At 37.3% G+C, this 271,598-nt stretch overlaps 2 pseudogenes; one reads left to right on the top strand and one right to left on the bottom strand.

Moving 5' to 3' along the window:
* Positions 1 to 83,832: 83,832 nt before the first annotated feature.
* Positions 83,833 to 218,817, bottom strand: LOC115842302 (eukaryotic translation initiation factor 2A-like; annotated as a pseudogene).
* A 1,085-nt stretch (positions 218,818 to 219,902) lies between these two features.
* LOC115842301 (germinal-center associated nuclear protein pseudogene) lies at positions 219,903 to 220,799 on the top strand (annotated as a pseudogene).
* The last annotated feature ends 50,799 nt before the right edge of the window (positions 220,800 to 271,598 follow it).

A 271,598-nucleotide genomic window follows, 5' to 3' on the forward strand; every position in this document is an offset into this window, starting at 1 on the left:
GCTGATTTATTTTGTTATAAAGCAGAAACTAACACACCATTGTAAAGCAATTATACTCCAATAAAGATGTTAAAAAAAAAAAAGGGCGCTGCATAGGAAGCTTACTCTATAGGTGAGTATATAGCTAGACTCTTATTATAAGTAGGGTAATCAGGAAGGGGTGGAGGAGAGGGTGGGAACACTAGAAAGCCCCAGTGTGCTTCATCTTTACCACGTCCTCTAGGTGAGACTGAAAATGCATTCCTCTACCTCAGCTATGCCCCAGGAATTTGTGACACCATGATGTAAGTACCCTTCACGTTTCAGTGTGAATTAAAGGGCTGATTAAAATTTTAACAAAAGGAAGATTCAGTATAAGGACACAGGTTATTGGAGGGAAGGATATCGCTTGTAATAAAGGATCTAAAAATATAACAATAAAGAACATTCAAGAAAAAACACTCAGAATCATTGCATCAGACTCATCTAGCGAGTTTGGACAACAACTCAACAAATATATTAAATGGTGAATGGCGCAATTCTAATGCCTTACTCACAAAGAAGCTGAGATGACCCACATTTATATTCTCATACTGCATTATCAAAGTGATAAAAACATTCTCCTTGTGCTGTCAAAGCATTAGCGCTTAAGTTCAAAATGGGCTAATGCCCACCAGTCCTTTGAAGTATATCAGCCAAATGATGATTACTACCTTAACACAGACGATATACATTTTAGCACACATTATTCAGCTAAAATGATTTTTAATCCTCATGCATTCTGACGATGATCTGATAAAAGTTTAATGGTCCATTAGAGTAGATAGGTCAGATTTATTCCTACACATATCAAAGCAAGCCTTGGTTGAACCAGTCTGTCCTTATCTTTTGAGGACTTTTCAAGTTTTCCATTACTTATGTTATTATTTCTGTGTTTTTGTGGTTATCAGAGAAAAGCAGTTTCTGTTGGAATTTATTATTTGTGTTTGTTGTTGGCTTTAAAAATATTTTACTTATTCACATAAGGTACAGACAGATAAATGTTTGGCTGTTGAACTGTAATTATTCACCAACTCTTCTAATAAAGTTTGACTGCTCATATTAAAATGCCATTTCACTTTACCGTTGTTTAAGTGGCTATAAAACAAACAATGCTTTATACTCAGATATTTTCTTTCATGAATCAGTCCAAAGTTATCTCAATTCCCCCTTGAATGTTCTTACATCCTTCCCTCCCCAAAACAAATATTTTAAAAAGCTTTCTGAAATCTTTATTACAATCATGATCCAAATAACTAAAAATGAAATTATCCCCTAAGCACTGCCTGACATTGAACAAGCCTAATCCACACCAACTATTTCTTTATGACCTGTCCTGTGCTGGACATAGGAATTACAATGATGGTAACATGGCCTGGCACTAGGGGAAACTGCAGCTCATCTGTCAAGTATTTGTTTTGTTGCTGTTGTTGTTGTTTGGGTGATTTCTGTGGGTGCATATGACAACAGCTTTTCAATAATGTGTAGTAGGGACTACGTGAAGGCAACATGCCGAGGGTAGAGATAGGTAGGAGGAACGTGCATTGCATTTCAGACTTTATTCTTCTTCCCTTACACCAGCCGACGTGGCTTAGGGGATATTTTATTTTACCAGGAAAATTAGAAGCAGCTGCAAACTTGCTCATGTTATGCATATCCTCAGCATCAACTTGTCAAATCTGAAAAAACAGTGAGAGACATAATCAAACTGATGTTCATTTCTCATAATTAACCCATCACATTAAAAAAATAGGTAAGACATATTTTTGGCCTGGATTAGCCATGTATCTACTACGGTGTTTTCCATTTCTTTTAGGACTCATAATACTCTTAGTACCTTTATCTCTAAAATACTTGTTGATTTTTGTTTTTTTATTCTGAACATGAAGTGCAGAAGTAACACATGTATTCATCTCTGTACTTCTGCCAAAATTCCATGTCCCTGTTCAATGCTGTTCATTATTTTCTACCTTATCACGATGTTAATTTTACAGGCATATTTTTATCACGTTTCTTGAGAAAAGGTCAATGTTGGATCAGTTGGGACCCTTCTATCACAAAGAGCATAGCATATAGTCAATAAATGCTAAATATATAAATATATATATTAAGAACTTTTTTCTTTAATAAAAACTATGTACTTTACTCTGAATGTGTTAACAAATATAAAATTCAAATAGGAAGCTTAATAATGACATTCTTCAAAGTCTTGCTGTTGAGTCCATAAACAAGGGATTCGTCAGAAGATGTAAATTATGACAGGTCCTGAGATACCAACTCAGAAATCCCCTGGAAATCCAGAGACTGCATTATCCACATGAATTACTTAAAGGCAAAACCCTACTCACTAGAGATGGACTTAATCATCCCTCTGATAATTGTGATGAGTGGTCACTATGCACATCCTGATAATGTTTAAAAAATTAATACAAGTGACCTATAAGTCTTTAAATAGAGAGAATTAAATTTCTAAAGGAAAACCATATAAAACATAAGAGTTTTGAAATAGTTAACAGCATATATTCGCTTCTCTTTAAAAAAATCAAACTCGAAATGAAGATAAGGAACTCCTAAATGTTTTAGTTCAGATATTTTAGGGGAGAAAAATTTCATAAATTAAGTGAAAATTCACATAATATTTTTGATGCCTTTACCTCATAAAAACGTTTGGGAGAACCAAAGTAGCTTAAGCTATTTCTTCTTTTGCTACAGGTACATGAAAGAGCCTTGCATCTGATTTTTATGTAAACCTCTAGAATGTCCTCAAGACACAGTTAGCAATATGCTTTGAAGGAAGAAGCAGTGGTGGTGGTGGTAATGGGGTGGGTGTAGGATTAAGGGAAGTTGGGAAGGAGGAGAGGGTGGGGAGTATTTGATACTTATGAGGGCATATTTTCTGACAGTCATTGTCATAGGTGCCACAGGTGTACTAGCTAATTTAATCCTCCCTACAATCGTGGGGTATAAGTATTTTTATTCTCCTCAATTTACAGATGAGGACACAAGGCTGGGAGGGGTATGACAATTTTATCAGGTCTGATGCCTCGTTCATTACAACTCAGCCTGAGCTCCAGTCTCCTCAAGGCTTTTGATTTCCTTTCTCTCTTTCTCAGCTGGTCGTCATACTGAAAAGATAAGGCAAAATAATTTACATTGAGGTAAAGGACTGTCGGGAATACAGTCTTCCTTGGGGTAACTTTTAACCCCAAGGATTAATTTTTAATGATGCATTTGTGTCAAGGCGTTGGGGAGGTATCCTGTTCAGAGGAACTTTCCAAGAATCCGTAACTTCACTATCCACTAGCAGCTGCCCAATTTTAACTATTCATTGGTTGTCAGGCTTTGTATTGTAGGCAGAAAATACTAAAAAAAAATTAAAATTAAATAATAAGACCAAACCAAGAACAGATTTTCTGGCTTAATTATCATTTCGGATCTCTTAACTGCTCTTACAAACTTTCTCCACATATTTTTCTTCGTAAGTGAGCTCTTTAATATTTGGTGACAGTGATGTCACTGCTAAGTGAAAGATTTATATCGGGTAAATATAAATATATGCATTGCCTTACTTTTATTGCCCAGATCCATAAAATTTCCTTGTGATAAGTCAAAATGTTGAATTTCATTAAATTTAATTTTTAGCCCTCTCCTTCCCCAGTTCCATCATTTTTATTCATATTTTTTACTAAATAAGATAATATTGAAGAGGAAACGAAATTTGTTATTTCTTTTTGTGATAAAGCCATTTAATTCCAGGTGATTAAACAAAATATGAGCTGTTAAAATATTTCATACTTAATGGAACTTGGGGTGGGTATTTACATGTATTTATGATATTTACATAAGGAAATAGAAAAATAAGAGATTGTAATTTAATGGTTACTAGAATTCAACAGTTTTCTTTTATTGGACAAATCTTTTGGTAAAAATATAAATATAAACAAACAAACAAATATATATATATATATATATATATATATATATATAGATGGCCTAGCCTAACTAGAAAGAAAACTCCATGCATTAAGTTTTGGGGAGGGTGTGTTAAATATGAAATATGATTCTACTGATTTCTCCTTCTTTACTTACAGGGGGGAGTGGGTAAGGGGTAAGCTAGAATTCAAAATTATGATCAGCATAAGACCTTCAATCTGCAATTTATCTTTTAGTTCTAAAATATAAGAAAAATTTTAAAAATGAATTATGACTTTCACATAAGAACAATGAGTTCAAGTTAGAGTAGGTAGCTTCTTCAAATAATTCTGGGCTGATTTTACTCTTTTAGAACAATTTTTAGGTGCATTTGTGAAATTCTTTGAAAATCCATTTAAGAATTTTGATGCAAACGTCATAAAAATACATCATTTATTTGTCTTCTCTTTTTTCCTTCATTATAGTATATATATATATATATATATATATATATTTTTTTTTTTTTTTCAGGGAGCTTGCTATAGACTGAATGTTTCTGTGCCTCAAAATTCATCTTGAAGCCCTCATTCCCAATATAATGGTATTTGGAGTTGGGGCTTTTGGGAGGTAATTGGATTTAGATGAAAATGAGGGTAGAGCCCCCATGGTGGGATTGGTGCCCTTTTAAGGAGATGAAGGGACCAGAGATCTCTCTCTCCACCATGTAAAGATACAGGAAGAAGGCATCTCTCTTGCAAACCAGGAAGGGGGCCCTCAATAAGAACTGAATCAGCTGGCACTTTGATCTTGGACTTCACAGCTGTGAAGAAATAAATGTTTGTTGTTTAAGCCACCTACACTATAGTTCTGTTATATGGGCATTCTTTTTTTTGGTGGGGATACTCTTTAATCCAGTAAAGTCCACTTCCTGGCACCCCAAAATTCATGTCCTCCATGTGCAAAATACACTCACTCCATCCCACCCAAAGTCTTAAATCATTCCAGCATTCAGTTCTAAATCCAAAACCTCATCTAAATAGTATCCACTCAAAAAAAGTTCCAAATTTCATTATCTAAACTATCTAAATCAGGTATGGGTGAGATTTGCTATGAGCCATTCTGGGTCAAAACTTCTTTCCATCCACAGAGCTGTGAAACTAGAAAACAAATGATCTGTTTCCAAAATACAATGGTGGGACAGGCATAAGATAGACATTCCTATTTCTTTTTTTTTTTTTGCGGTACGTGGGCCTCTCACTGTTGTGGCCTCTGCTGCGGAGCACAGGCTCCAGATGCGCAGGCTCAGTGGCCATAACTCATGGGCCTAGCTGCTCCGCGGCGTGTGGGATCTTCGCGGACCGGGGCACGTACCCATGTCCCCTGCATCAGCAGGCAGACTCTCAACCACTGCGCCACCAGGGAAGCCCTAGATATTCCTATTTCTAAAGGGATAAAATGGAGTAAATAAAGGGGTTACTGGTTTAGAGCAAGTTCTCAACTCATCAAGACAAGTTCCATTAGGTTATAAGGCTAAGACTAATCCTCTTTGGCTCAATGCTCTGTCCTCTGAGGCCTCCCAGGATAGCAGCTCTGCCTTCTCTGGACTTTGGATCCACAGCTCTGCCTTTGGAGTGGTTCATCCTTCATTTCATCCCATACCTGTTCCTCTCAGTCCAGGCTGGCTGTGTTTCTGCTGGTATAAAGTTCTCAAAAACCTTGTGAGTCTCCTATTGATGTCAAAGGTATCCACACCTATAAACACGAGCATTCTACACTGATTCTCCCTGGATAACCCATCTCTATTCCTGACTTCTGCTGAGAAGGTTGTTTGAATCCATGAGTCACACATCTAGTCTCTTTAACAAATGGTTTTCTAGTCACACCCTTGGCCCTGGTTCCAGAGCACATTATCTGGAAAGAGTGAGAATTTTCCAAATCATCAAATGCTGGTTCCTTTTTGCCTAACAGTTCTCTGCTCAATTGATGTCTTTCTTCTAGCATTTTACTACAAACAGAAAGGAGAAACAAGTTCACATCTTCCAGTCTCACTTGGAAATATCAGCTAAATATCCAAGTTCATTAATTACAAGTTCTACTTTTCACCCATTGGTAGAAAACAATATGGCCAAGTTTTCTGCCACTTTGTAACAAAGTAGCCTTTCTTCCAGGGTCCAATAACATATTCTCTATTTCCATCTGAGACCTCTGTTCCTGTCTGTTGTTTCTATTTCCTCTTCCTTGTGGTGGTTTGTTCCTATGTTGTAATTTTTTAAAGTTCAACTTCAGTTGCTTTTGTTGTTTGATATATCTTGTGTTGTAGAATATACGATTTGATTTTTTTAATTCTTATATCTGTTTAGTGCTTTATTTGATTACATTTTCCATTGTTTGCTGATTGTATACAACAGTACAATTGATGTGTGATCTTTTTAAATTAAATTTTGAGTTTTAGTAGTTGTTTAATAGATTCCCTAGAATACTTTGCATAAACATTCATGTCATTTTCCCCATTTTCCTTCATTCCTTCCTGATGATTTAAATGTCTACTCCTTGTATCATTTTTCTTCAGCCCGAAGAATTTACTTTAGGATTTCTTTCTTAAGTGCAAGTCATTAGTGACACATAGTCCTTGTTTTCTTTTATCTGAGATTGTCTTTATTTCAGCTTCATTTTTTTTTTCAGCTTCATTTTTGATGAATATGTTTGTTGGATGTAGAATTGTGGTTTGACAGTTTTTTTTTTCTTCAGCACTTTGTTATGTTATTCTACTTTCTTCTGACTTCCAAAATTTCTGACCAGAAATCAGAAGATATTTGAATCATTTTTGGCATATAGATATTTTCTCTGGCTTTAAAAAATATTTTAAAAAGCCCAATCAGTGCATACTTATTTCATACACTGCATTTTTCTATTCTTGAATTTCCTTTTGGGACATTTTCATAGTTTCTATTTTTTTTGATGAAACTTCCTATATTTTTATTTATTGAGAGCATATTTTTCTTTATGACATTGAGAATAGTACATATAGTTAAAATAAAATCCTGTCTACTTATTCCCGTATACATTCATTTGGGAATTGGTTTCTACTGATTGTTTTTTCTCTTAAGAATGGGTTAAATTATGGGTATTTTTTCACCTGTTGGGTGAATTTGTATTGTTTCCTGAATATTCTGAAGGTGTAGAGACTCTGAATTCTGTTGTATTCCTAAATAGAGTGCTGATTTTCTAAATTTTAGCAGGCAATTATCTTGGACTCATAAAGATTGTCTCCTTGGTGCAGCTCAAAAGCTGTCCAGTGGTTAAGACTCCGCACTTCCACTGCAGGGGGCGTGGGTTCTATCCCTGGTCGTGGAACTAAGATCCCACATACCTCACAGTGCAGCCAAAAAAAAAAAAAAGTTTCAAAATTTTGTGTTTGCCCTGTATGTGCATGGTTCAAAATCAGCTAGTTAGTTGGCAAATTCAAAATCAGCTAGTAAATTGGCAAATTCTTTACATAGGATTCTAAGCTCTGCCTCTCTGTTGCTCTTCCTTTTGGAATGTATATATATTTTCATGCACAAGTCTTAAACTAATGGATAAAAAGATTACACAAACAACAGTTTTTTCCAGAAAGTTTAATAAATAGAATCTTTTTTTTCTTTTTAACTCTGTACAAAGGACTGGAAAACAGGCTTTCAACAATATATGGTGGCAATGATTAATCCATACTCTGTCCTCTGGTTCTTTAGACCAGAAAAAGTGTGGATTTTCCATCAATGCTTTACTTTGACAGTACTGATTTCAGCCTGTTCTCAGGCTTAAGTCATCAAAAAACAGGAAAATCACCTCATGCCATTCCGTCTTCCAAACAGATTCTCTGCTATAATCTTCCTGCTTTTGTTCACTCTGTGCTAACTCCAGGCAGTTAAAAAAAATTATCCAAGTATTTAACTGTTCTTTTTTCTTTTTTTTGTGGAATAATTGGTCTGGCAGGAGCTTCCCTGGCCACGCCTGAAGTGGAACACATAAAAAGTGATTTCGCATTTTTTTTGGCTGGAGCCACCAATAATTCATCTTCCCTAAATATATTTTCCCTTAATTTATCAACTTGGGATCTCCACTACCCTTTGATAATATTAGTTTGGTCTATATAGCTGTGAAGGTCAAACTAGGATTTAATTTCTTACAAAAAGTATTTTTACTCTGAGTAAATTAGAGTCCCATGCAGATGGCTAGTTCCCTTGTAGTATTTTTGGCCCTGTTTGGGGGAATGTTTCTAGAACTCTTATTATAAATAGTATTCTTTCAAGAGTCACAATATTTCGCAAGTATCCATTTGAAGTTCCCAATCTTGTATAAGATAAGACATTGACTATTCTGTTCTCTCCTCATGTGGGCATTAAAACACCAACCACAATACACTTTTTTTCTTTTCATACCAAGGAAATTATCTTACACCTACTAGATATTCGCAATATTTAAAGACTGAAAGTAATAGAAAACTCTTAAAATAGTTATCAAGGTAACTACCTTACATAAGACACATCTTGATAAGAAGCAGGAAAGGTTGCCCCTGTGTGATGAAACCACTTAGAAAGGGATACAATGACCTATTTTCTGAGAATACCAGAGCAAATAAGTTTCTGGATCCATAGAAAGACAAACCTCAATCACACAGAGTTTATGGATCTTGCAAAAATAATGGGACATGTACAATGTTAGAGTCACTACCCTATGCATGAGTCACTTTCTGAGATAAAGGAAAGGATAAGCCAGGATGCCAACCAAATGTGTTTTCTGACTATTTAGATCATGGGAAAGTAATCATATTATTTGTTACTTATTTTGATTTTGTTTAAAAAGAACTGAAATATAATTTTTATGTAATAATGAAAAACATCAAATGATATAAATTTGTTTGAAAAATCAAAATCCCTACAAGAAAGTATTGTAACATTAAGAAGAAAGTTATTTAAGACAATGACTCATGAGAGAGTGTTAAGTGCCATATGCTTGAATGCTGAGAGCATTCCAAGAAAATTTTAGTGGTTTGGAACATTAGTTTTATTACTGGTTTAGTTTTATTTTTGAAAATGCAAACATGTAATTAAAATGGCTAAAAGAAATACATTAAAAGAATAAGCAGTTTGGGCATTTATTGTGAACAGACTATATTTTGATAAAAATGCCTATCAGTCTATTACTTGCTTACAAACTCTAACACTCATTTGTGGTTCATGTTTTCCTAATAACATTGCATTCTTTTTTTTTTTTTTTTTTGTGGTATGCGGGCCTCTCGCTGTTGTGGCCTCTCCCGTTGCGGAGCACAGGCTCCGGACGCGCAGGCTCAGCGGCCATGGCTCACAGGCCTAGCCACTCGGCAGCATGCGGAATCCTCCCGGACCGAGGCACGAACCCGCATCCCCTGAATCGACAGGCGGACTCTCAACCACTGCGCCACCAGGGAAGCCCATAACATTGCATTCTTTATTGAACTATATTCTGTGGCCTGCAGAGCAATGATTTTGCCCCTGGCTGTTATCTAAAAAAGCAACTAGAAAAATATTATCTATATGCTCTAACTTGGAGAAATCCCTTAAACTATTTTAAATTTCATGGAAGTTCAAATAATCAGAAGATGTATTCATCATTATTTTCAAAACCAAAGCCTTTTTTTTTACCCTCTTCCCTATATCCACAGTTTACAAATTTTAAATACATTATATTTTCCAAAGCAAACCGTGGAATTTTATAATACATTTGATTCCACTTTAAATGGATTTTAAGCACAAGGTTGTATGAACAATGCAGTTTCTTAAGATCGATAAGCATAACAAAAGACAAAATATGAATCTGAAATATCATAGTGAAATGCACTAGCAAGGAATTCCAAGATACAAAGAGAATTCTACTGTGAGAAGTAACAAATGCAAGTCATTTGGTTTAAGTGATATCTGGAAGAAGGAGAGAATAGGCCACTCTTAATTGCCCAGTAAATAATTTATCCTGGGGGATAAATTATACATTTACACTGAAACCAAGAGTAGCTTGCTCTGCCTGTAATCAATAGAGTAATGGAGATGACTGCCAAAAATGTAGCTTTCCCAAGGTTAAGAATGGAGCTTGCTTTAGTATATTTCCAGAATAATGCATGTGCTAACTAGTCAAATTAAGGACTTCACATTTTAAGGCTGTTTCCTCTGATGCTGATGAATTCAAATAAGGAAATTTTTTATCCATTTGAAAAGACACGGCCCACAGGTGGTCAGGAGGAATGCCAGAGTAAGGACTTCTGAAAATCATCTAAGTTCAAGGAGAACATTGGTAAAGATGATCAAAATAGACTTTCTCAGATCTCAGGAAATTAATCAAAGATAACAATCCGGGGAGTGTTTATTCAAGAAAAACTGCTTAATCTTGGGAAGAACAGCAAGTTTGGGGGAGTTTTAACATAACTTTTCCCATCTCTCTTCCTCCCCTCTCAACTCTGTGGTAGCCTTGGAAACAACATGCGTCTCAGGGAAAACCAGCAGCCTGGCAGGCACTGATGGTAGAAGCCCAATTCCCAGAGAACCGTCATTATTTTGTCTACCGTTCCCAGAAGACCCCACTTATCAACCTTGTCTTTCTTTGGCCTGACTCAGAGTCTCTCAGAAAAGCAGCCTTTTTGCAGGGTATTTGCTGAAAACAATCTGTGGCAATATTTTAATAAGCCAATGGCCCCAGGTGGTGAGTATCAGTAGGGAAAACAACAGGCAAACCAAAAAGGTGAAAAGGAAAAGCTGGAGGAAAAGAAAACTTGAGGGAGATTTATAAAGCTCTGACATATTTGGGAGTCCAGAAAGTCACATGCATGCACGGAGCCGTGCTCGTGTTCAGGGCTGTGCTCATGCATAGGGGGAAGACCTAAGTCATAAGCCGTGAGCTCTCACCTCTGGCTGACCTTGAAACTCTGCTCAGTTAAAAGTGAAGGATAGGGCTTCCCTGGTGGCGCAGTGGTTGAGAGTCCGCCTGCCGAGGCAGGGGACGCGGGTTCATGCCCCGGTCCGGTCCGGGAGGATCCCACATGCCATGGAGCGGCTGGGCCCGTGGGCCATGGCCGCTGGACCTGCGCGTCCGGAGCCTGGGCTCTGCAACGGGAGAGGCCACAACAGTAAGAGGCCCGCGTAACGCAAAAAAAAAAAAAAAAAGAAAGAAAAAAAAAGTGAAGGATAAGGCAGAATTTCCAAATGCCTGGCTGAGTCTTGAAGGCACACCTGAACACCATAACAGAATCCAACAGCAAGGACTGGGACACCTTGCTTCCAGGCATTTAAGGAAATTTCTCTTGAACACTATCTGACCACTAAGCTAACCAAGCAGAGTCTTCAGTGCCACACATGACAAAGAAAGACATCTAGTCTCATGGATTGGAAGACTTAATATTGATAACAAGATGCTTTGCTACCCAGATTGTTCTACATATTCAATGCAATCTCTATCAATATTCCTCTTGGCTTTCATTGCAAAAATTGACATGCTGATACTAAAATTCACATGGAAATGTAAGGAACTACAAGAGCCTAAACAATCTTGAAGAGGAGAATAGACTACTTATCCTCAGTTTTGAAACTTTCAAATCTACAGTAATCAAGAGTGTGTGGTACTGGCATAAGAGTAGACATAGAAATTAATGACATAGAATTGAGGGTTTAGAAATAAACCCTGACACATATGCTCAATCAATTTTTCATAAAGGTAAAGGCAAATCAATGGGAAAAGAATAGTCTTTTAAACAAATAGGGATGGCACCAATGGATATTAGCATCAAAAAGAATGAAGTGGGACTCCTACTTCACACCATATACAAAACGAACTCAAAATGTAAATGTTACAATGATAAAACTCTTAGAAAAAAATTAGGTGTACATCATCATGACTTTGATGCAATATATATATATATTTAGATGTAATACCAAAAGCACAAGCAGCAAAAGAAAAATTAGATAAATTGGAATTCATCACAATTAAACGTGTTTGTGCATCAAAGGATACTATCAAGAGAGTGAAAAGACAATCCAGAGAATGTGAGAAAATGTTTGGATGTCATATATCTGATAAGGACTTTTATTCAGGATTCAGGTGGAACTTTCAACTCAACAATAAAAAAACAAATAATAAAAATGGATAAAAGATTTTAATAAGCATTTCTTCATGGAAAACATATAAATGGTCAATAAATACATATAAATATGCTCCAGGTCATTCGTCATTAGGACAATTCTATCAAAATCTCAGTGAGATACCACTGCACACACATTAGGATGGCTATGGTAAAAAGAACTTGCAAAAACTGTTCCCAAGGTGAGGAAATCAGACCTCACGTGCTGTTGACGACAATGTAAAATGTTGCAGCCACTTTGGAAAACAGTCTGGCAGTCGGTCCAATTGTTAATGTCAAGTTACCATTTGATCCAACAGTTCCACTCCTAGACATATACTCAAGAGAAATGAAAACATATGTCCAAAAAAAACTTGTACATGAATGCTCATAGCAACATTTTAAAAGAATAGCTCCAAAGTGGGGGGGAAAAATGTCCATCTAGTAATGAATGGATAAACAAAACATTGTACAACCGTATGCTAGAATATTCTCCAGCCATAAAAATAAATGAAGCTCTGAAATATCTTAAAACATGGCTGCACCTTGCAAAAGTGCTAAGAAAAAGAAACCAGAAACGTTAATATAAAGTGTCCAGAAAAGGAAAATCTGCAGAGAGAGAAACTAGATTAGTGCTTGCCAGGGACTAAGGGGAGGAGGGAAAGGAGAGTTAGTGCTAATGGGGATGGGATTTTTTTTTTTCTTTTTTCTTTTATGGTTTGAAAATATTTGGGAAATACAGAGTGGTGATTGTGACTATACTGAAAACTGCTAGTGAACATTTTATTTTATTTTAATTTTTAAATTAATTAATTAATTTAAAAAAATTTAAATTTTTGGCTGCATTGGGTCTTCGCTGCTGCGCATGGACTTTCTCTAGTTGCAGTGAGTGGGGGCTACTCTTTGTTGCGGTGCGTGGGCTTCTCTTGTTGCAGAGCACGGGCTCTAGGCGTGCGGACTTCAGTAGTTGTGGCACATGGGCTCAGTAGTTGTGGCTCGCAGGCTCTAGAGTGCAGGCTCAGTAGCTGTGATGCATGAGCTTAGGTGCTCTGCGGCATGTGGGATCTTCCTGGCCCAGGGCTCGAACCCATGTCCCCTGCATTGGCAGGCAGATTCTTAACCACTGCGCCACCAGGGAAATCCCTAGTGTACGTTTTAAAAATGTAAATTTCATGGTATGTTTTAATCTCACCTTAAAAAAAAAGTATAAGAAGACATAGCCATGACATGAGAAACAGACTTTATCACTACATAAATATATATTTACAAAGAGTGCTTATGTCTGGAAATGGACATATCTGGACATAGCCTTATTTATTTATTTATTTTTATAGAAACAGTACAAGTACTCATTTCCTATATTTTAAGCAACCTTAATTTTGTAACAAAACCCACAGTGGCATTTATTGTATAATCGTTTGAAAGATACTGATTTAAGTGAAGCCACTGTACCTTTAACAACCATTTATTTATGTATTAGTCATGAAATCTCACCGGAAGACTCTAAGCCTTAATCATAACAGGATGTGACATATTTGGGTAATTCTTTTTTTTTGCGGTACGCGGGCCTCTCACTGCTATGGCCTCTCCCGTTGCGGAGCACAGGCTCCGGACGTGCAGGCTTAGCGGCCATGGCTCACGGGCCCAGCTGCTCCGCGGCACGTGGGATCCCCCCGGACCGGGGCACAGACCCGCGTCCCCTGCATAGGCAGGCGGACTCTCAACCACTGCGCCACCAGGGAAGCCCTGGGCAATTCTTGATATACTTTTCATATCACCTCATTTCAGACTTTTGACAACCTTTTCATTTAGACTCAGGCACTTTTGGTCTCATTTTATGTATGAGGAACTCAAGAGAACAGAGTACTTAAGGGCCGTATTTAAGATATAATAAATCAATGATGGAGTCAGCACCAGTCTCCTTATCCCCATCCTTAAATTATTTCCAAACACATGGAAGTGAGTTCTCTCAACTCACACAAAGAAGAGTGTCCTCTAATTTAAACATTTGGTGAGAAAATTTTTCCTGCGGACTTAAGAAAAACAAGCCACTATGTAGTTTCATTGTCTTGAATGAAATATTCCTGCAGCTTTATTTTTAAAGCCATCCTTCTTTGAATGGTTTGAAGAACCTTCAGTAGTTATCAGTTCTACACGGTGAAACAGAATGTTCATATCATCATGTTACTCTTTAAAAAGACATTTTGACTCTGGAGGGTTCACAGATGGAAATACATTAACTGGCAGGACAGGAATCTGTTTACAGAAAATACCAAGGCAGATGGCGAAGTCATTGTGAATAAAAATAGGTCTATTTCTCACACAGATTCCTTAACAGAGTCATTTAGAAACCAACAAGGAAACTGAAAACATCCGGTGAAACCTGGCCCAGCAAAATGACACCCTGTCCTGCAGTGACAAACAGGATATTGACAGGGAAATCCATTTCATCCTGGAGCTATATCTACAGAGGGCTCACAGCAGTTTCTATTATCGGTCGTTTTTTCTGTGCCACCTAGACTTACTTGGCTGTGTTATTGGAATCTCTGACTGCAGACTGAATGAATGCAGGGTTTGTTTGCTGCGACTGGATCAGCTGACATCATCCAGGGAGCTGAGCTGTGTGAAGGGCCCCAAAACCCACTCCACCCTGGGTCAGAGATGGAGGATCCCTGGAGACCTGTTCTCATGACTCACGCAGCAGCTATCTGCAAACAGCCTCTAGGGGAAATGCCTAGTAAGTGTTTACTTACCATGGTTACTTTGCCCCTGCCACTGGTGAGTTATTTTGATTTGGACTGAAAAAAAATAACAACAACAAAAATGAGAATAAAATGTGACAAAGAATTTGCCCTTTTTCCTGAATATGAGGATCTTTGGAGAGTCACAAACAGCTTCCCTGGGCTGGTCTGAGGATTTTACAGGGAACGTGATAATCCAGGAAACAAAGATAGGAGTCATAGATGTGAAGGAGGAAGAAATAAAAGCCAGGCTAGTTGGGATGGCATGTGGGGAGGGTAATATACTTGTAGTAAAATTGTGTTTATTTGTGCCATTCTTAAGCAGAAGGTGTTACAAATGAAGTCAAATGATTTTATCTAAGCTTTTTTTTTTGAAAAGGACTGCTTCAGGTTAACTTTTTTGTTTTTTAAGATTTTTTTTTACAGCAGTTTTAGGTTCATAGAAAAATTGAGAGGAAGGTACAGAGATTTCCCATAACCACTCTGTAGCCTCCCAAACCTCCCCACTATCAACATCTCCTCTAGCTGGTACATCTGTTACAACTGATGAACCTACACTGACATGTCATCGTTACCCAGAATCCATAGGGCTCACTCTTGGTGTTATACATTCTAAAGGTTTAGACAAATGTATAATGACATATATCCACCATTATAGTGTCATACAGAGTAGTTTCACTGCCCTAAAAATCCTCTGTGCTCCACCTATTCCTCCTTACCCTCCAACCCCTGATCCTTTTACTGTCTCCATAGTTTTGCCTTTTCAGAATGTCACAGAGTTGGAATCACACATATGTAGCCTTTTCAGATTGGCTTCTCAGGTTATCCTTTTGAAGTTTTCAGTTATTAAAACTCTTGTGTGAAAAACTCAGGAAATATTGCTGTGAAAATATGAGACTTTCCATACTTTAGCACTTTATTATTGTTAAACTACATTTTGCCTGGATAACACGTTTTTGAAAGCCATAAGGGTTGTTATAGAAAACTACACACATGAACAACGTGCATCTATTTGAGTGCATCAGTATGTCCACACGTGGATTCACGGAGAGAAATTGAGAATGAGTTAAGGAAGGGGATGGGGTGCGAAATCGCTCCCCAGTAACTCAAATATCAAGACTTTACCTAGACTGGGTCCTGGCACAGCTGTGCTCTCCTCATCAACTCTATTCTCAGAGTAGTACACAGTTCAGTTTGCTTTATGTGCTAGCGTTCAAAGACGCTAAAGCACGTTGGCAAACAAAGTGAACATGAGAGAGAATCTCCACGTCAGCCAGAGACATAAGAGGGATCGAGCTGTTTAGCTGAAAATAGGACCCTTGGCACAAGCAGGGGCTGAACTGGAGGAAAGTGAGCTGGAAACCACATTAAGGGAAGGAACATTTAGCAGGTTGCATTGTTCCCAGTCAGACAGCCACGGGTTCAGGGCTAAGAGAAAACATGGGATGCGTAATCTAGTTGGCCGTTGAAGCAGTAAGCATCCTTCAAGGCTGCCAGGACTGCAGGGGTACAAGCCTGTGGAGGTGGCATGTGGACAGGAGCCCAGGAACCTGCCCCTAGGAGGTAACCTGTTACATGTGCCATGCGATCTCCTGATCTCACACATGGCAGTCCTTCCACGAGGCCAGCCAAAGGCTAATTTTTTTCCTGAGAAATAAGAGAAAAGGAAAAACAAAAAGATTGGAACAAGCCAGTACAGCAACAGCACTGTCTGCCCTTTCCTTCTTCCTTTGCTGGGTCTGCTTATCAACATACTGACCACTGTTCATGTTAAAATTACAATGATTTGTATAATCTCTGCCAGATAGTGTATAAAGTGACTTTCTATACCCACGTCCACCTGGCAAACACCTGCAGTTAATTCATGGAAGAAGAGATAGTGCACAACTGAATTCTTGACCACTTTGCAAAACCCTGTGTTACCTCAAGAGTAATAGCAACAAAATCTGGTTGTTTTTCATCATGGGCAGTTGTTTCATTGCCATATGACTTTTGTACATCGGGTCATGTATTCTTTGCTATTTGACACTGAAACTGCACTCCTTTTTGTGAGGGACTCAAACTCAGCCAAAACTCAGATTGGGACTTGAACCCACGATCCCTGACTAGGAGGGGACTCGAACCCAATGTCTTTTTTTTTTTTTTTAATAAATTTATTTAGTTTTGGTTGCGTTGGGTCCTGGTTGCTGCGAATGGGCTTTCTCTAGTTGTGGTGAGCGGGGGCTACTCTTTGTTGTGGTGCGCGGGCTTTTCATTGCGGTGGCTTCTCTTGTTGTGGAGCACGGGCTCTAGGTATGCAGGCTTCAGTAGTTGTGGCGCTCGGGCTCAGTAGTTGTGGCTTGCAGGCTCTAGAGCGCAGGCTCAGTAGTTGTGGCACACGGGCTTAGTTGCTCTGCGGCATGTGGGATCTTCCCAGACCAGGGCTGGAACCCGTGTCCCCTGCATTGGCAGGTGGATTCTTAGCCACTGCGCCACCGGGGAAGTCCTCTAACCCACTGTCTTTTGATTAAAACCGCTCATCTAGTGTCAGGACTTACTGAAGCTTAGGTTCTTTTGTCTTGTTGCAGATAGAATTCAGAGTGAGGCAAAGTGATATGCAAAGGGTGAATTTATTAGCACAGGACACTTGTGAGTGATACAGGCTGGCAGGCAAGGGTGTGATGCCCGGAAAACAAAGAGGGCTACATTTTTATAACCAAAGAAAAAGTGGGGAGGGGAGAAGACCACTGTCTTCCTCATTCTTGGGCAGGTGTCAAGGTTTACATCATTAGTTCCTCCTTTGGCCCTATATGGTTTAACTGGGACTGTCATGGTGCTATTTAGATCATATGTATATTAACAAAAGGGTGGTGACATATACTAAAATATAGTAATTCACCGCAGGTTTCAGTATAATGTCCCCTTTCACCTATATTTCTGTCTTGGCTACATGCAGAAATGCTACTCTTCAAGGACTATTAACTTTCTGACTCCACGTAACAAGATTCAGACCCCATTGTATCTATTGTCTTGTGTTTTAACTATCAAGGTTTGTGACTTGTGTGTGTCTGGTGCTTCAATGCACCTGGTGCTCCATCAAGGTAGTGTAGATTGTTGCTAGGGTACTGGATTCTTTTCCTGAGTGGTCATGAGCTTACCACAGTCTCCCAAACTCCCGTTAAATTCCCTTTCTCTCCTTAATTCCCTAGTGGGATTTCTAAACTGACTATTTAATTACCCTATTCTACCCTTATCAATACCACAGTTTGGCTCCTAGGCTGGTTTGCAGCAATCACCACTCTTACCCCTTACCAGGTCATACCTGTCTGTTAATAGGTCCGGTTTAGCCACGTGCACCTTAATCCTCAGTGGTCACCCATGATTCAGGGAGACTGGAAGAGGTAGGAGGGAAGGAAGGAAAGATGGGGAGACAGAGAGAAAAGGAAGAGAGGAGGGAAGGGGGAAGAGGAAGAGGAAGCAGAGGAGACGGGTGTGGGGAGAGGGCTATGGAGGATGGGATCGTGGGATCTGCAAGACCTCTATTTATTACTGACTGCTCTAAACAGCTGCAGGAAACCCATCGAGGGTGTGCTCATTTTCTGTTACCTACCCTCTCACACCGCTGGTTCATTCTCCATCCTCTCCCATTTGATTTGTGGTCAGGGAAGCTGGTCTCCACCGACTGTGTTGCCCAGGCTCCCGTGCCTCTTGTTCCTGTTGAGTTGCTTTAGCCATGGAAGCAGGGGTAGGTGATGGGACGGTGGAAAGAGGGAGTTGCCTGGGTATTTACTCCCTCCTGACCTCTGGCACCACGTTCCAGCACTGGCTTTGATCTCCCTAGAGATGCAGTTCCTCTGGCTCCGGAATGTCCTGGGTGGCAGTGGCTTCCCACAGCTGCTGGTCCTTGGTCATGTTGCCACCTGCAGAAGGGGGCACTGGGGCCCCACGCAGAACCCCTTGGCAGCCGGGACACCACGCTCCCCGCTGCTGGGAACTGTGGCCGTGTTGTCTACCATTGCCCGCTTCTGGAGACAATGGTCCACAGCCTACAGGACCCCCGGCCCATGAGGTTCTACCTTCTGCTCCCTCTTGGGGGCAGCTGGTGAGCAACAACTGACAGACAAAGGGTATAAACAGATCCTATTTCCACAAAGTGAGTCCCTCTATGGACTCTCTTCAGTAAAACACTTTGAGAACTCTGTCTACGTCCTGAATTTATCTGTTTTGTTTGTTTGTTTGTTACATGCCTATCTAGAGGACCAAGACTGCCTGACTATATGGTACATAGGTCACAAAAATCAATTATTTTCCAAGTAAAAGTAAATATTCTACTACCTTTGTTCAGAAACAAAGCCCACTTTTTTTGTTTCATAAAATTTATTCTTTTCCATTGACATGATAGAAAAGTTGGCTGACTGTGAGATAATACATTGCAGAAGATGCATCAAATAAGGACATTATCTTCATTTTTTTTGATCAAAATTTACTGTAAAGTCCACTCTATACAGGGGTAGTCAAGTGGAGAATTTGCAAAACTTTCTTAGTTAATATGTACACAATATCAACATTTTCATCAGACAACTGTGCAAAATGTAATTGGCCATGGGAGGAAAAGATGCTGAAACCTACATATCTTTCTTCAATTTAACAGCAGTGAGAAGTTCTTAGCACCTGATATAGGGCTTTAGTCATATCATAATCTTTCACATAATTTATCTCGTTTGATCTTCACATTGTCCCATGAGTAGACAGAGCATCAATCCATGGCAAGTATAACTTACTGATCCATCCTAACGGACACTTAGGGGGCTTCTCACAGTGGCTCCACATACTCTGGGAGGGACAGACAGGTTAAATACCAGGCAAGTATTACATGGAAAAGAAAAATGCTTATGCTTGAAAATGACAAGTTCTCATTTATAAGTATCACAAACCCTAATCCAATATATTTCTGAATCATATAGTATCAATATATGCATGGATTCATTTTTAAAGTGATTATCCCAGGCTTTTAAAGCAGATTTAAGAATATGGTATAAAAAAAGCCTGGACTAACGTTCAATATTTAATGATGAAATCTCATAAAATAATGCAACAACCATTGAAGTATTAATGCTTGATTTCTGCATGCCTCATGGGTCAGAATCTGCCATCAGGAAATATGGTATAAGTTGGTTTGCTTTCAAACTGATTTTTTTTTTCTTGTTTTCTTTTCAATCTATTTGGTTCCCTAACTACCTCTGTTGAGGCGGCTATTTTAATTTGGTTATGGTTAAGGCAAGACTGTGTTTACCACATTGTCCACATTTTTCCTTCAGACCAGCACATGTAACTGAATTCTATGGGCACTGCTGAAAGCATGTCTAAGAAAGGCATTTGGCTTCAATGTCTTTTACTGACTGTAAATAAATTGCTTGTGAGACTGGAGATCTGAAGACTTTATTATATCAAAACTGGCTCTGAGGAAATGCTGAATTTCATAAATAATAACAACAAAAAATCCCCTCAGATGTGTCAACTTCTAAAGCAAATTAGAACTTCGAATAACTTCAAAAGGAAGAAATGCTTTTACCAGCTGTAGAGTTAAAATGCAGATGTTAGTCACACTTTAGGCTCTTCATTAAAATAAAATCCTGACAAATGCAAAATCATTTGTAAAAGTATGTGTGTGTGTGAAAACTGTACATATTCTACATACATACATCATATATAGTATATATACATACTATATACTGTGTACTGTGCATATATAAAACTGCATGTATATAAATACATATACATGCATTTAAAAAGTATAGTACTGTAAAAATACATGTACAAAGCTTATAAAGTATATAAGATATATACAAGCATATTAAAGTACATATATACTATGAAAGTACATGTATATTAATATTATTAAATCATATAATGTGTTAGCATTAATATTAATACTACATACTAAGTATATAGACTATTATATTTTAAAATATATTCTATATTAATATATACTCTTTCAATATACACTATAATATATGCTAATATATTTTTAAAAAACTGGAAGAAACCTAGTTTCTTTCTATGTGTGTTCCTAGGTATGATGTCCATATTTTTCCTGGTCTATCTCATTAGCTGTGATCAGGATATTCCTTAATTCTAAGTGCACGTTTCTCAGTGTAGTCTGAGGGTCCGCAGCCCGGGAATCTCTGAGGAGGGCAGCAGGATTTTGTGATTTCATAAACACCAATCTCCCTGGAGATTCCTACTAGCAGCAGGTGGAGGATCACAGGATACTTACTGAAGGTGGACAGCAGGGGGCAGAGGTGTCCACAGTTCTCTGTTTTGGGCAGCTCTGCTTCCCTGGGGCCGGGAACTCTGATACTAAGAGTTTTCAGGTGAAGATTTCTTGTCTGTTCTCTTTCCAGCCTTGAAACAAATAACTTTTTATCATTGTAAAGGTTATACAAATTCATTGAACAATATTTGGAAAATACGTAAGGTATAACAACAGAAACAAAACCAAAAATGACCCCTGAGATTTCCATCATCAAGGAATAAATATTCTGATAATATTTTGCCTTAGTTGCCTGTATATTTTTGTGTGTATATATATGCATATACACAAAATTATATTATAAAATGTATATAACACATGCAATAATATATGGAATTATATTGTATATATTATGTTTATGGCATATTGTATCTATCATATTCATTCATACACATACAGTTTTCAAAAATGCAGATTGCCTTGAAATACTCAATTATATTCTGTTTCTTTTCTCACTTAAATTATACTTTTTCTGAGTTTGGGTGGTGAACAGGTAAGGTTCATTACAAAATACACCAGGCTTAAGCACTCTACAAAAGGGATTCAATACTGTATTGATGGTGGGCCACATGAAGGAAAAAGAAGGTGTACCTTCCATTTTTTCCAGCACATCTAGGTCACAGAGACCTAGGCACGAGTTCATTACAAACCTGGTTTCTATTATATTTGCTGCAAAGAGCCTTAACCAGCTCGAGAACATCAGAGTCTTAGCATATCCCATTGTCTATAAGCTCTGCCTTAGAAGTTTCTGTCTTGGATATTCTAGCCTTCTGAAGACATGTTTTCTGTAGTATTTCCTTAGAATATTTTTCAACCTTTTTTGTTCTCTATTGGGTAACTTGGAAAGCTCAACTAATAATCTTTCAGACTGCCAAGGACTAACAGTCAGAAATTAGATCAGCTAAGTTTACTCTTTCTCTTAATAAATATTTTGTGAGGTCCTACTATAATCTGATTCGTGGACAAATGTTACACAAGGCAGACTCTGTCAACTTTCTATCCTCTGCCTGAAATGCCACTCTTGGCAACAAAGTGATGTTTTTCTCCGTAACTTTTATGTACACTAAGAAAAACCTTATTTTGAGCATTACTGAGTCAAGCATACAAACCCTAGAGAATTTGCAGGCCTGGAGTGAGGCTGGGAATGCAGTTAGTTCCAGGGTTATAGTTCAAAGTACCTGTCTTGTACTCCTGGGGCCCATTAATGGCTTGTAAGGCCTCCCCATAACCATCGGGCCAATTAATTTAATCAAAATCAACTTAATTCAGTTAACATCAGGTTCTGCCAGAGAATTTGTTAGGTACTCTTGTGGATTAAAAAAGATTAGCTTCTCGACAAGCCTCTTAGATAGGCTCATCCACCGGACGGCAGACAGCAGAATCAAGAACTACAATCCTGCAGCATGTGGAACAAAAACCACATTCACAGAAAGATAGACAAGATGAAAAGGCAGAGGGCTATGTACCAGGTGAAGGAACAAGATAAAACCCCAGAAAAACAACTAAATGAAATGGAGATAAGCAATCTTCCAGAAAAAGAATTCAGAATAATGATAGTGAAGATGATCCAGGACCTCGGAAAAAGAATGGAGGCAAATATTGAGAAAATGCAAGAGATGTTTAACAAAGATCTAGAAGAGTTAAAGAACAAACAGAGATGAACAATACAATAACTGAAATGAAAAATACACTGGAAGGAATCAATAGCAGAATAACTGAGGCAGAAGAATGGATAAGTGACCTGGAAGACAGAATGGTGGAATTCACTGCTGCGGAACAGAATAAAGAAAAAAGAATGAAAAGAAATGAAGACAGCCTAAGAGACGTCTGGGACAACATTAAACGCAAAAATATTTGCATGATAGGGGTCCCAGAAGGAGAAAAGAGAGAGGAAGACCCGAGAAAATATTTGAAGAGATTATAGTCAAAAATTTCCCTAACATGGGAAAGGAAATAGCCACCCAAGTCAAGGAAGTGTGGAGAGTCCCAGGCAGGATAAACCCAAGGAGAAACACGCTGAGACAAATAGTAATCAGATTCACAAAAATTAAAGACAAAGAAAAATTATTGAAAGCCCCAAGGGAAAAATGACAAATAGCATACAAGGGAACTCCCATAAGGTTAACAGCTGATTTCTCAGCAGAAACTCTACAAGCCAGAAGGAAGTGTCATGATATACTTAAAGTGATGAAAGGGAAGAACCTACAACCAAGATTACTCTACCCAGCATGGATCTCATTCAGATGCAATGGAGAAATCAAAAGCTTTACAGACAAGCAAAAGCTAAGAGAATTCAGCACCACCAAACCGCTCTACAACAAATGCTAAAAGAACTTCTCTAAGTGGGAAACACAAGAGAAGAAAAGGACCTACAAAAACAAACCCAAAACAATTTAGAAAATGGTCATAGGGACATACATATCAATAATTACCTTAAACGTGAATGGATTAAATGCTCCAACCAAAAGACACAGCCTTGCTGAATGGATACAAAAACAAGATCCATATATATGCTGTCTACAGGAGACGCACTTCAGACCTAGGGACACATAGAGACTGAAAGTGAGGAGATGTAAAAAGATAATCCATGCAAATGGAAATCAAAAGAAAGCTGGAGTAGCAATACTCATATCAGATAAAATAGACTTTAAAATAAAGAATGTTACAAGAGACAAGGAAGGACACTACACAATGATCAAGGGATCAATCCAAGAAGAAGATATAACAGTTATGAATATATATGCACCCAACATAGGAGCACCTCAGTATATAAGGCAACTGCTAATAGCTCTAAAAGAGGAAATCGACAGTAACACAATAATAGTGGAGGACTTTAACACCTCAATTACACCAATGGAGAGATCATCCAAACAGAAAATTAATAAGGAAACACAAGCTTTAAATGACACAATAGACCAGATAGATTTAATTGATATTTATAGGACATTCCACCCCAAAACAGCAGATTACACTTTCTTTTCAAGTGAGCATGGAACATTCTCCAGGATAGATCACATCTTGGGTCACAAATCAAGCCTCAGTAAATTTAAGAAAAATGAAATCATATCAAGCATCTTTGCTGACCACAACACTATGAGATTAGAAATCAATTACAGGGGAAAAAACATAAAAAACACAAACATATGGAGGCTAAACAATACGTTACTAAATAACCAAGAGATAACTGAAGAAATCAAAGAGGAAATCAAAAAATACCCAGAGAAAAATGACAATGAAAACACGACAATCCAAAACATATGGGATGCAGGAAAAGCAGTTCTAAGAGGGAAGTTTAGAGCTATAAAAGCCTAGGTCAAGAAACAAGAAAAATCTCAAATAAACAATCTAATGCTACACCTAAACGAACTAGAGAAAGAAGAAAAACAAAAGCCAAAGTTAGTAGAGGAAAGAAATCATAACGATTAGAGCAGAAATAAATGAAATAGAAACAAAGAAAACAATAGCAAAGATCAATAAAACTAAAAGCTGGTTCTTTTTTTTTTTTTTTTTTGTGCGGTACACGGGCCTCTCACTGTTGTGGTCTCTCCCGTTGTGGAGCACAGGCTCTGGACGCGCAGGCTCAGTGGCCATGGCTCACAGGCCCAGCTGCTCTGCGGCATGTGAGATCTTCCCGGACCGGGGCACGAACCTGTGTCCCCTGCATCGGTAGGCGGACTCTCAACCACTGTGCCACCAGGGAAGCCCAAAGCTGGTTCTTTGAGAGGATAAACAAAGTTGATAAACCATTAGCCAGACTCATCAAGAAAAAGAGGGTGAGGACTCAAATCAATAAAATTAGAAATGAAAGAGGAGAAGTTACAACAGACACCGCAGAAATTCAAAGCATCCTAAGAGACCACTACAAGAAACTCTATGCCAATAAAATGGACCACCTGGAAGAAATGGACAAACTCTTAGAAAGGTATAACCTTCCAAGACTGAACCAGGAAGAAATAGAAAATATGAACAGAAAATATGAACATTCACAAGTAATGAAATTGAAACTGTGATGAAAAATCTTCCAACAAACAAAAGTTCAGGACCAGATGACTTCACAGGTGTATTCTATCAAACATTTATAGAAGAGCTAACACGCATCCTCTCGAAGTCTTGCAAAAAATTGCAGAGGAAAGAACACTCCCAAACTCATTCTATGAGGCCACCATCACCCTGATACCAAAACCAGACAAAGATACTACAAAAAAGAAAATTACAGAATAATATCACTGACGAATATAGATGCAAAAATCCTCAACAGCATACTAGCAAACAGAATCCAACAACACATTAAAAGGATCATACACCATGATCGAGTGGGATTTATCCCAGAGATGCAAGGATTCTTCAATATACGCAAATCAATCAATGTGATAAACCGTATTAACAAAGTTAAGAATAAAAAGCATATAATTATCTCAACAGATGTAGAAAAAGCTTTTGACAAAATTCAACACCCATTTATGATAAAAACTCTCCAGAAAGTGGGCATAGAGGGAACCTACCTCAAAATAATAAAGGCCATATATGACAAACCCACAGCAAACATCATTCTCAATGGTGAAAAACTGAAAGCATTTCCTCTAAGATCAGGAACAAGACAAGGATGTCCACTCTCACCACTATTATTCTAGATAGTTTTGGAAGTCCTAGCCATGGCAATCAGGGAAGAAAAAGAAATAAAAGGAATACAAATTGGAAAAGAAGAAGTAAAACTGTCACTGTTCGCAGATGACATGATACTATACATACAGAATCCTAAAGTTGCCACCAGAAAACTACTAGAGCTAATCAATGAATTTCGTAAAGTTGCAGGATACAAAATTAATGCACAGAAATCTCTTGCATTCCTATACACGAATGATGAAAAATCTGAAAGAGAAATTAAGGAAACACTCCCATTTACCGTTGCAACAAAAAGAATAAAATACCTAGGAATAAACCTACCTAAGGAGACAAAAGACCTCTATGCAGAAAACGATAAGACAGTGATGAAAGACATTGAAGATGATACCAACAGATGGAGAGATAGACAATGTTCTTGGATTGGAAGAATCAATATTTTGAAAATGACTATACTACCCAAAGCAATCTACAGATTCAATGCAATCCCTATCAAATTACCAATGGCATTTTTTACAGAACTCGAACAAAATATCTTAAAATTTGTATGGAGACACAAAAGACCCCAAATAGCCACAGCCATCTTGAGGGAAAAAAATGGAGCTGGAGGAATCAGACTCCCTGGCTTCAGACTATATTACAAAGCTACAGTAATCAAGAAAATATGGTACTGGCACAAAAACAGAAATATAGATCAATGGAACAGGATAGAAAGCCCAGAGATAAACCCACGCACATATGGACAACTAATGTATGACAAAGGAGGCAAGGATATACAATGGAGAAAATACAGTCTCTTCAATAAGTGGTGCTGGGAAAAGTGGACAGCTATATGTAAAAGAATGAAATTAAAACACTCCCTAACACCATACACAAAAATAAACTCAAAATGGATTAGAGACCTAAATATAAGACCGGGGACTATGAAACTCTTAGAGGAAAACATAGGAAGAACACTGTTTGACATAAATCACAGCAAGATATTTTTTGATCCACCTCCTAGAGAAATGGAAATAAAAACAAAAATAAACAAATGGGACCTAATGGGACCTAAACAAAAATAAACAAATGGGAAACCTAAAAGCTTTTGCACAGCAAAGGAAACCATAAACACGACGAAAAGATAACCCTCAGAATGGGAGAAATATTTGCAAATGAATCATTGGACAAAGGATGAAACTCCAAAATATATAAACAGCTTATGCAGCTGAATATTAAAAAAACAAACAACCCAATCCAAAAATGGGCAGAAGACCTAAATAGACATTTCTCCAAAGAAGACATACAGATGGCCATGAAGCACATGAAAAGCTGCTCAACATCACTAATTATTAGAGAAATGCAAATCAAAGCTACAATGAGGTATCACCTCACACCAATTAGAATGGGCGTCATCAGAAAATCTACAAACAACAAATGCTGGAGAGGGTGTGGAGAAAAGGGAACCGTCTTGCACTTTGGGGGGAATGTAACTTGGTACAGCTACTATGGAGAACGGTATGGAGGTTCCTTAAAGAACTAAGAATAGAATTACCATATGACCCAGCAATCTCACTACTGTGCATATACCCAGGGAAACCATAATTCAAAAGGACACATGCACCCCAATGTTCATTGCAGCACTATTTACAATAGCCAGGTCTTGGAAGCAACCTAAATGACCATCGACAGATGAATGGATAAAGAAGATGTGGTACATATATACAATGGAATATTACTCAGCCATAAAAAGCAACGAAATTTGGTCATTTGTAGAGATGTGGATGCATCTAGAGACTGTCATACAGAGTGAACTAAGTCAGAAAGAGAAAAACAAATATCGTATATTAACGCATATATGTGAACCTAGAAAATGCTACAGATGAACAGGTTTGCAGAGCAGAAATTGAGACACAGAAGTTGAGAAAAAACATATGGACACCAAGGGGGGAAAGTCGTGGGGGGTGTGGGTTGTGGTGTGATGAATTGGGAGATTGGGATTGGCATGTATACGCTGATGTGTATAAAATGGATTAAAAAAAAAGAATTGCTTCTCATTCAATAAATGTTACTGGAAATCAGATATCCATGTGGAAAAGTAAATGGTACTAAAAAAAACTTTTATTTGGAACTACAAGTAAAAAGCAAAATGTTAAAACTGTAGAAGAAAAGTAAAGCTGTCTATCTATGTCCACAAGGGAGAAAAGAATTACTTAAACCAAATATTTAAGGAAAAAAATCATGAATACAATCAATTTATCTATCAATAAACAAAAATTAATATATTAGATATTTGATCAAATGTTCCAAAATAACAAACAAGCCACAGATGGGAAGAATAAATAGATTGACTGTGCAAATAATCTATAAAATATTAGCAATCAAACTATTTAAAGCTCTCCTACATCTCTAAGAAAAAGACCAAAAAATGGAAAAAAAGTTGAAGGATAAGAAGAGCTATTCACAGAAGGTAAATTTTTATCTGTCAATAAAGTGATGCAGAAGGGTTAAAATAGTGAAAAAAATGGAAATCAACTGAATGTCCATTGGCAGAATAGGTGAGTATAGTTTTCGATAATTATAAACTATATTATCCTTAGATTTTTGTATTTCCTGAAATTGTTTATTGAAGTAGTTTTGATCTTGCCAACAATTTAAACAGAGCCACTAAGAGGGTCTGGTGTTATTCATTTAAGTTAAAATGTATGTGCCAATGGAGAGAAGTGGATTTAGTATAATTTTGTTTACATTTTCTCAGAGCAATATATTTTAAGAGCAAAAAAACTGAAATAAAGGAACTAAATTTATACAAAAGAAAATGGCTGTTTGTGCTAAATAGCCTGATGTGCCTGAAATATTAGGTATCTTCAGTTGAGGCAGGAGCGATCTAAATAGAAATAAAGTTGCTTTCTAATTATACATTTGTGTTGGAGTGAAAGCTAATCTCAGAGAAGAGTGGAGAGTTCCTGGAGTATTAAGATCTGAAGAAAGATAATTTCCAGGACAAAAATATGAGCCAGAATGAAGGGGCCAGATGAAATTAATGTCCCAGCTTGGGAGTTAAGCAAGGTGGTCAAATTTAGAGACTATAAGGAAGGTAGTTAGGGAAGAAGGTGCACACTGCTGAGTGCAGAAGAAAAAAAGAAAAAAAAAAAATCCAGTCACCTAAGGATGGCACTGTCTTCCAAAAATACAGATCTGATCTCATTTCCACTTAATAGCTTTTGATATCTCCCAATTGTCTATAGTTTTGGTTTCATACTCCTTCTGGAGCAAATTTGGTAGGATTGAAAAGCTATCACTGTAATTCCAAAGCTTTTGCATAGATCATTCATAAGACTCTGCCCCTTACTTCCTCTTTGAACACTTCTTGTGCTCTTCCAGGCATCCATTGAGTAGAGTGGGCAAAAAGATGATGTTATCAATGGCTCTAAGATTCCATTTAAATTTAAAATAAGTCCTTGCAATTAAAGTGTAGGTAAGTCCTTTAATACCTTAAAATTCATGTAGAAGGTTCAGACACTGGATCCTGGATCCTGTGGCTGCCTCAGTGTTGTGCAGAGCCTAAAACCTCAGGGTGGGGCCTGAGGCATCACACAGTGACGACAGATGGAATTTCCTCATCTTTTAATTATTGGTTGTGAAGCAAATTGGTGGCTAAAAGGAGTCTTGTATGATTTTACAATGCCATTGTGTCTATGAGCTACCATCATAACCACAGAATTTCTAGTGGTGTTAATGAAACACTGTTATTTCTCAGTTATCTAGCTGCAACTTTCTTTCTTGTTTTCTTTATTTACTTTTTATTAATGAAGTACCCTTCACCTTCAATTTTAGGTCCACAGTTTTACATAGTTCCTAAAAGGAAATTAGTAAATAAAAACTGATGAGAGCAATACTTTTATTTCTTCCCGGCAACCTCCACTATATAGGGAGTATTCAGCCTCCTTTGTATCACAAAGACCGAGCTCAGAGCTTCTTATTTTACTGGTATGAGAGACCCTCAGTCTGTGATGCCCCACAGATTATTTTGTTTCCCAATCTGCATCATTATGGAAACAGAAGACTAGACAACAGAAGTTAGGAGGATAGATTCTGGGCATATAAAGTAGTGAAAGCTGGCTGACTATGGAGAACAGTATGGAGGTTCCTTAAAAAGTAAAAATAGAGCTACCACATGATCCAGCAATCCCACTCCTGGACATGTATCAAAACAAAACAAAACAAAACAAAAAAACAAAACCCAAAAACACTAATTTGAAAAGACACATGCACTGCAACATTCATAGCAGCACTATTTATAGCAGCCAAGATATGGAAGCAACATAAGTCCATCAACAGATGAATGGATAAAGAAGATGTGACACATATTTACAATGGAATATTACTCAGCCATCAAAATAGTGAAATAATGCCATTTGCAGCAACATGAATGGACCTAGAGATTATCAGACTAAGTGAAGTAAGTCAGAGAGAGAAAGACAGGTATCATATGATATCACTAATATGTGGAATCTAAAAAAAAAAATGCTACAAATGAGCTTATATACAAAACAGAAATAAACTCACAGACACAGAAAACAAACTTATGGTTACCAAAAGGGAAGAGGGAGGAGGGATAAATTAGGAGTTTGGGACTGACCTTAACATATACACATCACTATATATAAAATAGATAAACAAAAAGGACCTATTGTATAGCACAGGGAAGTATATTCAATATCTTATAACAACATATAATGGGAAAGATCCTATGATACTTTAATGGTAGACAAACCCACAGAATGTACAACACCAAGAGTGAACGTTAAGGTAAACAAGGGACTTTGGGTGATAATGATGTGTCAATGTAGGTTCATCCTCGGTGAAAAGAAACTATTCTGGTGAGTTATATTGATAATGGGGGAAGCTATGTTTACTGGAACACCCCAAAGCACTGCATTACATTCTCAATCTTAAAAGAATGCCAATGTTAACATCACATAAGAAGTTACACTCAGTTTTCCCAGTTACTCTGGATTTCTTTTGAAAGATGTTATTTTTTGAGTTGTTTTAGGTTCACAGAAATAGTAGTTTCACTGCCCTAAAAATCCTCTTTGGATAGGATATTCATCCTTCCTTCCCCCTCAACCCCTGGCAACCACTGATCTTTTCACTGTCTCTGTAGTTTTGCCTTTTCCTGAATGTCACAGAGTTAGAATCATACAGTCTGTAGCCTTTTCAGATTGGCTTCTTTCACTTAGCAATAGGCATTTAAGGTTCCTCCCTGTCTTTCATGGCTTGATAGTTCATTTCTTTTTATCAGTGAATAATATTCCATTGTCTGGATGTGCCACAGTTTATCCATTCACCTACTGAAGGACATCTTGGTTGTTTCCAAGTTTTGGAAATGATGAATAAAGCTGCTATAAACCTTCATGTGCAGGTTTTTGAATTAACATGTTTTCAATCCCTTTGAGTAAATACTGAGGAGCAATCACTCCAGTTTTAATCAAGGAACCACAGAGGTCCTGGGAAATCAGAGGGAAAAAAATGGAAAATAAAATGAAAACATAAGCTGAAATGGAGCTCTTGAATTGTGCAGTATATTCAGAACGTTAGAAAGTAGAAGAGAATGGTGATCCAGAGAGCTTCTCACCCATGAAATGAATATTTTGTGAACAGGTTGATCTTCCTCTATCTATTGAGTCAGAATCGGGGTTAGTCACACACTTCAGGTGACAGACTTGCCAAAACACCCTCTAGATTAGCCAAGGGGTGCATAGCCTTGCAAAGCAAATTCAAATATTAAAACAAACATCTTTCCAGAATGCACTTTCTTTCCACTGATGAACCTTCTGCCTTCTGTTTTCACCTAAAGCATTATGCCTGAGATGGAAATAGACATTGCATGTGCAGCCTTATCATTTTCATGTCAGGGGACTGATTACAGTGATAGAGAGGTCTATAATGTGTCATGCTTCCTAGCATAAAAGCCACATTTCTCCTAAAATCATTTAATATTTCATTCCTAGAATACTCATTGATGTCAACAGTCTGAATCCTTTTTACTTTTTGTGGTATTAATATAAGAAAGAAAAAGAAAACATCAATATCCATAATAATCCCACAGATGTCACTTAAAATCAAGTACCAGATAATAGCGCCTGGCAGCCACCATGAAGCTCAGTATTTTTATGATTCAGACAACATCGCAATCAGGTTAAACAAATAGTATTTTTTATTAAATGTCACTCAATCCTAGGGCTGCTTATTCATTTGTGTTCCGCTCAAATGACTCAAAGATGGTGGTTACACTCAAAAGACAGCTTGAGTAGGAACCTAAGAATTCTATCAGTCAGTCTTACTCTGGAAGTAAAAGAATAAAAAAAAAGGTCCGGGCTGGGGGTGGGAAGAAAATGGTCTGATGAGATAGAAGATAGAAACTGTGTTGTGCATTTAAGTAAAGCAAATACTTTCTAAGGGCTAAAATTATTTGGCAAAGAAATTTATGAGTCCCACATGGTTCTTTCATTTCACAATCCATGCATTTTCTAACTATTATATATAGAATGGATAAACAACAAGGTTCTACAGTAAAGCACAGGGAACTATATTCAATATCTTGTGATAAACCATAATGGAAAGAATATGAAAAAGAATATATATATATGTATGTATAACTGAATCACTTTGCTGTACAGCAGAAATTAACACAACATTGTATTAAATCAACTATACTTCAATAAAACTTACAAAAAAAAGAATGTATGCATTTTCTGCATGAAGAACAATACAGGCAGACCTTTTATTTTGTTTTGCAGATATTGCATTTTTTACAAATTGAAGGTTGGAGGCAACCCTGCATCCAGCAAGTCTATCAGCACCATTTTTTCCAAGAGCATCTGCTCCCTTTGTGGGGCTCTGTGTCACATTTCGGTAATTCCAGCAATATTTCAAAAGTTTTCATTATTATCATGTTTGCTATGATCATCTGTGATCGGTGATCTTTGATGTTTTGTAATTGTTTGGGGGGCCATGAACCACGCTCATAAATGATGGGGAACTTGATGGATTGTTGAAGTGAGTAAAAGTGGCTTAGAATATTTCATAAACTTGGTGCAATATTCTGGACTGCAGTGGTCCTCTGATAGTCCTTGAGTAAGCTGTACCTTTCCAGTCTGGTCGTCAACATTTTAAGTTTAGACATTATGTTCTCTAAAATCTTCCCTGATCCACAAACCATGCCTCCTCTATCAACCACCAGCATATGGTATTATATGTATCAGTATTATAGTATTATCAGTATGCATCAGTATTTCCTACAGGAATATAGTGATCAATTTGTTTGTCTCCATTGCTGGACTGTACACTGCTGATTTGGCATCCAGTGGTGCTCAGTAAATATACCTTGAATGAGTGAATAGGTGTACACAGTAGCACGAAATCAATTGAATTTTGTTGTTGTCTTCAACGCTAAGGATGTAGATAATACAGTTAAAACTACAGATGGCTAACCTGTAAACCATGACTCATATGAACTAGTATTCCACTCCTAAATACCCATTTGTATTCCTGCTGATGTTTCCAAAGTAAATAAAGATCAGGGAAATCCCATTCCTTAAAACAATGGCACAAGAACACACGTGCATTTCCATTTAAAGCAAGAGACTTCCAGAAGTAAAAATAAGTTGTGTATATTCGATTATGAAATCTGGGAAGAAAGTCTGTTGTACCAGGGCCCACACTTTAGTTTGAAACTGTTTAATGAATACGAATATTAATGTCATCATTTTGGAATCACATGTATTTTTTTAACGTTTTCATTTTGTTCCATTTTGACAGTTTCATTGTGTTTGGCAACCCTGGGCAGTTGTATACATTCACTGAAATTTGAATCAAAACTATGGTATGTTACCTAAAACACCTACTAAATTTACCTTCCAGGACGGATAAATCATGATAATTTTTATATTAGGTGCTCAAACCTCCAATAATAATTTCTGATCTACATCCTAATTTCTAGTATTATTTTTATGTTACTTCTACATGTCTTTCTCCAGACATCAAATGTTTCAAAATTATTATTAGCTGTCATAAGCAAAATTGTGGTCATTGTGATAAAATATCCAACTACTTTACATTTTTCATTTAACATAACACAAATTGCTAGCAATATTCAGTGGAAGATATTTTATATATATATTTACATGACTTAAATTGCTGGACGTGTAGTAGGGAAATTTTAAATTAACATAGTTGTGGCATAATTTCCCTGAGTCATAGATACCAATGAAGGGGTACAGAGAAGTGCTCTGTGTTTATAGATCAATGAACAATTATGGGATTTTTCTTCCCAATAAAGATTCAGTTTGTGTCTGTTTTTGTTTTTTTTTTAAAGTTTGGCCAAGCATTCATGGTAGGGATAGGTATCTGTAGTTCTGAATTTCTGTATTTGAAATACATGCAGCACCTCCATCAGATTTGTTGTACGGGATCCAAATTTGGAAAATTCTTTATAAATTTTAAATGATCATTGAGTGGTTCCAGATCTTCCGTGGGCCTGATTTCTGGCTGACTGTCCTTCTTGGGGCTCAGATAGGAGGCAGGATGCCCACTGTCACTCACCCCCACCCAGAACCCCTACCACCATCTGTCCACTCACTGCCTTGCTTTCAGAACAGCTGCCTGGGTCAGTTCTTTTGACTGAGATATATCAGAACTGGAATGTTTGAAAATGGATGGAAAATATTCATCATACCAAGTCTTAAATGGTCATGATTCTACTGCTTAAGAAATTCCAGGAATCAACCTTGGGTGAACCAAAATACCATGAGGTGTCCATGTGATAACATTTAAGTGCGAGATAGTGTTCTCACTTTCAAGCAACTCTTCACCTCTGCTGTGCTGCATTAAAAACATGTCGGCCAACTCTGATCATCTTTCCATCAAGAGATGGAATCTAATTCCTTTCTTCTTGAATATGGTCTTAGGGATGAAAAGAATGAGATTGAGATGATACTGAGTGATTTCTGAAACTAGCTCCTAGAGGACAGTCATCTCTCTCTCTCTCTCTCTCTCTCAGGATTCTTGCTCTTGGAATGTGGCCACCATTCACTGAGGGAGCCTCAACCATGTGGAGTGATCAAGGGTAGCATTAATATTGTCTCTAGTAGTAATTTTAATACAATATGTTTTGTCCTGACAATAAAATATAAGTGGGGCGTGTGTGCTTCCTTTCTGGGTAAAACCATGAAAAACCCATGCTTCTCTCTTCCTATAGCAGACGGGGGTACAGCTGGGGAGATGCTGGATGGTGGTACTTCCACCCGTCTGGGTTCCTGAGAAGTAAGAAGCCAACACACATGCGAGGCCTTGGCTCTTTAATCCTTAATTATGAGACATTTAAAGGAAATGCATGAAAATGTGTAGGAATGTCTGAAAATAAGAAATGCAGAGTCAGAATAAAAAATCTAGAGCTTTTCTTCCTGCTGGTGTCATCTGGTCACACCCTTCTTATTCTCTGAGACAACAACCTTGTATGTTTGCTGGAAAAAATGCTGGCACTGAAAGCCAGCGAGATTGAGTTTTCTTCATAAGCAAATTTTTCTTTTTATATCTTATTTTCATTTTTAAGTCTATACAGAGGATACCTTCCATGTTAGACAGGTTTTCCATCTTTTGGTTCATCTAAGATGAGGATAAAAAAAAAAATTGAAGCATTGGAATGTCTTTCCGTTGCCAGGAATGGAATGCATTAACATTTAAAATTAGCTAATTCTATTGATCGGCCTGCTGGAGGACATTGTTTAAATTGTTTTCCTTCTACCTCTGACATGTGGGCAAGTGGGAAGCAAACCAAACCTGGAGGGGAATGCGACACTCTTTGTGTTTAGGATGGAAGAAAGAGGGGGCAGAGCCAGTGTTGCCTTTTATCTTTTATTCCAATTTCTTCTTTTTCTTTGCTCTTCCCTTTTTGTCTTTGCTAAGAAATGGGTTATTCTAAATTCCTCCTTCCCCCATCTTGCACGTAGCTTATGATCAGCAGCAGAGACAGTTCATTTGCCCTCAACAGCATCCCTGCCAGGAGAATCCAGGCAAGCTTTGAGTTGCTTCTAATATCTACGGACTCACTTTTTAGCTCCAGGAAGACTGATGACAAAAGAACTATTTCTGGTGCCTCTAGGAAAGAAACACACCACAGCCTGTTATTTTCTGTAATCCTGCTGTTTGGAGAGAAAAGCGCTCACAAAGCCATTCTTTATCAAATAGCACTGAATTCTCTTTGCTCTGTGGGCTTGTTCACTAGACTATCCACTTGACTGAGGTGCATCACGTCAAGGTGAACTAGCCCTACTGGTTCTCTCACCCAGCAAAGGGACCCAGGGTGCATTGCTCCTTCTGTCACACCCCAGATTATGCATCCTTAAAATATTAAAAGAAAAATCTTTAAGTGTTGAACAAGGATGTCATTTTAGTATCTCATCATAGGAGGTAATTTGGAAACGTTATCCCTCTATTCTTAATCTCTGTTCCCACAAATATAAAGCATCCTAGCATATTCAAATTAAGGTTTGGCTAATGTCACCAAGTAGAGAAACCCCCCTATGATGCCAGAGTAGTAAGCTTCTCATAATCTCTCCCTGTGTATCCATAATTCAACTGTGTGCACTTAATAGAAGTGGTGAGCACAGCCTATGTCAGCTATTAATGAAGAATATTCAAGAAAGAGAATGCATGGGTATAGTAACCTGGCAAGAAAACATAAACTTGTGAGAACAGAGCGAACTTATATGAAATCTCAAGCACTGTTCTACAGGATGAGTGTGAGAGGCACATGGGGACATAATTAAGATAATTTGGAGAATAATTTATGTCAATGCTGAGAACAGAAATTTTAAGAATCCGTAAGGCTTTAAACTTAGATGACTAATAGAATGTGGTGCCTTCAAATTAAGAAAAAAAAAAGACTAATGGCAAGAGATTTAGAAAGATACAGTATGGGTAAAGAAAATGGCTATGTTATATTAGGAAGAGAAAACTGCTGATAGGGACTAATAAGTGTTCAAAATATTTAATAGTGTAATGGAGAAGAGGGTGAAGGTTAGTGGATATCTTTGTGTGTGTTTCTATAGGAGACTGGTTTAAGAAGAATGATAAAGATTAAAGAGGATGGATCAAAAAGTTTAAGAAACATATCTGTTCTAGCCCAACAATGAATTAGGAAGCCTTGGCAAGTAGTGAGCACTCATGGTGTTCAAGTTCAAAGTTAATAGTCCCTGAAGGTGTGGGGAGAATTCTTGCTTAGGGTGGGAAGCCTGTATCATTCTTTTTTTATTTTTTAACAACTTTATTGGAGTATAGTTGCTTTACAATGGTGTGTTAGTTTCTGCTGTATAACAAAGTGAATCAGCTATATGTATACATATATCACCATATCCCTTCCCTCTTGTGTCTCCCTCCCACCCTCCCTATCCCACCCCTCTAGTTGGTCACAAAGTACCCAGCTGATCTTCTTGGGTTATGCAGCTGCTTCCCACTAGCTATCTATTTTACATTTAGTAGTGCATATATGTCTACGCTACTCTCTCACTTTGTCCCAGCTTACCCTTCCCCCTCCCTGTGTCAAGTCCATTCTCTATGTCTGCATCTTTATTCCTGTCTTGCCCCTAGGTTCTTCAGAACCATTTTTTTTTTTTTAGATTCCATATATATGTGTTAGCATATGGTATTTGTTTTTCTCTTTCTGACTGACTTCACTCTGTATGACAGACTCTAGGTCCATCCACCTCACTACAAATAGCTCAATTTCGTTTTTTTTATGGCTGAGTAATATTCCATTGTATATATGTGCCACATTTTCTTTATTCATTCATCTGTTGATGGACACTTAGGTTGGAAATCTTGTATCATTCTTAATTCCTCCCAGTACATCTTTCCAGTCACTCAACACCCACATCCAATCTATGACTAGGTCCTGTTAATTCTATATATTTGTATATTAAATTAATACTTATTATGTGCTGCATTCAAAGTAAGGTACTTGGATGATATTGGTGAAAAGCACAGAGATGTTTCCCGTTCTTGTGGGACTTATGCCCTAGTGGTCCCTGTTAGATGTTATAGCCCTGTAAGCCTTCATTGTCTTCACCTGGGCAAAATTTTGTTTAGTTGCCCCTCATAAAATTAGTTTTCAGATTGACTTAATAATTATGACAGCTTGTGTACTAATTTGCTTTATCCAACTCTTTGAAAGCAGGATTGTATGTTATTGACTCCTGAACATCCAAGGCTTAACTAGGTTTTCCCATATGGTAGGCTCTCCTTTTTAATTCTGCCAATGTTTACTAAAATTAGAACACATTAATCAATGCTAAAAGTTTAATGTGATGTGTGTGGGTTTATGTGGAGTTCTACTTAAATTTAACTTATTTGTATTAGCTAAATAATTTATCTTGCTTTAATGAGGACTTATCTTGCCAGTTTTGTCAAGGTCCATTGGGGCTCTGTTACTAACTGGGATGCACGTTCTATACCTATAATCTGTTTGTTATCCTAAATAGCACATCCTTAATATTATATAATTACTTTCATTACCCCAACACTGGTCTGGCCAGATTATATCATTCTTCACTTTAGTAGAGTCAAACAGATTACATGTGGTTGGACAAAAAATGGGGTCCCATTTTGAGTATTAGTTTTTCAGAGCATGTGAAGCACCTACTTTTTGTGGCTTGTAAAAAATAATATTGAGCCAAATTTGATCTCAGAAATTTAAATGATACTAACAGCAAAGCACATAAACTTTAGATAAATTTGAGTTTCACTGCATTACCAATTCTACTCTCATAACCATTTCAGCAAAAATTGGTAAAAATGTCTAGAAATAGACTATACAAAAAATGAAAGCAAATTCATTTTTGTCATGTGGTGAACTTATAATCCAAAGTTCCTGTCTATAATTTCCTGTGCTGTTAGTTCATTGATCTCAACAGGATTATTGTCAGTGAAATGATAACAGTGTAAAAAATAGAATTTCCCACCGAGACAAAGATATCTCATTGAATAACTGAAAGGTGGTATCTACCCTGAAGTTTATTGTAAATATACATGCCCGTTGGGTTTTTTTCTCCCTTTCTCTGTAAGCCCTGTTTTACCCGGGTCATATATGTGAAGCCCTGAAGCATTCAGTATTACGAGCACAGGTCCAAGCGCATTAGAAACTCAGAACCTACCATAATGTGTGCACACAACAGAGATTTAATAAATAGGTATACACACATCCCATTCTATATTTATAAAGACACATTGTTTGCCCCTTTTGTGTCCTGGTTGAATGACTTCAATCCTTTATAAACTGGTTTACCCAAGAAGAATCTGTGTTTGCTCTTTAAAATTATTCTGTCCTTAGCATTTATATTTATGTTTATTTAAAAAAGACTTGTTTTTTGTAAAGCAGTTTTAGGTTTACAGTAAAAATTAAGAGGAAGGTGCAGAGATTTCCCACTTACCCCTACCCCCCGCCCAACAGAGCCTCCCCATTACCAACATCCCCTGCCAGATAGTACATTTGTTACAACTGATGAACCTACATGGACACGTCATCATCACCCAAAGTCCATAGTTTACCTGACGGCTCACTCTTGGTGTTGTACAGTCTATGGGTTGGACAAATGTATAATGATATATAGTCACCATTATGGTATCAATATTTTAAAGCGTATTTTCATTGTCCTAAAAATCTTCTGTGCTCTGCGTATTCATCTTTCCCTACTTCAGCCCTTGGCAGCCACCAGTCTTTTTCCTGTCTCCATAGTTTTGCCTTTTCCAGAATGTCATAGAGTTGGAACCATGCAGGATGTAGCCTTTTCAGATTGGCTCCTTTCACTTAACAGTATGTAGTTAGATTTCCTCCATGTCTTTTCATGGCTTGATGGCTCATTTCTTTTTAACACTGAATAATAATCCATTGTCTGGATAGACCACAATTTATTTATCCATTACCTACTGAAGGACATCTTGGTTGCTTCTAACTTCAGGAAATTATGAATAAAATTGCTATAAATATTTGTGTGCAGATTTTTGTGTAGACATAAGTGCTCAAATCCCTTGGGTCAAACAGTTTTAGGGCTGCCCCCTTCCTTTCTGAAGTCAGTTTTGACTTGTTCTCATTTATTTAAGGTACACCAAGTACTTCCAAAGCATTCAATTTTTCCTTGTTAGTCAAGTTTCTTCATGTTTCCTGCCAGCAGAGAACTCTAATACGACAGGCCCTATAGCTGGGCCAGAACCAACCAGCATGATTTACAGAGAGTTCTGTAAAACAACTAATTCCAGTTGTGCAATTCCAAGCTCAGAGCTTTGCTTGGACAACACTGCATCAGCCTGGGAGTGAGAAAAATTCAGTTCTTATCTGCTCTTGTGGTAGCAACTCTGTGCACTGTTTTTGCATCTGGTGCAATTCTCCTGTTGTATGATTGTTCATCAGTGACTTACAACTGGCCTTGGTAACTTGCTCCCTGACACATACCGATACTACATGCCTACGTGAAGAACTAATGGCCTCAGACTTGATATATATTTTACATCATATATGGATTTGAAGGGAGAAAGTTGCTCTTCCTTAAGATGCAATGTGTTATTTGCTTGCTCAGACGTTGTCAGTATGCATAACTGTGTGATTTCGGGTGGTGATTTTGGGGTCTAAAAGCTTGAACCTCTGTTCTAGTAAATACTAATTATTCTACCTGCTGTCCCTGCCGACTCTGCTGACTTCTGTATCCTTTAAATGATAAGCCCTGCTTGTTTTCTCCAAGTGCTTTCCATACCTGAGTTTTAGTCGGTCTGAATCAATTGGTAATGTATCAGTCCTGTGGTTGAGAGTTCATATACTTGATGCTTGTATATTGCTCTAATTCATCTTTTCATCATTTTATATTAATAATATTTCCTACTTTTGAACATAGTAGGTCTGCTTATTGGAAAGAAATAATCCAAATATTTAAATGTGAAAAAGATGCTCTTCCCATGTTTGTTGTCATTGTTGATTTGTTTGTTTATTTTTGTTTTTCAGTAGAGTTGGTTTCCTAGAAGACTGGATTCTAAATATAGCTTTTTCCATGGCCTTGTGACCTTTAATATTCAAGCTCAGATAGTTATTGTTTAAATAGATACCAAAAAAATCAGTTGTGTTAACTTGCTGGGTTGTTGTGGAAATTGAATGATACACAAAAGCAGATTTAGACTAGCATAGTTCAAATCTTTTCATTGTATGGATATAAAATTGCGGCCCAGATAGTGTGATTAAATTACCAGGATTGTGTAACTAATTAAAAGCCTTGTAAAGGATATAACATATTTTCTAAATGTAATGAGCAAAACAAGCAAACAAACAAAAAAACTCCCTAAAAACTGGAATGTGATATAAAAAGGGAGAAAATATTCTTCTCCTTATTTCCAGGAATTGTTTGTTCCCAATATGATATATAGGATGATTGAAGGCTAAAAGTAAGCTATGATTCATTTGAGGTGCCCAAACCGTGAATTTACTCTGACAGAACTATACAAGCTGGAAGAAAACCTTTCAGAGCACTGTTTATATCTGCCATCACTCATTTTTTTCTTCTCTATAAAATAATAGCATCTTTTGAAGTCAAAATAGTGATAAAGGAAAGGGATTTCTGGGTAAACTGGGGAGTTTTTACATTTGTTTTTATCTTCATTTCCTCCTGGGAGGGAAAATATGAAATAGATAAATTGTCTAATGTGTTTGACCTTATTAAGAGGTGTTTTGCATTTATATTGAAGAGTTTGAAGAGAATTAGAGATCGATGCTTAGAAAAGTAAGGACATTTGTTCATATTTTAGTTCTTCCCTTCAGCAGATATTGATCAAGCTTCTGCCCAGGACCCTGTTCTCAATGCTGGAGATGCAGCATTGAAACAAAGGTGGGGGTGAGGGCAAGGATGTGGCTGGTGTTATGAGGAACAGCAAGGAAGCCAGAGGCTGGGAAAGAAGGACCAAAGGGGAAGTGTGTAGGGATGAGGTGGAAAGGAGGTCAGGAGGGTAATAGATGGGCAGGTGGGACTCAGCATTCAGTCATTGAAGGGCTTGGCTTTTACGCTGATGGAGAAAGCAAGCATTTTTCATGGCTTTGAGCAGACTTATATGCCAACAAGATCACACTGGTGCTGTTCTGAGAATGGAATCTAGGGGACAAAGGCACATGCAGTGTGACAGGTAAGGAGGATTATTTGTGAAGTGTAGGCAGGACTGTGTGTGTCTTGGGTACAGGTGGGAGCACGGAGTGTGGTGAGATGAGGCTGGCTCTGGGCACATCCTGATGGCACACCTGGTAGGTCTTGCACTTGGCTTGGATATTGGATAAAGAATGAGTTAAAGGAGAATTCAAGGGTTTTGGCCTGAGCAACAGGAAGGATGAAGTTCCCGTTTATGAATATGGAAAATTTTGTTCAAGGAGGCATTTTGGGCCCTGAGCTGGGGCCATGGATGTGGTATAAAATCAGGAGTTTTGTTTTGGGCATGGTCATGCTAAGTGTTTATTGGACATATGTCCAAGTAGAGATATAGACAGTCCAATATACAGGTTAGGGGTCCAGGAGAGGTGTCCAGGCTAAATGCAACATGGTGTCGTTGGCATGTACATAACACTTAAATCCACACATCCTGTTGCTTTAGGAGGGGGTAAGTGTAGGCAGACGATAGGCCCAGGGACTGAGCTCCACATTGCCCAGATATTTAGCAGGTGGAGAGACAAGAAGTAACCAGTAAAGGAAATGAAAGCAGCAGCCAGTGAGGTCCAGGAAAAATGAGGCTTGTGTGGTGTTTGAAACCAAATGAAGTGGTTTCCATAAGGGCAAGTGACCAACTGCCAAGTGTAGTTGTAAAAGGAAGATAAGAAATGTCTACAGGATTTCATCACCTTGGGGGGAAGGCTCATCTGAGTAGGCTCAAGAGCAAGTGGGAAGACAGTAAGTATATATATATACTCCTCCTTTTGAGGAGATTTTCTGAAGAGAGGAGCAGAGAAGTGGAATGATGGCAGTGAAGTGAGATCAGGAGGGGTTTGTATACTTGTTTATTTATTTTTCACGTGCTTATATACTGATGAGAATGATCTAGTAAGAAGAAAAGGAGGAAAAAGGATGACTTTTTAAAAAAGCTTCTGCTCCTAATGAGTTCCGTAATTAGTTTTCTACAAGTTAATTTTAACTTTAGAGGACTGTGAAGTTTTGACAAAGTTACGTGTCCACAGACAGTGGGGTGACCCTGAGGTAGGTGTCTGCGAACTGCTCCAGCTTGATATTAAAGGTTCATGCAATCATTTCACACCATATCTCAAATCTGGGAATAATTTTTCTGAACAGCAATATTTTGAGGATGATTTAGTGCACGCTTTTAAGAGTTGGCCTTCTAAGAGCACAGAGAGTCCAATGATCAGGAGAAGAAGAACCAACTGGGGTGGACTTGATGCTGGTCTGGGCGAATTTATTAACTTCTCTTGCAAAGGAAGACAGGCCATCAGCAGGGCAGTGGAAGTAGGAAAAATAGTAGTTACTCAACGATGACAAACAAGTATGTAGCACAATATTTGGCTCAGTTGTAAGCAACGCCTATAGTGGTAAAATATAAGCAATGCATGTTGATTTAAAGAAAAATAGATATTTAACAATATCGAAAGAATGACAAAAAGAAGGATGCTAGCAAGTGGGGCTTTGCAGGAGTGAAATTCTAATATTTCATAATAGGAAGTCGAGGCTAATATCTACAATTGATGAGCCAAGTAATAGTAGTATGAAAATATGATTTAGAAATAGGGAAACGCCAGAAAAAACTGAATTGGGATTGGCATGGGGGAGGGGCTGATTTTCATAATGAGGCTTATCATAGGATGTGGATTTTTAAAATTTGACATTAAAATAGGAAAATGGAGGAACAGGGCTGTAGAGAATGATGGATAAAGCTCTACATGTGGGATTTCTTTCATGTAACACTCTTGCCCCATTTTATTAGCCTACAGAGGTATCGTATTAAAAAATTGTCAATATACCCACATTCTCAGTAAAGGATGCTAAGTATTATTCCTTAAATTGCAGATAATTAGTTACATTAAAAATTTATCATTAAACATCTACCAAATTATTTAAATTACGTCAACTATTATTAGAGAGGGCTTTCTGGAATAGAAGGACCAAGTATATTCTGTGTTTTGTTTTTGTTTTATAATCACGTCTGGTGCACTGATGGATTCTGCTTGCTTACATTTTATTTAAGATTCTTTTCCAAAAATATTCATAAGCGAAATCAATGTGAGCTTTTTTCAGTACAATTTTTGTGAACTTTTCAGATCAATGTTTCACCTGATTTATGAAAATGATTTGGGAATTTTCTTTCTTTTTCCATGATCTGGCATAGATCCACATTCGGGAAGCTAAGTACTTCCATAAATACAATGTAACTGTGGTTTTAAGGGGACTGGGACTCAAATCATTGGGCTGATCAATGTCAGCTCCCTTTTCCTTTGTCCTCAGGCTTAAAAGCAAAAGATCCCAAAGCCGCATTGTCCCACTTATAGGATCCCACATGGCTGCAGGTTAGAGATGAGTCTTAGTACTTGAGCAGACTCCCCCTCCCGGGGGGCTGGTGGCCCTCAACTCTCTGTAGATGACAACAGGCAACATGAGGATGTCAAATCCTCTTGTAGGAACTGCCTCCAGTGATGGGATTTGGGATTTGCTCTTTCGGTTGGTGGTCACATTACCAGGCTCTTTACTCATATGAATAATTAACTTTCATGAAATTGCTTCTATTAAAATATAAAAATATTTGCCTCTCCCCCAAACATTAAAATTTAAAACAATTTCTGTTCTTTCCTAAACTTCATTCATCATTTAGGTCAGGGCATGTTTGGGATGGATTGGGAGGTGAAAGGAGGAAGGAAAATAACAGGTTTAACAATAAACCACAACTGCAACATTGGATGAATTATATTATCTGTGGCTACACTTTTATGGGGGTTGACACAATTTTACAAAACACATTCTTTTTTAAAAAAATAATTTATTTATTTTTGGCTGCATTGGGTCTTCGTTGCTGCACGCAGGCTTTCTCTAGTTGCAGCGAGCAAGGGTTACTCTTGTTGTGGTGTTCAGGCTTCTCATTGTGGTGGCTTCTCTTGTTGCGGAGCACGGGCTCTAGGCACGTGAACTTCAGTAGTTGTGGCACGTGGGCTCAGTAGTTGTGGCTCTCGGGCTCTAAAGTGCAGGACTAGTAGTTGTGGCGCAAAGGCTTAGTTGCTCCGCGGCATGTGGGATCTCCCCGGACCAGGGCTCGAACCTGTGTCCCCTGCATTGGCAGGTGGATTCTTAACCACTGTGCCACCAGGGAAGCCCCAAAACACGTTATTAATGTCTAGGTTTATTGGACATTCCCTGATACCTACAGGGTCACTATGGGGCAAGTGAAATCTTAAATTTATTTACTTACAAACAATCGTTTTTCTACATATTTTAAATTGCAGTTTTCTTAACATTAGAAATTTCTTTACTGAGTCTCTATCTGCAGTCACTGGCAAATAAAATGTGTGTGTATGTTTTTAAATAATGAAGATGAAGTGGACTTTCACTTTTCTGCTTATTTACATTTTCACAATGAAGGTTAAACAGTGTAACAAATTATATGCAAACGTTTGCCAGAGACAGTTACCTTAGGTCATTTAGAATTAGGATGCGTTTGAAATCTCCAGAAAACATATTCTCTATGACTTAAGGCTAGTTGTTTTAAACCACAGGCTTAGGAAATTCTAAAGAAGACATGAATAAGAATTTAAAATTTAGCTTATCAGATATGTTAAGAATTTGTTTGTTCATCTAATAGAAACCTTGAATTGTAAGGGTCAATCCTTGTATTGCTTTCCACATGAAATGGTGTTAAAACCACTTGATACCACGGCTTTCAAAACGCCTTAACCAGGCATTTGGCATTAAAGTGGAACTGTCCATAAACTCAAAACTACTGAAGAAAAGGAAACTGTCTACTTCTGTCCACTTGAGTATAAACCTGGCTGAAGTCACAGTATCTGGGAAACACAAATGCAGAGTGAGAAAGGCCACACTTCACATCAGCACCCCGATGGAAGTAAGGGAAGCAGCTCTCACTGGACAGCTGGAGCGCCTGTTGCTAAAGAGAAAACAAAGAAATTATTTTCTAACATTACGGAGGCACATATTTTTTCTTCTTTAAATTTCAACACTTCTTGTGCACCGAAGAGAGAACTAGTTAGTGTGCTACCTGGCTTACGACAGTTAAATGTTGAGAAGATAAGGTTTCTAGACAACTGAGCCTCATGTCTGAGAGAAAGAGTAGATGTGGAAATTATGTGACTGAGCAAAGACGAAAGAAAGGAAAAATACTGTATAATTTAGAGTCTATTAAAGGCTGTTAAATGCCCCGTAACCCATAACTTCTTCATCTTTCCTTACAGTAATGAAACATTTTTAAAAGCTAAGTCTCAGAATAAGAACTCTAATGTCATTTAATATGTATATATATACACATATATATTCAATTCATTAAATATTGTAAGACAGAAAAGATTAGCAAGTTAAAAATTTGCAAAAATTACCCAAAATATTTTTTGGTAATTCTCAGTTGATCAATTAATCGCATTACCCTAACACTGAAGGACTGAGGTGCGGCACTCTGATTCAGACCATCAGCCCAGGTCTCCTCCCTAACCAGACATCAGGGCACGTCACATGATACATGACCGAGGTAGTTTTAGGACCCTTCCCAGAGAGAAGCATCAGTCCCTCCCTGGAAATGCCACAGTAATCTGTCTCTGATTTCCTTATGCCTGAGATTGCGACCTACACATTTTGGTTGTTTTGACTTAAGGCTGTTAAACAGTTATTAGACTCAAACTTATTTGTAAACATCATCTCATTTCTTCTCTGCCATAGCTTCTGTGACAGAGGACTTCTATGCATGTTCTGAGTACCCATTCTGTGTCAGTTGTGCTATTAAGTGTTTTTTTTAAATTGTTTTCTTTGTTTTTAAAGCATTGATTGCCTGCTCTAACCTAAGTCTAAATTACCTTGCGAGACGAAGAAGCTGAAGCTTGGAAGTCGCGTGTGTATAAGGCACACGGTTATTATAGCATCGCATTGAGGACTGGGTGTGTCTTACTTTCAAGCCCAGGTCTGACCATCCACCAGGGCCTCAGTGAGCTCAGCAGACAGAGTAGCTAATACTGTTCCCCATGAGTGACTATGGGCCATCCAGGCACCTTCCTGTCCTCTTTCTCCCCAGAGCTGCCTCCTTTGTTTTAAATAACAGCACCGTGGCATTTCTTTCTCTCCTTACTCATTTTCTCTCCCATCTCTCTTCTCTGCATTTCTTCAGTTTTCCCTAAGGCTGGAAAGATCCAGAGAATAGAAAGAGGATGATTAACTCCGGGCTGCTGTCTCCATGATCAGAGCTGACAAGTCCCATGATTGTTTTGTTGGCAATCGGGCCCCTTTTCTGATGGATATTTCTCTCCACCACTAGACCATAGCTCTCTGAGGTCCATAGCTCTGCTTTGTTCTAATATTTTATCTATTGATCCTTGAAACTCTGCCAAGACCATGGGCTCGCTTATGTAATAAACGAATACACAGATTACCCCCAAATGAAACTTGCATGTAGAGTTGTGCCTATTTTCCAAATCTTTTCTATTTTATTTTTTCTAATTTTTCGAGTTTGCTTTTCCAAAACTATTTTAAATCATGAAGATGATTGCCGGCATCCCTGCCTTGTTTCTCATTTCACTGGAGGTCCTTCCAAAGATATACAATGAAACATAATACTGAATATTAGTTTGACGTACGTTTTAATGAAATATCACTGATTTATTTTTCCTTTCTTAGGAATGGATGGTAAATATTATCAAAGACATTTTGGCAACTCTGAAGTGGCATTACACGTTTTTTCCTCTACATATTAGTATTGCAACTAAATAATATAATTTCAAATATTAAATTAATAATTTATTCCTGGGAGGAACAGTATCTGGGGGGTATATTATTCTTTTAATATACTTCTGAGGTATGTTTTGTTTCAATACTCTCATGTTCAATTTGTCTGTTTTGTCTCTAGGTTTCTTTCATTTTAGGCTGCTTCCCACCGTCAGTTTAGGAACCAGTTAATTTGGTTTCACAAGACAAATTATTTCACGGCATTTCTTTTTCTCTGTGTTATGGATGAGTTTCTAAAAACTAGGGAATTTTCCTTTTCTAAAAAGTTTGAAAAAAGGTGCTCACTAAACTCTCCATGATGGGTACATGAGAAGGACAACTTCTCGATTTCTCTCACCACGATAGACGTCGATTTAGACGTCTCAGTACAATTCTAGCAATCGCCCTTTCCTAGGAGGACCTAGGAAATCAACCACCCCGTAAGAGTTTCAAACGCATTGCACAGATTTGCATGTGCATCTGGGTGTGATACCTTGTAGTTGTTAGTTTGCTCTGGTTCTATGTTTATTTCTTTTGGTCTTGGCTAATTTATAACTGCCACTTCTCAACCTCTTTCATTGGCAGGAAAGTTCCCCTCTCTTCCTTTGCAGGACTGGGCAGGCTCCTGTAAGAGACGATGCAAGACATTGGGCTTCCCTGGTAGCACAGTGGTTAAGAATACGCCTGTCAATGCAGGCGACACGGGTTTGAGCCCTGATCTGAGAGGATCCCATATGCTGCGGAGCAACTAAGCCTGTGCGCCACAACTACTGAGCCTGTGCTCTAGAGCCCACGAGCCACAACTACCGAGCCTGTGTGCCACAACTACTGAAGCCCGTGTGTCTAGAGCCCATGCTCCGTGACAAGAGAAGCCACCGCAATGAGAAGCCCATGCACTGCAATGAAGAGTAGCCCCCACTCGCTGCAACTAGAGAAAGCCTGCGTGCAGCAACAGAGACCCAACACAGCCAAAAATAAATAAAAATAAAGTAAATAAATTTATTTAAAAAAGAGAGAATACAAGACAAAGTTCACACCTACACCCCCTTTGCCCAACACACACTCATGAGCGCACGTGCACGTGCGCACACACACACACGTGAAATCCAAACCCGTCCCATCCAGCCCATTGATATAATTTGAGGAAACACAGGCATGCCTTGGACACATAGCAGTCCCATATTTAGGTTCTTCCAAGCATGGTTCTTTTTTTTTCTTTTTTTTGGATGAAATAGATATTTATTAAACACCCAGGATGTGATAGGGATTTTTAAAAATACTATTATATCAAGTCTTCAAAGTAACCTACCAGATGGACGATTCCCATTTTTAAGTAAGGAAAAAACTGACTTAAAGAGTAGTGAAGAAATGTCACTTGCAAAAGAAATGGTGAAGGTCTTAATTAAACCCAGATTTTCTGATGTCCAATACAGATGTTATCCTATCACATTATACTGTGACCCTCTTATGTGTTGATTTACTTCTTTTTTTCCCTTGTACATGTTCTATTCTTTTTTTTAACATCTTTATTACAGTATAACTGCTTTACAATGGTGTGTTAGTTTCTGCTTTATAACAAAGTGAATCAGTTATACATACACATATGTCCCCATATCTCTTCCCTCTTGCATTTCCCTCCCTCCCATCCTCCCTATCCCACCCCTCTAGGTGGTCACAAAGCACCGAGCTGATCTCCATGTGCTATGAAGCTGCTTCCCACCAGGTATCCATTTTACGTTTGGTAGTGTATATATGTCCATGCCACTCTATCACTTTGTACCAGCTTACCCTTCCCCCTCCCCGTATCCTCAAGTCCATTCTCTAGTAGGTCTGCATCTTTATTCCCGTCTTGCCCCTAGGTTCTTCTGACCACATTTTTTTCTTCTTTTAGATTCCATATATACGTGTTAGCATACGGTATTTGTTTTTCTCTTTCTGACTTACTTCACTCTGTATGACAGTCTCTAGGTCCATCCACCTTACTACAAATAACTCAATTTCGTTCCTTTTTATGACTGAGTAATATTCCATTGTATATATGTGCCACATCTTCTTTATCCATTCATCTGTCAATGGACAGTTAGGTTGCTTCCATGTCCTGGCTATTGTAAATAGAGCTGCAATGAACATTGTGGTACATGACACTTATTGAATTATGGTTTTCTCAGAGTATATGCCCAGTAGTGGGATTGCTGGGTCATATGGTAGTTCTATTTTCAGTTCTTTAAGGAACCTCCCTACTGTTCTCCATAGTGGCTGTATCAATTTACATTCCCACCAACAGTGCAAGAGGCTTCCCTTTTCTCCACACCTTATCCAGCATTTATTGTTTGTAGATTTTTTGATGATGGCCATTCTGACTGGTGTGAGGTGATCCCTCATTGTAGTTTTGATTTGCATTTCTCTAATGATTAATGATGTTGAGCATTCTTTCATGTGTTTGTTGGCAATCTGTATATCTTCTTTGGAGAAATGTCTATTTAGGTCTTCTGCCCATTTTTGGATTGGGTTGTTTGTTTTTTTGATATTGAGCTGCATGAGCTGCTTGTATATTTTGGAGATTAATCCTTTGTCAGTTGCTTCATTTGCAAATATTTTCTCCCATTCTGAGGGCTGTCTTTTGGTCTTGTTTATGGTTTCCTTTGCTGTGCAAAAGCTTTTAAGTTTCATTAGGTCCCATTTGTTTATTTGTGTTTTTATTTCCATTTCTCTAAGAGGTGGGTCAAAAAGGATCTTGCTGTGATGTATGTCATAGAGTGTTCTGCCTATGTTTTCCTCTAAGAGTTTGATGGTGTCTGACCTTACATTTAGGTTTTTAATCCATTTTGAGTTTATTTTTGTGTATGGTGTTAGGGAATGCTCTAATTTCCTTCATTTACATGTAGCTGTCCACTTTTCCCAGAACCACTTATTGAAGAGGCTGTCTTTTCTCCATTGTATATTCTTGCCTCCTTTACCAAAGATAAGGTGACCATATGTGCATGGGTTTATCTCTGGGCTTTCTATCCTGTTCCATTGATCTATATTTCTATTTTTGTGCCAGTACCATACTGTCTTGATTACTGTAGCTTTGTAGTATAGTGTGAAGCCAGGGAGACTGATTCCTCCAGCTCCGTTTTTCTTTCTCAAGATTGCTTTGGCTATTAGGGGCTTTTTGTGTTTCCATACAAATTGTGAAATTTTTTGTTCTAGTTCTGTGAAAAATGCCAGTGGTAGTTTGATAGGGATTGCATTGATTCCGTAGATTGCTTTGGGTAGTACAGTCATTTTCACAATGTTGATTCTTCCAATTCAAGAACATGGTATACCTCTCCATCTGTTTGTATCATCTTTAATTTCTTTCATCAGTGTCTTATAATTTTTTGCATACAGGTCTTTTGTCTCCTTAGGTAGGTTTATTTCTAGATATTTTATTCTTTTTGTTGCAGTGGTAAATGGAAGTGTTTTCTTAATTTCACTTTCAGATCTTTTATTATTAGTGTATAGGAATGCAAGAGATTTCTGTGCATTAATTTTGTATCCTGCTACTTTACCAAATTCATTGATTAGCTCTACTAGTTTTCTGGTAGCATGTTTAGGATTCTCTATGTATAGTATCATATCATCTGCAAACAGTGACAGCTTTACTTCTTCTTTTCCAATTGGGATTCCTTTTATTTCTTTTTTTTCTCTGATTGCTATAGCTAAAACTTCCAAAACTATGTTGACTAATTGTGGTGAGAGTGGGCAACCTTGTCTTGTTCCTGATCTTAGTGGAAATGGTTTCAGTTTTTCACCATTGAGGACAATGTTGGTTGTGGGTTTGTCATATATGGCCTTTATAATGTTGAGGAAAGTTCCCTCTCTGCCTACTTTCTGGAGGGTTTTTTTCATAAATGGGTGTTGAATTTTGTCAAAAGCTTTCTCTGCATCGATTGAGATGAACATATGGTTTTTATCCTTCAATTTGTTAATATGGTGTATCACATTGATTGATTTACGTATATTGAAGAATGCTTGCATTCCTGGGATAAACCCCACTTGATCATAGTGTATGATCTTTTTTTGTGTGTGTGTGTGGTACGCGGGCCTCTCACTGTTGTGGCCTCTCCCATTGCGGAGCACAGGCTCTGGACGCGCAGGCTCAGTGGTCATGGCTCACAGGCCTAGCCGCTCCGTGGCATGTGGGATCTTCCAGGACCGGGACACGAACCCGTGTCCCCTGCATCGGTAGGCGGACTCTCAACCACTGCACCACCAGGGAAGCCCGTGTATGATCCTTTTAATGTGCTGTTGGATTCTGTTTGGCAAGCATGGTTCTTAAACGTTGATCCTGATTTTATTTAGTTGCTACCACATGGTGTGGCAAAGCCAAACTTTACTTTAGATTTTTGTTCCTCTTTTGATTGTGATACTTTTGATTTATTTCTGAGAGGTGTAGGAAGAGAAGTATATGAACATACACTTACTGAATCATCTTTCTCATTTCTCATTATGAAGCCACTGTAAGATTGTCCTCTGACAATGAGAAGCACCCCCAGGCTCAGAGCTGATGATGAGCCCTCCTTGCAGCCCACCCCTCATTTCCAGTAAATGAATCTCCTTAGGAAAACAAATATCCTGAAAGCTTCCTGTTTACTCAGACCTCAAAAATGGGCTGTTAGAAACAATGTGAAGCTTTGGGACAGGTCCCTAATCAGAGTCCAAATGTATGCAGTTGTCTTAGTGCTAAGGATGTCATGCTGCCCAATCTGAAGAATAATTTCATTGATCAGTAAGAATTAAAGCTAAAGTTACAATTACTAAATGCCAGGCTTGATGCTAGGTGCACATTCGTGCATTTATCCATTAGTAATCTCAGGAACTTTATGCTTTACTGAAATTATCTACATTTTACAGATAGGAAAGCTGAGGCTCAGAGAGGTTACAAGCAGAAATATCAGGATCTCAACTAGAAAGTGAAGGAGTTGGCCTTCAGGGTCTTTTCAGTACATCTGCTGGTTTCATCAAAACCGTATAGTACAGGGCTTCCCTGGTGGTTCAGTGGTTGAGAGTCTGCCTGCCGATGCAGGGGACACGGGTTCGTGCCCCGGTCTGGGAAGATCCCACATGCCGCGGAGCTGCTGGGCCTGTGAGCCATGGCCGCTGAGCCTGCGCATCTGGACCCTGTGCTCCGTGATGGGAGAGGCCACAACAGTGAGAGGCCCGCGTACAGCCAAAAAAAAAAAAACAAAAACAAAGAAAATGTATAGTACCAACATGGAAATTTTAAGAATTTGCTCCATTGGATAAGGAATCTAAAAACCTTTAGCAGTCTCTCTTTGCTACCATGTCCCCAACCACACTCAGCATTCAGCTCTGTCCTCTGAGCCAGCCACGTCCTATAAGTGACCTGGAGCCAGCGTTAGTTCTCAAAACCACACACGTTTTCACTATCTCCTTCCATCCATCTTTTTCAAAGGCCTGTGTGGTACTCCTGTTCCATAAATTATCATCATGCAGACCAAAGTCACATTCAGCAGAAGCTCAGCTTTGATTACAGATGTGCTGACTCAATCAAAACTCTCAAACTCAACTGCTTCTCTTTAAAAGAAAGTGTATTACGCTTCAAAGGAAGTGCAATTTCAGCCATCACTTCATCTAGTACGACGTGAAGATGTAGTAATGTCCAGTTGGATAAAGAAAACGGAATATTCTGTTTAATTTTCAAGGCAATGACCTGTGATCCTGCTTTACATTGAAGTTTCTAGGATGTAATTTCTTGTTTATCAGTACTTAAGAGTCACTTTTTATCCCCTGTGGTTACTAAAGCTTTGGGAAATCTTCCACCAAATGCAATTGTTAACATTGTGTGCTAAACAGGAATGGTGAAATAAAAATCAATTATGCAATCTCAGAATGAAAGTTATGCTACTTTTACAAGAGGAAGTTTTTGTAGTAATGTTCCCCCACCAAGTGAGGCGGAAAGAGAGAGAGGAAGAAAGAGAGAAAGAACGAATAAAAACCTATCCTTCACTTTGCCAATTAGAAGGGCACAGTCTCAACTATTTCCAACAGTAAAGCCCATTGCCTAGAAAACTTTACTGTACAAATAAGAGGAGCTAAGAAATTAATTGGCAGGTACCTCTAAACTTATTTAGAGTATTCTATTGTTATTTTTACTACTCTGTTACCACCACCATCCCTGTGACTGGTGTTAAAATAACTGAACAAGACCATTGGACTGAGGTGGATCTAATGCCTCAGTAGGCTACATGACCAACCAAAACTGAAACCAGAGTCAATGCACTCGAATCTGAGAAAGTGAAACCTGAGGACAACTGTTACCGAGTCCACGTTTGTACTGTTCGCCACATGACAGGCCAATAAGTTGAGAGAGGACTTTATTCAGAAAGCCGGCTTACTGAGAAGATGGTGGACTCATGTCCCAAAGAGCCATCTTACCTGAGTTACAGTTTAAGCTTCTTTTATACTAAAAGGGAAGGGGGTGTGGTTGGTAGCTGCAAACTTCTTGGTTCAGGAATCCTTTGTTTTTACAGCTGTCCATATAGGTCAGGTCACAATGTTCCTATAAACCTCCAACAAGACAACTGTTTTTCTCTTTACTTCAACTTTTATGTCTGTATGAATGGATAAGTGTTATACCTTTAAAGGTCAGAGACTTGAGAATGGGCTACCCTGTATATTTCAAGGTATAGGCAGCATTCTTGTTGCAAAAGCAATAGAATACAAAGGTTAAAGTAAAAGAAACAGATCTAATATAGAGTCAGATTTGTTCCTCCCTATTACACAACTAGTCACAAACTCCAGCTAAGGTTTCCAAATAAGGCAACCACTTAGGCTATAATAATTGCTTTGCTTTGCTTTAGTGTCTTCTATATAAAAACCTCCCCCCAGCTCCTTCCTATGGAGAGCTTCTAAACACCTTTGGTTTGGTTTGGTGCTGCCCAATTTGAATTGATGCATGCTCAAACTCTTGAAAAAAAATTTAGTATGCCTCAGTTTACCTCTTAACACTATTAATCGACCACTTTCCAAAACAGTGATTTCACACTTTCTAAATGGCAGCCCACTAAGGAGGAGTGAAAATTTCCACATTGCAAAGTCCACATTCCCCAACTTTTCTTAGAAAAAGACATCAGTGAAACACAAGTAAACATCATGTCCAAAGACATTTTGGAGAGATAACGTTAAAATGGCTTTAATAACGAGATAAGGAGGATGAATAATTTTGCATTACATGTGCATGTTTAAGGAGCGGTTAATGAAAATTGATAAAACACGATGAAAATATGCAAGATGACACCATACATTACGGATTAACCAAGTCACAACAATTAGCTTGAAAATGATGAACGTACATTATTTAAAACAGAAAGAGAGAGAGAGAGAGCGCTGCCATTTCAAACAAACACAACCACAGTGTGATTTGTGTAGATATTATGTAGATGTATCTGTAGGTATTCCTCCATGCTCTTTGACCAAGAAACACTGAATTTTATCCTGATTGGTGAAGTGGCCAGACTTTCCAGTAGACCAGTTCATTGAAATCCTCTCAAATTCCAGAAAAGTGCTAATTTTGGTTCAAGAATAATACATTTTAATAAACTTTAATAATTTGGCAATTAAGTTCCAAATGAATAGCTCTCATCCTATTCATTTAGATTAGGAGTATCATTTAGAAGTATCATGAGTAGAATTAGGTTATTTGCTGACAATCATACAAGAAGGGAGTGTTTGGTGCAGCCGCTTCACCGTATGTTTTATGAAATACCATCCAAGGAAAACAGAAATTGTGTAGAATACCATGAGATGATAATTGCATTTTTGGAGGAGAATGCACAGTCAAGAACCAGATCCATCATATCAAAAAATGAAACTTATGCCTTACATTACCTCCCTACACTGAGCACGTCTAACAAATTATTTTGTGAAGTCACGATCAGGAAATTAGTTTTTAATATAAAAGCTATAGCCATCCGATTGCTTTAAAACTTCAGATTCTTTCTGGGTAGAGGAGGGAAGAGGTTGGCAGGCTTTCCCCTGCTCTTGCAGTAGATGCCAGACCCCTGGTGACTGGGCTATTCTCTTGTCCTAGGTATTGTCTGCTTGTTAAAAAGATCTGGAAAAGTTTGATTTACAGGAAGAGCTGTGTAGCAATCAAAAAAGAAGACAAAACCAGTATTGTGTCAGTTTTAGAGTGAGCCAGTGAAAGACACAGGAAGAGAAGTGTAGGAGATTGAGGGCAAGGGAAGGTGTTCATTCCCAGAACAGTTACAGAATAGTGACTTCCAGGAGCACTGAAAGAAATTCAGACTCATGCCCACCAGGCCCCAGGGGTGTCAGTAGCGTAGTGCCCAAGCAATAGGAGAAGGAAAAGAAAAGGGCACATGCACTGTTAGTTGGAAGTGTCTCAATTATTACAAGTAACACTGTCTTTTGTCTTCTTCTTACCCAACTTTCTGAGAGAATTTGACAATAGATAGTTTTCTTTGGGGAAAAATGATGTGACAGAAGGTGCAAAATTTTCCAGCACAGCTGTGCCCATGAGAAAATCCATCTAAGCAAGAGCAGAAGACAGTTCCCAGACACCAGTGAGATGTGGTGTCACTTGCCAGAGCAGGAGCTGTTTGTGAGTGGTGTGGAGGCAGCTGTGTCGAGAGAGAACAAGAAAACACAAGCATTTTTAAAGCAAAGAAACCAGAAGTTGGGGGGAGAAAATTTTAACAGCAGCTGTTAAATTTCACACTTCAGTTTCAAACGGGGAGAGTGAGAGATGTCTGAAGAATAATTTTGGAAATTTTGGATGTGTGAATGACTATGTCACCCCCTGATTCACCACTTTGGGAAGATCTACAGTAAATTATTTTTCAAGGATGTTGGTTTGAGAATATGATTTCTTTTGAATGTGATGTTGGGCTGAGCTGACCCTGAAGAGATATGACTTTGTCTGAGTTACCCACGTGTTTATTGGGAAAGCGTCCATAAAGAAACATTTCCATGTATGGCAATGACTACAGACATCTAAACTTAAACTCATCACACCCTTGCCCCAGGTCAGCTAACCGTTTTATGTGTCATTATTTTGTTAATGGTGACACTAATTTCTCAGCAATGAACAATATCAATAGCTTCCTTGTATTCCCCTGAGATTACTAGATTATTAGTATTATTATCAGCAGAGAGTTGTTAATCAATCTATTACTGTTTCATAATCTCAGTTATCGGTTCCTGTTGAAACCTATCCCAATATAGAAGTAGAGAAGCTGGAAGTGATACAGAAACTGCAAAGAGGAAATTAACTCAACTTGTGTGCAGATTGGTCACAAACACACTACTCAGACACAAAAACAATATTGGTATTTTCTGTGCAAAACTAAAATATGTACAAAAATGAAAAAAGAAGAAAGGTTAAAATTGGTGGGTAAATAAGTGATAGACGCTTTCCCAAGTGAAGATAAATAAAACTGCTTTTAATTAGAAGAGTTCATGATTGTAATAAAAGTGATGTAAATTTTTATTAAAAAATATAGAAGCAAGAAAATCAGTTTGGTCTTCATATAAATAAGGAGCCAAAGACTTTTTTTTTTTTTTCCATTTAAGAGCCTGGTTAGATTCCTAAAGCATAGTCTACTTCAAACCATATTCTGCTTTTTTTCAACCTGTAAACTCACTTATCCGATGTAGTCATTCTTATAGAAAAATGATGCGAAAATAGTTTTTATAAAAGAACAGGTATGAAATTGTCAGGAATGGCAATTTCTTTTGAGGGATTAATACATTAGTTTCATAATGACATGTTATGGAGAAAGACTTGGAGAGCGAAAGAAACAGAGATATAGATAGATGATGGGTAGGTGATAGATATATAGATATATAGATAGATAGATAAACAAAGAGACTGACAGAGAGATGCATGGGGGGGACTGACAGAGAGAGAGAAAAAGAGAGAGACAGAGACAGTCTTAATGTTTCTCATTAAATCAGAAATCAGAACAAAGGCTGAAAAATTGACAATGCAATGTGGAACTAACATCAGAAGGCAGCTCAGTAATACACACTGGTTGGCTTCTGCTCTGAAATTAGCATAACTGGCAGCTGACATGTCATGTATTTCAAAGTCACTGCAGGCAGGGAGGTTCTTAACTTCAGTAAAGGAAGGCTTTTAGCAAATTTCTTGCACATGATCAATGATTGTTTTAGAATTACAAGCTGAAGATAATCACCCTGTACAATCCATTAGAGTTGGGGTCTTTTTTTCCCTAAATGCTTTTAGAAATAGGAAGGGCATCGTATTAATTCTCCTTGATATTTCATTAGTTTCATGTCACTCGTTTCATTAGTTATATGCTATTTCACATTGGTGTCAATGACACAATGCTAATTTTTTGACACATACTTTTTTATGGTCTTCATGAATTGTGCTCATTATGGAAAATGGGCTGAATTTTTTATTGGTTTATCCTGAATGAATGATTATAGCGAAATAATTCACTTTGCAATTGTTGCCAAGAAGATACTTTTGCAAAAGCGTGTATATTTCTAAAGACATCGTTTGTTGGGGATAAAAATTCACAGTATTTGATAGACAATAAATACAAATGACATAGTCATTGAAACTCACCCTCACCCGACTACTGTCCCAGAAAATAAAGATAATTTTTACAATCTAATCTAATTCAAGAAAATCCTTACCTTTAAAAATTGCTGATATCAGTGACATTCTAAAAGATGGAAGAAAGGTTTTGAAGAATTTAATATGATAATTTTGCTTATCAAATATATGGACAAAATTTGGCATTGATATTTAGAAGGATATAAAATTGCTACAGTGCATTAAAATCCTGGAATAGTAACTGTACTGGAAAATATTTTGTCTATCTAACAAAATAGTAAACAGAGTTGTCATATGACTTAACCCACAGAATTGAAACCATAAGTCCACACAAAAATGTGTACAAACACGGCCATTGCAGCATTATTCATAATCACCAAAGAGTAAAAACAACACTAGCATTCATCAGTGGCTGAATGGAAAATCAGAAGGTGGTGTGTCAATATGATGGAATATTAAGCAACCATAAAAAGGAACAAAGTACTCATACAAGCTACAACATGGATGAGCCTTGAAAATGTTACGCTAAGTGAAAAAAGCTGGACAATAGTTATACGTTGTTTGATCCCATGTTTATGATCCAGAGTAGGCAAATCTATGAAGATAGAAAATATATTATGGATTGCCTGGTACTGGGAAGGAAGGTGAACAGGCCTTGACTAACTGTCAGTGGGCTTGTTGTTTCTTTTTTCAGGTGAAGAAAATGATCTGGAATTTGACAGTGGTGGTGATTGCACAACTTGGTGAATATATTAAAATCCACTGAATCATATGCTTAAAAGGGTGAATTTTACAGTATATGAATTTGGCCTCAAAAAGGAATGAATAAGTAAAAATAACTGAAAATTGATTAATATAAGATAACCAGTGTTAGGATTCCACTAATATCTTGGTCTTGCATGTTTTCCATTAGATCATGTTAAAACAAAACTGAGACTGGGATAGGAGGAGGATTTTTTCAGGTCCTCACTTGTGTCTGCCTCAGTGCTTCTGGGTTTGAGCCTGGTAGACACAGAACTTGCAGAAACAGAGAGAAGTAAAAATGAAGCAGAAGTAGATATTTGGCAAAATGAAATAAGAGATTTTGTCTTTTAATGTTTGAAAAACACCCTGCATCCTATTTCTATTTTCCTTTTCTAGACTTCATATCTTTCTGAAAATTAATTAAAAAGGATGCATATGACACGTTCTCCATTTGAAAGAAAATACCCGAGTATCCTAATGTAGAGTCATTTCTATATGAAGGGTAAATAAATATCTTTTCAAAAAATAATTTATCATAATATTTTTTGAGTCTTTCCAACTGAACTTGAAAGATATTGGGGTTCGAATTTTGTTTATCCTTGGCAAAAGCCAACTTCCTTCTTCAAAGAAAAACATTATAAGGGGCTTATGAGGTTTTCTGAACATCAAATATCTCTCCTAAAAATACATTTGGATGATTTAATTGTAAGCAAATAAAAAATGAGATTTTAGTTTTCTTCTGATCACCCATGAATTTAAAAATTCAAAAGCTGGGTTGTGGGGGGGGGTGGATAAAGTGGAAAACTACTACATGAAGATTTATTTAGAATCTTTTGCAAACCTATGATGGGATAATGAAGAAAGACAATTTTCTTTCAAATATTTTTCTTTAAAAGATAAACATTGTGATGATCAATATGGTTACCATTTCTTTAAAAGATAAGGACCAATGGAAAGATATTTTACAATATGAAAGCAGAATAAGTTTCAACTCATTGAATAGCTTGTTTGAATAATAGCTTTGATTTCAAACAGACATAATTAAACATGTATCCATGCAGTGGTCAAAGTTTTCATGCATGAGATAAAGATACGATACATCATTTTCTTTGTCCTAAATTTTCCTAATAATTTAGGTAGGAAAACATGACTTTTTCCTGAACACACTTGGAAAGCTCTAGATGGAATTAGAATTTCATAAACAATACAGTGAGCTTTACTTTATAATATTAGGCTACACCAAAAGAACACACCTGTTAGATAAACCATATGTTTGATTCAATTATAACCTACTGAATTTGACTTTTTTATTAAGTGTGAAAGAAGAAGGAAAAAATATATTAGTCCACTTAATGAAATGGCACATTATCCGGATTCTGGGTGTTAGCCTCAGACCACCTTCTGCTTCCAAACCACAGTATATCTGGCCCAGTCTGCGTCTGTTGAATAAATCAAATAACCGATACATAACCTAGGCATAAAAAGAGTGTTTGCATCAGATTGTAACTGTACTTGTTTTGAGTCAAATATGTTAAGTAAAAAAATGTTACGTGGAACATTACAGAAAAAGGCAAGGGTTGCATACAGCAAGAATCTGAGTCGCTTGCCATTTGGATAATTCATGGATGCAAGCAGGATCCCAGTGCCTATGAGAGTTCAAAACGAATAGCAATGAAATATATCTTCGTTGAATACTGGTAAAAGCAAAGAAAGATTAGGTGCAAAATCACTAAAGTGAACTCTCTGTAATCTGAAGTTCTGTGATTAGCCTTGTATATCTGCTCAGGGATCTGCAGGACAATTAATGCACACAATGCGTTCTCACCTCAACCAGTGACCAATCAGAGAGCATATGTGTCAGATTTTGCTCTTCCCCAATATTCCCAAATTACTCCCTGCAATGAATCAATGAGGGCAACAGAATTATACATGCAAAGGAATGCACGTGTCCAGGCTGTTTCTGTTGACTTAATAAGATAGTATAATACTTCCTTCGAATTATTTTTGCTTGATTTTTTCATTCCCAGCAAATTCATAGGGAAAGAACATACAGTTGATTAGAATATGCTCCTTAACAGATATACGCTACTATATATAAAATAGATAACCAACAAGGACCTACTGTATAGCACAGGAAGCTATAATCAATATCTTGTAATAACCTATCATAGAAAGGAATCTTAAAAAGAATCTATCTATCTATCTATCTATCTATCTATCTATCTATCTATCTATCTATCTATATCTGGATCACTTTGCTGTACACTTGAAACTAACACAACCTTGTAAATCAACTAAACAAATAAAAATTTTTTTAAAAAGAATATGTCCTTTGCCTCTACCTCCTTCAGAATCTTTGTCAAGATTCTGGGGATCTAGAATAGGAAACTAACTGCAATTTCTATGAACAAATAAAATGTCTTTTGATACGACATGGAATTATAGTTTTATGAGGAAAGGGAATGTTGTGACTTTTAAATTCTATTGTCATAATGACTGTATAAGTACATTATTAACTTAGTGGACATAAACCTCAAATTATGAGTTCTCAAGAAAAGAAAAAAATATGTATATGTGTGTGTGTTTAATTTCCTTAATAATAAATGAAACAGGTAAAAAGAATTTTAAGTCAGATGGAAATAAAGGGTGATTTGGCAACTGGGCAGCCTATGACCTTAATATGTCACTGTTAATTAACCAAAAAAAGTCTTATTTGTTTTAGTTAAGTGGTTTGTGCTTATTCTTTTCAAATTTTATCATGGTGCTAACAGCGTCATTAATCATGTAATTTTAAGTGAGCACAAATTCAGCACCTTTGAGAATGAAAAATGAAGAGAATATACCCCCAAATTCAATGGCAACAATGATTTCTACAGAAAAATTCACTAGAAAGGAAGCCTTTACACATGCATATTGAAATTCACAATATGAGGCAATTTAGGGAGCTAAATTAAATCAACTTCATCAGCCTGTGAGAGTGAACGAGCCATCTTCTTTGACAAATCCAGCTATTATTAAACCAGGCACTGGACACAGCCAGTTGCCAGCTCAGCTCTCAGAATGCTGGTGACATGAAAGATGGCAGGAAAATGTATTCTGTGAGCATCAGGAATTCAAATTTAAATCCTTAGATATAATCAGATAGCAACTCAAATATTCCAGTTACTTGATTATCAGAGGTTAAGGCAATTCAACTGCCTTTTGGCATATTTTATCTTTTACTTTGTTTTGTTTCATTTTCTTCTTGTCCTGTACTTTCGTCATATTACATAAATCCGGTACTTGCTTCCATCAGTTAAAAAAAGGTGAAATCTCAAACCTAAATTATTGTTTTATCCTTGCTGCTACTGTCACTAAAGACATCAATTCAATAATGGGGAAAAACAGTAGGTTTGGACTTTTTGTTAAATGTAGAATTTGGGGGTTATTTGATTTATTCACTGTATTTGTTTCTTTCAAGGGGGAAAGATTTGAATTTGCTAAATCTCAATTTCATGAGTTCATGCCAAATTACATCATCCTAACAATGGTAATTGAGGTAACCGATTACAAAGATGTCTTTTTGGTTGTGATTAAAAGGAACATTTCAATTCTAATTGTAGACAAATTAAATACACCAGGGATTTGGTACCTGACATTTCAGCCTGAAGAAGAAACAAAATATGTATAATTTTCTCTTGATGACTAATTCTGAAGAGGGGTGTGTGTGTGTGTGTGTGTGTGTGTGTGTTAAACAGGAGGTAAAAGTTCTTAGAGCATACGAGATAAACATAACACAGCACCTTCCTCCAGAAAAAATACAAGCTGCAAAGGAAACCCACGTATGTAATTTTAAATTTTATATTAGCCACATGAAAGAAAGCGAAAAAGACAAATGGGTGAAATGAGTTTTAATGATAAAGTTTATTTAACCCAGTATATCCAAAATAGAGCATTTCAACAAACGGCCGAAAAACCTTCTGAGATATCTTACTTTCTAATATTTGCACTAAATCTTCAAAATCCAATGTGTATTTTATACTTATGATCACATTCAGTTTGGACCGGCCATGTTTCTAGAGCTCACCAGGTAGTGGCTGCCTTATTAGACAGCACATGTACACAGGTGAGCAACTCCAGGTTTACCTGTGACTTTGACACCCTCTGATCCTACACAGACCCCTTGACAAATTACCCAAACAGTGCACCTTTGTTACTCCATCTGTCAAAAGTGGGATTATATTTCCAACTATATAAAATGGATTATGACTTAGAGCAGTAGTAACAATAAATCTCTGCGAGGTTTCCAGACCTGCCCTATGATTACAATAGTTCTCACAAGACCTGATGACCATTACTTGTCACTAGGTGTCTTTAATATTGTGATTAAAGTTTGTTTTTTTAAGACAGTGGGGTTTCACTTTGTCAGGGATAAAGGCAATTAGTTTTTAGAAAAATGTCAGACATTTGTTGTTTACCCCCAGCTCATTTCCCCATCGTTCTTTGCTGACACAGTGCCTCTTAAGAATCTACCTGTCATGGGAAGTGACCTTATCACCTTCTTGGGGGTAAATCCTGTGTGAGGTTGGTGTCCCCAACGAACAGGCTGTGAAGCAAAGCCCTGTCTCTGTAGGATTTCTTGGGAAGGTCTCTCTTGGTGAACCCCCCGCAGAGGCTGATAAAGCAGGTGTGAGCCTCACAGTTGCAATTTGCTGAAACAGAGAGAGAGAGAGAGAGAGAGAGACAGGCAGACAGACACACACAGAGAGGGCAGAAGGTAAACTTATTAGGGTACAAAGTATTGATAGCATATTCTGAAACCCTTAAAATATCTAATTACTATCTGTTTTAAAAACTGCTGGGTCTACCGGGACTTAAAAATGATAACAGTCAAGGTGTTGGTACAGCAGTGATTTTTATCTTAATTTCTTTTGTTTTCATTAAAGTTGAGCCATATACCTGTAAGGTTGAGGAGGACTTTAATCCCTTTTTAAAACTAGAAGAATGAATTAGAGGGGAATATCTAGATCCTTTCTGCAGATTAGGAGAGTAGATTAGAGAACAGGTAAATGAAATGGCCAGAACTATCTTGTATGTTGGCAACAGAGCTTGAACTATGGAGCTCGGGCCGGTTTTTTTATCGCTTGGATAACAACCTCTGGGCTCCAAGCATCTACATTAATTGACAGCAACTCTACCGCAGAGGATCAGACCAGGCCTTGAGGAGGAAACATGTCATATTTGTTTCCCAGGCTATGTGGTTGCTTTCTTCATGTTAAATTTTGTCTCAGGAAGGGATAAAATGGAGAAATAAGGTAAAATGCTGAAAACCTTCATTTTTGTTTGTTTTGTCTTGTTTTAAGGTAAACGTATGCTCTGTTTTGTTGCAATGATGCAGGCCTTGTGTTTAACTCCTACTAGGTTCAGTAAAGATGGATTCTCCTCCCAGGGTTCATTACTTTAATAGTTATTCACTTGAGTAACTGTGTTTCTGAAGCAATTTTGATCACGTCACTGGACACTTTTAAAGTCAGACAGGCTGACTGGGGTTTTTCTGTGTTCCTTAGTATGGGTAATTGCTATTTCTACAAATGTCAAAAAGTGCCATGTTTTTACAGAGCTGTGAACAATGTTGTCAATTCAAAGGCAGCAAAATGTGCCAACTATTTCAATGCTTTATGGGTATTGATTTAGGAATAAACAGCAGGAATCCATAGTTCATACTCAGTACTCTCTTTTATAAATCTAGTGGTTATAAGCTGTAGATATCCATGAATCCGAAAGATCTAGAAAATGGCTAGGATAGCATCTTGACACTTCTTCCAGAAAATACTCATGATTTTCTTTAATTGTTCATTATCAGACCTGCCAAATCATATGCAGCCACGAGAATATCCTAAATTGAAGCCATATTTCTAGTTGGCTTCTGTGTTAAAATTTTTTGTTTAGAATGTGTCAATGTAATAAAGAAGGTTTTGAGTGGCAGTTATGTCCACAAGAAAATTATAATACAGGCCAGAAACTGAGAACCAGTGGCTCTTGGTGGAGACATGAAATGGCCCTTGTGTATTTCTTTTTGTGGCTTAATGCTCCAAATATCCACTATTCAACCAGCAAAGATTTAACACCTATGCTGAGAAAAGAACTGCCATGTGCTCACAAGGGATGAGATTTAATTTCCCTCCTCTGTTCAGGGAGAGATAAAAAACAAGTCCTTCTGGTCTAGAAGGGGAGGTGACCATTTCTGCACACAGGCGTGGAAGGAGCTCCCTTTGAAGTTTTCCCTCCTGGAAGGCAAGGTGCCTGTCAGGCTCCATCATGGGCTACGCTGGTCCCATGGATCCCACTCACTCCTGTTCCTCCGTGGCAGGCACTGTGGCCTCTGCAGTCTCCGTGGTCCACTGCTGACACACAAGGCAGGTGAGGATGGTGCCCAGGTCAGGGCCAAGCCTGCTGAAGGCTTCATACCACAGGGAGGAACACATCGTGACTCTAAAAAAAACACTCTTAATCACAGTAAACAGACTTTTTGGTTTGGACGTGGCCTCTGCACGGACCTAATTGTTTAAAGGGCAGCAAGACCAAGATTTCACACTCCCTGAGCCTGAGAGTTCCTCCCATGAGGGTCATAATTTGGGGTGTGCATCCCTGAGGAGGTTGAAAAGCCCTGGAGAGCTGAATCCATTTACCTCTGACTGCTTTTGACTGGTGTGTGTGCTTTGTGCCTCTATTGGTTTTTTGATAACTGAAGTGCAAACAAGATGATGCAGAACCTGCATCATCATTTGCACCGATATTAAAACCTACACCAGATTCCGTAGCCTGGTCTGCTTCAGATGGTAGACCGCTTTGCAGTAAAAATGAGGAAGTAGGAGGAAGTGAACTCTGCAAGGAGAATCCACAAACCCCACTGTGTGTCTGGCTGTGGCAGAGAATGGTAAAAAAAGTAGACAAAAGTTTATACTTCTTCTGTAGCTTGAAAATCTTCACTGTCCTACCCTATTGTTTTAAGCATAATGAACAGTGGAAATTTCATGATTTTCTGCAAAATCCAATCATATAGATATTTTTGTGACATTTTGATAATGTCCATGGCCCATTTTTCTACTGTTTTAATTAGCTCTTTGCCTAAAAATTATATTACATTTTTTTTGCAATTTGTGTTTCTCTTATGACTTTATGATATTTTAAGGTTAAACTGTTTGTGTAATTTAAGTAATATATTTTGTCTATGGCATGTGTATTTATGTCCAGCTGAGAAAGCACTTCTCCACTCCATGTTTATAGGTAAATGGTTCCACATTTTCTTCTAAAACTTTTGTGGGTTTATTTTTAAAAGTTTACTATTTGAGGACTTCCCTAGTGGTGCAGTGGTTAAGAATCCTCCTGCCAATGCAGGGGACACGGGCTCGAGCCCAGCAAGATCCCTCATGCTGTGGAGCAACTAAGCCCGTGTGCCACAACTACTGAGCCTGTGTGCCACAGCTACTGAATCCCGTGTGCCTAGAACCTGTGCTCCGCAACAAGAGAAGCCACCACAATAAGAAGCCCATGCACCGCAACAAAGGCCCAACGCAGCCAAAAATAAATAAATAAATTTACTAAAAACAAATAAAAATAGAAGTTTACTGTTTGGTTCTCCTGGAATTTATTTTCATATTAGAAATCCAATTATATGTTTTTTTAAAGAATAGGATAGACTTTTTCAATCACATTTATTGAATAGAGGATTCAATATAGGATAAATATACACCTAAATAAATCCAATACATTCACTAAGCAAAAAACGAAAACAAACAAACATAATGCAAAATATAGCCATGGGGTGGGGAAGGAGGAAAAATGTTATAAATTATGGGATTTTAAGTTTTGCACTCAGAGTGTATTATCATTATTATTATATATTATTAATTATTATCATAAAGTTAATTTTAAGTGGAGAGCTGATAAATGGGGAGAGGATGAAGAGGTCAATAAAAGGAAGTGAGAACTCAGCCTTAAACCTCTAACAATAATTTGGGATTAAAACCTGTATTTAAAAAAAACATTAAATCTATTAGAGTAAAAATACAGAGGATCCTGATAGCTTTGTGGTAGAAAAGGGTGAAAAGAATTTATTTTAAAAAAATGAAAATATAAAATTCAAATAGTTTTTTAAAGTTGAAGCAACAGATAGGAAGTTATATTTGGTATTTCTGTATTAGAGGAAAGTTTATTACCCAGTGGAAATATGCTGAGTTTTTAGTTTGATGCCTGACTTGGGTAGGCAGGCAAAAGGTAGTTGACATGTCATGGTTGTTGTTGTTACTGTTCAAACTGCATACTTTTTAGCTTCATTTTTTTAAAAGCTTCACATTTGTTTTATTTATTCATCACTTGATAGATACTTGAGTTGTTTGTATTATTTTGCTATAATGAATAATGCTGTTTTGAATATTCATGCACAATTTTTTGTGTAGACATGTGTTTTCAGTTCTGTTGGATATGTACTCAGGGGTGGAATTGCTGGGTCATATGGTGCCTCTGTGTTTAACTTTTTGAAGAACTGGAAAGCTGTTTTCTGAAATGGCAGGACCATTTTACATCCCCACCAGCAAGGTATGACGTTTCAATTTAACATACCTGCTAACATTTGTTACTGTCTTTTTTACTTATTATCTAGTGAATGTGAAGTAGTAGCTCATTGTGGTTTTGATTTGCATTTCCCCAACAAATAATGATACTAAGTATTTTTTTCAGATGTTTATTGGTCATTTGTATATTTACTTTGAAAAGTGTATTTTCAAATCTTCTGTCCATTGAAAAAAATTGGGTTATTTCTCTTTTTACTGTTAAGTTGTAAGAATTGTATATTCTGGGATTTATTCATATTTTGTCCCATTCTGTGAGTTGCCTTTTCACTTTTTTGATAGTGTTTTTTGATGCACAAGAATTGTTAATTATTGTGAAATCGAATCCATTTTTCTTTTGTTGCTTGTGCTGTTGGTGTCCTATCTAAGAAACCCTTGACTAATCCAAAGTCACAAAAATTTACCTCTATGTTTTTTCTTAAGAGTTTTATACTTCAGCTCTTACATTTAGGTCTTTGATTCATGTTGTGTCAATTTTTTAGTATGGTATGAGGCAAGGGTCCAACTTCATTATTTTACACGTGGATATCCATTTGTTCCAGCACCGTTTGTGGAAAAGACTCTTGTTTTCCTTTTGAATTGTCTTGGCTCCCTTGTCGAAATTAACCATAAATGTAGAGATTTATTCGTGGACCCTTGAATCTATTCCATTCGTGTATATGGATATTCTTAGGTCAGAACCATACCTTCTTAATTGTTATAGTTCATTTGAAATCAGAAAATGAGTCCTTCAACTTAGTTCCCTTTTCCAGTATGTTTTGGTTATTTTGGGCTCCTTGTATTTTTTTTTACTTCATCTTAACTAAACATTTTATTTGGATTATTGTAATTTACCTCCAAAGAAATACATGTTCTCTAGCTGGAGGGATGTATGTAGGTGTCCCAGATTGTCTGAGATAATCTGCACTGATGGTTAGTATCTTAGTATAATTATTAAGTGTCTTCCTTTTTAACCCCGAAGAGTCTTATTTTGAAAGGCAAAATATTTGGTCATCCTCATTTTAGATCACGTAGGAGTTGCAAAGCTCTTTCAATATCCAAGTAGGGAACTGAGTCCATTAGAGTAGACACAATTCATAATCCATTCCAATTCCATGGAGCATTTGAAATTATCTTTCACTTCAACTTTTTGAGATAAGCTTATCAATCATTTTTAATGTCATGTTATCTCTCATAGGATATCCTCTGAGTTAAAGAAAAAATCAATCCCATTCACAGACTTTCTCCTTTAGGACAAAGCATAGGGAAAATATGCTAATTATTTAATTTCTAATTTTTATCTCCCCAATATAATTACATTTGGAAATGCTTTAGAATATTATTCATTATTTAAATATTTTCTTACTATTGTCATAAGAATTTACAAAAAATATTTACACTTAACAAACTATTACAAATCATACCCAACAATAAATCTCTCAATAAAATTTTAGCATTGCATTCATCAAATATGATACAGCAACATCGACAATAAAGATAAATTTGGCAAAGAATTTAACATATAATCAATCATTTAAAGTGAGTAAAGGATGAAAAACACCCAAGGCAGAGTATAAGAGTAGCAGTTTAAACGCTCTAGAGCAAATAACATGGGGAATTTATATCTAGAGGGATTTGTATCTGTGTTGTTTGATTTTACTTTTAACTTCTAAAATTAAATAGGCCTGGAAAAAATATATGAATACATAGTCTTTTAATCCAATAACTGTTTGAAAAATGTTCATGAAATAGAAATCAAGAAAGAAATATTTGAAATTTCTATTAAATATTTTAATTGTTGGTGGGTTTTGGTTTCCTATCTGTCTCTGGATATCGACTTAGAAAGAGCAAAGCTCTTCAAAATAAAAAATAATAGCTAGGGCTTCCCTGGTGGCACAGTGGTTAAGAATCCACCTGCCAATGCAGGGGACACGGGTTTGAGCTCTGGTCTGGGAAGATCCCACATGCCGTGGAGAAACTAAGCCCGTGCGCCACAACTACTGAGCCCACGTGTCACAACTACTGAGGCCCACATGCCTAGAGCCTGTGCTCTGCAAGAGGAGCCACCACAATGAGAAGCCCACGCACCGCAACAAAGAGTAACCTGCACTCTCCACAACTAGAGAAAGCCCGCGTGCAGCAGTGAAGACCCAATGCAGGCAAAAAAAGAAAGAATAGTTAAATAAGAAGACATTAAACAGCAACTTACTAGGAGCACTGAAGTGTCCTGTGATATGAAGAAATAAAATTAGGTTAAATAATGTTGAACCTGTTTCACAGTGTGTGTAGGGAGAGAATTCATGTGACAAAAAACCACCAATGGTGACTCCACCTGATGCACATTCAGTAAGATTTTGGATCATTATATTAAGACTCCAAAACTTATTTGTTTATTGCAAAAGTCTTGCTTTGCTTAAGGTGACAAGTGTTTTTATATGAAAGAAAAATAAGAAAAGCAGAAGAGAGGACAAGGATGTACTGCTATTCTATGCCTTCTCTTTTCTGTATCAAACCTGTAGGGAATATTTTGGTTCTGTATTTCAGACAATTCGCCAATGAATTTTCAACAAGGTCATGAATGAAAGGAAAGTAGGTGCCCAGTGTTCGAGAAACCCGGAAGGAACCTCCAGATCAAGTCATGAACTGTAGTAAACTCTTAAATTTGCTTTTGAAGACTGTGTTAGTGCAATGTGAATTGAGTATGTATTAAGTTCCACAGTTTTTTAAGTTAAAGGTCACTTCTAAAGTGAATGATTTCTCCCCCATTCTCCCTCTCTAACACACACACACACACACACACACACACACACACACACACGCATGCACACTCTTCCTCCTATAAGGTGACACATGTAGAGAGACAAAAGATTTAGTTCCTAGAATTTATATCATGTGCTGACTGTCTTAAAGAAATGGAATGTGGGCCGTCTAATTTCACATCAGTGATGATATTAGGAAGAAATCACAAAGACTGATAAGGATCAAAGGATGCTATGCTAATAACCTGACCTGAACTACCAAGGAGATTTTATGAGGTCATTTTTACAGTAGAATAAAAACTAGTGCACTGGGTTGGATATAGTGTCTTTTTCAGAAAGAATTAAACTTCATTACTCTACATGTTTTGAGAAGTATGGCAGTCCTCTCGTCTAAAATCTACTTCACCCAAAAACATATCATTAACAAATTGTTATTACTATATAGCTGTATATTTAGAATAAGTGCTTCTTGGTCAAAATAGAAACAACTCAAAACAGAAATCTTCTATTCAAGCAACCAAATTAGCATTTATCATATGTAAGCCAGTGCATTAAGACAGACAGTAAAGGTGTAGCCCTTACTGACCTGCAATTAGCTTTGTGGCAATATTACACTCCTCTCAGTTATTTGCTCATGATGCAGAGAAATTTGGGAACTAGTAATAGCTATTTCTTTTTCTTATGGCACTTGATTCTGGTATTTAATTGTGAGATATAATACCATTCACTGCCACTGGAAACAACGGCAACTTTCTTTTCCGCATTTGCAATTGCCTCATGAATCAAAGAGCACTGGTAGGCTGCAAAAGTCATAATAATAAAAATGCACCATAAACTTCTCTAAGAAATTATCGTATTTCATGCCTTGTTATTAAATGGAAATTTGAATTTTTCTACTTAGGTAGAATGATAATTTTATGTTGGATAAAAGGTCTCTCATTCAAATGTATTGCAATATGATGTACGGGGTGTGGACATGATGTACAGGGTACCATAAGGGGACTTGCCTCATTTGTGATAATGAAGACTGAAACTCAGGTGTGTATGCTGGTCCATCAGCCTCCTCTTTTTCCCCACCTCCTGCATCCTACTGTGGATGGTCAAGCAGTATTATCCCAAATAAGGCAAGTCCCTTGCTTCCCCATCAGCTCGTCTGAGCTATTGTCTTGGAGAAATGGATTCAGGATTGTTTCAGTGCTTTATATCAAGACTGCAAACAATACGAAAGGATACTGCTGATTTCCTTTTTAGCAAAATGTAGGTGATGCTTAAGGATCACTACTTGTAGAGAAAAAAATTACCCGTTCATGAAGCAAAATAAAAATTTTTGACAGTTAGTTTTGAAACATATTTTTCTTATGGAAAATTATAGTGGGACCATTGTGAGATACAGTAGACAGCGCTCTTCACATCCTGTACCAGTTGCTACATCAGGCGTCTAAAGTAGTGGATTGGTTCTTGTATTTTGAATAAATTCCCCTCATAAATATAATGCTTGCCGAAGTTTGAAAACTGCTGCAACAGATGTTTAATAAATGTTTCCTGGTTTATTGAATTTTAAAAACTTTTACATGATTATTTATACATGACAAAATCAGAAACTATATGTGGTAAAACCATATAAATGGTCTCTTTTCTCTTAGGCATTCAAATTTAAGACCAAAATCTGAAAACAAAATGATCAATTTATGTGATATTTCAATCTATGTTAGATACATTCAAAGAATTCCAGACGAAGATTTATGCCAATAAAGATTCATACTGTATGAATCACGGTATATGCCAATACGCTACTTCATGCTGATAACAAAAGTACTCACAAAGACTTTATAATATCTTAAGGATGTTGTGGATATTACTGCCCACTGTACGTGTGTGTGTGTTTGTGTGTGTGTGTGAGAGAGAGACAGACAGAAGAGAGAAAGAGGTGTGGGGGGGGAGATCTCCACCCTTAATAACCATATGGAGTCCTCCTTCCTTAGCTTATGGAAATCCATTCTTCTACCAGGATGGTAGAATTGAGACTCAAGTTTTCATGAGGATAATGCTCATTATATTTAATGGGAAATTTTAAAGATTGGAAAATATAATTTAATGTTATAAAATTCCAATTAAATGACTTCAAAAGAGTTGTTATTCTTGTAAAATTGGTTGAAAGATATTGTGCTATAACAGCTTTACATGAATGTAATTGTATTTAATTCTTACCACTGCTCTACAAGCACAATTATCCTTACACAAGGAAATTAAGAGGTGATGAGTTCTAACACCTATTACTTGCCAAAAAAGCACTGTCTGATTTTTGTGACGGTACACAATTTTCTTAAAAATATCAACATTTTTAGAATAAGCAACATACATATTATAACTGTATATATGATATATAAATATATACGAAGTATTCAAATCATCCATAAGCACATGTTTGTTATTATTGGTTTCTCCTTCTATGTTACTAGAGATATTCCGTGAAATTCAGTGAACACACCAGGAACACAGTTCTTTATCTTTATCAGATACTCAATGCCAGGACATTAATTTCGGGGACACTGAAAGTTTTAGTAGAACTAGACTGAACTGTTGCCTCATGAAACTAATGCATATCCAGTTTGCAACAGAAGGCCATTTGTGCAAATGCTATGTTTCCCTCTGCCTCTGATTTTCTGCCTCTCCGTAGAAACTGTTGGTCTAATTAATGATTTGGCCAGCTAGTAAGCACTCCCTCAGGCTAGCAAAGCACCTTCCATTTTCATATAGTGCTCTACACTATAGGGAAACTGCTTACTCTCCCCAGTTAGATGTAAGCTAGAGATATTGGTCTTCTTAACCATCTTCCCTAATAAGGATTTAATGCAAGATGAATGCTATAGAAATTTCAAATATTTAAATAATTGTTATGCTTGAGACAGAATTCCCAAGCCTGCAAAATTCTTACTATAGTAACCCATTTCTCGAAATAAATGTGCATGTATGTGCTCCTCAATTATTAAAATAATGTGTGTTTATTATAAAATGCTGAATGTATGAGGAAGAGGAAAGCAACCTGTAATTTCACCATCCAGAGACAGCATTAATAGAATGAACACCTATGTACAGACCTTAAAACTAGGATCATACACTCCACTCTATTATTATTCCTTGAATACTTGTCCTTGCTAAAACATATTATATAGTCTTTTGAATTCTCACTTTTCTGACTTTATCATTATTTATATGACTAGTTTCATACTCTTAGACATTTAGGTTATTGTTTATTTTCCACTCATATTATAAAATGTGATAAAATTCTTTCAATGTAAATCATTATACGTATTTCTTATCATTGCTTTAAGATGTATTCCTAATGGTATTTCTGGGTCCAAAGATTTAAATACTTATTGCTTCAATCTATATTGACAACTGCCACCCATAAAGTTTGCAATAATTTGCAGCTTTGTCATCAGTATAAAGATCCTATTCTCCAGCTTCCTTCCTAACATGGAATATTTTGCCCTTCTAAATCACATTGGTTTGCAAGTAAAAATCATGTTATACTGCTGTTTTAATTAGCATATTTTATTATTAAAACAATACAATATTTTTATGTGTTTGCTTGTTGTTTGCTTTTTCTTATATGTATTTTCTATTCATACTTTGCCCACTTTTCTATTGTAGTGTTGACATTTTTCTCATTGACATATAGGAGTTAAATAAAGGAAGAATACAGATACGTCGTATTGTGTGCATTTTAGACTTTGTATTCACCATCACACACATTCTGAGCATTCATTCTGGGACAAGTTACATAAACTAAGGATCAGAAAATAGATAATTGGTAGAGTCCATGCACAAGTAACTGAGATAGAAATCTAAAGATTCTTTTATTTGGAAAAAATCCCTGTCCTTGAAATACACTTGAAAAATGAATGTGCAACCTGTTTTTAACCATCTTGTCCAGGATATTTTAAAGGACAAAATCACTTCATAATAAAAGTGATAATGTTAATAACAATTAACATTTACTCTGAGTGTATATGTGAGGTACTGTACCAAGAACTTTGCCTCCTGAAAACGATCCAAGAAGCCGGCAGTCTTTCTATTCAAATTTTATAGACAAAGAAGCTTACCCTTATAAGGTAACATGATTTTTATGCTTCTTATGCTGTTTTATACTCATGCTTTTTTTGCTAGTTTTATAAGATATCATGATTTTCATGTTACTCTAAGTCGGATTTTTAAAAATTCCCTTTATATCTGCATTTATTTTTCCATGTTTTTGCTACTATAGTAAGAAATACAATTGCTTTTGTTTCTTGACCAGACACCATACTATTTTTATTTATTAGTTCTGATAGTTGTTTTGTAGGTTTCTAAGGATTGTATATATAAAGGATAATGATCACTGAGAATAAACACAGTTTTACCTCTTCATTTCTGTTCTATGTCTGGACCCTGTTTCTCTCACGTGGTCTGTGGACGAGCTCTGAAGTACTGATCAGGTCTGCATACTGACTCATTTAATCTGACCAAGAAGAAAAGGGTTTTGCCCAGTTCTTTACTTAGGACAAAAGGCAGAGTTAGCCCTTCACTCCAACATGACACTTCATTATATACTGCAGGCTTTCATGGGAGATTTAGACCCTCTGGGGACATGCCTGAAGCACTCAGGTGACAGACAGTTGTGATGAGGTTGAGGTGTTTGGGGTGATAGCCAATCCAAGTAAGTCTTTCCTGCTTTCAGATTTTGTGTCTGGGCAACTCCATCAAACACACAAGGGTAACACACAGTTAAACATCCAAGTTTTCCATAAAGGAGCCGTTAATTAAAAATTACAAAAATAAAAGAACTCAGAGTGTCTCATTTCTGTTTTTTTTTTTTTTTCTTGTTTCTTTTTCTGTTTTGGAAACTGTCCTCCAAAGCACACTCAGCAGTTGAGTTAAACACGGGCAGATTTTCACTAGAGGTGAAACTGGCCTAAATCGTCCTTTTGGAAGCCTCCCAAGAACAGAGTCAAGAACACTTGGCATTTCAGGTCCATTAAGGGGTGAAATGTGATGAACTCCAAATGTTTTCTGCTTTTCCAACACCAGGCCACTCTATGAAGTGGCAGTTGACTATAAAATAGGCTTTTAGTCTGAAATGGAATCTCACTATTTCTCCACCTCCTTTCATGCAAATATTGTTTTAAAAACACCATCGGTGGATGAATATGTCTTCAACTATTTTACCTTTACTAGTATACACTTTAATGTAAAATTATAAGTTATGCAGCACAATTCATACTCTGTCATATAGGATTTTTTCCCTATGATTTGAAAGCAGAATAGTAACTTTGAGACTTATGAAAAGATAGAAATACATTATCCCTGTTTTCTCCATGTTGTATAATGAATCACTTTTAAATTTATTGCATTTCTTTCCAATTTGGATAAGTATTATTTTTCATTCTGTGTGTCTATGTGTGTATATACATGTAGGTACTTATATTTACGTTACATCTAAGCATAAATATTTATATGCTTAGGTTTTACATATTTTATTTTTTGTTACATATTTTAGATTTTGATATTTACATGTATATCTGAGCATAAATATTTATACGCTTACATTTATGTTACATCTAAGCATAAATATATTTTTTTTTCATAAATTTATTTATTTATTTATTTTTGGCTGTGTTGGGTCTTCGTTGCTGTGCGTGGGCTTTCTCTACTTGCAGCCAGCGGGGGCTACTCTTCATTGCAGTGTGTGGGCTTCTTATTGCAGTGGCTTCTCTTGTTGCAGAGCACAGTCTCTAGGCGCACAGGCTTCAGTAGTTGTGGCACGTGGGCTCAGTAGATGTGGCTCGCGGGCTCAGTAGTTGTGGCTCGTGGGCTTAGTTGCTCCACGGCACGTGGGATCTTCCCGGACCAGGGCTTGAACCCGTGTCCCCTGCATTGGCAGGCGGATTCTTAACCACTGCACCACCAGGGAAGTCCCTAAGCATAAATGTTTATATGCATATATCTATGAATATCTGGATTAAAAAATAAGAATCACTTATTGTGTTTAGGTTTGCTCATCTAGGGATTTTATGCATCTCAGTTATAACAAATGTTTATCGAGCCTGTACTGTGTCAATCAGTCTTCTAGATTTTGGGGATATTTCAGTAAAATTTAGACCAAAATTCTGCCCTCATGAATTTTATATTCTGTCAGTTGCAGCTTTCTTGACTTATTGTTACTATATGGGGTAAAGCGAGTACATCTGTGGTTTTATACAGTATCAAAAATATTATTGAATGGGAAGAATTAATAATTGAGACTATTCTTTTCTGAGCTCTTGATTCATTTGTATCAATTATGAAGTGTAAGGTATGTTTATCTTTTCAGTTCCATTTTGATCAATTCCAATGGATCAATTCCATTTTGTTACATTGTATAAGTGCAGTCTTTATTAAGAAGCACCCTATGGTATTTTTGTATTCATATTTTAGATTTTAAAAAATGTTACCCAGCATAAAAACTGACAACGTAAAATTCAAATAAATATATAAGTATTTATCTTCTACATTAATTTATTGACATATAAGGTAGCATAGAGATTTTTGTGTTCTGTATTCTGAGCTCAAGACCCAAAGCCAAGTTTCTTCTTGAGCTTAATCTTCTCTGTTCAAATCAATCATACAGTATTGTTTATTTGATTCTGAAAATTATGTAAGGCAGCTTGTAAGAATGTATAAACTACAGCAAGATAACATGTTAAAATTGATGATGAAACAAAAGTGGAGATACATAACAGGCATAAGTATGTGACTAAGATGCATTCCTGTTAATGGGTTATACTCAGTGTCAGCATTTCTCAACCACAGTTGCAGATTAGAATCATTTAGGCAGCTTAAAAAGACAGATTCCCAGACCCCTTCATCCTTAAAGTCTGATTTGCTTGGTCCTATGAGGTGTGGACCTCATACTGGAATGTGAGATTTTTGAGAATTTCACAAGTGGTTTGAATCTGTAGCCAAGGCAGGAGAAGAACTGCATTAGTTGGAACCAGATTTGTCTTTCAGCTTCTGGACAGATCAGACCACTTATTTAATAGTGTCTATAAGGTTAAACGCAAGCCAGTTGTTCAGGAGAAGTATGGTGCTTTGTGGTCCTAGAACTACATAGATTTTTCCTGGGAGATGCTCACAGGTGGATGTACTGTGACATAATGAACTTCATTCTTAGTAACATTTCTGTGAAAGATATAAAGATGAGATGCATCCGACTCTTATAACAACTCTTTGTTTTAAAAGATAGATCAAGGTAAATAATTTTAATAAACTTAAGAAAAATATCTATTGAAGGGTATTAGTGAGATCTTCACTTTATATTATGGATTAGTTGATATTGGACTTTTAAAACTTGATGCTTTTTTCATTTTTAATGACTTTTATTGTTTTCTTTCTAATTTTACAAGCAATATATGTTCATTGTAGATAGGTAGGAATACATAAAAGCACAAAGTAAAAATTAACAATCACCCATCATCCTCACCCCACCCACAGAGAAAACCATCATTAGCATTTTGCATGCATTTCCTCCCAGTGTCTACATTCCTTTAATTGAAATAGTTGATTTACAATGTTGTGTTAGTTTCTGTAACAGCAAAGTGACTCAGTTTTATATATATATATATATATATTTCCATTATGGTTTATTACAGCTTATTGAACATAGCTCCCTGTGCTATACAGTAGGACATTGTTGTTTATCCATTCTTTATATAATAGTTTGCATCTGCCAATCCCAAACTCCCAGTCCGTCCCTTCACCACCCCCCTTCTTCATATATATTTTTTTAAGTTGAGATATAATAGAGCTACATCACTATGTTAGTTCCAGGTGCACAACATAGTAAACTTATAACAATTATGATAGGTTATGCCATATTTGTGTCATTGCTATTAAATTTCTTCAACTTTGTGTGTATATTTTGTATATACTTTGTATATACTCTGTATAAAATAGAAACAAAAGAAAACTTAGAAAAAGTCCAAGTCTGTAGAGATGTATTGCACTAGAATTTACAGCAATATTACTTCTAGTTTATTTCTAGTAGACATTGATTAGATAGAGACTAATTCTTACTGCATTGACTCAGCTGTATTAAACAAAAGGACTCCCTTCATTAAATTAACAAGGGAAGCAACCTATAAAAGTAATTAGGGAGGAAAGAATGGTAAAATTAATCCCAATAAATGGTAAGAGAAGGGTTTATTTTAGTAATACTTGGACATTTTGCAATAGCGAGGGTAATGTTTTATAAGTATCATTAATCCTGGTAAAGGGCTGATACCAGTGGAAATTGAAAACGGTGAAGCACCAAACCCTGATCTATGTTTTAGCTGTAGTCTTACAATTAGGGTTTATGAATTTAAACAGCAACTTTGTACTTTTTCCTGTATCTTTTGGTATGGCAGCAAAAGGATTCCCATCAAAACTGATTAAAAAGCTGGCATTATTTGGAAGTATGAAATGCTTAATGTTAAAATCACACACACACACACACACACACACACAAAACAGATTGTAAAAGTTTAATATTGTGACCTTCAAAAGAGCATATTATACAAAACAGAAATCAACACCCTTCCTCAATGATGACCGGGGATCAATTATCAGCGACATTATGCCTGAAGGCAGGTCATTGATCATTTCTATTGCCACGGCTATGATTGCTGTTGCTGCAGTTATTGAACACTATTGAACCTGCTACCCAACCCTAATCATGAGCATCAGCTACCCCCTTGTGCCCAGTTTCCAATATTTCAGGAGAATAGGGGTTAGAAACCCAGGTTTGAAAGGTCATGAAACCCTAAAGGATTTTTTTTTTTTGATGCAATGTTTCCTGTAAAGGACACAGGGAAATAGTTCAATAAATATCTTCATATTTATCAAAGTAATGATAGCTCATATTCTAGGCTAAACATTATTTTTATTTCACGTGCAGCAAAAGTCTGCAGTAAGAGCCTATTGGTCCACCCTAAAAGTTTTGGAGAACGAGGGCTGGCCACTGAATGTTCACTTACTTGGTGTCTTTAGTCTCTTGAGAGAAATGGTGAGTTGAACTCTTGGTACTGCTAATAAGGACCCCAAATATCAGGACTGAAATTTTCAGGAGGAAGAAACAAGTCTGCTCTATTCTCCAAGGAGAAAGTCTAAGTTGTGAGGGACAATTCCTTGATATTGAAAAGTAAAAGAAAGACAAACCCCAAACAAAACAACTTTCTTTTGGGTTACCTTTTTTACTTTACTTTTATTTTAAGTAATATAGAATGGTTTTATGTGTGACAGTGTCTAGGGACACTTGAATAAACTTGAACCCAGTTCTGCATGAGGGGTTCAGAAGAATTGAAAGATCCAGACTATTTACTGGCAACCTGGTAAGGAAATATATCAGGTTGCCAGTAAATAGTAAACTATTTGTTTGTTTATTTATTTATAAAACAAAACCCAGTGTAGGGCAATGAGCACAGACAGCATCAGCAAACATACAAGCAATGAGTAAAGACAGATACCTAAGGCAAGAGTGGCAGAAGTGATGGCAAAAAATCCAACCAATTTAAGACATTAACGTACTAACAAAAACGAAGCCCTGGGGAAAACAGCATGAAAATTTTAAAAATCACTAAAAATGATGTGTTCTTTTCTTTTCTCTGGAAAAATAAGGGGGCCATGAGGTACTTGATGCTCCAGTGTGTTGATGTATAGGTCTCAGAATTCAAGACACCTTTTCGGTTACCACTCATCATGGTCCTGGTCCTCCCTCAGTGTGGACTCTGGCCCATCTGATGGAGAGCCTCATAGGACTACAGTCAAGGCATCACCTGGAGCTGTGGTCTCATCTGAGGCTGGATTGGGGGAGGGTCTGCTTCTAAACTCGGTGGTTGTTGTCACATTCAGATCAATGAACGTGTCACAGTGAGGGCTTTCCTCACACTTGCATCTCCGCCATGATCAGGGGAACATGTCCAAAGTAGCCTGATAGAGGGTGAAGGACATGGGGCACAGACACTCCTCCAGTCCTATCTCAGAGCCCGCCAACTGCCCGACATGTAGTGAGCCCCTCTAAGAAAACACGTCCCCTGAGGCCAGTCTAAACCACAAATCCACAAAGCCATAGCTAAATAAAAGCTTATTTGTTGAGGTGGTGTTTAAATGCAACACATTTTGTAGTAGATAACTGCTGCACTTTAGAATATCTCAACGTCTCACCTTGAAGGAAATCTCATTTATGTTAAGAAGTTATTAGTGCTATTGAGGGGTGTGTGTATGTGTGTGATTAGTTGGTTGCAAACCTTAGTAATTCACATTATGGGTTTTAATTTTTTTCCTTTGGTAGCTCAGCAGTCAATTTCTCTGGTAAAGAAGCCAATGTTGCTTCAAGATCTCAGATGTCAGATATGACTTGCAGAGGATATTATATATAAATGGTTGGATCCCAGTAAAATGTCCTAGATGTTAGTACGATTTGTTTTTCCCACCAAATTCCAGATTTTTTTTTCTTTTTTTTTTTGCGGTACGCGGGCCTCTCACTGTTGTGGCCTCTCACGTTATGGTGCACAGGCTCCGGACGCGCAGGCTCAGTGTCCATGGCTCACGGGCCCAGCCGCTCCGTGGCATGTGGGATCTTCCCGGACCGGGGCACAAACCCATGTCCCCTGCATCGGCAGGCGGACTCTCAACCACTGCGCCACCAGGGAAGCCCCAAATTCCAGATTTTTAAAATTAAGTTGCCTCTAATTTGTGCAATGAAATGTTATTTACCCTACAGAAGAGTTTTAATAATATGGCACTTCACACACGCATTTATCACCGTCAAGACATTTGCTTTGAAATGTGGAATCTATCCACCTGTTGCCTCTCAAGTTTTTGAAAAAAAAAAGACTCTAAGAATTAATTTCCACTTTTTATGTTCAATTCATATCCAACAAATGTTATCATATTCCTAAATATAATCTTTCTTTCATTTTAATATCAGTGGACTCAGCTAGTATCTTCCAGGTGTAAATCATCTTCAGCCCTTAGACAAGGCTCTTAATGCACAAGTTAAGAACAATGTCAAATATTAAATGGCAATCAATTAACTTCTAGTTAGATTTCTGCTTTTAGCATCTACTCTCTCTGAAATTTTTTAACTGAAAATGTGCCTATTTTTGTATTTTTCCTTTAGCATTTATTTTTAAAGCCTGCTAGTGACATTCCAAATGATATTTTTCTAACCAGATATTTTTATTATAGAAAGTGTGATACGAATTTTGAGACAACACGTGCCCTCTCTGAGCAGCCATTGACCATGCTAGAATCCTGAATGGTATTACATGATGGGGAAGAATTCCAAAAGTAACCCCAAGGAATGTATGACACTCATGAATAATCTTATTCTTGAGCTAATTTCATGATCTGAGCTTTGCTCAAAAATTGAAAATAAAGCTGCAGAATAAAACTATAATTTGCTTCAGTGGATTAAAATGTATGTCAATTTAAATTTTATTTTTTCTACTATATAGAGATATAATTCACTTGCAGTAAACTACACATACTTAAATTGTACAATTTGAAGAACTTTGACCCAGGTATGCATTGTGAAACTGTAGTCATAATCAAGGTACCAAACATTTTCATCTCAAAAGTTTTTTTCATGCCCCTGCCCCATCCTTCCCCCACCCCCCACCCTTGTCCCAGCAGCCGATGATCTGTTCTCTGTCAGGATGGATTAGTTGCATTTCCTAGAATCTCATACAAATGGAATTGTAGAGCAGCTATGAGATTTTGCCTTTCTTCCGCTCAGAATAATTATTCTGAGATCCATCCAAGTTGCATGTATTAGGAGGTTGTTGCTTTTTATTGCTAAGTAGTTTTCAATGGAATAAGTATACTGTATTTTGTTTACCTATAATCTTATTTGGGATGTCTCCAGTGTTTGGCTATTACAGATAAAGCTGCTATGAACACTCAGGTGTAAGTCTTTTATGGACATATATTTCTTTCTCTCTTGGGTAAATACTTAGTAGTAGAAGGGCTGCTTCTTATGGTAAGTGTGCATTTAAAGTGTTTAAAAACATGTCAAACTGTTTCCAAAGCAGTTTTATCATTCTCACTCACAGTGTATGAGACACCCAGGGATTCTATATCCTCCTGTGAATCTTTTCAGCCACTCTATAGAACGTGTGCAGTAGTATCTGTTTTGTGTGTTTTTATCTTTTTTTGGAGAGGAGTGATATTTGTATATCTTATAGTGTGAAGGACCCATGTAATCTTTTACCCAGTTTATCGGGTCATCTTTTTCCTATTAATGAGTTATAAGAATTTTTTATGTAATCTGAAGACTAGTCCTGTGTCTGATATATGTATTGCAAATATTTTCTCTCAGTTTGTGCATTCCCCTTTGATTTTCTTGTGTGATTTTCATAATTCTTTGGAAGAAAAATAGTTTTAGTTTTAATGAAGTCCCAAGTTATCAGTCGTTTTTCTTTTAAGATTCGTGTGTGTGTGTGTGTGTGTGTGTGTGTGTGTGCGCTTACAAGATCATAAGGTATTTAAATAAATTTGTTTTTACCTTTTGTACTAGATATTATAGTTTTAGGTTTTATATTATCACCTATGATCCATTTCAAGTGTTTTAGTGTATGGCATGAGTGAAGGGTCTATGTCTAATTTTCTGTTATCATTTGTTGAGATGACTTTGCACTTCTCATTGAATTATCTGGTATCTTTGTCATTTACCATGAATGTGTAGGTCAACCAGTAGTTCTAAACCAGTAGTTCTGAACTGGTGGGTGATTTTGCCTCTCAGGGAATATTTGACAATGTCTGGACATTTTAAGCTGCCACAACTCAGGGGTGCTCCCAGCATCTAGTGCATGGAGGCCAGGGGCGTGGCTGAACATTCTACAATGCACACAACAGCCCTCACAACAAACAGTTATCTGTTCCCAAATATGAATAGAGCCAAAGTCGACAAACTATTGTCTCAGCTTTCTCTTCAGTTCCTTAGATCTACTTTGTCACCAGTATCGTGCAGTCTTGTTGACTTGGGGTTTAGAATAAATCCTGAAATCGGCTGGGGTAAATCCTCTGACTTTGTTCTGTTTTTAAAAAATCACTTTGGTTCTTCTAGCTTCTTTGTATTTCCATATAAATTTTAGTTACAACTTGTCAATTATTACAAAATTCATGCTGAATTTTATTTAATTGCACAGAATGTGTAGATATGTTCTAGAGGGAATGAACATCTAGAATATTGAGGTTTCACATCCAGGAACATGATATACTTTTGGCTCTCTTTAATTTCCCTCTGCAACTTTTTAAAAAATTAATTAATTAATTAATTAATTTTCCTATAGTTTTCAGTGTAGAGTTCTTGGACATTACTTGTTAGATTTATTTTTAAGTATTTTAGGTTTCTTGCTCTATTTTTTAAAAAAAATCTTGAATGAATTGTTAAAGTTATAGATGAACATTAAGGATGGGCACATAGGTATTCCATAGATGTCAGTGTGTTTAACAGAAGAAATGTTTGCACTGGTTTCTGGTAACTTGCTTGCTTTCTGTGTATCTTAAATTCCCAATTCCACGTCTTTGGCTTGTGGAGAAAGGCTCTCTCTTGCTGCATTTTCTCCCGTTGATGTTTTTCTAGCTGTTTTCCAGGTACTGTTTGTTCTTTCAGCTGTTCAATTGCCTACATCTTCTTCTGTAGGTTTTGGGTCTGTTTGTCTGTCTCAGGGTCTCTGGAAGGTGACTGAGAGGCTGTCTTTCATGGTGGCTTTGCTAGGTGGGAGTGGAGTCAAATCTGGACTCTTGTCCCCTCTTGCTTTCTGCTGTCTCAGTCTCATGCATCCTTTAATTATTAATGGCTGTTTTTGTTGGTGACTTTTCTTTTCCAGGTGGTGGTTTCTTATTCTGGGATGGCTCTTCCTGATGCAGCTCAGAATCGGTGACTGGTTCATTTCTTAAAACTTATAAGCTGTCGCAAGTTTATATTCTTCACTGGGACTTCACTTAGAACTGCTTGGTAAATTATTGTCTTTCCTGTAAATATTCCATCCAAAAATGGTTGCCAGGAAACCTGTCATATTTCTGCATTTGAAGGTATATCCTAATTGTGCAAGATACAGCTGGGTTAATGCCAAATCTCGTACCCAGTGTTAACACATTATCCAAGAGGACAGGTGATCGTTAAAATGTGCTCACCACCTGGGCACTAAGGAAAATATTTAGAATATTTAGAGGAGACGGGTTTAGAAATGAGTTTGTAGTTTGCAATATCGTACACTTCCTTCATCTCCTCAGATTGTCAAGTTCAGATGCTACTAACATGTGTCCACAAGGACTGTCGCAGTCTGCCTTAGGACAACCAGTCCCAACTTAAATGCAGAATCACATTTGGCAGGCGTGACACGGTAAATAGTACAAATTCCAAACTGCATCATAAATGGAGCCGTTTTTGGGTAATTGCACTACATCAATTTCTCTACTTGCTGCAATGTAATGAAAATTTTTTCCCACAATAGGATGTTCTTGTCTTGTCAACATCTGTACCAGCTGTTACAACACAGCAGTGGTTTTCTATTCCTTAGCATTGTAATCTTATCAGCCTTAAGGAAACTTTTGTTGACTAAAGCTGCATTAGGTGCACACAAGTTGAGGTACTGATCTAATCTACAAAATGAAAATATGCCCTTACTCCCCAGGACATGGACAGCCACCTTGTATAGTTAAGGTCCATGTGATAACACAAAATAATTGTTTGCAAATTTAATTTATTTGCAATCACATTAAAATCGTGTTGTCAAAGAAGGGAACTTCATTGTTAACATTTCTGGCGCAAACAGTTTCATCTTCTGACCAGGATGGATGCCAATTTTGCATTGTTTTTCTGAATGAAGACTTCAAACATGCTCTGGTCTTTACATGACAAAGTTGGAGCTCAGGTATCCCAGCTGTGCTCTAAGCTGGTTTTAAAATACAGAGAAAGTGTGTAGCATTGTGTTAGGATCAAAGAAAATAACAAGAATAGAGAAGAATCTTTATTGTATGTTTTTCTGTCTTTTGGATGGCTCCTGACTCATGAGACGGTTTGAGAGACAAATTTATTTTTATGTATTTTTTAATTAAATTTAAAAATTATTTTCATTTCGAAGTGACTGGAGACTCACATTCAGTTGTAAGAAATAATATGAAGAGAACCCGGGTATCTTTTACCCAGCTTTCTACAATGTAAATCTACCTGTAAATCTTTCTACAATGTAATCTACCTGTATTATCTACAGTGATAATCTACCTGTAAGCTATAGCAAAGTATCACCGTCAGGATGTTTACACTGATACAGTCAAGATACAGACCATCCCCATCACATGACTTCCTGCCTTCCTACAGCCCTCTGTTCTCTGCTTCTATAATTTAGTCATTTCAAGAATGTTGTGTAAGTAGAATCATATAGAATATAACTTAGGGGGATTGCCTTTTTTTTTTTCATTCAGCATAATTCAGATAAGGATTCATCCAAGTTGTATCAATAGCTTCGTTTTTCATTGACTATACTCTATGGTATGGATGTGTCACAATTTAACCATTCATCCATTGAAAGACATTTGGCCTGCTTCCAATTTTTGGCTATTAAGCATAAAGTGTCTATAAATATTTGTGTGGATGATATTGTGTGAACATAAGTTTTCATTTCTTTGCCATCAGTGTCTAGGAGTACAATTACAAGTTTGTATGGTAGCCACATACTTAGTTTTTTAAGAAACTACCAAACTGTTTCCAGAGAGGTTGTACCATTTTACTTGTTATTTATCATGTTGCTGTAGGAATAGGAGAGGAGAAGGTTTCTGACAACTTAATGTCTAATGGGTTCCTTCAGGAAGTTGGGAGACCCAAAAGGAGACACGGGTTTGATGAGATTAAAATCACGGTTTTAGAAACAGACTTACAGACATAGAAAACAGACTTGTGGTTGCCAAGGGGGTGGGGGTGGGGAGGGATGGAGTGGGAGTTTGGGATGAGCAGATGCAAACTATTATATATAGGATGGATAAACAACAAGGTCCTACTGTATAGCACAGGGAACTATAGTCAATATCCTGTGATAAACCATCATGGAAAAGAATATGAAAAAGAATATATATATATATATATATATATATCTCCAAGACACCCTTCTGTACAGAAGAAACTAATGCAACATTTTAAATCAACTATGCTTCAGTAAAATAGATTTAAAATTTTTTTTCAAAATAAATTTAAAAAATGACAGTTTTGTTTTGAACGTGATGAGTTTGAGATGTCTGTGATGGAAACCCTAGTGGAGCTGGCCTGCCAGCATTTGGACGAACACCCACTGCTCAGCAGTGAGACTGGCAGAAGATGCAGATTGGAGATGTGTGGCCTGGAAGCCAGGAGAGGACACCAGAGTTGAGTGATAAGAATAGAAGGATGTAGAAGAACCCTGAAAATTAGAAGTTCCAGGGGAGTAAGAAACTAAGAAAGAGTCCCTGATGTGAATTTCAGACAAACTGAGGAAATACAGCAGGTGCCCATGTCCAGGAAGCCAAAATAGACCCTGGTTTTAGGACACGCTATAGGTGGACCCCTTCGGTGTTTTCAGTTTCGATGGACTGGTGATGACAGAAGCCATGTTTAAAACTGAACGTGGCCAAGACAGTGTTGACTGGTCTTTGACCCAAGTGGAAATCCATTCTGGGGGGGCAAAAATGCCTGCTTCCAATGGAGCAGACTTCCTCCCTAAATGTCACATTGTCCTTGGTCAGAATGACTGGAGAGACAAGCTTAAGGGTTTTCCCCAGAGTAGGAGGGAATCAACAAAATCTCGTTGCTTGTAGATGAAGTCCTTATCTCTTAATCTTCATGATTTGATTCTTTAAAATTTTGTCAAAGCCATCACAGTGACTTAAAACGAGGGTAAATTTTCTTTCAAGGGGAATGTTAGGTTTAGCTATGTTGATGGAAATAATCAATAAACAATCTATAATAGGAATAGAAAAGAGTTTTATTCTTGCCAAACTGAGGACGTTAGCCCAGGAGACACAGATCCAAGAAGCACTTGAATCGTGTTCTCCAGACTACAAAATAGGCGAGGCTTATAAAGGCAAAAAACACAGAGTTACGTAAGTTGCTTGTCAAGAATTATAACTGGAGCCCGCAAGCAGTAAGGGTGCTTGTTAAGCAAGGATTGGTTGGGGTCTGAAATGGTTGCATAGTTACAAGGGGAGATCTTGAGACCATACGGTTGCAGCTGGCAGCTATTCACAGATACTGTTTTGAGAACGGCTGGTGGTGTCCTTCAGTCTGACACGGGTCAGAAAACTCATGTTCACAGGGATGCAGGAACGTGTCTGAAATTATGGCCACCCAGCTCCATTTTGAATGGCTGAACCACAGTTACTCCATTTTGATTTTAAAATGCATTCTTTTCCCTAATGGTTAAAGCAGATGTACGATGCACGTTTGACAGGCTGTAAGAGTCTGTTCTGGTTAGCGTAAAATTCAAGTCAAATCGTGTGTAAGCCAGAATGACTTTCCCATACCTCAGTATGTGAAAAATTCTCCCATCAGGCATTAATAATGTTGAATGATCACATTAAATAATAAAGAAATGATAATTTAATGGTCAAAATCTAAGGAACTTATACCGGGCAACTGTTGAAATACATCAGTTAAAATTGCTCATAGATCACTTTATCAGGAATCTCTAAAAGCTGTAATAACAACATACATCAGCTCTTAATGTTTCAATAATTTTTAGATACTCCTTTTATTTACATAGACTTTTGTTTCTTTACTAAAATTATCTGTGAAATATTCAATAAAATAATGTTTATGATCAATATAATGGTATCCCCTTAATTCTGAAAGGATTCTATGGGTTTTTTATAGAATGTCTTATAAAATAAATGACAAGATAATTGTTTGATTAGCCCATGGATGGTAATGACAGGGAAAATGAGGTTGACATTAAAAAATACCATTAAAATATATTTGGCAGTAGGATCTAGAAAACAAATGAGTTAGAACAGCAAAAGAATAGTATCTAATTAACCCTAAAAACAAGAGGAAGACTGATGTTTTTCCCTAGACTATAAACTAAAAAAGCCACTTGCTTTTAAACCCGTCAGGAAGCACCTCCCTCCCCTACTTGACTGATAATAAGCCACAGTCTATCCCAAATTTTGGTACTTAAAGGCTTTTATAGCAAATGAGAGAATAGTAAAGCTAATGCCCCTTAACAGGAATTTCATTTGCACCAGTTTCATTCTGAGTATGACAAATCCATTCAATACACCCGATCTTTACACAAAAATGATTTAAAATGGATGATTACATGGGTATAGTAATTGAACTTTCCCCCTTGGCTATGAGAAAATCATGTCTTTAGCATTAAGGACTCCTTAAAACAACTGAATTTCAATACGAAGAATGACCTCAGAGGTTGGAGGTTAATTTCTCACTTAATTTCTCCACTTTGTACTGCTCCTACCTGTCATTTGGAGTCTCTGTAATCCAGTTTCTTTCGTTTCTTCCCCTGATGTCTCTAACTGTATCACTTTCCCACTGGAAGATGGGCTTGTCCTTTCTGCCTTAAAGGACACGTTATTCCACTTCTAAGTAGGTTAACTTTGCCACATAAATTTTTTCAGTTAGCGTGTGCCATATGCACTTGATGCTAAAATATGTACTGGGGAGTTTGTCTTTACTTTTAAAAGTGTGGGGTTTCTGGCTTCACTCTTTGATCTTTATAAAGCCATATGGTTTTTCTGACCTTGGATAATGTAAAAGATATTTGGAAGTTGAGGATGTGCAAAGGCTGTTGAAAATCCATAGAGAAGTAACAGAACACTCTAACAGAGGACGTAACATCACCTTCACCACCTAAAGCATTTATATCTTTATTCTTTTGGATGTATCAGACAGGAGACTTGAATTGTTATCAACAAAATTGAATATCAAATTCATTGCTTATGAGACTAAAATATTTTTCCCACTGTTAGAATTTTCCCCTGGCAGATTATCCATGTGTATGTCAAATGTACAACCAAACCAGTACAATTTAGTGAGTCCAGCATCCTAAAATCTCCTTCCCTGACTAGGCAAATAGGATTCAGTTCAGTATGTTGAAATTTCTCTGTTTAATTAAAATGTTAGGGTACTTGATTTCAAGGAGGTTAAGAAACCCAATCCAAACTTTTATGAGTTTTTAGCTAATTTTAAATTCTATTTTACTTTAGTCATAGCTTCTGTCATGTTTAGTATAGGTAACTGCAAAATAAAATTTTAACATTGTGAGAAAGTAAGTAGCTTTACTCAAATGTCAAGTATGAAAAAAATCAGCTTGTGTAACTGTATAACTTGTCTATGTAATTTGACTGAAGGTGATGGAGGGCATCCAACTTAGAGTATTTTATGTTTTATTTTTTCTATTCTCTGGCCGGATAACAATTCTATCTTTTCTATCCAGTGAAATGAGATATTTACGTGACAAATTTTAGTATATTCCATGCATTTTATTCTATCCATGTTTATGCCCAATACCACCCCAACAGCGAGGCAGTTTGAAAATGAGCCATAATATATTCTTCTGAGTAAATTTACACAAATGTTATATGAATTTGAGAGTCATTTCACTAGTAGGAATATAAGAAGCTTCTTAATTTCCAAGACACACAATAAGCTTGTTAGATAGAGAAAGAAGTTATTACAAATGTGCTTTTCTCTTCATTTAAAATTGATTCTCAAAGCTGCAAAGGCAGGTAGAAGAGCCAAATCCCCATATTAGTGTATTCATTGAGGGACATTTTTTTCAGAGCACAATAAAATATTTTAAGAATGTGATTCCATGAATTACAGGTCTCAGGTCAAAAATAGATGCCATGCACTTTTACATAAGCTTGTTATGTAATCATTCATCAATAATGTATCCTTAATATTTCCTCTATGCCTTTATGACTTTTCAGAACGAATACACAGTTGACATGAATTTTAAGGCTCACATGAGTATCATGAATGCCTGGCAGTGTTACAACACCACAAATTGTGTTATTTCCATCACACAATAACCAACATTTTTCATACTTTTGTAAATAAGGGAGCCAATGGGTTGCAGGCATTTTGTCATTAGAAGATAGCTATGATAGCTCTAAGAAATTGTTTTTAATATTATTGTGACATATTAGTTCTAAATAATTTAGAAGCAATTTGGATTTTAAGCATGTGGTCTAGGAGGGCTCAAAGGACAGTGCCCTTTAAAGAACTCAGTATAGTTAACTAACATCAGTAACCAAGAATTTTAGGAATACCTGCTCTAAGGTTCTGCATGTAGTTTTAAAGGAAACACCCATGAGAACATGCACATTGACACGGCTTTAAATCCACGGCCTCCAACTTTGGTTAGAATGAAAAATACTCTACTGTCATGTCCTTGGTTCTCAGTTGCAGAGGGGCTACTGGCCCATTTTAGCAGAGAATGGCTCAGCAGTAAACAACTGTCCATGGGCTAACGCACCTGTGAAAGCTGTTTCAGAAAGTGACAGCAGGAAGCTAAGTGGAAAGAACCAGAAACTCCAGAAATAATCAGGTCAGGTAGGCACAACAATTCCTGTTCCAGCTGTGCCCGCCCACAAGCTGGGAGGCTTATATATCCTGCAAGAGAGGCAGTCAAGAAGATGATAGAATATTCCATCACTGTGGAATCTGCTGGAAATTCAATCTGACTTTTATAATTTCTAAGTCTTATCTCGAAATCAAATTTTAAACTTGCCAACCCAACCACCAGAATCCTCTTATTGAAAAAAAAGTCTTATTATGTATACCCTCAACCAACTGATTTATGATTCTGCCAATTCAGCAACAGAAATGTGTTCAGTTTTATCAGACTGCAAGATTCTTTGAAGCCCTGATTTCTGCATACTTTCTACGTCTCTAATTTCTTTATACTCAAAAGAATGTCCTTATCAATGGATTAAGTTAGGAGGTTACATCTTAATATTCCAGCTGCTCTGTACAATAAGGTTAATATATGACGTTCTTCACTTTTTTCTTTCCCCACTGGAAAAATAATGACTAACAATTTGCCTTGAACTTCAAATCTGTTTTTTTGGTCATATGAGGCTATTTCTGGAACTTCTTTTGTTGTAAAAAATGAGAAAGTCCAGGGTGGAAGTTACAAATTTCTAGTAAGTCACTGGTTCCAACAGATGAGTTAGTTCTTCTCACAATTAATCCTCCAAACCAATATGACACAGTTGTTCATAGTCTGTGTTAGGTATGGTATGGAAAAAAAATGCTTTTAATCACCAGCCATAGATTCTGCTCTTCCAGTAACAGAATTGACAAGTAATTTTTATAAACACTTACTTAGGAAAATCTCTTTCTTGTATCACATATATAAAATATAAGATCTCACTATAATATACTAATATTCTAAGAAGTTGTTATGAAGACTAGCCAATACATTTTGTTGTCATTGAAATGACAGCAAAACAAACTTGGCACTCAGCATGTTAAAATGTCACTTTTTAAAAAATTCAATATCAGAATTAATTGGTGTTGAGCCTTGTCGGTTGCTCTTGAGTAAATTATTCCAAGATCTATGTACCTCTTTCCCACAGGCTTTCTATAAAAAGAAAGAAAGAAATGTAAAATATGTAGCATCTCTTTGTTAAGGGGTTGTATAAGCTTCTGTTCTATGTTTCCATTAGAGAACAGTGAAAAATACAATCTCTTAGTGCCTCATTAAGTTAAGAGAGTTTTAGGTGGATGTCGTCTTTGCACTTTCCTCAGATTAACTGAGAGGGTTGTGAATGAAGAATTGTAAATAATCGGTGTGATTAGTAGGCTCTGCTGGCCCTTCGCCAGCACCCACCTCTCAAGAGCGGTCGTCTGGTCTTCTCTGAACTGTGGGTTGTGGATAATTCCCTGTGACCACCTGCCTGATTGATGGGCAGGCCAGTTTTGTGGTGGGGGCAGGGGACTCTCTCCCGAGCTGGGGAGTCCCTAAAACTAAAAGTCCCTAAAACTGCTTTGTAAAGGCACCATTTATCAAGTCATTGAAGTGAGTCTCCATCTCTTGGTGCCCTGAAATGTCTGTCTCATAGAAACTCTCAGTCCATTGGTGAGGAAGATTCCTCATTTTGCCAAATCCTAAAAGAGTGGACCTATAAATTCATTTCAAGTTTTGTACTATTATTAGTTATGGCTTAAGTGATTTAACATTATTATAAAGAACGACTGATTGGCTAAGTAGATAGAGAATATTCTAAGGGCGATGTAGAGAGCATCTCCCAGGTAGCTCCACCCGACACACAAATATAGCTTTTATCATCATCTCCTCTCCTAAATTTTTTTGCTTTTATCACCTTAAGTAGCATTTACTCACTCTATAGATAACCAAACACCAAACATCATTATCATCTTTGAGCCTTAGATATTAAAAAGGCAAAAATATGGATACTGGGGATATTTAAAGAAGTATGGTTTGTTCAGAGAAAATTATTTGAAATATAAATTTCCTTCTAAAATCTATATTTATAAACATTTGTAATCATATTTTTAGCTAATTTCATCCAGGCGCAACTGTACTCACTCATTATTACCATTTGGCACTCTGAGAGTTGGTGGATTTATTGTATTTCTATCAATAATTACTATTCACGTGTGTATTCATTGTGAAATTCATTCTAATGGGATTCACTAGTTTATATAGGATGCTCTCAACTCTTCAGGCAAGAACTTAGCAGTCATTTCATCTCCTACTTTTAAAAATGAAATTCATATGCAGTTAATAATGCGTTTAGTACAGTATCTGAAAGAGATGAGAAATTTTGCGGTGCTTCGAAAAATAGGAAGTCACTTTTAAAGAATGGGTTAATGCGTGGTCAGAAATAAAATACTTATCCAGCTTTAAATTCTATTCAAAACCCACAAAGCCTGGAGCTTCAACATGAAATAATGGTTTTATTACTTTGCTTAAATTATTTTTCCCTTTTCTCCAATATATTTTTTTTTAATTCACTGATTTATAGAAAACAACTCCAGATCTGTAAGCCTGAGGAGGTAATTTTAGAATGAGCTGAAGAGAAAATTTGAATTACTCATTTTCTTTTTCACTTGTTTTCATTCTTTGGGAAACAAACGCAGTGCAGGGACATTCGGGATCATCTAGTCCTATTTGCTGTAGAGGTGAGAAAACCTGTGCCCAGAGAGACAAAGCCAATCACTCAAAATACACCAGATACTTAGCAAAGTCGAGTGGATAATCAGGTCTTCGAGTCTAGTGGACGGAGGGCCTGCATCCCAGCCAGGGGCCCCATCTTTTCCCAGATGTAATATAACTTATTCTTATGCTTCTTTAATTTGAAAACAAACAACCCTGCTGGGCTTTTCTCTCTATGTAAATGCAAATTTAAAAAGACACATTTCTCTGTTAATAAAAGACCTTCATTTGTCTTTAAAATCTCTGAGTTAGAAAATTTAACAAATAGGCAGAACTTGTGTTTGGCATGCTTGTGGCTCCCTGGCTGGGTTGTTGATCCCTTCCCAGTGATGCTTATTCTCACACTCTCTGCAATCTAAAGACAATCGCTCAGAAGCACGACATAAGGTGTATCCCTCTCAAGGGCATGTGGGATTCTGAAGATGCAGTCTCTTGAAGGAATGCCTTATAGTGATGGAATGTCAGATAGTCATGTGTATAATTTTAGATGAAGAATCCGCCTGTAGCTTTTTCCATCAGGCCACATCTATTTACGCATGTGTTTATTTATATCCCATCTTACTTCCAAAGGGATGTGTGCCCATACAACACCCCACAGGAGGCCAGGTTTCTGCCCAAGTTTAGGCAAGCATTCTGCAATATTTAGAGACTCTAAGTGCATCATTAATTCTGAGACATCTAGATATTTTTAGTCATTAAGTACTACCAAGAGCTGCAGGACAGTCCCTAAGGTATAAATACAGAGAAAAAGATGAATAAATTACGAAAATCACAAGCAAAAAAAAAATAGAGTTTAAAAAAAACTACAAAGAAAACAAGAAAAGTGGCTAAGTATCCAAATAACCATATTTTTTAAAAAATGAAAAGTTTCGCTTATACTGAAATCAATTCAAAGCCATGTCTTCGAAGTCTAATAAGCTCCTTTATACTAATAAGTATCAACATTTTGTCTCTCTTAGCAAAATGTTAATGCAATGCAAATGGTATTTCTCAATCTTAAATAAATGTACTCCACTTGACTATAAATTAATAGAAATAGATCCAATTATAAGACTTTAAAATATTCCCTTTTTAAAAAAACAACTGCTAAATTATATAAATATTAAAATCTAGAAAGAAAACAGAATACATTATTGGGTCAATAACTTGCCATAAACATCTCAAATTAATTATTAACTTCCTACAATCAACTAATTTATTTTGATCTACTAAAACATAAAGGATTCCACGTAATTTATTGTTAATTACATCAATTTCATCTGTAATGCTGTATATTTTCCATTGAGTTTTCATTAGAGCTATTTATATGTGTACTGTTATAAACATAGTATGTATTAGGTTTCTCCTAGAACTGCAGTCATCGAGGAGAAAAGAGTAATCAGAAGTGAAGTAGAGTCATCGAGGAGAAAAGAGTAATCAGAAGTGAAGTAGAGTAAGAATGGTGTCATTCAACAGAGTGCTAGAAATGGCAATCGGAAATAGTTGTTTGGAAATTAGTTCACCTTCCCTCTGGCCAGTGTTTTCTCACACAGAGTCATGGGCCCTAGTGTTCTCACGAATTGCCTGCAACAGGGCATCTCAAACTTTAATATGCGTAGCAAATGCCCTGAGTATCTTGCTAGAATGAAGTTTCTGAATCTATAGGCCTGGGATGGGACTCTTGAGTCTGGATTTTTAACACTATCTCAGATGATGCCAACCACTGATTTGCAATCACAACTTGTATAGCAGTGCTGCAGGGTGATAGGTCTCAAATGTGGTCCCCTGTCCACCTGCTACAGATTCATTAGATGGCTTATTTTGTTTTTTAAATGCAGAATTCTAGAGATGACCCCAGATCCAGTGACTCTAAGTTCCAAGTGTAGGGCAGAGTTTTCAGCAAGCCCTCCACATGGCAGTCTCTGCCCAGCAAAGTTTGAGGAATGCCGCTCTGTGGGAAATTCGCAGGTGTGTGCGTCTAACCCTAAATGTATGACATGAGAGTCAAGGGCAACTTTCTGCAAAGTAATTAGATGAGTACAAGGCTACTAAAAAGAGAACTGGTGCAAACAATTACTGCCCAGAAAAAGTGATTCCAGATCATTAATTTTCTGGGATATCTGTCATCTTGTCTCTGTGTGATACTCTTACTCCTAGACCAGGAGCCCTCAGACTTCAGCATCCATCAGAAACACCTGGGGGTCTCAGTAAAACCCACCCATTGATTACGTAGGTCTGGGTTGGGGTTCCAAAAATTTGTGTTTCTAAGTTCCCAACTGATGCTGATGCTGTTGGTCTGGGGACATACTTTGTCCTGCATGACAGCATGATCTTGACAGTTCACAAAACCTAGGATGTCCATGTCCTGTTGGATTTATTTACTCAATCCAAGTATCACTTGAAGACGAGTACACTTATTCAACACAAACTGCCCACAAGTTGAGACAGTCCATGGGGCTAAAGAAAGAATCATAAAATAGAATCTCTGCGTTCTGGGATTCTGCTGTCCAAGGAGACAGGTCAAACTAACGTATGACACCATTCTATGATACTTCAAGGAAGCACACAGCAAAGTGTTAAAAATGAATGACCTATACCCACTCTAGGAGTTCCGAAAATTCAGTGTGGCCTGAATTAGCTTGAATTGTTTTAATTAACAATATGGTACTGAAGTGTTCCTGTTTGCAGTGATAGCAAATTGAAAGAACATTAGTTCAATCTTTGCTGACTTTTTGTCCCTTTCTACGGAGGCAATTATATCTCTTACAAATAATGATTGCTTTGTTCCTTTCTTTCCAATTCTTGCAATTTTAATTCATTTTATTTTATTTTCTATTTCCAATGTAATTAAAAAAAATGATGTAACATATCACATGGATCTAAAACAGGCCTGCTGTAGTGCATGACCTGAGTGTGCCCTTTCATATCCCATTCACAGGAGGTTTTAGGGAATGCTTCCCCCTAGGATCTCATGCACTTAGAATCTGATATGAAGGGCATTGAAATTATGCAATGCACAGCATTTAAAAAGTATATATATAGATTTACATCTATCATGTCTTTTATGTTTATGTTTAAAGATGCACTGGGAAAAGTCTTATGGCCACTTTGTCCCCAAGCCATCTGGTTCTCACTTTCAACCCCACAAGACTAACCCCTGCCTTTTGCATCTTTCTGGAATTTTTATATGTCTATTAAAGCAGATATGAATATATAATGTTATTTTAGACCTTTTTAATAAAATGTTTTCATAAACTACACATTTCCTGTACCTTGATTTTTTTTGTTCACCTAAAACATATATATATATATATCTACATATATATATTTTAGAGATTTTTCATATAATACTCAGCTATTTAATTCTTTCAAAATTTCTACTCTATAGATTCACCACTGCACAGATCATCATAATTTATATCAAATGTTAATAGTTATTATTATTGTCATTAGTGATTAGATTTCTTTACCTATCTGGATACCCTCTATTGCATATTTCAATATGACCCTAATGCTAATCTAACCTTCAAATAAACAAAACAGGTATATGAAGCTGTCTAGAAACAATCCTTAAAATTGGCATTCACGAATTGCTAACTAGCTGAGTTTTGATTTAGTATAATGTCTTAATTTTTCTGCACCAAAAAATAAATTCTTCAATCTAAAAAAATAAATAACTAAATAAGTGCATTTCCATGTTACTCATAGTAATATGTCCTTATTCACTATTGATAATGGTTGTTTGTCCATCTCTTTTTCTTGATCAATTTCACCAAGAATTTACCAGTTTTAGTAGTATCTAAAAGGAACCAAACTTTGGCATTGGTGATCGTCTCTGGGGTCTGTTTATTTTCTATTTTATTAATTACTTCTTTCGCTTTTTCTTTTTTTCCCATTGTTCCACCTTTCAAGTTTTGTTTGCTGTCATTTTTCTAATTTCTTAAAGTGAGTGTTTAGCTCATTGATTTTATACATTCCTTTTTTCCTGATGTATCTAAATATCTATATAATATTTCTAACATACTCTAATATCTCTTTATACTCTCTCTATATTATTCACAATTAAAAAAACCCCAAAATCCATACTCCTGTCTTTAGCCATATCCATAACCAAGTTTTGAACTAATCAGATTATTTTAAGATTATATTCTATCAAAATGTTTTCCAAATTTAATTTTGATTTCTTCTTGGAACCATGGATTATTTAGAAATATATGATGTATGTTCCAAAGGTTTGGGAATTGTTTGGTTTTCTGATTTCTAGCTTAACTCATCTATCTTCAAGAAGCATATTTTGTATTATTTTAATCCTTAGAAATAATTTGAAACTCGGTTTACAGAGAATACAGTCTATTTCTGTAAGAGTTTTGTGCATATTGGAAATAACATGTGTTTTGCAGACATTGGAGACAATATTCTAGATACATCTGTTGGGTCTGCTTTGCCAATATCTTTTATGTCTTTATGGCTCATCTTTGTCATCTGCTTGTTTTATCAGTTACTCTGAAAGGTGTGCTATCATCTACTGTGATGCGAATTTTTCTCCATACTTTAGTTCTTTATTTTGCATGTATATTTTGAAGCAATACTGTTTGATGAATTCAAATTAGTAACTATTACATCTTCCTGGTGAATTGAACTTTTATCATTTTGAAATACCCCTCTTTAGTGCTGTGTCCTGCCTTAAAGTCTGCTTGGCCTGATATTAATCTAACTACAAGGCCTTTTGGTTATAGTGTTTCCGTGATAGGTCTTTTCCCATCACTTTACCTTAACCTTTGTATAATCTTATATAACCTTCATGTAATCTTTAGGTGAATCTCTTGTAAACAGCATAGAATTGGTGTGTGTGCGTGTGCATGCACGAGCTTTAATTCAGCCTGACAATTTTTGGTCTTTTAATTGGAGTCCTTTTATACTTAATAACTAATGTATTTGTGTTTAGATTTGCCATCTTGTTATTCACTTATTTCTAAGTTCTCTTTTTCTCTGAGATTAAGTTTTTTAGATTGTTCTGTTACTCTCTCCCCCATTAGCTTTTTAATTGTACTATCTATTTTTTATTATTTTAATGATTGTCAGAGACACTGTAATATGCATTCTTGACTTATTAATACCTAATATAAATTGGCACTTTTACCTCAGTCAAGATACTCACAAAGACTTTACAACTCTTACTCAATTTAACCTTCACCCAAACTATGTTTTTGCTGTTTGTTTTGATTCTAAATTCATTTTTCATTCCAGAAGTTTTAAAAAAATTTTATATAGTTAATCCTTATTTCATTTACCCAAATCTTTACCTTTTTCTCTTCACTCTTCCTGCATCTCTAAACCAACATTTTGGAAATCTTTCCTTCTGCCAGAAGGACACTTTTTTTGTATTTCCTTTAGTGAAAATTTAAGGACGATGAACTGGATTAGGTTTGTTTGTATAAAAATAACTATTATTTCACCTTCATCTTTAAAGGATTTCTTTGTGGGATATATAATTCTGGATCTGGAGTTACTTTCTTTCAGAACTTCAAACATGTTGTTTTCTTGACTCTATTGTTTTCTCCTGGAAGCCAGGTATTTATTTTATCATTGTTCACTTGAAAATAATCTGGATTTTTTCCCCCTCTGGTTGCTTTTACGGTTTCTCATCTCACTGGTTTCAGCTGTGTTACCATGATGTTATAAAGCACTATCTAAAAATTACATATTTATCATGCTGTTGCTCATATACAACAACAGCATGATTTCTTTTATTGGCAGCTTGATTTGTCATTTTCAGAAAATTATTAGAAAGAAGAAAAAATTATTTCTTCAGATATTGCTTCTGTCCCATTCTTTTCTCTCCTGTGTTTTATTCTGGACATTTTCTTCAAGGGTATCTCACAATTTTTTTAATCCTCACACTTTTTATACATGTAACAGTTCATGTGGATTTCAAGGGCATTGTGCTGAGTGAAAAATGTCAATCTCAAAAGGTCATATATCACGTTTCCATTTATGTAACATTCTCAAAATGGCAAAATTATATAGATGGAGAGCAAATTAGTGTTTGCTAGGGGTTGAGGAAGGTGGAGATGGGTGGGAGGGTATGACTATAAAAGCACAGCACAAGGAGATATTTGCGGTGATGGCACAGTCTGTATTTTGATTGCAGTGGTGGTTATACAAACTACACTTGTTATAAAATGACATAGAACTACACATAGACATTGTACCCAGTCAACCTCCTGGTTTTGCTATTACACTATAATTATGTGAGATGTAACCATGGAGGGAAACTGGGCGATGCTACAGGGACCTCTCTGTACCATCTCTGTGACTTCCTGTGAATCTATAATTATTTAACAATGAAAAGTTTGTTAATTAAATCAAAAGCCAAGATAATTTTTACTGCTAATGACTGCACCACAACCCAAATCTGGTATTATATAATTAACATACTGAATAAACAGCTTTTATTTATGCAAACACCAAATAATAATGGGAAAATATTCCTTTCAGAATAACATCAGAAAGATAAACTATGTAAGATCAGCATAACAAAAATGACAATATCTGTATGAAGAAAACTTTTAAAGGATGGAAAAATTATGAACATGTCCATCAACAAGATCCAATATCACAGAGATGTTTTGTCTTCTTTCAATATGTACATATAAGATTATTCCCCCAAAATTACAACAGAGTTTTGGCAGGGATTAGTTAACGTTTTCCTAAAGTTCATGGAGAATAAATAGAAATACAAAAAACTGGAATAATGAAGACTAATAAAAAATCATAGGACAATGAAGAGGGTTCGTTCTAACAGTTATTAGAACATATTACAAAGCCTCAATAAGTAAAGCAGTTGGTTACTGAAAAAAAATATAGAAAGAAAGGAAAATTATATATAGAAAAAAAAATTATAGAACAGAAAGGAAAATCTAAAAATTGGGTTAAACTTATACAACATTGTATATTTTTTAAAAAAGTCATCTCAAATCAGTAGAGAAGGGAGTTCTGCATATGGGGATGGTGGGTTCGGATATTCAATTCTTCTAATGAAGAGGACAATAAAAACTGGGGAAAAATCTTAAAAGTCAGACAGAAGTTATCAAAGATCTAACAACACAATGAAATATTACGATGCCAAGATATGAGATAACAAGGAAACACTGGAGGTGAGCTGGGATATGGAGTGATTTTACAGCTAGAAGCATCTTCAGGTAAGCAGACTATGTGTCCAAGAGGCTGAGAAGCAGAATGGCAGACACCGTAGGGCTGGGAGGATGGGGTTCATGGGAAAAGCACGATCAAAGACGTGGACATGGTTGTCATCGTAAGGGAGGTAGTTTTCTTCGGCGACTTTGTTCACCGTTCTTTCCTAATCCACCAAACCAAGCCCCTTCCAGTGACCCCCACCACTGACATCACCTGATAGGTGCCAGCACCCTTACACACTCCATTCCTACACATGAATTATTGGTGCTCCTCATTTCGGTCATCGTTATACTTTGGAAGCAGACGCAAATGCTGAATGCTGATAATTTCAAGGCTAATAATAAAATTCCCAAGACCTGGCACTTGAGCATTAGATAAAAATTGAATGATAGTAAGAAGTTTTAGAGTCCGGTCACATACTCCATCTGTCTGACTGCAACCACAATTAAATACTGAAAATTCCAACACTGAAAGAGGAAAATGAAGAAAAAAGGAATGAAATGAGGGAGGGAGGAAGAGAGGGAAAGAGCAGAAATCAGAAATAGAGAGGAAGGTTGTTGAATGATGCCTCTCCAGGACAGCAGAGTTCAGGCCACACATACCCTCTCCCTCCCCCCCTCCCCCCCTCCCCCCCTCCCCACCGCGAATAACAGAGTATAATCTGCAAAAATGCTGAGTCACCATGCTGGACACCTGAAACTAATATAATATTATAAATCAACTATATGTCAATAAAAATGAAATAAAATCCATTAAACTAGAAAAAAGTGTGCTCCTTTTTATAGCTCAATAGTATTCCATGGAATAAATGGGCCAGTATTTTTTGTTAACCATTCAGCTATTGAAGGGCATTTTAGTTGTTTCCAGTTTTTGGTTATTTCAAAGGGAGCTGCTGTGAAGATCCACGTACAGGTTTCTGTGTGAACAAAGGTGTTCATTTCTCTGGGATCAATGCCCAGGGGTGTGATGGGTGGGTCGTATGCTAAATATACGTTTAATTTGGGAAAAGATTCCAAAACTGTTTTCCAGCATGGTTGGATCAGTTAGAGGGTAAGGGTAGAAAACATCCCTTTACCCTCCCCGGTTTATAATATAATTGTCTGCAATATTTCCTCTATGTCGTACAGTGAGAGGCACATCAGACCATCATAATTTTCACTTCACCTGTCAAATATGACTTTGAAAACACAACAGGAGAAGGAAAGACTATTGTATTTAACGATGTTTTTACTTACTGAGTGCTTCCTTTCTTCCTCATGTTCCAAGGTCCCTTCTTTCATCATTTCTTTTCTATTGAGAGAACTTCCTTTGAGTGTAGGTATGACACATTCTCTTAGTTTTCTTCATTCAGGAAAAGATGTTTTTCTTTGTCTTAGTTTTCATAAGTTTAAATATGATGTATCCTGTTTGGGTTGATTGGTCTTTGGCCAAATTTGGGAAATTTCCAGCCATTATTTCTTTGAGTATTTTTTCAGTACACCTTCTTCCTCTTCTGTTGTCCAGTGAGGCAAATGTTAAAACTTTTGTCAGAATTCTGCATGTCCCAGAGTCTCAGCTCATTTTGTCCTTCAGCCTATTTTCTCTCTGTTGTTCAGAGAGGCTCATTTCTGTTGTTCTATCTTCAAGTTTACTGACTCTCTTTCCTCTGTTCTCGCCAATCTGTTGCTGAGTCCACCCATTGAATCTTTTCTTTGTTACTGTATTTCTCAGGTCTAAAATCTGTTTCTTCTGGTTCAACGTTAGGATGGTATATTTTTTCATTTTGTTTCAAGCGTGCTTCATTGCAGTAATTTTCTGTTGGCCGTTCTTTTTCAGATAATTCTACCATCTGTGTCCTTTTGTTCACATGGAGATTTTCCTGGTTCTTGATGTGACTGATTTTGGGATTGAATTTTGGGACACTCTGGGTGTAGTGTTATGAGGCTATGGAGCTTACTTAAATATTCTGTTAGCAGCAATCCCACACCACAGGGAGAAGGGTGGGTCTGGCTTGTTACTTCTAAGGTGAAGGCGGAGTCTCAGTTCCTGGCTTGGCCAGGGTGAAGGGGTACTTGTTACTGCTGGAGGTGGGGGGGCAGTCAGGCTGACAAGCAGACGTGCCCTATTACTGTCCCAAGTGTGGCTTCAAGGATATCATGGGAGGGGGAGCCTGTGTACACTGGGAAGTGGTAGGACTCCTGACTCCCTGGGTTGGGGTCAGGGGGCACAGGGAAAGACAAATAATTCTGTTTGCCCTTGTGATGGTTTGTTTCATATGTCAACCTGACTGGGCTCCAGGATGCCCAGGTACCTGGAGAAACATGATTTCTGAGGGTGTCTGTGATGGTGTTTCTCGAAGAGATTAGCATTTGAATTGGTGGGTTGAAGAAATCAGATCTGCTTCCCAATGTGAGTGGGCCTCATCCAAACCGTTGAGGCAGGAATAAGACAAAAGGGTAGTAGAAGGTTAAATTAGTTCTCTCTGTTTGAGCTAAGACATCCATCTATTCCTACCCTGGACATCAGAGCTCCTGGTTCTCAGGGCTTTGGACCTACACCATCAGTTTCCTAGGTGGCAGGTAGTGGGATGTCTCTGCCTCCATAATTGAGTGAGTGAATTCCTCATAATACATCTGCTTCTATATATATCTCTGTATATTGCCTATTGGTTCTGCTTCTCTGGAGAACTTGGCCACTACATCCCTCTTCTTTCATTTCCTGTCACTCATTGGTTGCAGATGATACCACTGCATGGCACTTCCTTGTGTGTCCTGGTGGCCTCACCTGTCTCTTGAGCACGTGGGTGCTAGAGCATCAGCTGACTCCCGTTGCGGCTGGCGCATGGACCAGGTGCAGAAGCCCAAGCATCCCTGAAGGTTGAGGTACCAGGAGGTATTGAGAGGTTAAGTGATGCCATAGTGCAGGCGTCCAGGGCAAGGCTGGAGGCAGGTGGGCACATAAACTGGACCTGTTGTGACCCCAGATGTAGATGGCCTGGAATTCCAAATTAGAGAATGTGCTTCCTAATATATTTGCAAATGAACAGTCTCAGAAATATTCTAAGCATGAGAGGAACATGATTTTCAAGACCAATTCTAGAGAAATATCTAATAATTGTGAGACAGATATTTAAAGAATAAAATGTTGGAAGAAAAACATTCTTTTCAGATGAATTAGAGGAAACTACAACAGTTGGGATATGAAGTGATTAGGTCTAAACTACAATGCTGAATCCATTCTTTTTTTTTTATTTCAGGGTTTCATTCTTAAGTTGTTTTCAGTATTTAAGCAATTGTGTTTGTTTCAGTACAAGTATCTATGTACCTATAAGATGCTTACTGTCTTTTACTAATTACAAGCACCTGAGGTTCATCTGAATTCTATTAGCATTTTAAAGTATTTCTTTTATTTTTACATAAGCCCCAATGTTTATTAAACTCTACAGCTCCTGGCTAATACAGTTAGAAAATGAGATGTATGTAATTAAGTTGATTTTTACATCGCTGCCAAATCTAGGAACAAGCACTCGGAACACAAGAGGGAAAGAATCTGTACAATAATTTAAAGGCACCATAAATGCTGCACTCAGCTTATCCAAGTGTGCAGCTTTTGTCCTGCCCTTGGTTCATTGATAAAAATTTGGGGAACGATATTCATAATCTCACTGGAAACTGCTTTGTTTGTTGTAGCTCCAAGAGTGACCCATTCATATATTTTACATCCCAGGACTTGAGTTGGACAAATCAAATAGAACTAAAAATAATTTGGTAAGAGAGAGCTGCGACTATTTAAAAGCATGGCTATTTAAACCCTTTCCATTCTTTCATTCCAGATGAACGTAATCATGCTTTATTTATGTGGCAGAATTGATTAGCGGTCTGTTAAATGTACATTTACAGTATTCCTTTAATTCCGAAAATAATCACCATTTCTTCACGCCAGATAAATCTAATTTTCCGCCAATTTTCTCAACTTATAAATGACAATAAAATTATCCATTTTTTTCCAAAAAATAAAATTGATTATAAGACATGTAAATGTTTATCTCAAAGTAACATTTTTTTCATAGCCTCCACAATATTTCCACTTTCGATCAATAGGAACGCCATACCATCCACTCCTAGCCTTGCTTACCTTATGTTATGGAAATTATCATTATTATCATGATAGTTATTATTATTTTGCGTATTCAACTTCTCCACCAGTGTTGTTTTTGGACCCAGGGAGAAATATGTTCTTTCAGCACTTAAATTCCTACATTCAAATGAATATCCACTAGACTTCAGCAAAGATTTTCATCAAATGAACATTTGTTCCATCCAGGTTTCCAAGTGAATTTAACATTTTAATACTACTTCGAATTTATTTTTAATCACTTCTTTCATTTTATAATACTATTTAAAAATGATAGTTCATATCATTTTTGAAACTACCCAAACTCTGCACCCATTGGCTGCCACAATCGCTGCTAAAGAAGGACCTTGAAGTAATTTTTGTTTGTTTTTATCTAAACAACAGGGGACAAGGGTGACATCAACTAGGAGTAAAAGCATCCTCTTCACTCTTCACACCTCCTCTTTCCCAGGGACATGGCATCGTGTCAGGAATAGGCTTCCATATTTTTTCTAAGACTCTCGCTCCAGAACAAAAATTTTCTCTGACACTCTATTTGCTGCAAGGATAAATTCAGATTTCTTACTCTGACGTTCAAGAGCCTGGCAAGCCCAATCACGCAGAATTCCACTTTGCCCCAAAGTGAATTTCCTGATCCAGCCCCCGTGATCTAGTCATGACAGACTGGACAACTTGGCATATACTGATCCCCCTGCCTGAGATTCTTTTCCCTAAATATGTCAGTCCTACTCACCTGTCTTATTCCATTCTGGCTGCTATTACAGAATACCACAGCTTGGAAGTGTCTAAACAACAGAGATTGATTTCTCCCAGGTCTGGAGCCTGGAAGTCCAAGGTCAAGGCAGAGGCAGCTTCAGCATCTGGTTAGAACTGGTTTCCTGGTTCATAGACGACATCTTCTCACTGTGGCCTCACCTGGAGGAAGGGGTGAGGGAGCTCCTGTGGTCTCTTTTATAAGGACACTGATCCCATCGTGGCAGGTCCACTCTCATGACCTCATTACCTCCCAAAGGCCCCACCTCCTGACACTATCACCTTGGGGGACAGGGTTTCAACATGAACTGGGGGGACACAGACACTCAGCCCATAGCACCCTCTCTTGAGCCTTGTCTGTGGGGTGGCGGACACACTTTTCACAGGAGAAGGGTTTGCTCTGGGACAACATGTGGACATCTGACTCCCTTGACTTGATTAGAGTTTGGAAAGTTATTCAGAGCAGTAGAGGACATTATCCTTTTAGGAAGACATTTGAGTTTGCAGTAGTTTTTTAGCCATCTGGCCCCAAACCCTTCCAGTCCACTCTCAGTGGTGTCTGTGGGAGATGCTCCCGGTGCATCCTTAGGCCTCTGCTCCCGTGTCTTCCCAAAGCAGCTGCGGCTCCAACCTGGCTCCCCGGGGAGGCATTGGGGTGTTAGAGCCACTGGGGATAGCCTCAAATGCTGGGAAATGGTAGGTGGGGTCTGGAGCACAAGCATCCCAGTATCGTTGCCCGAGGTGGGTGGTCCAGAGGTGTGTTCCTCAGTGTCTCCCAGAGACACCCCAGAACTGAGCGTGGTCGTCCACAGAAGTGGTCCACTCCACAAGGACCCCTGCTCCGTGTCCTCCCTTCCTTGTCTCTATTCCCTGCTCCCTTGATGGCGCTTGCTTTTGCTCCCCCCCGTATAAACTATTGGCCCTCAAGTCCTCGTATGAGTCTGCCTCTTGTGAAACCCAACCTAAAATAGTCTCGAAGGTATTAGAACCTCACCTTTACAAAGAGATACACTTGTAGACACCTACACGTCCTGTGTTCCCTAATTACTGTGAACCGTCAATTCTGTGTGCTAATGATCCGTGTGTCTCTGTCTGATGGAAAGAGGAAGAACAGGAAACAGGTTGCCCGAAGACCTGGGTGCTAATGCCTGCTAACCCCATTCATCAGCCTCATGATATCAATGAGTCAAATGCTCTCTCTGGACTGTGGCTTCCACATCTATAAACGTGAGAATGACTGCTGTGATTCCTTTCCAGAGCTGCTGGAAAGTAATAATGAAATTGAGGTCACTCTCAAAATAGACAATGTGACTATTACCAGCAACCTGCAGGAAACAGCAAGCCTGGGGCAAGCCAAGGACTCTCCAAAGCCTTACTTCTTACCATGACACTGGACACCCATTTCCTCAGTAGGAAGGATGTTTTATGAAATATTTGCTTTGGGCTTCTTTGATTTTTATCTTCAGTGATAATGCCCATTTTCATATACACCTTGCTGAACAAAACTATATGGAAATTCAGTATTTGGGGTGAATTTCCCTTTTACATAGCCAAACCTGACATCTCTGAAATATTAATCTGTTATCTGAAGTCACCTCAACTAACATCTAACAGATGTAAATTTGGTAAAACGAACTTGTCTATCCCAAATATCACACATTTCACATAGTCCTCTCTCTGAAGCTGCATTTCCCAGAAGATTCAGGAGACACTAAAGAACATTCAGATACACACTACTGTATATAAAATAGACAAACAACAAGGACATACTGTATAGCACAGGGAACTAGAGTCAATATCTTGTAATAACCTATAATGGAAAAGAATCTGAAAAACTATATATATATATATATATATATATATATATATATCTGCATCACTGCTGTACACCTGAAACTAACACAACTTTGTAAATCAACTATTCTTGAATAAACAAAGAAAAGAAAAGAGAAAAAGAAGAACATTCAGAAACGAAAGGCCACTGTCAGATGCAGATACGAAATGAATGTTCCCATGAGCTCACATCCCTCCAATGATCTTCAGCATCTTCATTTCCTTTATTAGCTCTAGTTCCAGCATGGAGGGGAAAGTGAGGCCTGGCAGAATAAGTAATAAATCACACAGTAATTTATTTTATTGGATATCATCATTCATGGTTAATATAGTTCATACTTGACTTTTCATGTTTTATTTTATTTTTAAATAAAGGAGCCCAGGATTCCCTTTCCAGTAGCATCCACGGAATGTGTTGTGTGCTGTCTCGCTCCTGTTCTGTGTTGGTCAAGGCTACACTTGAATTATTGGGCTGATCACCAGCTGCAGTGGTTGGTGACTCCACTCTTGGCCGAACCCCTAGAACAAAGAGGGTCTCCCTCAGACACTGCTTTCAACTCCTCCCAGGGGGCAAAACCAGTGATAAGATTTCTACCAAAATATCTACTAAAGCCATAATATATTACCCATTGGACACTTTCTCCTTCTTTTTGGAGGAGAAACACTCTCCAGTTGAAGAATGGTTTTGGATAACTATTGGCCAGAAAGGAGTCAGAGGAGTTCATATCGGATCTTCATAGCTTTCCCCTAATACCTGATTATGATCTGTTAGTTTTCTGTTCTTTCCTTCCTTTTGCCTTTTTTAAATTGAATAAAAGTGTTCACATATTTCAAGAATTCATAGTTTTTATTACTTCAAAGTTCAAGCCAGCCTGTGTGATATGACAGATAACATGTTTACATCTGGCAATGGAGATGTCTGGTTACATAACAGCAATTTGACTAAGAAATATCCATTCTGATATATGATATTGTAACATGGAAGTTGGTTATCAGCCTACTGCTATGATTTTTTTTTAGCTTTTAATTATGTACTACAAAACCTCTATGACTAGGATACAGTTAGCAAGAATCAATGTCAGAAAACTAATGGTATCTCTTGTGTACAAATATAACACGGTTCTGATTCATAATTCAAAGAACTGACAGAATTTAAAAGATTAACATTTAAATTAAATGCCAATCCACTGATGTCTCATAGCTATTTGATATCATACTGTCAATAACCTTCACTGGTGCCTATTAATCCCAGTTTTATGGGATTGCTGTGGACAATAAATAAGATAAATTATATGAAACATTTAGTACAAAATCTGCCATCCTGTAAGTCCTCAAATCCTTGCTGGGTTCACTTTTAAGGCTATCAATGCAGTGTTAAGTTTGTTCTTTTCATTCAAATTTGTATTTATTTATTATTTATGTTTTAAGCTTTATTGAAGTGTAATCAATAGTCCATTAACTGCACATATTTTAAGTGTGAAATCATTGTCACAGTCAAGATAATGCACATATCTTGCTCCCCCAAGATTTCTTTGTGCACATTTGTAATGCATCCTACACATCTTTCCTTGCACCCCCTGCTCACCCATCTTCAGACAACGACTAATCCGATTTCTGCCACTTTAGATTAGCTTGCGTTTTCTATGTGTACAGAAACAGAGTTATATATCATCTACTCTATTTTTTCGTTTCACTTCTTTCACTCAGTATAATTATCTTGAAATTCATCTATTTTGTTGCATGTATCAATGATTCATTTCTTTTCCTTTCTGAGTAGGATTCCTTTTTATGGATATGCAATTTACCTATGTATTAATCTACTCATGGACATTTGGGTTGTTTACAATTTGGCTATCACAAATAAAGCTGCTATGAACAAGCCTAGATCTAAATGTGAGAGCGAAAAAAATAAAAATTCTAAGAGAAAACATGTTTTCTTTGGTTTGGCAAATATTTCATAATTATGAAATAAAAAGAAAGCACTATAGAAGAAAACGAATCATTGAAGTATACTTACCAAAATTAAAACCTCTTCAGATGACATTGTTAAGAAAATGCAAAGGTAAGCTACACACTGGAAGAAAATATGTGTGAAATATATGTCCAAGAAAAAATTTGTTTCTAAAATATATAAAGAACTCTTGCAACTCAATAACCACAGGATAACATAATTTGAAAAAAAAAGGAAAGATTTGAACAGACCCTTTGCCAAAGATGATATATGGATGACTAATTAACACATGAAAAAATGTTCAATGTATTTCTCCATTATGGAAATACAAAAAAAAAAAAAAGCCAAAAAAACCCACCTCTACATGCCCACTTGAATGGCTAAGGTCAAAGAGTGACCACACCACCTGTGCATGAAGACGTGAGCAATCAGATCTCCCCTCTGCTACCGGTGGGCATGTAAAAGGGTGCATCTGCCTTGGAAAACAGTTGGCCGTTTCTTAGAAGTTAAACATAAATCTACCATATGACCAAGCCATTCCATTCCTAGGCATTTACCCAAGAGAAATGAAAGCATATGTCTACAGGAAGACTCCTAGCTTTAAGTTTAAAGAAAACAAAGCAAACTTGATGTATAGAAACCACTATCTGAAAGAGTGATTAAAGCTTTGTAACATCGACCAGTCCCTCAAAGGTCATTTAAAATTCTGTAAGGAGAGAACAACACCAGCTCCTCTTCATTATCATCGCTTATTTCCTAAAATGTGGTAGAAATCAAGGGCATTAGAAATTAGTGTGTAAAGGGAAGAAGTGACACAGAAACACAGAGGGAAAAAAAACAAACTTCTTAAAGACAGTCTTAAATACATAAATGCTTTATCAAGTAGTCCTGCATAATTTTCAAAGATAAACAGTCTCTAATGTGGTGTATGCTTTAAGACTTTGCATAAGGTGTGTTAATTCAAGTTAACAATGGATATTATATAAAATGTACAAATGTAGCAAATCCCTTCACTTACTTTCAGTCATTCACGTACTATATTAAGCTGTATAATTCACATCCCAATTGACAGCTACAAAATAAATCCTTCCAGAAATATGAAAGCTTTGTCTAATAATTCTCCCCATATGTTTCTGGCAAATAAATAATTGAGGCTTAAGAGAAATGCTATCTCTGCTCTTGTTTCAAAAGAACAAAGGCCTAGCATCTTTTCTAGTTTTAAAAAAATTCTTTGCATCATAGATCAAGTCACATATTTGAAGGAAGCCAATATGAATATTTCCTTTTCATCTTCGTGTGCTTAAAAAGTAGTTCAAACGATTTCCACACATCTGCAACTTAGATGGAGATATATCACATCCCCAAAAGATGTAATTCTAACACTCTCATGCTTTAAAGATTCTCCAAAGGACTGTCAACCAACTGTTTGGCCTAAATCATCTGGCTAATCAGCTGGTGACATCAGCTTGAGTCAAGGGAAAGAGAAATAAAAAATGAGACTTTGCTGTTTAGTAACAAGTAGAGTAGAAATGACACCCCCATTATGTTCCCAGTCATTTCTTTAAAAAGCTCACTTAAGCAATCAGAGACATAGACAAAAAAATCTTAAGCGTAGTTTCTCTTCATTAACAACAAAAAAATGTCCGGACATATGACATGAAATCTCAGGTAAACAGAGGTAAAAGTAGTAAGGCAGGTAAATCTTCTCTTTTTGCCATACATTTTTTTACCCTTTGCAAGCACAACCTGTTTGCATCAAGCCACACAATTTTATATTAAACTGTCCTCCCGAGTGAAAAACAATAAAACAAAACAAAACTCAAACACGCATTTGTCTGACTGTTAGTTCTCCTGTTATAAAAAAGAAAAATAAGTGTGCATTAAACACACATAGGCATATTAAGAAGAATTTTTTTCACCTACAAAGAATATGTGCTTGAATCACATGGGCAAGCCCAACAAGCATTATAAGCACTTGTTCTATTTCTTTACAAGAGGGACAAACCTCTGTTTTCTCTCCAGATACTTCCCTGAGCACTATTTGTCAGCATTCAGTAGTTCTTGTTTGGCAGTAATAATCTTTCTAAGTTTGACAGATTTATGTAATTTCAAATTGTTTTCAAGGCTCACTTTCAATTCATGTTTTAAATTGCAGTATATGAGGCATGTAAAACACTTGTTTCAATGAGAACATGATGCTTGCACTTAGTATTTACACAATATGAAATAAATCATGTCAGAATTAATAAGGTCTAATTCTATTAATGTCAGAAAAGATTAACGTAAGTTCTCTCTTCTAAGCAGACTTACTCGATACTCTTTGAATTATCCTTGACAGTGTTAAAATTAGACTAAGCCTACAAATAAAATAAGCCAGCAAATAAATTGAAGTAATAAATTAAGACATTGTGTAAACAAAGGTATCTGTGCTAGAAGAAGCCGATTTGATTGAAAACCCTTAGTAGATTTGTCATCAGCAACACACTTTATTTGTATCTCTCCTGATGGTTCTAGTTTCCTCTGAATTGAGTTTGTCTATATTGTGTTTGTTGTGAAATGTGAGTTTCTTACCAGGGATGTAAAAATGTTAATTATAATTAAGAGAGGCCATATCAAAGCAAGAGAGCATTATTTTATGATGTGACAAAAGATGTTTTGCTTGTCAGTTCGATTAGCTTGATCAGTCAGAGGTAGCTAAAATTTGTATCTAAACCTCATGAGTTCATACAGTTAGAGAAAATGTGAATGAGTGGTTTAATCTGATTATCTCTTTTATTTCTACATTTGTTTCCATTTGTTCCCTTGTGCAAGTTAATACTCATGAGGATGTGTTTTTCCAAGAAGTGGGAAAAATGTCTTTAATTTAACCTTTCACTGAAATTCTATCCAACCACGAAAAGGCATTGCTTTCATTAAAAAATGTTTTTATTTTAAAATAAGGTTAGCATTCCAACTGGCAGTAAATGATATTATTCCTGTATTTTATTAAGAGAAATATAGATCAGATTAGGGAGGCTGGAAAAGAAAGAGAAGAAGAGGTAAAATGTACCTGAAATAATGAAGAAAAATGTAGGAACAATATACATCTCCATGTTCTTAATGGGTACCAAGGGTATTAAAGGTATGTACATATTGCTTGCGATATGTTTATATTACTAAGGATACATACTATTTAAAATTTAGTGTATATGATGTTTATTTAAGTTCTCTAAGGTATTTTGTGTAAAATTCATTATAATCCAAAGAACAGAACTTAGTCAACTCAAGAAAATTTTGCCCTGATGATGAAACAGAAATAAGTCATGTTTTTATTTTCTCCTAAAGAACATGGTTTGGAGACCAACGGTTAATATTTACAAGGCTTCAAACATTCAATTGAAATGAATAAAATGGGAAATATGTAGATTATCATTACAAGGTGCACCCACTGGGAGAGGCAAACTGGAGATTCTGTGCAGGGGATTTCCTGGACCCTGCCGCACACCCCTCTAGCTTGGCTGGTCCTCATGTCTCTTTGTAATAAACCATAACTGTGGGTACTACAGCTTTCAGTGTGAGTTCTGTGAGTTCTAGCAAATTACCAAATCTGACAGTGGTCTTGGGGATCCAGAACTCGCAACTGGTGTCAGAAGTGAGGATGGTCTTGGAGACCCCCTAACTCTGCAGAAATACACCAATCACATATGGAGTATTCTTGCCCAAAATACATTAAACTTGAACCTATTCATGAGAATCAACTAGACAAATCCAGAACGTGGAATGGTTAAAAAAAAAACAACATGAACTCTTAAGTATGTCAATAATCTGAAATCAGATAAAACAAAAAAGTGGAAAGAACGCTTCCAGTATAAAGCATTATAACATTCAGAGGAAGAGAGAAAATGTTTCTCCTTACCATGGAATAAAAGTCTTTTAGTTTGGACATTTTAGGCCAAAGTAAGTTTTGTGCCCAACACTGAACCACTAAGATGTAACAAGGGTTTGCTGTGTTTTGCCTGGTATAAGCCTGGGATTGGGAACCAGGCGTGGCAGAGCTGATGAGCTTGCTCTGGTCTGCTAAGCCTATTCAGACACTACCCCTCAAACTGAGGATGGAGTGGTATTTCCTTATCACGTATGTCATATGGGGGAGAAAAGTAAGTAACAACAGTGTCCAATACACACACATAACTTGTCCAGATTTGGGGTTCAAACTACCCAAACAATAAAGGTCCACCTTCTTCTGGGACTCATGTTGGATTACAAGCATGGAGACCTGTACAAGATTTGGATTCCAACCACAGAGACCTAATTTTTAAAACATATTTTTGTTTTTAATTAAAAATAAATTTTATTTTATATTGGAGTATAGTTGATTTACAATGCTGTGTTAGTTTTAGGTGTACAGTTAAGTGATTCAGTTATACATATACATATATCTATTCATTTTCAGATTCTTTTCACATATAGGTTATTAACAGAGTTTTGAGTAGAGTTCCCTGTGTTACACAGTAGGCCCTTTGTTGATTATCTATTTTTATATATAGTTAGTGTGTATATGTTAATCACAAACTTGTAATTTTCCCTCACCCCTACCTTTTTCCTTTAGCAACCATAAGTTTGTTTTCTAAGTCTGTGAGTCTGTTTCTGTTTTGTAAATAAGTTCATTTCTATCTTTTGGTTAGATTCCACCTATAAGTGATATCATATGATATTTGTCTTTCTCTGACTTAATTTCACTTAGTATGATAATCTCTAGGTCCATCCATGTTGCTGCAAATGGCATTATTTCATTCTTTTTTATGGTTGAGTAATAATATTCCATTGTATATATGTACCACATCTTCTTTATCCTTTCCTCTGTTTTAGGTTGCTTCCATGTCTTGGCTATTGCAACATAAACCAAATACCCTTGAGAGAAGAATGACAAATAGTAGCTATTTGAAAACCACTAATTAGCACAGCTTGGAATATCACTTTCTTTTCTTTTTTTTTCTTAGCATCCTTTTTGGAGTATAATTGCTTTACAATGGTGTGTTAGTTTCTGCCTTATAACAAAATGAAACAGCTATACATATACATATATCCCCATATCTCTTCCCTCTTGTGTCTCCCTCCCTCCCACCCTCCCTATCCCACCCCTCTAGGTGGTCACAAACCACCGAGCTGATATCCTTTTGCTATGCAGCTGCTTCCCACTAGCTATCTATTTTACATTTGGTAGTGTATATATGTCCATGCCACTCTCTCACTTTGTCCCAGCTTCTCCTTCCCCCTCCCTATGTCCTCAAGTCCATTCTCTAGTAGGTCTGCATCTTTATTCCCATCCTGCCCCTAGGTTCTTCATAACCATTTTTTTTTTTTTAGATTCCATATATATGTGTTAGCATACGGTATTTGTTTTTCTCTTTCTGACTTACTTCACTCTGTATGACAGACTCTAGGTCCATCCACCTCACTACAAATAACTCAATTTTGTTTCTTTGTATGGCTGAGTAATATTCCATTGTATACATGTGGAATATCACTTTCTTATATTCTACAAGTACTCTTATCTAAGACACCATTAATATTGATGAAAAATATCTGTAGCTACCAATACCATACCTCATCATGAAGGATGCACCCCCATCCAACTGTATTTTTTTCCCCTAACATGGCTAGGTGAGAGCAAGATTCAGATGGCCCTGGAATTTAAAATCCTATGATTCTAAAAACAATAGAGGAAAATATAAGTGATTCAAGAGAGTAGAACTTTAAAAAAAATGAGTACAAGTTAATAAATTAGATGTCTCTAATAAGTTACATTGGACCTAGAAATTAAAAGCACATTTGAAATAAAAATAACATTAAAAACAAAAGTAAAATTGGGAAATAAAGAAATGTTCAATTAAAAAAAACCCAGGAATGTCTCAATGTAAATGAGCCAACTACATGATGAAACAACAACCATAGAAGAATCTGCAGATGATTAGCAAATGAATATCAAGTTTTAAATTACATGGAATCTAGGACTATAGCTAGGAATGTTGTGGTTGCCACATAGGGTGAGATGCTGAAATCAGAAATGATGGATTTGTTGCCAGCACAAACAAATCCAATAGCTTTAAAAAATCTATGATATTCACTTAATAACATAAAATTAAAATAAAATGGCCATTATTTAGAAACATTTTGTAAGAAAAGAAATCCTAATCAGTCATAGCAGTTTGGGTGATTATGTCTCTGGTTAGTCTAGAAGAAAATACACATATGAAACTGGCTTTATTTTTAATTATAGAAAATAGGCTTATTTTTCTTCGTCATGATAAAGAAAAAACTTTCAATGATCAGCCTTAAAATAGTGCCTGAAATTCAAATATGAGGACTAAGCACACAGACTAAAATCATAAAAGTGACTCATTTTCTTTTATTGGGGGATTATACATCTCTATAAATCCTCAAAATACAAGTAAATACCAATTTGAAATAGTTCATAGCTACAAAATGGAAAACTGGTTATAAAAGAGGATGAAGCAGATACATGGCATTTCCATGGGAACACTTGGGGAATCTGATGAATAATGTGAGCAAAATCCATTCTGGAAAAGGTTTCCTAACCTGATTATCTCTGTAAACATAAAACATTGACTTCTGCATCTGACAAACCCTCGTATCAATGGATTAACTGCATAAAGGACTGTCAAACATTTCCCTGCTAACATGACACAAGATACAAAATATGAAAGATGTTTCGATCATTATGGGAAAGGATCAATTTTACTTTTAACCTGCTCAATCCTCTCACTCAAGTTCAATAACAATTTACCCTTTAAATGCTACTTAATTTAGCCTTAATTTATTTTCTGGCAAATGACTCTAGGCAAAATTGAATTCAGTAAGGACCCATTTTCCCTTCTTAACCTTCATCCTTTCAAAGATCTATAGCACAAATCACTGTAGCGTTTTCAACTTTATTTTTAATGTAATTTATCTAAAGAGGACTACTAGAAAATTAAACAAAAAAATAGTATCGTCTGTTCAAACCACATCAGGCATCTGCTTAAGAGAGAAGAGTGAAGTGATCATGTGAACAATCACTAAATGAATCAATTAAAATTATATTTGAAGATGTTGGGAAGCATCCAAAAGCAAAGAGAAACAGGGAGAGTTGAAACTCGGAAAATGAAATTGGAAGAACTATAAGTTGTGACTTATCAGGTCCACGGCTCAATCAATCTCCAAAGCTAAGACAGATAAAACTGCAAAACCCCGAAAAAGGTAGGAAACACCACAGCCTCACTAGTTAAAGGTGCCAGGCTGGAAAGGTGCCAGCATTCAGGACTGGAAATGAAGTTGGAAAATGTAAGGGAAAATCCAGGGCAGGCTGAGAACCAAGGGAGTCAAACAATCTACGATTAATACGCCTGGAAGATTGAGAGGAAAGGTTGCCTCCACCAAATAAAAAACAGGAAAGTAAAAGTAAGGGGAAATCATGACACATGAAAGACGCCATGGTAGTTTAGAATAAGGGAATAAATTTGATACTCTGAATTGAGGGTGGGATGGTAAAAGCAGGAAAATTTCTCTGAATTAGTATAAAAATAAAGAGAAGAAAAATGGCTTTAAAATATTTGTATATAATAAAATGAGTATCAAGCAGTTATGTTCAAAACCCTACTTATATCTGTGTGTGTGTTTGTGTGTGTGTGTGTGTGTGTATGTGTGTGTAAAATCATGGAGACAAATATATTAAGAAAATGGTACAAGAAAAATTGTTAGAATGGAAGAACTCAAAATCGCCATAATGAAACTGCCCTGTACCCCACAAAATGAATGCAATGATCTAAATAAAGCCATGTTTTGTGAAATCTGAAAATACTAGGGATGAAGAAAAAACTATAATAGCTTACAGAAATAAAAAGCAAGTTTCCTACGGAGACACAGAAATCAAAACAAATTTATATTGATATTTCTCCACCTCAACATACATTGAAAGAGAAATTAAAATTGATTCCTCTCAGGCCTCCCAAACACTGGAAGCCAGGAGTAAAATAGAACGTGCCCTTCCAGCTCTGAAAGAAAATAATTTTCCTCCTAGAAGTTATGCTCATCAGATCTATCCAGTGAGGAGAGAATAGACATCTCCAGAAAGGCAGTGACTGGAACTGCTCACCCCCTAGGGGGCCCTTCCGTCAAAGTTGTTTAGGTCTTCACTCTTGGACATTCTTACTCAGTTCTCCATATTAATCTCCACAATATATTTCTTCTCAGCAAGTCTCTGTCTCCCCTCCCCCCACCCCATCCCACGGTGCCTTCCTCTCTGTGGATGCCCCAGCAAAGTCCTCCTTTTCCCCACAGAATACCCTCAAATTTATCCCTCACATAGCACCTCACTTCTTTCTGAAATATATTCATTTCACTAGATGACCTCAAAGCTTTCAGCAGCTTCCCATGGCACTTAGGATACAGTTACATTATGTTAGCATAGCCATAAAGTGCTGGTCCTGTAGCTGGAATCTTTAGAAGGGGAACCGATTTCTCTAAAACCACTCGAATCAGTTATGCCATAGTTCCAACATGATGGCCTGTTATTATTTTCTGGATCACATGAAGCCCTCTCTTTTTGCAGGATCTTATCCCATGTTCTTCACTCTGTTTGATTGATTCTTCTCCCAACTCTCATCCTGTCTAATTCTTACTCATTCAAACTTTCTATCTCCCACTGTACTGGACTTTTGACTAATGAAGGTGCCATGTTCATTTTTGACACCAACATACAGTGTCAAAATACAGATAAAATTCACCATCATAATAGCTAATGAGAGATTTAGGTTAAATTGACCAAGTATATGGTCATTCTAATGTTATAGAGTCTGTAATAAAAGTATTATATTCCAACTCCCAATGCAGTGCAGATTAATAATGACAGTACTCTTTTTTTTTTCATTTTTAGGAATAGTTTCTTCCAGGGAGAGAGTGACAATGGTAGCATGGCACAGAGGAAACAGAAATAATCCACAAGATCTTACTGTGCATAGTAGTATGAATATAAACTTTCAATTTTCATTATAATGATGAAAATATTTTTACACTCTTTATTGAAGAAATTTCAAACCTACAGACTAATTGCAAAAGTTGTTCAATGAACACCCATGTATCCTTTGTTTAGATTCACCCATTAATTCCTCTCTCTCTCCGAAGGTACGTGTATATAGTTGTCATCCTTCCCCTCCTCCTCCTGCCCCTTCATGACATCATTCTCATTATTATTACGGTCCGCTCATAAAGAGTAAGTTGCAGACATCCCAATCCTTCAGCCCTAAAGACTTTCTCATCTATATCCTAAGAACAAAGACGTCACCTTACACATCTACTATACGATTATCAAATTCAGAAAATGTACCATGATACAACACCGGTATGCGTTATAGACTATATTCATAGTTCACTAATTGTTCTGTTAAAGTTCTTTTTCAGCATTTGTTTTTCAAGTCAACACACAATCTGGTGTCCATCGTTTCACTTAGCTACCGTGTCTTCTTCTGGAACAACTCGTCAGTCTTTGTAATTTATGACATTTAGGTTTTTGAGGAATGTTTTCAAACTGTCCCTTCATTTGCAGATTTCTAACAGCTTCCTTATGTGAGACTCAGGGGTCTGTGTCGTTGGTTTGTTGGCAGAGATGCTCCCTGAGCTGTGCAACACCCTCAGCTCACCACACTGGGAGACACGTATCTGTCCCACTAGTGGATATGAAATGTAGTCACGGGGCTACGGTGGCATCTGTCAGCTTTCTCTGTTGCAAAGTTACGTTTTCCAATCGTCATGAATAAGCTACCTTTGGGGACATACCTTGAGGCTGTTCAAATATCTTGATCCCAGCAAACTTTTACGAAATGGTTTTAGCATTCATTGATGGCTCCTGCCTGGATCAATTATTACTGCCGCAGTTGCAAACTGGTGATTTTAGTACCTCCATCATTCTGTCTGCATTTATTAGTTGGGATTGCAACATAAATAAGGCTTTCCCTCTCCTACCTCCACTTTTTAAAGCTAATTTAATCATGTTCACTGAAATTAGCTTTATAAATATTGAGCTATGGCTACAATAGCACAGTAGATATATGTCTGGTGTCTAGTGTATCATGTGGACCCCTGGATGGAAAACTCAACCTGAATTTAGTCCTGATTTTATTGATAACATGCAGGGCTATTAGGAAAATCATTTCACATCTCTAAGTTTTAGTATTTGTATCTGTCCAGTGAGGGTTTTGACTACTTAATATGAATGTTTTCTTTCAGTTTTGATAGTTTATAACTCTTAAAATATTTCATTCACTGTCTGTGTGGCCCTAAAATTTTTTAAGACAAGAAGTTCCCCCTTCTCAGTCTTAATGACAGCTGGCTTGATTAATTGCAATTGGCCAAAAACTGGCAAAGAATTCCTAACTCCATTAACTTATTTTGGTTCTCATTAAACTTTTAAATTCACTTACTTTCCCTTGACCTTGTCTATTTCAAACTTATTCTCATCAGTAGTTTTTCTTTGGCAACCATATTTGGAAAACGCACAGACTGAACACCAGTGTGGGAGGAATTATACAGCTAAAATACATTCCATGAAATGATCACGGGTATTTCAGTTTGCTTCAGGATTAATTATAGTCCTGCAGTTCCCACACCAAGGCAGTCTGTGGGTTAGAAGGCTGGACTAAGAGAGCTGTCATCCCAATAATGACATTCAAGGGGAGTGATTTACTAAAACAAAATCTGTACCAATTTCAACCTACACTTCGGAAAAGCCATATAAGCATTTTTAAAAAATGGTTATAGATGTGTTCCTAGCAAAATCTGCCCTATAAATTCTAAAACTATGAGAAAATCTGATGGTTGACAAAATGTATAACTCCATGAAACACTTAGAAATGATAATTTTAACATCATTACTAATACTTAACAAGAATCTAGAGTGCAGAATGAAAAATCATCCTGGGCATGATACAAAGAATGTAAAGTAGCTAAGCATATATTAAAGGTTTAAAATTTCCATTCCATAAACATTAATATATTTGCTTGCTCCTCTTGACATTGTTCAGAGAATAAATTACATATATAGAAAACAATTTGTTACTTTCATGCCTGTCATTTTTAAACTGTAAATTTTAAATTGAAAAGTATTAAGGAAGGTTTAGAATTCCACTGTGATTTTTTTAGAAACAAAATATTCGAAAAAATACATGATAAATCGTCACTCTACTTATATCTATCATCTATGTTTGATATGTATATGCATATCTGTGCATAAATATATCTCTATAAATATATGAGCATAATAGATCATTTTTACTGAGCACTTCTTTGGAAAGAGGTGCTAATCACTTCACATGAATTATGACTTTATATAAATTGTGTCATTTAGATTTCTTGATAACCCTATGAGATAACTACTACCACTGTCCCATTTTGCAGTCATAGAAATCAAGTTAAAAGCAATTAAGTCAATTGCTTATAGCCAGACTATTAATAAATGGTAGAACTCATTAGGGAAACAGACAGGTAAGTACTAAGTCTTTTATTCTTAAAATTTATTTAAACAAATAATTTATATATGAATGCATTTCTCTCTTTTTCTTTCAAATCGTGCTTATAATATATTATAATATAAATCCTATAATGTCTCTAATATAATATATACCTATATTATATATGTAATTTGCATCTGCTTTAATATTTACATATATATGAGTATGTATTTTATGCTAACGAAAAGCGCTGTGAACAAATACATTTCCCATCTGTTTTTCTTTTTCTTTTTCTTTTTTTTTTCTGTACGTGGTCCTCTCGCTGTTGTGGCCTCTCCCATTGTGCAGCACAGGCTCCGGACGCGCAGGCTCAGCGGCCATGACTTACGGGCCCAGCCGCTCCACCGCATGTGGGATCTTCCCGGACCAGGGCACGAACCCGTGTCCTCTGCATCGGCAGTCGGACTCTCAACCACTGCGCCATGAGGGAAGCCCTGTTTTTCTTTTTTTTTTTTAACATCTTTATTGGAGTATAATTGCTTTACAGTGTTGTGTTAGTTTCTGCTTTATAACAAAGTGAATCAGCTATATGTATACATATATACCCATATCCCCTCCCTCGTAGGCCTCCCTCCCACCCTCCCCATCCCACCCCTCTAGATGGTCACAAAGCACTGAGCTGATCTTCCTGTGCTATGCAGCTGCTTCCAACTAGCTATCTATTTTACATTTGGTAGTGTATATATGTCAATGCTACTCTCTCACTTCGTCCCAGCTTACCCTTCCCCCTCCCCATGTCCTCAAGTCCATTCTCTATGTCTGTGTCTTTATTCCTGTTCTGCCCCTAGGTTCTTCAGAACCGTTTTTTTTTTTTCCACATATATGTTTTAGCATATGGTATTATTTTTCTCTTTCTGACTTATTCACCCTGTATGACAGATTCTAGGTCCATCCACCTCACTACAAATAACTCAATTTCATTTCTTTTTATGCCTGAGTAACATTCCATTGTATATATGTGCTACATCTTCTTTATCCATTCATCTGTTGATGGACATTTAAATTGGTTCCATGTCCTGGCTATTGTAAATAGAGCTGCAATGAACATTGTGGTCCATGTCTCTTTTTGAATTAGGGTTTGTTCAGGGTATATGCCCAGTAGTGGGATTGCTGGGTCATACGGTAGTTCTATTTTTAGTTTTTTAAGGAACCTCCATACTGTTCTCCATAGTGGCTGTATCAATTTACATTCCCACCAACACTGCAAGAGGGTTCCCTTTTCTCCACACCCTCTTCAGCAATTATTGTTTGTAGATTTTTTGATGATGACCATTCTGACTGGTGTGAGGGGATACCTCATTGTAGTTTTGATTTGCATTTCTCTAATGATTAGTGATGTTGAGCATTCTTTCATGTGTTTGTTGGCAATCTGTATATCTTCTTTGGAGAAATGTCTATTTAGGTCTTCTGCCCATTTGGGGATTGAGTTGTTTATTTTTTTGATATTGAGCTGCATGAGCTGCTTGCATATTTTGGAGGTTAATCTTTTGTCAGTTGCTTTGTTTGCAAATATTTTCTCCCATTCTGAGGGTTGTCTTTTTGTCTTGTTTACAGTTTCCTTTGCTGTGCAAAAGCTTTGAAGTTTCATTAGGTCCCATTTGTTTATTTTTGTTTTTATTTCCATTTCTGTAGGAGGTGGGACAAAAAGGATCTTGCTGTGATTTATGTCATAGAGTGTTCTGCCTATGTTTTCCTCTAAGAGTTTGATGGTGTCTAGCCTTACATTTAGGTCTTTAATCCATTTTGAGTTCATTTTTGTGTATGGTGTTAGGGAGTGTTCTAATTTCCTTCTTTTACATGTGGCTGTCCAGTATTCCCAGCATCACTTGTTGAAAAGGCTGTTTTTTCTCCATTGTATATTCTTGCATCCTTTATCAAAAATAAGGTGACCATATATGTGTGGGTTTATCTTTGGGCTTTCTATGCTGTTCCATTGATCTATATTTCTGTTTTTGTGCCAGTACCATACTGTCTTGATTACTGTAGCTTTGCAGTATAGTCTGAAGTCTGGGAGCCTGATTCCTCCAGCTCTGTTTTTCTTTCTCAAGATTGCTTTGGCTCTGTGGGGTCTTTTGTGTTTCCATACAAATTGTGAAATTGTTTGTTCTAGTTCTGTGAAAAATGCCAGTGGTAGTTTGATAGGGATTGCATTGAATCTGTAGGTAGCTTTGGATAGTATAGTCATTTTCACAAGATTGATTCTTCCAATCCAAGAACATGGTATATCTCTCTATCTGTTTGTATCATCTTTAATTTCTTTCATCAGTGTCTTATAGTTTTCTGCATACAGGTCTTTTGTCTCCTTAGGTAAGTTTATTCCTAGGTATTCTGTTCTTTTTATTACAATCATAATTGGAAGTGTTTCCTTAATTTGTCTTTCAGATTTTTCATCATTAGTGTATAGGAATGCAAGAGATTTCTGTGCATTGATTTTGTGTCCTGCTACTCTACCAATTTCATTGTTTAGCTCTAGTAGTCTTCTGGTAGCATCTTTAGGATTCTCTATGTATAGTATTGTGTCATCTGCAAACAGTGACAGTTTTAATTTTTCTTTTCCGATTGGGATTCCTTTTATTTCTTTTTCTTCTCTTCTCTAATTGCTGTGGCTAAAACTTCCAAAACTATGTTGAATAATAGTGGTGATATTGGGCAACCTTGTCTTATTCCTGATCTTAGAGGAAGTGTTTTCAGTTTTTCACCATTGAGAACGATGTTGCCTGTGGGTTTGTCATATATGGCCTTTATTATGTTGAGGTAGGTTGCCTCTATGCCTACTTTCTGGAGAGTTTTTATCATAAAAGGGTGTTGAGTTTTATTGAAAGTTTTTTCTGCATCTATTGAGATGATCATATGGTTTTTCTCCTTCAATTTGTTAATATGGTTTATCACACAGATTGACTTGCGTACATTGAAGAATGCTTGCATTCCTGTGATAAACCCCACTTGAACATGGTGTATGATCCTTTTAATGTACTGTTGGATTCCGTTTGCTAGTATTTTGTTGAGGAATTTTGCATCTATGTTCATCAGAGATATTCGTCTGTAGTTTTCTTTTTTTGTGACATCTTTGTCTGCTTTTGGTATGAGGGTGATGGTGGCCTCGTGGAATGAGTTTTGGAGTGTTCCTCCCTCTGCTATATTTTGGAAGAGTTTGAGAAGGGTAGATGTTAGCTCTTCTCTAAATGTTTGATCGAATTCGCCTGTGAAGCCATTTGGTCCTGGGCTTTCGTTTGTTGGAAGATTTTTAATCACAGTTTCAATTTCAGTGCTTGAGATCGGTCTGTTTATATACTCTATTTCTTCCTGGTTCAGTCTTGGAAGGTTGTGCTTTTCTAAGAATTTGTTCATTTGTTCCAGGTTGTCCATTTTATTAGCATATAGTTGCTTGTAGTAATCTCTCATAATCCTTTGTATTTCTGCCAGGTCAGTGGTTACTTCTCCTTTTTCATTTCTAATTCTCTTGATTTGATTCTTCTCCCTTTTTTCCTTTATGAGTCTGACAAATGGTTTATCAATTTTGTTTATCTTCTCAAAGAACCAGCTTTTAGTTTCATTGACTTTTGCTATTGTTTCTTTCATTTTTTTTCATTTATTTCTGATCTGATTTTATGATTTCTTTCCTTCAGATAAATTTGGTGTTTTTTTGTTCTTCTTTCTTTAGTTGCTTTAGGTGTAAGGTTAGGTTGTTTATTTGAGATGTTTCTTGTTTCTTGAGGTGGGACTGTATTGCTATAAACTTCCTTCTTAGGGTTTCCCTGGTGGCGCAGTGGTTGAGAGTCTGCCTGCCAATGCAGGGGACACAGGTTTGTGCCCCAGTCTGGGAAGATCCCACATGCTGTGGAGCAGCTGGGCCTGTGATCCATGGCCGTTGAGCCTGCACGTCCGGAGTCTGTGCTCCACAACGGGAGAGGCCACAACAGTGAGAGGCCCACGTACCACAAAAAAAAAAAAAAGAAAAAATCTTCCTTCTTAGAACTGCTTTTGCTGCATCCCGTAGGTTTTGAGTCATCGTATTTTCATTTTGATTTGTTTCTAGGTACTTTTCTGATTTCCTCTTTGATTTCTTCAGTGATCTCTTGGTTATTTAGTAGTGCATTGTTTAGCCTCCGTGTTTGTTCCTTTTACAGATTTTTTCCTGTAATTGATATCTAGTCTTATAGTGTTGTGGTCAGAAAAGATACTTGATATAATTTCAATTTTATTAACTTTACCAAGGCTTGATTTGTGACCCAAGATATGATCTATTCTGGACAATGTTCCAGGAGCATTTGAGAAGAAATTGTATTCTGTTGTTTTTGGATGGAATGTCCTATAAATATCAATTAAGTCCACCTTGTTTAATGTGTCATTTAAAGCTTGTGTTTCCTTATTTATTTTCCTTTTGGATGATCTGTCCATTGGTGAAAGTGGGGTGTTAAAAGTTCTCTACTATGATTGTGTTCCTGTTGATTTCCCCTTTTATGGCTGTTAGTATTTGCCTTATGTACTGAGGTGCTCCTATGTTGGGTGCATAAATACTTACAATTGTTATATCTTCTTCTTAGATTGATCCCTTGATCATTATGTAGTGTCCTTCTTTGTCTCTTGTAAGTCTTTATTTTAATGCCTATTTTGTCTGATATGAGAATTGCTACTCTAGCTTTCTTTTGATTTCCATTTGCGTGGAATATCTTTTTTCCATCCCCTCACTTTCAGTCTGTATGTGTCCCTAGGTCTGAAGTGGGTCTCTTGTAGACAGCACATATACAGGTCTTGTTTTTGTAGCCGTTCATCCAGTCTATCTCTTTTGGTTGGAACAGTTAATCCATTTACATTTAAGGTAATTATCGATATGTATGTTCCTATTACCATTGCTTAATTGTTTTGGGTTTATTATTGTAGGACTTTTCCTCCTCTTGTGTTTCCTGCCTAGAGAAGTTCCTTTAGCATTTGCTGTAACATGGTTTGTTGGTGCTGAATTCTCTTAGATTTGCTTGTCTGTAAAAGTTTTAGTTTCTCTGTTGAATCTGAATGAGATTCTTGCTGGCTAGAGTAATCTTGGCTGTAGGTTTTTCCCTTTCATCACTTTGAATATGTCCTGCCACTCCCTTCTGGCTTGCAGAGTTTCTTCTGAAAGATCAGCTGTTAACCTTATGGGAATTCCCTTTTATGTTTTGTTGCTTTTCCCTTGCAGCTTTTTTTTTTTTTTTTTGGTACACAGGTCTCTCACTGTTGTGGCCTCTCCCGTTGCTGTGCACAGGCTCTGAACGCGCAGGCTCAGTGGCCATGGCTTACGTGCCCAGCCACTCCGCAGCATGTGGGATCCTCCCAGACTGGGGCACGAACCTGTGTCCCCTGCATCGGCAGGCGGACCCTCAACCACTGCACCACCAGGGAAGCCCCTCCCTTGCTGCTTTTAATATATTTTCTTTGTATTTAATTTTTGATAGTTTGATTAATATGTGTCTTGGCATGTTTCTCCTTGGATTTATCGTCTATGGAACTCTCTGTGTTTCCTGGACTTGATTAACTCTTTCCTTTCCCATATTATGGAAGTTTTCAACTATAATCTCTTCAAATATTTTCTCAGTTCTTTCTTTTTCTCTTCTTCTTCTGGGACCCCTATAATTCAAATGTTGGTGTGTTTAATGTTGTCTCAGAGGTCTCTAAGACTGTCCTCAATTCTTTTCATTCTTTTTCTTTATTCTGCTCTGCAGTAGTTATTTCCACTATTTTATCTTCTAGGTCACTTATCCGTTCTCCTGCCTTGGTTATTCTGCTATTGATTCCTTCTAGAGAATTTTTAATTTCATTTATTGTGTTGTTGATCATTGTTTGTTTGCTCTTTAGTTCTTCTAGGTCCTTGTTAAACGTTTCTTATATTTTCTCCATTCTATTTCCAAGATTTTGGATCATCTTTACTATCATTATTCTGAATTATTTTTCAGGCAGACTGCCTATTTCCTCTTCATTTGTTTGGTCTGGTGGGTGTTTACCTTGCTCCTTTATCTGCTGTGTGTTTCTCTGTTTTGTCATTTTGCTTAACTTACTGTGTTTGGGGTCTCCTTTTAGCAGGCTGCAGGTTCATAGTTCCCGTTTTTTTCTGTGTCTTCCCCCAGTGGCTAAGGTTGGTTCAGTGTATTGTGTAGGCTTTCTGGTGATGGGACAAATGCCTGTGTTCCGGTGGATGAGGCTGGATCTTGTCTTTCTGGTGGGCAGGACTGCATCTGGTCATGTGTTTTGGGGTGCCTGTGACCTTATTATGATTTTAGGCAGCCTCTCTGGTAATGGGTGAGGTTGTGTTCCTGTCTTGCTAGCTTTTTGACATGGAGCATCCAGCACTGGAGCTTGCTGGCCGTTGGGTGGAGCTGGGTCTTAGCTTTTTTTTTTAAACATCTTTATTGAAGTATAATTACTTTATAATGCTGTGTTAGTTTCTGCTTTCTAACAAAGTGAATCAGCTATACATATAGATATATCCCCATATCTCCTCCTTCTTGCCTCTCCCTCCCACCTTACTTATCCCACCCCTTTAGGTGGTCACAAAGCACTGAGCTAGTCTCCCTGTGGGTCTTAGCTTTGAGACAGAGATCTCTGGGAGAGCTCACACCAACTGATATTATTTGGGGCCAGGAGGTCTCTGGTGGTCCGATGTCCTAAACTCAGTTCTCCCACCTCAGAGGCTCAGGCCTGACACCAGGCTGGAGTGCCAAGACCCTCTCAGCCACAAGGCTCAGAAGAAAAGGGAGGAAAAAAATATTAAAATAAAAAAAAATAAAAATCCTCATAATAATAAAAAAAAGAGGAGAGCAACCAAACCAATAAACAATTCACCAATGATAAGAAGCACTAAAAGCTATACTAAGATAAACATAAAATCAGAAACAAGTCAGTCACAGACAGCAAACCCCAAGACTACTGTTGCTCCCAAAGTCCACCGCCTCAATTTTGGGAAGATTTCTTGTCTATTCAGGTACTCCACAGATTCAGGGTACATCAGGGTGATTGTGGGGATTTAATCTGCTACTCCTGAGGCTGCATGGAGAAATTTCCCTTTCTCTTCTTTGTTCACACAGCTCCTGGGGTTCAGCTTTGGTTTTGGTCCCACCTCTGCGTGTAGGTCACCCTCAGGCCTCTGTTCCGCCCAGGCAGGATGGGGTTAAAGCAGCAGCTGATTAGGGGGCTCTGGCTCATTCAGACCAGGGGGAGGGAGGGGTACTGTAGTTATAATTGGAATGTGGGGTGAGCCTGCGGCGGCAGAGGCCGGCATGACATTGCAGCAGCCTGAGGCGCACCATGTGTTGTCCCGAGGAATTTGTCCCTGAATCACGGGACCCTGACGGTGGTCGGCTGCACAGGCTCCTGGGGCGGGGGGCAGCATGTGGATAGTGACCTGTGCTTGCACACAGGATTCTTAGTGGCTGCAGGAGCAGCGTTAGAGTTTCACGCCTGTCTCTGGTGTCCGAGCTGATAGCCATGGCTCGCGCCCATCTGTGGAGCTCATTTAGGCTGTGCTCTGCTTCTGTGGGCAGACGGGGAAGGATTCCCCTCTCCTCGCGCACCCCGAAACAATGGTCTCTTGCCTCTTTGGCAGGTCCAGACTTTTTTCTGGACCCCCTCCCGGCTAGCTGTGGTGCACTAGCCCCCTTCAGGCTGCGTTCACGCAGCCAGCCCCAGTCCTCTCCCTGGGATCTGACCTCCGAAGCTGAGCCTCAGCTCCCAGCCCCTGCCCGCCCCAGCGGGTGAGAAGACAAGCCTCTCGGGCTGGTGAGTGCTGGTTGACACTGGTCCTCTGCTTTGGGAAGCTAGTGTTCAGCAGGTGTTCTGTAGGAACTGTTCCACATGTAGATGTAATTTTGATGTATTTGTGGAGAGGAAGGTGATCTCCACGTCTTACTCTTCCACCATCTTGAAGGTTCCCCCTCATCTGTTTTCCAACAGTACCAGGAGCCCTAGACTTCCCTGGTGGTGCAGTGGTTAAGAATCTGCCTGCCAAAGCAGTGGACATGGGTTCGAGCCCTGGTCTGGGAAGATCCCACATGCTGCAGAGGAAATAAACCCATGTGCCACAACTACTGAGCCCATTCTCCACAACAAGAGAAGCCACCTCAATGAGAAGTCTGTGCACCACAGCAAAGAGTAGTCCCTGCTCTCTGCAACTAGAGAAAAGCCGAAGTGCAGCAACGAAGACCCAACACAGCCATAAATAAATAAATCTTTAAAAAAAAAACGCAACAAAAAAACAGTACCAGGAGTCCTGATTGGCTATGTGGGCTGTCCTGGTTACAATTTGATAGGACTGTATATGTGTTCTCTGGTGAAGTATTGTTCTCTTGGCTAATGTTAAACAACCTTTAAACCTTGTTAAGACCCAAGATTGTAGGAATGGAAAGCAAAACACTTACTAGTGGTCTATTACAGTAACAGTGAGGGGGCTGCTCTCACCTCTTTCTCACTGTTCCCTATGGCGTCCACAACACAATACACTGACTGTGGATTTGAGAGTCAAACAGAATATTTTAGGGCCACAACCCCAACTCAAAGGGTGTTGTCCCTTGGCCAAGCCTTCAGCAGTTCGGTCTACCATTCTGTTACCTGTTTTAGGATAAGAGGCAGCTGGCAATGCTAGTCAATGTCTTGGATGTGAGCCCCTGTCTCCTTTCTTTGCTATAAAATGAGGTGTTTATTGTTAGTGATTAACAAGTCTTTCTGAAAGTCCACAAATGGTGATTCTGGCAGAAGTGTTGCAGCAAGTGAAGGAAAATTCATATGAATATTATAAAATAAAGAGTTTCCCTCTACATTATCAACAGTCTAATGTAATCAGCCTGCCATTGGATAAAGGGCTAGTCCTTCCTGGGATGGTGCAGTCCAAGGATGCTTGGAATTGGTCTCTCCTTTAGAACTGGGCTCTCAGCAGGAGCAATAGCCTGTCAACCTTGGTGAATAGAACTGAACACATTTATGACCAATAATTATTTTAGAAATGTGTAGGAGTGAATTGCTTCTCTGTTTTGTACACTTGCCCCCATTTCCCCACTCCCACCACCTCTCTCTCTCGTTCAGTTGTTGAGGCACATCTCTGGAACCTGTCTAACCTTGTCTTGGCTGAATTAAAGGGCCAGGAACGTTTCCATAGCAAGCTAGGAGTTAGTAGAAAAATCAGAGCTCCTGGATTCTCGATCTGGTGATGGTAGCACCAGCTTTTCCTTAGTCCAGCATCCCCCCCAGGAGTTAGGAACTGCTTCAAGGTTAAGGGGTAAAAATTTGGGAAGGAAGAGTTGAGGACAACCAAGGTGGATGACCTCCTCCTCCTTATTTTAGAGCTTTTGTTCACTGGAGGCCTTATTTTTTTGTTTGTTTGTTTGTTTTGGGGTTTTTTTTTTTGCGGTACGCGGGCCTCTCACGGTTGTGGCCTCTCCCGTTGTGGAGCACAGGCTCCGGACGCGCAGGCTCAGCGGCCATGGCTCACGGGCGCATCTGCTCCGCGGCATGTGGGATCTTCCTGGACCGGGGCACAAACCCGCGTCCCCTGCATCGGCAGGCGGACTCTCAACCACTGCGCCACCAAGGAAGCCCTGGAGGCCTTATTTTATATTGCAATTTAAGACACTTGAAAAGCACCTCATCAAACAAGCATGCAAAGATGAAAGCAGTGTGGAGCCAATTGGGGGCAGTTAATTTTTAATTGTACTCTCTCTCTGCTCTGACTTTATTTATTGCCAAGTAGCTAGAAGGCTAGAACCCACCAGAGGGGAAATCACCAGTGCTGTGTGGATGGGAATGTCGTTACAGTACATGGTTCAAAAATAGACTACAAGTGAGACTGACGTTTTTCAGGATAGCTTGTTTTTTCCTCCTTAAATGTCATCGTAACACAGCCCTGTCTCAACAAAGCCAAGGTGCACAGAAATGTACAAAAGCCACAGCTCTCACAGTCCCCTGGCTCCTACTGAAGGGAAAGTTCTGTTCCAATTACAAGAAAAACATAAAGGCCCGAATTAAGAAGGAAACATCAGTTATAAAAACAATCTACTGATCTCTTTAGAGTCAACTGAATGACCAATCTTTATCATTTGGAGACTTAAAAAATAAAAGGAAAATTGGAGCTGTTATGAAAGATTACATTGGTTTTAAATCATCCACGTACTCAAAGTTTCATTGCTCTTCACCGAAACACGGTAATGTGGCTCTGGAACTGCACCAGTCTGTGATGGCTGATGAAATCCACCAGGCTGGCTGCACTGCTTCTGAAATGATGCCTTGTGAGGTGAGTAAAGCCCAGAGTTTGTCAAAGATGCTATCATACAATTGGAGTGCCAATGTCAAGATGTGGAGTGAGAATTGGGACATACTATTATGGATTGCATAACTTCTTTAACTTTTTTCAGAACTACTGATCACAGATAAAATTACACACAAAAATAAAATCAAGAGAACGATAGCTATTGTCACTCTAAATCCTGTGAAAATACAGATTTTTAAGGTAAATCTTTTGGGAATACATGCATTCTCAATTACTAATGAAAACGACTACAGTCAGCTCCCAATAACAGAGATAAATCAGAGTGTGAACTTCTTGGGAGATGTGCTGATGAGTTGATAAGTGTTGATGTTTAAATACAACAGTGTTATAAGTTCTTATTGTGTTTGTACCGTGGTATACCCTACTTATCAAGTGTAGATCAATTTAGTATCTCTAAGACAAACATCAAATCCTGATAACCATTTATTTCTAATATACAAAATATCTCATTCTATCTCACCTTGCAGATAAACCTAAATGGAAGTGCCTATATGAAAAGTAGGATTTTTTTGATATTTTCGAGTTGTTTTGTTTTTCCCATTTTGCAGTGGTTTTGCTGCTTCGAAGAACTGCCACAAGGGAATGTTTTATCTTAACTTGTACTGACTTGGTTTTACAAAAATCAGTAACATGAGCATTAAGTATTCTAATTGGTGAACACAAGTAACATATACTCCATAAGGGTGTTAAGTTAGTTTTTAGCCCATTTTATATGTACTCAAATCCCCAGATTGGTGCATTTATCATGATAGCCTTTGAGTGTTTCCTTTGTAACCCTTAGATCCAGGGACAATATAGTACATGTGTTTCTAATTGACTTGCACTTAGCTCATGGAAGTGTGGTTTTGTGCAGGCAATGTGATGTCCAAGAAACTGTTGGGAGGTACTTTTCTTGGAAAAAGGAAGTAATGTTCTTTTATTTTATAGTTCACCAGCTGACTTCTAAAGATTGGAATTTATTTCTAATGTACGAAATCACAAAGTTCAAGTATGTTCTAAATTTGGCATGGCATCCTTCCATTTCTGATTAGAATGATGTCATGGTATAAAGCTAAAAGCAAAGAAACAACACCTCAGGACCAAGGAAGCGGATATTGCATTTGTAGGATTTCTTTCTCTTGAAATTCCCTTTGTTGAAGCCAAAATGCTTGTGTACAGACATGGTCAATCCGTGATGTCATATTTCCCAGTAATTCTAGAACAGTTATAGCTCCTTGAGCAAATTTGTTTAATATCTTTAAAATTCGCTTTAATGGTGTCTAAAGATTTTGTTGCTCTGTAGAATCCTTCCGACCTGCAACAAATAGTATGTTTAAATTTTGATAGTTTCATTTTAGAAAGTAAACCATGCATTTCTTTCAGCATTATTGGAGAAAGCAAACAGTGTGGAGTAAACTTCAAGCTTTCAGAGCCTTGGATCTTTCTGCTTTCTTGGCTATGTGATCCCGTACAAAATATTCTGTGCATCAACTTCTTCACGTATAAAATGGATAGTAATGCTCACCTGCAATTATGGCAAAAAGAAGCAAGTGGTATCATGCCTGAAAAACAAGTAATTGTGGTTGACATTACTAGCCACTCAACAAATGCCAATTTCCTTCCTTCTCACTGCCTCAAACAGGAAACCTCTCTACCATTATTGACAACTAATCCATATAATGAGTTTTGCTAGATAACAAAAAACTGCTTTTAATCACATTTCAGGGAGTGAAATTCCTATGGCAACCGAGATTTATTATCTTCTTGGAGACTTCAAAGAGTTCAATGGATAGTGAAACTACATTTTGAACTCGAATTTAAACATATTTAATTAAAATTTTCATCATTCCTGGTAGACTTTTTGACCTCCCTACAAAGAAGAGAAAGATTGGAGAGCTTCTGGCCACACTCCTCTTTCTCTCACCCTCAGCCTTTCTTTTATCACTGCTCTGTCTTCCTGAGCATCTCATCAGCTCTGACAACATCTATCAGGTCTGTGAGCTGATCCACCAGAGCACTGTTGGGAACAAATGCCATTATGAGGATGTTTAGTCCATCACAAAGCTTTTATTTATTTATTTTTTTTGGAAACAAAGTGAGATTAAAAATATATGCGTGTGTGCCCATAAGTTAAAATAATTGTTAAAATCCTTCTCTAATGTTTGCATTTTGAAAATACTCATGGTTTACTATTTCACCAAAGAATGTCCATAGTCTATGTGATACTTTGTTATTCCAAAATATAGGATGGGGCAGGTACACGTAATCTACAAACCCCATGTAACCCATCCTGTATACAAGTTGTTATATCTGTTCCCTCACCTGCTCTCTGATGGAGACCTTGGTGGTGCCCACCACCATGAACATAAACTTTTACAAATTATTTCAGGTTGTTTTTCACTTAAGTGTCTCTGCTCTCCTCTTGGTTCTTGTACACCCATCATCTCCAAATTCATGAGAAACATTGATTAAAAATATTTTTTGTCTGTAGCTAATAACACTCAGCTTTACAAATGAGTGTGAAAAAACTAGCCAAGAGAGTTGTCTGTACACACAACCTGGAACAGACGTTGCAAATGTAACATTCTTTAGAGAGTGCTTTTTCTAGCATGTTTCGAATCATGTTGGTTGGCAAAACCATCATGTGGTACCCACATGGCTGAGAATTATCTCTAACAGTACTGATATGAGTTTGTTGACAGAGCAGAAAAATGGAGAATTACTGAACACTCAGTGAGGAAATTTACAATCTAGGATAAAGTAATTATATAAATAATAATATACAGAAAGTTTCTGGAATTAATGTCTACTTTTTCTTTATTATGGCATTGATCATGGTGCTTGCTATGGACTGAATGTAGTGCCCCCCCCCCACTTCATGTGTTGAAACCTAATCCTTAGTGTGAAGGTGTTAGGAGGTGGGGCCTCCAGGAGGTGACGAGGTCATGAGGATGGAGCCCCCATGATGGAAATAGTGCCCTTACAAGAGGCATGAGAGACATGAGCTCCCTCCACCATGTGATGACACAAGAGGTATCCTTCTGCAGTATAAGTGTGGGTCCTCACCAGACCCTGGATCTGCGGGTACTTTGATCTCGAACTTCCAGCCTCCAGAAGAGTGAGAAATCAATGTCTGTTGTTTAACCACCCAGTCTGTGGTATTTTGTTATAGTAGTCAGAACAGACTAAGTCAGTACATGCAGGCAGTAGTATTTAAAAAATAATCACCTTTGTGTTCCAATTTGGATTTCCATATGCATAATTTCTAGGTTACATTTCTGTGCATTCTGTATTCCCATAGGCCTTCAGGGCCAATGTTGGGTTACCGTGTTTGTGAATCCTGGTTAGATTTCTGAATTTTTGCTTTCTAAATGTTTACATTCACTTTTAGTCCATTATGTCACAATGGTAATTTGGAGGAAGAAGCATTAATTAATTTTCTTGGCAAATCAACTCATTTGTTCATTTGCTTCTCCCCTCTTCTCTTAAAGTAGTTCCTCTTTTATTACATCCTCTGACTCAGCTTTCCTGTAGCATTGATGAGGGGAAGGGAGAAAAACCGAAATGGTATTCTCAAGTTTTCATTATGACTTTTCCCAGTTGCCACAGCAGCTACGGAAAGAGAAGAAATCCCATGCATGATTTAGAGCAGGGTTTCTCAGTCTTGGCACGATTGACACTTTGGGCTGGGTCACTCGTCATTGCCGGGCTGCCCTGGGCACTGCAGGATGTTTGGCAGGCTCCCTGGCCTCCACCCATTAGATTCTTGTGACAACCTCCTCCCCCAACAAGAAAATCAAAACTGTCTCCAGACATTGTCAAATATCATCTTTACAGAGACAAAAATCATCCTCAGTCGAGGACCACTGGTTTAGAGCCAGTACCTTTTAATAAAGAAATTACATTCAGAAGGATATTTCATATGTAGTTACTTGAATAGCTTGGCATTAAATGGTATGCAAAGTAATTTATTAATAGTAACTACAATACAATAATACCTTTCTTATCCTGAGCACCCAGTACGCACAAAACACTGTGTTAAATTCTGCACGTGCATAGTCCAATTTTACCCTTAACACGGAATGTCTTCTCGAGGTATATATAGACCTGGGCAGGATGTACAAACAAACTGAGAACTTCAACTTCTAATGCCTTAAAGGCTGTAGAAGGTATCCATTAGCATAGCTTAATACATCTTCCTCAAGTTATTCAGCATCAGTTGATCTGTTTTATTTTAAAAAATATTTTCAGCCATTGATTTCTATTAGAACGAGGAGTCATTAAAAGGTACTTACCTCAAATTCCTCCTTTGAAATAAATCCTGTCATTCTATTTTATTTTTCTGTGTTCTCATCAGTGTCGGACAATACATTTAATTGATTTTCCTTTCTGTCTTCTACAGCAATCACATCAAATTGTGTATTTAAATGCATTCTTGCCATTTATACTGTCACTTTGGGGAGTAAACTGGCAGTGGTGTCTGCCTTTGGCCTATGGGAATTATTAGTAGAATGATATTACTTTGCTACACAGGTTTTCTTCTCCACTGATGAAAATTGATTTTTAGTATGCAGTGCAAGATTTTTCAACAGAGAGAAATGCACAGTGAATACAGCTCCTATGCTATGTCATATAACTAATTTTACACACACGATTTTCACATAGTACAGAAGAGAGATTTTTATGTTCATTAAAACAATCACATTCATCTATGATAATTTCTCCAGCATATGGTCCTATTATCAGAAAATCTGTGGGCAGCTTGTCCAGCTGAGGGAGTGGAAATTCATAACTCACTGTCAAGTTACTGATGCACTGGTAGAGGCTGAAATTAAAACTGTGTCTCAAGACAGATTGACATTCAAGGCTAAGGTTCTTCCATCTCCTACAATTGATGATAGAATTTCACCGGATGGGCTCGTCTGGGCAACTTGAAAAATTATTTCATATCCTGAATTCCAATGATTAATACGTATTTTATTCCTCTCATAAATCACAGACTTATGGAAGATAAATGAACATTTTCTATGTCCAGAGTGCATCAATAAAGAATTTTGTATGTTAAAGAAAAAGTGACTCCCAAGTTATAAATGTTAAACTTGCTACTGAATTCCAAAAGAAAAGTACTAGAACGATCTGCCCTATTGAAGCTGCTGGGCTTCCTTGTGTTGTAATCATTGAGCACAATCAGGACCTATTTCCAACGTGCTCCATTTCTCCTGCTCCCCCGTCCCTGTCTAGAAAGAAAGAAAACTTTTGAAGAAACAACAAAAATTGTCAGACGTGAGTTTCATGGATCATTTCAATCTACATGTGGCAGCCAGGAGGGCGCCTGGCAGTTTGGGTCTTCACATGATCCAAGAGAGAAGAAAGGGTGCTATGGACATAGTTCAGCTTTGAATTTGACAAACATCAGATAGTGTTGCATCATTTAATAGCAGATGAAGTAACAGCAAATACAGGGTTGGAGAATATGACAAGCAATATTAAACAAGAAAGTTGTTCATCAGAAGAACAGAACTTCATGAGCAACTACAGGGAAGTTTCTAAAAATCCCTGGTTGTACTTCTGAACAAATACAATTTGAAGTGATTGCTGGTCATGAATTCTATATTAAATTGAAAAAATAATGTTTAGACTTGTTTCCAAGGGGGAGAGGGGGTTGGGGAGAGATGGATGGGGAGTTTGGGATTAGCAGATGCAAACTATTATATATAGAATGGATAAACAACAAGGTCCTACTATATAGCACAGGGAACTATATTCAATATCCTGTGATAAACCATAATGGAAAAGAATAGGAAAAAGGATATATATATGTATATATATGTATGTATAACTGAGTCACTGTGCTGTACAGCAGAAATTAACACAACATTGTAAATCAACTATACTTCAATAAAATAAAAAAAGAATGTTTAATAATTTATAATTTATCTCATATTTATTCACATGATATTTTGATCGCCTCCTATTCCAGATATCATGGGAAGCACTTAGGGATAAACTACTACATAAGACAGTCACAGTATTTCATTTCTTACCAGCTCTTCACTACTTAGTGTAATAGATACCCCAAATATTGGATATTTTTGCTGTCCCAGAAAATAAGATAGATAATATGAAGAATAAATCCTGGTCATCATTAAATATATTGAAAAGATAGTGAAAAGCTGCTTTCACAGAAGTTCTAAGTAATTAAGTATCACCTATTCATTCAACAAAAAATATTTTAATAAGACTTTGAGACTATCTATGTGGTATTTCCTGTGGCTGGCCCCGGTTTTAGAATGATAAAGACCCATTCTTCTCTGCTCTTATGGATTATCTATTCTAGATTGTAAAAAACAGCTCAAGCACATAAACAAGCAAGTGAGCAGGGTCACCGCCATGTAACCTGGATGTAGCGCAAGGAAGGGGCTGGCTGGACTGTGATATTATCACAGAGCGTCCTCATGGAAAAGCCAGATATAGTATAGTTTCCAGAGTAGTCTCTTGGAAAAGTTAGCAATTGATCAGATACTAAGTCTGGCTTCTATTATAAGAAGCCAGACACGTGAATATCTGGGGGAGAACATTCCAGAGAGAAGTTCAGTTTCAGAGAAAGTGCAAAGGCCTCCAAAGCAGAACGTTGCTAAGAGTTTTGAGAAACTGATAGTATGTCTAGATTGTACTCAACCAGGGGGTGTAGATTCAAGACATTCAAGTCCTTGAAGATTGTATTCTCAATGCACTTGAGACCACAGAACAATACAAAGGAAGGAAGTGGAATGATCACAATTTTCTTTTAGAAAAGTTACACTGTCTGTGGTGTCAAAAGTGAATTGTAAGGAGTCAGAGCCTGAACAGGTGCATCATTGGGCAGCTATTTGATGTTGCACAGGTAAGAAATGATCATGGCTACATCTAGCCGGCGTGGAGATTCACAGAGAAGTGAATTTATTTGGAATTATTACTGATAGGAGTTACTGAGGCAACTTAATAGTTAAGGAGTCTATTTTAATGTTTTAAAATATTTCTTTTATTAAAATGAGTTACCTTCAGGCATCCAGTATTTGCCTAGTTTTGGTCTTTGGCTATTAATTTTAAAGAACATGCTGATACACTGATCAGGTTTCAAGCAAAAGTTATAAATATTTATAAGATTAGAGACTAGTGCTTATGAATTAAGGAGCTGAATCTACCTGGTGCTTATGCATTAACAGAAGTAAACTTACAGCTTAGTTTAACAATCGTTCAGGTTTAACAATATCTAAAAACTAAGCAAGAAAGTTATGCTGGTGTTCTTTCCATGTTCTCACCACGTCAAGAAAGTAAAACATAATTCTATTACTCTAAGAGGCGATATTTCACAGAATGAACAATTTGACTTTAATCTTAAAAACTGAGTATAATTTTGCCAAATAAAAAGAGAGACAGAGAATGGAATATTGTAAATTACAGATAGCACTTGAAAAGGCGTGAGGATGTGACAGACTGTGGCCTATCAGGGAATGCCAGAAAATGTGGGTGACCAGATCACACAGTAAATGGCAGAGAACAGCAGATTGTAAAGCTCAAAATTGGCTGAGTCGAGCTTATAAAAATCCTGCCCAGGAGTTTGGATTCATTGGGAAAGGACCATATTTGGATGTTTTCAAACAGAAGAATAAAACAATGGAATCTGTATTTCAAGGAGATAAAACCAGGACAAAATGGTGAATTAGCACAGGCTGCTAGACTAGTTCTCTCCCCAAATCAACCTTGAGGAAGCTACAAAATTTGGAGGAAAACATGATCTGAGCAGCATGCACGCGTGTGTGCATGCACACACACACACACACACACACACACACACACTCACACACAGTGAAATACCCAGGGAGACAGCAAGGCCTGAGGTAAGCTGTTGTGTGTATGGGTTGCAGGGAACAGGGTGTGACATTTGTTGTCTGGAAACAGCAGTGGAAAAAGACAAATTGCAGGAGAAAAAAAAATCTGCTCTTGCTTGTCCCCAGTTCTACGTCAGGATGATTATTTGATTATTGCTGTCCAATTATTACATAAACTGGAAAGAAGTCATCTTAGGGTAAGCTGCTGATGAGAACAGGTTGACCAGCTGCCTTTGGGAGTTCACTGCTGAAGAACACCCCATTCAAAAGAAAAAAAGCTGGAGGAACACAAACTAAAGAAATTTGCCTGTCGATTCTGCACCCCCTGAAAAGTTTAAAAATGAAACAGTGGCTGGACGGGTCCACCATAATGGAGGTATGTTATCAGCAGTGATTCTGCACATCCTACTTTGGCCCTTCCTCTCCATTCTACTTAATCTCACCTGGAGGGTCATAGACAACCACCTGCCTTTGGTCTCTCCCTGACACACCTTACACGCGTCTCGCATGGTGGTGAGATCCCCAGAGAGAACAAGCTCAAATGCCAACGACTAAAATCCTGAGGATTGCAACTATGACCAAAGTGACAACGGATGAACCAACATAGACCATAGGAGCCTGAATGTTTGTAAAAGACAAGGAGTTTATGATAAAAAATTCTCAAGAAGATGAAGGTTATTTTTCATCTGAAATAGAAATAAGAATTTACAAAATATTGGACAGAAGTATTAGGTAGGAGTTGAAATAAAGGAAGCAAGCACTGGGGGGAGAAGTAAGATGGGTAAAACTGCAGAATGATTGGGGTGAAAGATGCAGGTGAGGAAGCCTAGCAAAAATAGCGGAAATGGATAAACATTCACAAGTGGAAACATTGATGTCTGAATCATAGGAGTCCTGTTAGAAAAGAAAAACTAAAGGAGAAGAGGAACTTTTAAGATCCACTTTCTTAGCAAATTTCTGGTATACAATAGAGTATTGTTAACTATAGTCACCGAGGTGCACATTTGATCCCCAGAACTTACTCATTTTATAACTGGAAGTTTGTGCCCTTTGACCAACATCTCTATTGGTAATAATTGTGTTTTCCAAATAAAAATTAAAATTTAACTATCTTGGGCTATTTTTGATATTTAATATTATTTATTAATAATAAATTATTAAATTTATTAGTTAATAATAATTAAATTATTTAAATAATAATAATTTATTATTATTATTAAATAAATTATTAAAATATATAAAACTTCTAACAAATTATCTTTTATTATTTATTCTGATATTAATGAAGAGAGAATCTATGAAAAGTAGAACTCTATTTTATTTAAGGTTATCTAATGCTTTTAAGCATAATGCTAAATGCTTAATGTAGTTTAGAAAATTTTGAATTATCCATGCAGTTATTTTTTAAGAGGTTTGGGAGAATTGATGCCAAATAAGAGGCTTTTTGAGCAGTAATAGTGACATGTCTGTTTACTCATTGAAATGTGTCTCTCAGTCAAGACTAAGTTCCTTGAGAACAGAAATTTGAATGCAGCAGCCTGTTCATCTTTGCTTACTTATGCTTGAACCTAGTAGGTGTTCAAGAAAACTTTGCTGAAACAAGATGACATCTTATCATTGGCCACTGCTCCATTTCTGGAGAACTTGACATGGGGAAACATACAGCAGTTGATGTGAATCAGGATGCTCTGAAAATCTGCTGATTCACCTCTGCCAAGTAAGAACTATTCTGTAATGTAAAATCATCAGTTGCATACCTACTGTGTACTTAACATCATTAAATTTCACATCTACTCAATAATCATGAACAGATGGAATCAGCTAATATAAAAGAGCATGTTTTTCCGTCTCCACCCACAAACACAAAGTAGAAAAATAGAATTCTCCATCATTTATTTTTTTCTAACAAGGACATCTTCGGATGTATTAGTCAAACTTGGAGTCACTCCAACACTAACACTTATGTCTAAATTTAGAACTAATGAACTGTCTGCATGGACCAAACTAGAAAGCCCACATTCTCTCCATTAGCATCAAGGGTCTTTTAGTCAACATACATCTATTGCCAAAGAGAATATTAATGTTTCTTTAGTGTTACTGGCTCACAAACCAAGACTTCCTTAAAGTGCTTGGGAAAAGCACAAACATCTTCACCAGGAAAAACGAAAAGTTTGTAGAGAAAGCTGACTTCAGAGAATCATAGATCTCTCCATCTAAATGGGTCTTTAAGGGTCCTTCAGCCCAATACTGCTTGTCTGCTCATTTCCTTTTAAAATGACTTTCCTGGCTGATTATCCAACCCTCTAAATACCTTCCCTGACCAGACCCTCCCATCCACATTTTGCTAGCTCTGATTGGCAGCCCCCATCACAAAACCAAAATCCTTTCGCTATTGTCCTCCCCAAGCACTTCAGATTTGCTCCTTTGGACCCACAGGTTGATAACTCGTTCAGAGGACCCTTTTTTAATGCTTGATGACAACCACCACGTCTCCTCCCTCTCCATCATCCTATGCCCCTGCATCCCAGCCCACTCTCCTCCAGGCTAAAACGCCAGCTCACGTGCCCTTCCTGTGTTATCCTGGCCACAATTTTGTTATGCTCCAAATAACGCAACTTTCCTCACAAGGGCATTGTGACTTTTAAAAGAAGTAAAATGTGCAAGAGACATGAAGAACTGATTGCTAGGGGGTGTAATCAGACCCCCTAACTAATGGTTATGGCTGAAATGAGTGATCATTAAAATAGTACAGTTGACATGGAGAGAAGAGAGTAAATCCTTGACTATTTACAGAATCAAAGGAAGTAATGATCGCTTTATGGAATGACACCACGGCGATGAAAAACTCAAGGACACCTTCAAGATCTACTTTGAAAGGTTAGTAGATGGTACCATTAATTTTATTTAAAAAAAATTTTTTTTTTTTGGCTCCGCCATGCATCGTGCTGGATCTCAGTTCCCCAACCAGGGATTGAACCCGCACCCCCTGCAGCGGAAGTGCGGAGTCCTAAACTGCCAGGGAAGTCCTGATACCTTAATTTTAAATCAGAACATAAAGGGTAGAGTAAATTTACTTATAGAAGGACATTCATAGTACATTGAATATGTTTTCTTAGAGATGTTTATTAGAATTGCTAGAGAGAGAAGTTTTTCCTAGTAATTAAAATATCTCTATGCTGGTTATACGTTAAAGCATCTCATAGCTGAGTCCTCTTTCCCAAGCCTAGACCATCATATGTAGTGCTTAAAAAATTTAAGATGTTGAAAATAAAACCGACCACCCTTCTTTCCTAAATTTTTGCCCCGTTTTCACAATCACAGTCACCACCATCCAGTCAATCTTTCACATTAAAAACATATACTGTAGTATTGCCCTGTGCTTTGTCTTTTTTCTTTATTCTAATATGCAATCAATTACCAAACTTTATCTATTAGTTTTAGCAAACTTTATCAAACTCAAAAGTGTTTATCAACTCTAGATGTTTTTCCCCCATTCTAATGCCATTCCATTAGCTTTGTCACTTACCACTAGTCCTCAATATCTTGTGTTATTTCATAGCTTCTTACCTGTCCTCCTGGCTAGGAGCTTTGTCCAGTGGAGTCCTGGCGACAGCTTGGGCTGTCGTGGAGGAGCCCAATGCTGAATGTTCATGAATTTTGTGAGCTGGGTGTCAAATAATTGCTAGCTTGAAATTAACTATAGTGGGATAATTTACATATGGAAATCCACAAACACTACAAATTGAGGCTTGGTCTTTTGTTTCTGATTTTTGTTCTTTGCTTTATCAGAATACTAGCACTCTTGCATTTCCAGTCTATCTACCACACTGGTATCAGAATCCTCTTCCTCCAAAAGCAAAGATAGTACTGCCACAACCCAATAAAATGGGAAAAAATGATTTCTATAAATGCAAGAATCTGCCTGAAATACTGGTGAATACAGAAATCTGAGTCCGAGGTATTTATAAGTCAGAGCATTAAAGATTCTTATACAGAAAAGCACACTCACACATAGGTTTCTCTGTAGATAGTTAAAAATGGTGGCCACTCTTGTCCTGATGAAGAAACAGGTGGCAGATTCATCCTCAAGCAGGCTGGAAGGTCTTCTGCCAGACCCATTCAATGGCTCTTTTACACTCGACCAGGCATCTTGGTTAAATGTTTCCATGTGTCCTGTGTTCTATTAGTCAATCGATGTACCCAGAGATGAAGGTGATTCCTGAGTTCTTTCATCTTTGTCTTCTCCAAAACCACTTTATTCTTCTCAAGTAAATGTCCTTGTTATATTCAGGATCTCTGACGTGGGGAAGGAGAAAGTATCTCTGACAAATTGATTTTCTCAAATATTACCAGAAAGTAATGTTGATTATTTTCAAACCTGCAAAGGTGATTCTCCTGTTTCTGAGATGAACACATGAGGTCAGCTCATATTCTGTGCCTTCGCCCAGTTTCCTTCAGGTGACCACATATCATAGAAAAGACCACATATCTCTAGAACTTTTCTGTGTACAAGACAGTTTCTATTTGAACTCTCTGCTGGTTTTAACTATTGGCCCATTGTTCTTTTTACTTATAAAAGTATCATTTCTTAACAATTGATATTATAATTTGATCTGGTCAGCTCAAAATGTCTTTCTATTATTCTCTCTCAGGTCATAGAACTTATTTTTGTTTATGTTCTGCTCGAGGTAAATCTTTGGTCTTTCTCTTACAGCTTATCATTATATTAGCACTATTACATTTTGGCTTATAGCATTTTACATATTTCACTGCTTTAAAACTGGCTTAAAAACTGCCGGTACTGGCTTTCTCCTGCCCAAAGGAATATTTGCTTCAAAATCTTCTTAAAACAAAATGTATGAGAAGCTCTGGGGTGAACACAAGGTCCCCCACATTATTTTACACCCTAGAGCCTGAAAACCATGGTCCTATAGATCAGGACAATAGCCAAACTCTCTCGTATGAGACACAATTCTCTTTCATTATCCAACTCTTATCATCTTAACTACCTTCAAAATCTCATTTCCAGCCATATTCACCCTACAGTTTTTGAAACATCGAGCTTCTCAATTTATTCACTGCTCTCTAATCTCTGGGCATATGAGGTGTTTTAACATTTTCATAAATTCTCATTCTGCATGAGAGGCTTTTCTCTGTATTACTGCAAAGTGTGGTTCGCAAATATCATCTCAGAAAATAATAACAGCTAACACTTATCGAGTGCTTTCAGCATGTTGCCAAGTCCTTCCTTGGATCATCTCATTCAATCATTCTGCATTTCAAAGAGGAGGCTGTAAGAGAACGAATATGTAGCCTTGACCCATCAAGTCATCTGTGTACGTTTATACAAATACAAATCCAGTCCTGGGGACCCAAGTGGTGGATATACTGCCTCTATCGCTCTCCATTGCTTTCTGCTGATTTAGTTTAGTTATGGCAATCATCAAATTCTAAAATGATCTTTTTCATGTATTTATTTAGGTATTTATGTTCTATTTTTCCCTATCAGAAGCTACGGTTCACTATGATATGCACTTTGATGCCTGGACCCAGAACAGTCCCTTGTACATGGAAGATGCTCAATAAATATTTCTTGGATGAATGGATGAATGAGTGGATGGAAGAAAGGATGGATTGGTGGATGGGTGGTAAATGGAAATATGGATGGATGAATGGGTGAATAAATGGGTGGATAGGAGGATGAATGGGTAGGTAGCTGGATAAAAGGATGAATGGATAGATGGGTGGATGGTGGACAGATTGATGATACTCTTATCTGGGTCTTTACTTTTAGTGGGTGAGGGGAAACAAATGTCTGAACAGGTACATAAGCTTTCTCCTATTTTCTCTCCAGAGGGTAACCAGTTTGAGGTAATATTATACTTCTTAATGTGTGGTCTGCAGAACAATAGCATCAGAATAATCTGGGGGCTTATTAGAAATCCAGAACCCTAGGCTTCACCCCAGGCCCACCAAATCAGAATCTTCATTTTCACAAAATTCCCAGTTACTCCCATGTACACTAAAATTTGAGCATTTTTTTGGCCATCATTTTTTTTAAATGAGAGGTAAACAGGAAAGAGCTCAGACTTACAATAAGCTTGTTATACACCTGAGAACACTTTTGAATTAAGAAGCTAAAATTCTTTTGGTTTCAATTTAGAAAAGGGATTAATATTTTCCCTATGTTCAGAATGTAAAAATAACATAACATTAAATACCATGTAATGTGGAAAAAATTCTAAGAAAGTCATACAATACTAAGCTAAATTAAATCCTTTTTAATGCTCTACAAAGATGATTTCAAAAAAAGGATACAATTCATTGACATTTCTAACAAAGTATTATTTAAAAATTAAAATCATTTTTACAAATCTCCTTAAATACTAAAAATGTGATTTACTAAACATAATTTTCAAATCCAATAGAAAAATATGAAAAGAAATGGGACTGCATTATTTCATGCAATTTCTGCATTTATTATCCATATATTTGTTCATATTATGTGTGTAAAGGATAACAAATGTAAGAATTAAAAGCGAATCATTCAGGGAAGGTTCTGGGAAGATGGCAGAGTAGGAAGCGTCGGGAATCTATTTCCCCATCCAGATAATAATTGCTCTGGCAGAATCTGTCTGATGTAACTATTTGGAACTCTGGACTCTATTGAAGGCTTGCAACTTCCAGGGGAAGAACTGGATGGCGAATTGCAGTCACTTGTGGTCAATTTCAGCTCTTAGCACAGTAGCAGCTACCCGTCCTCCACCCTCAGCTCCTTAGTAGACACCTGTCCAGGTGTTCCAGGAGAAATTGCACTCAGCAAGCAGGAGCCAGGATGGACAAAAAAGGACCCTGTACTCTAAATATCAGGGATCTTGCTGGGATTGCTGCTTCTGATCACAGAGGTACAAAGAGGCAGTGCCATTGTTGCTGCTGCCCCCCCCAGACCAGCTGACCTGACTTCCAGCGGATTTAAAGCACCAGCATCCTGTTTTTCCATCCTTCATTTTTCTCTTTTGCCCCTTTTGGAGGCAGACGTTAAAGACTAGGACATTTAAAAGAACTCAGGATGTACTCCTAACTAGAGGCCCATCCTAACTATCTTGTTATCAGTTGCTTATCCTTGTGTCTTTACTTGGCCATTGTTTATGGAGAATAGGGTCATAAAATGCCATTTCTCTAATGTATGGTTATTTTATTCATGGTAATGAAATATTAATACAAACATTAAGCACACGTTTATTGAGTAATTACTTTATAGGCTTATTTTATTTAATCCTGACCATAGCTAGAGAGATGGATTATGTGGTCCAATTATTTGTATGGATGAGGTTCCTGATGCTTAAAAGAGTATGCAGTTTACCCAAGGTCACATTTAATTAAGACCAGAGTTAGATCGGACCCAGTCTGGCTGGCTCCAAAGTTCTTGGTCATAAACTCTGAAATCCGGTTAAGGAGAAGGAAGGGCCTTCGAAGAACAGCTTTTCACCAAAAGGACCATTTTAATGCTGAGAAATCTGAAGTTTTGGCAAGCCAATGAATGCAAGTATGTGGTCACTTATTCTATTTCTGTGAACTAAACACCTAAGGTATTTTCAAGAAAGGAAGGGCAGTAGTGGAATGGGTTTGAATTGGGTCGGGGGGGGGAAGTTTATCATTTTTGAGCAGTAAAAATAATTATAATCTTCAGGAGTAGATTTCATGAAAAAATGCTCCTCTCATTACAAGTCCATTGTGAGTTAGCATACATGCCTAGAATGATGTTTGTTAATAAGAAATAGGTTATTTAAGATAGGCTTTGATTATAATCACACTCTTGGTAATGTTCTCTGATTTATAAAAATTTTCAAAGTAATAATTTCTTTTATTCTTTCCTTGAATTTTTAGAAATCACTGCTTTACTGTTTTATAATTAATGAAAAATGTCATAAAATTATGCATAACTCAATACTTTAAAAATCATTGTTCACCTAGACTTTGAAATGTTATTCAGTACTGTCATTTAAAAAATGGCTTTATGTTTAAATATGAAAATTTGCAAGCAATTAGTTCTTTTAGTGGACTAATTGCTGTTGCTATTTAAAACTAAAATTAGACAGTACAGCTATATCGGTATGAAGAGACAGTCTTCTGCTCTAACATAAACAAATTCATAGAAAGTTTCCTAGGGCATTTCTAGCTGTTTTTCTCTAGGTACATATTACTTTGGTCAGCTTCTATTCAGGGATATTGGGCTAATGATTAATAATCTGAAAATTTTCTAATACAGCTTCAATGCCATTGATGCAGAAGACACAGTGCTGTCGATTGGGTCATTGATTTTTAAACTTCACATTCCCTTTGTGTACCAAGTTATTAATCAGTCCTAATGGCTCCACTGGAGATGTGCTGATTAATAAACCCTTCTGATTAACTCCCTGATTTATCCTTGACCCAATTATCATTACTGCAAAATTGTTAAAGTCTTTCATCTTATCGTACAAGTAATCTATAAGGAGTTCAATAGCCACCAAGACATACGCAACACCATTATTTTTCAGACATAAGGGGAATGACCTCCATTTGCATAATATTCGACTCCATCTTGGAGGTTAGTAAAATGAACAAGGGAAAGTCACTTCTGGTTGTGTGTTTGCAGAGATACAGAAGCATCACAGGAGTCAGGGGGCCGAGAGTGGTCTGGCTTGGACACTGGGAGACGTGGCTTCTTTTACTAAGAAGACCAGGCGCACTCATGAAAATGCCAGCAAACTATACTTCCAGGAGACTCATCCCTTAATGTGCAAAATAAGGGCGGTAGAAAATAAGATTTCTAAAATACCAGTAACATCAGACCAATCTTGGGACAGCTCTTATTCCTGCATCCCCTGGGAACTTTCCTAGCAAAGGACTGGATCATCGTTACCATTGCTCAATGTTTGAATTCTTTGTGACAAGCAGCAGACACCAGCTCTGATGGCCTAGGCTTGTAAAGGAATTTGTTGTACAAATATTGTATAGTCCATAGAATTTCAAGAGGTGCTCAGAGCCATGCTTAGAATCTTCAGAGCCAGGAACACAGAGAAACATGCCATGTTTCTTTAAAACAATGATTTTTAAAGTATTGAGTTATGCATAATTTTGTGATGTTTTTCATTAATTATGAAACAGTAAAACAGTGGTTTCTAAAAATTCAAACATGCCATAAGGACACTGCCGCCAGACTTGTTGCCATCAGGTGCTACAGCTCTTAACCCTGCCAGCCCAGGACAGGGCATCGAAAGTCTCTGCTGGCACCACTTCCTCTATCACACTCAGAAATCACAGCTTCTCCACTGCAGGATGTCAGCTAGGCTTCAGGACTCTAGAGGTCTACACTGCGATGCTCTAACTGAGGCTGAGCAGAGGTCTACACAGCATGCGTATGGACCACAGGTCCCTCCCAACAATGGGATCTGCTGTTTCATTGGCTCAAGCTGGTGTGTGGGGGGGGTTTCTTTAACTGCATGTTGAACATGCTTCAATGTTAACTCTTATTCTAGGCCCTTATCAAAAAGGCATCCTTCCCAGGCACCTGATAATGGGTTGGCATAGTATTTCCAGGTTCAGATTATACTGGCTCCAAACCCAAAGGGCTCTACAAAAGCAGTGTGCTTCATTCCTTGTGATAAGAGGTGCAAGGTGTAAACTTGTTCTTTACCTTCAAGAGGATGTCACTGCCCATTCCCACGCACAGGTCCCTACACTCTTGACTAACACCTGGGACTCCTTACTTCATTCTGTGGGACAGCAGAATGCACCCTCCCAGAATATGCCACTGTGGCAGAGGGATTATTCTGAGCTGAAGGCAAGTGAGAAGAAACAGATACAAGAAAAGCTGTCCTCCCCCATTTGCCTAAAAACAGGACATAAATGTATAAAGGTGTCCCCCTCCCGGCTCTACCAGGAAGGACAGAAGTTAACCACCAGGGACAACTCTAGACCCTGATCAGCCCAGAGTCGGCACTAGAGGAATCCACACAGCAAACCTTATTAACTAGCCCTTATCTCCCATTAACTCCCCCATATATTTACCTTCCCATCATTTGCTACCCTAGAAACTCAAAGCCCTTTTCTTTTGTTTTGTCACTTCTCTAAAAATGTATTATTCCTTTGTTAAGATGCTATATAAGCCCAAGTTCTAACCACCCTTTTGAGTTACTCATTGCTGAATTCTCCTGTGGATATGAGCTCTGCATATGTTAATAAATATCTTTGTTTTTCTCTTGTTAATCTGTCTTTTGTCAGTCTCATCTATAGACTCCCCAGACAGAGAACCAAGGAGGGTAGGGGAAACAAGATTTTCTTCCTTCCTTCCGTCATGATTTTTCTTTGAGGTAACTAACATAAGTCTTTGGCTCACCCACTCTTGACCTGTTTTTTTCTGTTGGCCAAGCAGTTCCCTAATTGGCTGCCTATCTATTTCACACCTATGGAAACCCTGTCCCTCAGCCCTGGCCACAGATCCACTAGTTGCCATTCTATTGCCAGGGCTACCACCTGGCCTCTGTCATTTCAGAATCCTGCCACTCCCATGGATGCTGGGGGGTCTCTGGTCCACAGTATCCCACTCCACTGCCATGCTGACCACATGGCAGTGATGGTGAACTGGTCATCAAACAAATAGCCTCTGGGTTCCTTTACTGCTTGTGGGGCTGGAACGCTCTCTGGGTCCTCCCAGGACACAGTCAGCTGGTGCGTCCTCTGGCTCTGTGTAGCAGATCTGTTCTAACACATCTAGCTCCCAGAGCTGTCCTCTCCCTGCTTTTACTCTATCAAGGCATTGCTAGCATCTCCACAACAATACTATATAATGGAGGTTTAATTGACAAAAATTCTGTATATTCAAAGTGTACAATGTTATGTTTTAACATATATATATTGTGAAATGATTATATAATCAAGCTATAATATAATATTATATTATATTATATATTCATCACCACCCAATTAGCATTTTCTTTCTGTGTGAGAACCCTTAAGGTCTACCCTCTTAGCAAATTTCAAGAACAGAAAACAGTATTGTTAAATATAGTCACCATGCTGAACGTTAGATTCCCAGAGCTTATTCATCTTATAACTGAAACTTTGTACCCTTTGACCAGCATCTTCCATTTCCCCACCCCCAGCAACCACCATTCTATGTGGTATGTGTATATATACATATATATACACACTCAGGACAGAATATTAATCAGCCTTAAAAAGGAAGGAAATCCTGCCATTTGGATGACATGGATGAACCTGGAGGACCTTAAGCTGAGGGAATCAAGACAGACACAGAAAGACAAGCATGGCATGATCTCATTTATATGTGGAATCTAAAGAATTCAAACTCATGGAAGTCACTGTTTCTTCAAGGAGACCGACAGTGGCATATTAGCTGTTTATCCCCACAGTGCACACTGTTGAGATTAAACCTCCCTTGCAAAGCTGAGCTGAGGCTTAGGAGAGACACTATATTTAATAATATATTGGTTGTCACTATCATCATTATTTTAATGCTTTAGTGTCCTTTTAACTTTCCCATTTTTTTCCCTTTAAACTCTGTGTTCCAACGGGCGAGTCATATAATTCTCGATTGCACCTATTTTCAAGTGAGTAACACACACACATACACACACACCAAAATGTGTTTGCTTAGAATTTCCGTCTGAGTTGACATAATGCGTTGAGAATTGATTCCATGTATATAGTCACCGCACTGTACATTACGTCCTAGAACTGATTCCTTCCTACAAGAAAGCAGCCAAGTGACCTCGATTGTAACCTGATCAACAGAGGCAGAAGACAATCTGGTTTTCTTCGCTCTCTAGGATGCGAGCCTCCCTTACAGTCCAGGTTCTGTGCTTTTAGAGAGGACTCCTTCACTCCTGCACACGTGGAGCTGTAGTTCCTGGGCTCTATTTAGGTCCCGAGAGCTATTATTACAAAAGTGAATACAGAAGAAGGAATATACATGATTGTTGAAATGTCATTGAGGGAGTAAAAACTAATCTGAAAATGGCACTTGGGTGAGAAAATGGAGACAGAAGGATGGCAGGCTCTTTAGAAATGAAGGACAATTAGTCAAGAGTGAACTGTTACGATAAAAGCGACTCCATTTGGCCAACAGAAAGATCTTTTATCCAAAAGATGGTCTTTTTCCTTCCACAAAGTGCTTTCCTATCATCCAGGCAGAACCTGTGAGTGCTGTGCATCCATTACGCAGGTCTTGCTTTTATCCCCTCTGCAATCTCCTTTGTCTGAATCGGTGGCCAGGTGGTCAGCTACCTGAAGTAAGTGGTGCTGAGGCCATTAGACTCAGACTCAAAGCCTGGGCCTCCACTGTTCCATTGTGGGAGCTTTCTTTCACTCACATGACCTTGGGCACCCAATTTACAGGACAACACGTGATTTATCTACACCTGACAAAGAGAACACAGTGGACAACAGCTCTGAGAGTGTTCTGCATGTGCTTTCAGGTAATCCTGCTGCTCCGTGGGTTTCCAATTCTTATCCTCATCCTTTCAAAAATCTAAGAAGCTGAGGATCCTTGGAAAAACAAAACGGAATTCACAAGGCAAATACAAAGATAAACTCAGAGAGCATTCATTGACCTTGTTTTCTGGAATATTAGAAACATCTAAAATTTATTATCTCTTTGCAGCTCTGCGATACACTGTTTCTCTGGATGTCTGCTACACAGGAAGCAGAAATGAGTTGTCTGCAAACATAGATAATTCATATCACATTTACTGCAGGCGTGTGGTACTATATGACCTTGCTGTAGAAGGACATGACCCCTGGCATGGGCAGCCCCAGCTCAGCCACCAGAGAGAAGTCTTTCTTCAAGTACATAGTACCCTTACCCAGTGCTTTTAGACATGCTGGCCCCCAGCCTTTGTCACAGCAAGTCCCCTCTTTGAATGCAGAAACTTTACGTTAATAACCACATGGGGCTGGATACACAGCCTTACACTTGTGGGTATGGCTTTTCTACTTTATGACCATTTTGTAAGAGTCACACTTTATTTTGCAAATGTTTATTAAATCAATCTCAACATGCCACAAGCAAATCCCATGCCTCTTGTGAAGGTAGAACCTGAGACACCAAGTAGTTTTTCTGACTCACATGAGGAAATGCCCTTGTACAGGGAATTTGTCCTGATAATAATTTATAGAACCTGTAATTCATTGCCTTTTCTTCTTCCCACCAAAGGACTCTGGCAAAGTTAATATTAAAACACACACGTGCACACACGCACACACACACACACACACACACAAATTTGTAAGACAGAAAAGATTATTCATTATTAATAAAACCTGAAAACCAACAGTCCACGTGTTAACATTTTTGTAAACAGCAACTGTTTCAATGCACACATTTATGCACAGTAAGTGCTTTGATTTTTGGCAAAAAATATAGAAGAGATGGGAACATAAAAGAATCAGGATAACAGGAATATAGAGACTTTTGGAGAAAAAGTGTGGTGTTTTAGTGTGCCATCCTCTTTTGCAGTAAATGTTGATGGTTGCTTAGCTGATAGTTATATTTGACTGAAACATTACCCTAAACAACTTACTTGTGTCAAGAATATTTTATAGAGGAGACTTCAAGAAGGCAGAGAGTAAGACATGGAGATCACCTTCCTCCCCACAGATACAGCAGAAGTACATATACATGTGGAACAACTCCTACAGAACACCTACTGAAAGTTGGCAGAAGACCTTAGACCTCCCAAAAGGCAAAGAAACTCCCCACGTACCTGGGTAGGGGAAAAGAAAAAAGAATAAACAGAGACAAAAGAATAGGGATGGGACATGCTCCTCTGGGAGGGAGCTGTGAAGGAGGAAAGGTTTCCACATACTAGGAAGCCCCTTCGTGGGTGGAGACTGCTGGTGGCAGAGGGGGGAAGCTTCGGGGCCGTGGAGGAGACCACAGTCACAGGGGTGCGGAGGGCAAAGCGGAGAGATTCTCGCACAGAGGATCGGTGCCGACCAGCACTCACCAGCCTGAGAGGCTTGTCTGTTCACCCACTGGGGCAGGCGGTGGGTGAACAAATGCTAAAGGAACTTCTCCAGGCAGGAAACACAAGAGAAGGAAAAGACCTACAATAACAAACCCCCAAAATTAAGAAAATGGTAATAGCAACATACGTATTGATAATTACCTGAAATGTAAATAGATTAAATGCTCCAACCAAAAGACATAGACTGGCTGAATGGATACAAAAACAAGGCCCGTATATATGCTGTCAGACCTAGGGACACATACAGACTGAAAGTGAGGGGATGGAAAAAGATATTCCATGCCAATGGAAATCAGAAGCAAGCTGGAGTAGCAGTTCTCATATCAGACAAAATAGACTTAAATAAAGACTACTACAAGAGACAAAGAAGGACACTACATAATGATCACGGGATCAATCCAAGAAAAGATATAACAATTGTAAATATTTATACACCTAACATAGGAGCACTTCAATACATAAGGCAAATGCTAACAGCCATAAAAGGGGAAATTGACGATAACACAGTCATAGTAGGGGACTTTAACACCCCACTTTCACCAATGGACAGAACATCCAAAAGGAAAATAAATAAGGAAACACAAGCATTAAATGATACATTAAACAAAATGGACTTAATTGATATTTATAGGACGTTCCATCCAAAAACAACAGAATACATTTTCTTCTCAAGTGCTCATGGAACATTCTCCAGGATAGATCATATCTTGGGTCACAAATCAAGCCTTGGTAAATTTAAGAAAATGGAAATTGTATTAAGTATCTTTTTCGAACACAATGCTTTGTGACTAGATATCAATTACAGGAAAAAATCTGTAAAAGGAACAAATATGGAGGCTAAACAATGCACTACTAAATAACCAAGAGATCACTGAAGAAATCAAAGAGGAAATCAGAAAAGTACCTAGAAACAAATGACAGTGAAAACATGACGACCCAAAACCTACAGGATGCAGCAAAAGCAGTTCTAAGAAGGAAGTTTATAGCAATACAATCCTACCTGAAGAAACAAGAAAACATCTCAAATAAACAACCTAACCTTACAACTAAAGCAATTAGGGAAAGAAGAACCAAAACCCCCAAAGTTAGCAGAAGGAAAGAAATCATAAAGATCAGATCAGAAATAAATGAAAAAGGAATGAAGGAAACAATAGCAAAGATCAATAAAACTAAAAGCTGGTTCTTTGAGAAGATAAACAAAATTGATAAACCGTTAGCCAGACTCATCAAGAAAAAAAGGGAGAAGACTCAAATCAAAAAAATTAGAAATGAAAAAGGAGAAGTAACAACTGACACTGCAAAAATACAAAGGATCATGAGAGATTACTGCAAGCAACTATATGCCAATAAAATGGACAACCTGGAAGAAATGGACACATTCTTAGAAAAACGCAACCTTCTGAGACTGAACCAGGAAGAAGTAGGAAGTATAAACAGACCAATCACAAGCACTGAAATTGAAAGTGTGATTAAAAATCTTCCAACAAACAAAAGCCCAGGACCAGATGGCTTCACAGGCGAATTCTATCAAACATTTAGAGAAGAGCTAACAACTATCCTTCTCATACTCTTCCAAAATCTAGCAGAGGGAGGAACACTCCAAAACTCATTCCACGAGGCCACCATCACCGTGATACCAAAACCAGACAAAGATGTCACAAAGAAAGAAAACTACAGGCCAATATCACTGATGAACATAGATGCAAAAATCCTCAACAAAATACTAGCAAACAGAATCCAACAGCACATTAAAAGGATCATACACCATGATCAAGTGGGGTTTATCCCAGGAATGCAAGCATTCTTCAATATATGCAAATCAATCAATGTGATACACCATATTAACAAAGTGAAGGAGAAAAACCATATGAGCATCTCAATAGATGCAGAGAAAGCTTTTGACAAAATTCAACACCCATTTGTGATTAAAAACCCTCCAGAAAGTAGGCATAGAAGGAACTTTCCTCAACATAATAAGGCCATATATGACAAACCCACAGCCAACCTTGTCCTCAGTGGTGAAAAACTGAAACCGTTTCCACTAGGATCAGGAACAAGACAAGGTTGCCCACCCTCACCATTATAATTCAACATAGTTTTGGAAGTTTTAGAACAGCAATCAGAGAGGGAAAAGAAATAAAAGGACTCCAAGTTGGAAAAGAAGTAAAGCTGTCACTGTTTACAGATGACATGATACTATACAGAGAGGATCCTAAAGATGGTACCAGAAAACTACTAGAGGTAATCAACAAATTTGGTTAAGTAGCAGTATACAAAATTAATGCACAGAAATCTCTTGCATTCCTATACACTAATGATGAAATATCTGAAAGAGAAATTAAGGAAACACTCCCATTTACCACTGCAACAAAAAGAATAAAATACCTAGGAATAAACCTACCTAAAGGAGACAAAAGACCTGTATGCAGAAAACCATAAGACACTGATGAAGGAAATTAAAAATGATATAAACAAATGGAGAGATATACCATGCTTTTGGATTGGAAGAATCAACATTGTGAAAATGACTATACTACCCAAAACTATCTACAGATTCAATGCAATCCCTATCAAACTACCACTGGCATTTTTCACAGCACTAGAACAAATAATTTCACAGTTTGTATGGAAACACAAAAGACCCCGAATAGCCAAAGCAATCTTGAGAAAGAAAAACGGAACTGGAGGAATCAGGCTCCCAGACTTCAGACTATACTACAAAGCTACAGTAATCAAGACAGTATGGTACTGGCACAAAAACAAAAATATAGATCATTGGAACAGGATTGAAAGCCCAGAGATAAACCCACGCTTATATGGTCACCTTAGTTTTGATAAAGGATGCAAGAATATACAATGGAGGGCTTCCCTGGTGGCGCAGTGGTTGAGAATCTGCCTGCCAATGCAGGGTACACGGGTTTGAGCCCTGGTCTGGGAAGATCCCACATGCCGCGGAGCAACTAGGCCTGTGAGCCACAATTACTGAGCCTGTGTGTCTGGAGCGTGTGCTCCACAACGAGAGGCTGCAATAGTGAGAGGCCCGTGCACCGTGATGAAGAGTGGCCCCACTTGCCGCAACTAGAGAAAGCCCTCACAGAGAAACGAAGACCCAACACAGAAACGAAGACCCAACAGCCAAAAGTAAATTAATTAATTAATTAATTAAAAAAAAAAAGAATATACAATGGAGAAAGCCTCTTCCATAAGTGATACTGGGAAAACTGGACAGCTACATGTAAAAGAAGGAAATTAGAACACTCCCTAACACCATACACAAAAATAAACTCAAAATGGATTAAAGACCTAAATATAAGGCCAGACACTATAAAACTCTTAGCATAAAACATAGGCAGAACACTCTATGACATACATCACAGCAAGATCCTTTTTGACCCACCTCCTAGAGAAATGGAAATAAAAACACAAATAAACAAATGGGACCTAATGAAACTTAAAAGCTTTTGCACAGCAAAGGACACCATAAACAAGGTGAAAAGACAACCCTTAGAATGGGAGAAAATATTTGCAAACGAAGCAACTGACAAAAGGTTAACCTCCAAAATATACCAAAATATACAAGCAGCTCATGCAGCTCAATATCAAAAACACAAACAACCCAATCCCAAAATGGGCAGAAGACCTAAATAGACATTTCTCCAAAGAAGATATACAGATTGCCAACAAACACATGAAAGAGTGTTCAACATCACTAATCATTAGAGAAATGCAAAACAAAACTACAATGAGGTATCACCTCACACCAGTCAGAATGGCCATCATCAAAAAATCAACAAACAATAAATGCTGGAGGTGTGGTGAAAAGGGAACTCTCTTGCACTGTTGGTGGGAATGTAAATTGATACAGCCACTATAGAGAACAGCATGGAGGTTCCTTAAAAAACTAAAAACAGAACTACCATATGACCCAGTAATCCCACTATTGGGCTCATACCCTGAGAAAACCATAATTCAAAAAGAGTCATGTACCACAATGTTCATTGCAGCTCTATTTACAATAGTCAGGACATGGAAGCAACCTAAGTGTCCATTGACAGATGAATGGATGAAGAAGATGTGGCACACATGTACAATGGAATATTACTTAGCCATAAAAAGAAACAAAATTATTCGTAGTGAGGTGGATGGACCTAGAGTCTGTCATACGGAGTGAAGTAAGTCAGAAAGGGCAAAACAAATACCGTATGCTAACACATATATATGGAATCTAAAAAAAAGAAAAAAGAAAAAAAAAGGTTCTGAAGAATCTAAAGGCAAGACAGGAATAAAGATGCAGATGTAGAGAATGGACTTGAGGACACGGGGAGGGGGAAGGGTAAGCTGGGATGAAACGAGAGAGTGGCATGGACTTATAAATACTACCAAATGTAAAATAGATAGCTAGTGGGAAGCAGCTGCATAGCACAGGGAGATCAGCTTGGTCCTTTGTGACCACCTAGAGGGGTTGGATAGGGAGGGTGGGAGGGAGACACAAGAGGGAGGAGTTATGGGGATATATGTATATGTATAGCTGATTCACTTTGTTATAAAGCAGAAACTAACACACCACTGTAAAGCAATTATACTCCAATAAAGATGTTTAAAAAATTAATTAATTAAAAATAAAGAATATACAATTTAAAAAAATCTTCAGTTAAAAAAAAGAATATTTTATAATCTGACGTAGCAAACTGGCTGATTATCCATCTACTTAAGGACATTAAATAGAGCTCAACAATATTAGAACTGGACTTTTCAAGGCATTAAGAAATCAATTCTTCATTTTCATTTGTATAGAAGCAAGTCTCTTTTCATTCACAAACTTAGATATGTAGACACTCAGAGAATCACACCAGAGACTTAAATATAGCCAGACATTGAATTAAAGTTCAAGAGCCCTGAGCAAGATTTCAAATCCCTGGAAACTATATGGTTAAATGTAAGTGGATTTCATTCATTTAATTAGATAGTCATGCGAAATTAAAGGAGAGTTTCTGCATAAGCACGTATACTGTCCCAAGAGTTCACATGAAAGTAGGATTCTTCTGGCTTGCAAGGGAAAGTTTTCCTGACCTAAAAGTTCAAAATGAATGTCATATGGGCTTTAGAGCAACTGGTAACTAAATAGCTTTAGATCATCACTGAGGATAAATGATGGGTAGATGGAAAAATGGCTAAATAGTTTTGTATTTTTACTTCATGTTGTACATGTTAGAATCTGTTTCCTTTAAATTTCGTAAATGCTTTTCCCCGGGGTTAATTCCATAAGAGCGATTCCCCACGTTTTCCTGTTTCACAACAAATTCTAAAATGCCTTTTTTTCTTAGAAAACCATATGTATTTCACTCATAATGTCTTCTTCTAGCTTATTTAGAAACACTCTTAAAACCGTGAAAGTTACCTTTTAAAGGAAAAATGTTGACCACTATGCATTCAACTATCCCACCCACAGGACAAAATAATAGAAACATAATATTAAGAATAAAAATGGTAAATATAAAAAATGCAAAATCCAATAACTCTGGGCAACATACAGCTGATGATTATCTCACCGACGAGGGAATCTCCCATTTTAATCTTGGCTCGTATAAGCCATCTGAGAAATGATACCTTTTAGTTATTTACTTGCTCAAAGTTTCCTGCTAGGGTCACAGCTGATAGCAAAATGTGACAAAGAATTATGACCTGTCTGGATTCTACAAAATTTTCTGGCTCAAAACATTTAACTACAAATTGATTGATGTAGAGGCTGCTTTCGTCTTTCCTCATAAGCTACAAACATTTAAACAGACATTAGTACAACTTCTTTTTAAATCATCACGCTTTCATTTTAAGAGTGAATCCAAAGCTACATTTTAATGATTATACTTTGCCCTTTTTTGGCTGTGGTATGGACTCGGGCTGAGATTCTCAGTTGAAGTCTCAATAGAAGCAAACAGGGTAATTCTATGATCACTTAAAAATGAGTGCAGTAATTCTTAGCTGATTACTTCCTACAAGCGTAACTAATCTAACGTTTCGCTTCCCACGCGATGGTGGTTACGATGCTAATTGTTAAGGCCTTAATGAAACTTCATTATTTGTCTCCGCTGAAGTCAGAAATTATCGGCCACATCGCTCCCCACTTTATTTAAGGAGGCTGAGGAGACTCTGACTCCAATGCTCTGCCCCCTCCCCTAGCTTCTCTCTATTTCTTACAGAGACTCAGACCTCAGAGTGGGAGGACAGGCGAGAGAGGATACGAGTGAAAAAAAGAAAGGAACCTTATGTCAGTTCATTAATACTACGCCTCACGCCCTTGGGTCAGAGGAGTGAGCGTTGCAAAAACAAGTAACCTTATACAAGGCTGCTTGCTTAGCAGAGCTGTTCTCTGTGCTTCTTTAAGGGAGTCCAGAGAGAAGTGCAGGTACACGAGGCAGAATCAAGACCCAGAAGTTCTCAGTCCCTGCTTGTTTTCCCGCAGGAGAGAGAAGAAAACGTGGATCCAGCGTGACTGCATCGTGAGCACGATCGCCCGGCTCCTCTCTCTCCCGGCAGAGACATCAACCGCCTTCCCACTCACTTGCACACGTTGTTACAATATATTTCCGCAGCCTTTACTGTGTCTAGTCTGAGAGCTTCTAATCGCGGTATCGAGCTTCTTCATTGATGGACAATTTTCAGGAGAAGAAAATGACTACAATTTCTTTTTGTGGAAACTCTCCCCATTCCATCTCATTATTCCTTATCACATTCCTCTGCATCCTCATCTATCTCCCTTTTCAGGGTTTACACCCAGCAGATTTTTGCAGACATTTATTCTGTCTTTCCCCAGTCGTCATTGAGGACATTTATTCATATTGCAGTCACTTAACGTGTCTTCATAAATCAATGCAAACAGCCCCTTCATCATTTTCATTGCTTTTCCCTAAACTGCTGTCAGGTTTTTCCATGTCTTGCACACACAATTAGGAATCCAAAGGCCAAATAAATACTCTAATAGACGGGCAGGCTGGCTTCTTTGGGAAGCTGCTTCCATTCTTCCTAGCTCAAATTGATGGTCTTATGGTTGCAGTTTTAAATTTCATGAACTCCCTAAAAAGAATCTACCATCTTGCCACATGGGAGACTTCTAATTCCCACAATCACATGGTTGGTTAGACAGGCAAGAGTTCTTATTCGCAGTGTAGAGACAGAGGTCTCAAGTATCAGCCGACACTTGTGTATTATGGCAGATGCATCTGTTGGAGACAATTTCTATGAAACTTGAGTTCATTTCGATTTATTAAAATGTATACATTAGTGCTTTTGTGGTCAATTGGATCATTTGAAGATATCTAGGTAAATTTAACAGAACCAAAATATTATGAAAATGACAAGTTTTTATATTACTTTCTTGGAGCCTGTAATATTTATTTATCACAGCTTTCTCACCGTTTCTTGACGTGTGCTATTCCTTTTGTTCTGAAGCACATTTTAACCCTTAAAGGTCTTGTCCCCACCTGCTGTAGAATGTTTCTGTCTCTCAAAATTCATGTGTTAAAACCTAACCCCCAAGGTGATGGTACTAGGAGGTGAGGTCTTTGAGGGGTGAGGGCCTTCACCAGAACCCAAGAATGCGGGTGCCCTGATCTAGGACTCCCAGCCTCCAGAACTGTAAGAAATAAATGTCTGCTGTTGATAAGACACCCAGTCTATGGTACTTTGCCTGAGCTGACTAAGATGCAACCCCACACCGTTCCCATCCCCAGGCTCGCGCGCGCGCGCACACACACACACACACACACACACACACACACACACACACAGCCTGAAATATATCACACCCCAGTTCAGGATGCATTTGGCAGCACTGGAGAGACTGACCCCTCACTAAGTGGGCGAAGACTTGGGTTTGAGTCTCAGCTTTGCCACCCACCCCACCGTGCCAACACTCATTCTTAAACATGAGAGTCAGACTGAGGCATTATCGTCCAAGGATCTTGATTCCATTCTAAAATCTGAACTATGGAGAGAGCCCACTAGCACAGAACCAGAAATGACAAGCAAGTTGGGGACCCAGTGAAACTTCCCCCAGCTGATATGAACAATATGACATTATTATTGATCAGGCCCAAACATCCTTACTTTTCTTACTTGGAAAATGCTCTTCAACTGAATGTGTATGTATCCAGAGAGCATTTATCTTTCCCTTAACTCTAAGGTTGAGCTGCCCTCAGGTAAGGATATTGACCTGTTCCTGGACATTCTGATGGCCCTTCAGGCTCAGGCTGGACAGGTCCTGGATGGTCAAAAGAGGCAGTCCAAAAAAAAAGCCCTGTGTTTATTTACCTTGAATAATACCAATGGCTATCGATCTTCTAAACAATGACAAAAATACCTGTCTCAGAGAGAAAAATTATTTTCTACATATTTGTGATGCAGAAAAAGCCAACCTATTTGACATTTCCATTCAAAAGTATCATAAGCATATTTTAATTCCTCTAGGATGAAACATTTTCAAACTAATATATAAATGCTAAATTTATCTACTGAAATTTTAGCTCAATATAGTTACTCTATACAAATAACTCTACTTCTTCAAAATGGGGACCTAAAACTCCCTCTAGTGAAATGTTAGTTGTTCTGAAATGTCTCAAATTTAAAATTTTTAATCCACAGTTTCAGATGTGATGAAAATTCCACATTGATATTTTGGCAAATTCATTTATGTTAAGTTAGAATTCAATTTTATTTTCTCTTTAAGAAAATACAAACAATAACTTAAAACCCCTTTTATTTAAAAGTTGTGTGTGTGTTTGTGTGTGTGTGCTTATGTAGGAAGGAAGGTCATAGAAGGAATTTAAAAATATGTAATATTTACACTACAAGTTTAGGGTGTTTAAAAGTTATTAAAACATCAACTTAGGCAAGGACATATTAGCTAAAATAAAATAAAATAAATAAAATACTAGTAGCTAATTCCTATTAAGCTCCAGGTATGGTTCTAAGTTTGTGATAGGGTAGCCACTAGCCATGTTTGGCTACAGAGGAGTTGAAATGTGTCTAGTTCACACTGAAATGTGTTGTAAAATACACACTGGATTTGGAAAACATTGTATGAAAAACACAGAATGTAAAATATAGCAATAATTTTAATTTTCATTATGTGTTGAATGGTAGCATATATTGAGTTAAGCAAAGCAAACGTTAAAATTAATTTCACCTGGATGTCTTTTTCTCTGCTCTTAAAAAGGTTCCTACAAAGTTTAAATTTCGTATGTGGCTGTCATTTCTATCGTCAGTGCTGTCTGCTGCCGTGTTTTCCTCATTGTCTCAGACCTGATGACGATCTCATGAGGGAGGTGCCATCATTGCCTCATTTTACAGATGGTCAAGCTGTGGACACGGGGAGTGAGGGACCCGGCTAAGGTCACCCCTGTCCTGAGGACTGGCATCCAGTCATCTATTGGTTTCCAACACTAAAAGTTCGGAAAGAAATGCAAATGTGCTATAATCAACACTCATTCCTTTAATCATATAATTATTTATAGCAGCGTATTACTGATCTTAGAATAATTGCAGTGTGTTTGCTGAACTCTGATCAGACAAAATGGACTTAGTCATGCTTTGCATTAAATATTGGTGTGTTTTATATCCTAAATCCAATGGCAACACTTTACACTGGCGATACCGTTACAAATTTAATTCCATCCACCCAACTGAATCCTTAAAAGCAGCTCCCACTCTCCCCCAGATTAACCCACCAACGTCTAACCAGTAAGCTTACTTGGGCTGCATCTCACCTCAACTGAAGGCTAATGGGGCTTTCAAATGCTCCCTCCTTTCCCCTAATCAAAATCAGAGATTAACTTTCCAAATATCTACTAATGAGGAAAATCGGCAGCTTGGTTTCTACTTGTGTTTTGACACATGCCTGCAAAGATGCACATGCCGATCCCACTAAATCCACAGCTTTCAGGGTCCTGAATTTTTTTTCTTTTTAGTTTCACTTCATCTCCTAGGAATTTGGTCCTCTGAGGAATGTTTAAAGTGGTTCTCGACAGGGAAAGAAGATAGAAAACTGGAACATTTAGGGCAGCACAGACGGGGAGATTCCCATAAAACCCATTCATTCCAGCAAGTTCCTCTGATCCTGGCCTGATGGGCTTTAGTGTTGCGACTTATGCAATTGCTTTCAGTGTGTTCCAAAGGTTTTTAGACACATCTGCATACACTAACCATCTTCTCTGACCATTAAGCCATCAAAGGTCCACAAGATCCTAGAGTCTGGTTGGTCAAGGCCCGGCCATCAGCTAAGGGCAATCCCTACATCAGCAGCTCCACCCTTCATCCTGGTCCATAGGCTAGAAATCTGGAAGCATCCTAGACCTGAAATCATCCTTTCCCTTGCACACCACATGTACAAAACCTCTCTGGATTTACTTCTCCTACGCATTTCTCAAATCTGTCAACTTTTCTCCATTCCCTCCACTGCTCCCTGAGTTTGAACTATTAATATCTCCACCTTAGGTTATAGGTTTCACCCTCTTAATTCATTACCTTCTCCAAAATATTCATCACTCTTCAATCAGAGCATCTATCCAAAAGGCAAGTTTGAGACACTCCAGTCCACCACTAACAGACTTTGATGGCCAGTCATTACTTTTAGAGAAAAATAAAGCAAAATTCCCAACTCTGGCCCCTGTTTGCCCTTTAGCTCCATCTGGTATCTCTGCCCCCTCACCCCTGCACTACAGCAGTGCTGAGCCTCTTAGGGTTTAGAGCACACCAGGCTCGCTTCTGCCATGAGGCCATCGTCTCTCTGCAGTTGCCATCCTAAAACTCTTAGCTATTTATTACCCTTTTTTCCATGAGACTTTAAGGCAGATCTATATCCAGGGAAGCTTTTCCTGTCTTGTGAAGTTTTCTTCATTACTGTACAATTTCATATAACAATTGTTCTTTCCCTTCCAAGCATTATGCACCCTTGACAGAAACTATATGATTAATGTCAATCTTCTCTATTAGAATGTATTCTTCATAAGAGCAGGTAACAAGTCTGCCCTTGTAAAATAAGTGTAACTGTTGCATTTCTTTCTTCTCCAAAATTCTATGTTTCTACCTTAACCAAATGTTTAAACACCCATGATGTCTACAGTATACCTCCCTAAAGACAAAATAAAGAAGAATAATTATTGGTCATGAGTGGTACCAGTAGACGGATTTCTCTTACACTCATGGAACTTGAGTGTAGCGGAAATTGAAAGCATGAATACTTGCACAATGTTTCTTAGATGTCATTTAAAATTCAGTTGTCTGATCTAGCTTCCTAATCAAATTTTTATTTTTGAAAATTAAATTTTGTTGTTGTTCTGGTTTCCATAGCTTTCTAATGGGGTTCTCAGTAGACTGCATACAATATAAATGTGGTTACAATAACTCGTACAATTTACGTTACATGCATTTGGTCCTCTGCCTTCGCCTCAAGACACCCAATTGGCAAATCCCACACCTTTTCAAGGCTTTGCTCAAATCTCACCTTCTCAATAAGACCATTCTCTTCAACATCATAACTACCATAGAAATACTAATCTCCCTATCATGCTTTACTAGTTTTTCTTTAACTTATAATATAGTACATAATTTACTCATTTTCATATTTATTATTTATCATCTGTCTCCCTCAGCTATATCTTTGTATTTTGTTTAACGATAAATCCAGACACTGAAACAGTGCCTTGTGCGTAACTGGTGCTTAATAAATATGTATTAAGTGAATGATGACTCCTTTTCAAAGATGTCTACAATTAATATCTAAAATAAAACTATTTTTTTAAACATGCATTCTCCCCTCCTAATTTATTCCAAACATTCCCTGAAACTCATCCAACTTTTGTTATTTAAATCAAGCCACATTAATGGATCAATTTTTTTAAATGTTAACCATGTATCTATAAAGCAGGCACCAGCTCTCATAGGCTGCTTTCCTTAATCAGTAGCTTCTCTTTCATTAGGATTGAAACTTCGAGCCCACCCTGAAGGATGCTTCTCTTTTATATGCTTGTGTAGAAAGTCGCATACACTTGCTTGGCTAACATTTAGTGGCACACTTGTTGACTAAAGGAACAAGAGCAACCACAAAAAAAAGCTTCCCAAACAAACCGTGATGGTCTTTGCATGTCTCATTAGAGACTATCTAACCCAGCCTATATTAGCAGCTGGGGCTACTATCACACACCACAGACTGGATGGCTTAAAGCAACAGAAATTTATTTCTTACAGTTCTGGAAGCTGATGTCCAAGATAAGGTGTGGGCACTAATCCTACCCTGAGGGCCCCACACTCATTAATCTCATCTAACTCCTCCTAAAGTCCCTACCTTAAAATACCATCACATTGAGGGTTAGGTCTTCAACATATGAATTTTGGGAGGATACATTCAGTCCATAATACAGTCGAATGTTGTTCTTAGCATCTGCTTTTCTGATAGCTTTGCTAACTTGTTCTAAGTTTTCTGTATTCCTTTATAAATAACTAAACAATATATACTACTGGTGAAGAAGTTGAGATGTAGTCAGAGAGTCAGAAAAACTGAGATGAAGTCTGAAACCTGCACCCGAAATTGCCAATTTTGCAGTTTTGCTTTTGAGTAGAAAAACTGAACGTGAATCTTGGGTCACCAAGGTGTTGACTCAGTCATGTAGCTTGTACTCCTGCTTTGTACTTAAAGCCACACATCTAATCCTACAGTTAACATTCTCAACTTCCTCCCAGACACTAATGCAGGGTCATGAGTAATTCATTTTCCCACGTTGGCCTCTATGGGATCTCCATGTGTAAGCCCTCAGTGTCACTACTTTGAACCAAAGAAAGCAAGGTCCTCACAGACCCCTAAGCTGAGAAAGCTTCCAAGGGTCATCTAGGTAAGGCTACAGACAGCCTTGTGGCTGGCACGTGGTAGATCCTAAACACATATTTGAATGAATAAAATAATTATTTTCACCATGCCTGTGCAAACTGTTTCTAAACGTTTCAGTTACCAGGTGGCTGAGAGACTTGATGCTGGTCCTAAAAAGGAATAGAAATTTACTGGAAAAAGCATTGCTTCTCTTGCTTTGCCCATATAATGTGGAGACGAGGCTGGCAAAGTTCTCCACCTCTTCCTGCTTTGAACACAGAGGTGATGCCTGAAGGTGTCACAGCTCTGATGGGACCAGGAAGTAGTGACATCCAGAGAGCTGAGGGTGTCACCAAGACGTGGGATTTCACATCGTTGAGCTGCTGGGTCAGTGGTGACCATCACATCCTCTCAGCTTCTTGTGAGCTGCTCTTAGGAAGGAATTCACTCATAGTGATAGTTTTTTATTCAGATCTAAAACCGTATAAGGAAAAAGCTGGTATAATTTAAAACCTTCTTAGTAACCTTGTTTACAAACAATATTACAAGAAATGTATAAAAAAATCAATTGATACTCTGAAGTGACTGCTGGAGGAAAAAATAGATAATCAAATACAAAGGGACAGTATGGAAATTTTAATAGACACAGTAGCAATCTATTTTTAATGACTCTGTCACATCTAAAGTGATTTATCATTTGTTGGCAAAGCAAGGCTGAGGTTTATCACAAAGTTAATGCATGTGTGAATCATTAATTATTAGCAGTGATTAATTCTCTATAAAAACTTTTCCTGCTTGCCTAAATGAGTATGTCCATCCTGATCCTTACGCAGCCCTTGCTTTTTTTGACCTGATATTTAAAGAAATAGTTAACCTTAAAGTCATGTGACAGCCCTGTGCTATGTTCTGAATTATGGCCAAAGGGGCATGGCCACAAATTGTTAGAATGGCTGTGATTCATTTGAAGTCGTTTTATTGGAGAAATTATAGGTAGAAATCTCTGTAATGGAATAGTTCAGGCTCCCATCAAAGCAACTTTCTAAAACTAGGTTTGAAAACTAGAATCAAGGTCAGAGTGACAAGATGACCTTGCACTTTATAGCACAAACTCCAAATAGGAGCCAAGCCATTAAAAACGTGAGTGATGAGAGTGGCTGCATTCTTTTTGGCCCGTGGGCAAATACAAGTTTCAAAATGCCTGTACTGTAGATTTCCTACGTTCTAGCTTCCCCAATACTGTTGCTTGGGTCTACATAAAGATACATAAATACAAATAAGTGAAATATAGATTTTTAATGTTAGCCCGGACCATCTTGATTGTGGAATATCTTGATTGCTAAGTTGGAAATGGAAGAAAAAATTTCTGCTCCTTTGAGAACCATTTTCCTTTGACAATAATTCAAGCCAGCATCTTCTAAATGACTTACAAGGATATACATGGTAGGAAGGCCACCCTGAGGAGGTAAAATAAATACTGGCCTTGCAGGATCTGGGAGTAAACTGCTACCATTGCTATTGGCTGTTTGGTGTTTGACATCCCTGAACCTATTTGCTATTCCAGGAGGTAGCGAAACTCAGTGGAGTAGAATTTAAGCTTTAGATCAGACATCCCTGCTTCCCTGCTGAGGAGCTCTGTGTCAGTGGCAATTTCACTTAATGTGCTAATCTTCCAGCTCATCTGTGAAATGGGGATATTGACACTTGTCAGAGTGTTGATGTGATGGGTGAACCGGACGTTGCACAGAGAGCACGTACCATGGTGAGTAAGAAAGGGCCCACGAGAGTGATTGAAATGAAAGTGAATACAATTATACTGTGTGAGTATAGAATTATACTATTATAATTATGGCAACTTATATATTATAGTATATTTATATACAGTTGATCCTCAAACAACTTGAGTGTTGGGGCACTGATTCTCCACACAATCGGATACCCGCATATACTCTCCACATCCCTGGCTCCTCTGCATCCCTGGTTCTGCATCTGCAGATTCAACCAACCGCGGATCGCATAGCACTGCAAGATTTACTATGGAAACAAGTCCCCGTGTGAGCAGACCGGAGCAGTTCACACTGTACTGCAGTGTAACTACAATATTAGAATACAGTACGTTACTGTCCAACTGAAATTTGAGGTCTCTAGTTCTTAGTCCTACATTTATTTTTCCTGGGGGCACTAAGTCACTATCACATGCCCTGAGAGGAACTTCATAAACACCTTGAGACCTGGTCACTGTCCTCAAGATGCCTAATTGTCATGTCAGCAGCGAGAACAAAGAGCTGTGGATAAATAATTTGGACCCTTTCTGAAGGAGAAGATGAGAGAGGCTGGTGGTCAGGTGAGATGTGTGGGTGGCATTTCCATTGCCCAGCAGCTCGGGAGATGAGGCGGAAGTGAGGCTCAGAGGTCTGTGGGGGGAGACGTGGTGCAGGAGGCTGAGCAGGTAAACTGTGACCAGCACAGGTGCAAAACTGGAAAGTGTAGGCTGGAGTAAGAGGCCCATGAGTCTTGCCATTGAAAATTCTATTCTGTGAGGCTTTCTTGCCTCAGTCATAAAAGAACTGAAGAGCAAATGTCACTATAGTCCCAGCACGTAATAGAAAGAAAGCAATCTGGTGGTAAGTGGCTGCTGGCATTTGTTTAGCTGCTTAATGATGCAGTCAAGGATCCAGACTCTTTATATCTTCTTCACTACCATCCTCTGCATATCGGCTTTTCATTCTCATGCTTATTGTATGGTCACATGAAGGCTGCCACAAATCCAAGCATTATATGTGCACTCAAGGAAAGAATAAAAGGGAAAGTTTCGATTTAAAAAAAGAGAGAGAGAGAGAAAGAAAGAAAGCAGACTCCTGGATTAGGCAGATTTGGTTGAAAACCTAGTACTACTTCCTATTGGCTGTGTTTTGATAGACCAATAATTTGGACTCTCCAGTCTGCAGTTTCCTCATCTGCAAAAAGAGGAGTACCCTAGAATTATAATGATAATTAAATGAATTAGTAGATGTAAAGAATTGAGCAGAATGCAGTAATGTGTAACACAAGTTCACTAAACATTAGTTTCAGTTTAGTCCATGTATCAGGATTATACCTCATTCAATTGCAATGCAAATCTAATATCTGGAATGGGATATAAACCACGGCTCTGCAAACAATGAATTAAGGAACTTTTGTTCAGGTTCAATATAGCACATGTCTATCAGTATGAATTCTAGGAAAGGTCTAATGAGATGACTATATGTTAAAAGTATCCTTTACTCTATTTCCGCCTGATTGGATTAATTAGTATCTGAGCACTGGTGCTCAAAGTAAATTGAAATACCTTAAAAGTAACCACTTAATCACTCAACTTTGCTTTTGTTATTGGTTGGGGGAAGGGGGGATACTGGGAATGCAAAGCCACTGACTATTAAGTGACCTCACTGAAATATCACCAACACAATATCTTCTGAAGTGAAAGAAAATTATTACGTGTTTCTGAAGAGGTTTCTATGAAAGGAGTTATCCTTATGTTTAGCAGTTTTATAGCAAAACTCCTTTGTATTAATTTTTGCCAGGCAAATGATTATGTTCAACCCTTTAAGAAAATTAAATGGTAGAAGAAAATCAGCCTATCTATACAAAATTCTTATTAATTTCTCTAGTCAGGTGAAAGTTTATTAGTAATTTTTTAAAATGAGGAATCTTTTTTTTAATGTAACCATCCATGTATGTCTTCTCAAATTACCTGAAAAATGTAAAATAGCAAAAAAAAAATACAATGATCCGTGCTTTTTAAAAATTTAATGTATGAAATTTAAGTGGTAAATAGAGACTCCTGAACTAATGAGTAGGACCGTATATACTTGGAACTCTGGAGAAGGAGTTTGGGAAGAAAACATGCCTGTGATGCCAATTAGGTTTTTGAAAAATGAAAGCAATTTCAAAAAGAGCAACTTGGTATCATATGTGTTGGCTGTAGTTAGCATCCATCAGAAATAAAATAAAAATAAAGACAGCAAATTATCACCTGCATGGGCAAAGGTCAGCACAGCCACATGAAACACAGTTTACCGGCAGCTCAAGCTAGACATTTTGATGTGCCTCCAGAACCTGACTAGCTCATGGGTACAGAGCAAGATACATTTAAGTCATTACTTTTGAAGCAACGGGTGGAGTGGAGCCAAAACGACCCTTGGTAAGTAATACAATAAATTTGTGTTACTTCAGAAAATCTTTGAAGGGAGAGTTTTAAAAATTATTATTAAAATGTTACTTAAATGCTTAGGCTAAAAGTTATCATCTTTACTTGAATTTGTCAACTTAGCAGAAAAATAAAATGTCATTTTATCGAGAGAGAGAGAGACAGAGATAGAGAGACACGGACAGAAAGACAAAGAGAGAAAAAGAAGAAGAACAAGAAAGAGAAGGGGGGGAGGGGGAAGGGGAACGGGAGGGGGAAGAGGGAACAGCAGGGAGAGAATGACAGGCTGAGGAGAAACAGTCAAGCTTGTTCTCTTGCATTTCTGCCACTGCCCTGCACTCTCATGAGACTAGCTTACTGACTCCAGAAGAAAAATGAGAGACACCTGGAAGGGAGCTAGAACACCGCAGTCCAGCCCAACCTTGACCAGTCCATCCGCAGCTAAGTACCAGATGCGTGATAGAGCCCAGTCAAGACCAGCAGCTCCACCTGGCCAAGCCTGGCGTGTCTTCTGAGCCTTGGCTATAACCATGCATGACTGCTGTAAGCAGTTAAATTTAGGGATGGTGTCTTAAATGACATTTTATGGCAATAGCTAACTGACACATAGGCAAAAATCCATGCGATTAATTAATATTTTGGATGCATCTGTAAGTTGCATAAGATAAATGCATAAATAAAATGCATTTATTTAATTTGAAAATTGAGATGAATATATAATAACATTTGAGAAGTAAACAGTATATATAATATATATTTAAACATCTGGTATAACATATAAAAGTTATAAAGTATTTCAAAATAACAAGGTAATTTTATTTTGATGTTCTAAAATACATATATATCGTATATATATAAGAAGATATATATACATATATAAAAAATGTGAAATTATCAAATGTGTTCAATACCAATAAAAATCATTAAAATAGAGCTCCTTGATCAGTATCACATCATCACTTTCTTAAAAAATGGTGTATTGCCTACAAAAAAAAGCACAAAAATTAAAAATTTTTAATTTGTCTTAAACACTTTTATTTCCTATGAGGATACCAACATGGTATCCTTGAATATAATTTATTAAAAATTCCATTCCTGGAGCTATTCAATAATTTATATAGATGCATGATGGAATGTTACATTTGATGATATATTGAATAATTTCTTTCTTGCTTAATTATTAAAATCTGCATTGTGGTTTATAAGCTTACTAGGTAAAATATATCATAATCAATGATCCAGCTAGATTAGCTGATATACCTTCTAGTTCTAACACTCTAAAATTTATTCAGCGATTTCAAATACTTTTTTTTTTAGATTGACCATGAGAAATGACCTCCGTTCTTCCATGGAGAAGGCATTCATCCACCTCATGCTAGAAGTAAGAGGGCTGGAGAGGAAGGAATTTCGAGACACTGAGTTGACTCTTACAAAATGTACATCTTTATATTCCCCTGCACTATCAATTTGGATTATCTTACGATAAAGCATATAATAGACGTGCCATCCATTTTCAAACAGTGGCCCAGGGAGTTCTTATTTTAAGACAAAATTGTCATCTATACAAACTCGTATAAAAGACCCAAAAGAAACGTTATTAAATAAATTATTCAAGCAGGTATTATAGAAATAATTACTGACATCTGCATTTTTAAGATCTTCAATTCTTTATTAAAATGAAAAGTTCTCTTAACCTAGAAGTGATATTTTTGCAAACATATCAATAAATAACATTATTATTCATTAATTCCCTCTTGGAATCTAAATGCTGGTCTCACAGCACCTTTGGAGAGTTCTAGGAAACTGTTCAAACTTTTCAGATTACAAGATTCCTTAAAAGTCATGATGTGATCACCTAGGAACTGATGTGTACAAATGAAAGTGCCTGGGGGTATATATGGAAAAATTGAGAAAAAAAATCATAGCAACTGAGGACTTCTACTTCCAGCCAAGATGGAGTAACAGGGACTAGATTGACCCTCCCTCTTGAAGCAATTTTAAAAATAGGCAAAACATGAGAAGCAACAGTTTTTAAGAACAGGGCAGGAGGCATCACGGTAGAGCTATCCTAAAGAGAAAGGAAGAAGATGAGGTAAGCTCCGGGATTGCTGTCCTTTATTGCTTAGAGACAGTTTCCAGACTGAAACTCGAGATGGGAAGGCAGAGGGATGCGACCTACTGCCCGAGTTAAGGAAACAAAACCTGGAGAGGCCAAGGCAGCTCAGGTACACAGGACTGAGCACCAGAGGACAGGTGGACAGAGAGACAGCTCTGGTGCTTTGCAGAGGGTCCATCCTGAACTTCCGCTGAGTATTGATCATCAGTGCAAGTGGTGAGGAAAGGACTCATGGCTGGGGAAAGAACCACCTGTGAGGTCTAGAAAAAGCAATCTCTGAAAACACACAGAGTCAGAAATATTTCCTATTCACCAAAACCAAAGTAGAAAATCTTATTATTCACAAGGCTTTGGGTAGAATAATCATCAGGGTTTTCCCTCAAGGAGTGGGAGAAAATTAGACCTAGAAAAACAATGCTACACTGGTCCTACCTAACAAGGATCAAAAGTGAGATTCCAAAAGATTGAACTATGACCAAGTAATGAAACTGCATCTTGGGACACAGCTCAAAAATATTTACAGGGATACAAAAATTATTCATGACCAAGGCACTACTGAGTCAAAGACAGCTGAAATGGCTATAATTTCAAGCAACATATATTTCAGAGCAAAGAATAGTCTCAGGGATAAAGAAAGTCATTTAACAATAAAGAATGGTTCAGTGCATCATCATTCTGGCTTCATCTGCTAATCAATAAGGGTTAAATAAATATTAAATAAGTATAATGAAGATCAAAGTTTTCTTTACCATTCTGGGCACTCTCTAAAGAGCAGCAGTGGGTATGCATTTGTGTTCTTGCAAGCCCACCATATATCCTTCTTTCAGTTTCACTTTGGGAAATGTCCTTTCCTCCATTCTGTGCAGTCTTGTAGACTGTGACTCAACATGTATACTAAACGACAATCCGATTGTTTTCCAAGGAATTAGAATCCTATGAAGGGACAGGAAGGGGGATACATACAGACCGATACATATCAATGCCCCAGGAAGACTGCCCATTAGTTCTGGCTGACCTGGTTCTGATTCTTACAGGTTATTCAGGTTTGTCTCCAGTTTGATGAGCTACATAAGCTGACATCTGTCTATCTCTCAAAACTTAATTATAATGTTTTCTCAGTTTCTCATTAAACTCCAGTCATCCCAGCCTCCTCTCTCTTCATTAAATGTTCCAAGTTCTTTCCCTCCGAGGCCTTTACCATGTCACTCCTTCTGGTGAGCAATTCCTGCAGTCCTACCTATAACTGGTTCCTTCTCATCTTTTGTAAAGTAGCTCAAATATTACTTCTTCAGAGAGGTCTCTTTTTATACTATCTAGAGCCACCATCACTCTGTTATTCTCTATGACATAGGGTCAGCACATTATGGCCCTCAGGCTAAATTGCACTCACTGCCTGTTTTCGTAAACAAAATTTTATTGGAATGCAGCCACACTAATTTTTTAATATTGCCTACGGCTGCTTTCACCCTGCAATGACCAAGTGGAATAGCAGACACAGTGAGAATATGTCTTGCAATGCCTAGAATCTTTGCTACCTGGCCCTTTAAAGAAAAAGTTTGCTGACCCTGCTTCATAATATGATTGTTTATTTCCTTATACATCTTATCACCATCTGCAATTATCTTGATCATATTTTAGTTGATTCATATCTGCCTCTACTCAACACTGTAGGAGTGAGGAAAGTAGGTGGCTTGCCTGCTTTTAATCCAATGCCTGCTGAGAGCAGAACTCAACAAATATTTGTGGAATAGATGAGTGAATAAAATGGGTATATCTCATCAAGTACTCAACAAGTACTAGCCACGCCACCTCTAGTATTCAATATACATGACAGTGAAGCGTTCTTCTCACATTCTTCTCTAAGGCCAACCTTCTAAGGCCATCTACTTTAAATGTATGCCATGAGAATTAAATTCAGCACCTGTTCTTGTTTTCCAGCCATAGTTTATGCATCAGGAATGAACTCACCCTCGGTTCAGTGGATCGCACTAGGAGTGGGCATCCAACAAGCAGACCAGCCGGAACGCTATGACCATGGGTAGAAAGATGAACTGGACCACACGATTCATTAGCTATGTTTTTCAAGACTGAAATTGGAAATGTAGCTCAGGAGTTGGATTTGTCTCTGTTGAGAGATGCCTGAATGAGACTGAATTTCTCGGTCTTCAGGCATTCTTACATTAAACCCACTTTGTACTTGGGTTAGTGTGAGTTATATCTGTTACGTGCATCCAAAGCAAAAAATATAACATCTAAGTTAGAACAAGCAAAAATTACATAAATAAATAAACATACAATAACTCTCTCACAGAAGAACAGAATATGTGCTTTAAGATTTAACTAAAGCATCCCTCGAAGACACGTGGGGCAAGTGTGGGCAACCCCGGGCAACAGTAAAACTACTGTCCAGTTCAACATGCCCTTATGAAGAACAGACTGTCTTTCTGAAGTGATTGGTACTAATCAATTTCTTAAAGGTACAATGCCTTGTCACTGATGTGACTCATGACAGGAAAATCTCCTGGGCATGCTTAGAGTAGTGTTTTTGTTTCATCACACAGAAATAAAATTACCTGACCATCTTATCTCTTTTCAGGAAAGAAGTAAAAAGAAGTGTGGTTTTGTTACTTTATTTTTCTGGGAGTTGCCTTTACTACTGTTAATGTCAAAGATTAAATGAGTATGACCATAAAATAAAATTCACTCAATAAAAATATATTAATTAAGCACTCAATTTATGTCCCATTTTCTTCTTGTCTCCAGAGATTTATCAGTTAATAACACTTTGAAAAATATATGTGATCATGGGTGTTAAATGGGGTCATATACAATTCATATATGGGAACATTAAGAGACACTTAGATATTCTGGAAAGATATAAATTACAAAACACCTAAAGTTAACAATAAATTGCCATTTATCCCTGACCATGAATGCTAGATATCCTGGAAAACAATTAAGAGAAGAAATTTGTCACATCTTATTCAAACTAAAAATAAGCCAAAACGAAATTCTGTTCTATTTCCCACTCTCTATTACTAAGAAAATATCTTCTAAATATTTTATATATTATCCTGTGAGAGAACAGAATTTTGTCACTGTTACATTAACAATGTTTTCCATTTTCTAAGTTTTCTCATTGCATACAGTTTGCTTTTATTTCAGATTTTTTCTTCATATCAAATATATGGCTCTGTGTTTTTTCCTAGTTATTTTAGATTTTTCCCTATTTCTTGCATAACCCTGCTGATTATTTCACCAACTTTCTTTGTTTTCTTTTGTTTATGTACTCTTGGACATCTATTGCTTTGATCGCCTTCTTTTTCATCTTTTGTCCCAAATTAATCCAAACAACTAATTTATTTATTTTAGATTGTTTAAACACACTCCTCACTGATGTGCAGTCAAATTAATGAGAAGGAAAGAAAAAGAAGACAAAAAATTCAATTTAGACTTGTTATACTGAAACAAATGCTCATCTAGATTTCGTTCAGATATAGTCCTTCAAAGAAAAATAATTTCTTTCTTGGTACTATATTACAATCATGTATAACAGTGAAAACATCACAACAAAGTATTTCTAAATCTGTAACATAATTGTGAGGTGAAACCTGAGGCTTAAAAAATAGACCATGAATCAACTTTGAACACAGTCATCATAAAACCACAAAACTCCATCTTCTTGTCTGCATCTGAACCCACCTGATTCTAACACCGTGATTTGTCAGTTGTAGACTGTAATGCTGATATGGATAAACTTGCATATACACGCACATAAGCCCATTAAAAGAGGTGTTCAAACGAACAGACAGCACAAACCCCCTTTTTGAATGTGTGACTCATGAACTGAGTCTTAACCTTGGAGTTACCTGGAAAAAGAAGGAGAGTAAACATTAAGTGGGAGGAGATAGGGATGTGAAATGAAGATAGACTCAGTGAGAAGTAATTAGTTCAGTAAGGCTGGAGAATGTGGTCTCCACCTAGAGTGGCAGGAATTCCAGGAATCAGATGATGAAAATCCTCATGAGCCACCCAGAGGGGATGGGTTCCATCCTGGAGGAAGGGGGTCTGTTTAAGTGTTTTAAATAGTGATGAGTCATTTTTTAAAAAGTAATGGGAAAAAAAGACATTCATTGTCTAGTTAGAAGGTTGACGAAATGGTGCGATTAGAGGCAAAGAGGAAGAGTGATGTTCTGAACTAAGCAGCAGAGGAAAGGGGTGTGCAGGCTCCTTGCAGGGCTTGCAAGTATTTGGCTGTGGAGGATGAGAGACAACTCCAGGCACCTACCTTTCTGCCTGCTCATGCACTCTTTCTTTTGACATTTGTTTTAATATTCTGAAAGTGTTTATTTCATCCAGTATATTTACTTTATCTGTTTAATTAATTATTATGACAAGGACTGCTATGGACCTTTTGTCAGTCTTCTACTTGCCCATGGAGGAAACATTTGCTAATGAGAATCTATTGCTTTTTTTTTTTTTTCACTTTATTTTATAACAATGATACTCTCTATGCATCCTCATTGCCAAACCTGAATGTACTGGCCATCTACTTTATTTTATTTTATTTTTATTTTTATTTTTTTGCGGTACGCGGGCCTCTCACTGTTGTGGCCTCTCCTGTTGCGGAGCACAGGCTCCGGACACGTCGGCTCAGTGGCCATGGCTCATGGGCTCAGCCGCTCCGCGGCATGTGGGATCTTCCCGGACCGGGGCACGAACCCGTGTCCCCTGCATCGGTAGGCGTACTCCCAACCACTGCACCACCAGGGAAGCCCTGGCCATCTACTTTAAATGTATGCCATGAGAATTAAATTCAGAGAAATAAAAGAAGAACAGTAGGAGCAAATACAATGAAGACTAAATCACATTTAAACATCTGTCTAGAATTCATTTAAACATATTCAGGGTGTTCTCCACCCCTCAACGCATGAGGTTGAATTTAACCTTATATATGACAGGAAGGAGAGGCCTGACTAGCATCACACAACAGGTGAGGGTAACAGCTGAGGGATCCAGGTATCAGTTTTCCTACTTCTAAATAGTGAAGAGTGTGAATTGGGAAACCGAGAGGAAAATAAATGCTTGAATGTCCTTGGATGTGTATCTATGAGGTGGTTGCCAAGGGTTTGTTTTTTCTGTATGCAAGTCTTGATAGATAGGTGATAGATAGATAGATAGATAGCTAGAGAGAGAGAGAGATGATAGATGATAGATAGATGATAGATGATAGATAGATGATAGGTAGATGATAGATAGATAGATGGAAGATAAATATAGAAAATATATTTTTCCATAAAAATATCGCTACTTTTATCACTAAATTATTTTTAGAAACTAGATTGTCAATAAGTTCCTCAATTTGTCTCATATGTCCATCTCATTTTCTCATTTTCTACATTGCCTTGAAAAACTTTTTCTCTGTATCCATAACCAACTGCATCTAAATGATTTCCTACACTCATCATATTAAAAAAAGTATATTAAACATACATGAATATATTTATAATATATTTATATCTCATTAATTGATCTTCATCTAATTTAATTAATGTTAGGAAGAGCATGAATGGTTCCCCATTATCCCTTTTACATTTATTAAATTTCCCTTAGGAAAAAAGTAACAGTAAGGTTAATATGAATTTATTATTTTTCATTACATTGCACATTTCCAATGCCTTAAATGAGAATCTAGATGTTCTTTAAAATACACAGAATGTGAAATATTTTTCAAACATAAATTTCCTCTTGACATGCTATGTAATGAACAGAATTATTTCCTATTACAATAGTGAAAAAATCTTTATTGTAGGTCCTGAAATAAGAAACATATTTCATGGTTCTACTGTCTAAAAAAGATCACAGTTGGCTGACTGTATAGCATCTCGATTATTAGTTCTTGGCAAATTTCTCTCGAGGGTACTATTCTGAGGTTGTAAATGTCTACATCTTGAGTACTGTGGCATTGAACAGAGATTTTACATGAAGTTTCTCTGAATCAATAAAACATCAATGCTTAAAACTGACTTAGAGAACCACAAGCTTTTACTGATGTTATTAGCAGTCAAAGCATTTAATGATGACCTATGTATAAGACTTCGTGTTAGGTAATATATACAATTATTAAAGCTGGTGACCTTTATTCTCAACCATATTCATTCCATGAGTCCAGACCCAAATACTCAACTCTCTCCTATCTCCATGTTTCTCTTGCCTATATGACAAAGCTCAAAATTCCCAATTCTGAACTCATTAATATTCCCCTTAAAACTTATGCTGTGGCATCAAGTTTCCAAGTGATCATTCCCAATCAGGACATTTATCTTCCTTTGATCATTTATTTGGGGGAACCAGCATATACACACATCAAAAGCTACTAAGCATAAAATGTGAATTGCAGTACAAGGAAACAACAGTAAACTGTTTCTAAAGGGGTGGTGTGCATATCACCAATGGTCTGTGAAAGATGTTAGGTGAAACATAGTCTGATATTTCATTTTATTTCAGGTGCTATGCTCTCATTCTGAGTGTACACTATCTCTAGGAAGGACTGTTGAGAAATATCAAAACTAGAAATATTTTTACATTTGTGACTCCCTCGATCTCTGTTCCAGCCAAGAAAACACGAGTAACAAACCGCTGTGGGTTTCAAACCCATTCTAATCGAAACCTTCTTCTTATCAGTTCCAGGGCCCTCACATAGGCATCATTTTAACCTCACTGAGTTCCATAGCCTTGGCCCCCAACTCAGGTACTCTGATCGCCTTTCCTACTGCATTTAAGTGCTTAAATATTTCAGGACTTTTCATGCCTCAAAAACAGTCAATGGATCCCCACTGCACACACGATACTGGTGTTTGTGTCATTCTACAATTTGGAAACAGCCTTTCATTTCTGCATTGTCTTCTGCCATAACCTCGCACATCCTATATCCTGCCACACTGGACTCCACTCTTCTTCCTGAATATTCCTGACATTTGGTACCACTTTGCTTTTGCTCCCTCATCCTCGAAGTGCCATCTTCTCTCTGTGTCTATTGAGATCTGACTTAACCAACACACCTGGTTTAGGTCTCATCTTCCATGAGTGTTCTCAAAGTCTCTCCTGTGGCATTCTCCAGCACTGTACTCATCACTTTATGAGAGTGTTTTTCTCTTTGCATTATATTTGCTGATAATACCTTCTCAACTAAGTTGTAATTTTAGGCAAGGACCCTGGATTATTGTCATTTGTATTTCCCATAGTTCGTACTGAATACTGGATGAATATATGAATGAATGAATGAAAGATTGCATTGTTATTGAGTATAGTGGAGGGCACACAAGCAATTGAGAAAACCCTGAGCCAATTTATACTTTTGGAAATTGTGTGATGTAGCATTTGGGAAATAAACAGTCAAATTACAGGTTAAATTGATAAATTCTAGACTACATTGATAATAGTAAAATTGTGGTCAGAAACAGAGTTATGAAATACTCTGAAATATCCTAACTCTCTTAAATATGGAAACTTCTAATTTCTACAGTGAGGAAGAGGTTGCATTCTGGAATTAATGGAGATGGATAGACACAATTCCAGAATATTTCTCTAACAGTTTCCTGCAGAACCTGACAGGCATCACAGTGGATTTGCTCACTAGGACTGGGGCTTCCTCCTGTCAAGGCTCCAATGTCACTGAAGTGCATGGGAGAATATTATAGTATGTATATAATATATTATCAGTGTGTAAATATTATATAACAATAGTATATAAATTATATAAATGTTATTATTATATTGACATGTACACACTGCTATATTTAAAATAGAGAACCAACAAGGACGTACTGTATAGCTCAGGGAACTCTGCTCAATACTCTGTAATAACCTAAATGGGAAAAGAATTTGAAAAAGAATAGATACGTGTATATGTATAACTGAATTACTTTGCTGTACACCTGAAACTAATAAATAAATAAATAAATAATAAGAATCTGAAAGAATACTGATCCAGATGTGAATTTGAAGGTAGGTTTGTCCTTCATATAAACCATGATTTCACCTTAATCCATGTGAGACGATGACAAAGCTAATGTGTGTGTGTGTGTGTGTATTTCCAGAAAGATGAAGTTACTAGGGTCCCTTTTAATTTATGCATATAGGTATGGATCCAGAGACAGACTGTGGAGGGAAAATGCCACTCTGTCCGTTTCCAGAATGAAAGTAGAGGCTTCGATGACCAACTTTGACCTAGATAAGGAATTACAACCAGGATTTTCCTTGCATTTTACTTCTATGAAAACACTGTGGGGATAAGCTATTTTTGGCTCTCATTTGCAAATAAAATATTATGTTCTAACACTGCCAAAAATGAATCTTTCTGAAAGCTATAGCATAATCTTAAGGAGCATCAACAACCAGTTTTCTTGTCAAATACAGTGAAATTAAGCTGAAAAAAGAGATCATTACTTCAAAGGAAAGTAATGGAGAAATGCAGCAGGCTAATAGTGTCACTGCCCCGAGCTCTACTGTCAAGGGGACGTCATTCATTGACCTCCTCCTACGAGATATGGAACATCCCTCCCCTGCTATCCTGGGCCGCCTCACTAGTGAGAGAAGGGAATCTCACTGAATATTTCATGGCAATCTGACTTTCCTTTAGGGCTTGAGCCTATTTTTCTTCTGGCTTATTTACAGCTTGTGCTGGTGCTAAAATATGTTATGGTTGGACATGTAATAGGTAGTCCGTCCCCTCTCCTGGCAGTTTGATAAAATGAGTTCAATTTTCTTACTGGTTCCTCTCTAGAGACGGGCAGAATAATTGGTACCCAAAGACTAGTTCAGTCATGCTAATGCTTAAAAAATGAGAATAAATAGTGATAGATACATATTTACTGTGTAGATATAAAATGTTAGAACACATCATCATCTCATTTAATGAAAATTTGGAAATTTAAAATACTTTTCCATTGTTAGATAATGAAAAAAAACAAAGAAAAAATTCTACTCACACAACTAACAGTAAGATATATTAAAGATTTGTATGGATTTTTCCTAATATGGCAGAGTTTCAAGGCAAAGAAATAAAAAAGACCCATATGGTGCTGAAGATGGAAGGTCGAATTCCTAAGTTATCATTTAAAAGATAAGCTATGTGAGGCCCATGGGAGCTTTATCCCCTTTAACCACATATATGTGAGTGGTTATTATAGTGTGGTTTTGTCAAGGGAACTTAGCAACGAGATAAAATAACAGCTGTATATTTTGTCGAGAAGTTTGCTTAGGAAGGCAGTTGCCATGGGAACGCCTGGCAATAGAGATTTGATTTTGTGTTGTATGAAAGTGATGAGTTTACTTTGTCTAGATTATTTTCCTTGCACTGGCAACTTCTGGAGGAAAAAAAGAAACTAAACAGTCTTTTCCAGACATTTGCATATTAAAAAACAATCCACTTCATTTTTGAATAGACGTGAAGAAGACATTATTGAGAAACTTCTTCACCAAATGAATCACGTACTTATACCAACAAATACGTATTGTGTCCATTTACTGTATTTCAAAAGAGCTCAGACTGCCTCAGTTTTGCACTGCAGCTCTGCTTCACTCAAACGACTCACATTCAATTATGTCTTCAGAAATGTGCCTAAAATAGTTGCAGCTGGGAGATATATAAAAAAAAATCTTATGAATGAGCAAAAACGAAGTGAATTATACTCCACGGGGAAGTCTCTCAATGAAAAATCTGGTAAACAGGCTCTTGGAAAAAAAAAAAAGGGAAACAGATGCTGACTGATAAGAATTTGCTTATTTTAACAGGGAGACACCAGCCTGTATGTACTGGAGCTCCAATGAGGATTTGGTGAGATGTTTTCTCTCTGCAGGTGGCAGGGCTTCAGTGAACTGAAATACCTGGATCAAAAGATGAAATGCACTTCACCTCTGAGACTTGCAACATGCATTTCAAATGGAGGAATTCAAGATGGTCCAGAGCTGTGGGCACCTACAGAGTATGAATTTACTGCATGGCCCTGGGAAGTCTATCTTCCAAAGCCAAGTTCGCATATCACCAAGGAGGGAACAAAAGGCAAGTTTACACACCCTCCCTAACCCTCCTTTCCCCCTCAGCTTCCACATCAGGCCTTACAGAGAAAACCTATTTATTTTGCATATGACCTGACAAAGCTGGAGCAGATCTGACATATCTAGGGATTATCTATCGGGTCCTTCGTTGAGGAAAAGATCATCTCCCAACAAAGACTCCAAATCTTTTCTTTTCAGGTAGGCTCAGAAAGGCTGTGGAAAGACAAAAGAAGGAGCAGATACTTTTTTTAAGTCAAGTCACTACAAGGACTAAGAAACTTTCGACATCTGACCTTTATTATTTTAGCACAATCTACCTTCTGGGATATGACTGTTTTCAAAAGCAGTAGGGCCTTACTCTTGTCATCTGAGCTTGGTTTTTTTTTCTGAGATTGGAAGAATGACCCACACATTTATCCCTTGACCTTTCTTTACTGTTGACTAAGTCGACAATCTGGGGGAAGAATACAGGGAACTCCCTGAATTCATCTGGTGGAAGCTGAGTCCTGATGTTTTTCAGGGCTGCTTTGACAATGTAAGGTCATTTTATAGGAAAGTGCATCCTATTTTGACCCGGGGTGTTAGCCTGATGGTGTATTGCTTCTGGCCTATCTCTGAGGAGCTCTGAGCCAGCCAGCCGAGGAGATGAGAATGGGACTTTCAAAATAATTACAACAGTGAACATTTATTTCACATGCATTACGTGTCTAACACTGTGATTTCCAAGCATTACTTCATTATAACTTCGAAATGACACTGGGTGGTCAGTACAATTACTGTTTCCACATTAGAGGCAGGGAGGCCGTACAACCTGCCCAAGTTCTCCAAGTGGATTCATTTAGAACTGAGGCCGGGTCAGGCTGGCTCACTCTAAAAGTGGAGTCCTGAGACCGTTACTACACTGCAAGGTGCCCTCACCTCCCATGGCTGGGAAGTCACCGAGCCTCGTCCACCTCCTTCTGCTTCAGAAGACGGAAGCTGCGGTGGACAGCCAGAGACTTCTGGAGCTTATCATAGCTCACTGTCCAATCCACATTTTCTCATACACGTCTTATTTAATTTTACTGTTGATCTGGAACCTACTCAGCTGTCTGAAAATGTCTTGAAAGTCCTAATGCATTCATGATGCTGACTTAATTTGACCGTCGACAACCTCGTTTTAAAATTGTTCCCATTTGAGGTCCTTAATATATATTTGAAATAAAATTAGGGGCATATAAAAATGGAATATAGGGCCTACAATAATATAATCATAGAAATTAAAGTTTAACCAGAGTCCCCTTAGTTTCAGAAAGTTTGTCTATGGATATGGGCATGGTAACAAGCTATTATCTTCACTTTGGACTTGAAAAGATACATTTATCCTGGAGTAGAAATCACACAAGCTACACACGGAAGTGATGCTCTGCTGATGCTTGGGAAGCCCAGAGTTTTGCCAGGAATTCAGTAATAGAAAGGTCTTCCATGAAGAATCTTCCAAAAACAGCTCTTGCTTTGAATACACAGCTCAAATGCAAGGCTAAAAGTAAAAGGATCTGGATGGATGACTCTGTGATTTTATGAATTGGGGGATCTGCAAATCTATTTCAACATCTCAAGGTACTATATTATGACACTTTTTTTGCATTTCCTCTTAATTAATAGGTTTTTAGTCAAACCTGAAAATCGTTTGACACTTCCAGAAATCCAATATTGCTTCTTAATACTGTATTAAAGTTTAAAAATTCTAACTTAAATTCTACTGTACTGAAATATTTGCTCCAATTTGAAATAAAAAATATATAAATGAGAATACATGTAGAGTACTGATTTTAGCAAAAATAAGTAGCATTATTTTAAAGAGAGGTTCTTTTTTCTCATTTATTTTATCTTGTTATCACCTTACTTCCCCACTTCACTGAGTATAAAAAAAAAAAGGAAATTGGCAGCAGATTTAGTAGGATTTCAAAGCCCGTGAGGAGAGAGGAAACAGGTGCTGATTTTGGAAGTTGTATCCATTCGTGATGGCAAGCACGCCCAGTAAAGGCATGTAACTTTTCTGTGTAGAAACAGCACCGACAGAAACATCACAGAAGTATTAGTACCAGTGTTACACCTGCTTAGGTGCTATTGCATGAGACCCATTCTGCTCTGAATCTGCTTTCTAATACAGTGGAGAAGAGTTGTCCCCATAAACACTCTAAATGTATTTTCCTGTTGAAAGCGTGGTATGTACTTCAAAATCCTCACTCACAATTGAGGTCATCCTTGTACAAGGGTCTTTTTAGAAATCATGCCAGGCTTACTTCATGAGGGGGTAGCTGAACTCTGGAATGAATTACAAAGACTGTTAGGAAGGTACATGCTGTAATTTTAGGAAACTCAGATCTCTAGCTCTGCTTGTCAAATCCAGACCAGTTCTGACATTTATTATATTCCAAGCCTCTATACATATATATATATATATATAAAACTATATATAAATATATATATATACACACAAAAATTCAATCCAGATGTTGCTCTCTGTTAGGATGGAGAGGAATGGAAAGACAAAATTGACTGTGCTTTGTGGTATGAATTTCCGGGTCATCAAATCCAACATTTGGTCTCTTGCAGATTTTTGAGGTGGTACCATATATATACTCAAATAAGCATTGAAATTAACTTTGACTTTGAAGAAATGTGGAATTGGAGATGTTCTGTCCTGATAGGAATCTACTTTTAATACAAATAGAGCTTTGGGTATGCTATTAAATTGGTGTTTTAGTTAATCAGATGTGTTTCCATAATTATTAATGTTGTTTTCCATCATAATTATAACAAGCAATTGCTGGATTACTTGCCCACTCCTCTCCCCCAATCCTTTTACTGAGAACTGACCCTTCTGAAAACTCACATGGTCACATGGGTGACTCCCAGCATGTGTAATGGTCTTGCATTTTGGCTGCAATGAACTGACTTAGACTAGGCTAATCACAGCTCATTCCCAAGGACTTTAGAACTGGGCTAAGAGACCGATGCAATTTCTTTCTCAAGGTTGTATCCTTACCATGCTGGAAGCTTTTGACAGCCTTAAGTGATACAGGCAAAGCCAGCTGCAGAGAGAAGTGTGAAGCAGACATATAGAGGTTGTCTTTGCTAAGACCCTTCATTCCAGATGGGTCTCTGAATCACTCAAAGCATCTGCTCTTCGGGTTTGCTTTTTTCTTCTCCAAGTGTTTCATTCTGAAAATAAATAAACATTTTTTTTTAAAAAACTTGTAAGTAAAATACAAAAGGGTTCTGTGCACAAAGAATTATCGTGGAATCATGAGTGCAAATGACCATGAGAATAATCAATAAGTAATCCCACGTTTTAAATTATCCTCAAAAAACTCACATCCGTCACAATGAACAGCACAGAAACAAATGTTCAGGAAAGCAAATTTATAAGCGACTAAAACATCTGAATAGCTTCAAAGTAATTCAAAACGTGACGTAAATACACCAACACGGGAGAAACTGGAAAAGGCTCAAGGGATTTATTCTCTCAAAGCACTAATAGCTTTAGAAAATTGAGTAACACATTTCTGATGGGCTAAGCAATGTCTTCATCAAATAATTTTTGCTGTCTAATAGTGACTGTGAATTAGTATTTGGTGGTAGGTAAGAATGAAAGCGTGCATTTGTCATGAAAGGTTTTATCATGCTCACCCCAAGCTATGGAAAATTGCTAATTTACTATAATCTGAATCACCTATTTTAAGCACCACACTTTTTTTCCTATTATCTACGACAGACTATAGCATTCCTCTGATGCTCACAACACTTCTAAATGTATTTATATATATATATATATATATATATATATTTTGGCGGTACGTGGGCCTCTCACTGTTGTGGCCTCTCCCATTGCGGAGCACAGGCTTCGGACGCGCAGGCTCAGCGGCCATGGCTCACGGGCCCAGCCGCTCCGCGGCATGTGGGATCTTCCCAGACCAGGGCACGAACCCGTGTCCCCTGCATCGGCAGGCGGACTCTCAACCACTGCGCCACCAGGGAAGCCCAATATTCTTTTTGGTATCTCTCTTCCAAGGTTCATTTGAACTTTGTGTGATAAAGCTTTAATACAAGATGTTCTCAAGGAACAAGAATTACACAGATATTATATCAAGATTTCTGTTAAGTAACTTCTAACAGAATAGTCAACCTTTTTATCATCTTTCAACATGGAATAAATACCTAATAAATGTCTTTCCTTTATCAGACAATTCTGACCTAGACATCTGCAGACTTTATAAAATACAAAGTCAAAATAAAGGTATGTAATAATACTACTTCAGGTTAGTTGCCTTGGAATGAAATAAATCACCTTCCCTTTTTTAATTAAAAGTTTTGATAAACAAAAGTTTCCACTGTTTTTGCAAATTGTTCTTTTGTTTGTCTAATAAAATAACTTTAGTTTATCTTTTTTTGTCTAATTTGTGGCTTGGAAATAATTTTAAATGTAAAGTTATTTGCAAGGCTAGAGCAAAGAATCTCTTTTTATTTTCCCCTGAATCATTTGGAAATAAATTGCCAACATAATGCCCCATCCCGCTTAAACACTTTAGTGGGTATTTCTTACAAACAAAGACATTCTCCTACATAACCAAAATACATCAAAATCAGGAAATTAACATTACACATTATCACCGTCTAATCTAGAGACCCATCCAAGTTTTGACAACTGTTCCAATATCCCCTGGGAAAGTAGAAGATCCAATTCAGATGACATGCTGCATTAAATTGCTCTATCTCTTTAGTCTCTTTCTGTGTGAAATATTTCTCAGACTTTCTTTGTCTTTCATGACCTTGAAACTTTTTAAGATTACAGTTGTTTTCACAAATCTTGAATTACAAGGCTCTACTGGAATTGTGAAAGAAAGTTACCTTCTCCCTTACTGCTTTCCTTCTTTCCTCTTCCTGCTTCCAAAATGAAAAAATATATACAGTAATTTTAGATTAAAATATTTAAATGTTACCTCAATTTTCTACCAAATAGGAAGAAAACTCACACATGGACATATAATAGAAATATGCATTTGTAAAATGGCAATCTGGAATTGAAAATTCTCAAGGAAATCATGTCAGCCCTAAAATCCTCCAGGACAGGAGTGCACACTGGATTTCCCTATGACCAGAGAACCTCAGACCTTGGCATCCCCTCATTTTCGAAACTGACATGAAACCGAAAACAATGAGACATGATCTGTTTCAATTATCACCAAACATTCCTATTCTCATCCTCTTCAAAATTGTCATGAGACTCAGAACTGCTTAAACTGCCATGGGAAGAAAAATTTGTTCATAATTTCATTGGTTCCAGCTTCTATACTCAGCAAAATGTATTGTGTGTACCATTTTTAAAAGACATAGATATTTATTAAAAATATTATAGCTATTACAAATGTTTCCACATCCAATTGGGTAGTTTTACAAAGTATTAATGGTATGGATGAATTATATTTTGAATACCTGGAAATAACATGGGATTTCTGCATGTTGAAAAGAGAAAAATCTCTTTAGAAGACAAGGATGGCTATGAAAGATCTGATGTTTGGGATTTGCTTTAAATTACTGAGTAACTTGGGCTTCCCTGGTGGCGCAGTGGTTGAGAGTCTGCCTGCCGATGCAGGGGACATGGGTTCGTGCCCCCGTCCGGGAAGATCCCACATGCCGCGGAGCGGCTGGGCCCGTGAGCCATGGTCTCTGAGCCTGCGCGTCCGGAGACTGTAAAAAACAAAACAGAAAACAAGTGTTAGTGAGAATGTGGAGAAATTGGAACCCTTGTATTATTGGCAGGAATGTAAATATGGTGCAACCATTATGGAAAACAATAGGGTAGTTTTCAGAAATTATAAATAGAATTACTATATGATCCAGCCACCCCACCAGTCTTGAGAGTAGCCGCACAATATTGCATTCCCACCGGCAGTGAATTTGAGTTCTTTTTGCTCCACATCTTTGCCAGCATTTGCTGTTTGTCAGTATTTTGGATTTTGGCCATTCTAATAGTTATGTAGTGTTATCTCTTTGTTGTTTTAATTTTCAGCTCCTTGATGATATATGATGTGGAGCATCTTTTCAAGTGCTTATCTGCCATCTGTATATCTTCCTTGTTGAGGTGACTACTCAGGTCTTTTGCCCACTTTTAATCCTTTTTTTTTTCTTACTGTTGAGTTTTAAGAGTTCTTTTTATATTTTGGGTAACAGTACTTTTTCAGATGTGTCTTTTGCAAATATTTTCTCCCAGTTTGTGGCTTGTCTTCTTACTAGTTTTTTTTAAATAAACAAATTTAACATATTATGCTAACTTAATACTAAAAAAGGGCCATAAGCACTAAAATTAAATCCATCTTATGGTACTGCTGATATTTTGTAAGTATGTGCTTTTGCTTCTTCTGTTAACATGAGTTAAAAATTAAAGTGTGTTTCTGAATTTTTTTTATTCTACATTTGTGGAATTAGACTAAACTTGTAAACAATGATCACAGGTGGTTTATTAACAGACAATTGTTGATGAGCACTCACTTGTCCCAGTTCTCTGGAATCTGCCATTGGGTCCCCCTTCCCTGGCTTACCTTCTATTCAACTGAAAGACACGGAACAGAATAGGTATCTCATTGCCTTTATTTAATTTAATTATTTATTATTTATTTATTTATTTTTTTGCGGTACGTGGGCCTCTGACTGTTGTGGCCTCTCCCATTGCGGAGCGCAGGCTCCAGACGCGCAGGCTCAGCGGCCATGGCTCACGGGCCCAGCCGCTCTGCGGCATGTGGGATCTTCCCGGACTGGGGCACGAACCTGTGTCCCTTGCATCGGCAGGTGGACTCTCAACCACTGTGCCACCAGGGAAGCCCTCATTGCCTTTATTTTTAATTGAGAGACCAGATCTGCAAAGAGGTCATTTCATTTGAATCATGTAGTGTAAAGGATGTGGATTAAAGAGAATTTTCAGTTTAATATTTTACTTGGCTTTCAACGCACTAACCACAGGAAAGGGAAGAAACATTATTCAGTCTCTTCAGTCTAAATGGAATGTTAGGAATTCCTAACTATTCCTATGGGTCTGTCTAAATACAACAGTAATAATTAGTCATCTAACCAGTCAATTCAGTTAGACAACTTGCTTAACTTTTTTTTCTTCTGATAGGATGGGATAATTGCCTGTATTACTTCCATCCATTGTAGTAGCATTACCATGACCTTCCCTGAAGAAGTTAATAAACCTGCATTTGCAATTATTTTCTTTTTTGTTTGTTTTGTTTTGCTTTGGGAGTTATGGATATTTACGTATTTTGTATTTCACCAATGAGCCAAACGGTGAGTTGCACTGTTTCCATTTTCTAACCCATGAGTTTAGCCAGTCCATGTAATGCAGTATTTCATTGTATAAAAGAGCAATTTTGATCATTTTATGGTAGGTTTATGGTGGTAGAATTAGTAAATGGCATTATGGGAAAGCAAAATGCTACTTAGAGAAACCTCTCTGTCCGGGGGTGGGGGATGGGACGGGTGTCTAGAATTTTGTGGAGGGAACTAGATGGACAGGAGCAGCCAGCTGATATCTATTTAAGTTTTAGGCTTCTCGTTCATTGTTTGAAAATGTTATGCTTACACTGATAAGAAAATAATTAAGATAAGGCTTCCTGAAATAGAGATATTTTCAAATTCTCCTCCAGACTTGTGATATAACTCCTAAAACCTCTGTTGTACTTCAGGTTAATTTAGATTTGTGATGTCCAGGGAAGAGTTCAGTAGTCCCCTGTAAAGCATCAGTTTAAAGGGAAGGACTTGACAGGAGACATACAATTAACTGGGAGTCCAATTCTCCAGTCTCCACAGTTATGAAAAGGAAGAGGTGCTCCCCTTTCATCACTGATTTGTTGGTAAGGACTGATTATTACTTTGTATTTTAACTTAACGGTTTTGCAAGAAATTCTCTTTCCTATTTCTTTATTTTATAGCACCGTGAATATATAATAAGCAAAGAAAATTATGATATAAAATTTATTGCTGAATTTATTTAAGTTTTTTTTTTATGTGGACCATTTTTTAAAGTCTTTATTGAATTTGGTACAATATTGCTTCTGTTTTATGTTTCGGGTTTTTGGCCCTGAGGCATGTGGAATTTTAGCTCCCCAACCAGGGATTGAACCCGCACCCTCTGCATTGTAAGGTGAGGTCTTAACCACTGGACCACCAGAGAAGTCCCCATTGCTGAATTTAAGTCATCACACAGGAAAGAAAGTTTTGATCTTTTGCTCAGTAAGAGGGAATTTGTAGAACTGAGAATCTGAGAGATACTGAGAAGCAGATTTAATAGACACAACACGTTTTGAGAGAAATAGAATGAGAAAAAAATACCCTGAGGCTACCAATGCCTATTAAGAAGTGGATCAAAGGAAATAAATGATTATATCCTTAAAAGTAAATTTCTACCTGCATAATGAAAATAGTGAATATCATACTTCACAGGAGAAACTGAATAAAAAAAGATGAGTATTGAATAGTAATTTACCTCATCATAACTAGGATCTTAATAGCTGAAAATTAGTATTATATATAGAAAAAGTGATCATAATCTAACAAATTTGGTATTTGGCCAAGGAGAAAGGAAATTATAAAGAATAATTGTAGCTGAAACTTTTATCTTCAACAATAAGCAGAAATGTTGCATAAGGAGTTGTACACAATCAAAAAGATATGAATAATTTTTCATTTAAAAAGGGGAAAAATGTATTAGTCTCAATGTTTTATCCATAAATAGCATTCTCTCAAAATAAATTGTGTTCTGTTCACTAATGGAGAGGACAAAGAAATACATGCAAATATAAAATTTGAAAAACAAAAGAGTTTAAGTATTGGAAAATAAAATGAAACAAATCAGGCAAAGTAAATTATTTTGAATTGAGAAGTACTATTCTACTAAAATACATTGAGCTATAATCCAAGGCAGAATATCTTGAGACACTCCCTCATTTTTACAGTGATCAGCTAGGAGCAGATAATAATGGATTTGAAGACCATCATACTCACAGGGATAGAGCTTTATTGACTACATGTATTCCAGAGGTACTGTGCTAGGGAATGTGGACATAGATAAAACTTGGAACCTTCAAGATCTTTAGGCAGCAGGTGCCAGTCTCCCCAGTCCATTCTCAAGGAGACTGAGATCATGGATATTAAATAACTTGTCTAAATTCACACAGCCAGTAAATATGTCAAAATGAACACTAAATAGAAATTGAATTATGATCTGCCAAACCTTAGGAATTGACTGAAATGACCCCGAAGCCATTAGCAAGAACTATTTTGCGTATATGCACAGACAACATCCATTTACAATCAGTAATAGCACGTTATTAATTTTCCTAAAAAGTCTGCTTACCTTAAAAGTTCTGTGATTAATTTCAAACAAATTTTCCAGTCCAGGTATGGCTACATGGCCTTTTATCCTACCTGCCGTAATATGATCAATCTCCAAACTATTGCTCTGGAGTCTAAAAATTGTAGCACTAATATGCATATTGCCAACAGAAAGTACAGAAACAGAGATCTAGGAATCAGAACAGACTAGGGAAGTCAGTTTTCCATCCCTCCAAGCGGATGTTTACTTCTCTTCACTGAAGCTCTTATAGTCACTGTTTAAACTCCCCCCATAGCAAGAAATACACCTCCATCAGTGCATGAAGTATTCCTTCCATTTCCTAAGAGATATATTTTTAAAAAACAAAAACCAAAACCCCAAAATACCAATTTGAAGAGATACATGCACCCCAATGTTCACAGCAACATTATTCACATTAGCCAAGATATGGAAGCAACCTAAGTGTCTATCAACAGGTGAATGGGTAAAGAAGCTACACACACACACACACACACACACACACACAGAATGGAATATTACTCAGCCATAAAAAAGAATGAAATTTTGCGATTTGCAACAACATGGATGGACTTGGAGGGCATTATGCTAAGTGAAATATGTCAGACAGAGAAAGACAAATACTGTATGATATCACTTATATGTGAAATCTAAAAAAATACAACAAACAAGTGAATATAACAAAAAAGAAGCAGACTCATAGACTCATAGATATAAAGAACAAACTAGTGGTTACCAGTGGGGAGCGGGGAAGGGCAATATAGGGGTGGAGGAATTAAGAGGTACAAACTATTAGATATAAAATAAGCTACAAGGATATATAGTATAACATGGGGAATATAGCCAATATTTTATAATAACTATAAATGTAGTATAACATTTAAAAATTGTGAATCACTATATTGTGTACCAGCAACTTATATAATATTACTGTACATCAACTATACTTCAATTAAAAAACAATGCTACAAAACAGATCTACTGTATAACAGGGGACCATTGTAGATAACACTGTATAGTAAAATTAAAATTTGCTGATAGTAGAACTTAAATGTTCTCAACAAAATAAGGGATAAATATATGAAGTGATGGATGTGTTAATTAACCGGATGGTGGGAATCCCTTCATGTATACATATATCAAATCACTATGATGTACACTATAAATATATTACAATTTTGTCACTTCTACCCCAGTAAAGCTGAAAAACTAAAAATGCAAACAAACAGCTAAAAAAACCAAACCCACACACAGTGGTTGTAACCATGTGCTTGGTGACCACAAGAGGTCGTCACACAGGTGGCAGCAGCAACACCACATGGGGGGCAGCATGGCAGTCCTTCTGGCCTGTGGCTCTGTCTCTAAGGACTTACAGCCCGGAGGGCCGGGGCACAATTCATCCTGATGTTCACAGTGCACCCAGACTCAGTATAGGGACGCATCTACCATTAAACAGACACACACACACACACACACACACACACACACACACACACACACACACACACACCCTCAAGTAAGCAAATAACTTCTTATTGCTTGCTCTACAGAGAAGTGAAATAATTTAGCAAAGCGATTGAACAGATTATTAAAGACGGGGCTCAAAATAACCCGTCTTTGAGTCAAAGGCAGACTTTTTCAGCTTGATTGCGCAGAGAATCACCCCATGTCTGTGCTCTGCTTTGTTAGCAGAGATAGTTCCTGAAATTGATGTGCTTTTTGTTCATACACCAAAGAAGTAAAGGTCGCCCTGGCAAACACCTACTGCTTCTCCTGGAGTAAACCCTGTGCGCTGCCACTGCCTCAGGAGCGCCAGGACTGAACTGTCTACACCATCTGGAACCAATGGGCTCGCTTCCAGCTGAGTTCACGCAGCTCTTCATCTCATCTAAGTGGAGAAGCTGAGTGTCTCAGCGAGTGCTGCTTTGGACGGAGCAATAGGCGGTGTAATCTGTCCTTTGTGTATACACGAAATACTTTGGCCAAAGGCATTTCCCCTGTGCCCAGTGTAATCATTTCTCATTTTTTCCCAGCGGGGTTGCTTGAATTTTCAGGCTGTCCCTGGCCATCCCTCTCCTAGGAGATTACATTGCTATGGGGCTTCAGAATTTCTGAAATGCTTTGATCTTTCAGAATCCACGGCATGATACTAACTGGAAAGCAATGTTGCCTGGATTAGTACAAAAGGAACCACAACGGAATGGTGAACTGTCGAGAAGGAAACACTGATTCTGATTCTCATGATTTTCCTCAACATTTTGAAACAGTGATACTTTCCTTATCTTGGACGTCCAGTCAGTATCGAGATGAGGAGGTGCTGCATCCATGGCCCTGCCTCCAGGTCCCTTGGTTCGAATCCAGTTCTGTGGCTTCGGGCCCGTCTTTTCTCTTTGTCCCTCGTTTGTCTCTTCTGTAAAATGGGACAGTGTTAATATCTATCTCATAGGGAGGCTCTGAAGACTAAAAAGGCATTTAAGGTAAACCATTCTGAACAATGACTGGTTAAAATAATACGCACTCTACTGATGTTCATTAATATTAGGGAAGCTCATTTTTTCTTGTTTTTTCATATGATGCTATTCTAGAAAGACTTCATCTGCACTGATTTCCAATATACATCCTTCAACTAAAAAAGTAAGGGAGTGAGAAATCGAATTCTTTTTTAAACAGTCAGCTGTTTTATCTTTTTAAAATTTGTCTCTCTACATCCAGTGACATAGGTGTTTTTAGTCCCATTTCTACATAAAGCAACTAAAGAATATGCAACTCATGAGAGATACTGTTTGCTGTATAAGGTTAAACAGTATAAAAACACTATATAAAGGGAGCCATACTTCTGCAATTCCAGAGGAAAAAACTCAGAAGTTGTAATGTGTGTTGGTCAAAATTAAATTAAAAGAATATTACTGATCATCCATTTTACTACCAGAAACACATTACATTTGCCCATTTTTAATAAAAAAATGAAATAAATACAAATTTAAAAATTAAACTATTCAAAATAATTGACTTTAGAATCTTGTGACTTTCACCAGTGAAAATTTGGAGATTTTTTAAAAACACAGGTGTTTCCCATTTTAAAAAGGTAAAATTTAAGATCAGCACATAAGGCAAAAATAGTTCAGAGTCAAAAGTACTTTTTGCAAAGCCATTAAGTGACCCCTAAAACATAGGCAGAATATCTCATTTTAGGGCATTCCATTCTGTGAAGTACTCTTTTGGGATGCTGAAGTTTGAGCTGGTGAGAGGGATAAAGAGAAATTCTACACGTGGATAATTGGCCATTCAAACCATTGTGCCTTTAGGATAGCATTGAGATTTTGAGTCATGATTATAAGTGGTTGTGAAATCTAAGATGTTTCTTCCTGCCATGAGGATAAAACTTATAATATCGTCTGAATAATTCATACAAGGTAACAGATTTGCTTGTTTTTTAGAAAGCATTAACAGAGATGCTAATACTACTTTGGAATTAAGGGCATTATATTCTACATTCTGGGCATATATTAAATGCTCATAAGATAGATTCATTTTTTTTCCTCACATCTCATGCGTGTTTGCATTTATTCATCCATTTAATGTAAGCTTAACGTTTCCAAAGAATTTTTGTTTTAAAATTGTTATTTGAGTTTCAATCTGCTAATTTTACTTTGTTAATGCTTGATATTTATTTAACAATAGTAAATGTTTCCTTTTAAATTGTGTGTCTACTTGACAGGCAATGGACTGTATTTAGATTTCAGAGCTAATATTGCATTGTTATTACTGTTTCATGATTCTACGCTATGCTTTGATGAGACCCACATGATTTGGGTCTAGGGACATGCCTCCTGCTTGTTGTGGCTCTTCAGGAAATTTCATGTTTTATTTGCCAGCATCCATTTGTGCTGGCTCAGCTTCTGGGGGGACAGGTGGCTGATTGAAGTGGCAATTAGCTGATGGCAGCGCTGGTGGAGGTTGTGCACGACTATTTTATGGCCACATCTGAATGCAGACACCAAGCGTGTGCCAAACAAAGTCTGACTGAAGACTTCATGAAGATCTAGAAATGAGTTTTTCAAAACTCTGATGCTTACAAATAAATGGAATTCACACATCGTGCACACATTTTTACAGCATGCTTTACCAAAAAATGTGATCTTTAAAAGATTTTTGGAATATTTTATCATGCTTTTAGAAAAAAAAACATTTTAGTGTATTTAAAATGCATTTTATTCCTGGAATCACCAAGTATTGAGTACCTACTGGCTACCAGATCCTGTATTAGCAGCTAAGGAGCCACAGGTTAACTGGGGATGGTTTCTTCCTCCAAATCTGTCTCAATTTAGTGGAAGTGTATTAGGAAAATCTAAAAACTAAAAATCAAATTATTTCAAGAGAGCAAACATAAATAAAAGCTATGCGGCCAGTCAAATCAGAGACGTTATCCATGAGTGCAAATGTCTGCAGTGTTCTGAGCTCTGTGGTTGCCCTCATTCCCTAGCATCTGTATCGCGCTTAACACCACATCCTTCTGAGGCAGCACACTTATTTTATATAAGATCAAAAAATGCTTTGTTTTCAACAACTAATCCTAGGTAAACAGTTTTGCCCATGATGTAAGGAATGTACTCTAATTGTGCTTCTTTTGTAAAACAGCATCTGGGAATTTCCTGCCATATGTAAACTGATGACTATTACGAACACTAGAGTTTTTACTGGCGTATTCCTGAGCTGGAGTAAAGGTGGAGTAAAGTTCAAGAACCAATCTATATGGATTTTGACTCTAATATGTACAGTGAGTTGTGTGAGACCACCACAACTTTCTCCAGTACCTTCTAGTTCTAGTCCCATAGACAAAACTAAGAGGGGCTATGAGGCTTGCATTTGATTCCCAAGTTCTTGAGGTAATACAATGCGAAATAGTTCTTCAGTGTGTGGTTGGAGGCATTTATTCAAAGGGAGGATATTTGGGGAAGACTCTTAGGTTTTGGACAATGCTAGAAATATAGAGAAACTTCGAGTGGACGCCAGAGGGGAAAAGCCTGGCAGAAAAGAAAGGAGGGGAACAAAAAGATGCTTCAATATGGAGAGGCTGGTAAATTTTACTATTGAAAATAATTGTTCAGATGAAACAGATTTTTTATTTCCTTTTGTTTATTGAGAACTAAACTGAGCAACATGCTCAATTTTCAAGAAAGTATTACATTGGTTGGTGTAAAAATCTTTCAAAACTATGTTAACTATTAGTTCAAAACACTAACAAATGTTTCTCTTTTTTCACAAAAAGCATAAAGAACATAACCATCTTTGCGGTAATTTGGCTCCGCCCTTGTTTGGAAGCAGATAGTTAAATATGCTATTTTTAATAGTACTTCCTGTCACATGACTCTTGCCTGAAGTTGGACTGGAGATTGACAATATTGACCATCAACTACTCTGATGCTCTGATAAGAAAAATACTAATTGTGATTCATGATTCCAACAGAGTTTCTAAAAAGAAGCCCATTTAGGGCTTCCCTGGTGGTGCAGTGGTTGAGGGTCCGCCTGCCGATGCAGGGGACCTGGGTTCGTGCCCCGGTCCGGGGGGATCCCACATGCCGCGGAGCAGCTGGGCCCGTGAGCCATGGCCGCTGAGCCTGCGCGTCCGGAGCCTGTGCTCCACAACGAGAGAGGCCACAACAGTGAGCGGCCCGCGTACCGAAAAAAAACAAAAGGAAGCCCATTTAAATACAAGCGTTATCAATTCATAACAAACAGGATGAGGCATGGAATTGGAGATGATATATATTAAATTATGTATTAGACATTATGTCCAAATTTCACATGATTTTATGTGCTGTGGCATTTAATCGGCTATGGAAAGCCTGCCAGTGTGTTGATTTTCTCAATGAATCAACTACAAAATGAACAGTTAAATTGTTTCATTACTTTCTTGTCAAAACATGATAGTGGCTTTCTCCACACAGTACAGATTTTTAAAACTCATACTTGGTTCATTATAAAGATAGTTTAAAATAGGATGACTACAGAAATTTACATTTAAAAAATATGGTGTATGACTTGAATATTGAGTCACAAGTCAAGAAAAGGTCAGGACAATTAAAGATGGAATTTGCCACTGGAAACAGGAGCAAATGTTGGACTTTTCCTCCAATCTCACAATTCAGTGACTGAATTTTAATTAGAGTTTCAAGATTTCATCCATGGCCAGAACCAGCAGGCTATTCCAGGGAAGCCAGAGAATAGTATTTCCTTACAGTAAAAGAGAAATTTAAAATGAAAATTGATTTCTAATGAAAAAAATATTAAATTATGTATTAGCCATTATGTCCAAATTTCACATGATTTTATGTGCTGTGGCATTTTTAACTCACACAGAGAAAATTAAGAACTTGGTAAGACTTGTGTCAGTTTTACTTGAAAAACAAGGCACACTTTGATTTCAATGTCTGTTTTCTAGGCATAATAACACAAGAGACATTTAAATTGTTTTTAAGTATTGATATGTAAATAGATGAAGTAGGAACATAGATATGCTTTGCCCAGATTACTAAGGTTGTAATTGTATTAGAAGCTCACGATAAAAACTCTTAAAGAATAAAAAAATGGAAATCTAAAAAATGCCATAGTTGAAATACCTAGATCTAGTATGGTGAATCTTTATTTTTGTGTAAAGTTCCCAGCTATCAAATAATCCTCTATGATAATCTTATTAACAAATGTGAAGTTCATACTTTCTACATTTTTCCTATAAATGTGGAATAAAAAGGTGTTCTTGCCTTAAAAGAATGTATAAACTAATAGAAAAAAATCAAGATTAAAAGTTTTTAAAATTATATGTTCTTAGTGAGTTTACTAATGTCAATGTGTACTATTCTCAACATCTCTTCTTATGGAATATTTTCCTGGCTGCAGTCCATGAAAAATTATTGCTCAATTGAAATTAAACATGATTAACCATGTAATTTATTTGTTTATTCCATTTGCTTATGTATTTGAAAAATATATATTGAGCACTGAAAATGTGTCTTGCATTTGTTCTAGATTCTCTCATTGACTCCAAATGTCTTAATTGGGCTTCTACTATAAAAATGGTAAGACTATTTTTTACTATCTGTATCATTAACATATAAAAATTTTTAAACCTAATTAGTATATCAGTTTTGTTGTAATGTGAATATACATGTTTTATGTGCCCATCCATATTATGAAGGAGTTCAACATACCTTAAATAGCAATATTCAAATTGCAAATTCTAATATGGGATTACATGCGATTGCGGAATTAACATAAAGCCCAAAAGATAAACGCTTTTTAACTACAGTTCATTCTGAAAATATAGTATTGAAATATCTTGATCAACCAGAGTAAAGATAAGGAAAACAAGATGTCTAAACACCAACAGAGCAAATTCAGTGGGAGCTGTTTTAGATTCAGTTTGAAACCTGTGACTTCAATGAAGCAGAAACATTTGTCCTGAGAAACAGGAAGATGAATGGAATAATTGGATTGAAACATACTTTTTTTTTCATTCTCTCTAATATGTTCTCTCATTACAACTGAAATAAAATATGAAAATAAATTTCTCATGCAATATACAATAGAAGAGTATGTGTCTGTGACTGATACGTGAAAGAATGAAATTTCTACATAAATGTGAAATAAAACCTAGAAGAAAAAAGCAGTAGCTATCATATTTACATGTAAGGAATGCTTTCCCAGTTCTTTACATAAAGTATCTTATCCAACAAGAAAAACCTATGTGACGTGTTTACATTCATGCACTGAGCAAAACTCAGTACCATTTCTTTGGTGTTCCTGCCAAAAGCCTATACGTAAATTGAATCTAACCACGAGAAAACATCAGATAAACCCAAATTGAGGGGCGTGTTACAAATAAGTGCCTAATATCCTTGTAAAACATCAGTATATTGAAATATATAAAGACTTGGCAACTTTTCCAAATTAAGTGGTGCATGAGACGTGACAACTGAATGAAACCAATCATCTTGGATTTTATTTGTTTATAAAGGAATTTACAGGGACAATTAGCCAAAGCTGGACTAGTCTGTGTATTAGTAGTATTACTGTATCAATGCTAATTTCCTGAATTTGATGACTATACTGTGGTTTTGAGAAAGAATCTCTTGTGTTCAGGTGATATATAGTGAATTATTTAGGGAAGAAGGATCATCATATATGCCACTTCCTCTTAGACAGTTCAGAAAAATAATATGCACACATATGTGTAGAGAGAGAAGGGGAAATGGATGAAATAATTGTAGTAATATGTTAACATTTGGAGACTTGGAGTGAAAGGTGTTTGGAAATTCTTTGTACTATTCTTTTTTTGTTTGTTTGTTTGTTTGTAATTCTTTGTACTCTTCTTAAAATGTTTCTATAAGTCTGAAATTAAATGTATATATTATAGTATTTAAGGTGTCATTGAATATAAATAACTAAAAATCATGACTGTCTGCAATGTGGTGAGAAATCATTGTTCTTAAAATTCATGCTGGTCAAGTTCAAGTGGAACAACTGACAGAAAAACTCAGTGTTATAAACCTAGTATGCCAATTGCATTATAATCACTACTGATACACATGTCTTAAGACCTTGCTAATCACTTCTACAAGGTTCATCCTTTCTTTCCTGAAATCTCAAGGGTGGGGGAACATATTAAAAGAAATACTCCTGATAATATATTACTACTAATAATAACACATTTTACTGACTATGTACTAAAATAAGAGATGTGTCAAATGTTTTATATGTCATTTAATCTTCAAATGTCTCTAAGAGCAACTACTACGACTATCCCCCTTGTATGGATAAGAAACTGAGTCTCAGAGATTTTGAACAATTTTCAAATCTACTTCGTAAACTGTGGTATGAGAAAGGAATCCAGCACTTCTGTTCCCAAACTCGCACTCACTGCTCCTGTAACTACTTCCAGTGAGAAGTTCATCCTGGTTCTTTCTCACTTGAGATATACTTCTATTTTCTGAATGTTTAACTGCTTCTTCTGATATAGTTACTGCTTAAATTAGTAGTATTAATTATTCCTTACATTTCCACACTGAGATTTTATTTCAAAATCTGACAAATCCTTTAGAGTCCTGTGAAGCGTATAGTTTTTTTCTCTTTATTTAACTGCAGCTAATTTTTACTTAAAATTTTTGTACGGCTCCTATCCATCTTTGTTCTAGTTTCTTTTAAACTCTATATATCAACCTTTCCATATTCCTGTCCCCCGCCCACCCCCCTCACCAAAAAGCCTGTGATTATTAAGAAATAGTGTAAAAATGTTACTGAGAGAAGAGCTATACAGAATTGGTCAAAGTTTATTCAGTCATTATTCATTTTTTTTCAAGTGTTTACATCACCTTTTTTTTGTAGTAAAATTTTAAAAGCATAAAATGCACCCATTTAAGGGTAGAGTTCAATGAGTATTTTAAAAAGACTATTTTCTAGAACAGTTTTAGCAGAAAAACTGTACAGAAAACAAAATGAGTTCCCATATAATCTCCCCCATCCCTGACAAAGTGTCTCTGATTATTACATCTTGTATGAGTGCAGTGCCTTTGCTAAAACTGAGGAAGTAATACTGATACTTTTTCATTGACCAAAGTCCATAAATAGTTAAGGTTCACTTTTTGTGTCGTAGAGTTGTAGGAGTTTTGACAAATGCCATATATCTTCCTTTATAGCATCATACAGGATAGATTTACTCCCCTAAAGCTGCCTCTGTTTAGCCTACTCATCCCTTCTTCCCCCAGCCCCTGACAACCCCTAATCTTCATGGTTACGCCTTTTCAGATTGTCATATAGTTGGAATCCTACCACATATGGATCTTCATACTGTATTCTTAGACTAGCAATGTGGATTTAAGGTTTTTCTGTGTCTTCTCATGCCTTGATAGCTCATTTATTTTATTACTGAATAATATTCCATTGTATAGATGTACCACATTCTGTTTATCCAACTACCCATTCACGAACATCTTATTTGCTTCCAATTTTTTAATTATAAAGCTGTTATAAATGAATAAAGCTGTTTTCAGTTCCATTTATTTCTGCTGTAATTTTTCTTCATTTTTCTTCTGCTTGTGTTGTATTTAGTTTGCTCTTCTATTTCTAGTTTCCTAAGGTAGAAGCTTAGATTATTGAATTTTAGATCTTCTTTTCTAATGTATGCACACAATGCCATAAATTTCCTTCTAAGTTCTGCTTTTTTGCTGTATCCCATATATTTTCATAAGCTGTATTTTCAATTACGTTTAATTCAGAACATTACAAATTTCTCTTGGGATTTCTTCTTTGACCCATGTGTTATTTACAAATGTGTTTTTTAATCTCCAAATGTTTTGGTATTCTCTAGCTATCTTTTTGTCACTGTTTTCTAGTTTAATTCCACATTGGTCTGAGAACATTCTTTGTATAATTAATACTCTTCTAATTTGTTAAGGCCTGTTTTATAGTCTAGTATCTGGTCTATTTTGGTACATGTTCCATGTGAGTTTTGGAAGAATATGTCATCTGCTATTGCTGGATGAAGTATTCTAACAATGTTGATTAGAACCAGTTGATTCATGGTGGTGTTGAGTTCAGCTATGTCCTCACTGATATGCTGGCTGCCGGAGTTGCCGATTACTGACAGAGGGGTATCGAGGTCTCCACTTAGGAGAGTGGATTCCTGTATTTCTTCTTGCAGTTCAATCAGTTTTTGCCTCACGTATTTTGACGTCTCTCAAATGCACATACACGTTAATGATGGTTATGTCTTCTTAGAGAACTGACTCCTTGATCATTACGTAATTCCCATCTTTATCCCTGATAATTTTCCTTGCTCTGAAATCTGCTTTTCCTGGACATCAATTCATTTTTCCATTCATTCACTCATTGATTCATTTGCCTATTTATTTAAATAGTTCTGTCCTGGGCACAGAGCCCATGGCCAGGCCTCCTTCACTGGACTTTTGATTGGCTAGGCCGGGCAGCAGGGACTGAAACAAAGAGGAGCTGGATTTGAAATAGCTGAAAGTGACGTGTAAGTAGATTGGTAATGACAGAAATTATAATCACATATCCTCAATTGCATAATTTAAGTGGAAAACTTTTACGGTGACACTATAAACACTCATGTCCTCTCCCTGCCTCATGCCTTCAAAGGAATAAAAGAAGCTCAGAGCAGACCAGCCTCCAAACTGTGGGCATACTCTGTAAGGAACAAGGGAAATATGAGAAAAATGCTGAATTTACCAGCATGTAAACTCCACATCTACTTTATATTTCAATCAGAAAAAAACAAAGTAAAAATAATGTTCTTCTGGTTGTTTTGGTCATTGATAGTATGTATATATTAAATACACACAAAAAAACTTTTCGAAGGAGATTTGGAGCCACTTTAGAACCAAGAAAATGACTAGGGAACCAATGTCAGAATTGGTTTTATTTTTTAATTGAAATAATTACATTTGTCATTAATGCATTATTTATAAGAATTTGGAGACATCTGAATAATTGCTAATGAGTAAGCACTTAATTAGGTAAAATACTTTATATAAGTAAAATATCTAAACGGTGGTGTGAGTGGTTCCCTTCTAAAGAAAATGCTAATCATCCTCAGTTTATGAATGTTAAGGGTTAATATCTGAAATTGAAGGGAAGCATTGACAGATTATTAAAAATTTAAATAAATGAGCTTTAAAAGAATAATTTTTCTTGTAGTTTACATTTAATGATTCAAATCAACTAATGGAAACTCAATTGAAGTATTCATAAGGTAATGTACTTAATGAGAAAAATAAATCATATTCTTTGATCATACTGATGTCGTCATGAAAAAATAGGCCACTTTTGCTCTAAGACCTTTAACATGTCCTTGAATGATACTGAGAATGTGTCTCTGCTCACCTCTCTACAGGAAGCCACCTGGTGACAAGGTCACTGTGCCAGAGATGAAAGTACGGAGAATGGAATTCCCTGATGTTAATATAATATAAGTGACCCTGAAAGTTACCTAGTAGCCAAAAGCTTTGTACAAATTTGAAATAAGGGTTCATTATATACTTGTTTGCAAGGAGGAACCACCAGCTTTATCTTTGCAAATTTGACTCTAAATTACGAAGAGTTTAACCTGATGAAAGTAAGGCTCAGAAACACCTGGAATTTAAGAAGACAAGATTCTACGCATTGTCATCTGCAGAATAATTATTTGTATTACCAATGAATTTGCACACTTTAATTTTATGAAAGGATCTAATTATTTTCAGCTGTAGAAAAACTTTTAAGAAGCTTTTTATTAAAAAAAGATGAATACACGAACTGAAATGTTCACTCTAAAAATTCAAAGCACAAAACTTTTAAATTCATGTAATAATGCTGACATCCAAAGAAAAATGTAACATTATACATATTAAAAGTATAATAAAAATTGCATGATGAGATGAATCTATTCATAAAATTATAGTGCTCACTTACAATGCCCTCTTTAGGGAGTAAATTTATGTCACAGTATAAACCCCTCAGTTCTGAACCATTGCCCTGAAAATCTACCAGCATAAATACATATTTTGGCTTTGGTAGGTTTCCTTGAAATTCTTCTGTTATGAAAATGTTCTCAATGACACAAAGATGTAAAGGATAGCACACAGCTTAAAAGTGACACTTCAATAATAGTTTGTATAACATTTGTCCCACTTTTTGGAACTTCTTCTAAGGAAAGGCTTTAAACTGAGAGGGGACAAAACTATATGCATGACTATGTTTTTCAAAACCAGCTATATAAAAGAGTGAACTTCTATAAACAACCAAAATAAATAATAGTAGAAGAAAATTAGAAAAAATATAGTACATCCTCTGGAAGAAAAATGTTATGTTCTCATTCAAAATGATGGTTATGAAGAAATGTAGCATTGTGCAAATGTTTACACTATACCAATGATAGTTTTTAAAGAATTACAGTTACATTTTGCCTTCAATTACAATTATGTAAAACTTAAATTCATAGGAGAAAGGCTGGAATGAAATATACAAAATTATTAACCCAATTTTTGGTAGAATAGTAGAATTTTGATAATTTTAAACTTTTATTTTAACTAAAATATACATATATAATATTATATGAACATTATTTCACATATATGCATATACACTATATTATATTACACATATATTTTATTCCATAGTCTAAATGATGCTATAATTCAGAGCTTGGTAGACACAGAATCCCCTTTCTCTCAATCACACACAACATTTTCCTTTTGTGCCCCAGTCTCCATGCCATTATTCAATCTTGTGTATGTTTTTATGTATCTGCTGATTTTCACAATGAATCTTTAATCTCTCTTGAGGGTAAGGTTTAGGTTTTACTCATTTTCTAGGGCACACTTCTGCAGGGCTTTGCACAAGATGAGTACTCAATAAATACTTGTTAAACAAATAAACTGTGTCAAAACCATACATTAATATAAAATATTTTGATCAAAAAACTACAATCCTCTTAGTGAACACCCAGCATGTACTACATTTAAATTATCATCAAGTTTCAATCTCAGGCCAGTTTGTTTAGAAATGAAAATAATTAAATCAATAAATTGGAAAATGTGACCAATCCATGGTAACATAATATAAATCATGGTTATTTGCCCTATGCAGAACTAGTGATTACATTTTTTAACAGAGCTGTAAGGAATTTTTTAATTTAAAAACCATGAGAAAAAATTTTCACCTAGAGAGTATGGAGGAAGAAAAATGATAAATATTTGTGTTTTCATGCTGAACTACAAATCCATCTTGAGTGCATGTTAGAAAATGTGTTCCTTACACATGACTTAAATTACATGAGTCGCACAGTATTCTGACAACGCAACCCTGAGACATTTTAAAGCAATATAGTCACAAGATGAAAACAAATATGCGTAGCTGCCTATGTAAGAAAGATGTTTCACAGACTATTGCAATGATTAGACATTAAATGGATATCTAAAATATGTACCAGTCTACATAAATGGAAACAGTTCTACAAGAACAGATATATTTATGTCTTCATAAATGTTCATATAGCCTTTGCCTTCCCCTCCCTCAGGACACACAATGTGAATTACACAAGTAGCATAAGAGCCCAATAAGCAAAGCCAACATTCTTCAGATCTGAGTGTCATTAATCATGAGTGATCTCGGGTCGGTGAATATCTGGCTCCCACAATATGGGGATAATACGTTTCACCACCAGACAATGGAGTTTCTAAAGAAAAATAACCTCTCTGAAGAATACACAGACTACAAGAACACATAATGGAGCAGATGATAAGCAAACTGGCAAAAAATTCTAGATGACAAGATTTGTTAACATACAATATGAAAACATATATGTGTGTGTATGTGTGTGTATATATATATATATTTTAATAACAGAGAATCATAAAAAATTTTGATAAGTTTGGCAAAGAGAAGATACTTAACTGGTATTTTCCCTTGGTAGATCTCCCTGGGACTCAATACATATTTTAACAGGTAATGCTCTAGGAACCATGCTGAGCAAATACCTCTTAAGATTAATATTTTAATTTGTATTACAATTGAAACTTTAATTTTATGGGATGGAGTGTTATTGGGCTAAGACACGTTTACCAAATTCTACACTACATTATATAATGTTACATTCAGTTAAGAGGATTTTAGTTGATACCATTGACGGAGGTTAAGGCTCAATTAGCGACAACTCAGTAGGCACATTTAACCCCACGGTGCAGTGGAATCGCTGCTTTGGAATCAAAGCCTTAAGGCTGAATTGTGGTCATGTGACTCATTATATATCATCTTGGCCTTTTTGTTTTACTTTTAGTGACACGATTTTTCTTATGTTTAAAATAATGCAGCAGAATTGATAAGGTTCAAAAGTACACAGCCTGCTATACGTTAAATCATATTTTATAATAAAAAATGTGGCTAATATTGTGAGTTTTACATAAAAATAGGTCTCCTGATAACAAAAACTTTAATTTAAGAAATTAAAAGTACATATAAAACAACTAAAGGAGCAAACAACACATACGAAGTGCTAATATGATAATTAGGCTCTTGAGGACTGCAAAGGTCAAGAACACACTAGCTACAGCAGATCTGTGTGTTGGGAGGAGTTAGTATAAGGATGTAAAGATTTATAAAGAAACATAAGAAGACACTTTCATGGTCTGGACCTGGGGCATCGTCTGTCCACACACAGAGTAAAAGGGCAGCTGTAATGAAGCAGCTTACACAGGCTGCTCCTAGGGGTCAGTCTTTCCCTGTCTCTCCCTGTCCCTGACTGGTCTGCCCCACTGTGGAATGGCCAGCTCCTTCCTTTTTTGGTGCTCAGTCCTGAAGGTGGGTTAGTTACAGGCAGGGCTACAGTCCAAACACTCACTGCCTCCTGCTTCTCCACCATGGTTTCTGACCCCACTCTATCCCAAGGCAATTCCACTACGGGGTCCTCATCTGTGTGTTTCATGTGGACTCTCCTATGGAGAGCAGACCTGCTGGGGTTGATTGGTTTCAGCAGCTCTCTCCACTGTTGGACTGTGATCTCATAGCAGATCCACTGCGGACTGCTGGCCAGAGAGCCACAGTTGGCTTCAGTCTGGGTCCCTAGTCTAAAAACACAGGGCAGAGATCCTCAAGCTTGGTCAATCCACACATTGCCTTGGTGTCTCTGTCTGCATTACCCTATTCCAAAATAAACACAGCTCCGTTTACTAAGTAGCTGAGTCCAAAAAACTTATTAAGTGTTTATGTCTTAACAACTTAGTGGCCATTAGAAAAAATAATACACGTAAGTTGAAAGATAAATAATAGTTTTATTTTATAGTTAAATAACTACCATTACTCAGTACTAGAAAATGTACACCTGTTGGGCATTGCACAATTTCTTAATCCTCATTTCTCGATCTGCATTGATTTTCACTGCACATGCTTTTTTCACAGCAAGCACCCAAACCTCTGCTTTGCAAAGATGTGACATTACTGAAAGTAATATAGTGTGATCTCATGTTGAAACCACTAATTATTGAAGCTAGTATCTTAGCAGTGTTTGACAGATGTCAAGTATCTCTGTGTTTCCTTCAAAAGTTTAAAATATATTGCGGTGCCCCCACGAGTTGGCTTGCTCCCCGGCGGCACCTTGATGCAGTTTCTGAACCGTGTTAACGAGAAGGATGGTAGGTTGCCTGACACAGAAGAACTTAAGGATGACTAAAGAAACATGGTGTGTTTTTTCTCAGAAGGGATTAGTGGGCACAGCAGAAATGCAGTGCATTAGGGATAGTTCACTCTAGTTGATTATGAAGTACGGGTAACAGTTACAATAAGAGTCGTGAGAAAAATTCATCATTTAGGAAGAGTCTTTGGAAGGGCTCAGTGTGAAGGATGGATAAAAATTACGCTGAGATGAGGAAAGTAGAGACGTAAAGAGTCAAGGGAGCCAGTTAGTGCCATGACAGAGGAGTCACCACTGAATGTGGCTTTGGATGAGGCCGCTCTGTCAGAGATGTACATATGGGCTAATGCTGGGGAGATGCTAGTGGGATCCCCTCCTGTAATCTACGTCCAAGGGGATGAGGACTCTCTGCCTTGTTTCCTGGGAACTTGCTCCATCATCATTCCCTTCCCTTCCTCTTCTGTAATTCTAACATTGCCCTCTCTAATCTCTTCCTTTCCTTCAGCATAGCCACGAACCCACTGAAACCTGACTTCTTCCTTATTACTCCTATAATTATGTCCACTCTTGTTCAGTATCCTCCATATGGCAAGCCCAAATTCTCAAGTGAGACCAAATTCATTTGTCTCACTTCACCAATTCTCCACTTCCTATTCCTTCCCTTCTCTCTGGACACACTTCCTTTATCTCCTCTGCAGATGTCTCTACCTCTGTTATCTCTTTACACGGAAATTCTCTCTGGAGCTTAGTGCAGCCCTCTTCTCACTCCGTAAGTGTGGCCTGCCCTCACCTTAGGTTCTCCTCTTATTCACCAAACTTTTGCCCAGTCAGGCCCCCCCCACACCTCCCTGCAGTCACACTGAACCCACTGCCATGCCTCAGCTTACCATGCTCTTTGATGCCTCTGTGCCTTTCCATGTGTATTCCCTCGTTCCTGAACTAGACACATAATCTGTAGAGCCGAATGCAAAATGAAAATGTGGGGCCTCTTGGCCAAAAATGACTAAGAATTTCAAGATGATGACATCAGAGCATTAAGCCAAGCAGGGGTCCTTTCTAAGTCGGGCCCTGAGTGCATACGCAGGTCCCTCTCCTTGCAGCTGGCTCTGCCTCATCCTTTACTGACCCTTTAACGCTCATCTCAGCTGCCTCTCCTCCAGGAAACCTGCCTGACCACACGTTCCCACCATCTGTGTAACGCTCCACTCCTATGTACACCTTGACCCCGTTCTTCTTCTCTGTAGGTGCTGCTTTCCTTGCCTACCTTCCTGACTGAACTGTGATACTATGAATAGCAGGGATTGGGTATCTTTGTATCTCCAGCACTTTGGACCATGCTTGGTAAAATTTAGTCCCCAGTGAATGTAAGTAATGCAGTGGAGGCAAAGAGTAGGAAGAAGAATGTACATAGGACCAAGATTTGGACAATGAGAAAGAGAAAAAACAAATCCAAAGATATGATTCTCTGTGAACTGGATGACCGTTCAAGGAGGCAGAATGGAGAGGAAAATCACAAGTTGAGGGGAGTTGATATTGCAATCTAGAACTGGTTGAAAAATCCAACAAATCTGACCTCTATGTAAATGAACATTTTTGAAGTTGTTTCGAAGTTTACATACAAAATCCCAAATGAGGAACAGGAACATAAGCTTACATCTAGGTTAATCCTACCAAAAACCAAACTAAGGCCAGCTTTTCAGATGGGTCCTGTTAAGTACCTGCTGTTTGCCCTGTCTATGGAAGGGATGCTGTGTGCTAGGAGGAGGCTGTAATGTTGGAGAAAGATTCGTGAAGTCTTCTTCTACCATAGATTCCCACCAATTGCCCATCTCCTGCCATAGTGACCTTTCCAGATAAGACATCTTGTGGGGGAAGAGTGATAACTGGCATGCCAAGCCACATGGTGCCTCCACAGACCATTGCATATATTTACGTGCACGGGGTGGTACTGTCAAGCCAACAGAATGGCACAACCAGAGCCAGGATAATCTACACCACGCTCAGAGCATCATAGTGATTTTTTTATTATTTGGTCTTAATGTAATTCCATAAAATACATGTCTCATAAAAACCTGTGTTTAAAAATATCTTGCTTTCGATCTTCTGGCTATGAGAGTGGCTGCAAGCGAGCTCTACATTTTTTAATAAAGGAGCATCCTGCTGGCCGTGGTACCACAGCAAGAGTCCAGAACACTATGCCAGCATCATCAGATTTCTCGGAGGTATAGTTTTACGGGAAAAATTTGTCTTTAGAAACTGCGGGGGGAAACAACCACAGGCAAATGAAAGATTAAATATTTTTAATGTGAGAACAGTTAAAAATTGTGTGCATTATTTGATGCTCTACGTAGGATTGTTAGTAGACTTAATTGTAGAAAATAGTCAAAGATCAAAATAAAGGAAGGAAAAGGAAGTATGTAACTATTGAAGGAGCACATTGGCTTTCTCTGGTTGGTCCTGAGATGGTGGCAAAAACATGATGGATGGCAGCCGTCATCCCTGTCTGGGAGTCCTGGAGTGATTTCTGCAGAGGTTGTGGGTCAGACTTCTGTTGTCATGTGTGGTCTGGCCATTGTTCATTTGCATATTCAGTCTCTCAATAATAATTGACTGTCAAGAAGATCTCATAAGCGGTTGTAGTTAAAATTGAGGTATCAGGATTTACAATATAATAAATAGGAGAAAAAATGAAAAGCCTACTACCTTTTTTTTTTTTTTTTGCGGCACGTGAACCTCTCACTGTTGTGGCCTCTCCCGTTGCGGAGCACAGGCTCTGGACGCGCAGGCTCAGTGGCCATGGCTCACGGGCCCAGCCGCTCCGCGGCATGTGGGATCTTCCCGGACCGGGGCATGAACCTGCGTCCCCTGCATCGGCAGGCGGACTCTGAACAACTGCGCCACCAGGGGAGCCCCCTACTATCATTTTTGAGTGCTACTGTGTTACAAGAACTTCCTATGGCACTTATTTTTATATATTTGAAACTGAAAACAAGAAATTTATGTTATTGATCCCATATTGAGGTGGAGAAACAGACCCACAAGACTTGAACTTGTCCAAGAACAGGAGTAAGGTTTTTCAATGTATTGGTTTCTCTTGTGGAAGAGGGCTTAAAATTACTTCTAATGCTACATCTGTGTATCATACGATTATATTATGAGAATATCGGCATGAATGTATGAGGTTGCTTTAATTATGAGTAACACATCAATAAGATGCTATCCACTAATCTACAGACCTTATTTGAATTTGTCAGTTATCAAACTGTTGCTCTTTTTTTGTTGTTACTCCAGGAGATGATCCCAGACCCCTGTTCCTATTAGTTGTTTGGGTCTTTAATCTCCTCCAGTCGGGGAAAGCTGATCAGCTTTCATTTGTGTTTCAGGACTTGGACACTTTGAAGTGTACCGGCCAGTTATATTCTAGAATGCCCCTCTGGTTAGGTTTGTCTGATGTTTCATTCTGATTAAATTCAGGTTAGGCATGTTTTTGCCAGAATATCACAGACTGTGTACCCTTCTCAGTGCCTCACATCACGAGGTATGGGCATTGATATCTCTCATTTCTTATAATGTTCACTATGGTAACTTGGATAAAATACGACTTTAATTTCTCCCTTTGTTATTAAAATGTATCTTGTGTAGTGACATTTTTAGAGCATGGAAATACTCTGTATCTCTTCAGACTTTTGCCCACTAATTTTAGCAACTATGATCATCTTTGCTTGAAACAAATTTGATTGTGTGGTGTTTGTAAATGGTGATTTTCCATTTTCACATTCCTTCTCTATTTATATGTTGGAATTATACTGTAAGGCAAAGTTTTCCCTTCTCTCCTGTTTATTAATTTATGTGATTATTTATATCAGGAGAGACTCATGGATAGTTGTTTAATTTTATTAGTTATAATTCATCACTATCATTAATTATTTTGTAGCTTAAATTGTCCTATATTATCCTTGCATTTATAAATATTTTGCTCTACATTTTTTATTACATGCTCTTTAGCACAACAATTTATGATTTTCTCAGATTTTTCCAATTTTATTGACCCAATAAAGTTTGCTAGTAACAATTAAATAGATTTCTGTATGCATTTATGTGATACAGTTTAACAAAACCCATTGTTCTGTACCTGTGAAGGGGTGTAGTGAATGACTAACATGTACATAGTTCCTTTAGTTCAATGGTCTTACTCACTACCACCTCCTTCTGCACCTGTAAAAAATAATATTACCCATTCCTCCAAAAAAGGGGGCATTAAAGCACCAGAATATTCCACATAAAACTCATTTTAGCTGAATATTACACATAAAACGTATTCAGGTCAGCATTTATTCTAATTAATCAGAATTATAAAATCGGCAATATAGGAAAGATAAAATCTAGTTATACCAAAAAAACCCTACATTTCATGTGCATTGTAACATTTATCAAGAGAAAATAGTCCTCATTATTCCTTTCAAGTTTATTGCCTTGAACACTACTATGTCTGGCAATAATATTATGAGCCCTGCTTTGTTTCTATTTTCATTTGCTTATGTTAGGGAACTTCATTTTTCTATGCTGATGCAATTTCCCCCATCACTGTTATATTCCTCTGGTCATTTTAATAACAGGAAATATACACATCCACACTTGTGTCACCATCTGACTAAGAGCCCTTTATGTTTGTTTCTGACAAATTATTATCAGTTAATTTATATACAATTTATGGTGGTGATGAGAACGAACCTGGGAAGGATACGGTTTGAGGTTTATAAACTAAACTCGGCTAACGCTGGTCCTGACTAATAAATCAACATCTAATGCTCTGCTATCATGTACTAATTAATTCTTCCTTTCCTCCCTCATATTAATTTAGTGTCATTCCAAGTCTTTTGGGGAGAGTGCTTGCAGCTTTCATCAGGAACACTCTTATGCCTTGCCAGAGATTTTTTATTAATTGCAGTAAATGCAGTGATTTTGAACAACCAAATTTAGAAAAGAAAGATGAGTTTGGAAGATGGTTCTCCCCTTTGGCAAGTCTGATATTTCAGGATCTCAATAAATCTTTTTGAACCTAATTGAACTGGAAGCAATTTTTTCACATCTTTTTTAATACTCAGATAGTCTGGTAATCCAATTACAAGGACTCTTATATTCCAACATTCATATTAACATGAACTTCAAAATACAAAATAAAATAAATGTAACAAATTAGTTCAGTACTCCTAGTCATAATAAGCTATTTCACTCTGATGACAAAGACTACGTTTGCATGTAATTTATATTCACACATGGCCAAAAATATTCAAGTAAGCATTTAAAACTCTGGTAGCCAGTTGAATCTCCTGTGTACAATTACAAGTATTTTTTTTTGGATATTTTAATTTTTTTCTGAGTTTAATGATTTGAAAACCACATGATAGAGTCTTTTTTAACAATATGGTCTAGTGAGGAATTAAATAGAAAGTCAAGACACCGTATACCTTGAATGGCTGATAACTATTATGTGAACTTAAATACCTCAGCCATTCATCATACTTTGCTATGTGTAAAATGTGAAAACAGATACTCTCCTCCAACTTTCTTCCATGTACATTATAGAAGAACAGAAAAACTAAATGTTATAAGGGAGGGAAGACCCAGCGAGTGGTAACTTCTGCCTCAGAGGCCTGTGTGGGTCTGCAGTAATGGAGTCTCTCTGAGTCCATGACCAAAGCCGTATATAACTCAAGTTGTATATAACTCAAGACTAGGAGCTGGAGAGGGTGGGAGCAAGGCAAAGAAAAATTACTCCCATGACGAGGCATAGATTTCCCAATAACTGGAGTCAGAATCAGGACAGCCCTGGAATGTTCTGTCTTTCCAAACTAATGCTAGCTTTTGTGCGTATAGATTTTTCATTCTTTATTGAGCCTTTTCAAACAGTTCAACATTTTAGGAATGCACAAAAGTTTTTGGACATCATGGCATGCTTGGAAAGAACCCCTTACTTTAGTCTCTGTCAAGAACTGGAGTGAATGCAGGAGTTCCCAGGCCCTGCTGTTGCAGTGAGGAATGAATCAGAGGTCCTGCAGTCAGCGGTGACCTTGGGCCCAGGTGCTTTGGTGTGCGATTTGCAACCTGCCTAAGGTTGGCTCAGCTATGCAGCTCAAACTCAGGATGGTAAACTAGGATGGGAAAAAGGACTTGAAATAATGCGATGTAAACTATGTGATGAAAATAATATAGTTGTTTGGGGAAACTCTATTATTTTAACACCACGAAGGCAAAATGTGTTAAAAACATGGACAAGGGAAAAACACACCTACTCAGCAAATTGGGTTCAATGTGTGTAAGGTTCAAAGAAAGATAAACAGTTGTAAAATCTGTTGGTCAAGGGTTACCATGCCTTTTAAATGACAAACTGCCAAAGGTTACTATAGGCATAAGCTTTGCTAGAAACTGTTCTTTTAAAAACTAGATGCTCAAATAAATCAATTCTGTTAGGGACATTGAGAAAGGTGGGGGAAGAACATAAAGCACAGATCAATCTTTCCTTTAGGTTTTATTTAGACTGCTGGACATGAAAATATGTGAAACTGTTTCACCTTTTAGCTTCTACTTTATTAGCAAAACAGAACTTAAGAGTTCCCTTGATGTTATACAGGATTATATAAATTGGGTCCGTGTCATTATCTCTAAACCTATAGAATTTTGTACCTACTCAGCAACATTTTTATGTTCCTCTGAAATTCCTACAACTAAATAATTATATATCAAAACAATTCTCCTTGTAAGGGAATTCTCTTCATATCTAAATTTATTAGGAAGGTGTTAATATTTCTAGCACGTAGGTTATATTAAAAACAGAGACTACCAGGGGAAATTTTAGCTCAGAAGGTCTCATTCTTGTGTCTTTAAACTGCATTTAAGAAGGGACATGGGAGATACATTGTTAAAATTTCTAGCACATTTAAAAAATCTTTTTATAGCACTTAGCACTAAATGTGATAGAGATATTTGTATTCCTGCTCTATCTTCTACAAGGGAGTAAGGGGCTTACACTTAGTTTCCTTGGTTTGTTATTTTTCTATCCCCCTACAGCAGCATTTCACAAAATATGTTCCTTGATGCTGACAGGTTTTAAGAATAATGAAAAGAATCTCTATCATTTAAGCAAAGGAAACCTGGGTTAAGAACATTTAAACAAATTTTTAAATTTAATATCCTATAACTCGTCAACAGTTGAGTAAGTTCTGATGCTAACCCTACATATTTTCGACTGCCTGTTAAAATATTTTGCTATTGCCACAATTAAGACACAACACTGGGCTTCTCTGGTGGCGCAGTGGTTGAGAGTCCACCTGCCGATGCAGGGAACACGGGTTTGTGCCCCGGTCTGGGCAGATCCCACATGCCGCGGAGCGGCTAGGTCCGTGAGCCTGTGCTCCGCAACGGAAGAGGCCACAACAGTGAGAGGCCCACGTACCGCAAAAAAAAAAAAAAAAAAAAAAAGACACAACACTGCTTCATCCCACAAAGACCCTTTGTGCTTCACAACATTATTAGCTCCTCCATCCCAAACCCACGTAGACATTGCTTTGCAGTCTGTAAGTACAAAACAGTTTAGCCAGTTTCAGAATGTGATACTAAAGGAATTATAACGTATCTTCTTTTGTATCTGTCTTCCTTCAGTCATTAAAGTGTTTTTGATATACATGTTATTTTTTTTGATATACATGTTACTAATAAAAGTAAGACATTCACTTTTTTTTTTTAGCCGCTCCGCGGCATATGAGATCCTCCCAGACCAGGGCACGAACCCGTGTCCCCTGCATCGGCAGGCGGACTCTCAACCACTGAGCCACCAGGGAAGCCCAACACTTGCTTTTGTTGCTGCGTACTATTATAATTGTGAGGAGACCAAGTTTGTGGATCTGTTCCGTCAGTGGGCATTGGAGTTGGCTTTAGTTTAGGCTGTTAAGTATAAAGCTGCTCTGTACCAGTCTTTGTTGACATAGTTTAATTTCTTTTTGGTAAATACCGAGGAATAGAATTATTGAGTCACTTGTTAAATATACGTTTAACTTTTGAGAAACTTCCAGAACATTTTTCATCCCCACCAGTGATGTATGAGATTTCCTGATCCACATCCTCCTCAGCACTAGTGTTAACTGCTTTTTAATTTTAGCAATTTTATTGTGTGTGAATATTTTATTCCATAAATTCTATTTTTCTTTGCAGAATTGACATTTGAAATGAAAATAAAACTTCGTTATTTTTACTTCTTTCTTAATACTTATTCTTTCTCATTCGTTGAAAATATGTTTTATTTATTAAAAATACATATAACTGCTGCTTTAAAATTTTTGTCTATTAGTTGAAACATCTGGGTCATCTCAGGATCAGACTCCATTGATTTTCTTCTGAGAATGTGTTCTATTTTCCTGATTCTTCATATGTCTATTAATCTTGGATTATACCTTAGGTATTATGAATATTAACTTAAGGAGATTCTGAATCCTGTAAGATTTCTCCGATGAATATTGTTTCATATGTTTTAGCAAATAATTTTCTTCACTGAGTTTGAGCTGTAAACTGTATTCCTTAGGATGCAGCTGGGTCTTAGCCCAGATCATTTGTCTTTAGCCGAGATGTTTTCAGTCCATCCTATACATGTGGTTTCAGGGGTCAGTCGGAGATGTGGGTAGAAATATTTGGGGGATTCTTCCCCTCTCTTTAGCTTTCAGTGTTTCCCAACCCCACTTTCCAGGTATCTCTGGCCAGAAAGACGGTACATGCCATAGAGACTGAACTTGGCCCAAGGCTACAAGCAAAAGAACCTTGATAGCTCCCAGGCTCTAATCCTCTCAAAGTGTGCATTCCTCACCAGAGTCTTTCTGTTGCTGTTCACTCTTCAGGTAGTTGCTTTTCCTATTATGTCCAAGATTTTCTGTTGCATTTTGCAGAGGGTTATCTGGTAGAGACTTAGTTTGTCACGTTTAGAAGCAAAATCCATCCATGTTGTAGCTTATATTTTCATGCTCCTGGCATGATTTAATAAAAAGAATTTCTTAGTTTGAATGGAGACCAATGCATCTTTTTCTTTAAACTTTATGATTATTGCTTAATGTGTTACATTTACCTCACCCAGGCAATGGAGATTTCCTCCTATATTTTCCCAGGAAGAGTCAGTGTTTTAACTTTCTCATTCAGAACTACAATTAGCCAAATAGTATTTTACAAAGCTAAGCTTTTTCTAGAAATATTAATAAATATGAAGTTTAAATTTTACTTGGGAGATCATGTTTTTGTTTATTCTTTGTAACATATCTATTATATGTTATTATCTAACATATCTATTATTACTCTTTTTAGAAACAAAAATAAAAATATCAGTTGTCACCAATTAATCAGTCTATGAGTGAAAGTACCACATTGGTCTGTGGAAATTACATCAACAAAAATATTTTATCAAACTAACTTTTCTCAGGTAACTAAATTAAGTTCCTCAAGTCAAGCATGTAATTAGAATTCTATTTCAATGCTTGAAATAATTTCTATTTTATGAATTAAAAGAGTAATCTTTAATCCTTTCCTTTTATGAATGAAGCTCTAACCATACAAAATTTAGCAACCAAACTAGAATCTTTCACTGACTATATCTTAAATAAAAGATTAAGTCCACAATCCTAAGATATATTTTTGCAATACTCTATAGTTTGTATTAACCCTTTAATTATATTGTAAACAGAAAAAAATGGAGAAGCGTGAAAATAAATAGCTGAAAATAAACAGCTGAGACATAGAACTAATAACCAAAAAGTTAGAGAGTAATAATAGATATATTACAAAGATTAAACAAAAACATGATTTCCCAAGTAAAATTTAAAGTTCATACTTATTAATATTTCTATAAAAAGCTTAGCTTTGTAAAATATTATTTTCCATAGCACTTAACATGTGTATGATATGCATAGGTGGTATCCTTAGCATTACCTGTATTCGATTTTAAGCTTTCTTAAAAGTAGGTCTCCTGTCCTACTCATCTCGCTATCCCCAACTGTAATATTTTCAAAATGGTGTAAATTGTATTGTAAAAAGAATCTCACAGGTGGTCAAGATTAAAAACGTTATATAAAGACCCCTAGATATATAGAGTACTTTGATAAAATAAACCAGGTAGTTTACACATGTCCATTATGTCTGTTGAACTTCATCTTGACAATTAATTTTGATTAATATAAAAATTTCAAATTAGAGCATATTTCAGTACTGAAACCACAATTTCAACAGTTGTCGATACCTGCACATTGTCATTGCTCATTGAATAGCATGACAAGTGGGATTAAGAAAATAAACCCAGTAAAATGTGGCTAAATATAATTGAATAAGCAAGAAATGAATAAGAAGCCATCGTCTAGAAACCTATTGGATATTGGACTGCATATGCATTTCCTCCTCTTCTCTTTCATTTGTATTTCTTTTTCCAATTTAATTTTTTTAAAAAGATGATGTAATGGTTAATTTGTCATGTCAATTTGACTGGGTCACGAGGTGCCCAGACACTTGGTCAAATATAATTCTGGGTTTGTCTGTGAAGGTGATTGTGGATGAGATTAACATTTGAATCAGCAGACTGAACAAAGCAGAGGGTGCTCCCCAATGTGGGTGGGCCTCCTCAAATCAGTTGAAGGCCTGAATAGAACAAAAAAAGCAGACCCTTCCCTGGGTAAGATAGAATTCTATTGGCAGTCTTGAAACTGGGACACTGCCTTTTGCACCTACTTGGGACTCCAAGTGAAACAAGCCTTTTCTTGGGTCTGGAGCTTGAGGGCCTTCCTACTTGGAGCCACACCATCTGCTCTCCCAGATCTCCAGCTTGTTGACCATCCTGCGGATTGTGGACCTCATCAGTCTCCATAATCACGTGAACCAATTCCATACAGTAAATCTCATCTATATTACCAGCGATAACGAGAGACACTGCAGGCCAAGCCTGCCTGGCTGGGGAGCAGAACCTGAGCGCAGAGACCCAGCACGCAGGGCCCCAGTACGCAGGGCGGACCGGAAGTCGGGGATCGGAAGTCAGTCCGCTGCCTTTCCTGCCCTGGGTTTTGTGAGGGGCTCGCCGTGTGGCAGCCGTGCAGCCTGCGCCTCCGGCTGGGCCGTTGCCCCAGGGCAGCGGGCGGCGTGCCGGCCACGAAGGTGAAGGGAGCTCCCGGGTTGAGCAGGCTGCTTCGGGAAGAGGACTGATTTGTGCTCCCCGGATTTATAACCCTCAGTCATCGGGTCAGAAGCCGAAGCCCGATAGTCCTCTCAGACCGCCGGCCGCCTGGCGTTTCTCAACATCTTCCTGTGGTTCCTTAGAACAGTTCAGGCCACGCGGCCACTTCAATTTGGTCAGATTTCATTTTGGGAAGAAACAGTGCAGCGTGTGGTAAAAGCTCAGGGTTTCCGCGGTGTCCGGCGCTCCAGCATCTCTTCTGCAGGATGTCGTTCTTCTCAGCGCAAACACGAGGTTCTGCGCCCAGCCCGGTGCGGTCGCAGGGGAGAAGAGAAGGAGGAGAAGATGCTCTGATGATGCAGAAGTTGGTTTCAGGTAAGCTGGTTTCCAGTTATGCCGGTTTTGAGATCTCTGATGCCACGAATGGTTTCCAATGCCCGACTGAGGTTTCACAGGCCGAGCGACGCCTGGTCTCCCGTTGCCCCGGGGCCCCTTTGCAGCCAGACTTTCATTCGAGGAAAATGGGCTTAGCCAGGAGTTTAGTGGCAGGTTTTTCGTGACGGAAGAAAGGCTGCTGGCGGGGTTCGTCCCAGGAGCCCAACACCGTTAATGAACTGTTGAACAGTGGGCTGGCCTGACCTCCGAGCAGCTTGCGACCTGTCTTGGCCCATCACTGAGTTTGCCGGGTTGGGACTGGTGGGTGGGCAGGTGGCTGCTTCTTCACCTTCACCAGCACTCCCCAGAGCACCCGGCCTGGCCGGGGCGGGCTGTAGTTGGCTTCTATGGATGGCCCTGCCGCCCTGCGGCTTCCTGGGCCCCCCTGCGCTCCTTGGTCGTCCAGTCCATTGTGCCTCCAGAGCCTCAGCTCTCGCCAGATGCAGCCCATCCTCCAGTCACAGGTCAGAACCCGCTTTGCAGAGTGTAAGTCTGGAAAAAAATGCACTGCCCTTCCCCCAAACCCCTCCCTGCCAGGCCTCCCTCTTGCCTCAGGCAGGGTCCTCGGTTGCCAGATCCCACAGGAGGAGGTCATTGCCTTGTGCATCAACCACAGGCTGGGGCACTGGACGGCCCTCTGGCTTTTTGTTGTATCGGAGGCACTGAGTGAAGATGGTCAGATATGTGTATATTCTGTTAAAAAATCGCTTGAAAGACTATGATGTTCCTTTGTCCTGGGTACCAGCCAGACACAGAAGGCGCAACAGCTAAGTCAGGGGAGTTTGGGGATAAAGTCTTGTCATCCTTCTGCAAACAGTTTTCAGGGAAGATGAGTGTGGAGCCTGGCCAAGAGGGGAGGCTTCCCAGTGCTGAAAATGTGGTGTGTGGAGCCTCTGGCCAGGAGCTCCCGCCCAGCGTCTGTCCAGAATCTGCTGTTGGAGAAAGAGGTTTGAAGATCAACTTCAGCAGTGGTTGTCTGAAAACTCAGGAGCATTTACAGATTCAACTTCCCTTCCCCTTGACCTTCCTCAGATTCTGGCCATCTCTGCCTTAGACTATTGGAGCTGGGATGAAAACATTTGCAACTACTAGCCCTCAGGATGAAAGGACAGGAGCCACTGCAGCTGTCAGAGGCAACAGGCACATCTGTGAAGCACTTGGAAAGGCTGATCCCAAGTTCAGGGGAAGTGGAAGTTGCCTCTGAGCTCCACGTCTCTGCACTGCTAGACATGGTAGACATTTGAGCTGCCTGACCTGAAAGAGGGAGGGTCTCTCCAGAAGGTTTTGTTTTTATTAAAAATAATGTTATTCTCAGATACTTGATGCACTGTTGGAAAATGCTTTTTATATCATGTAAATAAACCATTTGGATGTCAAAAGAAAAGGGACATTATATAACAATAAAGGGGTCAGTTCTTCAAGAAGACATAACAATCCATAATGTGTATGCATTTACCAACAGAATATCAAAATAAATGAAAAAAAAGGTGATAAAACTATAAGGAAACATAGATAAATTTACTTTTATAGCAGGGGATTTCAAGACACCTTGGTCAGTATGGACAGATAAATCAGGCACAAAATCAGTAAGGATATAGTTTAACAGCACCATCAATCTGCTGGATTTCAAGAACATCAGATTACCCATTTTTTTTCAAGCTCACATGGAACAGTCACAAAGATAGACCGTATTTTGTGGCATAAAACATACCTTAACAAATATAAAAGAATAGACATAATATAAAGTAGACTCTTATAGTGAGATTAAACTGGAAATTAATATCAGACAGATGACTGGAAAACGTAGGATACTGGCGATCAAACAATACACTTCTAAAACACATGGGTCAAAGAAGAAGTCTCAAGAGAAATTAAAAATATTTTAAACCAAATAAATAAAAATTAAACTTTTTCAAAGTCAAATTGAAATTTGAATTTAAAAATAAAACATCAAAATTTGTGAGATGCAGCAAAAGCAATATTTACAAGAAAACTCATAGCATTGAATTCACGTATCAGAAAGAAGGTAGAGCTAAAATCCATAACGTAATCTTCCTTTATGAAACAAGAGAAAGAAGAGGAATACAAATTTAAAAAGCATAGAAGTAAAGAATTAAAATTAGAGCAGAAATGAATGAAATTGAAAACAGGAAAACATAGAAAAATCAATGACATCAAAACCTGATTATTTGAAAAGATAATAAAACGGTAATCCACTAGCCAGGCTAAACAAGAAGAAAAAGTTACTAATATTGGAAATGAAATTAGGGCCATCCCTAATGATCCTATGGACATTAAGGATAATAAAAGAATATTATAAACAACTCTATGACCTAAAGTTAGATAACTTAAATGAAATGTATTAATTCCTTGAAAGACACAATGTAATAAACTTCCCATGAAGAGATGAAGATAATCTGAATAGGGCCATATCTGTTAAAGAAATTGAATTAATAATAACCTTCCAAAATGAAAGCAGCAGATCTAGATGGTTTCACTGGTGACTTCCACCAAATATTTAAAGAAAAAAATACCATTTCTCAACAATCTCTTTCAGAAAATAGAAGCAGAATTAATAATTCCTACTCATTCTATGAGGCCAGCATTACCCTAACACCAAACAGAAGAACACATTCTTTTGTGTGTACCATAAACCTAGGGCAAGAATACATTTCTTTGGGAGATGTTTTGTTTTCCACATAGATGGTGTAAATTCAGAACTTAGTTTCATATGTTGGTTGGCTTGTCTTATGAATTCTAAGAGGTTATTTTATTTTTCCTCTAACCTGGGCCAAGGCCTTTTCCTGTTTTAATCTGTGGGTCAGGTTTGTCTCCAGAGCACCATTATACTGAGATGTAGATTTTAGGGTATTCTCAGACTCTGTCCCTTGGTCATGCCCCTTCTTTGTCTTCAGCTTTTAAATCAAAACTCATTTCACCAGGTTTTATCAGATATCTAAGAGTGAAATGCAGATTCAATGTTTTGCTTTCTCTTGGATTCACATTTTTACATTTGTTTTCATTTTTCAGAATGCCTCACTTTCTTGACAACTGAGTAATGCAATGTGTGTGTGTGTGTGTGTGTGTGTGTGTGTGTGAGTGTGCATGTTTAAATTTTCTTCCAGCATTTTTAGTTGTTTTAAGTGGAATTATTTTGTTCAGGGTATTTGAAAGGTGTCCTTTCTCCTCTACTTTTTGTCACCTTGTCTCTTTTCCTGAGCTTCCCATTCAAACTGGCCTGTCTTTCTTGGCATGGATCAGTGCTTTGCATTATTTGCTTTTTCCCTCCATCAAAATGAACCTTCCTAGCTTTTCCAGATAAGACACATTAATATATACAATGAAATATGAGTAAAGATATCATTGTCATCATAAAAGAGAGAGCAGCCTAGATTAAAATCCTTGGGTTCAGTCATGTGCTTTTCAGGGCCCATTCATCTCCACGGAACTCTCTTCCACCCTTGTCTTTATAAAACTAAGGTATGAGGATCATAAGAGAGAATAGGTATGAAACTGCTTCATTATATGCAATTCACCCTACAAATATAAGCTATTATATTTTTTAAACTAAAGATCTCATAGGCCCTAAAATGATATGAGCCAAAGCTGTAAGTAATAGGGGCAATTTTAAGGAGTTATGTGAATTTGTGAGAAAACATTGGTTTTTCAAGGTCTTTTAGTCCCTCTCATAGGCAGTCTGTGGAATCTAAATGCCTTATTCTGCTTACTTATGTGTGTGTAGAGAACATGTTTTACACCATCAACGCACCTGTCCTCCTGGGTATTCGTAAATGGCAGCAATGGAAATCTCCTTTATAATGTGTCTTCTTCATCATCAGGACTGAAACGGAATCATAAACTATAGTTAATTTCATTCTCATAATTTTTATGTAAGCAGGACAGCTGCTCAGCATGATTTTTCCTGTTGCTTTTCAATTTATGGTACATATGATAAAACAAATTTGGAAGTAGAGGCCAAGAGGCTAGTGGATGAACTTTATGAAATTTAATTTAACTGTGTCAGGGGATAATATTTCATTGGAACATTTTAAGTCTCAAAGACATCCCCTTCAAGCCAGGTATGAGTTTCCCAACCTGGTTTATGATCAATATTTAAAATAAACTGTAAAAAAAAATTATTTGGAAAGCTTGTGTGTAGATCCTCTTTATGTTCTTATAGGTAACATGTGTTTGGGAAGAGGATGGATTCTGTTTTTATAAACCCATTACTTAGGTTGCCCATTTTGATACTGAAGTTTAATTTTTCAAAGAAAATATTCTACTGTTAAGAAATAGAATATTCAAATGTACCAACATTAATATTTTGCAGAAAAACTAATCTCTTTTACTACTAGGTTGCATGTTAAAATATAGGAAAGTCTACAACCCAGAATATTGAAGCTAAAGAAACAAAGTCATTTGTTCAGGTGTACAAATGAAATTTCATCTAACAATGGAATTCATTATATTTTGGCTTGACAAATTATAAATACGTGACTTCCATTTCTTGTATCTGTAAATAGTGAATGAAAATGGGAAGGATGTAGTGGTTAGAGATCAGATTAGACCACTAATGCTTTTCCTTGAAGCATTTTCAGAAAACAGAGTTTACATCATTCATAGTGTTTAAAATGCCAAGGAACAGCCAAACTTCGATGTCAGCTGGCCTCTTAACACCTGTTTTTAACCACATCTCTTTTTTGTTTTTCTGGTAGAATAATAAGCATTTTGAAATTCAGAAAGCTTCATTCCATGAATTTTAGCTGTGGGTAGATCTCAGAATACTGATGATAAAGTGTGCTGAGAAATTACATTAACTTCAGGGTTCTGTGACTTATCTTCCTTTCCAAAAGAATTGCATCTTTAATTACTATTTGTTCAGAACACTTTAAACATTTTAGTAGTAGAGCAAGAAGGCCAATTGATAGGGAAAATATCTCAATCTATGTCCCATTTCCAGGAGACATAAGATCATCATTCAGATTTAAAGTGAGAAAACATTCTTTAACCAGGAGCCAACAGCAACATCTGTGCACAGCTAATCCTGAACCTGCACCAGCTCTTTTCCATATTTTAGAGTGTGCACATTTCCTCTCATCTTGTTTTTCATTTCATAGTCTCCTGCAGCCAAGCACAGTCAGAAGGACTACTTTGTAATCATTCTGATTTATCTGTAAGCAGGATGTTTGGAAAATCCCTTAAGAACTCATCCTCATAGATTTGTAGCTCAATTAAGCGGATTCAATTAGTCTAGATAGACTGGCTGAAGAGCATATAAGCTCAAATCCCAAAAGATACTAGGATCTCATGCAGTTTATTATTTTAAAATGGCTCATTTCCTTACACTGATACATTTTCTTCAAAACATTTGCAAAGGAAACGACATATGTAAGGAATGCTATAGCTACAGTTGAATTTTGAAGCCTCCAATTTTCTCTACATACTGTCTTTCAGGACCATGGGTGTAGTTTAATACACATTTAATATCATCATTATTTGATGCCTAAAAGACAAACATTTAAAACTCATTCTAGTCATATGACAAAGAGAGAAACTCAGGTGTCTGGACCCACTTTGGTTACCACCACCCCAAAGATTTCCAGGGTACATAAAAATAATGGGAAGTAATGAGTCCTTGAGAGCATGTCTGGTTCCAGACACAGTGGTGATTTTTATATGCTTTACTGAATATAATTCTCAACACTACCCTATGAGGAAGGTCCCAAAAGAAAAAATGGCTGAGATATATTTTTAAAAAATGAAAGTGGGAGAGAGAGAGAAGGCAAAGAGGAGTGGACAGCTATTATGTAGCATATCAAACAAGTCATCCAAGGTCACATGGCTAGTAGAATAGCCAGATATGTGGTTTGTCTGACAGCAAAACCTATACACGCTCTTACTATATCCTAGGGCCTGTGAAAGAGACTGATGAGATTACCTTTTGGAAACACAGCAAGAACTATTTCCCCACCGCCCTCGAAGTCAGAGATGGTCATCCACCTGAGCTCTGGCCTAGGGAATGTTAGCATTTCATGGTCAGGCCACCAAACCTTTCTCACGGAGTCGTCACCCTCTCTTTCCCTATCTGAAGGCTGAAGGAAGGACTCAGGGGTCACAGGAGAGAGCAGCAGCACACAGTAGAGGGGTCTGGGTCTCTGGAACATCACAAGGGAGGCTGTCCTGGAGACACTGCCTGAAGAGCCACATGAGCAAGAAGGAAATGTGTATTGGGCGAAGCTTCCGGGAGCGTCTGTTAGAGCAGTTGGCTCGTGTGGCCCTTGCAGACCCACATAGGTGGAGCAGCTTTGTACCTCCCCACCTCCTCTGGCCGTATTGCCACCCCAACAGACCCTACCAGTGTGTGAGCCTTTCTCACAGAACAGTGCTTCCATCCCTGAAGACTGAATCCTGAAAATGTCATACCGGGAGGCATGTCAAGGAAAGGCTATAGGGCTTTAGCCTTCAGCAAATCCTGCTGCCTACAGATGGGTCGATCCTGTGTGCATTCCATTACAATTTCTGTCACTGTTTTAAAAGACAAATACTAAGAAAAATAAGGTGACCAGTCTATTTTATCCTAAAAAGTGTATTATGCGTGGACGCAAGCAGGATGTACCATGATTTATTATTAAATGTAAGGCTGTGAGAGAGAATAAACTCTTTCCCCACCTTCCCAAATGCAGAAAAACATTTCTAATCTCTGTGAAAAAGCTAGCGAAACAGACGTCTCCAAAAAGAGTGCCAATGAAAACTTCACCTCCTCGTAGATTTCTGTAATTGCAGACCTCCAGTTGAGTTCCCAGGCCAATAAATTATAATACCCACAGCATAATAACGTCTCCTTGCTGCTGTCATGGTTATTAATACAGTTACTATTGAGAATTCTATTAGCTGCGTGCTTGACTAAAGATGTGAGTTTATCTTCACAACATCCCTGGAAGGCAGACAGGTGATGACTTTTATTAACACCATTTTAGTGATGGAGGAACCAGAAAAGAGAAATGCAAAGGCATTTCCCAGCATAATACAACAAATCTAAAGCAGATTGAAGTTTGGAACTCAAAGTATTTCGATTGTTAGTATATACTTAAGCAATGATTCACACTCATTGTACAACAGGGACTGAATCCCTGTTGTGGAGAAAGATTTTCTCCAAGGTCAAAAGAGAAAGATCTTAATGGCCTTGGTGGTAGACTTTAAAGACTTTATGACTTATTTATGATTTATTTATGTGTATAGGCATGTCCTAATAGGGCTGTTACTGTGATTGAGAAGAAGGATCAGCTTGACACAGATTTCCTACAAAGGACATTTCAATATTGATCTATTAAGGATAGATAGAAATAGAAATGTTCCCCGATCTTCACAGCATATCTTTGTGAGTTTATTTCTCTTTATTTGTGCACTGGAAAGACTTAGCATAGTAAGTTGGAATTGTTCAAGGCAAGGAAGCACTGCCAGAGGTACACTTAACACTCACTGTCCCCTGACCCTGTGCTGTTTCAGAAGCTTGCTGTGCATATCATGTAAAAGTCATCCTCTTTAGTTAGCAATTCCTTCCCTGTCTTTTCTGATGCGTGCTCCTGCCATGTACAAATGTTCTAAACTCTAAGTGGATCACCCTATGTCTTAACCCACAAGCTCCTTGAAACTACTCTCGTCTTCACACATTTAATTATGTTTATTCCATCCACTTGGAAAAACTTTGCCTTCCTGTTAACCTGTATGTCAGAGTCCCTTTTCATCCTTAAAATGCTTGCTTTGAAATACTTCAGCTTCTCTTGAATCCCAAAATTACCTTTGTGGAGGTCATTCGCTTCCTCTCTTGCTTCTCGTGGATTTATCAATGGCTTGTGAAGCCTTGGAACATAAAACCTGTCATGTTCAGTGTTTTGTTTGTTCATTTTTATTGTCCATAAGAAATAGCATTGTGTTTTTTATGTAGCAAATGTTCAATAAGCACTTCTCTTGTTCAGCCAGTTTTTAATGTAGCTTCTTCAAATGATTCTTACAGAGAAGAGGTAGAATTAGATTTGGAATGAGACATGAATTCTTTATAAGACACACGAGAGTAACAGGGTCTAGAAAAAACAGCATCTATTTGGTGGCACTAGTCCCTTTGGACTAAGGAGTTTTGTTTGTTTGACTATTAATGCTTATTTATTTTATTTGATCCTCCTTCCATTATATGCATGTTAGAATTTCAAGTTTTCCAAACAAGTTGTTAACAAATCTGATGTTATTTTCTCTAGGTCTTTATGCTGTGTTCTCTAGCTGACTATTTAAAATTACATCCACTTACCAATAATGCCTGGGATTTTCCTGAAGAGACCCTTTTAGAAAGGTTGGAAGATACATTCTTGCTCCTAGAGGTATAGTTACACTAAAAAATAGAGCAAAAATTTAAAAAAAATGATTACTAAGCTGAGCTCTCCTAGGGAAAAAATGTAAGTCATTAGGATTGGAAGAAAACGGTCATTATAAGTTCCTGGGGTTAGAAGAACTATCACTCCAAAAAGCATTTTGTAAAAGTGGAGGTGATTTCAGGAGTTTTTCCAGTTTATTATATATTCAGCATACCACTGCAGTGGATTATTGCCAAACCTTTACACTCTCAGGACATTCTGGCCTTTGAAATTTACATAAAAGTACTCAAATCTCCATCCCATATTTGATGGAAAATTCAATTACCTCTCATATTTCCAAGAATTCTTTGGAAAGTTGGGGTGGGATGGGATAAGGCTCTAATGAAGACCACGGTATATCATGCATACTTATAATTTCCTTTATTCAGTATATTTACAGCTATTAGAAGTTCAGTGTAATCCATCCATATTCAAAGTTACAAAAATTTATCAGAGAATGAAGAGATCGCAGAAACAAAGTTTGCTATTGTTGTGTTGCATTCAAAAGACTCTACCGTAGTTAATATAATCAAAAAAAATTAGTATAGGGAAAGGGTTTTTGATGAGATTTGGGAAATTTAAAAAGCCAATCCTTAAGTGTAGGGGCACCAGCCTACCTTATAAGTCTTCACTTCAGGGTTTTGTCATTGCCATGGTAGTGCGGCCAAGAAATCTGTACCTATTGTTTTTCAGTGTAAATTCCAAATTCCTGGGAGGAACATAGATGGCCCAAATTAGAACAAGGGTCCTATTACTAGAAAGCCTATTTCTGTTTTCTGAGTAGGAACAGAAGGGGCTACTCAAATTCTACTTTTATACAGTTAGAGTCTTTCTTGGAGAAAGTGAACTGCTGGGTCTTGAGAGCCACCAAAGGAGGTGTCGAATATAAAGATGATTAAGTTTACTTCTTCATTTGTCAGATGAGAACCTTGGCTCTCCTGGGGATGAGTGGTGTATGCAAGGCCACAAGCTGGAGGCCGAGATTTAAGTGGAAGAGATGTCTCCTAATTCCCATTCCTTTACTGAGTCTATCCCACCTGGAGATGAATTAGACTACTTCTATTACAAAATTAGAAGACTGAATAAAATATTAAATCATCAGGATTTTCAGGGGAAAGAGTTCTATTTCTTGAGCTTAAAATCTGAAAAGGTTGTTCAAGTCTATATAATACAAAGGAAGTCCTTCTGTTTCCTTGTCATATTTCTTGTCCTATACCACCACTGTGCATTAGAAGCCGTAGGGGTAAAAACTGTTAGAGGAATAAAAAGCATGACACAGCATAATTTTCTCAGCTGCCTAGACTTTAAACTATACCATTATACAGAGTTTAAGATCTTTTCCACTTATGTATTTAATCCGTTTCCCGGCCCTGATCCAACATGCACTCAAGTTTGAGACCCAGGGTCCCAGCCCACTTGCTCATAAAGTTGGGCCTCTAGACAAGCAGCATCAGCATCAGTGGAGAATTCATTAGAAATGCCATTTTTCAAGCGCATCCTGAGATCCACTGAGTCAGAAACCCTGGGGTGAGACCCAGTCACCTCTCTCTCACAAGCCTCCCTGCTTCCAGCCTTAGATACTGACTTCTTAAAAAACACCTCTGATAATTACTTCTTTATAGCCCCAGCTTTATTTTTATTTGAGAAAACTAACAGAGTACATTCTGTATGCCCAGCACTGTTCTCAGTATTTTAGAAATATTAATCGTTTATTCCTCGTGACAGCCCTATAACATAAAAGTGACATTGCCTCAATTTTCCAGGGGAAGCTACCAAGGCCCAGAGAAGCAAGGTCACTGCTGCTATGAGTGGCAGCCCTGGCTCCACGGCAGGCAGGCAGCTGGCTCTCCAGCCCACGCTGTGGAGGGGACGCTGCCTAGAAGCACTCTGGGCATCTTTACTCTAAGCTCTCCTTCTTCTCAACTCACTCAGCTCTTAGACTGAACACATTTTGTTATTCTTGCCACTCACCATCCATTCCCACTTCTTGGAGCAGGAATCTCCCAGTTGTTCCTTGGGAATACTTCCTCACTCTTTTGCTCTAGGACCGAGGGTGGCCACCAGCCAGCAGTATCACATCATCCGCACCTGTTAGAAATGCAGAATCTCAGGCCCTGCCTTCGATCTGCTGAATCTGGATCCACATTTTAATAAGCTCCTCAAGTGAATACAAAGCACATGAGAGTCCTTGAAACACCAGCCTACCATATTCTCACTAACATTCACAGGTGGTGTGGAGTCCGGTGGCAGGATCCAGAAATGAGCACAAGTCTGAAGGAAACCAGTCAGCAGTGGTCCAGCCCCCGAGCTAGAGTGGTTGGTTCAGGATAAGAACATATGCAAGGCAAGGCCATAGGGCAGGTGAAACCTGAGACCTGTAGTTTTATGTGTGTTTTTTGAGTAGAGAAGTTCTCTGTTCCTCTGGACTAGCTGTCATAGAGATAGGAGACTAATGATACCAAAATCTGCCATATGGAGCCAGGAAAGGAGGCAAACTGGTGAAGTGGGTCAGAGACATGAACGGGTGCTAAACCCGGGTATGCCTGCAGTGGCTCTTCTCCCTAAACTTCTCATTTTGTGAGCCAAGGGCTGTCCTGTTCTCGCCGGACACAGTAAGTTCCTTGAGAGGGTAAGAGCTACCTTCCAACATTTTTGTAACTGCTAGGTACCTTGTATGGTACAGGATAATGAATACACAATCTGTGCTGATTAGGGAAGAATGGGTGTGAGAGCATTGATAGACAATGTTCTTAAGATGGTCAGAGGAGGGAGAGTATTTGTTCAACTAATAGTCAATGAAAACTATCTTGTGCCATAGATGAGGGTACATTGGTGGAGAACAGTCAGCCAAGATATATTTGCTGACATCGAAGACACAGTCTCATGGGGAAAATGGTAGTAATTTTAATTTTCAATACATGTAGGCTAATCCTTGTCTCAGTGCATTCGGGCAGCTGTAACAGAATGGACTAAGACACATTGATAAAAGACTTGCCCTGGGAACTGGGGTTGCTAATGGTCACACACTGGTGTCATTCATAACCAAGAGAGGGCAGATGGTGATGGCAAAGGGTATCATCCTCAGATAGGAGAGCCTTTGGAGGAGGACAGGGAGACCCCCATCTGCCAAGTGTCGTGTCTGTAGTGAATCTAAGTCATGTCACGGTCTGACCCATGTCACACCTGAACAGAATGTGTGACTACAGACTGCAGGGTTCGAAGCTGTAACCTGAGATTAGAAAAATACAATAGAACATGCAGGTCTAATAGAGTATATTATCAAACTACAAATGTATTTTCTCCATTAAAATATAATCCTGGAATAAGTCACTGGATGAGTTTAACAACAGATTGGACATGACAGAAGAAAAATCAATACACTTAGTTATGGATCAATTTGTATTGCTCAACTGAGGAAAAATGAGAAAAATTAAATATATATAGTATGTAATTGCAAAATTACATGAGAAATAGGCAATTCATAGTCAGATAAAAGCTTTAACAGAAAAATCAAATAAAAATTTAACAACGTGAGCAATAAATTCAGCTTTGTGAGTATTTATAAAATTGCACACCCAGTTTCTGCAGTTAAGTTAAAGGGTTAGATGGGAAAAGATTGGAGTAGTTAGGTGTATACCCATGCTAACTAACACCAGGCTCCTGACTTCTAGGAAAGAGAACTCTTTACCAGCCTGCTAGCTGGGCAGGCTGTATTCTAACAAGATTGGCTTGAGTTGTGCGTTTACTTCTTTATGGTCATTAAGCAGCCCAAGTCTTAGTCCCCATTGATACTGGAAATGTGTTGCCCGAAACTGCTTCATGTGACGTGGGTAGGAAAGCCCGTTGAATGAAATGACCATGGACATCCAGAGTCCGGCACCATGACGTTGCCTTACCTTGACACAGGGACAAGCAGGTGTGAACTTGGCATCATTACTTCTCCATCCTGTTGGTCTGTCCTTGATGACAAATTCACATCTAAAGAGTGTTTTCATGATTCTTCTCTCAGTAATCTCTGCCAAATTAACCCAAAGGGAGCTAGTTCTAGGACATACTGAAGACAAGCGGTTCTGAGACACATTCTCATGTGAATTAATAGCAAAAACTAAAGAAGGGAAGGAAAAAAAGAAACTTTCCTGGAGTCTTGCCTTCATTTATATCTTCGCATATTTTTCCTGAGGACTTCAATATACTAGTGTTAGAAATACAAACAAAGATTGATGAATTCCGTGGGATGAATACTGGAAGTAATAGCATTTGCCACTGTGAAGTGGTATCAGATTTCTTCCCCACAGGAGCTCTGCAAGAGAGAACACTGGTGCCCTGGCAGCAAGTCAGTTCATTGTGCGGCTCTGCTAGCACGACCCTAATGAGAGCCCAGACTCCAGTTTTGGTTTAGGATTCACTGACAGTTTGAGTGTGGGCTCAGTCTCTCTGCTACTACTGGAATGTGAGTTGCATGCTGAATTAATTAGCAAAAAAGAGGTTTGAGCCTATTTTGGCTATTTCTAGTTCTCTCCATTCATTTTATTTTCATTGGCGTATTTTATTTTCATATCTTCATCCAAAGCTCATTTGCATATGATTTATTTGCATACTGAGATCATTTTGAGGAATAAAAGACTTGTAAAACACTAGGAATTGGTTACTCCAAGTAATTCTTGATTAAGGTGTGTCCTTTAGAATCGGACAGAATTCCCGCATTTTAATTTTTAAATCCCACCTGGCTAGCTTTCCCTTGCTTACAGCTCATCTTTTGCCTCTCTGCAAACATGAAGAACACTTTCTATTTCTTGCTGTAAATTAGTGCTATTTATATTTTAGAAATTCCACATCCCTTCACAAGTCACTTGAGACCCAGTCGCGAGAATGAATTACCCTCAGCTGTCTGTCTCTCTCCTGACAGGTTGGCCTGGAAAGCAGCTCGCCTGGAGCAGAATTCATTGTTATTTCACTATCTGAGAGGTAGCAAAAGACAGTTTTACAAATTTCTAAAATAAGGCATGAAAGGAAATTCAACAGAAACTGATTTTTCCCTTTTTTAAAAATCCTTGACTTTGACCATATTAGTAGGGATTGACATATTTGAACTGCTTAGTGTCCATACCGTTGTATTCCCTTGAAATGGAATCTTATAATCATTGCTCTAGGGAGAAATATATTAAGGGTTATTGGCAAACACGTTTCCCCTGATTTCTTTTTATCCTAAAATAAAAAGATGAATTAAGACATAGCACATATATTAGCATCAAGTATTTGGTATAGCTCTCACCTTGCAAGCTCAAGTAGTGATTGGTACCCCATAGTGACCAATTACAATACTTGGGCTGAAATTGTACAATTTTAAATTAGTAGGATGACTAAACTGAGGATTTAAAACAACAAAAAAATGTTTAATTTCTAGACTAATGAAATAACAGGAAGATATCTGAAGTGAATATTAGTATATGTTCTCTGTAGTAAATGTTACCAATTAATATGGAAATCCATGTTCTTCTATTCATCCTAGAAATAAATCTGCTATGTTCTGATTATCTCTATAATAATTATGCAACTCAATACAGTGTTAATCCAAGAAATCGAAACAGCATCTCTTCACGATTTCCTTGTTCCTTGAGTAAGCCAAAGGCAAACAAGTGAACAGTTGAGATCCTCAGAGTTGCCCAAGTGCCCTGGGGAATGTCAGAGATAAACAGATTTCCCTACCATTAGCCCTCAAAATCCTCCATTTACATTGCATGTTCATGTTTAAGGAGAGGGAATTTCCAACCCCGGTAATAACATTTGAATCAATAGAAACTGCAATCTTGCCTCTATTTGTATTTTTAAAATTAACTTTTATCACAGTGCTTTCCCCAGTTAATAATGGTAGTAATGGAATAATTTCAATAATAACGAATATTTATCTAGCTCATTGGGATGTGCCAAATGTCTATGAAGCACTTTTTTTCATTACTTAATTCTCACAACAACCACTTGAGGTTGGCAGCTCCACTGTACAGGCAAAAAGAGATATGGAGGTTTGAGAGAGTAAATGGTGAATCTGGGATCCAAATGAAGACATCCTTAACCCGGTGCCTGAAGTCTTAGACACCTAATGCTTTCATTAATCATCAGTTTCATAGTAACAGATAGTAATATAATTAAAAGATTTTTGTTTAAGTTCTCCTTTTAAGTGATTAATGTAACAAGTTTCTTAGTAATCACTTGTAGCCTAGAACTTGGATCTCATCCTAGAGCCAAATTTACCTTCTACTAAAACAAATTCTGTTGATTTCATTGTATAGTTTTTCTCTAATACATTCTTTTCTCTCACTCTCCATCCTTACAGCACAGGTCAACCTACAAAAATTTCTTACTGTATTACTAAAAAAAGTCTTCTAAGTGATATACAGGGCCACTGGGCAGCACACTTCACAATCTATTCTCTATTCCATAGTCAGAGGCAGCTTTTTAGAACACAAGTTTGATGTTAAATACCCAATCAGAACAGTCCATTGATATCCCATGGATCTTAGGATGACACCACAACACTTAAAATGGCTTTAGGGTTTTGTGTGGTCAGCCCACTGAGGAACAAGCAGCCTTCTTCACACCTCACCCCCGAAGGTCCAGCCCCGCTGCCCTTCTTCTCATCCCCTGGTGCCCACACTGCTTTGACTGACCTCAAGTGTGTGTATATGCTCTTCCTCCTACCTAAATTGCTTCTCCTCTTCCACCGCTAACCCCTATTCAGTCCCAGATATCAGCTAAATTGTAATTTTCCCCACAAAGCTTTCCCTGACCTCCCTGAATACTTCAAACTCCCCATGATAATCTGGTATAATCCCATGTCTCTCTTATTAGCATTTTTCTCAGATATGTAAAATCTGCCCCTGCACTGTGTGCCCCATGAGGGCATGTACACAATACACACAACAGAGAAAATATTAGCATCAAGAATATGTAAATACTTCAAACTAATACAAAAAGCACAAAAATATAATAGAAAAGTGGGCCAAAGATATGTAGTGACATTTCACAAAAAATAAAACCCAGATAGGCAATAAAAATATAAAGAGTTTTCAATATCAGTGGTGGTTAGGAACATAAAACCAACACCACAATGAGATCTCATTCATTTGGCATCTAATTTAATCTGAAAATAACAGGAGAGTATGGATATACAGGATATTTTATATATTGCTATCGGGGGTAAATTTGTACATACAGTATGGAACAAAATGTGCCATTTCTATTTAAGTACAATATTTGTATTCCATACGAAACAGCAATTCCACTCCTGGTAATATTTTTAATAAAAACCACCTCACATGTTAAGAGAAGAAATTTGCAAGACTATTCACAGGTGCAAGTAGCAAAATTTGTGAAAATCCTTTGATAGGATAGTGTATTAAAAGGTGATTTTTTTTAAAACAGGGAACAGTTAGTAAAACAATTTTGATCAATCCATACTGTAGAATATTATGTAACCATTAAAAAATGGTTATGCCTAGATTTATGCATATGATAGATACACATGTATGTCTACATATATAGATGTAGGTGTAGACATAAACATAGGTGTAGATTTTTCTATTATGAATATTGATTAGATGTAAGAAAGGAGGTCAGATTAAAATATATATATATGTAGATATATTATTATGTACATGGTATATATATGAATATATGTAAGGCTATAGAACATAATATAATAGTTCTTTCTATTTTAACAAAACCTAATCTTCTTTAAAGTAATTAATGCCTAGTAATAAATGAATTCAGATTCATTTTAGTGTGTCTGAATTTCCTAACTCTATTACATCTCATTTGCCTGAAACATCTTTTAAATCAATTTGATCTCTCCAGAATTTAGCTAACCCAGAAATTTGTTAAATCTATACTTGCTTCCTTATATGCTTCATTTCTTTTAAAATTAGGGCATTAGTTTTTGCTTGATATTAAATAATTATATCCTCCAGCTTATAAAATATTAAATTATGGCTATATTTAAATTAAAAATGACTAAGCAAACATTTTTGGATATCTGAGTTTTAGTCCTAGATGTAGCTCCATAAATCTGGATATGAGACATTTCAAGCAAGACCACTGCTTAAGAATTATCTCAGATTTACTGATAATACATTTACATGTTAAAATCTCATTTTTTGTACATATAATTTCTACTGCTTTTTCCCGGGTCCCTTTCTACCTTTCAACTATAATTTTGGTTAGACATTATTTCCATATTATGTTCTCCAGGAACTTAAAAATGTATATTCTTACATACAGTGAATAAACCAGGAAGATCATCTACAGAAACAAGAAAAATGAATGTGTATATTTTCTTAATACAGACTATAATTTAGAAATATAATATTAGGGGAAAATTTTCCAAGAATAATTCACTATTTAAACTTTGGTTTAAATATTCCAAACCAATATCTTGAACCATTTTTTCTCACTAGTTTCTTCAGAGTAAAACCTATCCCGAAATTTTTGGGTTGGGAACTTATTATAAGACCTCAAAAAGTTTTGGGCAATAAATATTATTTACAAAGCAAGTGTTTTGATGAGTTAAACGTTTCTGAGTCAGAAACACATGGACTGACTTTCCCTACAATTCAAAAGAATATAAAATTCAAGGAAGAATGATCTGCTAAAACTTCTTTTGTTTTGCCAAATTCACACTGTTTGAAAATCACTTAAAATATTTATTGGACCCAGTTGAGCACTACTTAGGTATTCTTTATATATAGATGTCTATATATCTATATCTGTGTCTATATTTATATCTAAACATGTAAGGATGACTAAGAAGAATGTTGTCAGTTCTCAGATATATTGTTGCTATCATGGGTCCATTCTTTCCTATTTGTTTCAATGCTTTGATTTCCCCTTATTGATTCAATGCAAATCATTTGATGACCCAATATTGCATGCTTAAATTAATTTAAAAGGATTAAATAATGGACTGCAACTTACAGTATTTTTATGCTTATTTATTATTTTCTTAAATAACCAAGGTAGTCATCAATCAAAAATGATAGAAAATTCTTGAATTCCACATCTCTTTGAAGTCTTTATCAGTATTTTTTGATTTTGAGAAGTTTGCCCTTTGACATATCTAATAATTGACATATTATAATCAAATTACACAATATATAGCTATATATTATATAATTCAGTTTTATCATGGAGATTGAAAATCACTTAAAAGACAGTGTCATTTTTAGAAGACTTGTTATGATAATCCTGACCACTGGTATGAAAAAAAAAGTGCTATCCTATCATGACATAATAAGTTGTTTGCTTATTCTCCTTTGTTAAAAAAATTAAACTGTCTACAGAAAAGTAAGCAAGATAACATAAATTTAAAGTATCTGAGATAGAAGGAATTTTAAAATTGAGGGAGAAGTATAAACTAAGATACAGTATCAAACAGCATTCCCTAGTTTGCTAAATATGTTCCATGAGGCAGTACCCATGCAGGTGCATCGCGCGCGCGTGTGCGCGCGCGCACACACACACACACACACACACACACACACACGCGGACACTTTCTGAGACAAGGAAGCCTGGAAAATACTGCAAACTCTACTTTTCAGCCTTTTAAAGTCTCTGAAAACTCCGGAAGTAAAAATAAAAAGCCAGAAGACCCAGACTTGATATTCAACTCCATTTCATCCACAGTTTCCCAAACTTGGAACACATCAGAGAATCTTTTCTTGACCAATACCTAAAGTTATACCCCAGAATTAGATTTTTGTCAACCTGCTGTGGTAAATAGAGCCAGAGAATGCTATGGATATTAATTAATTGACCCTGTACTTTGTAGCAGCTAGCATAAAAAGGAGATCTGATTGATTAAATATTTTCTGGTGTCAGTATGTAAAAAGGGAACTATAGGAAAGTAAGGTTTTATAAAATAGGAGCTATGTCACTGTGGTGTCATGCCATAGCTCCTAAAAGAGGCTGGGGCCTGTTGAAACATTGCCCCTCTGAATATTTAGACTTGAATGAGTACTATAAGGTATAAACATAGAGTTAGGTTATTGCAGTCAGTTATTTTACCAATAACATAGTCAATTTAACTTACAGAATATTTTTCTTGTTTCTTTGCCTTAGTGAGCAAGCAGTACATGCTCATTCATAATGTGCAAAAATGCATAAAACTACAAGAAATAGAGTGAAACTATCTTAAATTTTATCACATAGATGGATATGTGAATGCATCATTGAAGGTGGTCTGTATGCATGTAAATATATTATGTCATTGACCAATGCTTTGCATTCAAATGCTTCCAGACATTTCTCTGTGCACATTTACATAGAAAGATATATAGATATTATCCATCTAGGCAGTATGATATTTATGTATATAATCATGTGTGTATCTATGCATGTGTGTATACAAACACACACGCATTGATATATATACATAAAAATATGCACAACATTATATTACACAATGGATTTGTAATATACTCTTTTTTAAATTCAACTGAAACCATGACACTGCCACGTATTCATATTCTATTTCCCTAAGCAAATTACTCTCCCAAACTCCAAAATTACTTGTTAATACCTTCTACACATTTTTTCAACTATCTCCCAACAAAAACAAACTCAACAGATGATCTCATCCTCAATTTCACAGAAAAGAAAACATAAATGCATCTGCCAGTAAACCTCACTGCTTTCTTTGAAGTCTACAAAATGCTTGCATTGGTGTCCACGCTTCCCTCTTTCTTTTTTGTATGAAAGAGGTAGGTGAGCACTTTGATGTCTAAATCAGAGCCCTGTCCCTGAATCTCACTTTCCCCCACTCTTTTTGCACTATCCTCTGTCTCCTGAACTTTGCAGTTATACTATTAAAAAGCAAACTCAAGAAGCAGTACTACCTTTAAAAAAGTTGAATTCCCCTTAACCCATAGCATCTCCAGATAGCATTCTTTGTCTTCTCTCATCTCCAAAGTCAAATTCCTTGAAAGTTTTATCTATTCTGTTTCCACTTCCTCCCTTTCCAGTCTCCTTGAACCTACCCAAGTCAGGCCTATTGAGAATTTTTTTGAAAAGGGTGGAGGGAGGTGAGGTGCTTTTTTAACCAGCCCTTTCAGCACTATTCAGAAGAGTCTCTTGTTTTATAGTTTCTTTTAAACAGTTCCCGTGCTCAGCATCTGTAATTTCACACTCTCCTGACGGCATCCTACTGCAGGGTCCTATTTATATCCCTTCCTGGCTCCTCACCATCCTCCTGACTCAGAATGAAGAAGTCTTTAAGACCATCCAAGCCCTCCTCTTCTGTCTCCCTGCATGCTCCCCCCAAACAAACAGTTCTTTCTAGTCTCTGGTTTCAATTACCCCCAGCATGCCAGCACTCCCTGCCCTGACTTCTCTTCTGGGGGCCATCTCACAGATCACAATGCTCACTTGACGTCTCCACTCGGATGTCTCAGAGGCTCCTCAAAAGCAACACGATCAAAATAGAATTTATGAAAATCCCCACTAAACTGCTTGTCTCCCGTTGTTCCTCATATTTACTGAAATGTCCCCATCTCCCCCAGGCCTCTCCTTTGCCTTCAGCACTCATGTCCACTCAACCAGTAAGGTCTGTTGACTCTTCCCCTTAAATAATTACAGGTTTGTTTTAAAAAAAAAAGAAACAAATAAAATCTCTCTTTTTCTTAGCACATAAGGTTGGAAGGCAAATCAAAAAATAGGTGTAAGTCTGTAGAGAAATGTTATCAATTGTCCACTTGTCTGGCTTGCCAAGGAAAAGTATTTCAAGTTTCTTTTTTAAATTTCTTAATGGGTCTCTCAAAACTAAGGGAAAATATATGATGTCTGTGAAATATATTAATTATCAGATGTTTCAGCTCTCAGCAGATTCCTTTTCTATTTACTCCCTTCACCATTCTATGAAGCAGCCATTGTGAGTGGAAGGTACAATACACTCTTATGTACTGAGTGTATTGGCACAGTACAGCTCTTACACCATGAGGCTGTCATGCTAAGGAATGATAACTTTCCATCACGGTAGCCATTTCTCTCAAAAAATTCCAATTATGTTATGGCGAATGTAAATCTTGCCTAAGTAGATGAAAAATAGTTCTGTAGAAATCATTCTTTTAAAATGTTCTTGTTGATAATATCATGTTTTATAATTGTCTTCATTTGAAGTTTTTTGAGTGATATAATTATGGACAGTATTTCATAACCAGTCATGTGCCATGACAGCAACTGTGTCATATTGAAATGAGTTTAAACGAAATTAATAGGAATATGATTACATGAAATTTGAAAACTATTCCTATCTACCATAATACACTCATTTTCAAGTAATAATAGTTGTCTCAAAATTGTGTATTTTCACACAGAATCCATCTTAGTTTCCAAAACACTTTTGAGAACTCAGTAAAAATACTTGCAGTAAATTATAGCCCAGCTAAATCTGTCAAAGCATTCATAAAAGGTCACAACTCTTCATATCAAGCGGCACAGACTTGATGAGGGCAGAGGTTGCATCTATCTTCTTTATGACTGTATTGGATGCCTAGAACAGTGCTTTGACCATAGTAGTCCACAATAAATACTTGCTAAATGACTATATACATATGAAAAAGTATGATGTCCACATGTCTGTATGGACTAAACATTAAAGCTCTAATGGCATATTTCACTTTCCTCTGCAGATATCACACATCTTTAATTCTAGAAATAATCTGCTAGGAGAGTAGCCTCACCTAAATAATAAGCTTATTTGATGATTTCTTTTTAGAAATAAAATATTACTAAATTTGAAAATTAGGTTTGAATAATGTCTATGGTAGTGGTTCTTAAACTTTAGCATCATCAGAATCAACTAGAGATACTGTTAAAACATTGGGTGGTGGACCATGCATCACACAATTTCTGATTCTGGGATGGAATTGAGAATTTGAATTTCTAACAAATGTCCAGGTGATACTGATGCTGCTGATCCAGGAAGCACACCTTGACAGCCACTGATCCAGGGCATTTTCATTTACATAGGATTCAGTATCGTATTTAATATATGAAGAAGGATATGAGAAGGAGCAGCAGCAACAAAATAAACTCATTTCCATTTCTTTTGCATTTTATGTGCATTACACCCAGCACTCAAATAAGTGAAAAATAAGTTGTGTAAAATAGAAGAAAAAACACTTCAAAAGTCAAGGTTTTTGGATTTTGAAAAGGAGCATCATGGTTTCTTTACTGTATATGTTAAGTACTGAGACCACACTTTTTTATTAGCATTTTGTGGTAGCGCATGAAATAACATCAATAGATATTGGATTTTTCTCAGTATATATAAACTATCAATTATCTTTCAAAAACTAACAGCTAGGACTTTCAGTCTGAACAGGATGACATAGACTTGTTTCACCTTGCTTCTTCACACTAAGTACAACTATAATTCCTGGAAATTATGCAAAAGACAACTGAAAGGGAACTCTGAAAGGTGGTAAGAGGAAGTTGAACTAATGTGGAACCCCAGGGCTGAAGGAACAACATGGTAGCATCAGATTAACCAATTCTACCAAAATGACACACCAAAAGCTCTGAAAATTAAACTGTCATTGGAACCACAACACACAAAAGTAGGTCAGTACCAGTGTAATAAATCTAAATAGGGTAATCACCTGCTAAAATAAAAGATTTAAATAGGACATGGAATCTCCTAACATAAGACAATGTCCAGAGTACAATGAAAAATAACCCATCATGCCAAGAACCCAAGAACCAAGAAAACCACAATTTGAATGAGAAAGACAAGCAACAGATTCCAGCATCAAGATACATCAGATGTTGGTATTACCTGACAATGATTTTAAAGCAGTCATCATAAAATGCTTAGATAATCAATTACTAATTTTCTTGAAACCAGAAGTTACAATAACAGCAAAAAAACCAAAACAAACAACAAAAAAGAAAACCTTGCTAGATAGGCTTGATAGTAGAGTGCAGATGACAGAGGGTAGGAGTGAAGAACTTGAGCAATGATCAAGAGAATTCACCCAAGTTGAACAACAAAAGAAATAGACTGAAAAAAAAAGGAACAGAGACTCAGAGACCTACAGGACACTAGCAAAAGATCCAATGATTGTATTATTACAGAAAGAGAGTAGGACTGAAAGATTATTCAATGAAATAATGGCTGAAATGTATGTAAAACTATAAAACTTTTAGAACAAATAGATAGTAAAAAATTTTCAGGATTGAGGAAGGTTAGAATTCTTACAATTGACACCAAAAGCATGATCCTCAAAGGAAGAATTAATAAATTGGACTTAAAAATTAAAAACTATTCCTCCATGAAAGCCCATGTGAAGAGTATCAAAAGACAAGATACAGCCTGGGAGAAAGTGTTTGCAAGCCACATCTGAAAAAAGACTGGTAACTAGAGTATATAAAGAACTCTCAAAATTCAACAGTAAAGAGAGAATCCAGGGCTTCCCTGGTGGCGCAGGGGTTGAGAGTCCGTCTGCTGGTGCAGGGCACACGGGTTCGTGCCCCGGTCCGGGGGGATCCCACGTGCTGTGGAGCGGCTGGGCCCGTGAGCCGTGGCCACTGGGCCTGCACGTCCGGAGCCTGTGCTCCGCAATGGGAGAGGCCACAGCAGTGAGAGGCCCACGTACTGTGAAACAAAACAAAACAAAACAAAAACAAAAACAATAAAAAAAGAAAGAATCCAGTTCAAAAAACGGGCAAAAGGCACAAAGAGACATTTCACTGATAAAGGTATATAGATGGCAAATAAACACATGAAAATATTTTTGATGTCACTATCCATTAGGAATATGCCAATTAAGACCACCATGAGAGGTCACTCACTATACACCTATGGGAACAGCTAAAACAAACAAAAATAGTGACAATACCAAAGGTTGGTGAGGAAGTATGGAAATTGGATCACTTCCACATTGCTGGTGGCAATGTGAAATGCCACAACCACTCTGAAATAATTTGGCAATTTCGTATAAGCCTAAACATGCAATTAACATAAAACCCAGTGAACACACTCAGGCATTTATCCCAGAGAAATGAAAACTTATTTTCATAGGTAAAACAGTATACAAAAGTGAAGAGCAATTTTCTTTGTAACAGCCAAGTAACTGGAAATGACTCAGATGTATTTAATCAAGTGGATGGTTAAATAGTCTACAACTGGGGCCCCCAACCCCTGGGGCTTCAGACCCCTAGCGGTCAGAGGCCTGTTAGGAGCCAGGCCGCACAGCAGGAGGTAAGCGGAGGGAGTGAAGCTTCATCTGCTGCTCCCCCATTGCTCCCCATTGCTCGCATTACCGCCTGAAACATCCCCCGACCACTCCGTCCATGGAAAAATTGTCTTCCACAAAACCAGTCCCTGGTGCCAAAAAGGTTGGAGACTGCTGGTCTACAACACACATTCCATGGAGTATTTACTCAGCACTACAAAGTAATGAGCTATTGATATATGGAACAACTTGATGACTCCCCAGGAAGTTATGATGAGTTAGTGGAGAAAGTCAATCCCACAATGTTACATACACATTATTCCATTTACGTAACAGTTTTGAAATAACAGAATTTGGGAAATGAACATATTAGTGGTTGCCAAGGTTTAAGGATGGGGAGTGGGTGGGTATAGTTACCAAAGGGCAATATGATGGATCCTTGTGTTCAGTTCTTGACTGTGGTGGAGGACACACAAAGCTGTACATGGGATAAAATTGTCACACACACACAAGTACAGATAAAATGTGGATAATCTGAATAAGATGGACGGGTTGTATTAATGTCAAGATCCTGGCTATAATATTGTACTGTAGTTTTACAAAATGTTAACAATGAGGAAAGTATTTCTTACAACTGCATGTGAATCTACACTCATCTCAGTAAAACATCTCAATTTAAAAATACAAGTAACATAACAGGTGAGGCAACACTTTTTCAAGAGACGTATCTGGATAAAAGTCCATTGTTCTGAACCCAAGGAGTCCACAGTGGGTGGAAACAGATGTGTGCTCAACATCAGCCCATAGACACAAAACTTATCCTGAAGTCTTGGAACTTGGTTCAAGAGCTATTCAATCACCCTTCCCACCTCCCTCGGCTTGCTTCACACATTGTTCTAATTAGAGAGCCATTTCCTCTGCACAGCTGTTCTCAATTTGAACAAACCACAGTGACGTTCAGAGAGACAACACGGCCCTTCTCATCTTCAGTAAAGACCTCTCCCCGAAGCCATATGAGTTAAATCTTTGGGGCAGTTTTTATGAATGCATTGAAAAAGACAAAAGGCCTCCAGGAAACAGATAACATGTTGTTCTAGAAAAAAGAAAAAATCTATTCTGTAAACTAAATAGTAAGCCACTCTTTATACATGTTCCTTCCCATAAATTAAAACTTAGGAATGACAAGTACAAAATGAGCAAAAACATGCTGACCTGGACTTTGAACAGGATGAATCAATTTTATAAAATATACAAAATGCAAGTTTTATTCTTGCCTTAATTTCTCTCATTATGGCAACTTCTCTGTTATAAAAAATGTTTATGGGTTGGTTCTGATGATAAAAGTAGGATAGTATGTGTTCATTTTAAAAGTTGAGAGAAGAAAAAGAGTATAGGGAAGGAAACCAGCCCTAGTCACAATCCTACCACACGAAATTAACCTTGATTATTGTTTTGTTTTAATTCCTTCAGGCATTTACTCCTGTGTTTGTGTATTTAACTGAGTTACAACTACATGCAGATCTTAAGGTCCCTCCCAATGCACTTTTACAGGCATGTACATCCTGGATCCATAACCCTGATCCTGATCCAGGACACTCCTCGGCTTCCAACCGGCTTCCTACCCTACTTCCCAACAATAACTCCCACCTCAAGGTAACCTCTATTCCGATCTCTAGACAAAAGAATGATTTTGCCTGTTTTGGAATTTCATAGAAATGGAACGTGTGCTTTTGTGTCTGACTATAATGTCTCAACATGATGTTAGTCAGGCTTGCCCTGTTGCAAGCCACAGTGGTTTGTGGGGTGTTCTCCTGTGTTAATATTCAAAGGTTCATATATCCCTCTCCTGAGATGAGTATGGAGGTTGATCTCACTGTGGGGCTTTTGTGAGCAGGGCTGCTTTTGGCAGACAAAAGGTATCCCATCTATTGCATATGTATCTGGGAGTAAAATGAATGAACCAGAAAGGGATATTTGTTCAGTTTTAGTTGATATTGCTAATTTTTGAGAGTTCCAGTGCTTCCCATTCTTGTTGACATTGTGTGTCCTTTTAATTTTAGTCAGCGGTGATAACATAATTGTAAACCAAAATAAGAACATAGTTAATCTAGAATTTTGTATCTTGTGCATGACGTCATGATCATTCACACAGATTTGTTTCGTATCCTCATGAAATGCTTAGTTTTGACTTTTGGTTATTATAATCTCTGATAGCTTGATTAGCTATCAGAACAAAAGCAAGAACATCTAATAGAAAGGGCTCACAAAAATGTCTAAAGTAATCACATGTTATGGGATTTTAAAGTTACTTTCAATATCACAGACAGTATGTTTGAGGGGGGGTAGGGTGTGCATCTTCGTGTATTTAAAATAACCGCTGTATTCTGTAAGGAAGTACATTTTATCAAAACAATTACCATGATTTGGTGGGCCTAAACTTATAAAACAGTTTTCAAACCAATGATATTTTAAAGGTATTTTGAATTAGAATATGATTCATATGATATGATATATAAGGTATGTTAGATATAACACAAACTTGGTGTAGAACACATTTTAAATCATTTTTAATTGGTTTTTGTTTTGTTTTTTCTCTAGTTTTATGTAAACATCTATGATTGAGAATAGAATTAGTATTCTACCATGAAATTAATAAAAATAATTTTAAAAATCTTCATGTAAAACCTGCCAGAAACTAAAATTTAATTACCAATATGCTATATTAAGAACCCTATTTATACCATTTTAATTATGTATGCAACACTGTATTGTTATTGTTTTATTTCTCTTCTTCTTCCTGCCTTTATTTTTTTCTAGCTTAGAGATTTCTCCTTTTTTTCCTTTTTGTGGTTTTGTTTTTGTACACATAGCACATTTTCTCTGCTGCTAAATAGTTCTTATATATTAAAGAGAATACAAAGGGAGCTTTACAAAGATTGTTTCTAATCTACAAGGATATGCTTCTTCAAATCTTCCTCTTGGGGAAAGGTATAGATATAAACACACATTTTTATTAACTTGCAAATTTCAAAACTCTGATTCAATTATGTACTCTAAGCAGGGGAGTAACCCTGAGCAATAAATACTGAAGTTTACTAATTCATGCTAGATTTCTACTTGTAACGAAGGGTTAGGTGATTACCTTTAAAGCCTTCGATGGTCTGGGACCTATTTGGAATGTGTATTTCATTTCATACCTTCTCTGTAGTTATGACTGAGTGAATTGGATCTCGGGTTCTGTTGCTGACACTGGGCATTGCAGAATTTGTCACAGTCGCTTGCTTTCCTTTTGATATTCACTTGATTTAGAGATGAGGCCAAATCTACATTTTTACTTGTCTGGGGATATTGCAAAAAGCACCACTGTATTTTATTCCAGAAGAGTCTTGTTAATAACCTCTTACGGCTGGTAAAATTGCTCATCATCTATGTGCCTTATGAAATACTTCTGAATTATGTCAACCCATCACTTCTTCTTCACTTCTCTTTTGGATGCCCCCCTCCCTGCCCCGCCTCTCATCATTCCCTCCCCAGTAAAGACAGACTGCAGTAGAAAAAGAAAACAAACTGTAGCTTTTAAAGGTGAAAATGCAGTCAATCATTTTGCATCCTGGAGATTTTGTAAATGATTTTTTTAGGAATTCAATTGTTTGGTACCTCTAAGATCAATCAAATAGAATATTTTAGTCTGAATGAAAAGAAACGTTTCAGTCAGTCATCCCGATATTTTGTCTACACGATACCCAAAATAAAACTTCAAATAATGTCTTAAGGTGCAGAAAACATATTTTATGTGTTCTCACGTATACAACTCCCAAGGAAACTGAGACAAGAAAAATAAGCAGAATTAGGTCAGTTTCTCTCAGGCACATGGTGCTATAGTGTAACAAGCTTTGTGGGCTCTCAGACACTTGGCTAAGATGGTATTTTCATAGCTGTTAAGATGAATATTCATAATATATCAAACTCAAAAGACCCACTACTGAGTGAGTCATCCTCTCCCCCAAACCCGTTTACCCTTGGATTATTTCCATTTCTGTCAAGGCGTTTCCTGTGGAGCAGACCCTTGGCTGGCAGCGGCAGCTGGCATGCACTCACCCCTGACAGGGCCCGAAGCTCGTAGGAATGGACTCCCCTTTAGTCCAGCAGAAAGTTGAGGGCATTATTCCATGAAGAACATTTTGTCTGGAGAATGTGCTAAAAGGCAACCAGTGTTTCAGGCAAACTGCAGACTAGTTGGAATCAGGAGATGTCTTCCCTGCCCTCCACTGTGGCCAGAGACAGTTTGTCACACTCTTCTTTCTGGAGGGGGAACTGACAAAATTGATACAGGGCTGTAGTCCTGCCATCCTGTGATATTAAACACGTTTCCAGGACAGAGACTTTCACTCAGGAAACCAGAAAGTTCCAGGTGGACTACAGGTGGGGGCTGAATATATAGAAGGAAACAGAGGCCCATTCATTAGTAGGAGTGTAGAGAGATGCTAGAAAAGACAGTGTTATATCTGAAAAGGATAGAAGGACTTACCTATCTTTCTTGAAATAAGGATTGGTTTTCAGTGCTTGGGAAAGATGGCCAAGTTTAGGACAAAGGCAGAAAAAATGAAGGAGGATGGAGTTAAGAATATTTAGATTGAAAAAATAGAGGTTAGTAGTTGGTTAAGCACTGTGCTATAGAGGGCAGGAGCATTATAGGTTATCTGAATTTTCTAACGGGTAAAAACGGAATTGTATGCTACTTTACACATGCCTTTGTATTCTCCACTACCTTTTATCAGAAGGAAAATAAATACCTAAGGATTATGAAAACAGTGGTTTGAGTAATGAAGCCAATTTTTGGAAGCAAGTTGGTTCTTTTCATGCATTCATCACACAATTTGAGAATTGACAAAATTCCATCTGTACAGGGGCCCACGTGGTCCTGTTGTGCGGAAACACAGCCTGAGATAAAGGCAAATATGGAGGCACTGCCGTGCGTGGCCAGCAAGGTGGAAAGTTTGAAGTCATGCAGAACCCTTCTTCTCTTCCCCGAGAAGGAACATCTGAAGAGTTCCCCAGCCTGATGGCTAATTTCTTAAATGGTTCTGGCATCTGCCCTTCCTTTCCACCATCACCAGGGTGATTCGCTTTTAATTACCTTTTTCCAGGGTTAATGTGTCCACTGTAACTCATCCCTCCCCTTGGACCTATCATATATGTCATTGTCAGCTTCATGTTCTGAAAATACTCCTGATACATTGGTTGCCGAATAGCCACTACTCTTCTGTTTAGAAAAGTTTAATCCATATTAGCAATACATGTCACTATATTTATGTTTTGCAAATATTTCATATTTTGACATGTATCTCAATGATCTAACCACCAAAAGAGATACAGAAAGTGATTTTTATCCTATGAACACGGGTTTTTACCTGGACCTTTCTAAGTAATGACTCTTGCCTCCCTCTGCCTTTTGAGCAGAGAGCTGACGGCCTTGGTAGAAAAATCAATTTAACCAAAAGACTAACTCAATTGCTTGGAATCCAGGCTAACTTAGGCAGCACAAATCATGAGACTGGTTAGCAGAACAACTGACTGTTTAGTAAGACAAGAAAACGTGACTATACAGCTATGCAACATGTATTGATATTAACTACACTGAACTAATCAGAGTCTGTGAGAGAGGCTGCTCTCCTGCAAGGCCCCGAGTTCTCAAGGAGGCTTACTTGGATCAATGTATGTACGGATATTCACACAAGACTAAACAGTTCTCTTTCTTTATATCCTCTTGTGAAAACATCTGGGTCTCGATCCAGGACATCTGTCAGTGGAGACAATATCATCCTCCATAGAGTCTCGCAGATCTGCCTTGTTCTGTAACTAAAGTAGATTATTACAATATCAGGGTTACAATGCAAGTTCCCCACAATACTGGAAGTGGTCTGGTCTCAGCTGCCTTGTGTGGCAGCAATTCAGTCCGTCTTTCCTGCATGAAAATTCTAATACTAGGTTATTGAATACTACAGAGAAGGTGTCAGCTGTATGTTTCTGTATCAAAATTATGCAAAGAACCACTTCTAATTTTTTTTATTACATCTCAGTTGGTGTACTATATGCAGCAGTTGGTGTAAAACTGACTAGTCAGTGTGTTATATTAAACAATGTTTAATACTGTGATAATTTTAGTTCTGTTTTTTTTTAAATGGAACTTTTATTTCTTCAGATTTTTAAGTTGAATTATTTCTGAAGTGCTTTTTTTTTCTTTCTTTATTTTTTAATTGAGGTATAGTTGATTTACAAAAAGTACTGTTTTTTTACTTGAACATAGTAATATGTTGTAATGCTTGGATGAAGGGCAATGTACATTTTTTTGACAGAATTTAGTCTTTCAGTTGAATTTGGTCTTAATACAGAATCACTTTCTTGAATGGTCAAATTGGTGTTGAATTGTAATCTGAATTTCGCAATTGTTGCCATGAATGTTATGAGGTCAAATAAAGAAGTTATCAGTAGTATGAAGATGTTTACCCTTGTAGACACATCTTCAGTGGGAAAGTGTGAGCTTTATGTAAGTGTTTTAAATATTATAACGTTTTATGATTTTAGCGTATGCTTTATCAGAGTGTAAGATCAGCAAGGTGTTTTTAAGATAAGTTTGTATCTATTTCCAGTGAAATGATAAAGAATTATTGCTGGTAGAAAGGAGCATATACATTTTAGCATCATGTAGGGGTTTAAAACATAAGGCAAATCACCTCATCAAAGAATATACAGTTGGCAAATAAGCACATGAAAGATGCTCCACATCCTATGTCATGAGAGAATTGCAAATTAAGACAAACCACTACACACCTATGGGAATGGACAAAATCTGGAACACTGACAACACCAAATGCTGGTGAGGTCGTGGAGCAACAGGAACTCTCATTCATTGCAGCTGGAAATGCAAAATGGTGCAACCACATTGGAAGACAGTTTGGCAGTTTCTTACAAAAGTAAACATAATCTCACAATATGATCCAGCAATTGTGCTCCTTAGTATTTACTCAAAGGAGCTGAAAACATGTCTACACAAAAACCTGTACATGGATTCATAATTTATTCATAATTGGTAAAATTTGGAAGCAACCAAGATGTCCTTCAGTAGGTGAATGGATAAATAAACTGTGGCACATCCAGACAATGGGCTATTATTCTGAGCTAAAAATGAATGAGCTCTCAAGCCGTGACAAGACATGGAGGAAATATAAATACATATTACTAAGTGAAAGAAGCCAATCTGAAAAGGCTACAGACTGTAGGATTCCAATGCTATGACATTCTAGAAAAGTCAAAACTATGGAGACAGGAAAAAGATCAGTGGTTGCCAGGTAGGAGGGACAGATGGAGAGGTAAATACTTGGAGCACAGAGGGATTTTAGGGCAATAAAGTTATTCTGTATGATATGATAATGGTGGATACATGTCATTATATGTTTGTGAAAACCTGTGGAATGCACAACACCAAGAGTGAACCCTAATGTGAACTATGGATTTTGAGTAATAATGATGTTGCAGTGTTGGGTCATTTATTTAACGAGCATACCATCTATTGGGGAGTGTTGATAGCGGGGAAGGCCGGGCCTGTATGGGTGCAGGGGGTATACCTGTTTCTGTACCTTAACCTCGCTTGGCTGTGAACCTAAAACTGCTCTAAAAATCAAGTCTATTTAACAAATAGCACAAGTTAAATCAAAATAACCTTGTTTTTGTTAAATAATAGTACATGAAATGCTTGTTTTTTATCCACTGACCGCATACCCTCCTTGCATCCAAATATCCCATTACACACTTAAAAAAAATTGAACTGGTAAACTATTTTAAAGTATTTGTTAAAATAATTTTATTCCCAAATTATTAAAGAGTTTGTCCAGTTTGCATTGCATGGCTAAAAAGGCTTTTGGTTTGTTTTATTTTCAGAAGACACCACTGGTTCTTAAGGGCTCAGGCAGTATAATCTCAAAGGTCTGTTTTCCGTGTGACATCAGAACATAACTCTCATTAGTGATTATAGGGGCTTGGGGCACATGCTGAAGATTAAATACACACACAAATTGTTAAATTTCATAAAAATGATTTCCTTTTATTATATCATAAATCATTATTATTTCTAATGTCATCTGTAATTTTGTGGACTAATATGATACATGATGCTCTGATGCCTTTTGAAAGCTGCACAGAAGGGGAATAGAGTTGCCAGCTGTGGGTGACTGGAGCCTTCAATCTGTATTCCTGGCGTTTCCAGCAAAGGGCTACAGAGTTTCATGTGCAGCTGTCTTCTAAGAATTCTTGATTGCCCAGCACCCATGATATAATAATACTTGTACCTATCTGGTTAATTAACTATTTGAATGAGCAGAGCATATTTGTCATAGGCCAAATATGAATTTCCAAGTTTGCACATATACATACCCACACAAACTTGGAGGGTACCATTGAATATGTTTTCAATGCCATTTTCAATGTCCAGGTTTTTCTATTTCATCTTTGTAATTTAGAAATGACCTAAGTTCTCATCCTCAAAAGATATTAGAAGGATGATTTGGCAACAGATATAGAGCTTCATGAATCTCAGATCCCTCCTATGGAATGGATAGTGTTGAATTTTAAATTCTTTATTGCCTTCATATCTCTATGTGTTGTAAAAGCAGCCCTGAACACCAGGCCACATCAGGTGTCTGTCTGCAGACCCGATAATAACCCACTCTACCCCAGTTGCTATTCCTCTCGTGTGATCAGAGGAAGAAATCTCACACATACTTGCTCTCACCTGATTGCATATGATGTTAGTGTTGTAACAAGTGACAAGAATTATTGTCAAGAATAAGAATTATTCTGTCGACTCAGCTCTATGTTACAGGAAGATATCAAATAATAAGATCTAGACCTGATTCCCTAGCAGAAGAGCAAGAGTCAGGAGAGGCGATCTGTGGTTTTCCATAGCAACGCTTTTTGAGATACAAATGATGATTTTCTTTTTAAATATTTTTTTCTAAAAGCTTAAATATTTGTTCTTTATGGTCATATCTTTAATACATCTAAAATATATTTTTTGGCATGGTATAAAATAGACGTCTAATATTTTTCACACTTATATAAGCAATGATCAGCACGTTATTGAGTGGCTCAGATTTTTCCTGGTGATCTGCAGTGGCACCTGGCCTAGGTTTCTCTTTAGGCCTTGGTCTGTTTCTGACCTCTGTACTGTTTTCATGGTGTATTTTAGTGTTCTTGAATTCTTCTCATCATTATAGCTTGCTGTCAATTCTTGATACCTGTTGAAGGGAGATCCCCACTACCACCCCAGCCTAGTTCCTCTTCAGAAATGTATTGGATATCTTTGGCCCTTTGTTTTCTCATATAAATTGACAAACAGAATATACAATTCAGGAAATGATGGCTGGAATTTTGGTAGAATTACACTGATTTAGGGAACAGTTTGGAGATAACTGAATTTTTTATGGGATTAAATATGTAAGATCATGGCAAAACTCTTCATGTATTAGATATTTTCAAGGGGTTTTTTTGTATTAAAATGATTTTATAGTATTCTCCATAATTATTTCACATCTTCTAAAGTAATTCACTTTTAGATATCTAATACATTTACATTTTCCTAAAAAAATGTATTCTTAAAAATCTCATTGTGTATTGGTTTTTGCTGACATTTTGTGTTGTTTATTTCTATGTCTTAAAACACTGCTAGTGTGTCTTATTAATCCCAATTATATGTGTGTGTTTTGGGCTAAAACCATCATGTGATTTCTAAACAATAGCTTATGTGTAGCTTCTGTTTTAATCCCCATAATTTTGATTTTTCTAATCACACTGTAATGGCTAACAATGGTGCAGAGAAAAGCAAACATGCTTGTTTTGGGCACAGATGACCTGATAGTAAAGGGAATATTTACATTCCACCATGAAACAGGATGGTTGTTACAGGGATTTTTGTAGATAATGTCTATTGGATTAAAGAAATCTTCTATTCTCAATTTGCTAACATTTGTATCATGAGTGATTGTTCAAGTTTATCACATATTTTTTCTGCATTAATAAGGTGACCACTTGGCTTATTTCTGTTAATTTGTTGATGTGGTAAATTACCTAAATTATTTTTCTTATGTTAAAAAACTTGCAGGGGTGATCCTACATTTTTTTTGACATACTTGTGAGATTGGACACCACATTTCCTCACTTCTATTGCATTATTCTGGTTGTGATAGTAAGGCATCATTTGTCTCATAAAATACTTTAAGAACATTTCCTCTTTTCATGTATTCTGGAAAGATTTCTTTAAAAGGAATTAGATTTTCTGTATGTTTGGTAGATCTCAAAAATATTCTCTGAGATTATTATTTTCTTGGTGGAAATGTTGTGAATTACTGAGTTAATTTCTTTAATGATACAGGATAACTTACACTTTTATTTCTTCTTGAGATAGCATTTTGTCAGAATGATTTTAGATATCTAATTGTTTGCTTATTTATATTTTTATAAGCACACTAGCTGGATTGCTTTCCGTGTTTTGTACGATGCAAATTTTTCAAATTTATTTTAGGTGTGTCTTTTGTAAAGAGCATATGGCTGGATATTTTTAATCGAGCCTGACAATCTTTGTTTTTAACTGGATGACTCAGTTCTTTGCCATTTATGATGATTACTGTATAGTTAGATTTATTTCTACTATCTCATTCCTGCTTTTTCTATGTTTTACTTTTCTTCCTGCAGCTATTGTGTGGATTAGTTGGGGAGTTTATCCCTATTTTTCCTCTACCCTTTAAAAAACTATAAATTCAAATTTGTGTTTGTTTAAGCGTATCATAGGAATTTTAGCATGTGCATTTTACTTCATGAAGTCAAAATTTGAGCCCTGTTAATACCACACTCTCAAATAACTTAAGAACCTTAAATTACTTTAACTGTGATCAGCTTTTTCAACTCATACAATGTTTTCAAATAGTTTGGTCATATTCTAATGTCACAAATTAGACACTCTTTTATTGCTTTGTACTAGTGATGCCTTTGTAAACTATTTACACACATTCTTCACTTCTTTGCTCACCACACCTCCTGTACAGTATTCACATTGTCCATATGGAATCATTTTGCTTTTTTTCTAAACGTTTCTATAATGAGCGTTTGTTGGTGATAAACTCTCAGTTTTTGTTTAAAATAACATATTATTTATGTTGTTCTCATTCTTGAGTTCACTGAGTATAAAATTCCAGGTTGACAGATTTTTTTTCTCAGCATTTTGAGGAGACTGTTCTACTGCATTCTGGCATAAGCTGTCGCTGATGAGAAGTCCTCTATCTGTTTCACTGTCGTTACTCTGTGGAACTCGTCTTTCATGTTATTCATTCTGCAGTATAAAATATCTTCACTGCCTTTGGTGCCCTATGGCTTGTCTACAGTATTCACAGATAGGGAGTTCACTGGGCTTACTGGCTTTGCATCTCAAGATGCTCAGCAATTGTGTCTTTGAACCTTGTCTCCCCCACCATTTTCTTGGTGTTCTCTTTCTCAAGTCCAATTTGATATACATTGGACATTCTCAGTCTGTCATGTGTGCTTCTGCTCCTTCCCCTTTTTATAAAATGCTCCTTGTTCATGTTTCTGGCCTACATTCAGAGAATTCTTTTTTTTTTTTTCAAGTATACTTACCAAGTCACTAAGATTTTTGCTTGGATTACACACATACTTGGTTTTAAAGTCAATTACAATCAGTTTTTAATCTCAGTTATTTTTTTATTTGTAAAATTTGTAGGTTATTTTTCAAGTCTGTTTCATTTTAGCAGCCTTTTACACTTCGCTAATATTTTCATTTATATTTTTATACCTTCTAGACTGACTTCTTTTATGTATTTATGTCGGAAAATTTAAATATTTTCAGTGCTTGGAGTTTGACATTTCCTATTTCTTCATGGAGCTTTAGGGTACCTTCCTTAAGAGAGAATTTGTGGTTGCTTCTTCCAGGTGCCTGCGCTACATACACAGTTTTAACCCAGGACTACTTTACATTAAAATCCCATTTTCCTTTTAGCCTGACACAAGGTGGGAATTCTAGCTCCTATTACTGAGACAGGCTGGGACCTGGGACCCTTTGCTGCAGTGCTGCAATGCTTGCAGCTGAACACACCTCTCCTCGAGCTACAAAATACAGAGAAACTGTATGGGACTAAAAATAACTGTGTGCCTGCTCAGATGGGGCAAATTCTGTACCCAAAGATACAAAAGGGCAAAAAAACTCAACTGCCACTTCTGAAGAGCCAGGAGCAAAAACTGGGTGTCAGAACAACAGCAGAGTACTACACGTGCCCCCCTGCACTCAACACCACAAAGGGGTGGGCACACCACCTAAGCCACCACTCCAGCCTGACCCCCGGACACACACTTACCCTCACCCCATATAGGGAACGAGCTCGCCCCTCCTTGGGGAGCAAGCAAGGGAACCTGTTACTTGTTTTCGCTCCCTCCTGCAGCCGGCAAGGGAGCCCCAATAAAGCCTTGCCTGAGTTTCTTGTCTGGCCTCCAGTCAATTTCTGTTGACTGAGGAAGGCCAAGCAACCTGGTTGGTATTGCTACCAAAAGCCAGCCTGAGGTTATAGGGTTTCCAAGATCTAGAGAAGCAGCTTTCCCTGAAGCCTCCATTTTCATTTTGTGTTTTGTTTATCCACTAAAGGTGTCACTCTCCAGGTACCCAGGAGGTGACTGCCCTGGGGAGCTAGGGGAAGGGGTGCCGAGCTCACTTCTCAGTTTGCAGAAGCCCCAGGCTATCTCCTGACCCCATGCCTTCTCCGTGCTTGCTGCAGACCACAGGTTCTGATGATAACTGAAGCAGCTTTTGGTTTGGGCTTCCCCATCTCTTGGAATTCCTGCTCTGTTGTCGTTGAGGAGCCTCTGAAGACTGTCCTTACTTCCTGCCCAATATGTGATGCATTCAAAGAGGTTTTAAAAATATATAATCTAGCACATTTAATTTTCCAAATCATCCTCTCTCTGAATCTCTGTCTGTCTGTCTTTCTCTCTCCTTCCCTTCATCCCTCCCTCCCTGTCTCCCTTCCTCCCCATTCTCACTTTCTCATGTATATCTATACATTATATATACCTATAAACTTAATATTTTAAGTACTTTCTCAGAATGTTTCAGTGAATCTTCCATCATGATAAATTCAGCACTTTTCAATAAAATTCAGTAGCATTTTTTATTAAATTATATTAAATATTATTTTTGCAGGCTGTAGTTATTTTTTAAAATTATTTGCACATTATATACATCTGGATTTCATATTTCTCTCTTTATACATTTTTCAAAAATAAATCTTGCCCAGGCATACCATGGAAATGACAGCAGCAATTGCATGTGTTAAAACTGTTACACTAATACTCCAAGATCTTTGCAATTGCTATAAAATCAGATTATTATTTTACATTAAACTTAGATCAAAATAATGTAGAAACTCTGTTCTAGATTTAAGGAACATTTGGTATAATCAGCACTATTGTATATATTCTATTGCACTTGTTTCCCACATACACCCACATACAACCTCACATTTTTTCTAAAGTACTTATATAATTCTAGAATATATTGATATAAACCGTTCACATATTTTTTTATAATTACTGATGCATTCTAAAGATGCCCCAAAATGCAGAAAATAGTATCAGACATGCTTATGTATCCCCCACCGAGATTAAAAAATCATTAACAATTTGCTTCATTTCACACACACATAGGCCTTCTCCTTTTCTCTTTATCCCTTCGAGTTTTTATATCTTTGTATCATTCTTAAAAAACGAAACAAAATCCTCACATGATCTTTTCACTCCCCATCACAGTTCAGAATTAACTGCTGTTTGGAATTATAGTTTTAACTTTCCTATATTTGCATCTGTACTTCTAGTACCTAGAAAAAGCATCTGTAAATAATATACACTGCAGAAATTTTTAAAAGTTATATATATTTTATTCTTATATCTTTTTGCAACTTTGCTTTCTGCTCTATACTTCATAATTGTGGGATTTATCTAAGCAAATATAGATTCAGTTCTTTTAGTTTAGCTGCTGTATGAAATGCCACTGTATGAATAAATCAGGTTATTATGTGCTCACCTTCTAAGTGATGGTTACGTTTTTTCCACTTTTGCCCTCTCTCAAACACCGCTACAAAGAGTAGTTCTGTGCATGTAGTGAACATGGATGGGACTATTCTCTAAGGTCCACCATTAACTTAAAGGATGGCTGGTTAGCATATGTGAATTTCAGCTTTCCCACATATTGCCAAGTTGCTGCCTGAGACCATTGTACCAATTTACACCCCCTAAAACAAGGTACAATCCTGTTTCCTCCATTTGAGACAAAACTCTGTTATCAGACATTAATCTGTTCCTGTGTTTTGGGTATTTAATTGTATTTACTTTGTGGCTTAGTTATATGTCTCTGATTACTAATGAAGCCAACCATCACCTTTTATGAGTTTATTAGCAGTTCCACTTTTTGTTCTGTTACTCTCCTTTTCATCTCTTTTCCTATGTAGTTTTCTCTATGGATTTGTAGGAGTTCAGTCTATTCTTATAGTAATCTTTTCTTGCTTAAATAGACGGTAGACATCTTTTTCTAGTGTGTGGTCTATTTTATTTAGCTTGTTTATTATATCTTTTTCTTGGAGATGTTTTGAATTTTAATAAAATCAAATTTATCAATCTTTTATTTTTCTCCATAGCATTTGGTTTCTAAGATTTACCTAAAAAAATTCTTCTTTCCCAAATGTCACAAAGATACTTTCCTACTTTTACTTCAAAATCATTATAATTTGTATGTTTATATTGAGACCTTTAGTCTATTTGGGTTTTATTTTTCTGCACCTTGCAAGGTAGGGATCTAATCTAATGTGGATTTCTAATGAATAGACGGTATTCCCAGACAACTTGTGAATAGCGCCTCCTTTAAATTCTCACATGTAGTTCAGTCTTTATCATGTGTGGAGTCCTGGTGTATAAATGAGTCCCTTTCATGGCTTTCATTTCTATCCCATTGGTCTATTTTTCTATTCCTCCACTAGGATGTCTCTTTTCCATTGCATTTAACTAAGTATAGATACTTTGTGAAATGAGTCTTCCTTTGTTCTTCTTTAAATTGTTCTTAGCTGCATATTTTTGTTTGTTTACTGGAGAAGTAAAGTGATAAAGAGTTCAGACTCTTGCTCTGACACTGATTCTCCGATCTTGGCCAAGTTGCTTAACCAATCAGCTCCTCTGAATGTAGTTGATACCATTATCTCCTAGGGGTTTTACAGATTCAAAAGAGTTACTATATTTAAAGTACTTAGGAAAGTGTCTGACACTCAGTAAGTTCCCCACAGATGTAGATTTCTAAAAATTATTTTGCCCTGTATTTTTCATATGCATATTAATAAACATTTCATGTGTTTATTTGTACATGTCTAATAAAACCTACTAGATTCTGGTTGGAATAGCATTGAAATTATAGCTAATTTGGGAGAGAGAATCTCTACAAAATTATTCTTCCAGGACACATATGGAATTCACTCTCTATTCACTTAGATCTTCTTTTAAACCTCTCAATATGTTTACTTATTCTATATAAAATTCTTTGAATTAGTTATATGTATTCTCATGTATAGTTTTTGGTATTACATTATATCTTTTAAAATCATGTTTTCCAATTTTTATTAGTGTTTGCAGATGCCATTGACAATGTACATTGATTTTGTATGCTGCCGCAATGGATGAAATTCTCTTATTAGCTCTAATATTTTTCTGTAACTTATTTTAATTTTTTTAAGTAGAAAATGAGACATTTTGTAAAGTATTAAGATTTTACTATTCTTTTCCAAGCTGTATAACTGTTATTTCATTTTCGTGTATTATTGCATTGTCTAGCACCTCCAGATGATGTTAAATAGAAAATCTGGTATTGAACTTGATGACTGATATTGCTCCCAACTCATAGTGGAAATGATTCTAAGATTTCACCACTGCGTATTGGGGTTACTGTAGACTTTTGAGATATACTGTCTATGAGTGAAGAAGAACAATTTTTTCTAGTGCTCCTTCCCTAAAGCTTCTGAGAACATCCCCCCACATCATATCATATATAGGGGTTAAATTTTATGAAAGATTTTTTGAATCATAAATTATTACCATATTTTAAATTCTGAATCTGCTAGTGAACTTGTTGATGTGAAAGGTGGTTTCTTGTTAAGTTTGTTTCTGGGACAGGGATTGAGGGGTTGTCTACAAGGATAGATTTTTGGCCAAAGTAAAAGTCATTCCAGTATTACATTAGTTTAAATACTAAATCAATCAAATTACTGAAATAAAAAACTCAAGTTCTTAACCATAATCTAAAGCTTGTAGATTAATTAAATACCTTTAAGCATTTCAAACTGCGTCTATAAATGTAATGTATTCAAATTATTTTTCTTTTTTATAACATCTTTATTGGAGTATAATTGCTTTACAATGGTGTTAGTTTCTGCTTTATAACAAAGTGAATCAGTTATACATACACATATGTTCCCATACCTCTTCCTTCTTGCGTCTCCCTTCCTCCCACCCTCCCTATCCCACCCCTCTAGGTGGTCACAAACCACCTAGCTGATCTCCCTGTGCTATGCGGCTGCTTCCCACTAGCTATATACTTTACATTTGGTAGTGTGTATATGTCCATGCCACTGTCTCACTTTGTCACAGCTTACCCGTTCCCCTCCCCATATCCTCAAGTCCATGCTCTAGTAGGTCTGTGTCTTTATTCCCACCTTACCCCTAGGTACTTCATGACCTTTTTTTTTTTTTTTTCTTAGATTCCATATATATGTGTTAGCATACAGTATTTGTTTTTCTCTTTCTGACTTACTTCACTCTGTATGACAGACTCTAGGTCCATCCACCTCACTACAAATAACTCAATTTTGTTTATTTTTATGGCTGAGTAATATTCCATTGTATATATGTGCCACATCTTCTTTATCCATTCATCTGTTGATGGATACTTAGGTTGCTTCCATGTCCTGGCTATTGTAAATAGAGCTGCAATGAACATTTTGGTACATGACTCTTTTTGAATTATGGTTTGGGCTATTGGGGTTGACATGTATACACTAATATGTATAAAATGGATATCTAATAAGAACCTGCTGTATAAAAAAATAAATAAAATTCTAAAATTCATAAAAAAGAAAACTAAACCATACACAAAAATAAACGCAAAATGGATTTTTTTTTTCTTTTTGTCTTATAGTTTTCTGCATACAGGTCTTTTGTCTCCCTAGGTAGATTTGTTCCTAGGTATTTTATTCTTTTTGTTGCAGTGGTAAATGGGGAAATGGGAATGTTTCCTTAATTTCTCTTTCAGATTTTTCATCATTAGTGTATAGGAATGCAAGGGATTTCTGTTCATTAATTTTGTATCCTGCAACTTTACCAAATTCATTGATTAGCTCTAGTAGTTTTCTGGTGGCATCTTTAGGATTCTCTATGTATAGTATCATGTCATCTGCAAACAGTGACAGTTTTACTTCTTCTTTTCCAATTTGTATTCCTTTTATTTCTTTTTCTTCTCTGATTGCTGTTGTTAAGACTTCCAAAACTATGTTGAATAATAGTGGTGAGAGTGGACATCCTTGTCTTGTTCCTGATCTTAGAGGAAATGCTTTCAGTTTTTCACCATTGAGAATGATGTTTGCTGTGGGTTTGTCGTATATGGCCTTTATTATGTTGAGGTAGATTCCCTCTATGCCCACTTTCTGGAGAGTTTTTATCATAAATGGGTGTTGAATTTTGTGAAAAGCTTTTTCTGCATCTATTGAGATGATCATATGGTTTTTCTTCTTCAATTTGTTAATATGGTGTATCACATTGATTGATTTACATATATTGAAGAATCCTTGCATCTCTGGGATAAATCCCACTTGATCATGGTGTATGATACTTTTAATGTGTTGTTGGATTCTGTTTGCTAGTATTTTGTTGAGGATTTTTGCATCTATATTCATCAGTGATATTGGTCTGTAATTTTCTTTTTTTGTAGTATCTTTGTCTGGTTTTGGTATCAGGGTGATGGTGGCCTCATAGAATGAGTTGCGAGTGTTCCTTCCTCTGCAATTTTTTGAAAGAGTTTGAGAAGGATAGGTGTTAGCTCTTCTCTAAATGTTTGATAGAATTCACCTGTGAAGCCATCTGGTCCTGGACTGTTGTTTGTTGGAAAATTTTTAATCACAGTTTCAATTTCATTACTTGTGATTGGTCTGTCCCTATTTTCTATTTCTTCCTGGTTCAGTCTTGGAAGGTTATACCTCTCTAAAAATTTGTCCATTTCTTCCAAGTTGTCCATTTTATTGGCATAGAGTTGCTTGTAGTAGTCTCTTAGGATGCTTTGTATTTCTGCAGTGTCTTTTGTAACTTCTTTTTCATTTCTAATTTTATTGATTTGAGTCCTCTCCCTCTTTTTCTTGATGAGTCTGGCTAATGGTTTATCAATTTTTTTTATCTTCTCAAAGAACAAGCTTTTATTTTATTGATCTTTGCTATTGTTTTCTTTTTCATTTATTTCTGCTTTGATCTTTATGATTTCTTTCCTTCTACTAACTTTGAGTTTTGTTTGTTCTTTTTTCTTTAGTTCCTTAGGGTTTAAGCTTAGATTGTTAGGGTTAGGCTGGTATTGCTATAAACTTCCCTCTTAGAACTGCTTTTGCTGCATCCCATAGGTTTTGGATCGTCATGTTTTCATTGTAATTTGTCTCTAGGTATTTTTTGATTTCGTCATTGATCTCTTGGTTACTTAGTAATGTATTGTTTAGCCCCCATGTGTTCGTATTTTTTACATTTTTTCCCCTGTAGTTTATTTCTAATCTTATAGTACTGTGGTCAGAAAAGATGCTTGATATAATTTAAATTTTCTTAAATTTAGTGACACTTTATTTGTGACCCAAGATGTGATCTATCCTGGTGAATGTTCTGTGCACACTTGAGAAGAAAGGATAATCTGCTGTTTTGGATGGTATGTCCTATAAATATCAATTAAATCTATCTGGTCTATTGTGTCATTTAAAGCTTGTGTTTCCTTATTAATTTCCTGTTTGGAAGATCTGTCCATTGGTGTAAGTGAGGTGTTAAAGTCCTCCACTATTATTGTGTTACTGTTGATTTCCTCTTTTAGAGCTGTTAGCAGTTGCCTTATGTATTGAGGTCCTCCTATGTTGGGTGCATATATATTTATAATTGTTATATCTTCTTCTTGGATTGATCCCTAATCATTATGTAGTGTCCTTCCTTGTCTCTTGTAACATTCATTATTTTAAAGTCTATTTTATCTGATATGAGAATTGCTACTCCAGCTTTCTTTTGATTTCCATTTGCATGGAATATCTTTTTCCATCCCCTCACTTTCAGTCTTTATGTGTCCCTAGGTCTGAAGTGGGTCTCTTGTAGACAGCATATATATGGGTCTTGTTTTTGTATCCATTCAGCCAGCCTGTGTCTTTTGGTTGGAGCATTTAATCCATTTACACTTAAGGTAATTATCGATAGGTATGTTCCTATTACCATTTTCTTAATTGTTATGGGGGTTTTTTTGTAGGTCCTTTTCTTCTCTTGTGTTTTCCACTTAGAGAAGTTCCTTTAGCATTTTTTTGTAGAGCTGGTTTGCTGGTGCTGAATTCTCTTAGCTTTTGCTTGTCTGTAAAGCTTTTGATTTCTCTGTCGAATCTGAATGAGATTCTTGCCGGGTACAGTAATCTTGGTTGTAGGTTCTTGCCTTTCATCACTTTAAATATATCATGCCACTCCCTTCTGGCTTGTAGAATTTCTGCTGAGAAATCAGCTGTTAACCTTATGGAAGTTTCCTTGTATATTATTTGTCATTTTTCCCTTGTTGCTTTCAATGATTTTTCTTTTTCTTTAAGTTTTCTCAATTTGATTACTATGCGTCTTGGCATGCCGAGATAAATGTGGGTTTATCCTGCCTCAGACTCTCTGCGCTTCCTGGACTTGGGTGGTTATTTCCTTTCCCATGTTAGGGAAGTTTTCAACTATAATCTCTTCAAATATTCTCTTGGGTCCTATCTCTCTCTCTTCTCCTTCTGGAACCTGTATAATGTGAATGTTGTTGCATTTAATGTTGTCCCAGAGGTCTCTTAGGCTGTCTTCATTTCTTTTCATTCTCTTTTTTTATTCTGTTCCGCAGTAGTGAATTCCACCATTCTGTCTTCCAGGTCACTTATCTGTTCTTCTACCTCAGTTATTCTGCTATTGATTCCTTTTAGTGTGTTTTTCATTTCAGTTATTGTATTGTTCATCTCTGTTTGTTTGTTCTTTAATTCTTCTAGGTCTTTGTTAAACATTTCTTACATCTTCTCGATCTTTTCCTCCATTCTTTTTCTGAGGTCTGGATCATCTTCATTATCATTATTCTGAATTCTTTTTCTGGAAGGTGTCCTATCTCCCCTTTATTTAGTTGTTTTTCTGGGGTTTTATCTTGTTCCTTCACCTGGTACATAGCCCTCTGCCTTTCATCTTGTCTATCTTTCTGTGAATGTGGTTTTTGTTCCACAGGCTGCAGGATTATAGTTCTTCTTGCTTCTGTTTTCTGCCCTCTGGTGGATGAGGCTATATTAGAGGCTTGTACAAGTTTCCTGATGTGAGGGACTGGTGGTGGGTAGACCTGGGTGTTGGTCTGGTGGGCAGAGCTCAGTAAAACTTTAATCTGCTTGTCTGCTGATGGGTGGGGCTTGGTTCCCTCCCTGTTGGTTGTTTGGCCTGAGGCGACCCAATACTGGAGCCTACCCAGTCTTTGTTGGGGCTAATGGCAGACTCTGGGAGGGCTCACACCAAGGAGTACTTCCCAGAACTTCTGCTGCCAGTGTCCTTGTCCTCATGGTGAGCCACAGTCACCTCCAGCCTCTGTGGAGACCCTCCAACACTAGCTGGTAGGACTGATTCAGTCTCCTATGGGGTCACTGCTCCTTGCCCTGGGTCCCACTTGGCACACTACTTTGTGTGTGCCCTCCAAGAGTGGAGTCTCTGTTTCCCCCAGTCCTGTTGAAGTCCTGCAATCAAATCCCACTAGCCTTCAAAGTCTGATTCTCTAGGAATTTCTCCCGTTTCCGGACCCACAGGTTGGGAAGCCTGACGTGGGGCTCAGAACCTTCACTCCAGTGGGTGGACTTCTGTGGTATAAGTGTTCTCCAGTTTGTGAGTCACCCACCCAGCAGTTATGGGAATTGATTTTATTGTATTGCGCCCCTCCTACCATCTCATTGTGGCTCCTCCTTTGTCTTTTGATGTGGGGTATGTTTTTTGGTGAGTTCCAGTGTCTTCCTGTTGTTGATTGTTCAGCAGTTAGTTGTGATTCCAGTGCTCTCGTAAGAGGGAGTGAGCGCATGTCCTTCTACTCCACCATCTTGAACCAATCTCTCAAATTATTTTTAATCACCTCAATTACCTGATAGATTTGCATTCCCAACCTCACAAGTAGATATTAAATATCTAATAACCTAATAAAGATGGCAATTTTAATTTCTTTGCTCTGTTTCAATACCATTTACAAATTTAAGAAGATTTCAAAACTCAACAAATTAACATTTTTCACTTACATAATTTTAAATTGGAATTAAAATGACAGCATATTATATATTCTAATATGATAACAGATGAATATAAATACTTAATATATGTATTTTTCTATATTTATCAAAATTATTGATTCCACAAGTTTAATTCATATTGTCTCTATATTTAATCCCATTATTTCTGAGTAGATAGAGATTCTTAACCTTTAAATAAACTCTTATGTCATCTTAAAGAACCATGAGGTTATTTCCCCAGGGAAACTGTGAGAATTGCCCATGACTGAGCTGTTCAGTGCCAGGTCTGGGGCTATAGGTATCCAGGGCTGTCCTTCTCAAGCACCCCCTTCTCCCTTCCCCACTGCCCCAGCCTTACCTTCTAACACTAAGCTTTTTTCGTGGTCACCATGGCACATATCTCAGGCAAGGGCTGTCATTTAGCCCAAGCTCCAAGTCTGAGTTATAACATTTCAAAATTTTAAGTTGCCAGATGATAAGATAATTGCTTCAGTCTAAGTTTTCCATATAATTTCTGCCTACTGGGACCACAAACATTATAAATAAAGAAACAAATGTTATTTGATAAATGTGGGCTATATCATGAGGCTCTGATTTGTGCTATTTAGTAAGGTCATTCTGTGGGAGCAGAGAATTAAACCAAGAGCATTTCTGCTGTTGACCCATACTTAGTTTGATGTTATCCAAATCAATCATGTTGTATAATCATTTTTAAACATTCTGGAATCAGTGTGCTAACACTTTGTTTTAGAAATTTTATATTCATATTCAAAAGAGATTGGTCTAGAAATTTCCTTGTACCTAACCATTCTTCCTGGTTTAAAATCAAGGGAATTTCAGTCTTATTTTATGAGTTGGGGGGACTTTCAATTTTTTTTCTCTTTCACTTGTACAGTTTGTATAAAATAGGACTGTATTCCTTGAAGGTTTGGAAAATATTGCTTAGACCCATCTGGTCCTAGTGTTTTATTCATGGGTACATTTTAATCTACTCATTTAATTACATTGATTTGAAATCCTATTTCAATTTTCTATTTCTTCTCTTATAGTTTTTGTGCTTTATGTATTTTTGAATATAATTTTTTTTGAATATAATTTTATGTAAAATCTTAAATTTATCAGTATAACTTATTCATATATTTTTATCTTAAAATATGTGTTACATGACAGTACTTAATTTCTTGTTATTTACATACATCTTTATTTTTATTCAAAGGTTTGTCTTTTTTCACCTTTAAAAGAATAAACTCTTAGTTTTCTGACTGTAATAATACTCTGTTTTCTATTTCATTAATTGTGCCTTCATACTATGTTAAACATTCTGGACTTGGGGATTTATTTATGGTAAGTTAAATACTTCTTTCTGTTGAAAAGTCTGCTTAATAATTTTGCTATTCTTGTTTTCTAATATATGCATTTATGGCAACCTATTTTTTTCCAAATACAAATTTAGCTATATTATACAATTTTTTTAAGGTATTGCTTACATTGTTTTGCAATTATTACCTTATTTTTACTAATAGTATTCCTTGGTCAGTGGAATATTCTTTAGAAAAATGTTGTACCTTCTAAATTATTATTGTTGCTATTATTATTTTGAATTTCTTCTATTAAGAAATGTATTGATATACTTAAACAAAGAATTGTCCCTCTCTGGGTAATATCTTTTTTTTCTTTGCATTTTACTTTCTGTGAAGAAATTCTCTTTGGCTCTGATGTTTGTTCTTATCCCCACTCTCTCTCTCCTCTTTTTCAGGACTCCCATTGGCACACATGTTGGATATTTTTATTCTACCCACATGTGTGTTGAGTTCCTTTACTTGTGTTCCTACTAGTAGTGTTTCTTGGAAGGTTCTGCATTGTTTCCCTGGCTGTCTTCCTCTAAGTTTCTCCTTGACTGTATTACACCTGCTTTCAGATCCATCCATCAACTTTCAATTTAAAAGACTGTATTTTTAAAAAATTTCTTTAATTTCTTGTGGGTTTCATTTATTCTTTTTTCATGGTGTCTTATCTTTTCTTCAGGGCTTTGATACTATTTATGCTGTGAAAATTTTTAATTGTATTCTTTTAAAAATACTCTTTGTTTCAGATTTACATTTCATCCTTTCAAATCACTGAGTTTAAGACTTAATTTTAGTTTTGTGCTTTGAGTCTCACTGGTGTTGTGTGGTGTAACTCATGAATGGGAGGCTAGTTTTCTTAGTGAGGGTTCCTTGTGACCTGGATTGCGAGCATCTTCCATAGTGTATTCTATTTACTTTTGCCAAGAGCCCCAGGCAAGTAGCTGGCCTGCAGTTCACATCTCAGTTAGGTGGTTCCTGGACCTTATGAGTGGTATAAATACAAGCTTTCAAAACGCATTCCAGGTGAATGCTCATGGTTTCAAATTCTACCAACTTTTTTCTTCTTCCCCAGATTTCAGGCTGAGAAATATTTTAGTGTCTTCTATGCGTACATTTCATATTATTTTTAATAAATTAAATGTATTTGATACTTTTGTCCATAATTTCATGTTTCTTGCAAGAGGCTTTTCCACTTTTTATTATATCCACTGTGCTGGCCCTAGAAACCTATACATATGTCCTAACCCAACGAGAAGCTAAAATTTTTAAAACTACTGGAATATCTGAAATGTTAACTATTTGCTTATATCTGCCATGCTCCTAACAACTAATGAAATTCTAAAATCTTTTGTATTATTCCATTCCTATTTCATCTATGCCAGCACAATTGGTTAGCAAAATCTGTTTGTTGCCCTAACAATAATAGAATGTTTGGGCTGCCTCAATTATGCAATTATCTATGTACTTTAAAAGCAATAAGAACAAGTGAAGTAGTTGTCTACTCTGTAGTTACAGAAGGTCATCTTATATTCAGTTATTCATGCAATACTAGGATGCCCCAAATCATTATTAGCATACGTTAGGATAATATGAATGTGTTATCACATATTTTAATTATTATATATGAGAGATGTGAAAGTCGGCCTATATAACCATCAAATACTGCAAAGATTGAATTTAGAAAATTACTCATTTCCCATCTTGAGAAAGCTGCATTTTCACAGTAACTTCATAACAATACGGCAATATATAAAATAATGTGTTAGTTCCCATAACTGAGAATACATTAAATAGTTTTTTTTAATTCTAAAACATGTTTATTTTGGTAAGTGATGAATTCTTACTCATCAAGAAATGGACAACTTTCTAAATAAATATTTCCTTTCATCACCCTAAGATATTATTTCTTGCCTTAGGCCAAACCCATCCTTATAATTTCTCTTTCAAATCTTTCTAAGTGTCAAAACCACACTGGGAAGCATGTCTCAGAACTGGTGAAAGCCTAGCTTACATACCAGATTAAGCCTTAAGTTGGAATATGATGGCATACAGAGGAACTAAGCAGTGTGTGAGAAAAACCACAGGGCACACTGCTCAGCTCTCTGTGCCTGGAAGATGCCCCAGGGGCAGCTTTGCCTCGTTGTCACTTGTATTTGCTGGCTTATCCCTTCGTTCTTTTATTCTATGCTCTTCTATGATCAAGAAAGCCATTAATAGTAAGTCTGCTAAGAGCTGGGGTCACTGAATTGTCGACCATCTTGTATCTAGGAAGGGAATGCACAGGAAGACAGCCTCGAGCGTGTGCTGAGATCGGACTGTTCTCTTTCATAGTCTCCCTTTCAGAGCCTCTGTTATCCTTCTTACTAGGTTTCCCTACTTTTTCAATAGTCCATGTCCCTCCTGGGTCTTGATTCTGCTTCCTATTCAAACCCACCATTGCAGCCTCCCATGACTCCAAGAGCCAACACCTTCAAGGGCTTCAAGTCTTAAATTACATTTCCTCTCTCACCATAAAAAACAATAATAAATAAATGAATTACTTTGTCCTGTGTAAGTAATTTGATAACCCTATAAGTTTATTCAAGCCTTTTCCAACTTCTGTTAACTCCAGTGACCCCATATCATTAAAATATAACAGAAAGATATTCTTCCTGACTCCTAATCATGGGAACCCATGAAAGACATTCACCAAGATGGGCATTGGTCCCTCAAGGGCCAGGATGGGTATCAACTCCAAGCACTCTGAGAAAGAAGAAATGTGACAAAAATAATGCTGACATCTAATGAGTCAGCATTAGAGAGTAAATGCAGGCTGAGTAAATACGAACTTGGAGCCAACAAGATAAGAGCAATGAGGAGTGCGATTAAGATCAGTCAGGAGGTATTGTTGGTAGTGAGGAGTTGCTGGGGAAAGGGAACGTTTGCCTCCAATAGTTTTGAGACAAAATGAACAACATACAGAGAAAAATCAGCCTATTGTGGGGACAAGTAAAGTTGAGCCAATTCCTGTTTTTAGATAGCCCCAAATAAAAGGAATCTCACACTTAGCCAACACTGAAAATAAGTTAAAATTATGCAATTTCCACAAATGGTTAATTTTAATCACCTACAGAATGAGATGTTGACCAGATTTTCCATCTGCTTTGATGCAGATGCATATGATTTACTCACAGTCCTTTTTTTCATACATTTTCAGTTATGGTTTATTTTTCATTGCAGTATCAGAGTTTCCTCTTTTTCCAAGTTAGAGAGTCTCTGTCCCACCCAATTTCCTTTTCATGGACTATAACTTTCCCTCCTATCCCAAAAGCAAAGTTTACCAGAATTGACAGTTTAATACAGTAAAAAAGAAAATTGCATGCCCTCAAGTATGTAGTCAAACCATACTTGAAGAATTACAACAAAATAAAGACTACAGACTTGTTTTTACTACATCACTAGCCTGGTAAAATTTGTGAACTAGAGTAATACAGGCAAATTCCTTTGGCCCTCCTGTTGGCCCTCTTGTGTTTGGTGAATGAGGCAGCACACACACATGTGCACACACACAAAGTCACAAAAATAACCATGGCTGCTTATTCTAGTCCGAGATAGAAGTCAGATTAATAAAATGGATTTAACTCTTGATCATCCAGGCTAACAGAGTTGACACTGCAAACTTTCAGATGGCACAGAAATTGAAAACCTACGTTTGCAATCTTCTCTACCAGTTACAGGGAGCGTAACCTTGACCTCACTTCCTCTCACTTGCCTGGTGTACAAAATGGGAATAATAATGATATCTTCCTCATTGGTTGTTGAGAGACCTTCCCCAGATCACTGGACCGAGAGCTGAACCGAGGCAGCCGGAAGCCACAGCACACATACTTAATTTTACTTCACTGCAGACCTTGTCACAAGAGTGATAGTTTTTTGGTTCCTAAAAATTGTGTCTCCCATTAAGTAAGCTACCAAAAATCTTTGTTGTAATTGCTAACTCATTTAAATATAACAGCATCTAGTATTCCTTGAATTCATGCTCCTTTAAAAAATGGATAGTGCAAAGAATTAACAAATGTAGGGGGAAAAGTGTTCATTGTCTTAATTTGGGGTCCCCAGAAGCAGACTCTGAGATGAGGGTTTTAGTATAACCCAAGATAGGAGCTGTCCTGTATTCGTTTGGTTCATTCTTTCCTTGGAAAGCGGAGGCACGAAACCCCTCCATTTCGGATCAACTTCCATCATGTCATGCTGTAGTTGGAATAGGAATGTAATGGCAAACAGAGAGCTAATGCTGTTATCTACAGAGATTACTTCCTCAGACAGAGAAAGCATGCATGTTACTGAGAATTTAAAACTATAATTTGCCTGGATGGTATACAATTCATAGAATGGGGACCTAAGTGTAAAAGCTACTACACAGGAAAAGATCTTGTAAAAATAGCCATCGCTAACACATGTGAATGCTGCCATGCACCAGGATCCTCTGTGGGCATTTACATGTGTCATAACAAGTACTGAACAATGTCAAGAGGTAGTAGGACAACTCCTATTTCACACATGGGAGCTCAGGTTTAGAGGGGTATATCCTGTCAGTGGTGGAACCAGAATTAGAAGGGGAGCACACTGAGCTCATCTCCATGCACGCAGCCACCGCTCCATGTGGTCTTTATGCCTCTTCTGGAGCAATACAGTCCTTGCTTTCATGCCCTCCAAGGAACGAGCTCACTGAGGGCAGAGCTCTTGCCTGCCTTGCTCATGACTTGCACAGCACCAGACACAAATAAGACAGAGAAGAGACACATGTCTGCTGATCATTCATAGCACAGAGCTGCTCGTTCTCAGCTGCATTTCTGCCCAAAGAAAAGTTGGGGTCAGTTTTACTGGCCATGAAATGTTTAATCCTCCCTGCAAAGCTGACTCAGTCACCCGGCAGCCTGTATTTTTGAATTACCATGTTTTGTCAATGTGAGCTGGGGCTACTCTTTATAATTCCACTCTGCTCACAGGAAATATAGTTTTAGTCCTAAATAAATGACGACTTTTATATTTGAAATGTATATTCTAGTTTCTAGTATATTTCATTGTCCTGGGCAGCTTGGTATTTATGGCAATCTGAATTTCCTTGATGTGTACTGGGTTCCACTCCAGATTACATTTGGAACTCCCATTAAACAGGATGCTTCGGCAGATGTTTTCATGGGAGATTTATCTATATCTATATATAAATACATGTCTATATTCTATGGACAATATGGACCTATGTATAGATCTGTCTATCTACCTATCTATCTATCTATAGATCCACGTTGTTCATAGAAGCTGTTAATCATACCCCTATCAGTTGTGGTGTTTGTGTTATTTCCAGTCCTTTGCAGTGGAATCTACTGGAGGAAATGACACAGCAATGGGAATGCTATGTTGTCCAGGTCCCAAAGAATTTCCTCAGGCTGGTGCTAGTG

Source organism: Globicephala melas, chromosome 2 (assembly GCF_963455315.2).
Source record: "Globicephala melas chromosome 2, mGloMel1.2, whole genome shotgun sequence".
Lineage (NCBI taxonomy): Eukaryota > Metazoa > Chordata > Mammalia > Artiodactyla > Delphinidae > Globicephala > Globicephala melas.